This window comes from Peromyscus leucopus, chromosome 2 (assembly GCF_004664715.2).
Source record: "Peromyscus leucopus breed LL Stock chromosome 2, UCI_PerLeu_2.1, whole genome shotgun sequence".
NCBI classification, from domain to species: Eukaryota; Metazoa; Chordata; class Mammalia; order Rodentia; family Cricetidae; genus Peromyscus; species Peromyscus leucopus.
In genome coordinates this window covers 45,483,618-45,753,734 of record NC_051064.1, presented here as the reverse complement: position 1 = coordinate 45,753,734, position 270,117 = coordinate 45,483,618, and the positions used below count along the sequence as shown (strand labels likewise).

The 270,117-nt window shown below is 39.3% G+C and overlaps 1 protein-coding gene and 1 pseudogene across 6 annotated transcripts; one reads left to right on the top strand and one right to left on the bottom strand.

Annotated features, from left to right (window-relative positions):
- Positions 1-43,221: 43,221 nt before the first annotated feature.
- On the bottom strand, positions 43,222-258,075 carry Rngtt (RNA guanylyltransferase and 5'-phosphatase). Of its 6 annotated transcripts, none has more exons than XM_028872763.2 (16): positions 257,867-258,075; positions 247,548-247,657; positions 243,392-243,495; positions 243,221-243,309; positions 238,709-238,784; positions 237,361-237,601; positions 231,892-232,001; positions 230,753-230,854; positions 208,277-208,412; positions 201,451-201,522; positions 195,985-196,149; positions 191,138-191,206; positions 164,560-164,660; positions 116,435-116,501; positions 45,266-45,389; positions 43,222-43,995 (listed from the first exon to the last, which is right to left on the bottom strand). In XM_028872763.2, exons 1-16 carry the CDS (start codon positions 257,928-257,930, stop codon positions 43,832-43,834), a joined length of 1,794 nt encoding a protein of 597 aa, XP_028728596.1. In that variant the 5' UTR covers positions 257,931-258,075; the 3' UTR covers positions 43,222-43,831. The 6 variants fall into 6 exon arrangements, with proteins under 6 accessions (XP_028728596.1, XP_028728600.1, XP_028728598.1 ...); XM_028872767.2 differs by having other exon boundaries at positions 43,222-43,934; XM_028872765.2 differs by lacking the exon at positions 257,867-258,075 and adding an exon at positions 248,186-248,202.
- On the top strand, positions 109,444-110,390 carry LOC114695437 (annotated as a pseudogene).
- Positions 258,076-270,117: the final 12,042 nt, after the last annotated feature.

Below are 270,117 nucleotides of genomic sequence, written 5' to 3'. Positions count from 1 at the left end.
CCATCTATGATGATTGAGAGTTTTGCTGGGTATAATAGTCTGGGCTGGCATCCATGGTCTCTTAGTGTCTGGATAATGTCTATCCAGGACCTTCTTCTGGCTTTCAGAGTCTCCATGGAGAAGATGGATGTTATTCTGATGCGTCTGCCTTTATATATGTTACTTGGCCTTTTTCCTTTGAAGATCTTAATATTTTTTCTTTATTCTGTATGTTTAGTGGTTTGATTATTATGTGACAAGGGGACTTTTTTTTTTAGTCCAGTCTGTTTGGTGTTCTGTAAGCTTCTTGTATCTTCATAGGCATTCCTTCTTTACGTTGAGAAAGTTTTCTTCTATGATTTTGTTGAATATATTCTCTGTGCCTTTGAGCTGGTATTCTTCTCATTCTTCTATCCCTATTATTCTTAGGTTTGATTTTTTTCATGTTATCTTAGATTTCCTGGATGTTTTGTGATATGACTTTGTTGGCTTTACTGTTTTCTTTGACTGACGAATCTATTTCCTCTATTGTATCTTCAATGCCAGAGATTCTCTCTTCCACCTCTTGCATTCTCTTGGTTATGCTTGTGTCTGTAGTTCCTGTTTGTTTATTCAGATTTTCCATTTCCAGAATTCCCTCAGTTTGTGTCTTCTTTATTGCCTCTATTTTGGTTTTCAAGTCTTGAACTGTTTCCTTCACCTGTTTGAATGATTTTTCTTGGTTTTCCTGACTTTCATTAAGGGATTTATTGATTTCTTCCAATTTTTTGTTTGTCTTTTCCTTGATTTCTTTAAGGAATTTTTCATTTCCTCTTTAAAGGCCTTTATCATCTTCATAAAGTCATTTGTATTTTTTTTTTTTTTTTTTTTTTTTTTTGGTTTTTTCCGAAACAGGGTTTCTCTTGTGTAGCTTTGTGCCTTTCCTGGAGCTCATTTGGTAGCCCAGGCTGGCCTCGAACTCACAGAGATCCGCCTGGCTCTGCCTCCCGAGTGCTGGGATTCAAGGCGTGCGCCACCACCGCCCGGCCCATAAAGTCATTTTTAAGGTCGTTTTCTTTTGCTTCTTCTACAATGGGATGTTCAAGTCATGCTGTAGTAGAAACTTTAGGTTCTGGTGGTGCCATATTGCTCTTTATGTCGTTGAATGTATTCCCAAACTGGCATCTACCTCTCTCTTCCTCTACTCAGTGCAAACAGTGTCTGTGTCTCAGGGAGCCACTCTTGGTCAAATTGGTGCTATCAGTGCCAATTGTCAGTGCCTCGGGAAGCTGCTCTTAGTCCAGTCAGAGCTGGCAGAGTCTGTGTCTCAGGAGGCAGCTGTGGTCTTGGAGGATGGGTGGGTTGGGGGGTGGAGTGGGGCGTGTAGGTTACAGGGTCCGATGGGGTGGTGGTAGTCAGGCCTGCCTGCAGGAATCTTGCCTGCTGGCCTGCAGCTGGGGCTGCAATGGGTGGAGGGGATGGGGGCAGGGGTTGTGCCTCTGGGACTAAAGCCTCGAGGCTGGGGCAATCAGCTAGGAGAACAGTGACTCGCCTCTTGGTCCAGTTGGAGCTGGTGGAGTCTGTGTCTCAGGTAGCAGCTGCAGTCTCAGTGGATCTCGTTTTAGTACTTTTATGGGACTCCTGAGTGTGTGAACTAGTGGATCTCTAATTGTTGTGCCTATTCTTGGGACTCTTTTCCTTCTGTGGTGTTGCCTTGTGCAGCCTTGATTGATTTATTTTTTTGCTTTATCTTATTTTATTTTGTTATGTTTGGTTGCTACCTCTTAGAAGTCTATTCTTTTCAAATGAGAGACAGAAAGGGAGTGGACCTGGAGGAAAAGGGAAGGGCAAAGGAACATTCCACTTCTGATGTGTCTAGATGTCCTCCCAAAGAGAACTGCAATCAGCAGAACACAAAGTCTCTCAAAACTGGTCCTCACAAGGATCCACCTATACTAAGGAAAGTATAAAAAAGCACCAGCTTTAATTTTTAATTGAACTGGTACTACAAAAAGATCATTTGCATTATATGTCTGTAGAGAACAGCAGAAACAAACATTTGGGAAGATTTATGAAATTTTGTCCTGTTGGAAATATGATATACCAATAGACCAATTTACTCATTTTCTTAGGACATTTTCTCTGGGTGATTTGTCCTTTTTCTTCAGATGTCTTATTTGTCCAGTAGTTTTTAGATTCCTTAGTTGGATGCCTTCATTCTCCTGAAAGACAAAAACAAAACCCTGCCTGACCCTAACTTTGGGGAGTTTCCCTTTTGGCAAGTTATATCTGATCAAAGGAAAAGCATTTGTTAGTTTTATAAGTTAATTTTTATGGTATCCATAGCTTTTCTTCTCCTGTGGAAACAAAAACAAAACCTCTCCTCCAACATAACACATATCCTGGTTTACATTCTGAGGTCAACACATTTTTAAAGTATACAGGCTTGCTGTTGGTTGTTTTATTCTTTTTACTCTTTTGGGGGACCACCAGCCAGCTCCCAAATAAATATACACAGAGACTTATTATTACTTATAAATGCCCAGCCTTAGCTTGGCTTGATTTTTGCCATCTTTTCTTAACTTAAATTATCCCATCTACCTTTTGCCTCTGGGCTTTTTCCTTTCCTTACTTCTGCGTATCTTACTTTCACTCTCACTCTGTGCTGTCTGTGTGTCTGGATGGCTGGACCCTAGCATTCATCTCTCCTTGTTCTCTTGTTCTTTATTTTTTTTCCTCCCAGATTTCTCCTTCTATTAATTCCCTCTTTCTCCCAGCCCTGCCTACCCTTTCTCCTGCCCTTCTGTTAGCCATTCAGCTCTTTATCAGACCATCAGGTGTTTTAGACAGGCAAAGTAACACAGCTTCACAGAGGTAAACAAATACAACATAAAAGAATGCAACACATCTTTGCATCATTAAACAAATGTTCCACAGCATAAACAAAAGTAACACATCTTAAGATAATATTCTACAATACAGGTGAATTAATTCAGCAGTTTTTTCTATTATCCAGTGTCTCTCTGCAGCTGTCATTCCTTTCTCATTAGCATTTAGAAAGTTTAAAGTTAATAAAGCGTTGTACAATCTATCTCTGGGGTGTCTTTATTACCCCTTCCTGTTTATTAAGCATATCTTTTAGAGTTCAATTAATCTTTCTATAACTGCTTGCCCTATATTTGTCATTTAAAAAATATGAAAAATGGAGAATGTTAACAGATTTGAGAGCCATAAATAAAGCAATTTAGCCTTAAATAAAGCAATTTAGCCAATGGATTCTCTGCAGCCTGAAATTCCCCTGCCTTCTCTAGTGCCTAAAGGGTGGTCTATTATAGTGATTGATTTAAAAGACTGTTTCTTCACTATACCTTTACAAGAACAATGTAGAAAAACATTTGCCTCCACAGTGCCTACTTATAGTAATTCCAAGCCTGTTAAAAGATATCAATGGAAAGTTCTTCCAACAGCCCTACCTTGTATCAATATTTTGTACAACAGCCATTAGAAATAATTTGTAGTCAATTTCCTCAATCTATGATTTACCATCATATGGATGATATCTTACTAGCTTATTAGATGCAGATACCTTAGAGAAAATGTTTGAAAAAGTAAAGAAGATCTTGCCTAGTTGGTGATTACAAACTGCTCCTGAAAAAAATACAAAGAGGAGATTCTATTGATTACCTAGGATATAAGATAGGTTTACAAACCATTAAACCACAGAAAGTATGAATCAGAAGAGATCAATTATGAACTCCTAATGCTTTTCAAAATTTTCTGGGAGATATCAACTGGCTATGGCCCATAATGTCAGCCTCTGCTACATCTTCTGTAATTCCAGAAGGCAGGGACCTTCTGCTTGGATTATTTCTAGAAAAAGCATTGTTTCTAGGAATGTCCTGCCTACAATACCTTTTTAGATGACCTTGTTTACCACAATTAAAATCATTTTGATTTTTCTCCAAGTCTTTGGAAATCACCTCTCCTATCCAAGTATCATCATAGTTATGAGATTCAATATTGACTGCATCTCAGATCCCTTTCTCTATGGGTGCTGATCTTGCCTTTAAAGGCCTAATTACCCTTTTGCATTGTGAATTATCATTTTCAAAAGCAAAAGATTCAATTAGTACTTGTCTAGCTTCTGAATTTAGTATCATTTTATTTATTGTTGAAGTCAATCTTTGTGAAAAAAATCAGTGAAGGTTTTTTGGAGGCCCTGCAGAACTTTAGTAAATGACTCAGTTCTCTTTCCAACCTCTTTAACTCTGTCTTAAGCATTCAAAGTTGCTGTATGGCATAGAACCAATATGTGTTCATCATATATAGACTGTCTTTGTATATCAGCACAATTGTCCTGTCTAAGAAGTTGGTCTTGGGAAATTTCAATACCTCTAGCCTACTTTGTTATTCAATGGTCCTAGCCACATCTTTCCATCAGGTCCTCCACTATAATTGAGGACCAAGTTCTAATACTGCTGTAACCAAGTCTTCCCAGTCTTGTGGGATAATTTTGTTACTAGTTGCTCATGAATTTAACATCTGCCTCACAAAAGGTGAATGCATACCATATGAGACTATGATTTCCTTAAATTTCCTTGAATCTAATATTTCCATAGGAATTCAGTTTGCTCTTCCATAGCCTTGGGGATACCTGTCATTTTGCAATTGTTCCTGTATGATAACTGGATAAGTTAAGGTTGTTTTTTTTTTTTTTATAACCTTTGACTGTTCCTCTCTAATTTCATAATGTAATGGTGAGGTTGGTTCTCCTTTAAATTTCTCTGTGTCTGAATATCTCTACTATCTGTTTTCATAAGTTTTTCTAAGGTTTGTAACTTATCAGCCAAAACTGCATTATTTTCTTTAGTAGTTAGTTGCAGGGCTTGCATAGTACCAGCAGTAACCTTTAATAAGGCCTGTATCTTATCAGCCAATTTTTTTGTATTTGGCATTGATATCAATCAATGCTTTTAGGGATAAAACAAGAATCTCCAAACTGATAATGATTATAATTGACATTATTTAAATCTCATTTAAGTTAATTATCCCCTCATTTAATTGTTCCATTTTCAAAGCATCCATTGTGGAGCCATACAAAGACATAACTCCCTCCATTGTAATATTGTTTCTCATTTTTTAACGTGGGAAAATACTCTTTTTTAAAAAAATAATAATTCTCCCCTTTAAGAATTCCCAGTTGAATTCCCATCAGAAATCTGCTGATGACGATGGTGAAGTGTGAGGCTGGCTGTCGCTGAGTAGCACAGTTGGACAGAGAACACAGGTGGTGCACAGCCTGACTGAGGGCAGTTGCAGCTGCTCACAGGTAGCTGTGAGCTGAGAGTGTGTGGCAGTTGCAACAACAATAGAAGCCTAAGCTGGTGTCAAGGCCAATATCTAGTGTGGCAGCAGCCCAAGGAGGGGGTCCAGGGGAAGCCTGCAACCCACGGGGAGAGGGACCCAGCTGTCTGAAAAACAGACATTGGGGACCGTGCAGAAGAAGCAGATGTGGCAGGAGCTGTCTGAAGGCACAGCCAGCCAGTCGTGGATGAGTAAGTCTAGTGGCATTTGGAGACCGGGTGCCTCTGGAGTTTGCGGCCTGTGGAGTTTGGGTGGCAGCCAGAGACTGTTGTAGAAAGGCTGTAGCAAGAAAATCCCAGACTGGCTGAGAGGATTGGAGAAAGGAATAGCCAGCCAGGGGCATGGTAGCTCTGGTGGGTGCAGTCCTGGTCACTGCTGGCAGCTTCAAAGCCAGGGGCAAATGGCTCTCTTGTAAATTCATGCCCCATATTGGGTGCCAGATGAAGCATTTATCTAATTATTCTTTATCAATAAAAAACCAGGAGTCAGATATCAGGGTAAGAACCTGAAAGAGCATAGAAGCAGGGGAGCCACCACCAGTCACCTCCTACCTCTTTCATTCCTTCCTCTAAAAGGGCCCGAGATCCTCAGCCCTGTCTTACTACTCCCTGTCTTCTATCTGTCTAAGTCCTCCAAACCTCTATGGTTAATTTTGGTCAACTAGTGGCTAGCTCTGCCTTCTGACTCCAAATAAGCTTTATTTGTCAGAACACAATCAAAATATCACACAACACTGAGCAGGTTATGTCGAGGAATATATGTATATGCATATGTGCATACAACAACAATTAATGATAAAAGAGGCCATCTAATTAAAAGAGAGCAAGGAGTGGTATATGGGAGGGTTTGGAGGGGGGAAAATGAGAAATGATGTAATTGCAATGTCTTCATTAGAAGAAACAAAAAAACCATGTGACATTCTAAAAATCATACTGTCATTGATATAGTGTCATTACTCAAACTATAGCCCTCATTCAGATTCACAGCTTCAGAACATTGAGGTATTCTGTAAACACCATAATTGGATAAGCAAATGTCCCGTGGCAACTCAATAAGACCTCTCATGGCCTTAATGTCTTCTCTAGCTCTTGGTGTCCACTGTCTATTCTCTATTACTACAATTTTGTCATCCTTAAAGTATCTTATACATTAAATCAGACATTATGTTACCATTTCATGTTTCTTCTTTTACTTAGCACAATACTCTTAAGGTCATCTAAATGAATGTATATATCAATAGCTGTTCTGTGAGTGTGGTGTCAGACACCTGTAACCACAGCACTCAGTGGGCTAACGAGAGAATCATGAGCTCTAGAGCAGCCTAGGCCAAATAACATAATCCCATCTCAAAGCACATGGATGTGGGCTGGGAGAGGGCTCAGTGTTTAAAGGCACTAGCTCCACAGTCTAATGACTGACACATGAAGTCAATTCTCAGAATGCACATTTTTACAAAGCCTGTGCAGTGGCCTGCATCTGTAATCCTGGCCACTCCCATGGAGAGATGAAAACAACAGAATTGCTGGGAAGCTTTTTTGCCAGGTAGCATGGAGTATTTAGTACAGAAGCAGAAATAAGAAAGACCCTGACTCAACAAGGCAGAAGGTGAGAACTGACTGCTGAAAGTTGTCTCTGAGCCTCCCTATACATGCACAATGGCACATGTGTGCTTGAACTCACATTCTGGCATGCACATGTACACACACACTAAAAATTTTAAAGAGTAAATCCATGCATATACAATCTCTCTCTTCCTCTTCTCTCTCTCTCTCTCTCTCTCTCTCTCTCTTCTCTCTCTCTCCCCCTCCCTCCCCCTCCCTGAAAAAATGGATATACCAGAGCTTATTTAACAATTACTGAAGAGTATCTGGATTGTTTGGATTCTTTTCAATTTTTGCTATGAATAAGTGTATTATGAATGAATATTTATGTAGGGCTATGACCATTTGTGGTCTGGTTTTTATATGGGATGAAAGTTCAGGACTATTATTGCTAACTCATATGGTAAGTATATGTACAACTTTCCAACCGTCTCTCTCTATAGAGCAAGCTGGCCTCAGACTCACAGAGATCCTCCTGCCTCTGCTTCCCAAGGGCTAGAATTAAAGGCAAATGCGCCACCACATTTAGACATAAGCTCCTGTGTTTTATTTTAAAATCAGTTCTCACTTTCCATTTAGATCTACAACCCACTTTGAGGTCATTTTTACACAAAGTGTGAACTATAGTTTTGTTTTGGCTTTGGCTGTAGATTTTTAATTTTCCCACTAACATCTGTTGAAAAGACTTCCCTTTCTCTTTGACTCTTACAACTTTACTTTTAAAAATCAGTTGCCTTATGTTTTTTCAGGTCTACTTCTGAACTCCACTCTGTTCCTCTGATCCATGTGACTGTCCTTCCTTGTCACTGTGGGCACATGGTGTGTCTTAAAATCATGTGGTACTATTGCCCCAGCTTCACTTTCCCTTTGCAAAGCTATTTCATCTGTTCCAGATCTGTCTTACATTAAAAAAAAAATGGAATTGCCTTGTCTATGTCTATAAAACAGTTCAGCTGAGATTTCCACAGGAGTTGCTCTGAGCCTGCAAGTCAATCTTGGAGGGAGCTGGCCCTTTGCTGGATGGCCAGCCACTCCACTTCAGCTCTTGGAGTTAACATTTCATTGTTTTCAGTAACTAATGCTGTGTCCTAAGGACTTCTTTTTAAGCTGTTATGAACAGGATTTTCCAGGTTAATGAGTTGTTGTTGTTGTTGTTTGCTTGTTTTTTGTATTGACTTAATATTTTGTGTCTTAGTGTCATTCACATTTTAGTTTTAAGAGCTCTTGCCTGGATTATATCCTTTGTAAATGACGAAGATATTTTTATTGCTGATGGTATACCAACCATTATTTTCATATAGATTCAATTTGGCAGTGTTTCATTGAGGATTTGGTGTGTGTGGCATCTTCCCCTCTGCCCCCCACTTTTCCCCCTTTATCCTGTTTGGTTATCAGAGTAATGCTTGTCCCATGATATTAATTACAAAGTGTTCCCTTTCTACTTTCTGTAAGAGAAGATGTAAAACTAGTGTAATTTCTTCCTTAAATGGTTGGCAGAGACAGTCAGCTGCTGAAGATATGTGTGTTCAGGAAACCTTAACTGAATTGCATGTCCTCAGCTGCTATGAGGCTGCTCCAAGCGCTTCACCTCCTTCATCTCTACTGAGTGTGTGAGCTTTTGGCTTTGGGGAACCGGTCTGTTTCCTCAGCGGCTTCAGTCCTATGTGCACAGCGTTGTTTGTGCTTTCCCTTGTTATTTCAGAACTGGAACAATCTGTGTAATACCCCCTTTTCTCATCCTGGTTATTGGTAATTTGTGTCTTCTATCATTTTTGTCAGACTTGCTGTAGATTATTCAATATTATTGATGTTTTTCAAGGAGCTTGTAGCTTTCTGAATGCTCCCTGTTCTCACCTCAGTCTCATCAGGTTCTGCCCTGTTCTTGTCTTCTTCTTGCTCATTTTCCCTTCATTTGCTAGTGTCTTGAGGTGGATGCTTAGATGTTGCAGTCCTTCCCCCCTTTTTTTTCATCATGAGCTTTTAGTGATGCTGGATCCGATCAGCCAGTCAGTTGTATTTTCATCTCACCCCATTCAATGTATTTTAAGCATCTCTTGAGACTTGCAAAGGAAGATGTTGGTGTGTTGGATGATGGCTCTGCAGTATTAATTAGAGCATGGTGGCTGATGGTATGGTTGGATTCTCTCACATTCTCCTGGGATCTTATCTATAGTTCTCACAGTTACTGATAGAGCAATGATGCCATTGTTGTTGGGGGCTTTATGTTTGTCTGTTTGGAAGGAGATGGGGTTTTGTCTGTTTGATTGGATTTAGGTGGCTTCGTGGGGGTGGGGGGATGGGATAAGTGTTCACATGCATGCAGAGGCCAAATGTCAAGGTCAGGCATCCGTCCTGAGGAGCTTTCCCCTTGTTTTTTTAGACAGGGTCTTTCACTGAACCTGGAGCTCATCCATTCAGCTAAAGTGGCTGGTCAGTAATTCCATGCCTCTATCTGTCTCCACCTCCCCAGTGGTGCAATTTTTTTTAACCTAGGTTGCATGGCAAGCACTTTATCAACTAAGCCATCTGCCCTGGCCACTTTTTTATTTGCTGAGATAGGATCTTGCTATGTAGCTTGGCCCTCCAGCCTTCCAAGACCCTCAGCTCAAAAGAGAAGTGTATCCTTCAGATATTTGAAATTGTGTAGTATGTACAGTAGGACAAATATGTCTATTCACCATTATATAATATACTTCTTTTTCTCTGGCAACTTATGCACAGCAGTCTATGCTGCTCGATAGAAACAAATTCTGTATTCCCTTTGATTCATTTTCAGCTTTTCCCCATGCTTTTACATTGAAAAAAATTCCTATATTATTACTTTTAAGTGATTATCCACAGAAAATATGAGTTAAGCCATGCTTTTTAAATCCATTCTGTTAATCTCTATTTATTTATTTCTTGTGTTTAGACTTTGCAGTTTTGTTGGTATTTTAAGATTTAAATCTGCTTTGGGGATTTGGGGAGGGGCTCCAGGGTCTCTTTAGAATAGATCCATCCTTTCTAGGATGGATACAATGGAATTATCTCATCTTTTGCATCTTAATATGTTGCAAAGCTCAGCGGTCTGTTCCCAGCCCTGGAAACTATGTAAAGAGCAGAGCACACTGATGATCACCTAAGCATTCATTCACTGCCTTCCTTCACAACTAATGTTCCCAGTTTTCTCTGTTATCACTTGCTTTCTGGTTTCAACATGTCCCATAGTAATTCTTTAAGCAAATGTATGGACAATAATATTGGTTTTCCTTCACTTGAGAATTTTTTGTTTTTTACTTTACCTTGTTTCTAAGGGAAGTTTGTGAGATATAGATTTGGGGGCTTCAAATTTTGTTCTTTCAAGACTTACAAAGCGTATTGCCCTTCTTTCTAGCCCCTTCAGCTTTGGTTGAGAAATATTCTGTTCTTTCTATCACTCCTCATCCCATGCTGCATGCTTCCCTGTGTCTGCCTGTGAGACATTCTGTCTTTAACTTTCAGGAATTTGATTACGTGAGTATGGATAGCTTAACCTGATTATGTTTCCCTTGGCATTTTGTTTCAGAATAATCTTATTGTATACTGTGAAGATGTGTCTCTGTTAAGGCACCTTCTGATTGGTTTAATAAAGAGCTGAATGGCCAATAGCTAGGCAGGAGAGGATAGGTGGGGCTTTTGGGGAAAAGAGGAACTTGGGAGAAGAATCAGAGAGGTGGAGATTTGCCAACTAGACACAGAGGAAATCTGATATACAGTGTGGAGGAAAGGTAACGAACTATGTAGGAGAACATAGATTAATATAAACAGGTTAATTTAAGTTTTAAGAGCCACTTGGAAACAAGCCTAAGCTAAGGTCAAGCTTTCATAATTAATAAAAGTCTCCATTTCATTATTTGGGAGCTGGTTGTCCAAAGAAAGACCTGTTATTGCTGTGGAACAATCTTTGACACTGTAAATGTGTATTGCTCTCATTGTTAATAAAAAGCTGATTGGCTGATAGCTGGGCAGGAAGAGATTGGTGAGACAGCATGACACAGAGAGAATTCTGGGGGGAAAAGGGCAGATTAAGGAATCACCAGCCAGATGCATAGGGAGCAAGAGATGAATGTGCCATGCTAATAAAGGTACTGCCATGTGGCAGAGTGTAAATAGAAATATAGGTTAATTTAAGTGTAAAAGTTAGCTAGTAACAAGCCTGAGCTATCAGCTGACCATTTACAATTAATATAAGTTTTTATGTGTTTATTAGGGACTGGGTGGTCAGGACAGGAAATATCTGTTTACATGTTACAGTGTTTGAACCTATACATTAATGTATTTCATCAAGTTTGTGGAGGGGCATTGTCTGACATTATTTCTTACAGTGTTTGCTCAGCCTCTTACTTAGTCTCCCCTTCTAGGACTCTGATGCATGTTCTGTCTGTCACTATCCCACAGATCTTTGAGACTCCATTTATAAAACATTCTTTGTTTCCTTGTTCAGATTGAATCATTTCTATTGACCTAAGACTTTGTTTATTAATTGTTTCCTTTGGTATCTCACTCTGCAGATGAACCCATTGTGTGAGGTTTAGAACTCATTTTATTTTTCATTTCTGTAATTCCTACTTAGTTTTCTTTTATATAATCTGAATTTTTTACTGAGACTTTGTTTCAAGGGTGTTCATAATTGATTGTTGGGTCACTTTTATGATAGTTACAAACCTTCTAAAATGTTATCTTTGTTCCTGTTCTTTCTATAAAAAGTTTTGTCTTGAAAAGTTGGGGTATCATGTCATGAGACTGGTATCTTCTTAAATATTCCACTTTTGTGAAAAGTCAGCCTTATGGGTTCAGAGCACAAACCTTAGGCTTCTTTGTGGGTGTATGGCTGGTTCTCCTGCCCTTCACTTCTGCCCTCCTCAGATGTCAGGGATCTCTGCAAACACCATGGCCAGCAAGCAGAGTGTCCACCCAGCTGCCCTCCTTGGATGCCAAGATCTCTGCAAACACCATGGCCAGCAAGCAGAGTGTCCATCCAGGGGACAAGAAGGAAACTCAATTCAGTAAGACTCAGGAACTAGCATCAGTTCACACTTTAAAAGTCTGACACTAGGGAGTTTAGGCATTTGGGAAAAAAGTTTCCTGGTGATAATTAACTCAATCCCCATGTGCACAACAAAGCTGAAGATGTGATTACAAAGTACAAGTGACATCTTCCATAAAGATATTCAATAGATTAATTAAGGAACCAAGATCAAGGTAAACAATGCTCATGATAAGGGTCTGGAGAAGCCAGCATTGTCTGGCCATACAGACAGCATAGAGGTCAGTAAGCCTTAACCACCTGTGTTACCAGCCTTCTAGGTGAAAAACAGGTTGTACATCTCTTCTTTGAAGAAACTGTGAATGTTTAATGTTCCTGGTTTCCTTAATGCGTTTATCTGTGAGCAGAAAGACCTACATGCCTCCTATACCATTCGGGGCTCAGTCTAAAACTGGTGTGGTCTGATTTTGATTAATCATTTTCATTCATGAAGCACTTGAGGCATGCCCATAGTTCATTAACAGAACTTGTCAATCTCCTTATTCAGAGAACAATACAAAATGGTCACAGTGATAACAGGGGATGGGTGTCTTATTTCTGAAAAATTTTTCCACCTCTCTGCCAATGTAGCAATCCAAATCATACCAAATTAGAAAAAGCCCCAGCTTAATGGGTAAAGCATTCCCAGGTGATTCTCTAGACCCCAGATAGGAGACAGGGACAAGACACCGAAAAACCAGTCTGTTTTCTGGGGGGCAGTTTACATACCCTGTGGGAGTGGTCTTGAGCATCTCTGAGGGAGGAGCTGTGTTTGGCTGGACCGTCTGAGGGGCAGGGTCTGGGCAGAGAGGAGAGGCTTCTACCAGAACATTCCAGACTCTTTGGGTATATAGATGCCAGGGTAGCAGGGACTGAGGTGGGGTTTCCCCAGACAATTTCATTTCTGTTGCTTTGACACAATGGCTCACAACTTTAGCTCATTCCCTGTCACTGAGGAAGTGAAGGCAGGAAACCAAAGCAGCAAGTCACAGACCATCCACAGTCGAGAGCAGGGAGGAAGGGACGGGGTGGTGCAGCCTCCAGGCTGCGGCCACTGACCCTCTCTTTACTCTCACGTGGTAGAGAAAGGGATGTTTACTATAACATAGTGACACACAGTGGGCCTGAGTCTTTCTACATCGTTTACAATCAAGGCAATCCCCCCATAGACATGCCCACAAGCTAGCCTGATCTACATAATTCCTCATTAGACCTCTTTTCCCAGGTGATTCTAGGTCATGTCCGTTTGTTATTTAAAGCCTACGAGCACAGTTGGGGAAGGAATAGTCCAGACACTTCAGCCACGTCCACCACCACAGCGCCCAGGGAGAAGGGTGCAGCCCAGTGCTATCCTGGCATAAGGCAGGAACCGTGGAGAGTCCTGTCCTGCGCTGCCTCCCTCTCCCAGGGCCTCAGCTAGAGAAGTCATTTTTAGGAAGTTATTTTTGTCTGAGCCCCTTGACATTTCCACATTTTGGGCCTCTCCAGTGCACAAGCCAGGATACACAGGAGGCAATCACACACACACACACACACACACACACACACACACACACACACACACAGCTGTAGTTGCCCCGTCTTTTCTCTATTGTACATAATTTTCTGGTAGTTAGCATTTTATGTATTTTGTGCAAGGTTTTCCATTGTAACTAGCAGAAGTAGTGGGGTACCCTTATTCCCTTTGTCTGGAATCGTAAATCCTATTTTTAATATTTCCACCAGAAACTGAAGTGTCAAAGTAAACTCAATGTTGCAAACAAGAGCTCCCTTGACCCATAGGATTGGGGTCTGGCAGTTTCCCTGTCATACAGAACACCCCCGTCTGAGGGCTATGCTTCAGGTGCCCAGACAGTATCTTTTCCTTTGTACTGAACACAGAAAGTTGGTCAGTTTTGTTTTTATTATTTTTATGTCACCTCAGAGGAAAGTTAATTCTTTTTTTTTTTTTTTCAGGCAGCTAATGCATTAGACACTAGCATTGGTGAGATTTGGAGTATGACTAGACAAAGCGATGAGCAAACTAGGAGTCTCCTCATACTCAGAGGAGCTCACATGAGAGACATTTGCAATGTCCCACTTGGAAACCAAATGTCAGCAAGAGGCTGAGCAATGAGACATTTTTCTTTGACCGCTGAGCTTAGGCTCCAATTCACGTGTGCAGAGACCACACCTTCTCCAGGGAGAGGCTATGGGATTGTCACAAGACACATACACACTTCCCAACTCGGCTGAGCAAGGTCAGCTTGGCTTTGAATCGGAATACAAATTGGATCCAACAGCCCACTTCAGGCAACAGCAAATAAGCAAAAGCAGAGAGCACTGTGGGAGGAAGCAAGCCCAGGGCACTGTGGGAGGAAGCAAGCCTGAGGCTCTGAGGATCTGTAAGGAAGGCTGGGAGGGGTGTGAATTTCAGTCTGTCACCCTAGTCTCATCATCACCTCAACATTAACCTGCTGGGGAAGCCTGGCAAAGATGCCCAACCTTTGTGCGCATCAGGAACGCCACCCGCCAGGCAGCGCTGGGGATGCCCCTCTTCTGGAAAGCACAAGTCCTGTTGCTGAGCAGCTGTGGCAAAAGCCTGCAGAGGGGAACGCGAGGCTGAGCTGAGCGTCCTTGGCTTGCCGTCCTAACAGAACATGGTTTCTCCTCTCTCTTGGTGTTAAGAGAATTTACATTTCTGCCGCTTCCGTATCTTGACAGCCAACATTTTCAGTTTGTGGTGTGGAAAACGATCATCCCACAATTGGCATGGTGAGATTCTTCCTTAGGCGAGGTATTTCCTTTGAGACTGAACTGCCGTTTGTACAGTTCTGTCGTTGGAGACAACACATTGCCTGGCTGCTCGGGAAACAGAATGGAGTAAGCTGACAAACTTCTTCAGAAATGTGAGAACCATTCTCAGGTCTCACAGAGAGAAAACACTGGAATCAGGGAGCGTGCGCGCGCACACCCACACCCACTTCACTCAGGCATCAAGGGACTGTCACATTCCGGTCCTTCACCCTTGCCTCCCAAAAAGCCCCAGAGAAGCTTCCTGCTCTGGGGTCAGCCACATTCCAGAGGAATGTAGAATCTGTGGTGGGGGGGGGGTAGGAGGGGATATGAATCTATTTTCTCTCTGAATAACTCCAAGGAGTGTTCCATGCTCCTCACATTCTGGCATATTGGCTTTCTCATTTACATTCTCCATGGGCTTGGTGTGTGTTTCTGAGGAGCACAGCTGGAATAACCACTGGGCTTTAAAAACATAAGGCACACACATCGTGAAGGGTGTGACATGGATTTGTTCCATGGTGTTTGCTAACCACGCCCTTAAAAGTAAAGGCTTTAAATCTGGGTACTGAGGGATTTGTTTTGTTTTAACTCAAACCCCAACTCCAGGAGGCACCCTTGTGGTTCTGCTAACTTTCCCTGTGTCTCCCCTCAAAGTGAGGTTCCTTCCAAGACTGCAGACTGCAGATGAGCGTTCTGTGGACTGGCCAACTCTACAGTCCTTCAAGGTGAGCTGGGCCTTGTCACCCGCTCCCTCCTCCTTGATGCCACTCCACAACGATGAGCTTTCCTCCAGTCACACAAACACCTCAGACTGACTAACTCACTCATGTAGAAGCTACCCCCGCCCCAACCCTCCACCATGTGCCAACACAAGGTTCCTAAGAGTCATTGCATGAGCAGATGGATGGGTAAATGCCCGAGAGCTAAGGCAGCTGGGTGAGTGAATGAACGGGCAGATGGATGAAAGGGTGGGAGGATGGGTAGATAGGTGGGCGGATGAATGGATAGGTGAATGCGTGGGTGGGTACACAGGAGATGAATGGAAAGGGGGTGGGGTGTGCTGCTCCATGGTGCTCTGAAGCAAGGGAAACTTTCAACCTTGCTGCCATCAGTGTTTGGTAGGAAAGCCCAGCTCCTCCTTGGCTCTGGCCTTGAATGATAGATGTAGATGTAATAAGCTGGACTTGGAGCTCTCTCGCCCATGCTGACATCTGTGTCTCTCCTTTGGCTCATACAAGAACATGGCGTCTCCTGGGAAAGGAAGGAACTCATTGGAAAGGGCCCTTGGCCAAAGCCCAAGACATGGAGCTATTCCATTCCAAAGCAAGACCAACCTGCTGCCCTGTTCTTTAGGTAAAAAGTGAGTCATCAAAAGAGAAAGAAAAACAAATCTGTTGTGCTGGCACTTCGTCTCTCTCTCAGTGAACCTCAGCAGAAATGCGAACACCAGTGCTAAGAGTGGATGCCAAGCAGAGCCCCTCCTTTCCCAGCTGTCAGGGGGCAGGAGCTGGCTGGGTGCCAACCTATGTGTCCTGGCTCTGAGCTTGAGGTCACTGGTTCTGGGATTCTCGACAGCAGGGCCCCAAAGAAGGAGTGCAGCAGAGGAACCAGACTGCAGGACACAGGGGCACCTGGCATTTCGTGAGTTCTGAAGGGACAAGACTGTCTTCCTCCAGCTTCTTCAGTGGCCATCCCGTCAGTGCCACATGCCATCAGGTACATGCTCTAAGCTGGCAGATAAAATCCGCATGCTCCCTCTGGAGGCTAAGCCACTGAGTCCAGAAAGGACACCCATGGGAGAGGTACAACACTCTCCAATTTTAAGTTCTGTCTTAGTCTATGGTCCCAAACTCTTTCTTCTTGCAGTCATGCCTGCTGGTTTCTGCTGGGGGTGGGGGGGAGAGAGATTTCATATTATGGTTTGTATTTTAGTCTCAACTATGTGAGATGGGGTAGAAAAACATGTCCACCATTCTGACAGTTCTTCAGGGAGTTCTGTGCATGTACAGGAATGCATGCATGCGCACTCATGCATAATCAGACACACACACACACACACACACACACACACACACACACACACACACACCAGGGCTTGAATCTCAGAGCTTGACAAAGTCTTAATGACCCTGATCTGAGTTATCATGCCCAGGGTACCGCCTTTACTTCTTTCTGAATTATAAGTACTGACTATGGGTTAGGAAGCCCTCGAGTCCCCAGACATTGTTCCTTTAAGCATCTGTTGGCCGGTTGTCACCACTGTCCAGGAGACCTCTTTCAGCAACCATTTCTATGAGTTACACTTGCTGGGGCTGGAGGGCTCAGGAAGGCAAGGCAAGAGGCTGCAGAGCTGCCTCAAGGGGAGCCAGCTGGCCTGGACACCAATTTTAGGCAAGACATGCACTCTGAGAGTTTTCCTAGCCAGGGTGGGTTAGGTGGGAAGTTGACTGAATTCCCAAGCCAATCAATAGGCTGGGGTAAAGTGCCCACCTGGGTAGTTTCTTTGAAGTCCTCTGACCTCTATCTCATTCCCCATTCAGCCATAGTACTAGCGGTCCTCAGGTGGCACCCGAGTCCCTTTGTGCACAGTGTAGGAATTCAGGAGGCACACACTGTCCTTGATGCCAGCTGAAGATAGGATTCGAGCAGCTTGCAGGCAGACTAAGGAGACAGACCTCCCCACTGTGGTCAGCTCCCAAGCCCCAGGCTCTGCCCTCGCAGATCCAGGAAGAGCCCTGCTCTCAGTCCCTTGCTGGCCCTTGGAATCCTCTGTTGGGTAGAGGGCTGCAGGTCCTTCCCCATGTCTGCACAGCTCAAAGAGTGCTCTACAATACTCACAGCTTTTTTTTTTTAAGTTTGAGTTGGGTACTCAAAACATCCAACGGAGATGGGCTGAAGAAGCCCTTTTAAGGCAGTCCATTGGTGTGCTCCACAGAGTCCCCTGGGCAGAACAGTGTCTGTCCCCTCAGGTGAGGCTTCCACATAAAAGACAAATAGCAACGGATAAAGGTAACATCATCAAATATGTGCTCACAACGTCCAGCAAAAACTGACTAGGGAAGTTGAGGCAGTCAGCTGGAGTTCTGGTTTGAACTTTCTCTCCATAAGTGACCTTCCTTCCCCCTTCACCATGGCAGGAGCTTTTCTACCTGGGATGAACAAGAGGAGCCTCTGTAGGGAATAGTTCACCTTTTAGCTGTTGTCTAGGGCACAGTCTGTTTACTCCTGGAACATTCTGTTGTTCTCTCTCCCCTACACAGTTAGGGGCTAGCCCATCCCCAGACTAGACATCTCAAAGAGCACTTTGTGTGAGCATACTTGGGTCTGAAGCAGGGGTGGATGGGGGGGGGAGGCAATCAGGCTTTCAGAGTTAGTTTCTCAGTGAGCTCAAACAGCACACGACAATGGACATATACCCCCCAGCACCCCTGCTGCCCCAACAACCTCACCTTCTCTTTTCATGAAGACACCCCTGCCCCACTTCGCCCTCCAGTGCTGCATTTCTCACCTCCACCTTGACCTCTCTTTCCACTCATTCACTTATGGTGGCTATGTCCCAAACAAGGTTGCCAAATCTGCTCTCCACACCATTCAGGGAGGCCTCTGCATTACCACCACTCTGGCATCTGGCCTCCAGCCGGGCTTAGCCAATGGGAGACACTGGCAGGTGGTAGAACAGAGGAGATTGGGGCAGTTATGACCTCCTCATTCCCGCTTGGTCTTGCTGACATTTTGGTGGATCTTCATCTTCCCAAGTCTCTCTTTCATGCCACAGTGGCTGTCAGGCTGCTGGTCAACTGGAGGCCTGCCCTTCTTGCTTGCTGTTACCCAGGCCCACACCAGAAGGCTTCATCCAATAACCCACTGCCATGAGCCTGCTATCGCAAACCCCCTCCAGCTCCCTTTGTCGTGTGTGTGTGTGTGTGTGTGTGTGTGTGTGTGTGTGTGTGTGTGTCATGTGCCATGTGCTCTCCACCCAGCCCCTCCCTTCCCAGGCGTCCCACTCACCCATTACTGCATCAGAAGCCACAGAACACAGTGGCCCAGCACAGCAGAGTCACCTACTATCTTTCACAGCCCGACATTGACCCAGCTTACCCAGCTCTCACTGAATGTCTCCCACAAGGCTGTAGATAGACAGTGGCTATGACTAGGGACATCCCTCTGATGTCTAACAGTCCTTTGGGATCTTTACTGGCTGCCTACCTATGGCCTTCCCACGTGGCTGTTCCACAGTGCCTCAGCTGCTCAGGTGTGGATCCCAGGGAAGACCAGGGTAGAACCAGGGCTGTCTCCCAGAAACTAGTATTGAAAAGTTGCATGGTGCTCCTTCTGTTGAACTATGGTCATTGGAAGTAGCTCATTAAGGCAAGCCTACTCAGATTTCAGAAGGGGAAATCTAGACTCCAGCTCTTGTGGAAACAGCTGGCATCATTAACTACTGTTGCTGCATCTCTGATCACAGTCCTGATCCGTATCACCTCTTGGGTCTACCAGGCAGAACAGACCAATTCTACAGACTCCTTTCCTCATACTCCATACAGTGGGTACCAAGGCCTGGAGACTCCAATCTCCAAATGCCTCCAGGACCTCACCTCATTTCTGTCTAGCCGCTACTGTTGGCCTTCACTGTCCTTTGGGTCGCCACTGGCTTCCCTCCTCTTCAGGGTTCCTAGCCACCCCTGGGATACACTCAGATCACCCACACTCCTATACTTTCCTCACTGGAGCCTGAAGACAGCATGGCTCCCTCAAGGCAGAAGCTACTGGAATACAGGCCTTTCAATAGTCTCTGCTTGTGTGGGGGTGAGGAGTGGGTCTGGGAGGTCAGGAGTGAATCTTTGGTTGTTTGTGGAAGGCATTCTCCCCTCATAGGCCAAGGATGGTCTCTTAGGCTTTTCATTCCAGGTCTGGATGTTGGGTTTTGCAAAGAAATTGTTACTGGGAAACAAATGGTGGGTTTGTTTTTTTTAAATCACTTTCTTATTCTAATTTATCATTTAAATAGGCATGTCTAGATTTCCGAGTGTCATCTCATGGAGGGACTATTCGTGATGTTAAGGAACATCCATGCTAAAATTGTGCACGACTCAGACAGAGGAGAGAGACACAGAGAGAGACACTATGCTTTTCTTTTTTTGGTAAGAGTTGGGAAAGCACAGCAGAGGGACAGAAAATAGAAAAGAATAAAGAAAGACCAGCACCATGGCAGCCGGAAATAGCCAAGCAGCAGCAAAGAGCTTGATGGGATCTGTCTCCAAGGAGAAAGGATCTCAAAAGCTGCACAACCGCTTATTTGTGTTTGCATTTGAAACTAGCCATTTTATGCAATGGATAAAACCAAACACAATTAGGCCAAAATGAGCTGTAGTTCAGGGCTGACAGTGTGGTCCTTCCGCAGAGAACTCCCTCTCACAACATCTGAAATTACCAGTTCACTGGAGGAGGAGGCTCCTGGAGCCACCAGCCTAGATAAGTGTGAACTTATTGCCTGTCAAAAATGAAGACGCTGATAAGATCCATGTTCCTCCAGAGACATTAGCAAGTCTAGACAAGATGCAGATTAGAGACACAACCAGGGAGTGTGGTATTTTTCCTGGTTCAGCATTGGCGCAACTCTGGCACTAAGAAGTGCCCTCCCAACTCCAGGGAGCTGACCATGGATTCCCAAGAGGAAATGAGCTCAGCAAGCTCCCCTGAGAGCTGACTTCCCTGCCTATTGCATTCTCTAAAGTGAAAGCCTTCTGCTTATTCGCCACCCAATCAACAGGCAGCCTGAAGCGAAAGGGATGGAAGAAAATCATGGAAGCCTTGGTGAATGTGAATGCTGAACTTTCCTCTTCTCCAAATCTCTGTCCTTTGCCAATCTGGTCCTTAACAAGAGGATGGACCTGCACCAGGGCCAATGACAGGTACTTGAACAAACTGAGTTTCTGCTCTGAGCCTGGGGATTCATACCCACTAAATGCCAGAGGCCATGATAGTGGTTACCTCCCTGGACTGCAGACAGGCTAAGGGTCCACAGTCAAAAACTGCCTGCCCAAGTGACTACAACCCTTACTTAGTACGGAAATCAGCAAAGGCCTGGGCATGAGTTCCTTACACAGCAGAATGTGGCTGCTGTTTTTCCAGGTAAGCTCCCAGAATCTACTCTAGCAGTTGGAAACTGGCTTCTGAAGAACGATCACACACAGAAACAGCCGATTTACCTCACCAATGACTTTAACATGACAAGCTCAGAAGCCCTAGGCAGAACATAATTCCCTCCTAAAAGATGTGTGCAACCTGTGAAGAGGCATAAAGACCATCTACAGCTGCACAATGGATTCTAAAGCTAACTTCTTTTTCATTAACACCCAGGAGCTTCTCTCCTCTGGGCTTGGAACACTCGACCCTCACACTGACTGGGGAAGCACATTTGGGTTCTTTTCTGTTCTTGTCCTCTTTGCCAGCCGACCTCAAAATCAAGATTTTTTTTTTTTTTTTTTTTTTTTGGTCTTGAGAAAAGCATAGACTTGTGTCTTGTGCCACAGTCTAGACATTAGTGCTGGGCTGGCAAGGAGCTTCTGTTCCGCATCCCTTCTTTCTCCAGGTGTCTGTTGACTGCTGTGGTGCCTTCTCCTCTCGGCTCTCGGCTAGACTTCTGTGGGAAAGCTGCAAAGCCAGAGCAGAGTTGGGGGTTCTTCCCGCAAGAGCTGTGAGGCTCCACATACATACTTGTCTCTCGTCCCCGCTGGCTGTTATGAAGGGCAGTGGGGTTTGGGGCCCACTGAAACCTGAGAAGAGAACACAGAGCACTCTACTACGTAGTGATTGTTGTTGGCCATGCTGAGGATCGAAGCCAGCACCTCTCAAGTGCTAGGCAAGCACTTTATCACTGAGCTACACTTATGGCCACTCTAGACCTCACATCCCTAGCCTTTATAAATCCCAGTTGATGGGAGCCTGAGGCCTGCTCCTCCCTGGAGGATGAGGGCCAGGGACATGGACAGCATAGGGGAGTGGTTAGCTGGAAGCTACACGCATCCTAGCACTAACCTCTGTGGGTGCAGCTAGTTGGTAAACTCTAGAAGTCTGTCAGAGCCCTGAGGCCCTGATGCTCCCACTGTCCTTTGAAACCTGCCTGTCTCTCCCATCAGACCTGGGCTTCCTTTGTCCTTCAGTGAGAGAGAGGAGCAGAGACTGAGTCAGGGGACTGGCTGGAGAATGAGACCTAGGGAGGAAAGACAAAAAGGGTTTGCTTTCCTACTGATTTCAAAGAGGAGCATCCAGGGCAGTATTTACTGTCAACTTGACACAAACTGGTCACTTGGGAAGAAGGAACTTCAGTTGGAGAATTGTCTTCCTTGCATTGGCCTGTGGGCATGTCTGTGGGGAATTGTCTTGACTACGGATATGAGAGGAGTCTGGCTCAGTGTGGGCAGCACCATCCTTAAGCATGTGGGCCTGGCATGTATAAGACAGCTAGCTGATCAAGCTAAAGGGGTCAGTGCTCTTCCCTAGCTTCTGCTCCACTCTCTGCTTGAGTTTCTTCCCTGACTTCCCTGACTCATGGACTGTGAGCTGGAAGTATAAGCTAAAATAAATCCTTTCCTTCCCTAAGTCATTTGGGTCAGAATGTTTTCTCCAAAGCAAACTAGGACAGAAACTTGGTACCAGGATTGGGGTGTTGCTGTGATTATCTGGCCACATTGGTTTTTTTTAGGGGGGGGGAGATTGTAGAAGTATTTGGGATTTGGGGCTAGAAAACTTATAGTGCTTAAAGCTCAGTAGGCTCTTCTGTGGTAGCTTGGGAGATAGTGTTAACAGAAATGTAGACAGTGGAAGCCTTCTTACCTAGGAAGTTTCAGAGGGAAGCAAAGACTCTTTGAGGTCCATTTGTGTGACATTTCAAATCAAGAATCTGTGGTTGCTTGTCTGCTGGGGCTGAAGAATCAGCCATGATAAACATGAGATCAATGCATTGAAGTGAAATATTCTGGGAAGTGTTTTGTCAGGGCCAGCACATGCACATTGAAGAAGTTGGTGGAGGGGCAGGAGCACAAAGCTGTACATCAAGCTAGAAGCCAAACTAGTCAGTGTCTAAGAATCCTCCACAAAGTACTGATTTTAAAAGCATAAAGTGAGCCGGGCGGTGGTGGCGCACGCCTTTAATCCCAGCACTCAGGAGGCAGAGCCAGGCGGATCTCTGTGAGTTCGAGGCCAGCCTGGGCTACCAAGTGAGTTCCAGGACAGGCGCAAAGCTACACAGAGGAACCCTGTCTTGAAAAACCAAAAAAAAAAAAAAAAAAGCATAAAGTGGCCATAGAGAGAAACTGAGGCTTGCCACCATGTGGCAGGGACAGAGTCCTGAAGAGAGGCCAGGAAAGGCCACTGGTGAAAGTGCAATCTCAGAGGCAGTGATGACTCTAGGATATTGGAGGTTCTAGGGCCATGGGGTGTCCACCAAGGACATCAGCAGGCATGGAGTGGAGCTGTCTGAGCCTATAAAACAAATTGCGTGTGCTAAGGACAGCAGAATTGTAGAAATGGTATGGCTAAGCCCGCTGGATCATCAGTGGACCAGATGTTGGACACTGAGCTATCTACACTGATGGCTTTTAGTGTGCTTAAATATGATTGCTTTTTGTCCTGATTCTTCCCTTTTGGAGTAAAAAGTACATAACATTTTTTTTTTTTTTTTTTTATCTTACAGGGGCCTACAGTTAAGAGACTTTGGACCTTTAAAAAGACATTGAACTATTAAAGCATTAAAATTTTAAAGACTGTGAAACTTGACTATGTTTTATATCATAGTAACGTGAGATCTTGGGGACAAACAAAGAAGGAAAGGTTATGGCTTAACATTGATAAATTTGTGTGTCAAGTTGACAAGGAGTGGATTAAAGAGGGTCATGAAGAGAGGCAGATAGGGCCCATATCACAGAAGCCCTGAAGGACATGAATTTTCTCAGGCAGGTGATGGGAAGGCTTGGAGATTTGAGACAGGCCAAGTACCACAAAGAGCTGCATTTGTTCCAGCCACATGCACTCAGGAATGGTTACTCTGTTTCTGTTTTGGTGAATTAGTAGACTGTTATTTCTTCATGTCTTGGCTTAGGAATTAAAGCCAAACAAACTGGTCTTCCATGTCTTCACAGATCTGATCTTTATTCTGTATCAAAGTATCACTTATACACAGGTTCAAGAAGTCAGCACAACTAGCAGGCACACAAGAGAAAAACTGCTATCCCTGTTTCCATTCCTTGTTCCAATCCCCAAGCCTTGGTACTGTCTATATTACCTTCTTATCTGGGACACATACTTAGGAAATCCTCTTCACTTCTCTCCCAGACACATGCTGCCTCCTCTCCACCTTCTGCCCCAGGGAAGGCAGAACTTAATTCAATGATTTCACAGAGCCATGCTTCTCATGGGCAAGAAAGCTACTGCCATCTCCACTGCTTTTTGCTTTCTTTACCAGTGCTGGAGTGGCAGCTAGCTTGGCCTTTTGTGTTATTATCCTTTTTCTTCCCCATCCTCTCCACCTCATCCATCCTCCACAGCTCCCCCCTGGCTCATTCTGGAAGCACTCCAGCCTCAGAGGGAACTTTCAGGGGCCCTGCTTCCTCGGGCATAAAGAGAAGTACAAAATTTTCCATTTTTGCAGTGTAATAATTTTGAACTTTCCTGACAAGTTTGCTGGAAATAACTCTTATATGCATGTACGCACTGGATTTCTGAGGACACCAAATCGAACCCCATCTTTGGTTTCAAATTTGCTACTGCCTCTATTTTTACCAGGCTGATTTATACAATACCCACAAGAAAATGCAGCTGGTATTCATTTCTTCCAGGTGCACAGTAATTTAACTCAATACTATCAAATCCTTCCCAAGTAAAAAGGCATCCTGGTCTTGTTTTAATGAATAGATAAAGCTAATTTGTAATTAGTATACTCAATCGTTAATATGCAAATGAAGCCTGCTGTTATCTGCAATTAGCACCAAATACTTGATTGCTAAGGATGCTGTTGAGGTCCTCATTCAGGTCCCCAGTGGCATGAAGACCCTGGACCTCCTCCAGCTGCACTCCTGTGGGCATCCTCCCAGGGAGCTGACTTCTCTCTCCTCCCACCATCCGCTTCCCTTTCCCTCCTCCTCCAGCAAGCTTCCCATGAGTGGACATAGCACGGCCCCTCTGCAGCCGTCCTACTCTGAATCCAGGGCCTCTTTACAACCCCTCTGTCCTCCCCTAGCCCTACATCCCACTAATTTCCCAGGCTGTGGCCGGGACGTGTGGCATCCACCTACTGTGCCTCCCCAAAGCCACACCACACTTTTCTGGAAGACCCATGGGAGACGCCTCCTTTCTCAACGGGCCCTCTGCCTTGCCATCTCTTTCACATCTTTCAGATCTCAATTGGAAAGGTGTCTAAATTTCTGGTTCTTCACACTTGTCGTAAGCATAGTGTTACACGCTTCAAGTGAACCTCATATGCCTTTCCCTTAACCACAGAAGCACTCAGCTAGTTTGTCTGCTGTCCATTTCCACCCTTCAGCACAGAGTGTGAGTTGCCGGCTTTATCACTGGACACACAGTAGAACGTCAGTAAGTGCCTGTGAAGAATGAGCAAGTTAATCTTGTTTTGAAAAGTTCTCTACCAACTTGTGTTATTTAACAAGGTAGCTTGGCAAATGATTCCTACCTACCATGTCTTCACTTTCACTTTCATCAACTGGTTGGGAATTCTGAATCAGGAGACCCTCCCCTCTGGGGGCTGGGTGTGTTACCTAGTTCTACTTCTGCCCCTTGGTGAGCCCTCCTGGAGTTTTGTGTGGACAGAATGAGAAGCTTTAGGGGATCTGAGACCTTCCTCCCTCCGGGCTGTGACACCTCAGACAAGGCAGTGGGCCAACTCCCTGAAGCCAAAGCCTGGCCAGCTTGGTCACACTGTGCCTAAGCCCCGCATCTGCAGCCACTGGCCCCACAAGCACATTAAGTCTTCTGGCAGCAGCTCTAAAAACAGGAGGAAGATTTCCTCTTTGGCAGGAACATTTGGAATAACATCTTTTCAAGTGTGTAGATCAGAATATGAATAGGCCGGGGGAGTGGTAGGAAGGGTTGGGAAGGAGGGGCTGGGCACACAGCTTGGACCATTCTGAAAGGGCTGGCCAGCCAGGAAGCTTGCTTGCTTTCTCTACAAAATGACAAAATCACTGTGGGGACATTTACAGCCAGAATTTCTTTGACATTTTAAAATCTCTGAAATCATCAAAACTGAAAGTGTGGGTACCATGTGCGCTGGCAAGGGAACTGCTTATGGAAAGGGGCTCACTTGGATGGCACCCCCGGGCCTGCTTGCTTTAGGCAGGTTTGTTGTCTGGGTTCTGCATAACGAAAGCATTTGTCAGTTTTCAGGGCAGCTTTGACTGCATGTAGAAGCTGGGGAGGAGGGCCAATGGTTCATTTACAAGTTGCTCCACATGCATGTCTCCTCACTCTGGTAACAGAAGGGAAGGCCAGAAATGAGAATAGTTTAGATGTCCCAAAGAGTGATGAAAAATGCTGAATTCAACTGATCTTCATGGCAGGCACTGGAGGTCTGTCCTAGACCCACAATGGGCTTAGGGCTTTGGGAGAATCAGTAGCCAAACCCAAATACAGATCCCCATGACCACCAAGGATCCTTAACCGCGCCCTCACACACACACATCCCTGAGGGTCCTCTAGTCCTGATTCTGCCTCCACTCCTGTCCTCTGCCTCCAGGCTTTGAGGGGTGCTGGGGCTTTGTAAAACTCAAGACCAAGCATTTGGCCCAGAAGGTGGAAACAAGTTGGCTTCATCCACCGCTCAACCATGGGGTCACCTAGAATAACACCCCACTTTCTGCTCTCCACCTGAGAAGCCTGACAGACAGCCCCTCCCTCCAGAGTCTTCCCCATTCGACATCTGGTCGTCTCTACTGTGATGTCAAAACTTAGCAGCCAGCAGCCCACAGCACCTGAGGAAGACAACTTTGGTAAAGATGCCCGTGAGAGAGAAGCTGTCCCTAAGCCGCATATACTATTCTTCCTGTACACAGGCAAAGGCAGGGGAGGAAAGGAAAGAGGCCTGGGTTTTGTGATTCTAACCTCAGAGAATGGGCTCTTCAGCCAAAGCCTGCAACAACCACCTCAGCAAGTGTGGCTCTTTCGGGAACCCCAGAGCACCCTATGGGCAGTTCTAAGGAATTCAGTCTATCTGCACCACACTGTCCCATTTTCTGTTAACTGAAGTCAAGTACTGGGACCACAGGTCACTACTGTAGACTGGCACATTCTGAAAGAGAAAGTAGGTTAGCTTTGTGACTGGCATTCCTTCTCTGTCACTTTCACAGGTGCACATGGAGAGGTTTGGTGACTTGCTAGGTGCCAAGAATGGAGGCTGCCAATCAAAAACTTATCCCACAGCAGTGGCCCATGCAAGGAACAGTTCTGCACTTCTGGGAACAGGTATGCACAAACACCCCGACTTTATCTACCCAAAGAATTGCTTGCCAAGTCTGAACTTCCAGATGGAGAATCTTTAGGGTACCAGACAAAAACTACACATTGCTTCAAAAAGATTCTGCCCAGGACTTCCCCTAAAAACAGGACCAGGCTCATTCACAGCCTTCAGATAAGAGCCTGGCTGAGGACTTGACTGAAATTCTCTTCAAGGGGAGAGGGTTCTTGAAGGAGCAGGGGGTCTCCAAATGGAAAGGCTGAAAGGAACTGACTTTCTCCAGAATTAGCATCAATTGCACCCTCAGGTTTAAGAGGAATCCGAGTTGGCCCATCCTGAGCTCTTCTTAGGTGGTTTCCTGGCCCAATACAGAGTACTATTTGTCCAGGGTGTGGCCAGGGAGAGTTACTGATGGGCCTTCTGAGTCTCCAGCATGATTCAGGGTCAAACTGGCCCCGCCTGGGCTGAAGCATGGAGTACTGCACCGGTAAATGTACAAGCAGCAGGAAGAAGTGGCAGCCACACGGGTGGAGTGGTGGAGTAAGCCCAACTCGAAGATTTCCTCTGCAGCCGTTTCTACCAGTAGTGCTTGGCTAGCCACGTGAGTCCTTTTAAACAGCCTGCAAAATCACCATTGATTTCAAAGCATTGATTTTCTACACCACAGCAACACATTAAGTCTCTTTTCTGAAAAAGACAAAGAGAACTAAAAGAATAAACCCTCACTCCAAAGCACAGCCACATTAATTCAATGACGCAACCACATTAATTCAGTAGGCTCCATACTGGTGTCTGAATGACCTGGGAAGGACATTTTGCTTCTGTCCAGTAAGTTCTGTTACCTAACAAGTTAAAGACTGACCATGCCCCAGAGAGAAGGGGATCTGATGTCCCTACGCACAAACTGTGCCTGTGTGACAGCTGGTGGGGACACCTCCTCCACCTGAGGCACTACTCAGGCATGGCGAGGCTGGGAGGGGGCCAGCTGCCAGACTTCACCCATATGTACTCCCTCCTCCAGCAGGAGCTGGTATACCCCAGCATCTGGCTTTGTTCTTCAAATTATAGATTTTAAAAAAGGAGCTTGGACTTTCATCATGGTTCTCAACTCTGGGGAAGGTATTCCCTCAGGCATATGTGATGATTTAATCTCTAATCACTGTCCACACACATTTCTAACTCTTGTTTCTGTGACCTTCCATCCTTTTTTTCCCAGCAGAAAAAGCTCACAGCTGAAACATTTATACTGCCCTTTGTTTTTTATACTGAAAAAAAAAAAAAAATTCCCACCACCCTTTATTGTACCGCCCTCCACTACTCATCCAACCCCCACCCCACTCTACACTCTGTTTCCAGCTCAAGCGGACTTTATTTATTTATTTATTTATTTTTAGAATGCATCAGTTAAATCTGTTCATCTTTTTTTGAGTTGAAAGACTGGAAGAAATCACACGTCGCTTCTGATGTGAGATGCGCATGGGCGGTTTGCATCCTGCCCAAAGATAGCTCAACTTCGTTTGGAGATGTTTTGCCTTCTTTGGCAGCCAAAATCAAACTTTTCTACGTAGGCATGTGCCTGTGGGTTACACAACTTGAATACATTGCCATTTGTTGTGGTCTCTGTCTCACACCAATTAAACGTGTGCACCTCAGAGGTGTGTGCCAGCACCAGTGTTCTCGAAATCCGGGGCTGTTCAAGCTCCTGGAGAAAAGGGGACATGTAATTGTGACTAATTACACCTAGAAGACTGTGGGCAGAGAAGGAAGCACACAGGAGGGGAAGAGCTCAGTTTTGGCGTATTCAGGTTGAGGTGACATTAGACACCCCAGCAAAGATGACAAGCTGTCAGTGGGATGTCTGAGTTCAGCACTCAAGAGCGAGATCCATACGCTAAATGAACTTGGAAACTTGGATGGGGTGGACAGAGGCCAGTAGTCTTTCCATATGGAGGCACCAAGAGCAATCAGCTCTCTCAAGGCTTTCTGAAGAGAAGTCACCAGCAGATGATAGCCTGGCTTTCTTAAAGATCAGTTTACCCAATTGAAGAAAATTTCCTCCCACCTTCATTCTTATTTAAGCAAGGAACAATACCAAACAAGCTGGGAATCAGAAAACCACAGTTATGTGACTTCATAAAAGTCTCAGTTGTAAAATGGGACCATCATCTCAAGGCTGCAGACGAAAACAGTCTGGGGCTTTTCTTTTCTCGTGGGAGATCCCAGGCCATAGAGGTCAGAAAATCAGCTCCCTCACCACAAACTTCCTCCATTGCAAGTACACACCACCCCAAGCTGCATTTTACCTTTTCTCAATTATGTAATTGTCTTAGTCAGTGTACTGTTGCTGTGAAGAGATATCATGACCAAGACAACACTCATAAAAGAAAGCAGCCAGGGGGTGGTGGCAGTGCATGCCTTTAATCCCAGCACTCAGAGGCAGAGGCAGGCGGATCTCTGTGAGTTCGAGGCCAGCCTGGGCTACCAAGTGAGTCCCAGGAAAGGCACAAAGCTACACAGAGAAACCCTGTCTCAAAAAACAAGAAAGAAAGAAAAAGAAAGAAAGAAAGGAAGGAAGGAAGGAAGGAAGGAAGGAAGGAAGGAAGGAAGGAAGGAAGGAAGCATTCCATTGGGGGCTGGCTTACAGTTTTAGAGGTGTAGTCCATTATCACCATTGCAAAGTGCATGGTGGCATGCATGGTGCTGAAACAGTAGTTGAGATCCACAAGTTGAGTAAGAAAAACACTGGACCAGGGTGTAGGCTTTTGAAAACTTCAAGCCCATCCCCAGTGACAAACTTCCTCCAATGAGGCCACACTTCCTAATCCTTCTAATCCTGTTAAAGAGTTCCACTTCCTGGTGACTAAGCATTCAAATATGAGTCTATGGGGACCATTCTTATTCAAATCACCACAATACTATAAAGAAACCAATAAACCCCACTCCAAGACAGATATAGAAATCCTTATTCTCTAGTTTATTCTGTGGTTTATTAAATATTTTCTTGAGGCTAGAGAAATAGCTCAGTGGTTAAGAGTACCGGCTGCTTTTCCAGGGAACTGGCTTCAATCCCCAGCACCCAAAGGATAGCTTATTAACATATAGAGACCCAGTTCCAGGGACCTGATGCCCTCTTCTGCCTTCCATTGGCACTGCATGATGCCCATACAAACAGGTAAAGCAACCTCATACAAAAAATTAATAAAAAAAATAACAATACTATCTTCTGTTTGTCAGAGTGTGTGTGTGTATGTGGTGGGAGGAAGCATTATTAGATGCTTTGAGATAAATCCTTTTCAGAATGTCTGAAAACCTGAGCCTGCCTCTTTAATATAGCATAATGCTAGAGAGGTTGCCCTCAAATCCCAATTGTCTCTTCCAATATTTAGCCATCACTAATGATGAGAAACTGCATGTTGGAATAAAAACTTAAACCATTTTTGCAATCTCTCAAAAATGTTAACAATTGAAACTATAAAGAATCATCTTCAGAGCCAGGCGGATCTCTGTGAGTTCGAGGCCAGCCTGGGCTACCAAGTGAACTCCAGGAAAGGCGCAAAGCTACACAGAGAAACCCTGTCTCGAAAAACCAAAAAAAAAAAAAAAAAAAAAAGAATCATCTTTTCTCATTTTCACAAATGTCTTGTGATTTCTTGTTGGCATGTCTTGGATGATTCAAGTGGACTTCTAATTCAATGGGCATTTCATGTCAGTTCTTCCAAACACTGATGAGGCTCTGATGTGCAGAATACAGTGCCATCCTGGCACAGCCATATCTGAATTGAATGACAGAAGTCATAAAGCCAGCACAGCTGCTTGACAAAGATCCAGCAAAGCTGAGCCACATGATGGCTGCCATGCCACCTTTGGTTTTCATTTCTACCTGTTACATATTTGAGGGACTTTTAATATTTGTTCAATTTGGGGATATTGGATTGATGGGAAATTCCTTATGAATCATTTATGACTTCTCCCAGGAATGCTGCTTCTAAGCTTCCCCAGGACAGTCCTGAACATACTATTCCCCCCACTTTTAGGGAGATATCTTTATCTACTTGAAGGTCTTCCTTATGCCTTGGAGGTTGTGACACATAAAGAAGCCAGAGGTCTCTTCATGGGGCTATGAGACATTCTTGAAACATCTGTTCCTGTACCTACACAGGAACAAGATAGTCAAAACAAAGTAAACTCAAAAAGGTCAACAAGATTTTGGTGGGCTAGAGGAGTTGGCCACAGTTCAGATTATAAACCTCTTTCCACTGTACACTCAGACAATTACATGGCATACAACTCTGCCCTACACAGAGACATATTGATGAGCAAAGTATGGAGTGGAAAGATGATAAACGAATGAGATGTCGAACCTCCCTCTCTTAGAAATGTTAGCTTATACAGAGCCACTATGATGATGTATGACCACAGAACAACAGAATGCCAGGATTAGACATATAGACAAATTCTATAAAGATATAAATGTGAACATTGATTGTATTATGCCAGAATTTGAATAATAACTGCAGCAGCTTTTTCTTGGACACTCTGAACACTAAAAGTTAATAATACACTGCTTGGGACATGGCAAAATGCCTAGGATGGTTGAAGATTTTGTTTAGGTCTAGTGTCCTTGAAGCAACCAAAGCTACCAGCCTGAGAATCCACTGTCATATGCCTCTAGAGTCTCAAAAATTGGGTTATGGGATTAATGAGTAAGAATGATAACTCTATTTACTAATGATAACTAAAAGATGAGCAAAAGGAAGTGAAACACATGTCCAAAACCAAAAATAATATGATCTATGTTTTGGAACATCATGGATGTACCCCTGCTTACTAAATTCTATATAAATATTCTGGCTGCTAGTCAGTCAGGCTGCAAGATTCTCCCAACCAACATGGCCTGTCTCACTTCCTTCCTCCTTACATCCTCTCCACTGCTGGGGATGGCTCCCAGCACCATCCAGTACTGGAAATGAAAGCCTCCAAAACAAACCATCATCTGTGAAGGCTGAGACTCAGACTCACTCCTTGTCCCTAAGCAGCCTCCTAGACACCCCTTTTAGCTCATCTGTACCTAAGCCATGTGCTCACTAGCTGTGCAGGGTCCCTGCCCAGCCAGATTGGGCTGCAGTTGTTTCTCTGGTTGTACTAGCCATCTCCAGAGAGGAACCCACAAGGCCTTGTGGATTTGATGTTTGTTATCACACTTTTATCTACAGGGACCACAGGCTGCTCCTGCTCAGAAGCCCAGAAGTAGTATTCTAGGACTGAAGGCGCCAGGCTTGTAGGTTGAGAGTTGTAAACCGTGGGAGCCCACAGAAGTTTCTTAGTGAAAATTTACTCAGGGTCAGAGAATCTGAGCTTGCTTTACCCAGCAGGGCTGCAAAAGGAGATGATTTGATCACAGGCATGTTTACCAGGTGTTTGGAAGGGTCTACACTTGGCTGTATGGTGTGCTTTGACCTTGCAAGGGGGAGGTCTCTTGCTTCTCCCCTTGGCATGTTATAAAAAGCCTTTTGAATAAACCTTTGAGGCCATTAGGTATTGATTCATGCCCTCCTGAAACTATCCTGTGTTTCTGTCTTTCTTATCATCAACTAGGTCTCTCTCTCTACCTAATATTTCTTATCCTTCTCTCTTCTTCCTAAGAACTCTTAGAAAGGTGGGAGCTGGACTCCCACAGATGGCACCAGAATGTGGGACTTAGGTACAAAGGATAAGAGAAAGGAGACACCACAAAGCAGGCGGGGGGCATGCCCAGTAATGAACTAATGAATTAAGTTGAGGCAGTGGTATTCTATCCTTCAGGAGTAAAGGTGTAAATATAAAGCAAAGTTAGACAGAGACAGAGATACTTGCTGCAGCCTATGTTTCTCTGTTTCTCTCTAAAGTTGTAAAAAAAAAGTTTGGGTGAAGTTTAGAGAATATAAGCTTTTGGTCTAGGGATATGGTAAAGGTTTGATATAAAGTAATTTAGAGTAGAGATTTTCCCTGAGCACAGATGGGACCTGGGAAGCACAAAGCAGCATCCAGGACCTAGCAGCCACTGAGAACTTAGCAGTCCGAGTGGCTTCAGAAGCTCTAGAAGCTGCCAACAACAGATGCTGAGCAAGCCAGCATGAGCAGCAGGGTTCTGTGTGCCTTCTGCCGGGAAGAAGCTATGGTGGGAGAATTTAGTCAGCCAGCCAGAGACATGGCTTGAGGATATGACCAACCTTGACAAGCCAAGCAGAGATGCTGCAACCAGACAGGCAAATGGCAGGCAGAGGCTTGGAGAGCAGCAGCAGGGACTTCAGACCCCAGCAGCCAGAGCACCCTGAGCCAGAGTCTCTGGTAGCCAGAGCCAAGTGAGAGACACCCTGGGAGAGCTGAGTGGGGCAGCATCCCTCCAGGGTGGAATGGTAGCAGAGGTAGTGCTGTGGACCCAGGAGAAACTGCTGGCTGACAGAACTACCCAGGTGAGACACACTGGAATTCAGGCCAGCCTAAGCTCCCAGCAGCAGACTGAAGCAGAGTTGTGAAGCTGGTGGTGTTTGGCCATGCAAGCAGGGCAGCACATGGAGGTTTCTGGGCCCCGGGGGTGCTGAGCACAGGACTGGTGCAAAGCAAGTAATGGGACCAAATGAAGCAGCAGCTTGTAGCACGCAGGTTTCCTCCCTTGAGCTCCTGCAGTGCGAGGCAGTTGAGAACCCTAAGGCCTCAGGACTATGACTGTAAAAAAGCCACAGTTTCTGTTTCCTGGCTGCACAGAGAGCTTTTTCAAAGAGTTCTGTAGTGACAGCCACCTTCATCCTGAGGCAAGTTCCTAGGGGAAGACTGCCATAAAATGCTGCTGTAAATGAGAGTGAAGTTTCAGCAACTCTTGTTTGAACTAGGGTTACATTCAGAGGAACTTTAAGACTGTTATCAGAACTGAATTTTTGAACTTTTCTTACTTAAGAAATGGGGCCTGGCGGTGGTGGCACACGCCTTTAATCCCAGCACTCGGGAGGCAGAGCCAGGAGGATCTCTGTGAGTTCAAGGCCAGCCTGGTCTACAGAGCGAGATCCAGGAAAGGTGCAAAGCTACACAGAGAAACCCTGTCTCAGAAAAAAAAAAGAAAGAAAGAAATGAGATGGACAGGAGTGGTTCAATTGCAATGGGACAGTTCTGACTTTACTTATGCATATAGATTCTATCAGCTGTGACTTATGAACTGTTTTGTGCATGTGTATATGCTTTATTAACTGTGGTGACTCATAAACTGTGGAACTGTTGTGCAGAAATGAACTGTTTTTATGAAAATGGAACTGTTCATGTAGAAATACAGAAATGTTTTTTTTCCTATCCAGGCTAAAGATGAAGCTTGAAAAAATTATAAAGAAAAGGGGGAAGTTAATATTCCTTAGTCTCTTTAACTAAAAAAATATTTCCTTGTTCTTTGTATGAATAATATTAACTTGTGTTAATGTACCTTATGTTTTGTTAGCAATAAATGCAAAAAGTTCTATTAAGAAATTGCTTTTAGAAGTTTGCTAAAGTTTGTAAAGTATAAATAGTTCTATTGAGAGTTTGCTTTTGGATGTGAGTTTGTGAGAATTGTAATTATGTATAATAATATTCATACTAGAATGATGTTAATCTATTAATGTTAATGGTGATGCTAAGGGAGTCTTTAGGTTTGATGGGGCTGCACCAGGAGTTTACTGATTCATTTGATTGCGTTGCATCAAGAGTTTATTGATTTAAAAAAGGGCCTGATGCAGCTAAGACTATTATAGACATCTTAGATCCATTCAAAAAGGCCATTCCACTTTTATCATCCTCTACTCCTTTACTTGGAGGCATAGCAGCCATAATGAGCAGGATTATTGATATGATTATTCCAGCTATTTGCAAGTTCTTAGTGCAAAAGCAGCTTCAGAGCCTTAAGCTCTGCACCCTCACCTGCCAGTGATTGGTAGTCAGAGAAAGGTAAGTCCTTCTTGCTAGCTGCCAACTTAAGACAGAGTACACTTGGCGGAAAGTGTATCTCTGTGATGGGTAAGGCTTTTTAGTGACAAAGGCAACCTAAGACAGACACAGTCAATTTGAGGGTCTGAGGGGCCCTTTAAATTATTAAGAAGGGGGATCTGTGGAAGCCCACAGAGGTTTCCTAGTGAGAACTTACTCAGGGTCTGAGAATCTGAGCTTACTTTACCAAGCAGGGTTGCACTGGAGATGATTTGATCACAGGAGTGTTTACCAGGTGTTTGGAAGGGTCTACACTTGGCTGTATGGTGTGCTTTGACCTTGCAAAGAGAAGGTCTCTTGCTTCTCCCCTTGGAATGTTATAAAAAGCCTTTTGAATAAACCTTTGAGGCCATTGGGTATTGATTCAGGCCCTCCCAAAGCTATCCTGTTTCTTTCTTCTCATCACCTAGGTCTCTCTTTCTACCTAATATTTATCCTTCTCTCCTCCTCCTAAGAATCTTAGAAAAGGTGGAAAAGGTAGGAATTGGACTGCCACAGTCTCCCACAGTTAACACTTTGTCATCCCTGGTGGCAAACTGCTAATGTCCTGAAGGAATGGGTGGGAAGTTTATGTTTGCAGTCAGCATGCCCAAGTAGCCCCACCACTGCAGGGTTATCTGGGCTATCTACTGTAGCTCAAGGCCCATCACATACCTTTCTTCCTGGTTTGTTTTTCTTGGTCTCACCCACTCTGAAGACAGTTGTGCAGGTCCCCCAGGAGCCAGCCTCCAAGCCATGTCCCCTGTCCTTGCCTCAGGCCTTTCTATCCCTTCCATACACCTTCTCAAGCTTTATTTTATTTTAGTTTCTTGCTACCTTACTCTGCTGGTTATTTTTCTTTCCAATCAGCCCTCTTTTTACTTCACACCTGCTACTGACTGTATCTGAGCCCTGTTCTCCTTGCTATCATCCTTAGCATAACCCCCAGGGGTCTCCCAAGCATGTCCAGCCAACTCACTGGACTCAGAAAGCCCCTTCTCATCCAGCCCCATATGGCTTCTCCTCTTGTCCCATTTCTGCTAAGGGTGTCACTGCTTCCCCACCCAGACTTGAACCCTCTGATGGTGGAGTCTGGAGGTTTAACCTTCTGAATGCCCATCACATCCATCCACTATTTAGTTCCCTAAACTTTGACCTCCATCTGCTTAATACAATGGACTCCCAACTTGCTAAGTTTGGCTTTTAGTCTAACTTCTTGGTCAGACATTCAAAGCCCTGAATAATCTGCATAGCCAGATTTTAGGAATTCTAACAATATTTACTCCCATACTCTATGCCTAAATAGCCTAGGTGCTGGAAATATAGCCACTAATGCAATAAATTATTACCTCACACAGAAGTTGCATTCTAGAGAGGAGGCACAAATGACAGGCAGAAAAGCTAACATGCATGCTAGAAAAGACAGAACTGTAAAGAGGAGGGCGTGGCACTCCAGGTAGCATGGCTGCTGTAGGAGCAGGTGTGGGGACCTCTAATATTTGTGTGAAGAGCACTGCAGATGCACAAAGTTCAAAGCCCTAAAATGAGAGCTTGCTTAGACAGCACAGAAACTGTAGTGACAAGTAGGATGAACGGGAGCAAGTCATGTTGCTACTAAACTGAGGGGATCGTGGGACATGCTGAATAAGGCAGGAACTTCAGAATGCCATGAATTAGAAAGTGACCTGTTTTTGAAAGCACTACATGAGCAGTATGGAGAGGAGATGATAGGGAGGCAGATAGAGGCTGAGTGTAATTGAGTGTCTGAGCAGAGGTTAGAGAAGCTGTGGGGACAGAGGACCTGAGACAAGAACTGAGCTGGGAGATGGAGGAGTTGTCATATTTTGAAGGTAGTGCTGTCAACATTTGCTGATGGACTGGGTGGAAGTGTAAGAGAAAGAAGAGAGTCAAAGACAATACAGAATACATTGCTATTAACTATGCCTGGAAGATGGCTGTGGGCAGAAAAGGAAGCACACAGGAGGGGAAGAGCTCAGTTTTGGCATATTCAGGTTGAGATGACATTAGACACCCCAGTAAAGATGTTAAACTGTCAGTGGGGTATCTGAGTTCAGCACTCAAGAATTAGTGTTGAATGAACACTCTAAATGAACTTGGAAACTTTGATCGAGTGTGGACAGAGGCCAGCAGACTGCACCTGGGTCATTAGTATAGGTGGGAAGGGCAAGAAAGGGGGGGAAAAGGTAGCTGTGTGGGGGAGGGAAGAAAATCAAGAAGCCATCAAGAAGCTTAGGAGCCAAATGCAACAAGGGCAGGAGGAGGAAAGAGAGGTGAATCTCAAAGCAATTGTGTTCATGGTTATGGACTGGCCAGTGAAATGAATGGTTTCGACATTGTGAGCACCACCAAGTCTGTGGAAATGGGATTTCACTTCACTCTGCACTTTAAATATCTGAAATTCCTCAATGAACAATGAGCACCTGTGTAACATATTGCCAGTAGGCTGTTTATGTAAGTGCATTTGACCCTGTGCAGAGCTGTGGTAGCAGTGATGGACAGGCTTTATGAAGATAAGAGCCTGTTGGCTAGAGGCAAGGACAGAGGTTACAGTTCATTTTCTAGCCAATCTCCTTTGCAAGGCTGTGAGCAACCTTCAATGTATGCTTTTTTACCTTCACTATATATAGCTCTGCTGCCCACTCAGGAAGGCATAGGTTACCTCTCCTCTCATTCCACAACTAGCAGATGACTCAGGCATTCTAGCTCCACCTAAAAATGACACTGTCCAGAAACTTTACAGGACCTTGGTGGTGATATGTTCAAACAGGATTTCTGCAGGCCTTACCTTCATATTTATCAGAGCATGCTGTATTTATACTAGATATCAAAGCCACACAAGGATACCCACATTGAAGTGAGCAGAACTTCCATGGAAACTGAGTTTCTTATTCCTTTAGATCCTGAAAGACAGTCAATAGTAGCAGCAAGAACAGCCTTTCACTTGCTCTCCTGTTTGAAGACAAGGCTGGAGGCACAGACTTAGTCAAAGGGAACCTGAATTTCTTTTAAAAACTGAAAAGTCGCAATAGTTACCAAAGGATTGCTCCATGAAAACATGAGAAAATGGGTGGGATGTGTAGGCTGAATTTCCGAGCTTCTGATACAGTAAGTTCAATGAAACTGCACTAAAAAAATTTAAAACAAACAAACAAACAAAAAACTCCTTTTCATCTCCCTACAAGCATATCACAAAAAGGGAGAAGAGGGAATTACCTGCTCAGTAGTCTCCCAGAAAAGTTCCTGCTTTCAGGGCAAAAGACAAGAACAGATAAGATGCTGCTGATGGGATTAAATGGGAGCCACACTAGATACAGCCCTGAATACAGTCTTCTAAAGATATGCTTCAGTGTTTCAGTTACAGTGAGAGGACTAGAATGACATATACAGAAAATGTTCCATATGGCTAACCCAAGGGGGACACAGCACAATGGGACATTTGAATTCCACTATTGCCAAACTCTGTGACCCAGTATCACCATTATGTTTACAGCCCCATGTCTGGAAGAGAAAAACCAAGAAAAGTATTGCTTGTATGCCTCCTTGCAGACATCTGCATTGTGGTGACATCCTTGATCCTGAGATGAGGGGAAGCTGAAGCTCCTGGGCTCAGAACAATGGAACACTGAATGCAGGAAGTGCATCTTCACTAGGTTATGAACCTAGATGGCACAGGCTGGAGCCACATCACAGAAGGCTTTCCCATGGTGCTGGTGCTGGGGTGCTCTTAGTGGAGTTACTAAGAGGAGCAGTTTGAGGTTCTGAAAGATCATTCTGAACTTGTGATCTCAAGAAAAATAGACTATGTACCAAAGTCAAAGTTGGAAAACACATTACTTCCTGTTGGTCTAGTCAAAACTAAATTCTCTTTTTCTGTGTTGTATTTGGTCAAATTAATTTCTGTCCCTTAATTAGCTGGGTTTCAGGACTAGAAAAATAGCTCAGAGGTTAAGAGTGCTCATGTAAGGCAGTTCACAACTGCCTGTAACTCTAACTCCAGAGGGACCTTACACCCCTGGCCTCCTCAGGCATCTAAACTCACCACATGCATACCTACCCTCCCCCCCCCCAACATGCACATAATATAAAATAAAATTTGGGAAAATATATTCAAGTTTCATTCTACTTGGGCATTTTTTAACATACAGGTAATTACAGTTTCTACCTATGTACATTTTGCACAACAAAATCACCTATATAATCAACCACTGCCAAGTCCAAAGGTGACCTTCAGTTGTATAATCAATGACTGTTGTTCCTCCAAGGGTCTCCATGCCCTACTCCCCAGTTACAAGCTGTTGGTAGATTACCAATATGAGTGTTTTACTTAGGGTTTTCTATTGTTATAATAAGGAACAATGACCAAAAACAACTTGGGGAACAAAGAACTTACTTTATTTCACAACTTATAAGCCCATCATCCAAGAAGTGAGGACAGGAACTCAAGGCAGTAACCTGGAAGCAGGAACTGAAGCAGAAACCTTGGAAAAGTGATGCTTACTGACTTGCTCCCCATGGCTTGCTCAGCCTGCTTTCTTGTATCATCCAGAACCATCTGCCCAGGGCTGGCACCACCCAAGGCACACTGGGCCCTCTCACATCAATCATCAATCAAGAAAATGTCCCACAGGCTTGTCCAAAGTCAATCTGGTTGGGGTATTTTCTCTATTGAGGTTCTATCTTCTCTATTGACTCTAGTCTGTATCAACTTGACTTAAAACTAGTCAGCACAATGGGCCAAAACAAAGACTTTGCCAGCCTAGGGTGACATGCAGGTACTAAGGACAATTACAGTAATAAAAACTGTTCTATGTAAAGGCCTATACTTTCTTGTAAAGTAAATACTTTTCAGTATTGAAATGCTTTTTACGTTACTGAATGGTGGCCACAATTTTTTTTAAAAATGCCTTTCCATGAAAAAATAGCTGGCATGTCCATCTACCCATGTACATTTTGAAATGTGGAATCTGGAAGTCCAGTGGCCCCAGCTTTATTCCCTTACCATGTACAGTGGTTACCTGGTGTCAGGAGAGGGGAGGGAGAGATACTAGAGTTAAACCAAGGCTAACAATAACAAGGCAAAGTGTGAGAGTTGATAGCTAACTGCCACAATCAAGAAAACAATGGGCCAGTGCTTATTTTAATCACCATGTTTCCCAATTACAGCTTCAGAACCCAGCACTTCCAATATTATACTTCCCTTCATGGCAGTTCAGTCACATTTTCTCTCCTGCTGTCAATTTCATCTCCATCTGGCAAGAGGCAAATGATGCCCATCATGGCCAGCAGCAAAAATTCAAATGGGCAAGCTGAAACCTTGTGGAAGTGGAATTCCCCACCCGGACTGTGAAGAAACATTTAGGCAACTCTACCGGAGTGCCAAGATGTGCTTGGGGCTTAGATGGAAATTCAGTCTAACATTTTGTATCTAAATGTTAGGAAGGGCACTTAACTGATACGCTTAGCTTGATGGTAACCATCAGTCACAGAAATATGGCTGCTAGGGTGAACACACACAGAGTCCTGACTTCACATAGAATCACAGTTGGACTAGAAAGGTTCCTTTTGATCAGGTCCAACCTTAATATTTTACAAATGGGAAAAGGAGGGAGAAGGTAGGGAGAACACGGAACTAGCAGGAGGTGCAGCCTGGACTTCTTTCTGGATCCAGCCTAGGGCTTTTCTCCACCATAGGCATTTAACTACTTGGGCACTGATATTCAAGATTTTATTTTATTGGCCTGAAGAGACTATAAACATTGCTCAAAATGGTGCTTATGCTTACAAATAGCAAAATCTCATATACAAAAATGCACAGTCTTTACAAGCATTTGATGGTTCATTATTTCAATGACTACTAAATACTCTAAAAGAAATCCATGAAAAATAATGTAAGAGAATACTCATTTGGTAGACTGCTGAGATGGGTAAATGTACAGAAATAATATAAAGTACCTCCACCCTAGACTTCAAAAGTAAAAAAGGTTCAAACAAATCAAGTCTCTCAGAAGGCAAAACAGATTTTCCAAATCTCTATACTAATCTTTAGAGTGTAACTAGCCAGATGACCTATACTAGGTATGGCAGTTAGCAACAAGAGTCAATGTAATGTAAAATGAAATTAATTATAAAATAAAAATATTTAAAAAGAGTCAATGTAGCAGAAGGGACACCAAATCATTGCCAGTGAGACAGGAAAGACACTATTATTTTACATCAGTAGTTTTTATTACAATACACACTGACACACAATTAGAGAAGGAATGTTCTGGCATTTCTGAGCATTTCATGGAAAGCAAAGTAACCATCTAGGCAGTAGCCACCCATTTTTTTTTTTTCCAAACAAAAAGCAAGCTTTTACATGCGATAACTCAGGAAAAGTCTTCTTACTCTTATCTAGTAAACATCAGCTTAAGAAAACGGCTATTGTAACATGAGCTGAGAAGGGACGAACTGCCTTCAAGAAGGAACATTTCCTTCAAGATGTCTAAATCCTGCCTCCAGGTTTCACCCAACAACCTAAGTGACTGTTAATGATACCTGAGGAGGCTCTGTGTCTGGGGACTACATGGGATCTGCTTAGAAAACCAGTGATTATATGTTACCATAATTAAAAGGAAAAGGTAAACTGAAAAAAGTTAAGCCCTATACAATGCTCTTTTCACAAAATTAATTTAAAATGTTAGAGCTACCACAAACATTTTAATTCTATTAAAGATCATTGGCAAACACTTGTTATTATATATGAAAAGGAGCTCTGCTTTTGCACCAGCTTGGGAGCAGAACATCTGTGATGTAAAGAGTCACTGACCCTGGGGAAGCAGGCACTAGACTGTCTGGAGTTCACAGGCAGTTTTAGATCCACCATGTAAAAGACAGAAGGAACCTTGACAACTTCCCTTCAATAATCACTGTAGCAGTCAGGTGTTTAAATCCCTTTAGTGCCAACAGACAAAAGCAATCTAAGAAAAAAAAAAAAACAAACAAACAAACAAACAAACAAAAAACAGTGTTTTGAATAAATCTGCTATACATTACATAAGTTGGGAACAATAGAGGCAGAAGCCCAAGTACAGCCCTAGTACTCCATATAGAAAAGCAGTGCAGAAGAAAAGTTTGTTTAAAAACATTAAAACTCAGGTTCATATAAATACAGTTTTGGTTCATCTGTGCTATGTCAAATAAAAATTCCATCAGATACTCAGTCTGCCAGGTAACGCATCTGGGTTTTCACTTCTGGCTGAATCAGTACAAGAATATACACTGTTGCATATACTTTCACATATATGCTTATACATATATAAAAATTCAGATCATGAAAATTTGCTTAAATACATACACTTAAAACCTGTGTCTCTAAAAATAAATACATTAAGCTGTTTGCTAGTAGCTAATTCTGAATTCCCTTCACAAGCCAATCAAAACAGTTTTTTTTTTTACAATACCAGGGACCATTAGCTGCCTTTTAAACCTACTGTCTATAGTAAACACTGAAATGCAGCCGGAAACTGAAATATCATCCCCCAAGCACAGGTGCAACTGTAATAGTGGAAGCAACATCTTCACTTCCTCCATGATCCATCCTGTCCAGTGGGAGGACAGCATCTCCTAGAGACAACACCTTGTTCAGTTAACATTACCTTCTAACAAAGGAATAATGCTATTGCTTCTGACGCTTTGTTTGAGGGAACTAACACAACACCTTTGTGTTTGATATCGCTCCCAGAGATCACAGTGAGTGGTGTGTGATGATCCCACTGAGGTACAGCGGAAGGAGCCCTGGTGTCTAAAAGAAACAATGTTCCCAGGACAGCAGCACATAAAGGCCCTGGGGCTCTATATTTAAGTGCCACAAAGTAACTCAAAACCACTGCCAGGATGGGAACACCAGACATCTGACACTGTTATTCAAACAAGAAAAATGGTAAAACACTCAAAGTCGTTTCTAAAGAAAGGATACAATTTACAAAAAAAAAGGGAGGGGGGGGTTACTGTTTTACATCCCATACACAGACATACACACACACACACATACACAGACACACAGACACAGACACACAAACACACACACACACACAACACACACACACACACACACAAAATGGTATAGCCAGACCAAAATGTTTAATGTACATAATGTTTGACCTTGTCATTGTTCAGAATATAGAAAATTCAGAAATATAGGAAATCCATGATAAGTGACAGCAAGAATTTCTGATGCCACTGCCTACATTTTTAGGAGAAAAACTTAAAATCCAACTTCTAAAAAACTCAATGAGCTCACAATTTCAGATTGCTAGTTACGAATCAAATGTAAAGGTATCTATTCACATACAAACAAGGCCTCTATCTCATTGACTTCAATTTGATTTAAACCTTTGGATATTTCAATCTTCAGACTCTAAAAGGTAAGGCTGAATTTATCAGGTATAAATAAAATATTTAGGTCCATGATGTACTGTATTTCTGAGAAACCAAATGTACCAAATATATACAGGTTGGCTACATGTCTTCCCTTAAAACACATGTGTCAGTACCAAGCCACAACTGTCTCTTTAATTTCTCTGGCTGTGTAAATGAAGCAACAGCATTCTTCTCACTCTTCTTTCCTCTTGAGCATGAGGTCAGAGGCAGGGACTAGGTTGGCCGGTGCAGTCTCTTGGGAGGTGGGGGTGGCATGAGCTCTGTGTCAGGGTCCAGGGGATACTTTCGCTTCTGTCCTTGGGCAGCTGCTGCACATCTGTCAATGAACTCAAACAGCATCTCCTTGGTGACAGGGTTCGAGATGCTGTTGCACACAGCTGTGGACAAAGGGGACAGCATCTCAAGTGATTAACTAAGGCAGCTGACTCACCACAGGCTGAGGGTAGGTAGTCTCCATGCAGCTCCATGAAACCCTGGCATTTCACCAGTGGGCTCCAGGTCAGATTCTTTTCTGTGGTTACTCTTTGCTAGAGTATTAATGCTAAGGGATTTTAATCTAGTACAGCACACCTCATCAAAGTCCACATTCAATTAAAACCTCAACACAAGAAAGTACACTACAGTTTTTAAGTCCTTCTCTCAGAAGGATGTTCATCCTGTGAAATACAACAGCACTAGCCACTGCTACTAGGAACAGGGAAGTTTAATGACAACTGCCATCCATATTGTTATTTTAATCATTTAATTGAAGAAGGACACAAAATAAAATGTCCTAGTAAACAAAACATCTTTTCTTGAATAATTAAAATTTAGAACCAATGCTTTTCATTTTATTTATCTATTTGGTTTTTTGGGAATGGGGGACGGCAATGAAATGAACTCATCTTGTCTGAACACAGAGTCCCTGAATATGAAACAGCATCATGTAAAGTGAAAAGCCTGAACTGGCCATCTCTACCTCTTCTGCTTCTTATGATCATCAACACCATCAGCAACTGAACACTAGACAAGTACACACTCTATTAACCTTTACTCTTTTGTTGTACCTTTTATCTACCTTTTCTTTCTTTCTTTCTTTCTTTCTTTCTTTCTTTCTTTCTTTCTTTCTTTCTTTCTTTCTTTTTTTTTTTTTTACTACCCCTACTATTAGAATATCTTATAAACTCAAATGAACTTGTGGTGTTCCTCATGAAAACAACAAACTCTTCTAAATCCCCACGGCATTCAGATTATACCCAAAGAACATTCTGAAGGACAGCAGGGCAGTTTTTGTTTTAAAGTGGTTTTCATTTACTTTCTCTTCATTGTTTGTAAAGTTATTTTAGGAACTGGAAATTACATTTTCCCTTGCTAATTTTGTTTCTTACCATCTGGCAAACAATGGCTTCAATAGTTTTGAATAGATCAGAAATTATCATGGTTTTCACTGTTGCTGTCATTCATTAAATTCAACTGGTGTGCAGCCACCACCACCCTACCTTCTTTTGCCCTCTCAGGCACACAGGGAGGACAACTTCCAATTACTAGAGATTAGCAAGGTGCTGGCTTGACTGTCTCCCTCAGCAAGGAGGACAGCACCAACAGTCCAAGTGGGTTCTGACACCATAACATTCTGTAGCTGAAGGTGATGGCCTCTGTCATACTCACCCATGGCTGTGTTGTAGGCATTTGGGAAACTTTTGTCTATTCTCTGTCTCATAAAGACCCAGCTGTTGTTCTCAAATTTGCATTCTATAATTTTGTTGTCGTACTGTTTTAGTTCTTTTGTCACCTGTTTTAAAAGAGAATTGATGAAAATATTTAAATCATTTGAAAGGCTTTTTGCTTCCACTATGTGACAGACACATTAGGAAATGCCAAAAACACCTCAGTAACTCTTCAAGCAGAGCTCTTTGTCATCTGAAGTGTCTAATCAAGCCTGAAGATATGGTGCACACTCCCAGTACACATGCTCATGTATCTGACACTTCAGAGTTGTGAAAATGGCTGTCAATATATAGCAATTAAAAGAAGCTAAGCAGAAAGCTGCCACTTCTGGGCCAAATGCAAATATGTTACCATGGGGACAATGTCTGCAATCCTGTCTGTGTTTCTCTGGCTTTTAGAAATTGAGTACACTGCTTAAGGTTCATCAACTTTCAGAAAGATCATACCATTTAAATTCCTATGCCAAAACTCGAGAAATTGTCTTTATTATAGGTAAAAGGGCTACACACAGAAAATAAACACTAGCATCAACTTCAGGCAATGTGCTTCTTAAACTTTAATTTTCAAGCAGTGATAATTAACCTAAACCTACTCCTTAGGGTATTTTCCCCTTTTCATCTTTTCAGAGAGTATAGATTTAAAGAGGAAACTACTTTGACTTTAGCTGATGTGTTTCTTGGCTTCTTTACCTCAGATGATTGAATATGGATTACAACATACTCTATCAAAGCCACCAAGTCTCCATGGTAACTATGGTAACTTTTAAAAGATATTCCATCAGGCTGAGAGGATGGTTTTCATAAAAGGAACCTAAGCTTATCTTTGCACTTTTCCAATCAAATGCCAGTCATGGTAATATTTGAATTCTGTCTTCATCCTTCAGAACTAACAACTCTCTCTCACAATATGGTAGATTGTAATCACTAAACTTCATTAGCATTATTTGAAATGCTTCATTTTCTGCCCACATATTCACTACCACCTAGGAAGATGAAAGGATGCGAATTTTTAAAAGCTGCTTTCAATTCACAGATTAGGGAGGGCGTGTCTTCATAAAAACTTTCAAACTGTCTTCCTTCCCTCTAGATAAGTGTTGATCGATCATTTGCATTTTCAACAGGCCTAACAACAGGTCAAACAGGGCCAGAATGTTTAGCAATCTGGCTCTGTAACTTGACCTCCTGATAAAAATCATGCTGTTTAACAAGCTAGTCAGTGTGTCCTCAGATGATCCATACTCTAGTCTCCACCTCCTGACTTAGCAGGAGTTCATCTCCTTTTACTTTTGACTCAGTACTCATATGCAGGCACTGGGCAACTCATTCAGTCTAGGCAACTACTTCTGGGTGTGCCATGTGGAAGATTTAACAGAAGTTAAATCTCTAAATCTCTCAAAGTCTACATTTCTCTAATCTTTAAAAGCAAAGGACTTTCCAATATACTAGGTCATTGAAAGTGCCTGATACAGAGTAGGAAATCAGTAAAAGTGTAACTAAATAGATAATTTTAAGAAAGCCAACATCCTGTCTTAACCATTTTAAGGGCATAGTTTAGTAGTATTAGGCACATTCACTGCTGTATAGTGAACTGCTCCAGCTTGTGTACCTTCCAACCCTACAAATTTGCACCTCCTACATACCTAGACATTCCTGTTTTCTGCTTGTGAGGTTATACTTTTTCTACTTTATACATTTCCAATAAGGAGGACTACATAGTATTTATGTTTCTAAAGCAGTTTATTTTGCTTTAGCATAATATCCTCGGGGTTCATACATATTACAATATGTGACAGAGTTCCCTTCAGATTACATAACATATCATTATAGACATGCATTACACTTTCTTCAGTCATTCATCTGTTAATTGATATTTTTTTTTCTACCACTTTGCTACTGTGACTAATGCTGTGAGAAAAGAGCGATACAAGTATCACTAAGAGATCCTGCTTTAAATTCTTTTGGGCATATACCCAGAAGTGAGATTACTGGATCATAGAGTAATTCAAGTTTTTAATTTTCCAAGCAACTTCCATACTACTATCCGAAACAGTTAAACCATATCACATCACTAACAGTGCATCCTTTGATGCTAAGCCATCCTGACAGGTGCCAGATGTTATGACACTATGATTCTTGGCTGCATATGCTTAGTGTTTGTATACCTTTTCTGGAAAAATATCTATCTAATCCCTATGCCATTTGCAAGGAAGGTGTGTGAAAGAGGGTCCTACTTTGTAGCGCAGGCTGCCCTTGAACTTCTGATATCCATCCTGGCCTCAAATTTGTGATCTGACTTAGCCAAGTGCAGGGATCAGAAGCCGTTATCAGCATGTCCATCTACTTTTGCCTATTTTAAGAAATACTTTCATTAGCATTTGCTAACTATAAAAATTAATGTAATTCAGTCAGAGGTTTTCATTTGTGCATATGACATAATTGACCATAATTTCTTCTCCCATTTTCTTCTCTTGTCCCCTCAGTGGACTACAGGGCAAGAGATCTTAAGAGATTTCCTTTTACTTTGATGTCCTCCCCCCTGGATTCTACATAAGAAAAAACTTGTCATGCTTTTTTCTATTTACCTGAATATATATTCATATATTCATATGAATATACATGAATACACATATATTCATATATATGAATACATATATATTTAGTTTGAGCCATTTATTATTTTAACATGGTATATATAATATAGCACAATTGAAAGGACACAAATTTAATAGATACTAATATTTGAATGACAAAATATTTTAGTTATTTTGTACTCTTTTATTCATATTGGTGCCTATATTTTTAACCAAGGATTTGATATTGCTAAATTTTATGTCTGGGCATTAAAGCTCATCAGACAATGTTTGCAATCCTTTTCTTCCATTCTATAGGTTACCTTTCTGCTCTGATGGTGATAAGCAGGCATTTTAAAGTTCGATGTCCCTGTTTACTTTCCATTTTGTTGACTGTGATTCTGGTGTCATCCAACAAGTTACTGCCAGATCTTTTCCTAAAGTGTCCCCAGTTTTGCTTGTTTTTAATCCTTGAAGGCTCAATAATTTAAGGTCTTATGTTTCAGTTTTTAATCTATTTTGGAGTTAGTTTTCTTAGATGGTATAGGGCAAGGTCCATCATCTTTCTTTTGCAGGCAGATATCCAGTTTCCTCAGTAGTTTTTATTGAGAAAATCAGCTTTCCCTGCTGTGCAATCATGACCTTGTGGACTATCATTTGTCTATAGGTTAAGGACCTATTTCTGGGCTCTCTATTCCACTGACTGCTCTAGCTGCTTTGCTATTATTTGAGCTAGAGGCTTCCTATATAGCTCAGCCTGTCCTCAAATTCATGATTTTCCTGTCATAATCTCCCAGGTACTATGAGATTACAGGTGTGTGCTAGCACATCTGTCTTTTTTTTGGGGGGGGGGTAGGCTGGAGCTTTTTGCTAGATCCTGTGATCTACCTGTCTGTGTCAATGATGAAGCATGCTATTTAAACCACTGCAGCTTTGCGGTAGGTGCAAGCCAGGAGTGGGAAGCCTCCAACTTTGCTATGTATCAACTATGTAGAATCCCTTGAGGGTTCACATGAATTCTAGCATAGCTTTTCCCCTTCTGCATAAGATAGTTAGGGTTTTGATAAGGTTGCATGACATCTGAAGGTTGCTATAAGTTCTATGGATATCCTTATAACATTATCTTCTGAATCATGATTACTCAATAGTTTCCCCTTAGTTGTATCATCTTTTATTTCTTTTAACAAGAAACATTGCTTATTTTCTCTAAGCAATTTTACAAGTAAACTCACTAATGGAATCACACTGAAATGAAAAGGTAGACTCTGAAAGCAGCTGTCAACAAAATTATATCTTTGGCATTTTAGAAGAATGTTATCTAGCTTGCTAGTCAACAAGTGCAATTTGTTCTTTTACTGGCTAGCAATTGGGAGTTAAGTATCATATAGATTATCACTCTTGTGTTCTAAGTTTCAGATTTGTTTTAAATTGATCTGACTACATCAATTTAAGCAGCATTATTAATTATCTACTGTAGCTGCTTGGCCAAGTATTAGCAATCTGGCAAAATCTTTCCCAAAAATGTATGTACTTGTCACTACTAACTTAAATTCATGTCCATATTCAACAAGAAATGGTGCTATTCATTTGTTACACATTATATTCCCACTACAGACAGGCTGTTAAGGTATACATTTGATTGGATGATACATATATTTAACTGGTAAAAACAATATCTTTCACAGGTATACAAACTAAAGTTTTTACTAATAGTCTCATGAAAAAATGAATGAGGTACAGAGGAGTGACTTAATTTTAGTATCCCTATTCATCTTCAGTCAATTACATATATCATTACTGACTAAAAGAGGATCCCTGTCAGTTTTCTGTATCAACTCTGCTAAACTAGCTTGAGTTAATGAGTGCTTAATAGTAAAAAGAATAAAATACTTATAAATTGGAATTTCACACTATATCCATTATTATATTAAATTGATTTAATAATCTGGCCGAGCAGTGGTGGCACACACCTTTAAACCCAGCACTCGGGAGGCAGAGCCTGGCAGATTTCTGTGAGTTCAAGGCCAACCTGGTCTACAGAACGGGATCCAGGACAGGCTCCAAAACTACACAGAGAAACCCTGTCTCGAAAAAGAAAAAAAAGAAAAAAAAATGATTTAATAATCTGAATGGGAACACACTAACAAATGACAAAAGCCATGCTAAATGTTGGCAATTTGCACAAAGTGTGTGAAAATAGCTCTATTTCTGGTGGTAGGACAGGAGCTTGCAGAGAGCTGCCCTGCTGGGTGGTCGTATCAAGTGAGCATCTTAGAGAGTGGCTTCTGTTTGCTCTGAAGCCATTAAAAACAAAACAAAATTACCCATATACCAAGAAGGCCATCAGGAGTTTCTACTTTCTTAACATTTAATTTGGAATGACTTTAGATTGACAGAAAAGTTGTAAAGGTGACAGGGGAGAGTTCCTATTTTCTTCTGCCACTTTCTACTAACATTTATATGCCATTTATTGGTGTATAGCTACTAACTCTAAAAAATTTAACATCGGTATAACATAAAGACTATCAGGATTTCTATGTCATTATCTATACTAGGACTCAATCCAGAAAGCCACTTGGATTTAATGGTCACATATTAGTTTCTTCCAACCTGCAGCCATTACTCAGACAGTCCTCAGTTTTTTCATTATTTATTTATGCTCTGTAACCCAGGCTGACCTCCTATCATGGTAACCCTCCCACCTTAGCCCTCCCAAGCACTGGGATTACAGGCATGAGCCATCCATCTCACCTAGCTCCCTGGATACTTCAAGAGTGCCAGTTAGACATTTCAAGAATGATGCTCAAAGAATTTTTTTCCCCCTGGTGTTTGCTCATGATAAAGAATTTCTGGGTGTGGCAAGGAGTGCATTTTTGGTCCTACCTACACTATACTAGCTCGTGTTACTGGTAACAGTAATCTGATTAATTAGTCAGGGTGGTTATTTGCCTGGTTTCTTATTTCTTCTCTATTGGTTGGTGTGAGTCATGTTTCTAGTCCCATTTATGAAAGTCTACTTCCTGGAAAGAAGTTATTAAAGATATGTGGGGTTCAATTATTTTACTTATTTTTTTCAATTTATTTATTTTTATTTTATGTGCATTAGTGTTCACCTGTGTGTATGTCTGTGTGAGGGTGTTAGACCTCCTGACATTGAAATTATAGACAGGTGGGAGCTGCCATGTGGGTGCTGGGAATTGAACCCAGGTCCTGTGGAAGAGCAGCCAGTGCTCTTAACTGCTGAACTATCTCTCCAGCCCCCTATTTTACTTCTTTTTAAACTTCATATGTATGGATGTTTTTGCCTGCATGTTTCGTCTCTATGTACCACTGTGTGCTTGGTAACAGCAGAGATTAGAAAAAGGAGTCAGATCTCATTGAACTGGAGTTACAGATGGTTATGAATGACCATGTGGATACTAGCAATCAATCCCAGATCTTCTGAAATAGCAGCCAGTACTCTTAATGACTGGGCCATCTCTCCAGCTCTATGTGGAATTTATTAATAATACAATTTACAAATTTCTTGGAGGATACCTTCTGAGGCTATGCAAACATTCCATTTCTCCAAGTTTCGATCACTGACTTTAGCACTCATTCATCCACAAACTTGCCTACAGTGATTACAGTGAAGTGTTGCAGGGGACTTTTCTACTTCCCTCTTTCCTTATACACTATCTATAACTAACCAGACTTCTGCAAGGAAAACTTCCCATTTTCCTCTAGTTGGCTAGTGGGATAGACTGGAGATTTTTTTTAAGTGATGGTTTATGAAGCACCGTCTTCATTATTTTGCTGCTCAACAACTCCAAGTTTGACCAGAGGAATTCTCAGGCTGGCTCCTGCTTATTAGCTTGTTTCCTCTTTCAGTGGGACCTTACAAGGGATTTTTCAAAGACAAAATTACAGTCTAGGCTATACTAAGGAAGGACCACCACTGTTTGGCCGCAGAGAGCGCGAAGGGCAAGGACTTGGGGAGGAGCACTGCCACTGTGAATACTGGTTTATACTTGGAGGTTTCCCCCATCTTCAGTGGAGTAAAACTAAAGTGGCCACCTTTTCTTTTCTAAAGACAAAATTCTACTTCTTGATAATTCAAGTTTTACCTCTAATGCATAACATAAGATGGATTTTAAAAAACATCTAAAGAAAATTAACTAAAAAGTCCTGGTTTTATTGATCTTCATTCACTTTTTAGTATTTAGTCAGAGAAAATAAAAACAACTCACAAATGAAATGCTAAGTTTTCCATGTGGTACCAAGAGATCTGAATAAAGCTCACTTCCTTTGAGAACTACTTCGTTAGAGTAGGGCTGTGAGAGGAAGGAAGACACTTGGAAAGCTACTGTTTTAACATTCCAGAACCTTTAAAATAACCTCCACTAACTTCTGTTGTCACATGGGCCCCTAGAGTGAACTGCTTTGAAGTGTCACTCCTGTATTTGCTGGGCAGCAACAAAGCAACAGGGGATGTATCTTCAGGAATGGTGAGGTCTTTCAACCAGGCCTTAAGCCACCAAGAGTAAACAATTAAAGAGCAAGAAGTTAGAAATCCCACTTTGTTTATCTTGAAGTCATTACAGACAGATTATAACTTAAGGATATGAAATTTACATTAAACTACAGTTTAATACCTCCCAATAAACTCAAATCATGTTTACTATTCAAAATGCAATCAACTGGTATATAAAATAATTGGACAGGTCAACTGCAACATGATAGTAGTGGTTTCTTTTTTCTTTGTATCTGCTGATTTTCAATGTTTCAGCACTATGTATGTTTAATTTTATAATTTTAAACAATAAAATCCTAAAATACACTGTTTTAGTAAAAATAATAATAATATTCAGGCTAGCTTTAGAAACAAAGGTACAAAAAGCAAGAGGTAAACAGTTAACTGGAAGACAATTCATAGCTCCCAAACAGCAATGAAGACCAAGAGCTATAACTGTAAGGATTCTGTCCTTATTGCGTCATCAGCCTGCAACAGCGTCCCAGCCTAAAAAGCAGACTGGCTCTCTCTGTACTTTCATGCAAAGAGGTCTCTGTCCCGTGCCCCCCCCCCTCTCCTAATAAAGCTCTAAAAAGGTAACCATGGCTCACGATTCTTCCACCCCTGCAGTATCTAGTGCCAGCCACTAGTGCTGTATACCCAGTAGCCGGGGCCAGCCATGAGGGCCGCTCTACCCCTTCAATACCAACTTGCAAGAGAACACATGGAAGCTGCAGTAACTCTTAGGGAGCTGCAGCAATGCAGAGAAGCTGTGATTGTTTCAATATTTTAGGGAAACACTGTGATATATGCTTGACATAATGCAACCATGCAAATTATTCATCAGAAGGGATACATTTTTTTTAACCAAGGGTCCTTGATGTATTAGTAGATCTTTGCAAAACTGAACTGTTAGCAGTTATTTTGATAAAAAAGAAAAAAAAAAACAAGAACTATATGAAAAAAAAAATCAATGTGGAATAGGATATAAGAGTGTTGATATTTGACTCCAAGGCTTGAGACATTATTTCAACGCATGCTATGTTGCTTGTGTAGAACACAAAATGTTTAGCTATCTCAATCTATCTGCTAAATAAATGGGGCTATTAGGTATCTTAGCTCAGTGTCCGTGGGAATGTGAAAAGAGAAAGTGGGATAACCTCTGTCTTCAACTATTTTTCTTCATCCTTTCCCACATCCCAAATCTCTAAATCTACTTAGCAACTTACATACAGAATATAAGGGATGTACATTCTAATATGAAATTCTAATGTACAACTAATAAAGTAGTTACAAACACTGTTTTAGATACTAAGACCATGGCACAAAATGAGATCCCATCCCTTCATCCAGTTCACACACAAGTCACTGGTTTCCTTCTTGTCTCAGTACTTGCTCTAGAACAGACCCTTGGGGAACAGTGATTACTAAATGCAAGAGGTCCTGAGCCTCAGCTCCTCAATGAGCTAGTACTGCTGACAGCTGGCAAAAGTAAACCAGGGCTAGGGTGTAGCTCCACAACTGAGAACTAGCCCAGTATTCCAAAGCAGAGAAGGAGACAATAAACCAGGCTGCAGAGAAGGCTCAACAGTTAAGAGTGCCTGCAGCTCTTGCAGAGGACTAGAGTTCAGTTTCTAGCACTCATATCAGGTGGTTCACAACCACTTCAAACTCCAGATCCAGGGTATCTGTTGTCCTTTTCTGGCATTAGCACATACACAACAACCAACCAAACAAATCAAAAACGAAGCCAGAATAATCTTTAAGTCTGTTCATCTTTCCCTTCTTCCCGCTCCAAAAGTTGTCAGCTTTAATGTTCTCATACAGACACACACTGCACATTTGTGTTCTCTACTGCTGACTGCGTCAGGTGGACAGGAGGCAACACAGGCTCCCCTGTTAGTAATGGCAATGAAGAACATGTAAAGGGCAGGCAGAGATAGACTGGATCACTTGCTTTCATAGAATTTATCCACTGAGCATTTGGAATATGTCAAGCATTATAAATCATTAATCAATATTGATTAAACCACAATCTATTTGTTTGTTTTGGTTTTACTCTGTGGTCCATCCAGGCTTGCCTGTAACTACACTGCCCTCAAACATGCAGAGATGGTCTTGCCCCAGCTTCCCTAGAACAGGTAGGTGTAAGGCATTACACTTGGGCCCACCGAATTCTAATCTTAAAAGGTAGGATAATGCTAGTGCCCTTTCATAGGCAAGTCTTACAATGGCTCCAAGAATTACAGAGCCCGAAAGCAAGGATCCAAAGTACAAAATAAAAATAAGAACTTTTTGAAAGTTGCTTTTTCTCATCTATTCTGAGTTTTAAATGCCCATGATAACTTGAATAAGATGGCCACCATAGGCTCATATATTTGAATACTTGGTTACCAGTTGGTGGAACTTTTGGAGAAGGATTAGGAGGTGTGTCGCTGTTGGAGAAGGTGTGTCTTTGGGGGCAGGCTTTGGGTTTCAAAAGTCTATGCTATTCCCAGTTAGCTCACATTTGTGAATGTGTGCTCTCTCCTTCCCTCCTCTGAGTTTGTAAAAGAAGATGTAAGTTCTCACCTACTGTTCCAGCACCATGCCAGCCTGCCTGTTGCCATGCTCACTGCCACAACGGTCATGGACTCCGTGGTGGTGTGAATAAGATTAGCCCCCACAGACTCATATATTTGGATACTTAGGGAGTGGCATTAGGAGGTATGGCCTTGTTGGAGTAGGTGTGGCCTTGTTGGAGAAATATGTCACTTGGGGTGGGCTTTAGGGTTTCAAAAGTGTCTCTTCCTGTGGCCTGTGGACCCAGATACAGAAATTTTAGCTACTCTCCAGCACCATGTCTGCCTGCACACCTCCATGCTTCCTGCCATGACAATGATGGACTAAATCTGTGAACCTGTAGTTCAACCCCAATTAAATGTTTTCCTTTATAAAGAATTGCCAAAGTCATGGGTGTCTCTTCACAGCAATAAAAACTCTAATTAAGACAGACTAACCCTCTGAAAAAAAATGAGCTCCCAAAATAAATACATTGTTTTATATGATGCTTTGTTCACAATGTTTTGTCATGGAAATAGAAAAATAACTAAGTAAGATACATGGGAATAGACTAGGAGAGAGAAAAGCATGCTTCAAATAAGTGATGAGCAATGGATCCAAAGACCTATGGTAAAAGCTTACGTAACTTAGTATACTAAAGGACCAAAAGGAAGACAACTCAGAGTATACATGTGTGAGAAAGGTATACTCTATACATTTATAAGCCTTTGAGGGAGTTTCAACATAGTTTTAACACATTCCCAAACTTCTTACAGCCTACAATCTCCATTCCATATACTTGCATATTCTAGTTTCCTATCTGATATCATTTGGTTTTGTTTTGATTTCCTCTGTAATAAGGATAAAACCTAGGGCCTCAAGATTGCTACTTACTCTACCATAGAAATATAGGCCTTGCCTCTATTTCACATCTTTATTTGAACATTCCAAAGACTTCTCAAATCTAATATGTTCAATGTGGTGGTATTGTGTTCCTCAAAATATTGTGTACCTTAATAAACTTATCTGAACAGAAAAGCCACTAGTTAGGCAGTGATAGCACACACCTTTAATCCTAGCATTCCAGAGATAGAAATCCCTCTGGATCTCCGTGAGTTCAAGGCCACATTGGAAAAAGCCAAGCATGGTGACACATGCCTTTAATCCCAGAAAGCCAGCCTTTAATCCCAGGGAGTGGTGGTAGAAAGAGAAAGATACATAAGGCGTGAGGACCAGAAACTAGAAGCATTTGGCTTGGTTAATCATTTAGCTGGTTAAGCGTTCAGGCTTTTAAGCAGCAGTTTAGCTGAGAGCCATTGGGATGAGGACACAGAAGCTTCCAGTCTGAGGAAACAGGACCAGCTGAGGAACTGGCAAGGTGAGATAGCTGTGACTTGTTCTGTCTCTCTGATCTACCAGCATTGACCCCAATAACTGGCCTCAGGTTTGATTTTATTAATAAGAACTTTTAAGATTCCTGCTACAGTTCAACTTGTCATCTTCTTCCAAATCTATTTCTTCTTGTCATCATCTAAAATATGGCAGCATTATTCACCCAATTCATGACAGAAACTCAGGTGTCCTGTCTCTTCCTCTTCATTTTTCCTTATATTCAATCCATTAGGGGGCTTATTATAAAACAACAACAACAAAAAAAAAAACCTGGTTTTAAAATTCATAGTCCAAGTCACTGCTGTCTGACAAACTGTCTCCCCATCCCATCAATTTTTATATAAAGCTAGATTTACTTAGAAAAATACAAACCTAATTATAATTCCTTGCTTAAGAGAAAATATCTACCAGACTGGAAAGAGGGAATTACATTCGTCATGATTCACAGATGGCAACACTTACATAGAAGGAATATTTAAAGAGGTCTTAAGAATGGTAAGTTTAGCAAAGTTACAGAACACAAGGATATAGCATACATAGAAGTCATATAAATATCTGAACACTAGAAACTACAATCACAAAATACTTAAATATAAATCTTAAAAGTTCAGCTGGGCATGGTAGTAGACACCTACAATCCCAGTTATTCAGGAGGATGAGGCAATAGGATTTCTGCAAGCTTGAGTCTAGCCTGAGTTACATAGTTAAGACCCTATGCAAAAAAAGGAAAAACAAGATTTGAAAACTGTAGCATCTATACACTGTCGATTACAAAATTGTCAGTGAAAGAAAAAAAAAAAACGAAAGTAAATAAATGCAGAGATAAATTCATAGATTGAAAGAGCCAATACTGGTGACATCACTTATTCCCAAAATGATCTACAAATTCAACACAACCACAAGGGAAAATCTCAGCAGAATTTTTTATTTTCCTAAATATAGAGTCCTACTATGAAGCCCAGGTGGGCATGAACATAATGATTTTCCTACCTCAATCTCTAAGTGGTCAGATTTCAGGCATGTGCCACCATGTCTGATTAGAATTATTATTAATAGACACTGACAACCTAATTTTATATGAAAGCCAAAGGAACTAGGATAATCAAAATAATTTTTAAAAAGAACAAAGATGGAGAAGTCATACTAACCTCAAAGTTTAACACACAGGCCTAGTAATCAAGACACTGCAGTATTGCTCTATTAGAAACTATTGATTATATAGAACTACAAACAAGCTATTCAAATGAGCTCTCACATTATCAGAGGTAGAAAATGTCAAATGGTATAATCATTTTGGAAAACAGTTTGGCAGTTGCTTTGTTCAACTCACACTTACCACAAGAACCAGCAACCTCACTCTTAGGTATTACCCAACAGAAGAGAAAGTAAAAGTTCACATAAAATTGTATGTTTTAAGTAGATTTTTAAATAATCAATTTAAGTATGAACCAAGCCTGGCATGGCTGTACATGCCTGTAATCCTAGCATTTGATAGAGGAAGAAGAGCAGGAAGTTAGAGTCATTCTACATAGTCATGGTTAGCCTGGGTTATAAGACTATTTCTTAAAAGAATATATCCCAGCATATAACAAACATAACTTTAGCATAGCACAACACCGGAAATAACATACAGGTCCTTCATCTATAAACTATAGTAAAGTTATACAATGAAATATTATCAAGAAATAAGATCTACTGGTAAGTACAATAACATGGATGAATTTCAAATGAAATGTGTAAAATTTAAGCAATGATACTCTAAAAGCTATTAAGTAAATCATTTCACAGGACATGGTGGAAAAAATAGTTACAGAAATAGATTAGTGGTGGGGCTGTAGAGATAGCTCAGATTTTAAGAACATTGTTTTCCAGGTCCTGAGTTCAATTCCAGTAACCACATGGTAGCTCATAACCACCTATAATGAGATCTGGTGCCCTCTTCTGGCATGCAGGCAAACACACAGGCAGAACACTGTGTACATAATAGATAAACAAATCTTTTAAAAAAAGGAGAAAGAAATAGATCAGTGGCGATGAGCTAAAGAGAGAGAAGTGAACAAGGACAAGGGAGTATCTTGTGAGAATTTTGGAGAGAGGGGTAAACTGCTCTGTATACTGACTTCAATGGTACTGTATCCCAGATGCACATGTCTAAACTCACGAAATTGTATACAAAAGAAAATTTATTATAAACAAATTTTAATGTGAATTAAAACAAAAGAAACTTAAACTTTTTAGTGATTAAAAACACAAGTAAATTAAATCATATCCTCTGTCAATGGCTTCTCCCTTCAAAGACTAAATCAAACATCCCCATACACCATTCTGACTTATATATTATTATAGTGCACCTTACACTTTCATTTATACTGCACATCATTATCTGTAAATTAGTTGTTCATTGTTTATTTAATATGTACACTAGGATGACTAATAATTACTGCTAATCACTTCACTGGTATTGCGTACTGTTCGAAGTGCTTTATAGAAGTTGTTTGAATTCTCACAACTCTAGGAAGTAGGCCTTATTAGTAGTCTCATTATATATACAGGCACAAAGAATTTATTAAGTGTTTAATAGACAGTAGAGAAACATGTCTACAAGATTCTTTAATATCATATTTAATTTAGGCTGTATAAAATCCAGAGAAATTCTAGATTGAAAACCCAAAGTCAGAGAATTAATATAATTTGTATAAGAATAGAGCTAACTTGTTTTATTATCATAATTCAAATTCTTGGGCTGAGGGTGTGGTTCAGTGGTAAAGTACTTTTCTGGAGTGCCTGAAAGTCTGGATTTGATCTCTAGCACTGAAAGTAAGTAGGTAAATAAAGTAAAATCAAGGACTTTGTGTATCAAAAATTTGTACTTTTTTACTCCCAGGAATCTAAGTTCTAGGTGGAAAAGATATTGCAAAAGGCAAAGGAAGAATACACTCTTGGGCAGTTTTACTTCTGGCATAATAAACTGTATTAACTAATTACTTCCAAAGATAACATTTCACTTGGGAAAGTCTGTAGGCATGAGTGAACTGCTCTGTGACTGATGAAGGCAGTGGACAGAACACAGTGGCTGAGCCTTTCCTTTTCTTCCCAAGTATATATCAGTCTGACCTGTATCATTTCTACTGTTTGCTATTCTACATGCAGCACTACCAGAAATCATAGCAAATTACAGGATTTCTCAGTCATTAAGGATTTACAATAGGTTAATTTTAAAATGGGCTGCATCTCACAGCTGCAAAGCTTTTGTTTGATTTTTAGACCAAATGAGAAGCCATTACTGAAAGAAATGACCTTCCAATGGGAATGACTAGCAAAAAGAAAAGATTCCAGTAGAGACAACAGGCACCTCGGCCAGGTAAGGTTAGTGAGGTAATAGCAATGGTTCAGTAAATAGAGTGTCGAACTCTATGACACAACATTGGCTCCCTATCTGTGTAGTACCGAGCATGATGAGAATTATAAAAAGACCATGAATCCGTTGCATGCTGAAAATAATAAAACAAATAAGCAAAGAAAGCTTTGCCTTCTAATATGAGGCTACAACACAACATGCATATCTAACACCTTTTTCTTTATAAACAACTATAAGTATAATGACAGGCCTATCTGATCTTACTTGGTTTTTAAAGATATCTTTTGTGAAGTCAATATATATCATTCACAAAGTACAGGATGTGAAGGTGATCTGGCTTTGACATCTGTCACCTCATTGCTTGCCAGGACTGATTTGGCTGGCTAGGCAGGTGTCTTCAAACTCCCTCAGTGCCCCAAGTATATCTGCCTAAAGCTGAGTATGTGGCTGGAGAGGACAACCTTCCCCAATAGAAGATGGTTCTTTGGTCAAGGGTATACGAATAGCTATGTTTCACTGCCAGAACCTCCAAAGACACTATCAAGTATATTTGCCATATTGAATTTGATAAACAGTCTATCAATTGATTTTATTTATAATTTTTCTATGTACAATATATTTTTATTATATTCTTTCTCCTCCTTCAATTCTTCCCAGATCTGCTGCACTGCCTACCCAATTCATTCTCTCTCTCAAAACATAAAACTAAAGATCAAAACAAACCACCAATAAGATTAAAAAAACAAAACAAAACATAGAGTCCCTTTTGTGTTGGTCAACTACTCCTGAGCATGGGGCCTGACCTACAGTGTGGTTGATATATCCAGTGACATTCTATGGAGAAGGCAAATAGCTGAAGGATGGGACTTTGTATCCATTTCCCCTTCTGAGTGCTGGAATTTTGTCTTGTTTGAACTTGTGCAGTTTATTATGTGTGCTGTCACACTCTCCGTGAGTTCATATGTGTATCAACATTGTGTCTGGATAACACAGCTTCCTCAAGAGTCATTAACCACCCATGGCTCTTACAATCTTTCTTTCTGCCTTCTCTTTCACAGAGATTTCTGAGCCTTGAGGGGAAGGCATCCCACTTTAGAGATGGGAGCTCCAAAGTCTCTTATACTCTTACACAAAATGCTCTTACTCTCTGTATACTTGTGGGTCTCCACATTAATTACTATATACTGCATGAAGAAGCCTCTCTGATGAGGGTAGTGTTATGCACTGATCTATGGGTATAGCAATATGTCATTAGAAGTCATTTTATTATTGTGTTCCTTTAGCAGAATAATACCAGTGGGTTTTCCCACAGGCCATATTTAATCTGAGGTTCTTGGCCACTTTAGCAGAGTCATATATAGATTTGATCTCATGGAGTAGGCCTTAAATCCAATTAAAAAGTAGTTGGATACTTCTAAGACATTTGCACCACTATATTTCGCAGGTAGGTCACAGTGTTTGTAACTGGGTGATAGTGATGATTGCTTTTCTCCTCTTGTAGTATGCAAAGTACCTTCCAGTACCATGAATGTTAGTTAGTAGGAGTAAAGCTTCTAGCTGTGTACCAACTCAATTTCTCCACGTTTGATGACATAAGTACATGGTGCCTTCAGCAACATGCCTTACCATCAGGTCATGAAGGACAATCAATAGCACTGGCAACAGCTAAGGCTGTTTGGCAGGGTAGGGAGTGGTAGTGTAAAGGAACCCCTTTGGACAATGACTCAGCAAGATGTAACCCATTCCTGGCACACTGTTTCCCTCATTATATTGTGACTCTGTTCAAATCACTTTCAAATATGTATATATTATAGGAAGCTTCTATAGTAGTAGGTTTCCATATAGCTTTCCCCAAAGCTTTTGGGTTAGTTGTCCTTCCTCATATCCCCTCCTTTATCCTGTTTTCCTATCTCCCTCCCCATTTAATCCTTCTATTCTAACTTCTCCTTCATCTCTTTAAAACACTATATTCTAGTCAACCTTTTGGAAACACCCCCCTACCTCTGGCCCCTGAGTAGCTCTACCTAACCTCTGTGGTTATTCTAATTGAAACACGGATCTAAAGCTTAAAAGATAATATCATATATAAGACAAAATATTTGTCTTCCAGGATCTGGGTTACTTCACTCACGATGACTGTTTCTAGCTCATCAATATACCTGCTAACTTTACATTTCCTCCCCCCTCCCTATACATCCCCACTGCCATGAGGACCAGCCATGGAGGAGGGGGAGCCACAGAGTCAGTGAATTAATCACTCAATTTGACTTTTCTATCTGAGGGAGTAAAACTTAACTCTCTGGGGATGGCTAAAAAGGGAAAAACATATACACACACCAACATGTCAGGTTCTCACCTAGGGTGCTAATGAATGGCAAGCCTTCAGCAGGTCAAAGAAACTGAAGAGGAGATGAAGAGCAGGTGAACTATTGGACAGATAAACAGACATACGGGGATTTTTCTGGGGGCCAAAGCCTAGTTCTTCATTTTATTCTTACTGCTGCTTGCTCTACTCTGTTCTTCTGATGTTTCTCTTTGTCTGTCTTGATGTCTTTCTTCTAACTTTCCTTCTATGTCTTTCCTGGTGTTTTCTTTTCTCGTGTCTTTATTTGTTCCCTTACAGCTTACATACCCCAGTAGAATCTTTCAAGCAATAAAAAAATTACAGTGTGGTTACATTCTATTTTTAAGTGAATGATCACAATGAATACAAGTAAAAAAAACATGTTTTCCATATCTCTTACATGATTAATCATTTTACATATTATAGGCGAAAATAAGTTGTCCCAAGAACCCATGTACATTCACACCAAAGCAACTTGTTATAGTAACAGTATAAGCAAGCAAGGTATTTTTCCTCAGCCACATCTTTTGCTGGCAGGCTGCATTTTTTCAGTTACAAAGAAAAAAACCAATCATTTCACTGTCTCAAAAGGTAATCTTAGAAGAATCACAAATCTAAACTTTTACATATATAAAAGAATCAGTCAGCTCTATTTTAAATCCTCAAGGTGCATACCCACTCATCAACCGTTTTTTGTTTTTTGTTTTTTTTTTTTTTTTTTTTTTTTTTTTTTTTTTTTTTTTTTTTTTTTTTTTAAATATCAGGAAGTTGAGGGCAGAAATGGGTACAAGGAATTAATCATCATCTTTGATCACCAACCAATCCTACCAAGAAAGGCACATCAACCAACAATAATTGGGCTGCTTTGTTCTTGTTCTCTGACCTTAATGAGTCCCTCACTCAACTATGTGCCTTTTTAAACTTTAGATTGTTTTCCAAGCTTTTCTACCTCAAAGCCATTAACAAAAATACCTTAACCTAACCTTAAGTCATATTTAAAGCTTTGTTTTAGTTATGATGCAGACTGAAACCTGTGAACACATCTCCCAACATTAAGATTAAAAGAACTTGAGCTAGCTGGGCTTCTGGGACTCAACTGTTTTTCTTAATCATTAACCTAGGTCACAGCCAATATGGCTCCTCAAGAGAAACTAGCTTTGTGACATTTTCTAGTTCTTATTCTCTATCCTCTGAAGCTCCTGCTTTATCAGGGGTGGAAGCAATACTATATCTTGCTTTTATCCATATTAGTTTCCCTACTAAGCTAACCTCTATCATAATACCTTACTATATTTATTAAAGACCCTCAATCATCAAAATTCTATTTAAACTAACACTATTATTGTATAAAATCAGTGCTTCAGTTAAACAGTACAGCTTAGGAGGAAATCATCTTCATAATAATCCACAGGTAAAAATGTCCAGTAGAACAGAATTATTTCCATGAAATAATCATAGCACATTAAAGGCAGTGGAGATCTCCCCATGCCCATTCATACCATGCCAGATACCAGAGAAAAATGGTAGTGGCAAACATGCAAAGACACAACAGTAGCAAGGGACATTCTGGGGCCAAGGTTCTTGGAGCCTTGCCTATCTGAGATTCACCCATAGGAGCTTTGCTTCCTGCTGGGCCAGCTTCCCTAACTTTAACTGCTCCCTGCTGCTCCTCTGACACAGCCACCAGGACCGTGGGCCCTTTTTGGAGACAGAATAGCACTATGTAGCTCTGGCTATCCTGAAATTCACTACATAGACCAGGCTAGCCCCAAACTCAAGAGATCCACCTGCCTCTGTCTCTAAATTGCTAGGATTAAAGGTGTGTGTCACTATGACAGGCCCAATTTCATTTTTTTAACAGATGAATAATATTCCATTAAGTAAATATACCACATTTTCATTATCAATTTGTCTTAAGAGGTTTTATTGCTGTGAATAGATGCCATGACCACAACAACTCTTATAAGGGGAAACATTTGATTAGAGCTGGCTTACAGTTTCAGGGGTTTAGTCAATTATTTTCATGGCAGGAAGCATGGCAGCATGCAGACAAACATGGTGCTAGAGAAGTAGATGAGACTTCTACATCTGGACCCTAAGGTAGCAGGAAGAGACAGCCCCACTTGAGCATCTGAGACCTCAAAGTCTATCCCCCCTCCCCAGAGACACACTTCCTCCAACAATGCCACACCTCCAATAATGTCATTCCCTATGAGTCTATGAGGGCTATTTTCATTCAAACCACCACACCATTCAGTAGTTGATGGACATCTAAGCTGTTTCTATGAACACAGATGAACAAATATCTTTGTAATAAGATGTAGAGTCCTTTGGTTACAGAATGGTATAGTCAGACCTTGTGGTAGATTGATTTTAGCTTTTTTTATGAACCTTCACATTGATTTCCATACTGGGTATACCAGTTTGCATTTCCACCAACAATGAGCAAGTGCTCTCCTTTCCTAGCATCTTTGCCAGCATCAGCTGCCATTGTTTTATTGAGCTTGGTCATTCTGACTGGGTAAGTGAAACTCAAAGTAGTTTTAATTTGTATGTTACTGATGGCTAAGAATGTTGAACATACCTCTAGGTGTTTCTCAGTGATTTGTGTTTCATCGTTTGAGAACTCTTTGCTTAGTTCTGTACCCCATTTTTAATTAGGTTTCTTGATGTTCAATTTCTTTAGTTCCTTATATATTTTAGATATTATTCTCCTATTAGATATGTAATTAGTAAAGATATTTCCCCGATTCTGTAGCCTGCCACTTTGTCCAATAGTAGTGTCTTTTGCTGTACAGAAGCTTTTCAACTTCATGAGGTACCATTTACTGATGTTCTTAGTGCCTATGCTATCAGTGTCTTGTTCAGAATGTCTTTCCTGTGCCACTAAGTTCAAGACTAACCCCCACTTTCTCTTCTCTCAGATACATGCTATCTTGGTCTATTATACTGTATAGGTATGGAGTGTACATCTTTGTTTTATTCCTGATTTTAGTGGAAATGCTTTGAGTTTATCTCCATTTAGAATGATGATGACTCAGTCTATCAATTTTTGGTTTTTAAGCTCTGGCTGTGCTGAAAATCACTATGTAAACCAGGCTAGCCTCAAAATCACAGAGACCTACCTTACTCTGCTTCCAGAGTGTTGAAATTAAGATCATGTACCACCATGCCTGGCTCACTCTATCACCTTTTGATAGTAAATACCTAACCGAATACCTTTTTTGTTGATGGTATGCCTCAGTAGTGGAGTGTTTGCCCATCATATCTGAGCTGTGGGTTTGATCCCTAGCATAGTAAATGACTAGGTAAATAAATAAAATGAAATAAACTCAAGGTCTGAGGACCTTGAGACAGGGTCTGATGATCTTGCTGCTTCCCAAGTGCTGAGATTATAGGCATGTACTACCAGGTCTGGTTTGAAAATTATACAGCTAATTATTATCCATAAATATTCATGTTTAACAAAGTTCCCAAAATAACCAAAGCAAGTAATTCATTAAGATATTAACATACAGCTCAAATGAGTCTTGCTCTAGTAATATTCACTAAAAATTCCATTTATTAACTATGTTCTTCCTAGTGGGAGAGAACTGTCCACCAGACAGATCCACAATGAGTATGTTCTATTGATGATGAGTGACACTTCCTTCCTATTGCCTAGCACTTAGAACACTACCAATAATGCTAGGGGACTCTTGATCTTCTAGATAAGTTCTTTCTCCTTCAAAATAACTTAATTTGCTTTAATAATAGTAGCAGACATAGAAACCTGAACATCATTTGAACTGTTAAGACTGTTCAGAATATTCACAATACTAATCATAATCCAGAATTCCTTGGGTTAGTGAAAATGTTTTTGTAGTTATTAAGACTCATCTGAGCAAACAAGGCTCCGGGATTGCTTTTTTCCTCCTCTTATTGAAAATAGGTTTTCCATTATATAATATATCCTGATTATGGCTTCCCCTCCCTCTACTCTTCACCTTCCCTCTCACTTGGATCTAGCTCCTTTCTCTCTCTCACTAAAAAACAAACAGGCTTCTATGGGGACTATTTCTACAAGTCTATACCTGAATCTGAAATCATAAAGACACACAGAGCTCTTTGTCTACAGCAGCTGTACTCAAACTTTGGTATAAAATAGTCACTTAGAGGAATTTTAAGTCATTTGATGTATATGGATATTTCCTCTTCCAGAAAGAAATCTAAGGAGTTACAGAGAAGGGATACAAATGCAGAGAGAGAATGATATCCAGGTTCAGGTTCAATTTTGTGTCTATGTACTCTCGGAATGACAAATTTTATAGAAACCTATCTCATTCTCCCAAGATACCAGAACTGTCATAAAACACTCACAAGAGGTTTAAAGTTTAAAGTGATTACAATAAATTAGTTACCAATATCATATTCATGAAATATATTCCTAAAAAATTGAAACATAACTCAAAAATCTCATAAAATCAAATGCTTTAGAACTAGAACTTCAAACAGGAACCCAACAACCACCAATCAGACATTCTTATTCTATAATATTCAAGTACTAAAATGATTAAAGTGCTCCCCATTATCTCTATTATTCATTGTCAGGTAGTAAGGGAGTTTAAAAAAAGAGCAAGTTCTTTATTTTAGTAATTTGTACTTTAAGGACTTAGCCAAGATATTTAATCTAATTACTGGTTGGAATTTTTTCCCTTTATGGGGAAGAAGGAAGAAATTACTTTCATTAATGCCTATAAGGTAGGAGAGCACTTCATGTCTATCATCAGCCTTTGAACTGTTCTTCTGGTCTGAGACTGCTAAGGATTGGATCAGGGACTTACGCATGCCAAATAAGAGCTCTACCACTAAGCTCTATTTCCTGCCTCTGTTATTTTATAATAACAAAGTAAAGGATTATGTATGGATTTAGAGCTGTAAACTGCATTGTCTCTTGGCAATAGTGAGGCATTTAGCATAGTGAAAGAAAACTATTGATAAAATTCTATTATCAAGAAATTAACTAGTTAGGGTGGTACATGTCAGTAGGACAGTCTCAAAAAATAAAGACAAGAGATCACAAGATCAACCTGGGGCCAGTGAGATGACTTAATGGGTAGGGTTCATGCTAACAAGCCTGACCACATATTTGATTGTCAGAACCCACTGACTCCCAAAAAGTTGTCCTCTGACCTCTACTAGTATGCCCTGGTGTGTGCATTGTGCCTTCAAATAAATAAAAGGAATTACAGGAGCTAGGGATGCAGTTCAGGGTTAGAGTACAAGTATGTACACAAGGCTCTGAACTCAATCTCCAATTCTAAAACAACAAAGTAAATGTCTAAACAGTTAAACCAATGAGCTAATGGGGTTGAACCAGTAAGATATTCTTTCCTACTGAAAACTTTAGGAGACATATGGACTCTAGTAAGTCATGTTATATCCAATAAAACATAATCTACAACATAAATTATTTTTAAAAATAGTCTAAAAATACAGGGAAAATAAGGCCACAAGCCTTAAGTTCTAAATGCAGGCCAATAGCAAACTTTGACAAAATGTTCCCCAAAATGTGAACTTTTATCTCTCAACTGCTTATTATCAAGGTTTTAAGGATCTACTGCAAATCAGGGAGCCATGTTAACTTTTATTATTACATTTTAAAAGTTTATACTTATTCGTGTGTGTGTGTGTGTGTGTGTGTGTGTGTGTGTGTGTGTGTGCGCGCGCGCAGCGCATGTTAGCCAAATGTCATAGTGTCAGAGGACAACTTGGAGTCTGTTTTCTTCTTCCACCATATGTGTACTGGGTACAAGTAGTCAGCTTGGTGGCAAAATGCCTTTACCTTGAACCATCTCTGGTTCCTACTATTTGCTAGTATGTTACTTTTTAGGTACATAAAATTTGGTTTGAGAGGCCAAGAGGCAGTGGTGCACACCTTCAATCCCAGCACTTGGGAGACAGAGCCAGGTGGATCTCTGTGAGTTCAAGGTCAGCCTGGTCTACAGAGTTAGATCCAGGACAGGCACCAAAACTACACAGAGAAACCCGTTCTTGAAGAAACCAAAAAATAAAAAAAAATAAAATAAAATTGTGGTTTGAGGACAACTAAGGTGGATGTCTTTTACTTTCCCATTAAAAATATCTAACATAATCTTAGTACTTATTAAAAATAATGCATCAGATATGTACCAGGGAAGTGATACACTTGGCAAGAAGGAAGCAATATATGCTTGCTAGAAAAGAAAACAGAGGTGGGACTCAGCATCCCTGGGGAGGGATACGGAACACAACGAGCCACAGACAACACATCTGAAATCATAGATAACTGGATTTAACAGCTACATCCTGGGCATTCCACTCAATAGATAGGGAATACATCCTTCAGTGGCACATGAGTCTTTCCTAACACTGATCACATTCCAGACCACAAAACAAGCCTTAATAAATAAATACATAATTTCCTACATCTTATGAGACCACAAAAGAATATGAAATCTAAAAGTAATTGCACAACAGAGTAGATAGCCTACAAATGGGAGAAAGTCTTTGTCAGCTGTTCATGCAAGGGTTAAGATCTAGAATACCCAGAGAATTGAAAAAAGAAAATGCCAAAAATGACAACTGGCCAGAGTTAAATTCAGTTCCCTTTTTAAAAAGTGTTTAATATCCTTAAAGGATTAGGAAAATGCAAATTGAAACTACTTTTAAGATCCTATCTCGGGCTGGAGAGATGGCTCAGAGGTTAAGAGCACTGACTGCTTTTCCAGAGGTCCTGAGTTCAATTCCCAGTACCCACGTGGTGGTTCACAACCATCTGTAATGAGATCTGGTGCCCTCTTCTGTGTACGTAATAAATAAATAAATCTTAAAAAAAAAAAAAATCCTATCTCACCAAAGCAGAATGACTACCATAATAAAGAAAAAGAAAAAATCCACAAACAAATGACAACTGCCGGTAAAGATGTAAAAAAAGGGAAATTCTTGTTTATTGTTGTTGACAACCACTATGGAAATCAGTATGGAAGTTTCTCAAAACAGAACTTCCATATGACTCAACTATACTACCTACAACTGGCATATACTTTTTTCCTAGTTTTTAATTGCCAACTTGACACAACAGAGTCACCAGAAAAAAGGGAACCTCAAATGAAGAACTGCCTCTATTTGACTGGCATGTGGCCCTATCTGAGAGAGACTATCTCAACTGGTTGATATGGGTGGGCCCAGCCCACTGTGGGCAGCACCATCCCTAGCAAGTGGGCCTAGATTGCATAAGAAAGCCAGTAGAGAACAACCAAGAGAGTGAGCCAGCTAAGTCACACAGTGGCTTCAGCTGTCTTTTGTTCCCTTCAGAATAATCCAGGAACTAACCCTTCAAATATAGCTATTTAATTGGAGTTCAATGGAGGGCTTGGCCTTTTTCTCTTTAGAAAAAGAACAGAGTTTACATTTCCCAAGCCCATATATGTTTTCACTGTAGTGTAATTTTAGTTTTCAAAAAATCAATTTAACTTCCTTTTATAATAAGTTGGTAATACGCTTCTTTAAAATTCTATAAAAGACTTCTTCCTCCTCCTACATTTTAATGCTTGTTTGTTTACTTGAGTACTAGAGGTTGAATCCAGACCCTCTCACATGGTAGGAAAGTTCCCTACATTCTTAGCCCTGTTCTGTATCTTTTATTTTGCAACAGGTCTCAATAATATGCCCAGGTTGGCCTTGAACTTGTGATTTTTCTACCTCAGGTTACAGAAGAGTATAACTTTAATACCAGTTTTAAAAACTTCCCATCTCATTTGCAAAAAAAAAAAAAAAAGTATTTTTAGTATGTATTTATCTTTTAGAAGAAAGTTTTGTTGTACATTGTAAAAAATTTACAAAGCATGTCACTGATTATTACCTCTAAAATGGTGGCTATCTAGCTACTGTTTTTAAAACACAAATCACATATTTTGTAAACTTTTGAATTTAACTACAACTTTAACAGAAATTCCAGATTTTAGAAAATTCTCTTTTGTTTTTTGAGATATGGTCTTGCTAAGTTGCCTGTACTGGCTTCAAATTCTGTTGCCTACACAGGGCTTGAACTTGCAATTCTACTGTCTCAGCCTGTATTTTAGGAGGGTAGGTATCTTAATTTGAGAACACTGAGTGAAACTATCTCATAATCTAATCCAGTTAACTGTTAATAATACTCCTTTATTAAAATCATATTGCTGGTGCTGGAGAGATGGCTCAGCAGTTAATAGTAAAGCCACGTTCATTTCCCAGCACCCATGTCAAATGGTACACATCCTCCTCTTACTCCACTTTCAAGTAATCTGATGCCCTCATCTGGCTTTTATGGGTATCTTTACACACACAGACATACACACCCCTACTCATACATTAAAACAAAAATAAACCTTAAAAAACCCTGTATTACTAATACATCTTTTCTTGTGAAATCTAATAGTTCTGCTGTGGAATAATGTCTGTCTTAAAGCCCCCACCCCCAAACACACACACACACACACACACACACACACACACACACACACACACACACACAGAATAAATCATCTTAGCTGTAAAAAGGTGGGAGGGAGATCCTTGTTTTAAAGGCCTACAATCTGGTGTTTCCCTAGCACATAAACACTGTGCAGCTGGACTTCACAGCCTGCTATGGCAGCAAACAGCTGAATTCTACCTACTCCCCAATCAATCATGAAGGAAGCACACCTATGTCCAACAGGAGAGCAATGGCTGGGCCAGTAAGGAAGTGACAGAGCAGCTGCAGTCTCTCTCCTCTTGTCAAGACAGTAACTCAGTTACATTTCCTTTTGCTAGTTTTGTTCTTTTAGTAACTTGCTCTTCATCTTACTTGTTTTGAAATCAAGACCCAACAGTGAGAACAATTATACTAATAATGATAGGGAATTTGTTTGCATTGTTGTATGCATTGAGATTCAAAAACACTTCAATTGACCATACATCTGTGACAGCAAGTAATGCCTATTCTTACATCCATTTTAAATGTTTCCTTATTACAGCTTATTAGAAATGTTAAGTCTGAAATGTAGCATCATGGCTGTTCAATTTCCAGGCCACAATTTTATGATAATTATATGCAATATATTCATGTGTTAACAGAGCTGCCTAACAATGCCCCAAATGGGGCTGCGCTCTCTCCCATGACCACAGACAGTAAGAGCTCTTGGAGAATTTTCACTTACTTTGCAGCATGCAGTATTTTGCTAACTTAGTTCAGTTTATTTGCCACTAGCTCAGAGAAGAGACCATAAGTGCTCAAAGAACTAGTTGTTACTTATGGAATGACAGGATTCTCTTTTTAGGCAGGCTTCAAATCAAACTAAAGGAAAATGCCTTGGTACTTTATACTCACTGCTACTTAGAGTGGCACAAAGGAATGAGGGATCAGCTCCAGAGAGCCAGTTTTCTCCACAGCACTCATGGTTTTCTCAACCAGGCAAGGTACATTATGTCCTGCACAGGAGCTGAGAGCAACAGCAAACCTTCCCTCTGCCCACCCTGACCTTCCTCCCTTTTGGTACCAGGCCAAAAGCTCTTATGCTCATTGCTTTACCCAGAGTATCTGCTCCTATGCAGTCAGCAGACCATGCACTTGAGGGAAGGGATGTAAATGCCAAGAGTAAGGGTCATGTGGTGGTATCCCTCATATATATGCATTCTGCATTGGGCTTCAAAAAAACACCAACAAAACAAACAAAAACCTCTAGGTAGGACTAAGAGCTTTTTCACAGAATTCTATAAAAATGTTCAATTAACAAAATTCATTTTTTTTCTATCTAGTTGCCTTTGAGGGAGTACCAAGGCTTGAATCTTGGCTGGAAGGGAGTATAAAAGCTCACCTACACCAACTCTTTTAGATGGAAATAACTAAGGTTTACAGGGTGTCTAAAAAGAGTCTGAAGCACATACTTCTTTGGGTCTAGATTTCTGGCATCTTGATTAAGGGTACTGACTTTAGAATGGTCTACCAGAACTTCCTTAGTAAATAAAAGGAAGAACTTTGCATGCCAATTCTGCTTTGCAGTCACAAATGTTTTGCCAGAGAGAAACACTTAATCTGAGTTTTCTAATGCAACATACACACACAAGCTACTACAGGCACACAAACTTACAAGCTTATTTATTTATTTGGCTCAATACATTGTAGTGTCTTGTATTTTATTTCATTAAACAAAACCAAAACTGGACAAACTACAGTGATTTCAGGACAAATCACCAAAGTTGGGGAGAGGGGGATACCTCATTGAGTAGATGAATATATCAAACAACTAGCAAGATTGTGGAGGAAGCAATGTCTTGAGTTGCATAAAAAAGGGGAGAGTGGGGAGGGGAGAAATAAGGCTCAAGACAGGAGTCTGCTAGCCTAAGACCCTCACCTCATGGCCCCTAGACTAACTGCACTGTGAAGAGGCTAGGCTACCCTTAGCCAGGTCATATCACCCATCTCTTCTGCAGTCTTTTTGCATGGCATACTGGCTAAGTGTAGCTGATGCTTTAGAGACTGCCACACCTCCACTGAAAGTAGAATAGGTGCTAAATGGTCTCATTGTTGCATCAGCCTCTCCTCCCCTTTGCCAGTCACGTGATTTTTTTTACCAGAATTAATTCTTATGGAAACCTCTTTCTGTCTGTCCAAGTTTTTGTGCCTCACCGACAGGTCTTATTCTTCTCTTTCTTCAAAATATAATCTGTTGAATTCTCTTTCTCAACTTGACTGCCGCCTCCTTCAAAACTGCTTATGCTAGATGTATGTGCTTGCAATCCCAGAATGGAGGCCAGGCCAGCCTGGGCTAGAGGTCCCCTTTCAAAACAAAAAACAAACAAAGAAGACCTATATTCCCAAAATTTGAGAGGCCAAAGCAGAGAGGATCTTCTTTGATTTTGAAGCCAAAGACCCTATTTAAAAAAAAAAAATCAAACAATACAATCCTAAACCACAGAGTAACTTTAAGTTAATGACCTAGTCACTTGGCAATCTGATGTTTTCTCTCTAGAAATCACTTAAAACCATGTGCTTATGGTTTTAAGTGATTTCTCTTAAAGAGGCACTCTTACCTCTTCAGGTGCATGATTCTAGCAAGGAAGTAGAATATTAACTATGAAAGAAATGAAAGAAACAAGAGAGGACAAAAGAAGCAAACAGTCTCCTATGTGGTCTTTATTACATGGGAAGCAAGCAAAATAATTAAGGTATCCAAATGTGTCTTGTTCATACTTGAGATGAACAAAGCTTGTCTCCTTCCTAATAAAAATAAATAAAAGATAAGGACTTACTTACTCACCCATCTTTTATCAATAGTTTACAATTGGGAAAAGTGCAAAGACAAGAGAAAATAATGAAGATGCACCATGTTCTTTTTCATCACAGAATAGGAGAAGAGCTAGGTGATACACACTAAATAAAAACAGATTTGCATACTGTACCTGATAGGAACTCAAAGAATTTACAAAAACTAATCTTTCCAACCTTATGAGCCATTTTTACACAATTTCTATTTTAAACCATAAACTTTAGATTCAGGTGTGATGGATGGTTTTAGCTGTCAAATTGGCACAATGTAGAATTTCTTGGGAAAAGGAGTCTCAAAGAGAAAACTGTGTAGACGTTGTTGGCCTGTGGGCGTGTCAGTGAGGGATTGATTACCTTTGTTAAGTTACCTGAGGTAGGAAAGTGGGTGGACTATCCCCTAGGCAGAGGATCCTGAACTGTGTAAGGGTGAAGAAAGTCAGCTACGTGTAACCATACATATAATCAAAGTGTAACCATGCATAGAATCAATCATTCTTGTGTGCTTCCTGACTACTGAAGCAACATAAGCAGCTGTCTTAAATTCCTGCCTCCTTGCAGTAACTTCCCTGCAAAGTGACCTAGCATTGTGAACTACAATAAACTTTCTCCCCAGGTTGCTTTTGTCAGATTATTTTATCACAACAGAAGCAAAACTAAGATATCATGTAAACAAGAATGAACTGAAAATGTTTCTGCCTTAGTATGCTCATGCTAAAATACAACTGTATCACATCTTTAAATAATTTCTCATAATAAAAAATATTTCCATCAAAATTTCCTACAAAATCTGAAAAGAGTAGGGCCCAGTGGCCTCAGGAGCCAGTGCAGGGGCTAAGTTCCTGTGTCAGTGTGATCAGGGTACCCCAAGAGACTGGGGCTTTGCTGCGGTGGTCTCTACAGTCACTGTGGGCATGACGTTGAGACTTCTGAAGTTCCAGTTATCATTACAGAATCCATAGTCCAAACTGGATCATTAAATAGCAAATAAACAAGCTAGGCTTTGTAAAGAAGCAACCAGATCCAACATAGCAACTCAGCAAACCCTCAGAACTAATACAGAGTAAAGGGAAAAATATCAATAATCCAGCAAAACAGAACTTCACCAAACAAAATAACAGAAAATAGCAAACCCATTTCTCTAATAGCCTTAAACGAAATGATCTCAACAGACCACTAAAAAGATACAGATTAATGGACTGGATTAAAAAACAGAAACTAACTATATGTTGTTGCCAAGAAATACAACTTAGATAACAAAGATACCAAAAAAAAATTAATAACAAAGGGTAGAAAACTACAAACTAAATGGAAAATGTAAACAAGCAGGCAGAGCTAGCCTTACATCAAAGTAAACTTCAAGCCAAAGCTAACTAGAAGAGAGTACACATTAACAAAAGGAAAAATTCACCAAAAAAAAAAAGTGTAACAAATGTAGACATTTAAGCACCACATATCAGAGCTCCTAACTTCATAAAACAAACACTAACAGGTATAAAAGACCACAGATGTCCTGACACAAAAATGGTGCGAGACTTCAATATTCTATTGTTTTCTTCTTTCTTCTCTCTTCCCTTGCCGTATTGTTTTCTGGGTTGTTTGCTGTTTAAAGATGGGGTCTCACTATGTAGCCTTGGCTGGTCTAAAACTCTATGCCAGTGGTTCTCAACCTGGGTGTCACAACCCCACTGGGCATAGCACATCAGATATTTATATTACAATTCATAACTGTAACTTTTATTACAGTTATGAAGTAGCAATGAAATAATTTTAGGGTTGGGATCACCACAGCTTTAGGAACTGTATTAAAAGGTGGAAGCACTAGGAAGGTTGAAAACCACTGCTCTATGTAGACCAGACAGACTGGTCTTGAACTCACAGAGACACACCTGCCTCTATTTCCCAAGTGCTGGGAATTAAAGGTGGGTGTTACCATGCCCAGCTCCACATTCATATTCATATAGGTCTTCCTAACTAAAAATTAGTAAAGAAACTTCAGAGCTCAAATAATTTGTAGTTAACTGGATTTGACGGGTATATATAAAATATTCTACCAAGGAGAAGAAAATATACAATTTTCTCAGCAACACATGGAAACTTTTCCAAAATCAATCACTTCACAGAAAACAAATTAAACCTCAATATTTTTATTTTTTATTTTTTGGTTTTTCGAGACAGGGTTTCTCTGTGTAGCTTTGTGCCTTTCCTGGAACTCACTCTGTAGCCCACCCAGGCTGGCCTCGAACTCACAGAGATCCGCCTGGCTCTGCCTCCTGAGTGCTGGGATTAAAGGAGTGCACCACCACCACCACCATCGCCCGGCTCTCAATAATTTTTTTAAAATAAGATAATTCAATGTATTCTATTAGACAATGGCATAAAGCTAGAAATCTGCCATAAAAGAAACTACAGAAACCACAAAATTTCTTGGAGACTAGACAATACATTTATGAATAAACAATGGGTAAGCCAAGAAATCACAAGAGAAAATTAGAAAATTCCTAAAAACAAATGATAATGAAAACACACCCTATCCAAACCTCTGGGATGCAGCCAAGGCAGTCCTAAGAGGAAAAATTATAGTCCTAAGTGCTCATATTAAAAAACTTGAGAGAGAACAAATAAGCATCAAAGCTAAGTACCTTAAGGCTCCTGAAAAACAAGCAGCCAATCCCAAACACAATAGATGGCAAGAGCTAATTCAGATGAGGTATGAAATTAAAAGAGATTAAAAGAACAATATAAAAATCAAGAGTTGGTTCTTCAAAAAAGTTAGTATAACTGACAAATCCTTAGTCAATCAGACAAAAAGAGGAAGACACAAGTGAACAATATCAGGGATCAAAAGAGTGCCCTCACAACAGACTCCAATGAACTACAGAATATTATAAGGGTTTACTGTGAAAATTTATATTCTAAAAGGCTGGATAAATGAGAAGAAATAGAACAATTTCTAAGGGCATTACCATCTATCAAAATTAAACCCAGGCTGGGCGCACGCATGTCTTTAATCCTAGCACTCAGGAGGCAGAGGCAGGCGGATCTCTGCGAGTTCAAGGCCCAGGCTACAAAGTGAGTTCCAGCAGAGAAACCTGTCTTGCAAAACCAAAGCAGGGGAAAAAAACTAAACCCAGAAGATATAAATAGCCCAACAGACCGATTAGAAGCAATAACATCAAAGCTGTAATCAAAAGCCTCACCAAAAAAAAAAAAAAAAAAACAAAAAACAAACAAAAAAAAAAAACAGCCCAGGACCAGATGAAGTTACTACTGAATTCTATCAACTCTTCAAGGAAGGCCTCATCTTAATTATCCCTATACTGCCTTATAAGGCAGAATATGAAGAAATACTTCCAAATTCATTCTCTGAACCCTCTATTATCTTGATAGCAAAACCAGGTGAAGACACTACAAAAAAAAAGAAAACTATAGACCAATTCTTTGATAGTATAGATGTACAAATTTCAATAAAATACTTGCAAACTGAGTTCAGAAACACATTAAGGTTACACATTATGATCAAGTGGGCTCCAGCCAGAAAGCAAGGTTGGTTCAACATATATAGCATAATACATGTAATACGCCATATAAATAAAGATAAGAACATAAACCACATAATCATTTTGCATGATACTGAAAGGGTATTTGGCAAAGCTCAACAAGCCCTCATTATAAAAGCTCTGGTGATTTACACATCAAAGTAATAAAGGCTATATACAACAAACCTATAGTGAACATTACACTAAATGGAAGCAAACTGAGAGAGCATTTCCTCTAAGTTTAGAAACAAAGATACCCACTGTTCCATCTCTTATTTGACATGAGTACTAAAAGTCTTAGAAGAATTAGACAAAAGAAAGGGATAGAAGGGATAAAAGTAGGAAAAGAAGTTGAACTATCCCTATTTAGAGGTGACATGATTCTTTATCTTAAAAACCCTAAAGAGTCTACTAGAAAACTCTTGGGCATAATACACACATTAAAGTTGTAAGATATATTTATGTGCCTTTATATATATCAACAATGTAGTATCAGAGAAACAGATTAGGAAAAACATCCCATTCAAAATAAATCCAGGGGCCAAAGCGATGGCTCCATAGTTAAGAGCACTGGTTGCTCTTTCAGAGGACCTAGATTTGATTGCCAGCACTCACACAGTAGCTTACAACTGTCTGTAACTTCAGTCCCAGAGGACCCAATACTCTCTTCTGGCCTTTGTAAACTCTTCATACACATGGTACACAGACGTACATGCAGGTCAAACACCTATACACATAAAAACTTTTAATATCAAAAAATTAAGTATTAAGAATATACCTAACCAAAGATGGGAAAGACCTCTACAATGAAAAATTCAAAACACTGAAATATCCTATTTCACAGATCTAAAAAAGTATTCTTTTCTGTCTTTCAAGACAAGAGTCTTATTATGTTGTCCGGTCTATTTTCCAGCTTTCTAGAAAAATGTGACTCTAAGTGTTGTGCTGTCAGAGACAACTAATAGTTTTCATACCTTTTAACAGAAAATTGTGTTATTCAAGTGAGTGCAGATGCATGCTTTGTTTTGTTTTGTTGAAGTAAGGCTTTGCTGTGTAGCTCAGACTAGCATAGAATTCCTGATCCTTCTACCTCAGCTCCTCAGTGTGGAGTTTACACATGCATGCCACCATACTCTGCTGTAAGCAAGACACTTGGTGGAAGAAAAGGGATCTTGATGGAGCTAACAATTGTTAGGTGAGTGAGATCAAGTTTGAATAGTGGTTTCTGAAATCACTCTTTCCATCTTTCTATTTTTTGTCCAGAAATTACAAATGTCTAAAGTAACAAGGAATAAACACACAGGTGCACTTATTCATTTGTATGGTTTTCTATTTGCAGCTGGGGCAGGGAGTATGTGTGGTGCTCTTATACATGTTAACAAGTATGTGTGTATGATGTATAAGGATATCAAAGTACTAAAGCCAGAGCTTTAGAAAGCACATAGCTGCTATCTAGATGAAAATAATCCCAAAATTTAGGTTAATAAATCCTTGTAACTGAGGATGTGACAAGAAAAGAAAGCTCTTCCATTTTTCAGCCATTTCAAGGTCTAGAAAGATGAACAAATCTCAGTACTTCAACGCATACAATAACACAGCTGCCTATGCAATCAGAAGATGACACACACACACACACACACACACACACACACACACACAACAAAAAACAAAAAAAACCCATCATCTTTGAGATTATCAATCCTGCAGCCTCACCTCAATATTGAACTTTATAGCATATACTTTAATCTCATTATTTGGATGTAGGTGATTATTTTTAATTGGGAAATCTGTAGATTAATTACTTGTAATTTCTACTATGTATTCTTATATCTGAAAATGAGTCATAAATTCAATCTTCGTGGTTCAGAAATTGGGATACACTTTCCTTTTAAAAGCTAGAGATCAAATATTTATAAAATAAGTAAGTACTTCTTCAGGTCCTACTACTGTACATTCTAATGAATCAAAGAAGGCTCCAATGCCAGATTCTGGAAGTGAATTATCAGAGAAGTGTGTTTGTATCACAAAGAGACTAATTCTAGGTCTAGGGTGTAGCTCAGTTGGTAGAAAGCTTACCTACCATGCAGAGTCCTAGGTTTGACACCCCTCCCCCCCCAAGCACTGTATTAAACCAGCAGTGGCGGCACAAGCTGTAATTCCATCATTCAGGATGGGAAGGTAAGAGAATTTAAAGGTCATCCGTAGTTCTACATAAAGAGTATAAGGCCAGCCTGAGCTACATAAAACAATAGATTAGACAGATATATAGATAGATATATAGATAGATATATAGATAGATAGATAGATAATAGATGACTGATAGACAGACAGACAGACAGTCAGACAGACAGACAGACTGCATTTTCTCTGTGTTCAAGGCTATCTGTGGTACCTTTCCTTCTGACAAAGCAGGAAGGCCTAGACAAGAAGTTTATTTAAAAGCACTATTTGACTGACACATTGTCAAGTACCTTTTAGTTGACATAGTTCTTTTAGAAAAGCCAGTTAGTTACAACTTCCTACAGATTTTACTTGGGATTTAATTCTCAATGATGAGGAATATGAATGCCTATTTTGGAATAATCCTATCTTATCACTGCTAATTAATATGTGTTTGGCAAACTGTATCAAGTTTCTCAGGAGGAGGAGACAGATATTACCATCAGGTCAAACAATAATTACATAATTGAGGAGCTAGGTATCCTTATAAAAAGGTTTCAATCTTGGCTTCCCTCTTTAGCTTTGACACCAATTTTCATGTAGCCCAGGTTAGCCTTAAGCTACTATATAGTCAAAGATAACCTTGAATTCCTGAACCTCCTGCATCTACCTTCCAGCTATTGGGACTACAACAGGTATACACCATCAGGCCTGATTTATGTAGTGTTTGGAGACTGAACCTCAGGTTTTGTGATGTTAGGCAAGCACTCTAACAAACTGAATTAACATTCCCAGTCCCAAAGGTATTAATTTTACTTCCTCTTAACTCCAAAGTGCTTATCTATAGATTTTTTTTATATTTTCCATAATTATGACTTGTGGTTTCTAACAATGATTCTGTTATCTGAACAAAATTGTCAATGCATTTATATTATCTGACTGACTCATTTTTCCTTCATAAGTCCTTAAAGTCAAATACAAATAATTATTATATGTCAATAAATAAAGTCCAACATAGGACAGTTTCTCCACATCTATGAGGGATATTCTAAGATTCCTAATAGATGCCTTCATATTATTGTGACAATATACCTGAGATAGTCAACTTATAAAAAAGGAGTTCAATTTGGCCCGTGGTCTGGGAGATTTCAGTCCATGGTCACTTGGCCTTATTTTAGGCCTTTATCATCATGGCCAGGGAACACAATGGGAGGCCTGTTTACCTCATAAAGGGCAAAAAGGAAAGAGAGGAGGACTTGAGTCCCAGCATCCCCTTCAAGGGCATGACCTAACTTCCTCCCACTATTCTCTACCTCTTAAAGGTTTAGGACCTTCCACTGGCATCACAGGCTGAGACCAAGCCTTCAAACCATGCATGTGGTTTTGAGGAATACTCAAGATCCAAGCAACAGCATCATTATAAAGTAAAATCCGTAAATTAAACATATAAAGTGATTAGCAATAACAATGACAAGATAATTACAACAGCTTGCTATAATACATTATTTGAAAGTTATTCTGGGAATTTTTATTTAGTATCTTCTGACTGTAGATGAGCACAGATAACAAAGCACAGAAAACAAGACTGCTACTGTAATCATAAATAGATTGCTTTGCTTTTGGGGGTGGTTTGAATGAGACTGGTCCTCATAGGCCAATATATTTGAATGCTTGGTCCCCAGGTGTAGGATTAGCAAGTATGGCATTGTTGGAGGAGGTGTGTCACTGGGGATGGGCCTTGAGTTTTCAAAAGCCCAAGCCAGGCCCAGTCTGTGTCTGTCTCTCTCTCTCTCAGCCTCCTGCTTGTGGACCAAATATAAGCTCTCAGCTATTGCTCCAGCGTCATGCCTGCCTGCCTGCCGCCATGCTTCCTGACATGTTGGTTATGTACTCTCTCTGAATCTTTAAGCAAGCCTCCAATTAAATACTTTCTTTTATAAGTTTCCTTGGTCATGGTATCTTTTCACAGCAATAGCAAAGTAACTAAGACAACAGTTTTGGTTTAAGAAAAACAAACCAGAAAGGATCTTAAATGTGTTTATTAAAAAACAAACAAACAAAAAAAAAAAAAAACACTTTAGGGGTTGGCAAGATTGCTCAGTGGAGCCTGACAATTATAAAGTATAATTCATAAATTAAACGTATAAAGCAATAATAATGACAAGATAATTGTAACAGTAAGATATAATATATTATTTGAAAGTTATTCTGGAAAATTTTATTTAGTATCTTCAGACTGCAAAGTTCCATCCCTGGAACCCACACAGTAGGAGAGATCCAACTCCTGAAATTATCCTCCGAACTCTATACACATGGGTCCACATCCTCCCTCCTCAATACATAAAAAAATAAAAAAATAAAAATAAAGAAGAAAAAGAAAAAAGCCCCCACTTTAAAAAATATTGTGCATATAGGTATTTTACCTCCCTGTTGATGCACCACATGTATATAGTACCCTGAGCAGGCAGAAGATGTTGAATCTCCTGGAACTAAAGTTACAGATGTTTGTGAGCCTCTATGTGGGTATTAGAAGTCAAAGTCAGTCCTTATGAAAGAGGAGCCAGTGCTCTTAACCACTGAGCCATCTCTCTAGCATCCAAAACCCCATATTTTAACTAAAATGAAAACACAAACAAAAATAATTTTATGTCAAAAATGAGAAGCTCAAATTTCACACCCAATTCTGAGTAACTTCCAGTATGCAATTGAAGGCAAAATTTGATAGTATCTTTCTGGTCTTGTTCAATTATTGAGACACTTTGAGAAAGATAATATAAAGAACTCTGGAATTTAGATTAAATTAGATTAAAATCAAAATTTTTAATTATTTGTAAACTAAATTAGATTAAAATCTAGAATTAAAAAAAAAGAAGTATACACTGTACACCACACCTCAGAAGTCTTATTAGTCCACGTTTGTTGCAACCTTTTATGTCTTTTACCCAACTGCTTATTATGGTGATGGTTTTAAGACAGGATCTCATATAGCCCAGGCTGGCCTTGAACTCCTTACTTTCTTGCCTGCACTCCATTAAAGGCCTGCACTGTCATACCTAGATATTATCCATTTTAAAAGTGTGCAATCTGGAATACAGTAAATAATCTCTATAACATTTGGTAAAATATTAGGGACATTAACTCTTGTTGTGTGCTTTCCTATTATTTCCTGAATTATTCTGCACTCAAACTGTGTAGGAAAATATGATTATACATAACAGAATTTTCTTGATTTCCATTTTAAACAGTAAGAAAATAAGGCTTAACAACAAAAACAGCAGTACTCACATGGTTTATTCATACTTCCTCAACATATAATTTGGTGTAAAACTACTAGTGGTGGTAAGTGAAGGCAAGTAACAGAGTATTCATTTCTTTTCATTGTATTGTCAATCTGAAATGGAAAATGCTGGCTATTCGATTAGGTTATTTATGAATTAAAACAGAATACTGTGTTAATGTGCTCCTAAACTGAAGTTCTGTGTCACAGACATTAAGGCCTACACATGGTATCCCACAAGCACTACCTTTTCTGAAAAGATACATCAAGCTCTAGGGAGCCAGGGTATCCTAAAACAGATATTCAAAAAAACATGCCCTATGGTTTAGGTTACTGGCTTTCTTCATTATTCATGCCAGGAGTTCTGTTACAAAAGAAAGGTGCATTTGAAGAGCTTAAAGTAGCAAGAAAAGAAGGCCCCCATCTGGCTTGTAACTGTTTTAGGAATGACAGGGGCAAAGGAAGCAACATTTTTATACATGACTTTTGTGGGTTTAGCATTTATACTAGGTACTTTATCCACCACTCTATATAATTCGTGTTTTCTATATTTTGTCATTCCTATCCTAGAGACAAAATTCCAGGGAATTCCCACTACTAAATTGCACCTGGACCCAACATTTGCTTAGTTCTAGACTCTGCCCTATGTGTCAGGGATTAGTTGGCTTTTCAATTGAAAGACATATCTTTTTTCTTATATTTTAATGGATTCATGAAAATATCTCCATAAAGATTTATAAAACCTAATTAGGAAAATTAATCCCATACCTCGTAAGAGATACACCACAAGCTAGCTACCTCTCTCACAAGTGAATCTAAGCTAAAAAGCCAACACAAACTAAAAAGTTATGTGTAAGATACACATTGTCACTAACCTACCAAATTTTTCTGTTGGTTAGACAGTGGAAACAATCTTCTCACAGGATACCTGTTGTAGTTACCACAAGCTCACTGCTTTCAGAAATGACTGACATATGCATGTCTTTTTAGGATTCAGTTTTATCAAAAGCTGGAAAATTAATTCACACCTCTTTCCATGCAATCCTTGTGTGTTAGAGATCAAAAGCCACTGCAAAGATTCATTGCTAAGCAATTTCTAGTCTACTCTCAACTCAGAAATCCATTCATCTACTTTTGGGAGAAGATCTAGTTCCAAGACAGGTCTGCTATGTTAAGTTCTAACAATTGTGAAGCACATTCTTAGCAAAAAGAATAGTTCTAAGTTTTAAAGTTCAGACAAAAAACCGAACTCAAATCATAATCATAAGTGTACTGATTTTTAGGCACAGAAATGAAAGATTCCAGTAATAAACTATTCACTTATTTCCTTTGTCTGTGAATCACCTTTGTAACAAATCTTGGCTGAACATATTAATAATGGCTATTATAATATATTATATAATATTTCGTTTTATCAATTACAAGTGTTAGCTGATCTCTCATCACTTAAACAGAGGTACTTCCCATCCTTATAGGTATTTTAAATACACACATCCCTCAAAAGCTACAACATGCAGCACCTGTTTTCTTCCAAGAGAGAAACAAAAGCAATGGTGTGGAAAACTTCAATTTATAAAACATGTAGCCTTCTGTGAGCATAAGATGGTATTACCAAAAGTGAATAATGCTATTTTTTGCTACTGCTAGTAAGACAAACAAAAATTTAAATGTTTATCAATTTTCATTAATGGTGTCAAAGATGCCTCCTTACCACAAGAAAACATTAGAGCAGACATTTAGTGAAATGTACAAATGTGCACCCATGAAAGAAGAGGTAGTATCTCTTTTCTTCACTGACATGGGATTCCTTTATCATATGAGAGGCTGTTAAACAGTCTCAAGTGACTTTGAAGCTGTTTAAAATAAAAAAAAACCTATGAAGTTTAGGCTTTCAAGACTATTAGCCAATAATCTACAGTCAGAATACCTATGACTCAAATACACACATTCATTTCCAACACAGAAAACTTAGTAGTGGCTAGAGATATACACTCTTTTAAAAAATAATAAAAAATTCATATTTCACAGTAGTATATAAAGTGCTTGCAGGGTGGTGGCACAGTCATCAACCACTCCTGGAAAAAAGCACTGCTCTTGCCCGGAGCCTGGCCCCTGCTCCCGTGTGCTGCTTTCCTGTTTAGCTAATTCAGTTTGTATCTTAAATCGCATGACTATATTTCACTTTTGTTTTTCATCCTTGAGTGCCCACTACCTTAGCTTCACTTCTGTTGTTGTGATAAACATTTAACTAATTACCAATTGTTACAGTCGATCATTCTGGAAAACTCAAACATCACCTTCAAAGTAAAAAGCCGAGAACTGAAATGCAGGTCTGCTCTTGCTTGCATTCAGACCACTCTCTCCATTCTCATACAGTTCAGCAGCGCTGTCCATAGTGGGATGGGTCTTCCCACATCAGTGAACTGAAGACAATCCCCTAAAGACAGGCCAACCAAAGGTGACAACCTCACTAAGACTCTTCCCAGGTGAAATCTCGGTTGTGTCAAGTCGACAACTAAAGCTAATCATCATGCCCACAATACTCTAAAACATGTTTAGGGCTCCATGGGAATTTAGGTAAGTACCAAAAAAGCACTTAGGGTATAGTTCAGTTACAGTTAGAGAATCTCATCTAACATGTGAAAGGGTCTGGGTTCAATCCCTAGCAAAGTAAAAATAAGAAAGGAAAGATGGATACTCACAGGCAAGAATGACTGACGGCAATAAAGGTCATGAACACCATACCCAATCATGGCCAGACTCTGTTCCGAGAATTTCATAGGTATTAACACATTGACTACTGCTATAGTTGGGGGTCACAACAGCATGAGAGCTGGATTAAAGGGTCACAGCATTAGGAAGGCTGAGAACCACTGGTCTAGGTTGAGAACTTCTAAAATGAAAATCTAAAAGTGCCCCAGTTATAAAAATTGATGAAGCCATTCTTTAAGAGATTTCTCTGGACAGTATGTGATGTTTGGGTTGTTTTCATAACTATATACTGCTTCTGTGAGTATTTGGAACTGACTTCCATCAGAGCTTTGCCTAGCATGTGGAACTCACATGCTAAAGAGCCCCATCCATAGCTTACATCCAATTGACTTTGTCTTTTCTTCAAAGCAGCCAGAGTGAAACTGTGTAATACCATGCACTTCATGATTATCTGCCACAGTACTCAGACAGCAGCAATAAGTTGTGCAGTGAAGAAACAAGCAAACTACTTCCATCTCCTTAATAAGGAATGTGCATTATAAGCCACATACACTGCTACTGCTAAAAGGGCGAGGAAAATTCCAGCAAGTAACTGACAAGCAGAGTAGAACTGACTGAGTTATTCTGCTGAAGAAACTTGAAGACACACAGGTACAAGTTGGAAAGAGAAATGTTTTAAGCCTCAAGACTGTTTTATAACAATCGGCATTGCTCTGAGTAGCAGTGACATCAGCAGCTGCCTTACTGAAGAAACATACTTTTAAATTAGAGACAGCAAGGTCACTGAAAAAACCACTCAAATCAAAAATATTCTTTTAAGGTATAACCGCTGCTGCTATCTGTCATGCCAACAGTCATAGATTTACAGCCAGTAAATAGCACTATATTAAATTATTAAGGATTACAAATGTATTACATGCAATTGACAGACATGAAAAGCACATTTGTAGGTACTTTAAACATAACAACATATGGCCACAACTGTGGGGCTGCTTTCAGAAAAAACACAGGGTAGCTGTTGCGATGGCTCAGTGATTAAGAGTAGTGACTGTTCTTGCAGAGGACCTGGGTTCAATTCCCAGCACCCACACAGTGGCTCACAACTAACTCCCTGTAACTAACTCTAGTTCCAGGGGGTTTGATACTTTCTTCTGTCCTCCACAAGCACTGCAAGCATGTGGTGCACAAATATACAAGCAGGCAAAGCACTTATATATACAAAATAAAAATAAGTAAAAAATTTTAAAAAGAAATTTAATGTCTGTGAATCAAAGTACCAAATACTTCTACAGAGAGGCTCCTGGGTCAAATACTGGAGTGGAGAGCTTGCACACGCACATATCAAGTCACTGGTTTATAAACATTAGGACTTCCTGGAATACTGACAGGGAAAAAAAATTGAAGTAGCAAGAAAAGAACTGCCAGATTTTGACCCTAAAAAAATGACATCTGGCATTAAATCTGCAACAATAAAGGTCCTTTTTCTAGGCAGTAACTGGCTTCAGAACACTGAAGTTGCTTTATTAAAGCACAGAGCAACAGCTGGAAATGATACTACAAATGAGACATAAAAATTATAGCAGAAGCTGCTTAAAAATGAAATTTCTGATATATAACAAAAATTAATATAAAGGCTTACTTTAAAAAGCTATGCAAAAAGGCTGGGTAGATGGCACAGTAGGTAAATATTTGCCATGTAAGTGTGAATCCACATAGAAGCCAGGTGGGTGTAGGGCCTGTAATCCCAGTGCACAGGAGGTAGACACAAGGAATTTCCAGAACAAACTGGCTAGCCAGACCAGTTGAATTAGTAAGCTCTTGGTTCAGTGAAAGACCCTGCCTAATAAGGTGAAAAGTGAATGAAAGACACCTGATTGCCAATCTTGGACCTCTACATGCAGACACATAGATGTATCCCTACACACACATGTGCTCATACATTCAGACATGCACATACACAAGCACATAAACCATTCACATACATAAGCAAAAGTAAAATAAAATAAAAACTAAAAAATATATAAAAATAAAGGTACATAAAAAATACTTTCACGAGGGGCTGGAGAGATGACTCAGTGGTTAAAAGAGTGCTTGCTGCTCATGCAGAGGACCTGAGTTCAGTTTCCAGCACCCACAACTGCCTGCAACTTCACCTCCAGGAGATCCAATGACTTCTTCTAGCCTCTGTGGGCATATGCACATATTTGGATTACAAACACACAGACATAAGCAAGCAAAACAACAACAAAATATCTATCTTTTATTGATCATGGGCAAGTTATTTTATATCTTTGGGCCTCAGTTTTTTCATTCATGTGTCAGCAGAACTAATATTTACTTTATAAAGCTGCTATAAATATTAGAAGCAATAACGTATTTTGACCACATGACATAAATAAAATTACTTCAGCCAGGCGGTGGTGGCGCACGCCTTTAATCCCAGCACTTGGAAGGCAGAGGCAGGCGGATCTCTATGAGTTCGAGGCCAGCCTGGGCTACCAAGTGAGCTCCAGGAAAGGCGCAAAGCTACACAGAGAAACCCTGTCTCAAAAAACCAAAAAAAAAAAAAAATTACTTCTAATGCCTCTATATTTGGTTTTCTTCCACAGGTATTACAATTAGAATCATACAGTTATTTTGATATCAGAGCTATGTTTCTAAAACTTAACTTTAATTTCAAAACAAACACCTAATTTTAAGAATGATATCCAAGATTATTTTTCTAAAATGAATATATATATATAAAATGAATCATTGGTAAATTGTTCTACTGGGTAGAAACCATCCGAGTTCAAATTTCTGTTTCCAGGTACCAGATAGAAACGTGCCAAAGGACTGAAGTGATGGCTTGGCACACGCTACACAAGTGCTCAACCACAGGCTACATCCCCAGCTGCCAAAAACTGACTTGTGTTTTGTTTTATACAGTCTCAGAATGTAGCCAAGACTAGCCTTAAACATATGACCATTTTGTTTCTACCTCTCGGAAGTTGAGATTACAGGGCTCTGCTACCACAGCCAGCTGATAACATTATAAAAGATTGTACATGTGTGTTTTGTTGTGTGGGTGCTCATGCCACAGTGCACACATGGAGATCACAGAAGAGCCTGTGGGAGTCGGTTCTCTCTTGACATTACATGCATGCTGGGGACTGAAGTAAGGTGACCAGGCGTGGTGGCAAACACTTTTATCTGCTGAGCTATCTTCCTAGCTTCATGGTATTTCAGTGCTTCCCTCCGCATCTAGTACTGGGAATTGAACCAGAGTTCAAGCATCCTCTGCAAGTCTTTACACTCAAATATCAGTTTTAAAAATAACTTCCTGAAGAAGCTGTGAGTGTAATCATAGTGGAAAATTAGACCATTACTAGGAAAAGTGTGGTGAATCTTGCCTCCCTCTCGCTATAGAGCCCGGCTGATGAAGCTTCTACCGAAGTCTCCAAAGTGATGGGATTACAGGGATATAGTTGTGGCATTTTGAATGAGAAATGCCTCACTACAAGCTGACTCTGTTGCCTGCTTTTAGGACCCTTCCCTCCTTCTGGGTTGCCTCATACAGTCTTTTTTTTGGTTTTTCGAGACAAGGTTTCTCTGTGTAGCTTTGCGCCTTTCCTGGAACTCACTTGGTAGCCCAGGCTGGCCTCGAACTCACAGAGAAACCGCCTGCCTCTGCCTCCCGAGTGCTGGGATTAAAGGCGTGCGCCACCACCGCCCAGCTATCATACAGTCTTAATAGAAGAGGAGGTGCCTAGTCTCAGCACAACTTGATATACCATGGCTGACTGATATCTATGGGAGGCTTGCCCTTTTCTGAAGAGAAATGGAGGAGACAGAGTGGATGTGGGGGGGAGGGTAGGAAAGGGAATGGGACTGGGAGGAGAGGAGAGAGGGGAAACTGAGGTTGGGTGTAAAAACAAAAAAATAAATACAGCAACAACAACAACCAAGACACAGTTGTCCTGTAAAAATATTTTTTTAATACGCTACATTGAAAATAAAAAGAAAAAAATCTTTTTAAAAATTCTTACTTTTCAAAACATAAAACAAAACTAACTTAAATACCAACTATGGAAAGGCAGAATCTTCCACAACTTGAACTGTCAGATTCAAGACAAACTTGGGCATTCAGAAGGATCTACCTATTGCATCCACTTCCTGTTACAAATAATAGTCCAGTATGAACAGGGGCAGAGTTAGAACTGAGAGACACACTAAACAATTTCTGCATCAGCTCTACTTCTTTGTTTCAGATAATGTGAGGAAAATATAAAACTATTTACCACAGTGACGACTTTAGGAATCCAGGACTCTTTACTGTCCATAGCACAGCCATTTATTCTCCATTTCTTTAGCCTGGACTAAAACAAACTATATGAAATAATGACTTGAGTCTTTAAGAAGGGATCCATTTTTTACCCTAAGTTTGGTTCTTACCTAAATGTGTTTGTTTCCTAAACAAATATTTAAGGATTTTTCTCCACTAGTTTCAACTAGTGGGGAAATTTTTAAATGAGAAGTCAGTGTATGAGTAGGTTAGAAACTATCTCTGTGGAACGAGAGATATGGCTCAGCAATTAAGAGCAGAGGATCTGGGTTTGATTCATAGCACTTATATAGTGACTCACAATCACCTGAAATTCCAGTTTTAGGGGATCTGATGGCCACTTCTGACCTCCATAAGCATCAGGCACACATAAAATAAACATACATACTTACAGGCAAAACACTCCACATGTTTAAAAAAAAAAAAAAAAAAAAAAAAACCAGAAAACCCAAAACAAAACAACTCTTAAGAAGTTACCTCTGTGAAGTGAGATAACAAAAAAGACTACTCCAAGGAGAAAACTAGTAGAAAAACATTAGAAATCACGATGGTGACAGGCATGAAAAGTGTGTGAAACTGAAGGGCAAAAAAGAAGATATACACAAGCAGAAGGATGAAAAACTGTCGATTCAGAACTTGGAGAATAAAGTCAGCAACATGGTTAAGAAAAATAAACATGAAACTGAGATTTGGGGTTAAAAAGAAATGGGAATCCTGGAGATGAAATGATGAATGAAACAGACAGACAAACAAAACCACAGTGAAAGAGCACCAATAGACCAGCAAGAGAAAAGAGAGCATGTCAAGAACGGGGACAAAGTTGAGGAAATGCTACATTCCAACATCCACAAGAAGGACTCAGAAAGAACACACATCATTATCTCAAAAGACACAGAGAAGCCCTTTAACAAAGCTCAGAGCCCTCACGGTAAAAAGCTCTGGACAAGCTAGGAATAGAAGGAACATACCTCAGCATAGTAAAGGCTACAGTTAGAACAAATCTATAGCCAGCACTATATTAAATGGAGAAGAGCTAAACGTTTTCTTTGCTATCAGAAAAAGACAAGACTTTCTATTCTTCACTCTTGAAACCTTAGCTAGGGCAATAAAGCAAGAAAATTAAAAAAAATACAGAGATACAAACAGGAAAGGAGTAAGTCAAATTATCTATTTCACACAATATGATCCTATTGTTAAAGGACTATCAGAAGACTTAGATTTTAAAAACACTTTCAGCAAAATACCAGAATACAATATTAATATGCAAAAAAATCAGTAACAAAATCAATAACTTTTCTATATATCAAATGTACCTGCTAAGAAAAAAATTAGGGAAAAACAATCCTATTGACAATAAACACACACACACACACACACACACACACACACACACACACACACCTTAAATAAGGAAGTGAAATGCTTCAGAGACTGAAGACACTTGAAGATATTCATGGAAAGGCAACATCAATACAGTAAGAATGGTTACATCGCAAAAAAAAAAAAAAAAAAAAAAAAAAAAAAAAAAAAAAACCTATAGATCCAAAGTAATCCCCCTCAAAATTTAAAGAACCAGAAAAAAAAAAAACTAAATACCTTACAGAAAAGTTGGGATACAGTTCAGGTGAATTTAATTTCCCAAAATCGCATAGAAGCAGGCAGGAAAATCAAAAGTTCAAGGCTATCCTCAGCTACATAACGAGTATGTCTAAGGCCACCCTGCTCTACAAGAGAATCTATCTCAAAAACAAACAATAAAAACTGGCCTCCAGAAAAAGGCCTCTCCATCACAGAGATGACAGCTCCTGAGTACTAATATCCCTGAAGGCCTTCTAGGTACTGGGAATGCAGTGTTAAAGCACTTGGCATATGCAAAGCCCTGGGTTTAATCCAAGCACTAAACCAACAACCTTCTAGGGGAACAAGATGTGTGGGCAGAAGGTAATATGATCATCTTGTGTCTTTACAGGCCCAGGCCAGCGTTTGCATCTCAGATTCTAAACACAGCTTAAACTGTAAAAAAGGAGACTCTTCTACAGTCATACTTCTGGATGTGTACTCTCCTTTTCCTAAATGACTACCAACTTTGTTTTTAAATCTGTTTTAAAAGCACCTCAGGGACAGATGTGGTGGCCTTTAATCCCAGGACTCAGGAGGCAAAAGATTATTAGGGTTCAAGGCCATCCTTAGTCAACATAGTGAGTTCCAGACCAGCCTGGACTATGTAATGGCAGAGCTCCTATCTCAAAAAAACAAAACAACAGCAAAAATCCCAGAGTTGGAGAGATGGCTCAACAGTTAGGAATATGCACTACTCATTCGAACAACCTGAATTCAGTTTCTAGAGTCTATATGAGATGACTCACAACCCCAACAACTCCAGCTCCAGGGGGATCCAATGCCTCCAACTCGAAGGGCACTAACACTTATGCACTTACACACAAACACACACATATATGTAATCTGAAAAAATAAAAATAAATCCTAAAAAGTCATTAAAATTAACTTTGCTTCAAAACATAGCCAAGTAAATAAAATTTAAAAAATGAACAAGAAAATAGCTTACAGATTAAATATACAAAAAACATTTTTGTTCAGTTGCATGTGTTTTAAGCTACATGTTACAAGAGTAAGCATTTTTATAAATGTTTGGAGTTGAGACCAGTGACTCACATCTGTTACCCTTGCCTCTTGGCAGTGAAAGCTGGAGGACTGCTGTAAGTCTGAAGTTATTCAGGGCTACACGGGTTCTAGGCTGTCTGAGATGCAAAGTGAGACTTTAGTTCAAAAACAGAAAACGGGCTGGAGATTGCTCAGTGGTTAAGAGCATGCACTGTTCTTCCAGATGACTGGAGTTTCATTCCCAGCACCAACACTGAGTATCTCACAATCACCTGCAACTCCAGCTCCAGGGGGATCCATCCTCCTCTTCAGGTCTCTGAGGGCAGCTATACACATGTGGTAACAGCCAAACACATACATGAATACAAATTCAAATGTTATAAAAATTAGCTAAGTCAGTAAAGTTCTTGCTACACAACCAAAAGTAAGTGAGGAAAATAAAAGTAACTTTTAAAAAGTTTACAATGTGAAGCCGGGCTGTGGTGGCGCACGCTTTTAATCCCAGTACTCAGGAGGCAGAGCCAGGCAGATCTCTGTGAGTTCGAGGCCAGCCTGGTCTACAGAATGAGTTCTAGGACAGGCACCAAAACTACACAGAGAAACCCTGTCTCGAAAAACCAAAAGGAAAAAGAAAAAAGAAGTTTACAATGTGAAGCTAGAGAGATGGTTCAGTGGGTTAGAGCACTTGTTACACTTGCAGAAGACTACAAACACCAACATAGTGGCTCACAATCATCTGTACTCTAGTTCCAGGGGCTCTGACCGTCTTTCTGACTCTGTAGGCAATAGGCATGTATGTGGTATATACACACATACAAGCAAGCAAAACATTCATACATAGAAATTAAAAATTAAATGTTTTTAATGTATAATTCAATCTTGAAGAATAGAATAGTCAAAGTGTACAGTGTTTATAAAGTCTACAGCAGTGCAGTAGCCTAGGCCTTCACATTCACTAGTCACTGTTAGAACCCAGGAAAGCAGGAACCTTGCCTCTGCCTCTGAAACATTTATGAAGGAACTTTCACTGTACCTCATGGGTATGAACACTCCTCAGTGCCTCTGTCATCCGTCTATGACAGTGGGGCCTGAACACTCCTTGGAGCATTAGTCATGCTATTTTTCATAGCATTAGTATTAAATCTCTTATCCAAAAGATAATTCACTTCAGCATCCCTTTGAGCTGCAAACCCTAAACCTTTCATTCACTGCTCCCCCAAGCCAACTTTCAGCTCTGCAAGCTCCAATCATATGAAGTACCCTTTATAGGTACATCAACTTTTATCCTTCTTATTGATGACGACGACGACGACGACGACGACGACGACGACGACGACGACGTGAGTGTGGGGGAGTACACACATGTACCTTGGTGCTCATGTGGAGATCTGAGGACAGCTTTGTTGATTCAGTTCTCTCCTGCTTTATGTGGGTTCCAGGGCTTGAACTCAAGTCATGTGGTTTGTAAGGCAAGCACTTTTGCTTACTGAACCATCTCTCCAGCCCCTATTTTTATCTTTTAAATTGTATTTTGACTGTAGCTTTTAAGAATATTTGGATATATAAATGCTAGCCATGGTAGTTCACAGAAAAAGGCAAAGTACTATACACCTCTAATCCTAGCACTTAGAAGGATGGAACAGAAGATTTTGCTTTTAAATCCAGCTTAAGGTATGTGCCAAGTTCAAGCCCAACTTGAGAAACATTACAAGACCATGTCTCAGAGAGAGAGAGAGAGAGAGAGAGAGAGAGAGAGAGAGAGAGAGAGAGAGAGAGAGAGAGAGAGAGGAAGGAGGAGGAGGGGGGAGAAGAAGAAGAAGAAGAAGAAGAAGAAGAAGAAGAAGAAGAAGAAGAAGAAGAAGAAGAAGAAGAAGAAGAAGAAGAAGAAGAAGAAGGAGAAGAAGAAGAAGAAGAGAGAAGGAGAAGAAGAAGAAGAAGAAAGATCAACTACTCGCCCCTATGTCCCTCTCACCCAAACCCCATCTCAGTATATACCCCTGGCTGGCTTCAAACTTGTAATCTTCTTGCCTCAGTTGAAATAACACTATGTGTACTACCATACTGACTCAGAATTATCTTATTATTACACAGTGCATGGCTACATTTGTCATGTATTTCTCTAACACCCATTTACCTCTCCACCCATATCTATTATTTCCCTGCATAAAAACCTTTGTTCCTACTCAACTATTACTTACTCCGTGCACCAAATAAAGCTTTTTGTACTTTTGTACACTGCCAAATATCCTCTACCCCAAAAAGAGGAAACAGAGAAAGACTCACAGACATAACTTATCACTTATATAATCAGTAAAAACAATTCTTGCTGCCTTTGAGACTACTTCCCCAACTGTCCCAGTTCAAAGCACTTCCTCAGCTTTTGACATTAACAGCCAGTTCTAAGCATCTGACACATATCATCTTAAGACTGTACAGTTAATGATTATATTATGAAAATATCCTTTTCCATCAGATGCTAGGGTCAGGAACAAACAAAGATCTTAAGTTTTACATGCCATCTCCAACTGCTTGTTTTTGATCATCAGGTAAAGTTTGGGGCCAAGTCACCATAGAACATACATAAAGGTGCAGGAAGAGAGAACTGTAAACATGTTATTATTTAGAAGAGGAAGTTAGAGGAAATAAAAATACAATGGAAGGAGAAAGTCAATAGAAGGACTTCCTATTTGCTAGACTGCCGATTTTTAAAGTAAACAAAACCAAACTACCCGCCGGGCGGTGGTACGCACGCCTTTAATCCCAGCACTCGGGAGGCAGAGGCAGGCGGATCTCTGTGAGTTCGAGGCCAGCCTGGTCTCCAAAGCGAGTTCCAGGAAAAGCACAAAGCTACACAGAGAAACCAAAAAAAAACAAAAACAAAAACAAAAACAAAAACAAAACAAAACAAAAAAACTAATGCAAAGCTGATATATGAAATGTCTGGAAATCCATAAATATGAGATTGATGTTATGCTGGGGTATGTCATGCAGAAAACAGACTATCAAGGAGTAAAGGTTCTGAGCAGATGAGGCAACATGACCTACCATGGGGCACTGAGAACAGGTGTATGTTGATTGCTGTGGCTGACAGAGATAACTAAGGGAAAGTTTGGGCTCACATGATGTGGAACTCCAAAGAATGAGTAGAATTCAAATGAACAAACCCGTCTTTACTTATTTCCTCCCAAAGCATAACCTTTAATGCTTTTATTGATTTGATAAATCACTCACTCAAACCAATGAAGACATTTGAAAATTATTGAATTTTACTTAAGATTTCAGCTATTATGGAAAAAGGTGACTCCTAAAATACCAGGAGGCTGGATAAAATAGCCTGGTACAGTTAACTGGTAACAGTAAAGCCCCTTACAAGACAATTTCCATTTCTAATGTAGCTCTATCACACTATACACAGCCACTAAGTAACACGTGATGACCCACATGCCATGTGCATGTTGATTTATTTCATTCATCCTTTTGCCAAGCCATCATCACTATGGAATAGTAATGCTTACAGCTTTTATATCATCCTATTACCCCATGCTATGCAACCAACCTACTCATTCTGAAACTTAAAAAACATCTGTTCCTTCTCCCTGCAATTCTGCTATAATTCACTTTGTAGCTAAAACCAGTTCTGAGTCATCAAACTAACTCCAAGACATACTGGTGGAAAAACATTAAAACATTTTAATTTCAACTATACTCATATTCAACTTTAAGCTAAAAAAGTATAAAACTGTTTCGCTGTATCTAGCATAATTGCCATACCCGGTTGAAAAATTCTACAAATGAGAATAACTCTTCTTTTATGAATTAATTAACACTCATATACACAGGGTATTTGTTTATACATGTGATTTTTACCAACTGGTTCTCAAAGAAATGAAATGGATTTCTAGACTGTCTCAAATTAATAAAACCTTATGATAGTTTTAACCCCAAACTCTTGGATAGTAAAAATACTAAAGGAGTGTTGGAAACAGAAAACTTTAAGGGCCAGTCTATGTTTAGACAATAGAGCACTGATATGGATACTAGGGATGAGTCAGCTAAAACTCAGGTGAGAATGGATACAGGGTCTATTAGTCAGCATTAGATGGCTGACACTGGATGTCCAGGGAACTCCAAAGTGAATAGTGATGTACTGTTCTTTAACTGTTTTTGGCAGTGTCACTTTAGTGCGATTCTGCATAAATATGGCCTTGGGGGTAGAGGGCAGAATCCTCTTTTCTGCTTTTATCAGCCTTCCTGTGTTTGTCTGCAGGCCTGTGTGCCCGTCTGTGCATGTGCCTATGTCTGTCTGTGTGCAGCCTGCATATGCCAATGAGTGTCTGAGTGCCTGCCTTTCACTGCCTGACAACCAGCCTATATATTGGTGAATAAAGCAGGTTTTATTTGCTCTCTGCTCCTCACAGTGTCTTCAATCTCCAGATGTTCTGTGACCCTTCTCCTTTCCTGGCACTGGAGCATGGCAGGAAAAGTCTGGCACTATGAACAGGATATACCTGCAGTGCAAAAATACCCAAGAAAGTTGAACTGGATTCCCACACCACTGGGAGAAGAGTGGAACAGCTAATGAGAAAGTAAGCTGGCTGTTTTGATTGTGCCAAAAGCTTGAGATTACTTTGCAAGGGTTATAAGCTGAGAGAGAAACTGAGAGCTGAGTATGTGATTTAGAGCACGAGGAGCTCACTGAGAGCTTTTATCAAAAGAGAAACAACACATCAGAGCCCAGGGGAACTGAATCTGCAACTCTGAAAGTGGAGGAGATGGAGAAGTTCGCTTCCATTTCCACCCACCCTTCTTGAAGGCAGGGCCTACAAGTTCCAAGACCAACAAATGGAGAACGTTCACTAATGAGCTGTGTGATGGCTGGAGTGCAGCTGGTATGGGCTGATGGTGATGAGCTGCCAGAGACTGTGAGTAAAGGAATCTCCTACATGGACTTAATACAGACAGTCCAAGAGTAAAAATGCCCCCAAATCTCTTTACACACACACACACACACACACACACACACACACACACACACACACACACACAGTGCCAGGCTCTCAGCAGGGCACTTGAGAAGCAGATTATGTTCTGTGTTAAAACAATGGCCCCAGTGCTCAGTACTGCAGAGTGCCCCCCATGACCTATTACTTGGCAGGGCTACCACAGGTGGGACCCCCAACACTCTCCAAATGTAAACAAGTATTTTGGACCTCAGCAAGTAGGAATCCATGGCGGAAAATATCCTAGGGGTGGGGCTAACATGTCCAGTTAGTGAGAGACCCCAGAACACTGGAGACCTCTTTTGTTGAGTTCATTATTCATTGGTTTCTCCATCTTACCCCCAATATACAAAGAGTACTTATTGCTCCTTATTGATGCTGGAGCTGACTCTACTTTAGTCCATAGGAACATGAACTGCTTTCCTGGACAGTGGCATACACAGATGGCTATCATGGTCATACTACCAAGGCCAAGCCAGTGACTCTGATCTTAGTCATAAACCACTTGACAGATTGACCATTTGGCCCCTCAGCCATGTCCAATGTTATGCATCTCCTATAGCTAAATATATTATAGGGGCACACATTCTTTAAGGGCTGGCAACCCTCCAGGCAACTACCAGAGAGTTCAAACTTTGAGTGAGGACTGTGAAGACAGTGGAGGGGGACCACTGTCACTACCTCCTGTAAGGGTTGCCAACTCCAAGAGTCGTGGTTTTCCCGTGCAGTATAACATAACCAACACAGTCCTACAACGCCCTCATGGAGTCAATGCACAAACCAAATAAAATTTGGAAAGTGACTGTAGACCTCAGTTATGGAAATGGCTTAGAAGATAAAGTGATTGCCATATAAGCATGATGACTAGGGTGAAGAGATAGTGGCCTCCTATAATTCCAGCACTTGGAACAGAAGCAGAGGGTCCTCAGGGCAAGCTGGCCAGCTAGATGAGATGGAACTGGTGAGCTCCAGGTTCAGCAAGAGAGTCTGCTTCAATAACTAACTGCAGAATGCCTTAAAAAACATCTACACCAACCATGGCTTCCATGTGCACCTGCACACACAATAGCAAGCAGTAAAAAAGAAATAAAGAAAAAAGCTCCTATACAGGAGAAAAATAAAGAGTAAAGGCACTTATCACCAAGCATGATGGTCTGAGTTCAGTCCCTAGGACCCATGTGGTGGTAGAAGAAGAGAAGAATTCTAGAAAGTTGTCCTCTGGCTTCTAGATGCTTCCTGTGCTACATTGTGTGCATATGCATACACACACACCCCACATACACAAAATAAATAAATCAGTATTTTTTAAAGGAATACTGACTAGGAGAAATACATGACACAGTATAGTTCATTCAAAACATGATGTTCTGGATACAGAAGGGAAAATATTTCTAAACTATATAAGAAGACATTGTAATTAGTTTCCTCGAACTCCTCAGAGATTCACAAGTATTCCCAATGTACAAACTCTCAGCTCTTCCTATTAAGCAATAATGAATGTAAACACTCTCAATGATTATTAACTAAGTGGAAGAAGTGAGACTTAGAACACTGAGCTCCTTTATACTCCATTTATTTCAAATGCAAACAAAGCACAGTAATTCCCTACTCCAATCTTTCTGGTAAAAATCACATGCCTTTTGTCAAGTTACAGAAATTATAGGGATTATTTTGGTCTACTATACAAGCAAAACAAAGAAGACATCAAAAACTTTAAAATACACTCTATACGATAATAATTCAACATGAAGAGAAATTAATTATTTTAAAGGAGAATACATTGAATCTGGGCATAGGTGGTACACACTTGTAACCCCAACACTTGGGAGGTGGAAGCAAGAGGAGCAGGCATTCAAAGTCAGCCTCAGCTACATAGCTAATTGGAAGTAGGCCTGAGAAATGTAGATTCTGTCATTCATAAATAAATAAATAGTATATACCAAAGTAACACCCTATAAGGGGCAACATAACTGTCCTATATATTAGCTGAATGCCTTTGTGGGATGACTCATCCCTAACAGGCTTGAGGGCCAGCCAGCCCAAACAAGTAAAAAAGATACTTTTTGAGAGCCAAACTGGGTCTGCCTAATAGCCTTAGCAACAGCAGCTGAAACATGATCTGGAGATGACCCGGACCAATGAGAGATAGCTATGTCACACCAGCAGATGCATGTTCATCAGACCTCCCTCACCCAGGGTGGGATGGAAGGTTTACAAGGCTTGATTCTTCCTGAATAAACTGAGCTTGTTGTTTCAACATTCTCCCGGAGTCTGTGTGTTTGACTCTGCGCCTACCTGGCCCCTCCCCCAAAGGGAACAACAGCACAGGACCCTGCCACATGCCTTATTCCATATTACCTGTTCATCTACATATTCCAAATCTGTAAAACTAAAATGCTATAAGCATCCACACTTTACAGGTCTGGGGGCCAATTTGAATCATACCAAGCACACACCAACAACTGCCAATAGAACATCTGATAATAATACTAGCTTTAAAGTTACAAATTTTCTGTGTGTTACAATAGCACTTCAGAGATAGAGGTAGAAGGATCAGCAGATCAAGGTCATCCTTAGCTACACATCAAGTCTGAGGTCAGCCTTGGGATAATGAGATCTTACTTTAAAAAAAAGTTAAAAGTATAGTTGTTTGATTTTAAACAAATTATCCCCCCCTTTTTTTAGAGAATTGTGCATAGAGAATATCTATGAATATATATGTTATGTATATTGTCAATATTTTTTAAAAGTTGCCAGACTTAACTACTGTCAGAAAATTTAAGCAAATGATGTGTGTGGACGTGTGTGTATTTAATATATATATTTAAAAGATTTGTTTACTTTATGTTTGTGAGTGTGTGTGTCTAAGTGTATGTATGTGCACCACAGGCATGCAAGTGCCTTAGGAAGCCAGAAGACAACATCAGATCCCTTGGAATTGGAGTTATAAGTGCTTGTAAACTGCACATGGGTCCTCTAAGAGCAGCAATTGCTCTTAACCACAGAGTCACCTATGGTGATATTTTATTTGTACTGAAATGTGATTTTATTTGTATGTTAATAAATAAAGTTGTGTGGAGGTCAGAGCTAATAGCAAGTCATAGCTGAAGTCTGGCAGTAGTAGCACACGCCCTTAATCCCGGATCACATGACAGGCAGATCTCTGTGTGCTCAAGGATACCACCAGCATGGAGACACAGGCCTTTAATCTAAATACCAACCATAGAAGACCTGGAGGTCTGTATAGATGGGCAGTTTCAAGGAGGTCTTGTGGTTGTGTTTATAACCAATGAGAAGGCAGAACAAAAAGTCAATAAAAAGGACAAACACACAGAAAGTAGGTCTCTTGCGGAGAGGTAGGACAGCAGCAGCAGCGAAGGGTAAGCTTTTGAATCTCAGCTCTTAGCTATTGCTCTGACCCCTTGGCTTTTAACTCTGTATTTGGCTCTGTGTTTCTTATTTAACAAGACGGTTACATCTACAGTCACCTCTCCAGCACCCCCCCAAGAGTATTTTGATCAGCAACAACATATTATTATAGTAGGTTAATAATCACTTATGAAGCTATTTCCTGATTATGGGAATTTTCCTGATTTTGCTATCTAAATGCTGGTGACGGATTTAACATATTAATATAAAAAATTGTAAGTATCTAAATACTGTTGCTGATGTATTTCTGTGGTAGTCTGAATGTAATTGGGCCCATAATCTCATAGGGAATGGCACTATTAGAAAGTGTGGCTTTGTTTGAGGAAGTGTGTCACTGTGGGGGTGGGCTTTAAGGTTTCCTATGTTCAGGAAGTGCCCAGTGACATAGTAGACTTCCTTTTGCCTGTTAAATGTGGCACTCTCAGCTCTACCACGGTGCCATGCTTCCTGTCCTGATGATAATGGACTGAACCTCTGAAACTGGAATTGAGCACCCTCAATTAAATGCTTTCCTTTATAAGAGTTGTTGTGGTCATGGTGTCTCTTCACAGCAATAGAAAATCTAAGACAATTTCCAAGGTTAAATTTGTAATACTTTTTCATATTTTACAGCTCATGTTTAGCGTAGTTTATGAATTTTCTGAACTAAAAGTTGTCATTTTTTTCTACTTACAGCAATTAATTCTATAGATAATGAATTTTTTTTTTGTTTTTTTTTTTGTTTTTCAAGACAGGGTTTCTCTGTGTAGCTTTGCGCCTTTCCTGGAACTCACTTGGTAGCCCAGGCTGGCCTCGAACTCACAGAGATCCGCCTGGCTCTGCCTCCCAAGTGCTGGGATTAAAGGCGTGCACCACCACCGCCCGGCTGACAATGAAATTTTTAAGATATGAAGAGAAATGTTTTACCAGAAGTTTAGAAAAACCATTTCATAAAAATTGACTTCTTTGAATATACATGCTCTAGCTTCTGTTTATTATGACACAGCACTGACCAAAAGCAACTTGGGGAGGAATTGGTTTAATTTAGCTTGTAGGTTACATCCATCACATGGGGAAACCAAGACAGAAGCTCAAGGTAGGCAACCACAGGCAGGAACTGAAGCAGAGACCATTGAGAAGTGCTGTTTATTGGCTTGCTCTCCAGCTTATATTCAGTTAACTTTCTTATATAACTCTGACTCACTTGCCTAGGGATGTTACTGCTCACAGCAGGCTGGTCCCTCTTACACAATTAGCAAATGTGACCACAGTACAATATGATCAAGGCAATTCCACTGATGTTCCCTCTATTTCCCAGGTGACTGTTGGTTATGATCTCAATAAAAACTAAGCAAGATGGTTTATTCCTAATTTAGAATTTTTTTTCTTTTTAAAGACGGGGTCTTTCTATGCAGCTCTGGCTGTCCTGGAACTTGCTCTGTAAACCAGGATAGCCTTAAACTCACAGAGATCTGCCTGTCTCGGTCTCCCAAGTGCTAGGATTAAAGGCATGCACCACCATGGCAGCCCTATTTTAGAATATTAACATTTCCTCTGACTTATCATATATTTCTTTAATTTCAATGAGTATAGCAATATCAAACTTCTGAAGATGATGAACTATCTATTTTAACACCTCTATTATAATTTGTGGCAATGTACATAATTTGTATTATGCAGGCTGAGTTTCTGTGGTTCCTTGTAGAGAAGAAAATAATCAGTGGACAGACTTGTTTTCTTTCCTCCAAGCTATTCACACTGCACATGTTGTGCTGTCTAGTGAGCATGACACAACAGTACAAGCCTATAATCCAAACAGAGAGGAGACAGAGGCAGAATGACTACATTCAGACACCAGTCTGAGCTATACAGATACCAAGATCTGAGCTTTCAGCTCAGTGGGAGAGCACTGCAAAGCCTGGCCTCCATCCCAGCACCACACAGACAGACACAGACACAGACACACACACACACAGACACACAAACACACACACACACACACACACCCAGAGAGAGAGAGAGAGAGAGAGTAGAATAAGCCAAATAATTCTCTGTAAAGAATCCAGTTTGAAAGACTGAAAGATAATGGAATTTCTAATTAAGAACAATTCTAACTTTCCTAATACAAAAACAACTTGAGTACTATCTTTAAAATGTTCTCAATGCCGGGCGGTGGTGGCACACGCCTTTAATCCCAGCACCCGGGAGGCAGAGCCAGGTGGATCTCTGTGAGTTCGAGGCCAGCCCGGTCGGTCTACAGAGTGAGTTCCAGGACAGGCGCAAAGCTACACAGAGAAACCCTGTCTCGAAAAACCAAAAAAAAAAAAAACGTTCTCAATGTAATGCACTCATAAAATATACATTTCAAATAAAGCTGCTACTGACATTAATAATAATTTGCTGCCACAATCTTGAATTAGAAATTAAAATTAATTTATATAACCACAGAGATAAGCATAACTCAAGATGTATAAGAGATTATAAAATATAGCCAAGCACGGTAGCACTGCCTCAGAGGGCGGAGGCAGGCAGATCTGAGTTCGAGACCAGACTGGTCTACAGAGTGAATTCCATAAATTCTTTTGGGAGTAGGTCTGTGTTGTTTTTGAGATACTCTCACTATGTAGCCCAGATTCTCCAATCTCAATCTCCGAAGTAAGAAAATTGCAGAAGTCTATACAAAGTCACTGTGTTCCAATCAGCCATGATAAATTCTTTAAAGATGAAAACCAACAGCAACAGTGTTATTTTCTAAGGACTCTTCAGTAATAATGTTAACAAATACTCATTTCCTTTTGCAACTGGGCTAAATGCTAAGGACACAGATTTGAACAAGATAACTTTTTTTTTTTTGTTTTTTTGTTTTTTGAGACAGGGTTTCTCTGTGTAGCTTTGCGCCTTTCCTGGAACTCACTTGGTAGCCCAGGCTGGCCTCGAACTCACAGAGATCCGCCTGGCTCTGCCTCCCGAGTGCTGGGATTAAAGGCGTGCGCCATAACTTCTTAACTGATATGATGATGAGAATACTGAGATTGGGGGGCTGGAAAGATGGCTCAACAGTTAAGAACATGCAGAGAACCTAAGTTGAGTTTCTAACACCCACATAATTCTAGCTCCAAGGGATCTAATGACCTCTCTGGCTTTTGAGAGCACTGAACTCACACACACAAACTCACACATATACAAATAATTTTTTAAAATAAAACTAAAAACAAAAGAATACTGAGATTGACTGGGCAGAGTGACATATGCCTGTTATCAATGGGAAGTCTAAGAGCTCGAGATCATCCTCAGCAACATAGTGAGCTTGGACTACATGACAGTACATCTCATAAAAAGGAAACACCAAGACTAAACTCTGTGGCTACAGCCTGAACTCTTACTCTATTTTGAGAACAATGCTATCTAAAGCACTTATCCAGGAAAAAAAGCAGCATAGTGCACTTTCTAGAACTCTGTTCAACAATTACCATACAATTTGTTCATAACAATGTGTAATTCTGTGTCTATGTGTATGCACATATTCACTCACGTGTGTGGAGGCCATAAGTTGACACCCAGTACCTTCCTCAATTAATCTACCTTATTACTTTAAGACAAGGTCTCTCCCTGAGCCTGAAGCTCCAAGGTAGCCCCAGAGATTCCTTTGTCTCCGGTCTGGATAACAGGCACTAGGTACACTCATTTTTGTTTTTACACAATTTTCAGGGACAAACTAGGATTCTCATATCTCCATGGCAAACACTTACCACTTCACTACCTCCCATAGACCATGGCATAAAAATGTTAATGTCTGCCAAGTAACAGCTCCCTTACTGCAGGGATCTGAAGAATAATTTAACAGCTATTTGTGGAAGAAAGCCTCAGACCTTCAATGATGAGTCTGTCGTTGTTTGCTCTTTTTCTTACTAATCTTGCTTTCAAAATCTAGACAACTACCTCAATCTTTATTACTGTAAATCCAAGACACTGAAAAATGCTTCCTCATTATTAATAGCACTATGGAAAATTTAGCCATTATTCCATGAATATGTCATATAAATCTAAATCTGATTCAATTGCTTTCTCTCAAATTTTCACCCACCTCAACTTCTAATTTTTTCATCAAGGGGAGATTTGATCTTTATTTCTTTCTCTATCCTCAAAATACATGAAATCACTTGGAAGACAGAGGAGGTGTAGAAGGCTCCCTTCTGTTCTTTAGAGTTATGTCTTTTGAAACAGAAAAATGGCTTTACTTGGTTTTATAGAATATCTTAACTCGAGTCTCATTGATATCTTCCTACACTGTCTTCTGCCCTCTACCTAGCAACTACGTATGTTCTTTCATCTTTTCCTTCTCTCCAAGGCCAATCTAAGGGCTAGCTTCAATTCAGGGGCAAGCAGTTTCCTGAGTGTCACAAATGTGGCATTTTCCTGCTGGAAGCATATGGCAACATTAGCTGGAGGAGTCTCATCCTGAAGCAGTATTTGCCAAACTGTGAGTCAGTCTCAATAGAGAAAACTCTGAGGGATGAGTCCAGCATCTAAAAATCAAACCAAAAGACAAGATGGCTCAGTAGCTAAAAAAGTAATTGCCACCAAGCCCAAGGACCTGAGTTCTATCACCAGAAGCCACATCATAGAAGGAAAGAGCCAGCTCCTCAAAACTATCCTCTGACTTCCACATATGCCTCCATCACAATAAGCAAATGGAAATTTTAAAATAAAAAGCCAAATCAAAAGAAAAGGAAATAATAGATGGTTTGCCTTCACCTGGGGAAAGGTACAAATATATACAAAGCTTCAGCCCCAAACCACACAGAGCAAACATGAATGACGTTTCACAAAAGGCAGAGATTAAAGAAATGCTTGCTTCTGATGATGAGGAAGAGATTTCTGCTAAAATAGAAAAGGCTTATGTCCCAAAGCTAACAGGGACAGTTAAAGGTAAATTTGATGAAATGGAGAAACACAGACAGGAAGAACAAAGGAAGAGAACAGAAGAGGAAAGAAAACGCAGACTTGAGCAGGATCTGTTGGAAAAGAGGAAAATACAGCGTGAATTAGCAAAAGAAAAGGAAATAATAATGTGACATAACATCTACTTTGAAAGTTCAGTTTGTTGCAATTGTATAAGCACGTTTCTTTCCCTCTGAGACAGGGTCTTATCAAAAATGTATCTCCTATATTCCTAAAGTATGGAAAGCATTTTAGAGATTTAAAATACAAATATATGGGCATTAGTTTATTTAAGTAATAAGAGTGTTGATCTAATACATCAACTAAGAGTCCATGCCAGCCCTGAGACAGGTTTTCATTCTTTTGATCTCAAACTTGTAGCAATTCTTCTGCTTCAGCCTCCCAAGTGGTAGATTATGGCCATAAGCCACCATACTGGCGTTCCAAGTATCTTAAAAACTATTACTAGCTGGCAAACACATCAAATCATTTCCATTAGTTTAGGGTTTTTTTTTTTCAATAGAATGATCCAAAATTAATATTTTAACTTTTAAATTTAACTTAGCCTAAAATTAAAACTGACTTATTAACCATCTCAAAGGTGTTTTAAGTAACAACCTCAGTACAAAAAAACTTTAAAGGAAAAATACACTAACTTTTAAAAAGATTTATCGTTACTTTTATGCCTTCCACTACCACTCCCCACCACTGCCACATGTCATATGTAGGTGACCTCAGGGGTCAGAAAAGGCACTGGATCCCCTGGAACTGGGCAGTCATCAGCTGCCCACTGTATGTGCCAGGAGCCATAGCCAAGTTCTCAGGAAGATCACAAGTGTTCTTAACCTCTGAGCCCTCTCTCTGGCCCCAGCTGGTTTTTAGAAAGAAAAGAAAAGAAAAGGAAGAAAATGGAGACAAGATAAATACTTCTTTTTTTACCTGCTGTATATGCCCTGGAACACAAAACAACCTAAATTTCCTTGGGTACAAGGAGATTGTTTTTAATGCACGCTTAGAAATTTTGAGTAACTGTAACTTGGGGGATCTAGTCCCTCAAGAGCCAACTGTAAAAGAACTGCATTAGAGAAGAGTCCTGAGCAATGCTTACAGTTCTTTTTAGATTTGTGCTGAACGGAATTCACATTTAAAACACAGCAGTTTCTTTCTGTAGTTTGATCTGAAAAGTCACACTTAGCCTCAGTGCCTCTCACATCTCCTGGACTGTAAGAACTACACAAAAGTGTTCCACGAGTGGCAACCCTGTAGCCTTCAGCCTTTCAGGAACTACCACTCTTGGCTGATTAAAAGCCACATGGACAGACTTTCACCCCATGGGAGTTTATGGATTCTGTCTGCTAAATTCAGTCTTTAGGATTAGAAACATTGGAGAATTAACATTAAGATTTTGGCCCGGCAATGTAATTCACCTGAAAAAACACTTGTAAAACATGCATAAAGCCCTGAGTATGATCCTAAGCACCACATAAGCTACGTATAGTGGCTCCTACCAGTAATCTGAGCACTTGGGAGTAAGAAATTCAAGGTCATCCTTGGCTACATAGTGAGTTCCATGCCAGCCTTAAAAAAAAAAAGTTCTCTATACTATGAGCTGCTCTGGAAAACAAAACAGAGTAGCAGGTATAAAACGAAGCCAGACTGACCAACAGTATCACAGACTGGCAGGCAAATTGCTGCACAGGATGAGGTAAAAGACTCACAAGTTCAAGGCACTTGGATTATACCTTGGGCTATGAATATATAGTTCAATGAGGGGGAAAAGGAGAAAAAGGTATAACATATAAAATACTACTGAAATTTGAATGAGAGAACCTACAAAGTAAGCTCTAAATAACAAGACAGACAGATATAATTAATCTAGGTATTAGGCAATGATATACTCAATTCCAACCAATCATAAGAGACATCTAGAAACTTGTGAGAACTTAAAAAATTAGAAATGAACCAAAATATGATTTTAATTAAAACTGGCACATACCTTTAATCCCAGCACTCAGGAAGAAGAGAAAAAAAAAAAAAAAGACAGGTCTCTGTGAGCTTGAGGCAGCCTCTGATCTACATAGAGAGACCTTGTCTTAAAAAACTTCTTTTTAAAAATGTTGCCGGGCGTTGGTGGCGCACGCCTTTAATCCCAGCACTCGGGAGGCAGAGCCAGGCGGATCTCTGTGAGTTCGAGGCCAGCCTGGACTACCAAGTGAGTCCCAGGAAAGGCGCAAAGCTACACAGAGAAACCCTGTCTCGAAAAAACAAAAACAAAAAAAAAAAAAAAAAAATGTTTTTTAATTTCCATTTTGGTTTCTTCAGATAGTCTGACACTCATGGAGTTCAGACACTCATGCAATCCCTTTGTTTCGTGTCCCAAGTGCTGGGATCACAGATATGGGCCATGCTGGTAGGCCTTTCCTTTTCAATTTCAAAGACTGCATACAATCATATAATGAACCATTTCTCTTAATTATACCACAAGTTAAGTACAGTTCAATGCATTTAGAAACTTAAATTACCCATGATTATGTTTAAAGCAGTTTCAGTTTTGAGAGTAATCTGTTCAAGATATATAAAGCGTTTTTTCAGTAGTAAATTATTAGAAAACGATCTATTTTTTATTTAGTGCATTATATTTCAGATAAACATGTTTAAAATCAAAGTCCTTAATAAATATTTCCTCTGAAAACTATTTTTAAGCATTCAATCTTTTTGGTTAGTAGAAAAAAACAGGAAAATACTCTTTAGGATTCTTAATTTAGAGTCCTTTTTGTTTTTAACAGGGTCTTATGACCTCACATTGATAATGAATTCGCACATCTACACATAATTAAAAGTAAAAATAAATCTATGAAAAAATGAAGGTGGGAGAGTATTTAAAAAGACATTTGGTATAGAGTGATTTATTTTAAAAGTCAGTGATCAATATGTTCTTAAGAAAAACAATGCGGGGCTGGAGAGAGGCTCAGCGGTTAAGAGCACTGGCTGCTCTTCCAGAGGGTCTGACTTCAATTCCCAGCAACCACATGGTGGCTCACAACTATCCATAATGAGATCTGGTGCCCTCTTCTGACCTGCAAGCATATATGTAGGCAGAACACTGTATACATAATAAATAAATAAATAAATCTTTAAAAAAAGAAAAAAAGAAAAACAATGCACTCTCCATTTTAAAAGGTTTTACCAGTATCTATGGCATAGAACACATCATCATTACATTTAGTGTAATGGGAGAAAAAGTAGACATAACAAAATGCTGGTATTTTCAGAAGTAAGCACAGACAAGGTAAGAAATTAACCTTAAATTTCAAGCATAATCTCAATCATTCAAACTATTTTTATTGTTTCCAATGAACTTATACATATTCTAATTAAAGAGATGCAATTAGCTATAACCAGGGAATTATGAAAGATCTCCAACAATTGTAAGGTTAAGAAATCTTTCCACAGTGAATGAGAGAAAACCAAAGGCAAAAAGATAACCTAAAATAATGGATTTTTCTTTTCAGCTAAGTTGATTAATCAGACATAGAAAACTGACAAAGGAGTGTCCTCTGTCACACAGCCTGTTAAGAAAGACCTAGATAAGAAAATATTATTTATGTTAATGAATCAGGTGACTGATAAAGGAACTTACTTGCTTTCATACATATACTGTAATAATGCTTTTGTGATAACTGTAACTCACATGCAAACATGCGTTTATGTGGGTTCTCTCTCCCTCTCTCTTTCCTACAGAGTAGGGTGGTACAAGGAATGGGAAAGAAGTACAGGGAGAAAGGAGAAGGAAAAAGGGAGAGAAGAAGGGGAGAGAAACTAGGCTGTCAGAAATGTTCCTGTTAGAACATAGTAAGCTTTCTGGCTTTGCTGTTAAATTCCATGAATGGGACAGTGGGGCAAAGTTATAAAAACACTCCTGCCAACCCACGAGTGTTGTAGAAACACTGAAAAATGAAGGAAGAATATCTGAATGCTTAACATTTCTTAAGGAATCAGAAAACGTAAGAAGGTACCCAATTTATAACACTGACGGACTTTGAAGTGTTTTAAGATAAATTACTATAGGTTTTAAAGAGGTGCTGATGCCATGGTAACGACAATAAAATTTCCAGTACAATAATGTTGATATTGAAGATGGTGCTGAAAGCAAAGAAGGAAGCCCCTGCCCCTCCCAAAGCCCAAGAGCAAAGGTCTTGAAAGCAAAAAAAGGTAGTGCTGAAAGGTACCCACAGCCACAAAAAGCCACGTCACCCCACCTTCCAGCAGCCCAAGACCCGGTAGCTCTGAAGGCAGCCCAAATACCCTTGAAAGAGCATGCCCAGGAGAAACAAGCCTGACCACTACACCATCATGCAATTCCCCCTGACCACTGAGTCTGCCATGAAGAAGATAGAAGACAAGACCACACTTGTGCTCATTACAGATGTCAAGGTCAACAAGCATGAGATCAAACAGGCTGTCAAAAACTCTATGACACTGATGCGGCCATAGTCAATACCCTGGTGAGGCCTGACAGAGAAAGCAAATGTTGCTGTTTGTTTCTGCTATTGGGGGAGAAGGGGGCTGCCACCCAGCTCCCAAATAAATCACACATGGAGTTATTCTTAACTATGAATGACCAGCCTTAGCTTGGCTTGTTTCTTGGCAGCTTTTCTTAATTTATCCCATCTACTTTCTGCCTCTGGGCTCTTCCCATTCTCTTACTTTTGTAAATCTTACTTTTACTCCGTGGCTTGCTGTATAGCTGGGTGGCTGGCCCTGATGTCCTCCTCCTTCTCTGGCCATTTCTTTTCTCATCTCCATTTCTTTCTTCCTCCTTTCTCTCAGATTTCTCCTTCTATATAGTCTCTCTGTCTGCCAGCCCCGCCTATCTCTCTCTCCTGTCTTGCTATTGGCCATTTAGTTCTTTACTAGATGAGTCAGGTGTTTTAGACGGGCAAAGTAACATAGGTTCAGAGTTAAACAAATGCAACATAAACAAAGGTAACACACCTTAAAATAATATACTACAACAGGCATATGTTCGGTTGGCTCCTAATTATGATGCTCTAGATGTTGCCAACAAAATTGGGATCATCTAAACTGAGTCCAGCTGACTAATTCTAAATATAGATTTTTTTTCAACATTAAAAGCTGTTGATGCTGAGATTGATCACCCTGTGTATTAAAAGTCTACATATCCTGTTCAGGCTAAGTGAAAAATCTTTATTTTTTAAAAGCAAAAAACTACATCATGTATATAGCTAGAACGGAATTTAAATGTACAACTCTCAAATAAGCAGCAGAAAAGTAAAGTAACTCCTGAGGCAAGGAACAAACATTGAAAAAAATTCAGAAGATTAAACCACAAAAAAAACTCCCACCACCAAATTGTACATACTGTGAGAGCTAAAGCTATGCTTTAAGTTTGTCGTACTTAAGAGATCTATAAAACAAAAATGCCTCTAACCTGTGAGCCTCACTTGCCCAAAGACAGGAAACTTTCTGGGACCCTGGGGGCTGTTATTCATATAAGATAACAAGCCATGTGCTTTCACTTCTGTAAACAAGTTGCCCCAAATGGAGAGAACGTGCTTGATCATATGTACGCATGAGGTACATAGGTAGGAAGTTTGTCCGGATGTATGCTTTCCCCCAAAGGGTTGAAGGTGGCAAGAAGGCAGCCTAGTGGGTTTTGCCCTAATAAACACTGGATGAAGGTAATTCACAGCCATTCTCTGGGAATCCCCGGTATGAACATGGCCAGTGTCAATCATTCTGGCCAGTATTTAATAAAGCTTGCTTCAAATTTGGCTCAAAAATGTGGTCGTCTTATTCTTGCCCTATGGGTTTAACATTTTCTAGAGGACCCTAGTAAGATCAGACCATCCATTCAAATTCTAAAGCAGGACTTCTTCTCTGGACTCAAGGACACCTTGAAATGTTCCAAGGTTCCTAGGCATGCCTTTGATTTAACAGACTATCAGAGTGAACTGCCATGCTGAGAAAAGCAACTAGCATCTATAGAGGCCTCCCCTGGTAAGTCAGAGTCTGGCTCTGTTCTGGGATCCCAATCTGGGATGTCAATAAGTTTGATGGGACACAAATACTCTCTTGTCCAGGGTAAGAGGAAAGATGTCACTGCCTGCCTGGTTCTGGTTGTTTGGAAAGTTTTGTTTTTTGGTTTTTTTTTTTTGTTGTTGTTGTTGTTGTTGTTTTTTCCGAGACAGGGTTTCTCTGTGTAGCTTTGCACCTTTCCTGGAACTTGCTTTGGAGACCAGGCTGGCCTCGAACTCACAGAGATCCACCTGACTCTGCCTCCCGAGTGCTGGGATTAAAGGTGTGCACCACCACTGCCCAGCTTGTTTGGAAAGTTTTGTTGTCTGTTCTATATATGTGGATAGATCTGTTTTCTGTTGTCTGTAAGTTTTGTTGCAAACACAGGAGTCAGGACAGATACACCTGATGCATTTGTGTCAGGCTCAGTTGAATGTATGAATGATGGTGGCCACCTTATGTCTTATTTCTGACTAGTCTCCTTTGAGTGTGTGAGTTTTCTGTGTTCTGTGTTTATTGGTTTTGTTTTGCTATCTCTGTCACTGCCAGCTGCCAGCCACTACTGCTAAAGCTGCTTGCCATGGCTGTTTTGGTGGCCAGGCTCGGAATTTATCTCTGAGCTTTCTGATCACTAGATTCAGTTTAGTGGGGATTCAAATCACCACAGCAGGGTATTGAAATTTAAAAATCTATACATAGTGTGGTAGTTTGAAAGAAAATGTCCCTCACAAGTTCAGAGGGAGTGGCACTATTAGGAGGTGTGGCCTTGTTGGAGTAGGTGTGGAGGAAGTAAGTCACTGGGCTTTGAGGTCTCGGGTGATTTATCAAGCCAGGCCCAGTGTGGCATTCTCTTCCTGCTGTCTGCTGATCCAGATGTAGAACTCTTAGCTACCTCTCTAGCACCATGTCTGCCTGCCTACCACCACGTTTCCTGCATGACAATAATGGACTAAACATCTGAAACTGTAAGATAGCCACAATAAAATGTTTCCTTCGTAAGAGTTGCTGTGATCATAATGTTTCTTCACAGCAACAAAAACACTAAGACACATATGTAATCTTAAAGAACCATGTGACATGATGCCATCTTGGGATATAAGCAACATGTTGCTTGCCGCCGTCTTAGCTGCTGTCCCCCTTCAGGATGGGAGGAAGCCACATGGCTGGCAGATATCATTACTAAGACTGGAGATGGTGGATGTCATGTAACTTCAGAGCCATGTTGATTAAAGGTGACAGACATAGTATAAACCAAGGAGGCAACAATAGGTCTCCAAAATATTTTGGATTAGGATGGATGTTTGATTCCTGTCCTGAAAACAAAGTCATAAAAACAAGGTTTACTGAATATAGAATTTAAAAACAATCCTTGTTTAACAGGTATTAAAACTGTACCCCCATGCATTCATATACAAGAATGAACCTCATGCTGGCAGCCAAACTTTGTAATATAATAGACACTCAGGTGGTGTTGGTTTTAAAGGCATGAAGGGGTCATAGGGAGCAGTTGAGACTTGGCACTGCATAGCAGGGCTCGAGTTGCTAAAGAGAGCCTAGGAGAGGGACCCCAGCAGTTTGGGAAATGCTGGTGTCATGCAATGGCCACCAGAAACAACAGCCACAATGAAATGGAGCCAGTTGGGGCCTAGAAAACAGGTTATATGTGCTGCTGAGGGCAGGGCCAGAGAGGTGACCCAAGCTCCTTGGGGAAGCTCAGAGGATTATGAATGAATCCCAGCTACTGAGCAATGAGTTGTTTACACTGTTAGGAGTTTGGTTTTGCCCTTGTTGTGGTTGCACCCTGTTTCTTCCCTCTTGAAATACAAAAGGGTACTTTAAAAGGGTACTTTATTTTTAGTTTTGCAGGAGCCCCCAGTTGAGCGATTTTAAACTTCTTTAAGAGGAAAAAAAACTGGATTTTTTTAAAGAAGAGCTTTTAAAAATTTAAATATAAGGCTAAAGGACATCTTAAGTTTATAAAATATTTTATATTATGATATCTTTATTAATGTAATCTTGGGCAATAAATAAGTAGTGCACCCTCACCATGTGATCTGGAGTGCTACCCTGCTGGAAGAAACTCAGAGAAGAGCATCAGAGAAAATGGCTATATCTCCAGTAAATGTGCCCAAGCACACATTAAATTTATCAGAACCTTTAAAAAGTATTTGTAGGCCAACTCAAGATGGTGGTGGCCACCATCTCCAATGACCATGGAGCACCTTTCAGAGGGGCCACAGGCATGAGATTCCAACCGAATGTGAGGCTAAAGTCATGTTAGTTTTAACTGTGCTTAAGAAACCTGTAAAACAAAAACACCTCTAACCTGTAAGCCCCACTTGCCCAAAGACAGATAACATGCCACGTGTTTTCATTTCTGTAAACAAATTTGGTTGTTCCAACTGCACAGGATGCGTATGATCACATGTAGGCAGAAAGTGCATCAGAATGTATACTTGCCCCAGAATGTATATTTGACAGAGGCAGGAAGAATGCAGCCTTGTGGGTTTTGCCTTAATAAGCACTAGACTAATATAATTCATAGCCATTCTCTGGGAATCCTGGGTATGGACCTGGCCAGTGTCCATTGTCCTAGACAGTATTTAATAAAACTTGCTGCAAACTTAGCTTAAAAATTGTGACTGTGGTCTTATTCTTGCCCAATGGGACTAACAAACAACTCCTCTTAGAAAACATTTACAAAACGTTACAATAACAAAGAAAAAACTGAAATCTTCTATTTACTGCCTTGTTCACTTTTACCCCTCTGGTATATATGTAACATGTATGTGAGGGGAGGGGGAAGATACATGCACACTCATCTATGTAAGTGTGTTCTTGTATGTGCCACAGCACACATGTGGAAGTCAAAGAACAATCTCAACAGTGGGTTCTCACCTTCCACACAAGGTGTTTTTTGTCATGTGCAGCTGTACACCCTCTGTCTTTCATCTTGCCATAAAAGCACCGGGATTACTAACACAACCTACCAACCCAGCTTTATGTGGGTGCTGGGGATTCAAACTCATTCCCCTCATGCTCAAGTACTTTACCTACTCAGGCATCTCCCATCCCTATTTTTTTTTTTTCATTCCTTACAACAATTGCAGGTTAAAATTAATAAACTCCTTAAAAATTATTTTATTATTTGTGTGTAGGTACCCACAGAAGCCAAAACAGGGGAATGGAGTCCCTTGAGCTGGAGTTATAGGCAGTTACAAGCTGTCTGAGTGCAAGGAATCAAATTCCAATCCTCTGCAAAAAAAAATTGGGCATTTTTAATGCTGAGCTATTTCTCAAGCCCCAATTGATCGAGTCTTACCTAATATTTCTATGGACAGTTCTGACAAAAAACTGAATGCTTTTCCTTTGACATTAGGAAGACCACAAGGATGACTGATCTAACCATTACTGTTCAGCTTGGCATTCAAGACTGCAGTGAGTGCAATAAAGAAACTGCAGTGAAATGCACCAGATCAGACAAGAGGAGGATAGCTTTTTTCAATGGATCATATAATTATGTAAAGAAATCCTATAAAGTCCACAAAAAACACTACCAGAACCAAAAATTCAGTGTAATAATACCACAGAATCCAAAGTCAACATATTAAGAATCATCTTTTTACACATTAGCAATGAACATTTAAAAAACTTTTATAAAACATGAAATACATGCCGGGCGGTGGTGGCGCACGCCTTTAATCCCAGCACTCGGGAGGCAGAGACAGGCGGATCTCTGTGAGTTCGAGGCCAGCCTGGGCTACCAAGTGAGTTCCAGGAAAGGCGCAAAGCTACACGGAGAAACCCTGTCTCGAAAAAACAAAAAAAAAAAAAAAACATGAAATACACATACACAAACACACACACACACATACACACACACTTATGTACTGTAAAACTATTCAAGACCACCAAATAAGAACATATCACAGTAAGAGATATTAAAGCTGAAATAAATAGAGAGATGCAGTCTTGGTGAACTGAGTATTCCAGTATTATTAAAAATCTAACTACCTCCCTTCCTCTCCTGGAACTAAACCCAGTATTAAACACATGCCAGGCTAATACACTATCATTGAGCCATACCTCCAGCATAATACTGTTAAAAATTTCAATTTTATTCAAATCTATGTATAGATTCAACATAATCCCAAATAGAATCTAAATAAGCACTTTTATATAAATTGATACAATAGTTCTTAAAAACTGCATGAAAATGAAAAGAAAGTAGATTAACCAAAGCTTCACAGGAAAGAACAAAACTGGAGGGCTTATATAATTTGATTTTGGGACTTACTATAAAGCTACAATAATCCATACAGTGGTACTGGTGGAAGGAAGGTCAATGGAATAGACATATGTATCTACCCATGAAAAACACAGGATACTCTGCTACCCAGGAGAAAAGCAAGCACACATTCCTACTGAAAGACTATATTCAAATGTTAACAGCAGCACCTAGCACACATTAGTCCCTGGGTTAAATTCCCAACACTACCTCCAAAAGAAAACAATAGTAGTAATAATAAGTATAACAATGTAGATGACTCTCAAAATAATCACGCTGAGTGAAAGATGAAAATAAGAGAGGGGGAAGAAATGTATGATTCCATTCACTGAAGTACTAAAGTACACAAATTCTTCTATAATAACAAGTTAGTTTAGTGGTTTCTAGGGGACAAGATGACAAAAATAAGGACAGGGGAAAAAATTTCAAACCATCTGAGTACATTTTTTTTCAAGTATTAGATATATTTCATTTTCTTAATAGTTTTTTTTAATCAGAGCAAATATGTTAGCATTTATCAAACTGGATGTCTAATGTACAGTATACTGCTGTAAACCACACCCAATAAAGAACACACGTCCTGAAAATGTTGTTGAAAGTCAACTCTAGTATGAACAGAGTTTTAAATATCAGGCCTGGTATTGCTTTATAATTGTTTCAGCAGACATTAGCAAAATCCATGAAACTATTCCTTCATATTCACCAATATCTCTGATGAGGTGGATGATTTTACTAAGTTTTGGGGTGAGCTCCAGATAAGTAAACACCAAAGAAAAATACACAGAAAATGAATAAGCATACCTTGATTTGTGCAAAGGGTCTTTCATAACCTCCAACATAGAGAAGGCCAACATTCTGTGGAAGCAACCTACAAGGTAGGAAAAAATAAAATAAAAAAAAACACCTTATGTATAAAATACTCTGCCTTTAATGCAAAGACGCATAATAATAAAAAGTGAGGAGACTGGAGAGACTCAATCAGTAAAGTTCTTGCTGCACAAGCGTCAGGACCTGAGCTTGATTCCCCATCATCCAGCAAAAAAACCAGGTGTGGTGGCAACAACCTGTAATCTAGGCACTGGGGAGGTAGAGACAGGCTCACTGACCAACCAGTCTAGCCTAACTGCCAAGTTTTGGGTCAACAGAAAGACAGTCTCAAAAAACAAACAAACACCAAGGTAGATAGCATCTGCAAAACAATACCCAAGTGTGGTGGTATTGTGTTCCCCAAAATATTGTGCACCCTAATAAACTTATCTGGGGTCAGAGACAAAACAGCCACTGGATACAAAGGCTAGAAAATGGTGGCGCTCACACCTTTAATCCTAGTATTTCAGAGGTAGAAATCCCTCTGGATCTTTGTGAGTTCAAGGCCACATTGGAAACAGCCAGGCATGGTGACACACACCTTTAATCCCAGAAAGCGAGCCTTTAATCCCAGGGAGTGATGGTAGAAAGAAAAGATATATAAGGCATGAAGACCAGAAACAAGAAGCATTTGGCTGGTTAAGCATTTGGCCTGCTTAAGCATTCAGGCTTTTGAGCAGCAGTTCAGCTGAGACCCATTCTGGATGAGGACTCAGAGGCTTCCAGTCTGAGGAAACAAGATCAGCTGAGAAGTTGGCCAGGTGAGGTTAGCTGTGGCTTGTTCTGTCTCTCTGATCTTCCAGTGTTTACCCCAATTCCTGGCTTCAGGTTTGATTTTATTAATAAAATTCTTTAAGATTCCTGCTACACTGCTACACCCAAGGTTGATCTTTGGCTACACACACACACACACACACACACACACACACACACACACACACACGGGGGGGGGGGGGGGCCCCGCGACCAACCTAACAGATACTAAACATGTAAATATTGTCTTTTGTACAATGAGATAGTAACACCAAATGAATAATTCTATTTTAAAATAAAAGGGTAAAATGTTAAGAACAGGGCTCAGGTAGGCAGGGTATTAGCATAGCATATATGAAGCCTGAGTTCAAATTGCAGTACAGCATAAAACTGGGTGTGTTGTCACAGGCCTATAATGCTTGCATTCATGAGATGAAAGCAGGGGGATCACAAGTGTAAGGTCAGCCTCAGATACACAGAGAGTTCAAGGCTAGTTTGGGCTACCTGCTTCTATATCTCAAAAAAACTTCATGAAAATTTAAATACAGAACATACTTAATAATTCTAATAAGATTACTAGTGTTTCTAGAAATGAGGTGACAATATGATAATCAAAAATATATAAAAATTTACTTGAAGAACTAGTGAATGCATCCTACACCATGTAGTATAGAAGATAATGAACTTAATCCTATGCTAAAATTTTACCAAAAACTTGACGTAAATATTCCTAACAAAATAGTAGCTTTGACCCATGGAATAATAAAATATCTGTCACTGGAAAGCAATGGGGTAAGGGCACTGATTATGGAGAGGTAGGTTAAAAGTCTGAGTACACAGAAGTTACAGCTTGTGTAAGGAGTAAAAAAAAGTCAAACTATATATGCTTTCATTCCCTAAATCATCCTTTCATTCATTAGAGATCCTATTCATATCTCTAGAAGGTCCATTGTATCATTTTGTTTTGTTTCTGTTTTTCCTTTAAAAAAAAAACAATTATATGTGTATTATGTGTATGGATATTTTGCCTACAAATATGTCTGTGTACCACATGCATGTCTGGTGCCCACTGAGGCCAACAGAGGGCCTCAAATCACTCAGAACTTGAGTTAAGAGATGGTTGTAAGCTCCTACATAGGTGCTGAGAATGAAACCTGGGTTTTTTTGAAGAGCAGCCAGTGCTCTTAAGTCCTGAGCTATCTCAGCAGCCCCTTGTTTTCCTTTCTAAAAACAGCCTTCCTATGTAGCCCAAGGGGGCTTCTAATTCATGATGGCCTACCTCAGCCTCCCAAGTACAAGGATTATGGTCCTATATCAATCAGAGGTCTATCATTTGCACTGAAACTCTAGGTGGGTTTGGTTTTGTGGTGCTAGGAATTGACCTTAGAGCCTCAATGTAAAGGCAAGTGCTCTATATGGAGCTATATTCCCAGTCCACATCAAAACATTATAAATGAAGAAATACTGCCTTTAGAACTTTGGAATGATTAAAGAGAAATCAGCAGTGGAGTAAGCTATGGAGGGACATAAATACTAACCTTAACGTGGGGAACTATGAAGTTGGCCTGGCCTAGCTGCCTTGAGATGCATGTGTCACGGGTTTTTCCATGGCTCCTGGGGCACAATGTGCTTTCCAGTTCCCGAGACAGTGATGCACTCCCTCAGGCAGTGAAGCATTCGGGCCATTTTGTGTTTCTCTGTTTCCTTAGAAATCAAGGAAGCATGGAAGCTTAGCAGGGCAATTGGTCTTAGACATTACTCTTGTGTACCCTGCATGGCTTGCAAATGTCATTCTATCCCGGCAATTACAACTGTATTGATCCGGGCGATTGCCACTATATTCTGTTGCTGATAAAGGTATAAAGAGTCTGATTGTTCTCAATAAAACTGTCACAACCTCTGTCTTGCTGTGGCCCCTCCAACCCGCCTGGTTTAATTTTCATGGCCATATCAGGTAACCTTGGCCTGGTAAGTAAGTATGGGCACTACACCATCTATATCTCACTCTTTCACCATGTTTATTTTTCCTAAAAGACACGTAAGTAAATGAACATATAACTTCAGTTTTAGTATTTCTATATGGAGGGAAAGCCTGTATTCCACACTCCAAATCTCTATGTACAGACATATCTAAGAGCCTACATGAAATTAACCGCTTCTTAGGACAGCTAACAGCATTGAAATGAGCTGTAGGATAACTATATAATAGTAAACAAGTGCCAATTCAAAGCAAGGCAACAGAACCTTCTCAGTGTGCCATACTGACATAATCACAGAAAATGAGAACACTCAAGACTATTATAACAATCTCCTTTTTGTGCTGTTTGATTGTGGCTTTTAAACAGAGCTATGGAGATCTCACTTCCTAGTCCTGAGGTATCCTGGAACTTTCAACTGCACCAGGCTAACTCCACCTCCAAGTGCTAGGTAAAGATGCATCATTGCAGGACCTGGCATAACCGTCTCTGTACAATTCAAATTCATAACTTAAAAAACTCTACTTCAGGAGTTTTAGAATCCACATTTATTAACAACTTTTCTGAAACTAGAACATTTCTGATACTAGTGGACTCTTGAGTTGTCACTGGAGACAGATGTTTGTGTGATTCTTTCCACTGGTATGGATTACCTAGTGAGATTAAGAAAGCAAACATCTTAAAGCATGAAATAGGGCACAGTTTCAGTCTCCTCAGAACTGTCTCTGCTCCTTTTATCCTGTAGGGGTAATAAAACACACTAACAGAACATTAATAGTAGACATACACAATCCTGAATTAAACTAATTTAGCCAACTCCCTTTTTACATTTAGAATGTAAGTGATACTATGTCAATAACATACTATAAGGGACATGACTAGGGCATTTCTTTACTGGATTTGAGTACAAAGCATAGGATATGTACCCAAATCTCAACAATGAAATGAGAAAACTCTTAGCCATGCTTTGACAACTAAGAAATTCAACCAAGGGCTGGAGAGATGGCTCAGAGATTAAGAACACTGGTTGCTCTTCCAGAGGTCCTGAGTTCAATTCCTAGCAACCACATGGTCACTCACAACCATCTGTAATGAGATCTGGTGCCCTCTTCTGGCGTACAGGCACACATGCAGGCAGAACACTGTACACATAATAAATATATAAATAAATCTTCAAAAAAGAAATTCAACCAAGAAAACCTTGCTGGCAGCAGTAGTGGTAACTAACAAATGTTGACAGAAAACTTGTTAAACCTTCTTTAAAAGTAAATATAATCACTATTTATACAAAGAGACAGTAGGAAAAGGAAGAGAATGAAAGCTGGCTGACATTTAAAAGCCAATAAGCTTCTAATTACTATATACGTGCATCTCAGGAAGTTTGCCAACATACTATTTAGCGTGCACCTCCCTTCCTTTAATTTGCTATCTAAAAAATACATTTCCTCAGCATTTTCTTAAATGTTGCCAGTTAGACTTTGTTTTTAATTTTAAAAACATCTGTCATCTATTTTTCTTATCATATACCTCTTATCATATACCTTATCATATATCTCTACTTGAAACGGCCTTGCTGTTGTTGTTTGTTTAAGACAAACAACACTGTACAGCTTTGGCTGGCCTGAAACTCAGAGATCACTGGCTTCTGCCTCCTGAATACTGAGACCAAGGCTTGTGAAAGATACCATAACTGGCTTTGAGTAGTCTTAAATATGTATTATAATTTTAAAGTCTTTTAAGAGGAAGATAATACGTTGGAAATATAAGTTTCCATTTTTAAAGTGAAATACTTCTTTAAATGTTTCTCTTCTCTCTCTCTCTCTCTCTCTCTCTTCTCTCTCTCTCTCTCTCTCTTCTCTCTCTCTCTCTCTCTCCAGGGTTTCCTCTTTGTAGCTTTGGCACCTTTTCTGAAACTCACTTGGTAGCCCAGGCTGGCCTCAAACTCACAGAGATCTGCCTGGCTCTGCCTCCCAAGTGCTGAGATTAAAGGCGTGCGCCACCGCCACCCCCCCACCCTCCCACCCCCCCACCCCACCCCCACCCCCCACCCCCCACAATGTTCTTCTCTTTTAAAGGATTGTTTTACCATACCATATACATAATTATTGCCAAGTAATAAGTATCATTTACCATGACAGGGTGCTTGCACTTCAATAGAGCAATCAATCATGTAGGGAAAAGAGGCTGGCTAGAGAAACCCACCCTGAACCTGGAGCGGAAAATTAGGGAAGGATGGCTCAGTGAGAGAAACACAGTTTAGCTCAGATCAGAGCCATCTCTGGCCCTGTCCAACTGACTTGTGAAATCAACCAATCACAGAGCAGGACAGCAGAATCCTGGCCCTAGGGCCCAGGACCAGGGAAAGAAACACAGCCTGTGTTTGGGACCTGAGCCAGAGAAGTGAACAGTTTATCCCCAAACCCAGAACCCAGGAAATATGCCCTGATCCTGAGACTAGTACCAAAATAACACTCTTGGCCCCTAGAATCAGAGTCAGTGAAAGAAATGTGCCCTGGCCTTAGAGGTAGTGTCAAAAAGCCAAGAAAGGCCAGTGAAAGAAACACAGTTTGGCCCTGAAATCAGGGCCATCTCTGCCCTTTGCTCACAAAACTGGCCAATCCCTGGGCAGAAAATAAACTAACCAATCACAGTTGACTCCGCCCCCTAGACATCCTATTATATAAACCGCCCTGCCCGGTCAGTTGTGAGCTGTTGTCTCCACCCTGGTAGAGGCAGCTACTCTCCTGGACTCCTCCTTCCCAAATTAACCTTTCTCAAAAGAGTATTGGGTGAAGACCTTCATTGACAGATGAACAGAATTACCTTGCTGGGACATCCCATGGTGGACTGAGCAAGGGGGGGCTGAACAGAAGAACCTTTCTGGGACGTCCCATAGTGGGCTGAGCGAGAAAGAGCTGGTAACACTGAGCCAGAGATTGTGGCTCTCCAGGAGAGGAGCAGGATTGCTCTGTCCTGCAGGGAAACCATCCCCCATCATACCATCATACCAGATATATCCTGACCTTCCTGAAGAGTCAGGATACTCTTCCTTGCTGAAGCAGTTCCAGGCCTGACTCTCCTGAGAAGTCAGAAAACCTTCCTTTCCAAGGTTGGGCTGTTTCTTTGCAGTCTCAGCCATCAGAGCTGTGCTAAAGAGCTCCAGTGTCCAGGACACCTTCAGGGCAGAGCTCTGGTCCTAAGTAGCTCTGAGGTGTCTGGGATACCTCTCCCTTTAGGGCTGAACTGTCTCCTCACAGTTTCAGCCATCAACTTACTTACATTTGGTGCCAAAACCCGGGATGCCAAACCCAGAGTTTTTGCAGTTTACTAACAAATCTCATGTTTTCGATCTCCACAGTAAGGCACTAATTTAGCACTGACAGTCATATACATAGGTATTCTCTGAGACAGAAATTCTGGCTCATTCAAGCCCATGAAGATATTCTGCCCTTAAATTAGATAAACATCACCATGATCTTTATAAACTACTAATGGCCTCTAAAGTACTGAATCCTAACTAAATGCTTGGTAGTGTGGTTATCAAGTAGGACTCTTTCGAAAAACAGTGACAGACGAATAATGTTGGAGGAGGGGATTCCTACTATAGCTTTTGAAGAACTAAACATAGATTAAAAAGTACTCTTCATTTTACTTTTGATTTCCCAAACACAAATAGTAACAACTGTCTATACTGGAAAAGACCCCACATTGTTCCTACAAACACCTCTCAATAAAAGAAATGCAAACATTGTTGGGTAACAGAACAAACACTAAATGACCTTCATTCACTGTATCCTGACATCTGACACATACTGATTCATAACTGTGTACTGGAAGACAGAGAAGTATCCCTTCAAAAAGCAATCAAGTCTACAATGACCTCAAATTAAACATTTTAAAGAAAGATGGGTGTGGTAGCACATACCTGTAATCCCAGCATTTTGGATGCTGAGACAGAAAGATGGGGGGACATGCAGGGCAGTGCTAGAATGAGATCTCAAGGGGAAAAAAAAAAAAAAAAAAACAAGAACCTAATAATTCAAAATTGACTGTAGGGGCTGGAGAAATGGCTAAGCAGTTAAGAACACTGGCTGCTCTTTCAGAAGACTCGAGTTCAATTCCCAGCACCCACATGGCAGCTCATAATCTTCTGTAACTCATGTTTCAGGGGATCTGATGCTCTCCTCTGGCCTCTGCAGGTATCAGGCATGCACATAGTATACATTCATACATACAGGCAAAACACCCATACACATACACTACATACAATCAGATATGATTTCAACCTCCAATAAAATACTTTGAAACAACATACAGTATTCTTTCATCTTTGTATACTTTCGGTACATGTATGATGTGTTCACATTTGAATGTGGTCACATCTGTATACAGGTACCTATGTAGAGGTCAGAGGACAGGTATGGGTCCTTCACTTCCACTTTGTTAGACAGGATCTGTGTGTTTCTAGCCAGCTGAGTTTTGAATTCGAAGGGACATTACTGTCTCTGTCCTCCACCTTGACAGAAGCCCTGAAATCACAGACACACAGACACAGACACACAGACACACAGACACACACACACACACACACACACCCCAGCCAACACAAAGTATCATGAATATTATTTACAAAATATTCCCGCCTCTTAAGTCTTAGAGGTGAACTGAAATTTATTTAATAAAGAACATACTACAGAGGATCAAAATATTACACAGTATTTACTTTAAAATAATAAATTGATTTCTAATAAGACTATAAAGAGAAAAAAAGCACAAATCATCAGAACAGAATCTTTTTAAAAGATGGGTGGAGCTGAGAAGATGGATCAGGAGTTAAAAGTGTTTCTCGTTCTTTCTGAGTGCCAAAGTTTAATTCCCAGCACCCACACTGGGCAGCTCCATGGAATAAAATGCTCTCTCTTCTGGCTTCCAAGGGTACCTGAACACATGTGGTATATACTTACATGGACAGACAGATACACACACACACACACACACACACACACACACACACACACACAAAATCTTTATTAAAAATAAAATTTTAAAAGGAACAAAGACTAAAATGCATTTTATACATAAATACTTTTATATCAACAAGTTTCAAAATTCTGATTTAGGAAAATACAAAAATAAACTGATGACTATAAAGTTCAAGCTTCCATAAAGAAGAGCAAAGTTATGCTACATGGAGGAAACAATTAGACAAAATTATAGTATGTAAATTAAGCTAGAAAGACAAATATTTTGTTTTCTCTCATTTGTGGCTCCTATATTTTATAAAAACATAAAATCATGACTGTATCATTTTTTCTTCCATCATGTGATTTTTGCATTTTGTATAGATACTGTACAGGAGAAGAAAGGGGACTCACAGGAGGGAAGAGAGAGAAAGGTAGGCAATATGCAAGGGATAACCTCGACATAAATACATAAATAAAACGTCCTTATGCAGCACAATACCATGTACAGTGAATATATATAATCCAAAGTTTTCAAAGTTAAGTCTTCTTTGACTTATAACATTTAAAAATGTTTCTATAAAGAAAACAAAAGGTCTAGCTAGATTTACCATTAAATTCTACCAAACGTTTACAGATAAAATTAGCTCTAATCACACCTAAAAGAAGAAATATATTCTATTTTATTAGTATCAGCACAACTCTTGAAACCTGGATAAGAAGAAAAAAATATAAAAAATAAAAAGCAATCTTGGAACTGGCGAGATGGTTCAGCAGGCCAAAGCACTTAACAACACAAGCCTGCTGAGCTAAGTTCAAGCCCTAGAACCCCTGTAGACAAGGGAGAAGAGAACCAACTCTACAAAGTTGTTATCTGACATATACACACACAAAAGCTGATAATAAATTTAGGAAGTGTAAAACTGATAAGCACTCATACACAGAAAGCAATCTTGATCAAGAGAAAATACAAAGTTAAGTCATAGAAGGAGAGAAAAGGTTTGCAAAAGACATATCTGAGCTCTACTGCCGCAAATGTTTAAAAATCATACCATAAACCAAAGTACTCAGAAATCTAACTACACTAAAATCAATAATTTCAAGGCTGTGGATATAGCTTAGTTAGTGCTTGCCTAGCCTGCACTAAGTCCTGGGTTTGAATCCCAGCACAGCATAAAACTGGGTACAGTGATTCATACCTGTAATTCTAGCACTTGTATATTAGAGGCAGGTGGATCAGAAGTTCAAAGTCATCCTCAGCTGCACAGCAAGTCTAAGGCAAGCCTGGGATATGTGAGACTCAGTCTCAAAAGACAAAATAAAGATCTGCAGGGATGGCTCAGCTGGTAAATTGTGTGCCACTCAAACGTAAGGACCTGAGTTTGATCCCTACAATCCATGTACAAAAGGCAGGTACAATCACATAATCATCTCAGAGCTGGAGAGATCCCTGGGGTTTATTAATCAACCAGTCTCACCTATTTGGCTAGCTCCAGGACAACAAGAGACCCTGCCTCAAAAAAGAAGATGGAGAACAATCAAGGGAAACACTGAACTTGAGCCCTGGTCTCTAACAAATGCATAAAAACACCACCAATACACAGGTGTGCACCCATATGCTGACACAAACATATATACACAAAAAACATTAATAATTTAAAATGTAAAGACAATTCCCATATAAAAACATAAAACATGCACATTAAACAAGTAAAAAAATTCAGACTTGCAATAAGAAAAAAATGTAAATTAAAACAACATATATCTCCTCACCTACCATACTGACAAAAATTAAAATGTACAGGCAACACATTCTGTAGGCAAAACCACAGAAAGACCATCATATATACTGTTGTTGGAAATGCAAACTAAAACAACCATTCAGGAGGGAAATTTGTCAGAATTAAAACACACACACACACACACACACAAAAAAAAAAAAAAAAAAAAAAAACTACGTCTGTACTTAGCCACTAATCTCCTATCTAACAATCTGTCTTGAAGGAGCTATACACCCCAAACCAAAACCACATAGACAAAGCTATATATTACAATACTGCCTATAGTTTTAACATGTTGGTGGCATATATAGTAGAATGGTTAAATAATGATAAATCCACACAGTGAAGTAGTAACACAGCTGTAAAAATGAATGAAGAAAATGTTAAAAGAATAAAGCACAAAACATGGCATATAGCATGCTACCCCCAGTACTCTTGGTAAAGAAGATGTTCATTATCATTTCATTTGTACAAAACAAACAAACACAAGAAAACTAAAGCAGAAACTAATGAAGCTGGTTTCCCAGAGCAGGGTGTGCAAACAGGAGGAATAATAAGAGTGGGCGAGTGAATAAACATTTCTGTGAGCTCAGACTCAAGACAATAGCTCCTACACAAAAAAAAAAAAACAAGCAAAATTACCCAAAAACAGAAATAATAGAAATACAAATATTACAATAACCCACTTCAATGGGAGTAGATATGCAAAGAACTTAACTGGAAACCAGTATTTCAACTATATCCTCTATTACCATAAACAAAAACTGGTTTTTGCTGTTTTAATTGTTTGTAAGTTTGCTCAAGACAGGGTTTCACACCATCATCCTAAAACTCACAGCAATATTGCTCTCTCAGTCTTCTGAGTGCTGGGATCATATGCATGAGCCACCATACCCAGATTACATGTACTTTTTAAAAATTGTATTGATTTATTCATTTATTTGTTTGTGTGTGTATTTGCTTGCAAGCACACACAACTGTGTATGGGCATATACACACATGTGACTGCATATATGTGGTGGTCAGAACAACCTTCCTTTATTATGTAGGCCCCAGGAATTGAATTAGACTATCAAGACTGGCAGTTATGTGCTCTTACCTGCTGGACCGTCAGCCCCACATGTTGTTCTTAAGTTAGTAGATTTGTTTCTAGTTATTCTGAAAACATATTATATGGGGGTTTGTCCATTTGCAATATAAAACTCTTAAGTTGAGGTTGGAGAGACACCTCAACAGTTAAGAGCATTCACTGCTCTTCTAGAAGATCTGAGTTTGGTTTCCAGAACCCACATCAGGCAGCTCATCTGTAACTCCAGCTCCAAGGGATCCAATGCCTCTAGCCTCCAAGAGCATTTGCACTTGCATGTACCACATATGCACATAATAACAAATAATAAAAATATGTTCTTAATGAATTTAAGTTGATTCTAATGATTCTAAATGGACAGCTGATTTGTTATTTCCTGTGTAAATGTAAATCAGAATAGTTTGAAAAACTGAGTTTAACAGCTAAGTCACTAAAATCATACAGTTCCCTATATAATTGGCTATTTAATAATGCCAAGAATTATTTTATGCCTTATCATACCTACAGAGAGGGAGAAATGGCTTACTAGAGGATTGAACTCCAATCTGAAATATCAGACATCACCATATTCATGCATTCGCCTCTCCTTGACACTAACCTCATGACACAAATCCCAACAGAATGAAAACCAACACATTATTTTATTACTGTGGGAAAAAAAGTAGTTATAGTGTTACTTTAACTGAGATGAACTGTCTCACATATTGTGGACTGTTGTTAGTTCACTAAAGAGAGTACCAGATATAAATACAGTAGCACATATAGAAAACCCTTTATGGGGCAGTGGGATTAGGATCTATCCCTGGTGCATGAGGGGGCTTTTTGGAGCCCAGTGCCTATGGTGGGACACCTTACACAGCCTTGATGCAGAGGGAGAGGCTTGGACCTGCCTCAACTAAACATACCAGGCTGATGACTCCCCATGGGAGGTCTTGCCTTGGAGGAGGTGGGAATGGGGGGTGGGTTGGGGGGAAAGCTGGGGGACAGGAAGAGGGGAGATCTGTGGTTGTTATATAAAATAAATGGAAAATTTCTTAATAATAATATAAAAAAGAAAAAGAAAAGAAAACGCTTATGGAAACAATTCTCAGAGAAGACAACAGAAATGTTTAAGCACACACCACATAAAACACATGTTTTAAAGGTAAGGTGAAGTTCATTTCCTGGGTTGAAAATGTCTGAATCTTGATACCAGTTTTTTCTCCTCTATCTCTTTTTAAAAGACCACCCTATATATTCTTTAGATAAGATTGTTGACTACACAACCCCTGCCCCCTTTTCATTGAGTAAAAAATAAGATGTTGGAAAGCCATTCATGTAAGGGGAAAGAACATAAGACATTCTAGAAACCAGATACAGTGAAATTCAAAAGAATGTATAACACCTATGAATCAATGTTTAGTTTAAATTATAGTACTATGTGACATGATACAACTTGCTTCAATAATGGCTATGATTAGTCAAAGAGACAAATGCTGTTTTAAATTCTCACAATGATTTAGACTGTTATAATGTATTCCATATTTTAAAGATTTCAACAATTCTGAATTTTAAGGGTAATTTCAGCTTCACAGAACTCTCCACAAAGTACTACTGGCTGCCACATGAACTACAACATAATGTAAAGAAATGTTCAATGTCTCACAGATAGGATATACACTACACTGGATATACTCTACTACTAATTTTAGTCTGAATACTCCTGTTCCCAGTATTACATATCCATTATAGAAATACTGAACTATTTTTCATCACAAAACACTGACCCTTATTTTTAAAGTAATTATCACTTTCATGGCTATAAGTGGAAAGCAGCTCACTGAGTTACATTATTTATTTATTCATTTATTTGTTTAATAATATTACAAGCATAGTCTTTTGTTCAAATAAAATAACTACTAACTGGCTACAGTTTGTAAAGACCTTGAAGGAACTTTGTGCCTAGCTAAAAAAGTTCATGGAAAAGAATCTGAGCTGCAAATTCAGTTGGCCTTCCCTTTAGGGATCTGTTCCCAACACATTTACAAGTAATAATATTAGATGAGAACTATTTTAATTACTAAAGATTTAGAAGTAACTAAGTAGAAACTCATAAAGGTGGTTTTAAGAATTTGGCTTATAAGTCAGATAGATCTCTGTAAGTTCAAGGCTAGCCTGATCTATACAGGAAGACCCTGTCTCAAAACATACATACATACACACACACACACACACACATATAAACACACACACACACATATGATAAGAAAAGATGGTAACAAAGTATGAGGTAGTTCCACCTCAATACTATGGAAACGGTAACATTTCAGAACAAAATAAAATGATGCATGTTTTTTATACACACCAAAAGCATAACAGTCCATTAGAAAGTAAATTAAACCAAGTATGGTAGCGCACAACTTTAACCCAGCACTCAAAAGGCAGAGGCAGGAGATCTCTGAGTTTGGGGCAATCCTGAGCCAGCCAGGGCTATGTAGTGAGACCTGTTTGAAAACACAGAAACAAACCAAGGAAAACCACAAAGGAAAGCATAACAGATTTCAGCTGTCCCACTTGCCCACAGTACTAATCTTAAAAGGATCCAATACCCTCTTCTGGCTTCCAAAGGCACCAAGCACACATGTGTGCTGTGGATGATTGACTGATAAATAAAATGCTGATTGGCCAGTGGCCAGACAAGAAGTATAGGCGGGACAAAGAGAGAGGAAAAGTCTGAGAAGTGGAAGGCTGAGGCAGAGAGATGTTGCCAGCCGCCCTGATGAGAAGCAACATGTTAAGATACCGGTAAGCCACGAGCCACGTGGCAACTTACAGATTAGTAGAAATGGGTTAATTTAAGATATAAGAACAGCTAGCTAGAAGCCTGAGCCATTAGGCCAAACAGTTTAAATACTATAAGCGCCTGTGTGTTTATTTTATAAGTGGGCTGCGGGCCTGCTGTGGCTTGGTGGGAGCTGAAGAGAAACTCTCCAGCTACACATGTGATGCAGATTACATGCAGAGAAAAAAAAAAGCATACACATAAAAATTATAAATCAAATTTAAAAAATAAAAATAAAATGTCTTAAAACCACGGCCTCAGTGAAGAGGAATGAGCTACACTTCTCAGTCTGAATAAGAATTTGTGAAGCAGATTATGGTCAACACAATCTGAATACTCAGCCAAAACGGGACTATATTATCTTTTACTCAAATTAATATGCTTTTAAGCACAGCAGTGTAACTAAAACATTGAGCTAAATGAACTTAGCAAGAACATGTATTATATGAGGTATGCAGAATATGGAAGTCATAAAGACAGAAAGTGGAATCAAGACTATCAGGGGCTAGGGTGAGGAAGAAATGGAGAAAACCGTGTTGAAGAAGTTCAGTTTAGTCTATTTTTTTCTGTTTTGCAGTACTGAAGATTATACCCAGGGCCACGCACATGCTAAACAAGGACTCTACCCACAAAAGTCCACCTCATTCAGAGTGACTTTGTATTTGAAAATGATAGAAAAGTTCTAGTAGTGGACAGCTGATAAATTTGTGTATCATATAAAATATACTTGATGGCACTGATTTGCACATGTTAAAATGGTTAAATAGCATCTCAGTTACTTCTGTCGCAGTGATAAAATATCCCGACAAAGTAACTTAAGGGACAAACAGCTTATTCCGGCTCCAAGTTTCAGGGTATAATCCACATGATGGAGAAGCTGAAGCCGTAGAAGCTTGAAGCAGCTGATGGCATTGTGTCTAGTCAAGCCATTGTACTGCTCAGATAGCTTTCTCCTTTTTATTTAGTTCAGACCCCCATTCCTGGAATGGTGCCACCTACATTAAAAATGGGTGGTCTTCCACTTCAATTACCCTGATCCAGATAGTCTCTAACAGGTTCCCAAAGGATCATTTCCTTGGTGGTTCTAGATGTTGTCACGTTGACAATATTAACCATGACTAGTGGTAAATTCCATTTTATGTGTATTTTAACCTCCACCCCCACATCAATACAACTTGACCAACAATTTTCAAGAGATCTCTTTCTTCTGACTCTTTTTTTTTTTTTTTTTTTTTTTTTTTTTTTTTTTTGGTTTTTCGAGACAGGGTTTCTCTGTGTAGCTTTGCGCCTTTCCTGGAACTCGCTTTGGAGACCAGGCTGGCTTCGAACTCACAGAGATCCGCCTGTCTCTGTCTCCCGAGTGCTGGGATTAAAGGCATGAGCCACCACCACCCGGCTTTTCTTCTGGCTCTTTAAGCCAATCTCTTTCTTATATACTCTGTCTCTCTGTCTCTGTTTCTCTCTCTCATACATATACATATATCTGATATAAGTAAATATATAAAACGAATATAACTACTTCATATTTAATGGATTTATATATAATGGATGCATAGACAGGCAGGCAGGCACACAGATAAAGTGTTAGCTTCTTAGCTTTTTCTTCCTGTCTTGCTAAAATCTCTCCTGAAACTGCTAGATACCTTTCCGGAATTCAAACTTCTTTTATTCAAAGAATTTTTTAACTTCTAATCTTTTTCCATTCTTCACAGTTAAGAAGGAGGGCCGTTATAAGATAAGCAAAGGACATTCTGAAGATGAGTCCACTAATATCAACCACAAAATGTACAGCATTTGCAGAAACAGTCTACTCTGAGAGAGCTAACTCATTGTAGGGTTTGTAGATGCTTTCTGATCAGACTATTCTGATGCTCTGAAAAGCTGATCATGGAGTGAGGCCAACTTCTAACTATGGTGCTTATTAACTGCATGATAACAGGCAACTCATTAACCCCTCTTTACTCTCAGTACTTTATAAGATATATTGGCAAAACATACTTTGCAAAGATGTTTTGAGTATTAAGTAAAATAAAAATATATGGTTAGTTTATGTTTAAATTGAATTACATTAAAAGGTCAGTATATACTCTAAAAATATATATTTAATAAGGAAGAAAAATTAGTTGTTTCATATGAAATATTGGAGATTATGGTCAATAATAACATTGTTTAAAATTAATTTTAGGCAAGCTCTCATATGCTGACCTTAAACTCACAGCAATTCTTCTGTTTCAGACACCTATATGCTGCTATTACAAGTCATGAGTCAGCTATTATAACCATTTTAAGAGCTTAAAATTATAATCTTGTCAGAATCCATACAGTACATACAGGTTTGGTATATGAAAAACAAAACTAGAGAACCCAGAAACCTATAACCTAGAGAACCTATAAACATGAGTTTATGGTCATCTGGGGTTACAGGTAAGATCCTATCAAAAAGAAAAAAAATAACTGAAAAAAAAAAAAAGGGAATGATGAGACTTTTAAAATAGTTAATTAAACTTAATTTAATGAATAAATTAAAGTTGTGGGCTAGCACTTGAGTGGCAGAGACAGGGATACCTCTATATATGAGTGTGAGGCTAGCCTAGTCTACATGGTAAGTTCTAGACCAGCCAGGGCTGCATAGTGAGACTTTTTCAAACACAGAATTTATAATATCAAATCTCTAGTCAAGTGTCTCATACATGGCAGATGACCAAAGGCTACTTGATACATAATGTAAAGGGAACAAAAGAAATTTTTTAAAAAGTAACCTTAGAAGCTAGTGTGCTCTTTTCGGTGACTAGATATAAAGAAATTTTCTATGTAGATTACTTTGTCATAAAATATTTTGATACATGAGCAGGATGTGATGATGCACACCTTTATCCCTGGCATTCAAAGGGAAGAGGCAAGAAGATGTTTGTGAATTCCCGGCAGCTAGTACATACCAACTTCCAGGCCAGACAGCTACACAGTAAAACCCTCTCTCAAAGACAAACAAATCAATACAAAAAAAAAAAAAAAAAAAGCAAAGAAAGCTAAAGTTTCAACTGCAAGCTAAATAAGGTAAAGGCAACATAGGTCCTGGGAAACCTAAAGGATATGTACAGAAAAGACAGCAAATGACTTAAAAGTACAAATACAAAGCTTAACAGAATTCATGAAATTAATTCATTGAAAAATTAAAAAATGTTGCTATATCAAATTATATGCTTAGCTGGTAGTAAAACATCTTGGCAATGTAACCAACAAACATTTTGCCGATGTTCTGATTATGGTGAGAGTGGTCTGAGTTAATTATCTCTAGGATGAATATTCTAGAAATGAATATTCCATTTCATTTCCTCAAATTTGGTTATGCTTATAGTGCTTGAAGCTCCAAACCTTTTACTTCCTAGCGGGTAATATTTAAAATAGTTGATAAGTTTGAGTCTGTCTAAGAGTAGAATCTGTTTACAGAATCTGATGTAAATGACTGGGACCAGAGTCAGGTGGGCTATAGACAAGAAAAGATAAGTCAGGGCTTCAGTTAACTACTCAAATGCTAGTTTTTCCTTGATTCCAAAAACATAAAAGTCATTTCTATTGAAAGGAGGAGGAGGAGGATGAGGAAGAGGAGAAAAACAAACAGCAAGTATCATTAAATAAATTTTAGAATTGATACAAACATTGATCATATCACCATGGAACTGACACCATCACTAAACAGGTCATCAATGCACTGAAAAGTCTGTATTGGGTGGTAAACTAAGGTAAGACAATGAGTTGCTTCTAACAGATTAATTTTAGAAAAGTCCAGGTATCATTACATTTTATTGTGTAAGGTATAACTTTTACCATAAGCTATAAACAGTGGCTAATAAATAAAAGATTGTAGTAAACTGATCTGTTACACATAATTTAGAGATGGATACAAGTAACTATCACTCCTACTGAGAAAGCATTAGTGGATTTATCAGGCAAGAAAGGCACATTGTTATGATTATGTAATTTAAACAGCTCCAAGCAGTACTTTGAAATTTAAAACACTGCATTAAACTATTCTTTAATTATAATTCTATCATAATACCTGGAAATGGTAAGCACAATGTTTTCCATTATTTTCCTAGGCAAAAATATAAGCTACTAAAGCAAATATCAAGGAACCTTAAAATAAAATTCAACAACTTCCTATGTCTACAAGTCACAAATAAGCATGCATGGTTACTGGGGGAAACCATTTCTGAAATATTCTATACCATTCTATTCTATCTTTGAAGCAGAGTCTCTTTCTAAAGCCTTGGCAGGCCAGGAGCTGTGTATACCAAACTACCCTTGTACTAGCCTTGTGGCAATCTTTCTACCTCCCAACTGCTGATATTCAAACACACACACACACACACACACACACACACACACACACACACACACCCCATCACACACCATCACACACCATCACACTCTTCATTCAAGTTGAAATTAGGTTTGTCATTACTAGGGGAAATACTAAGAGATTGAGAATTTGGTAATCTAAAGTGAAACATCCTAGAGAAAAATGTCAAATTTGATTTTATCTTTTTTTTTTTTTTTTTTTGCTGTAACTAAAATAATCCAAAATACTTTTTTTCCCCTTAGAGAAGATGCAATATTGTTTACCACTTACCTAGCTAGAAATGTAGCCCCTAAACTACATGTCAAATTACTATTTGGTGATGGTAATCATAGTTTAATCATAATTTAAAAAGCAGCCTAAAGAACGGAAATGTCAAATTTCAAGGTTACTGAAAAGACTGAAGAGTAGAATAGTTTTAATTATAACCATCCTTAGCTATGAAAAGCACTATTATAAAAATCAACCTCATATATACAATACCTTGGAATGAACTATCTAAGGATTCTATCTATGTTGATAAGAAAAAAGGACCACCAATATAATGGGTTCCATTTAAACCACTGATTTCTCAGTTTTTCGAGACAGGGTTTCTCTGTGTAGCTTTGTGCCTTTCCTGGGACTCACTTGGTAGCCCAGGCTGGCCTCGAACTCACAGAGATCCGCCTGGCTCTGCCTCCCGAGTGCTGGGATTAAAGGCGTGCGCCACAACCGCCCGGCGGATCCAGGATTATTAAGAGCTCTTCCAGAGGGTTTGGTTCCCGGCACACGTCAAGTGGTTCGTAACTACCTGTAACTCCAACTTCAGGGGATCTGAGACCACAGGCCTCCGAGAGACTGGCACTCACAAGCACATACCTACAAGTGTTAGACACACACCTATGGATAATTAAAGACAAAATCTCAAATAGACAAAAAGAAATAATGTTTACTTTTTAGAGAACTATCTGATGTGTTGTTTAACTTTCCTTCTCTATAACCATTGGTCATTCCCCAAGAGTGCTTTGTAAAATGAACAGGAAAACTAGGTCACCAACCCAGGTTACTGTGATGTAAGAATACATACAAAAATCTGGAAATTAAAAACAAACAAGCAAACAAAAATCAGACTCTGACTGTACCAAGGAAAACACAGTGGCACTGTAAAGGAAGTGTTCCTGCAATGATAAAAACATAAAAATCTAGACATGGTAGCATATACTACACATTTTTAATTCCAGTACTCTGGAGGAAGAAGATGGGATTTCTGGCAATTCAATACCAGCCTAGCCTGCATAGCAATTTCCAGGCCAGCAAAGTCATACAATGAGAGTCTCAAAACAAAACAAAACTACTTCAATAATATAAACTATAAACCATGCAGTAACTTCTCTCCTCATGCAGTTCCGCTTTCTACACTCTCATGTAAAACTTGTACCATGGTCTCTATGTGGTAGCTCAAGAGCCACAGCTCTACATTGTTGCAACAGCTTTGTTTGTGTTGTTGCTCCAAGACCGCCAATGGAGTGGGTGGGGCCTTGGTTCAGAGGGCAGGCTCCACATTCAGCGGGAGTGAATCATAGAGTTCTCTGGTGGACTCTGGGGAGATAGATGGACACACAAAAGAAATACGGAGGGCTCAAAAGAGATGGGCAGGCCCTTTTTAGCAGGGAAGCGTGGAGAGTAGAGGTCACCAATCATTTTCTCCATTGCTTTATGGATCTAACTGGTTTTACCCTAATTATCCGACTCCGAATCACTTTTTTAATTAAAACAGTAATCAAAAACTGCAATATTACAAAGTTACATCACCACAGGAGGGAGGACAAAAGAAAACCTGATGGCCTGAATTTCACTCCTAGAACCCAAAATTGGAAGGAAGTAAACCGATTTTCAAAAGTGGTCCTGACCACACACACACACACACACACACACACACACACACACACACACATCATTTGCACATACAATAATAAATAAAACAATGAAAAAAATTAAATCTATAATAAAGCATCTGCTATTCAGAATCTGAAAGATCTGGAACCTCAGAGACAAATCTCTTCTCCTCCAAAACTACAAGTTAGTGTTCATTTTTCCAGTTACATTTGCATTTGAAGAATACAGATAAGAATTTGGCTCCTGAGTAGCTATTTTTCCATATAATAAACTCTCAAGTCAAAATTTTCAATGCATGTCTCAAAGCAATGATGACACCATGACACGAAAACTGAAATGGAAAAGGTCTAGTAGCACATTACACTCTACCAATAGTAAACAATGCAAGGACAAGATGAAATCTATCAAGGTTTAACTCCTAAAATTAAGAAACGTGATTATAGCTGGGCATGATGGTGTATGTCTTTAATCCCAACACTTTGGAGACAGAGGTAAATTGATCTCTATGAGTTTGTGGCCAGTCTGGTCTATGGAGCAAGTTCCAGGACAGCCAGGGCTACATAGAGAGACTTATCTCAAAAACACCCTCTTCACACTCCAAAAGAAATGTGAGCATTATTTGGAATCTGATGAGAAGTCTTTCCAAACAATCTTCTTGCACACTAGGCAAGATAGACAATATCAAGCATCTGGATCACTTATGCTGGACTTTGCAATAATGCAATCACAATCAAAACAGAAAGAGATACTCTGAACAAATACTACAGATTATTATCTCTGCCATTCCTCCATCATAAAATTTACTGGGTGTAAATCCATGTAGGATGAGGAGAAGCCATAGACTGGATTCTTCTATCTCAAAAGTTTGAATTGTATTTAAAAAAAAGGGGGGAGGTCTTATTAAATAAGAAACACGGAGCCAAACACAGAGTTAAAAGCCCAAGAGATCCAAGCACTAGCGAAGAGCCCAGACCACCTTATCTTACCACTCACTGCCGTCCTTCCCCTGAGAGAGACCTTCTTCCTGTGTGTCTTGTGTTTTATTGCTTTCCTGTTCTGCCTTCCCACTGGCTCTAAGCCCAGCCACATGACTTCCCCGTCACTGCCTGTCTATACAGACCTCCTGGTCTCTATGGTTGGTACCGGGATTAAAGACTCAAGGGTCACCATGCTTGGCTGTGTCCTTGACCACAGAGACTCTACCTGCCATCTGATTGGATTAAGGGCATGGGCTACCACCACCTGACTTCTGTTCCTGGCTCGCTAATGACCTCTGATCTCCAGGAAAACTTTATTTATTAACATACAAATAAAATCACATTTCAGCACAATTAAAATATCACCACATACTCTATCAACTACTATAGCCAAAAGGCACTTTTAAAGCATCAAGTAATCATAAACTATGAAAAACCTCAGACATTATATTTGGCATATGCCAGACAATTATAACCAATCCATCTTACAGCCATTGCCTGTACTTACTGAGGTGCTGCTGGTTCTGGAGAAAGAAAGAAAAAAAAATAACCTATCAAGAAACACATATTTGGTTTAAATGTTTTTCTTATGACTTGGATAGAGACATGGTAAAAATAGCAAGGTCTTTGTTTTTGTTTGTTTTCCTTTTAGACAAAGAAATGGATAAAAAAATGTTTCTTAGAAAATACTTGAGTTCTCTGAAATATGGCACTACAACTCTCTCAGATGGCAGCTGATACCACTTTTCCTAATTCAGAGAGTTTATTGGTAGCTGTTTTCCAGTGAAGATAAATGTCATCACCATCCCTGAATTACAAAAGGGCCCTCTAAACACAGGCATGGTGTTTTTTGCTACAACACTTTGCTCTCACAATATTGTGCCTTACTAAAAGACATCATAAAATCAAGACCCACAATTCAATGTGGAAGGGCTAGTGCACTATGGTAACCATTCAGTATGGCTTCTCATGGCTTGTTTTTGTTGCTGTGATAAAAGCAAACCCAGGGCTTTGAATTTGGCAATTGTTCTAAAAGCACACTAATAAATTAACAGTATATCATTACATTCTGCAGAGATTAGACCAAACAGGAAGCCGGAACTAGAAAAGAACCTCTCATTGTGCAAGCCACACCAATTAACTCCTTCTTTTGAGTCACTTGGTCCAGAGGGATTCTGGAAACAGCATAGCAAGCCATAGTTGCTTAGTTACTTCACTGACCACCATCCCAAGAGAAATAGTCTGCTTTCTTAAGTCGACCCACAAACTACAAAGTGTATTATTTTTTTATGTGCTAAAGTCTTTGCCCTCAAACTATTTTCCTCTCTCCTATTCCTTTCTATGCCCTGGAAACTACTGCCTAGTGTCTGATGTCAGCGGTAACCATGGTTTCAACCAGATTCATACTTTCCTAGATGTCAGCATGTGCTGCCCTTTCTATAACCTATCAATCAGGTACTCTCTAAGATCTGTCACCACTCTGGCCCTTTGGCTGCTACCAGGCTGTTCCTGCAGACAGTGTTATGAAGCAGATTTCATTCAGCCTTTGAGATAGTACTTCAGAGTTTCAACATTTTTTTTTTTTCTCTTCTAAACACAGAATTTTCTGCTGGGTGGTAGTGGCACGTAATTTTAACCCCAGCACTTAGGAGACAGAGGCAGGTAGATCTCTTGGAGTCTGAGGACAGCCTGATCAACACAGCAAGTTCCAAAACAGCCAGGGATACCTAGAGAAACATCTTGGGGGGATCACCAACAGAATTTTCCTTGTTATATATGCTTTCTAGGAGTAAATGAAATTTTTATCCTACTGTGGGCTTCAGACTTTGGCAACAGAAATGCTGATCTTGATTGTCAACCTAACACACCCAGAAAGGAACCACTATGGAAAAATTGCCTCCACCAAATGATCTGTGAGTATGTCTAGTTGAGGTGAGAGAGCCTAGCCTGGTGTGGATGGCATTATTCCTAAGGAGAAGGGCCTAGGAAATATAAGAAAGGTAGCTGAAAGAAAACCTGGAAGCAAGCTAGCAAGTCTCTGCTTCGGGTCCTTCCTTCCTTCCTTCAATGATGGACTCTAAACTGGTAAGATGAAATAAACTTTCCTTTCCAGGTTACTTTTGATAATAAATGTATAATCACAGTAACAATAAAGCACACTAGAACAGCAATATGAAGTAGGAACAAGCCCTGCTTTGAAAAGAGACTAACATGAAAGGTGACTGGACCACAGATTCACGTCTTTAAGACACATAGGACTAAATGATTCATATTCATTTAATAAATGACTTGCCGATGTCTGTGACCTCTAGAGAAAGGAAGATAGGGCTGGGGTATATCTCAATGATAGGTGCATCCGTAGCATACACAAAGCCCTGGGTTTCAGCGCCCATACCACAAAAAGAAAAAAAAAAAAAGAAAGGAAGAAAGAGGAAATCTTAATTTATAAATATTTATCTGAAAGATTAAAAAAGAATACTGTCCTTTGCTAAGACATTAATAGCTTTCAGGGTAGACTAAGACTGAATAAGAAAAAAAACAAAAAAAGGAACATGCTGTTCAGCAGTGCTTCAACATATTCAAGCTACATGCATATAATTTCAAATTTTCCTGGAGCAAATTAAAACCAATAAAAACATGAAATTAACTGCAACTATATTTTAACTAAATATTTCAGAAGTCCATCATTCCAACATGGTAATAAATATCAAGAGATATTTTACAGTTTCCTTGATCACATCTTCAAAGCCTGGTACATATCACATTCTTTCAACATATCATTACAGACCAGCCCCATTTCAAGTGCTCAAGAGCCAGCTGAACTCACAGCTAGTTGCTACCATGTTTGCACAGCACCAAAATAAAATTTAAAAAAACTATTTGTTCATTAAAAGATGAGCCAAACTTCTCACATTCTTACAAAGAAAACACTTTTTGCAAGCCAAGAAGAACTCTGTCATGCCGTGTCTAGCCACAATCAGAAAGGAAACTGCTAAAAGTCACCTACTGTACTGAGAAACATGACAAATAGGAGACCAATGTCTTGGAAGCAAGACCTGACACTTAGTACACAGTACAGTTAGAAGATGGAAATAACATGCAGTAAATAATCATTTTGGTCTGGAGGTGTCTTCTTCTTTATAGAAAAAAAAATCTTCTAAATTCATCTCTATGTAAGTCACAAAAGTCATCTTTTATCACTTATGTATACTGAATTTTTTAAGATATAAATGATAAACATATACAACTTGGTTAAGGTTACTTAAAAATGTGTACATAATCATGTGTGTGGAGTGCACATATATTTGCATGCACAAGTGTGTTGACACCAGAGGTATCAGGTACTTCCTCAATTGCTCTCCACCTTAATTTTTGAGGTAAGGTCTATTACTGAACCTTGAGCTCACTCACTGAGCTAGATTTGTGTGGTGGTTTGAGTGAGAATAGCCCCCACAGGCTCAGATATTTGAACATATGGTTCCCAGTTGGTAGAACTGTTTCTCTCTCTCTTTGCCTCCTTTCTATGGATAAAATGTAAACTCTCAGCTACTGCACCAACACCATGCCTGCCTGTCTGCCTGCCACCATGCTCCCCACCATGACGGTCATTAGACTCACCCTCTGAAACTGTGAGCAATTTTCCAATTAAATATTTTTATAAGTTACAATAGTCATATTGTCTCTTCACAGTAAGAGCACAGTAACTAAGACAATTAGTAAGCCACCCAATACCCAGATTATAGATACTGGTGTGATCTGAATGAGTAATGCCACCCACGCCTCATGTATTTGAATACATGGTCCCCAACTGCTGGTGCTCTTTGAGGACTTCAGGGAGCCTTTAAGAGGAGGAGCCTTGTAAGAGAAGTATACCACTGGGAGAAGACTCTGAGGGGTTTATAGGCTCAGCCCACTTCCTGTTTTCTCCCTCAGCTTCCAGTTTGTGATTGAAATGAGCTAAGCCAGTATCCTGGTTCAGCAGCCTGTTGCCATGCCTTGCACACTATGAAAGACTCTCCCTCTAAAACTCTTAAGATGAAATTCAGACACTGGAGGCCTAGCTCATGAGGTTTCAAAAGGTAACAAGACTCTATAAGCAATTTAGCTAGAGGGCATTCCTGTGATATCTGTCAACAAATCTGGCTGTTTTCTAATGTCTTTGTTAAAGGAAATTTCAAGACAGCATAATGTTGAGTCTGTGACCTGGTTACTTCTGACTAATCTTAAACAGGTCTACGATTGGGGAGGGGGGGTGTGGACAGCAAAAGTAATGTGTAGATTGGAGAGGAAAAGAACACTAGAACCTTAATTTTTATAGTCAAGGACTATATGGAAGAGTGGCTAGAATTGTTAAAGAGGTCAGTGCCATTAAAGAAAAGTCCCCTGCTTCTCAGTGGAAAGATACAAAAGAATCTCTTGGGTCAAAACCCCAGCCAGCTAAGGCTCCAATATGAGAAAAGAAAGAGCCCAAAGGGCTTCCTACTCTCTTAAAGCAAGTGCATAAAAAAGATTCATTTATTGTGGCCAGCATGAGGTGCAAAAGTCTGTCCCAAGTGGCAGCCAAACAGGCAGTGCAGTCCACATGTCACTGGCTTCAGAGGCATGGAAGATACAAGACTGAGGGGCTATAAATTTTTCCTCTGCCATTTCAGAGTGCTGCTAAGGCCAAGCAACATGTGGCAAGGAAGGAGGCCATGAAAAGTCACTATTTGAACTGTGAACTTTCATCCCTAGGACCCACACCAGGGAAGGAGAAACTCTTACAAGTTGTTCTATGACATCCACCCATGTGTCATGGTATAAATGTACACACACACACACACACACACACACACACACACACACACACACACACACACACACGTAATTTTAAAACCAGATAGTTAAGGATTATGTCTAAAACTAGTTTTTAACTATAGTCCCAAACCTCAATCTCTTTGTGGGAAAAAAAAAAAAAAAGATTAATAACATGGGCTGTGAGACCAAGCAAAGGTTGATGGTAAAAAGCATTTTGAGTTCTTATGCTGGAGAGATGGTTCAGTAAGTAATTAAGAGTACTTCCTTGGATTCAGTTCTCAGCATCTACATGGGAGCTACAGCCATCTACAACTCCAGTTCTAGAGGATCAGATGCATTCTTCTGATTTCCACTGACAACAAGCAAGCACATGACGCATATACACACACTCAGGCAAACTACTCATATACATAAAATAAAAATAAATAACATTTTAACAAGTTTGCAGTTCTAATCTTGTCCTCTTTTCCCAGTCATAACATCAATTCGATAAATGCTCTTGGGTTGAGTAATAAACCACAAGGTTTTTCTTAATTTCCTCATATAAAAAATGCAAAAAACAGTCCCACCTTTTGAAGATGTGTTTATTAATTAATACTAGGTATTTGAAAACTAAGTCTTCAAATACAAATACATAGGTATTTGAAAATGTTCAGTGAAATTGTAATATAAAACTTTTAAATTTATTATTCAGAGTACGTATTTAAACCCTTTAAAAAACTCTAAACTGAAAATCTTATACCACTCTCTAAAAGATCACCTGACTCATCTTGACCTTCATATCTGCAACAGACTCAAGATCGGTGACAACTTAATAGTTTAGGATGGAATGTTTTGACTAGCACATCTACTCCACAAGACATTTGTGCTTTTATAATCAAAAATGAGGTTCATTTAACCTAAGGTACAAGGGAACAATTGAAAGATAAGTGATTATCCAAAATGAATTTCATGTAACAGAACTGATTTCTAGTTAACAATAGAAATCATTCTAAAAGATAGAAGCTATTATTTAAAACAATACTTTTCAGATTTCCTTCCCTAGATTATAAATTATGTTCATTATAAGGATGTGGATATATTTGAAAACTGATTTGGTAGAAAAACTTCATGTATTAATTTTACTTATCTCTTTATTTGACCAATTCACAAAAACTTAGATAAATGAAAACTTCTTTCCTAAAGAAATATGTAGCACTATGGGAGATGCTGGAGAGATGGCTCTGCAGTTCAGAGTGTGTACTGTTCCTACATAGGACTTGGGCTCAGTTCCCAGCACCCATGTTGGAGGACCCAGAATTGCCTAGAACTCTGGCTGCAGTGATCACACTCTGTCTACTGGCCTCCACAAGTACCTGAACCTGCCCTACACACACACACACACACACACACACACACACACACACACACACACACACCTAATTTAAATTTTATGCCAGGGCATAAACAGACACCACCAACACCAAAATATCCGTGAACACCAAAGGGCAGATGTGCTACATTTCCACTTCAGCCTATGCTAGAGAAGTACCTTTTATCTCTCACTGAAGGAGACATAAGAAAAAGCCTACAAGAATAAATACTAAATTTATGTAAGTGACCATTTGGTGTCCAGTTCTAATAATAACCCATACTTACCCTGTCTAAAACCAAATTTATTCCTCTTGTCCTGCTCAATTCACTATTTTCTTACATTATGAATTATGTCTTTAATGGTAATCTCAGACACTACAAAGAAATTAACTGGAGTTATCCCAAACTTTCTCATACTCAAAACCCAAACATTAACTTTTCTTTTTTTAAAAAAGAAGTGTATTTTGAATAATCACATGTATTAAAAAGTTCTTTAAAGAAAAAAAAATGATACAGGACAGAAATTCAACATTAAGAAAAATGTTAGACAAGGAGCAAATGAGTATAGTACAAAATCTTTTTTTATTCATAACTTAATGTATAACTGTTCACAAGAATAATAGTGGCAAAAACATAGGAGATTGGGAAAAGTTTAGATAACTGAGATAAATGAAAACATTAAAAAGGAACTCAGAGGAACTGAGAATACTCTTGTACTGCTCATGAAACTCTGCCATGCTGTTTGAACAGAAATTAGTTACAAATGTTTTGCCAATGCTAGTGTAATCACTTAAGAACTGTAAAGGCCATAATCAGTATACTGACATTAAAGAGAAAATGGAATAATATAAAATGTTGTATTTCAAGTAAGGACATCAGAAAAAGAAAAGATTTGTTTAATTATAAGAAGGATACTGGACCACCAAGATGGCTTCGTGGGTAAGAACACTGACCCCTGACACCTCTATGGTGGAAAGAAAGAGCTTATTTCTGTAGGTGGCCCTCACTTGTACATACCATGAAGTGTGTGTGCACACACGCAAAATAGCTTTTAAATTTTTGAAAGCTACAAACATGGTAGTCATTCATCTAAAAATATCAAAAATCATGTTCAATGTCAATGTCCTAAATAAAAGAAAGACTGAATTAGAAACATAAAGACTCAGAACACTGTCTTTAAAAGAAATTAATTTAGATTAATACCAGCACTGAGGAAGCAGAGGCCAGTCAATCTCTGAGTCAAGGCTAGCCTGGCCTACATAATGAGTTCCAAAACAGCTAGGGCTACACAGAGAAACCTGGTCTCAAAAAACAAAATTAAAAAAAAAAGGAGGGGGAACAAAGAGAGAAACCACTTTAAACATAAGATGCAAATAAATTAAAAATAAAGGATGGAGATGGGCAGTGGTGGCACATGCCTTTAATCCCAGCACTCAAGAGACAGAGGCAGGCAGATCTCTGAGTTTGAGGTCAGCCTGGTCTATAGAGTAAGTTCCAGGACAGCCAGGGCAACACAGAGAGACCCTGTCTCAACCCCCCCAATAAATAAATAAATAAACAAACAAATAGATGGGTGGGGCCTGCAAAATGACTTAGAGGGTGAAAACATCTGTTGTGAGGCGTGGTAGTGCACATACGCATTTAGTATCAGAGACAGGTGGATCTCTGTGAGTTTAAGTCTATCTTAATCCACACAGTTACAGAACAGTCAGGGCTACACAGGGACACCCTGTCTCAAAAAAAAAAAAAAAAAAAAAGAAAGAAGAAAGAAAGAAGAAAGAAAAAGAAAGAAAGAAAGAAAGAAAGAAAGAAAGAGAAAGAAAGAAAGAAAGAAAGAAAGAAAGAAAGAAAGAAAAGAAAGAAAGAAAGAAAGAAAAGGGAAGAAAGGAGAAGAGGAAGAAGGGGAGGGGAGGGGAGGGGAAGGGAGGGGAGGGGAGGGGAGGGGAGGGAGGAGGAGGGGAGGGGAGGGGAGGGAGGGGAGGGAGGGGAGGGAGGGGAGGGAGAGGAGAGGAGAGGAGAGGAGAGGAGAGGAGAGGAGAGGAGAGGAGAGGAGAGGAGAGGAGAGGAGAGGAGAAGAGAAGAGAAGAGAAGAGAAGAGAAGAGAAGAGAAGAGAAGAGAAGAGAAGAGAAGAGAAGAGAAGAGAAGAGAAGAGAAGAGAAGAGAAAAGAAAAAGAAAAAAGGAAAAGCATGTGTTATACAAGTCTGACAAACTCTGAAGCTGTACAAGAAAACATGCTCCATAAATACTGTCTGTCCTCTGACCTCCACGTAGTATATACATGCCTACACACACACACACACACACACACACACACACACACACACACACACACACACGCCCCAAAATAAGTTTTAAAAGTAAATAAATAAAATGTATGGAGGAAAAAAAGCCAGAGAACACTGATCTGAAGAAAGCTGGAGTACCTACACTAATTTCAAATGAGGTAGATTTCAGAGCAGGAAATTGCCAGAGAAAGAGGAAGGCATTACATAAAGATAAAGAGGTCGGTTCTCCAAGAAGACACAGCATCATAAACATGCATTCCTTAGCTGGTATAGTGATGCACACCTGTAATCCTAGCATTCAGGAAGCAGAAGCAGAACTAAGAGTTCAAGACCAGCCTAGGTCATATGAATCTGTCTCAAAAATAACAAAGTTTAAAAACAAAATATAAACAAAAACTATAACCAGAATACATGTACCTAAAACTAGAACTTCAGAATAAAACCGGAACAACACAGTAAAGCAAAAATTAATGAAATTAAAGGGAAAAGACACCAATTCTACTATCACACTGACATAAGTCTCAACACCCAAGCAAGAGTGCTCAATTGGAAAGTTTTCAAAATTCTCTTTTTAGTGATTCATAGATCTAAGGGAAGAAAATCAAGCATTTGTAAATAGCAACATTAGTCAACTAGATTCAACAAACATATATAGAATATGTTCAACAACAGAAAAAGTGGTGGTTGTTTTTTGTTTTGTTTTTCAAAATTCATATGGAACATTTTCCAAGAGAGAATATGTTCTAAGCCATAAAAAAATATAGTAACATTATAAAAAAGGTAATCTATGTTTTCAGACCATAGTGAAATCAGAACAGAAATCAATAATGAAAGACTGCTGGAAAATCCCCAAATACCTAGAATTTAAACAATATACTTCAAATTAATGGGGAAATACAAGGTTAAAGAAAAAAATTAAAGTATTTTGGACCAAAATTAAAATTAAAAACACAATTTATCAAAGTTTATGAGATGTAGTAAAGGCAGTATGTCTTAGTTGGAGTTCCTTCTGCCCTGATAAAACACAATGACCAAAAACAACTTGGAGAAGGGGAAAAGGTTTAAATTTAAAGCTTGTAGTCCATCAGGGAAGCCAGGGCAGGAACCTGGAAGGAGCTGATGTAGAGATCACAGAAGAGTGCTGCGTACTGGCTTGCTCCTCATGGCTTCCTCAGCCTGCTTTCTTATAAAACCCACGACTACCAGCTCAGGATGGTACCATCCACATTAAGCTGAGCCCACCCTCATCAATCATTAAAACGCCCTACACACTTGTCTACATGTCAGTATTATGAATTTTCTCTATTAAGATTCCTTCTTCCCAGATGACCCTAGCTCTTGACAAGCCAACATAGAAGCTAGCCAGCATACAGTGAGTAGAGGAAAATTTGTAGTACTGAAATAATTTTTTGAAAAGAACTAAAATTAGTAAGCTTCCATTTTTAGAACATTCTTGAGAATGAGAAACCGAAGTCTTTAACCAATCAGAAGGAAACAATTCCAACAGAAACCAATGATCTTGAAAACAGAAAATGAATGGAGAATATCAGTGAATGGAAGAAAGGCCATCAGTACTGATCCTAAGGACAAAAAAGGATAACAAATGAATATTACTGGGCCAGTAACATGGCTCAGTAGATAAAGGTGCTTGCCGTACAAGCCTGGCTACCTTAGTTTGATTCCCAGAACCCATACAAAAATGGAAGGAGAAAACTGACTTCACAAAGTTGGCTCCTGATCTTACACACACACACACACAAGTAGTAATTTTAAAAAAGTTAATTGAAAAGAATACTATAAAGGATCTACAACAAAGTATCATTTCACCCATCAGAATGGTTATTATCAATATGGAAAACAGGACACTCCTGTACACTGTTGGTAGAAATATAAATTAGTGTAGCCATAAAGGAAAACAGCATCAACCACTCCTCCAAAAAGTGAAGAGCAGAAGTAGCCCGTGATCCAGTAATCTACTGGTAAGTATATAGTCAAGAGAAATGAAGCCAGTATGTTGAACAGAGATCTGCCACTGCATGTTCCCACTGTAGCACTGTTAAGAATAGCTAACAAATGGAGACAACCTAAGCATATATCAACTGATGCACAAAAAAAATTCGGCACATATGCAAATGAGATGCCAACCAGCCACTAATAAAAATGAAATTCTAGTGCTTGTCTCAACACTAATAGAAACAAAGATCACTATGCTAAGTAAAATAAACTAAGGACACAGAGATAATATCACAAAATCTTAGATATGCAATCTTAAAAAGTTGATCTTCTAGAGGTTAAGCTGGGCATGATGATGCATGCCTGCAATCCCAGAATTTGGGAGGCACAGGCAGAAGATTTACTCTGAGTCTAAGGCTATGCTGGATTACATAGCCCAGGCCAGCTTGGCTAAAGAGTAAAATTATATCTCAAAAAGCTAGTAAGTTGAGGGCCTGTGAGCCCACAGGGAAAGGTTCCTGGCACCTGATGAATGAAGTCTGCCACAGCTTCAGAATCACTATTTTTTTTAACTGATAGAGGTTCATCACAATTTATGAGCTTTGGGTTTGGTCAATTTCACTGCATTATGTTATTTTCAAGTTTTTTTACAAAAATGTTTTAATGAATTAAAAAGTATATAAATAAATGTACAGACTGACATAAGTCCCGGAGAAGAAATAGATAATCTAATAAGATATACTATGGCTGTGTGTGCATGTATAGACACTACAGAATGTGCAATCAATGCAACTGAGACAACCCAGCAGCTCAGGAGTACTTTACTGCCAGAACAAAAAGCACGTGCAGTGAGTGGGTGAGTCAGCAAGAGACCCAGACAGAAAAAGGAATTGTTAAGCAATGGCACCACAACTTACAGATTTGGAAATTGTTTCTTTTGTACAAACTGTAAAACACTAGGAGTGTTAAGAGAACACTAAAGATAAGACTGGGTTATTTACTTGATAAAGATGTGATGTAATTACAGCAGTAGAAAATGACCAGTATGGGGGAAAGCAGAGAAGGTGGGAATGAAGATGGTGGGATGCATTCTACAGGGTGGTACTGTAGCACAACCAAGCTAAGAGAATGTGTTAGCTTCTACCCCCATGGGTTCAATAAGTCATGTTGCTGCCACTGGCTGGCTAGTAGACTATGGGGACCTGTTCCTTTTGGCTTCCCCAGTACTGATAATGACAGCATCACACTGGTTTCCTGAGTTCTGGGGACAAAGTCAGGTTCTCATGCTTACGTGTTAAGCACTTTACAAAATGAGCTAAGTCCTCTGCCCAAGAAAAATATTCACGACACTCTTTCTTTGACTTTTCAAGATAGTGTCTCTCTGCTTGTCCTGGACTCTAGCTCAGGCCGGCCTCGAACTCAGAGATCTGCCTGCCCTGCCTCCCAAGTGCTGGGATTAAAGGTGTGTGCCACCACTCCTGGCTAATCCTCTTTCCCTTCCCCTCCCCCTCCCCCCCTCAATAAATATCATTCCTAAATGGTAATTTCTAGTCTGTTCCTTTCCCATACCTGCCAGGCTCTCTTCTCTAACAACACCAACATACCAGAATTTGCTAAAGCCAGCATTAGATTTTTGAAAAATTCAGCACAATAAAGGGTAGCCTATGTATTTAAGAACTGGGAAAAGCATAGAAAAGAAAAAGTCACAAAAACTGTCCTCTAGCCTTCATAGGCAACTTCACACACACACACACACACACACACACACACACACACACACACACACACACAAAGACTTGGAGGGCAGGGGTGCATTAATAAAATTTAAAGGGGGAAAATGATGTCAGGAGAGAATAGAGAAGCATCCATCAAGCTGCACATACAGGACAAAAGCCTGTAAGATGAAGGAAAACCAGTTCTTTATCTACAGCTCCTTATCAGAGGCAGCGGTAAGCAGAAGTGGTCTCCCAAACGAGTGTGGCTTGATAGTGCCAAGATGAGCTGATAACTAGAACCTGAACACAGTGTTCGGTGCCAGGTTCAAAGCTTTACATTATCAAGCAATTCATCAAGGAGGCACTCAGTCACTGACACCAAAGCTGATACACTCTCCCCTATTCTATCTACCCTTGTTATGACTGACCCTGTGCTGTCGGATCTGTTGTGTTCCTTGATTTACCTTCACCTCCTTCACCTCTTTTTGTTCCTACCACGAGGTCTTAACAACTGATCCTTTACTTCACTCTGTTTAAAAGTCATTAGCTCTCTAAGGTAAGTCTTAATTCTCTGCTTTCTGGGTCTGTCACAATCAAGTCTTGGTCTACTTTATTCAAATCTCCATTCCCATGAACTCCATGAGTTCTCTAATCACAGCAAAGTTTTATGCCCACTTGCCCACTACATTTTCTTTATGAAAATAAATTCCAACATATTTATAAGGTTCTTTTCAACCAAAGCACCTTTACTTTGTGTTCTGTCTAGCAACTAAAACATCTTCCTATTTCATTTTTATACATTCTAAGATACAGAATTGACTGGGCATCTGTAATGCTATATTCACAGCAGCAGGCTAACATTTTTCCACACTAACAGTTATTTGCATTTATTGTCTTAGGCCACTCATTCCTTCAGGCTGGGCTCATGCATCTTTTTATTTCCTGTACATAACAATACACTGATGGTTCTCAATGGGTACTTAATGAATAGTGATAAATCAGCTGTAACTAGCATCTCCACTTACACTAAAAGTTTGAAAGACAAGCAGGAATAGTAATTTTTTTCTATTCATAAATTATATCCCGAAACAGATGAAAAGGTCTTTGTTCTTTAGTAATGAATTCATGTAATTTACAGTTAATTTATTCTAAATTCCCTTAAGACCATTAGCATGTCCTATACTTCCTATAATGAATGCACACTTAAATGTCCATGCAATTTTTAATATAAATAAAATATAAAAATGAGGATACTAGTGAAAAGAGAGAAATTTATATCTAAGGTACTTATATAACTACAAGTGGTCAGTAAAAATAGATCTGTTATACAACTTGTCATTTTTAAGCAAATTAATGAAAAAATGTAATTTTTAAAAATGTGCAGGTCTACACTTTTTTTGGCGAGTGAAAGATGATTCTGTGATATGAAGTAGATTCTGTTTATCAGCATGAGTATAAAGTATCTTCCAACGGTAATAATACAGATACCCTCACCTCAAGTTGACAGAGGTTTATAATTAAAAGAACACAAGGCAGTAATTTCATAAAAACACAATGGCTAAATCTGTAGTGTTCTTACCAGACAACACTGTTGGGGTAAACATGTGCCTAAGAACCAAAGCCTAAGTTCCTACTGAAACACATGCTAATGAGAAAGTATATTTTTTAAACAAAGGTCATAATCATCAGGAGCCAATCTAACAAAATTAAAGCACTAGAAACTACTATTTCCATCACTGTACACAGTGTTGCAAAAATCTTGAATTATAACTGTCCCTATTACCCCTTTATTAAAGACCTGGCAGTCGAGCTTGCTAAGATAATTTTCGGATGTACACAAAGAATGAAGAAAGCCTCTCTAATCCCTCCCACATATACTCTCCCCTGAGACTCAGAGCTTGATATGAGTTCCATTTCCTAGAGATAAAAGGCCTGCATTAAAAATGATGTGCCCTTTCTTTTCATAATAAATTTCCATATTTATATTTTGAAGCTTTCATATGTTAGAGGATATTAAATATCCTCTCATTATAACTAACTCTTTAAGCCAAAATAAATGACTTCATTCAACACAGACATTGAAAGTTAAAGGAATATAATTATATCACTAATCATTTTGAAACGATTTTTTAATAATTAAAGCTATTTAACCTATTTTTGATTTTATGTTAGAAATGCACATTGGCTAAACAGCTAAAATCTCTTTTCCTTTTATCCTTAAGATATAAACAGGAATTTGAATTTGAGGTATATAGTAATTAAAATACTACTTAAAACTTAAAAAACCAAAACAAGCTTAATTTTTAAATTCCATATTCAATCATATCACACATAAGCCACTGGACTAAAACATGGTTTCACTTCACTAACGTTATTCTAACAATAGCTTTTGTAGTAAGCTAGTGTAATGTCACAGAAAATATTTTACACCTTTAAAAAAAATTAGAGAAACACATTTTAGGAATAAATAGGAACTCTCCAATTTCAAGACCAATATAAAAATAGCTTGGTTTTGGATAATCTAAAGATTTTGGATTTGGTGATCCAAAAGAAATCACCAAAATTCTAAAGACTAGGGACAGAATGGTATTTAAAGTTAACTTACAGGGAGGAAGGAAGAGTAAAAAGTCTAAATGAAAGCAGTATCAGGATTAATGGATCTAAAACTCATTTGTACAGGAAGACTAGAAGCCTTTCCTCACCTGGGTTTCTTGTCAAAAACAGCAAGGATGTGAAAATGTCCTAGAAGGGCCATGCATCTTAGACTATACAAATGTTCTTAAATTTAAATTGAGAAATGGTAACCTGGCTGGAAATGTATACTAGGTTTTTTTTGTTTGTTTGTTTGTTTGTTTTTTGAGACAGGGTTTCTCTGTGTAGCTTTGCGCCTTTCCTGGAACTCACTTGGTAGCCCAGGCTGGCCTCGAACTCACAGAGATCCGCCTGGCTCTGCCTCCCGAGTGCTGGGATTAAAGGCGTGCACCACCACCGCCCAGCTATGCTTTTTTTAATTAAATGCACACATGGCTTTAAAAGAAAATCTAAGAAATAGTTAAAATAAAATAAATGCTGGGCATTGTGGCACATACCTTTAATCACAAAAGCAAAGGCAGTAAAGTCAGGCAGATCTCTGTGAGTTCAAGGTCAGCCTGGTCTACAGGCTGGTGAGCTCTAGGCTAGCCAGGAATATGTACATGGTAAGATCTTGTCTCAAGCGTGGGGGTAGGGAGAAGGGGCTAGAGAGAAAGGCCAGAAGTATTTGCTGCTCTTGCAGGAGGAACTGTGATTCTGCCCACAGCACCCATATCAGAGGGCTCACAATTTCCTGTGGCAATCATTCCAAAGGATCTAAAGTCCTCTTCTGGCTTCTGAGAGCAGTCCACACACAGACAAGCAAGCAACACAAGCATACACACACACACACACACACACACACACACACACTATAAACTTAACAATAAAGTACAGTGTGTATCACACTAGCTGTGTTCTTTAAATAATAAAAACTTTTTTTTTAATTTTAAGAGAAAACCTACTACTACATAGCCTGAAACAAAGTAACTGTGAACTAAAGTTTCCAGGGGGTGGGGGTGGGTTCAAGGCTAAGAACTTCAGTGATACAGGAAATTATAATATTGTAGAATATTATATCAATAGCCAAACTATCTTGACCTATCTTAATCCTTTAAATAACCATTTACTTCTTATCTCAGTGTGTTTAACATCCCTGTAACTATTTCATAAGTCTTTGGGGAGAACAAATGAACAAATCTGTACCTTCCACCATCCCAAAAGCTAAGAACATCGTTAGATAGCATCTGAGGCCTATAGCAGAAGTTTTTCTATTTTGTTATAAGCTGCCTACCTAATACAACCACCAATATATTTGAAAAGTGTATTAAGTAATGACTCTCATGTTTCTGTTACTATCAAAACTTTACAACTGTTACAACTTCAAAGTATAGTATTTGGGATAGCCTGAATCTGTGTTCCTAGACCATATTTGGTTCCAGAACAAACCATCTCTTATTCTCTAGAGGTGAAAACTGGGCTTTTATGATACATCTAACAGCATGTTAGATGGCTTACTTTAACAATCACTAATTGACCTGTAGTCATCAGAGTGATACAAACAACCAATCTAACCCACATTGACAACACATATATTATATTCATTCAATCAATATAACTAATTTATGATATTAAAAAAGCAGTATTTCACATGTGGGGTATAAAAAGCACTGCTAAGACTACACAGTTACAAGGAAAGGCCAAGTCTTAGAGCGAGCTCCCGGTATGATGCAGAACAGTAAGCAGTAGAGAAAGAGCTGCTCTCTTCTTTCAAAGAATAAAGAGATATGCATCTACTTATGAGTACAAGAAAGGGAAAGATACCATTAATTAATGAAAAGTTCATATAGGTTCCAAGTAAATATGGAGGAAAATGCAACTAACACCAATGCAATCATACACTTTTTAAAGGTCAAGTTATAAAAGAAAAATAAATAATAAAAACAAGGTAGAAGAAATAAAGCAACATAAGTTAGCACACTGGTTCTGAACAGAACTTAAAGAGGTAGGCCAGCAAGATGGCTCAGCAGGTAAAGACACTTACTCAAAGCCTGACAATCTGAGTTCAAGCTCTGGTACCCATATATACACCACAGAGTGCATGCGAGCTCTCACACACATATAAATAAATAAGTAAATGTAATTTAAAAAAAAAAAAAGAGAGAGAGAGAGAGCTGCAATGATGGCAGCTTACACAAAAACTACCATGCCAAGTACAACTGAGTCTATCCTATCCCACACAAAGAAAACCAACTCCATATCACCTACCTTCCAAACTGGTCACAGTACACTGCATTCACACAAAAAATTAAAAGAAAAAATATAAAGATGCTCTTCAGAACCTGAAGCCTAACCAAATGCTCACAACATAAGAATGTAACTATGTAATAAACATGACTAAACACGAAGCACATAAAAACATCTCAACAAAGCCACACCTCCTAATCCTTCCCAAACAACTCTACCACTTACGGACCAACCATTCAAATATATGAGCCTATGGGAGCCATTGTCATTCAAACCTCCATATACACTAAGGTTTTTGTTTGTTTTTTTTTTTACATTTATAAGAACCCTTAAGAGGCCAATGGGCAAGATAGACGGTATATCCCCTTGTAACTCCAGCTTCAAGGAATCCAACACTTCTGGCCCCAGGCACCTACACTCAAATATTCACGTCCATATACCCACACACAAACATAAACACACACACACACACACACACACACACACACACACAATTTAAAAATAATTAAAAAAATTCTAATTTTTCAAAAAACTTTAAATACTAGAGGCTATATATAAAGTTAAATAAAACCAACCACATTTTCGCAAACACACTTTAAGTTACAGAATATTTCCTGAAATAGGAGTTAGCTCTGTATAAGCAGTAAGGAGCACAGGCTCATGGTAAATTATAAGCTAGACACAGTCTGAAAACAAGAAAGGAAATGACGTACCCACTACCTACAGGAAGAGTAAAGTGAGCTCTAGGACATAATAGGCAAAGGTGACCAAAGCATATAATCACTCTCTTGATTATGATCACCTCTCAGTTCCCTGAGTCACACAAAGGGTACGTAAATTACACTGGTTAGGCCTACAATATATTCAAAGAATGATCAGTCTCAATAAAGATTACCCCAGTCCCTTCATGTTTCCATCTTAAGATTCCTAAGAGCCACTGGGCAAGATGGCATGGCATTCCCCCTCCCACCCCCTCTACTCGAGAGTTTTCCTCAGGAAATCTACACTCACTTCTTGTCTATATTTTCTTAATCTTACTGGATGTGAGACCACAAACTTGGAAGCCACTGACTTGGGGGCTTCTGCAACTGTAATTTTTCGGCACCTTAGATCACCAAGAGCTGAGAGAGGCTCTGTCACTCTCAAAGAACCTATGTCATTCCAAAAGACTTAGGCTTGAAGCTTAGAAGAAAGAAAAAAAACCTCTATGGATTATAAACAACTTATACTTCACCACATTGTTTTTTAAAGCCAAGATGGCAAACTGAGGAGGCACAGTTTGAGGGTTTTCAACTGGTTTGTTATTTGGAACTAAGTGCTTGAAATGTGGAGTCAAGTATATTGCAGGAAAGTAATGGGGGTGCTAGGTAGAAAGGTAGGAAGAAGGGATGTCTCTGGCTTATTATGACCCTCGTACTCCCAGATTAAAGCCCAGGATCAAACATCTGAGGGGTTTGGTTTGGGCTTTTTTGTCTTGGTTTGGGGGTTTTTGTATTTTTATTTATTTATTTATTTATTTATTTATTTATTTATTTATTTATTTATTTTAATTGAATCTTGTGTTAGTGGGAGGAAGGAGGTCCTAAAGGGCTAAGAGAAAGAAAACACAGGAAACAGCCACATGGCCTAGTCAATGTTTATGTGCTTCTATGCTTGCTGGACAGTAATACCCACCCACCTCACCCTCAGCGCACCTACCTACCAATTTGGACATAGCAACTCATTACCAGGTCTCTCCTACAGCTCCCTCCCTTCTCATTCTGTGCCAAATAGTTTAAAATTCTAGCTTTTGGACATCAATCTTACCAGCTAGTACAATAAACTATTTCCTGGGAAAAGGGAGTTTTGGGATCCTGTTTCTTGGACTAGAACGCCTGTTTATAATCTCATGTAGCCCAGGCTATCCTTTTTAACTTCTGATCCTTCTGCTCCTACATCTCTAGTGCTGGGGTTTACAGAAGAAAAGTCATTCATAAAAGACAAACAAAAATGGAGCTAGTTTGCATTAAGAAATTTTCTTGAACGTAGGAATCCTAAACGTCCAGCCTTATAATGAAGGCTGCAACCTGACAACACAGAAACACAACCCCATGCCAAGACCCTTTGGTCAGAACTGAACTGGGATCAAACAGGACTGCTCCAATTTGTATGACTTTAATTTATATAAGCTCTATTTGCATGGCAGAGATTACACAACTAGAAAATTACTTGTACAGCAGTTCATGCTAACTTCTTAGAACCATACAGTGCCCAAATTGGACTATCCTCCTTTGCATGGTGTGAATTACATGCCAAAAAAACCACATACAAAGGAACTCACCCTAACTGATTATTGATTTCAAAAAGGGACCTTACCAACCCATTATCCAAAGCTTCCAGTAGGACTCTAGTACCTGCTCAGCCTGCTGTTCCCTTGAAGATTACTCAAGAAAAAAGTAGCCTTCCTATTTTAGTATAAAATGTGACAATGACAGCTGGGAGGTGTTGGCACACACCTTTAATCTCAGCAGTGGGGAGGCAGACAGATCTCTGAGTTCAAGGCCAGCCTGGTCTATAGAGCGAGTTCCAGGACAGGCTCCAAAAGCTACACAGAGAAACCCTGTCTCAAAACAAACAAAAAGGTGACAGTGACTGGATTCACAGTCCACTACAGGATGCTAAAAGTTACAATTTCAACCTATTCAGTAAGATGTATCAACTGGTGCTAAGTGACATCAAAGCCAACTGCTTTCTGATTGGATCTGAGACCTATTCTCCAGAAGGTATCCATGCATGGCACTGTAAACCTAGTCAAAGGCCTATGGCTTAGAAGGGAAGTCATGGGCCCTAAGATGTAACCTACTACTATTGTTTTGCAAAGTGGACATGTACTCAATGTACCTTCTAAACATTTATGTTAATGCAGAGATTACTGCTTCTCTCAAAGTCAGTCAGAGAAGCATTTTTGTGCAGTGAATGCCAAGACTCATAACTGGTCAAAGGACTGAGAACAGGTGACTACTGAATGCTCAATCCTAAACAGGAAATTTGTAACAACAACTCATGCCTCAGAGAACATAGAAGAGGGGTATAAAGAATGTTAAGAGAGAGTATGGGGAGGAGTTCTGTGAAATACTGGTTTTTGAACACAATGTGTTTGCATTTGAAAACTCACAGCAGCTATGGTTACTTGCACAAGACTGGCACCAGTCAACATTCCAAGAAGAATGCAAAGGGGTCTCATTAGGCTCAACCCCTGGCTAAGGAGCTATTGACAATGGATGGCTGCTGGTGGATGGGGAATTATTTTCTTCTAGGGTGTGTCCAATGAGTTGTAAAAGAAATTTAAAAAAAAAAAAGGAGGAGGAGGAATAGAAGGAGGGAGAAGGTATTAGATATGGAAAGGTCCAGAAAGTATGGAAAGAAGAATCTGGAATAGATATGATCAAGGTCATGGCAATCACTGCAATCACTAAGCATTCTTTATAATGCTTTGGTACTGTAATCTCCAAATTCCACTTCTTCAGGTAATTTAAAGTATAATAAAATTAAAACTGTTGGGCATTCATTTCAAAACAAGAGAAAATAAAGATCACAGCAAAACAAAGGCTTACCCTACACAGTTTACCATTAGCTATGTCTTACTGACTCAATTCTTTCTTACACAAGGATATTTTTCAATATCCTGAATATTTGACCAACACAGTGCTTTTACTTAAGACAGTAACATTAGTTCAAACAAGCATAAAAAGCAAAATTAATTAAAAATTGCATTTTAAGTAAATCTAAGCAAAAGAAAAAAATTACAATAGTAAGTGAGGACACTGTGGGGAGGGGTTAAGACAGGGTCTCTCTACACACCCCTGGCTGTCCTGAAAGTTGCTATGTAGATCGACCAGGTGGGCCTTTAACTTTAACTCACCGAGATTACCAACTCACCGAGATTACCTGCCTCTATTTCTTGAGTGCTGGAATTAAAGGTGTGTGCCATCATGCCCAATGCAGAGGACATTTTTGAACTGAATGCAAAGCATTATTATTGCTATTTAGTCCATGTTTCTTATCTTCTAACACACAGATACTATGTAAGAAACATACCTGGGCCTCTTGATAGGAAGAAGCCAGATTCATGTTGAAGAAAGACCCTGCAACACTGTCACAATTATGCAATATAAACTGCAGGTGGAAAGCTATGGTCACAGACTGTATCTGGCCTGAAACCTAGCTTTGCAAATAAAGCTTCATTGAAACCATAGCCATGGTCTTGAAGACAGACTTATTGTTAAATTTTGCAGTAGAGTGACAGAATGGAATGGTTAAAACAAGAGAATGAATGTATAGGCCAAACCTTAATATTATATGGCCTTTTAAAATGTACCACCCTTATTGTAAATCCTGCAGCAACTTTCAGACTGACAGCATTTACCAGTAACTGGACACTGGACAAAACAAACAAACAAAAACAACAACAAAAAACCCACCCAAACAACTTAGAAATTACCAGACACTCACTTTAAATAGATACTAATTGTGAAGGACAAAGATGTCATCATATTCTCCTAGCTAGACAGAGAACTTAAGAGTGGTCAGATAATAATCTGGTTTGGGGCTCAAGAAGGAAATTCTGTCATTTCCAATGTGGATGGAAATGGAAAGCACATATTAAGTAGAACACAGCACAGAAAGGTAAGTACCACATGACCTCACATATATGTTGAACATAAAGTTAATTCCAGAGAAGTCAGAGTACTAATTACCAGGAGATGGGAAGAGAGGGGAAAGAAAGATGCAGAGAGACTGGTCAATGGATTCTAAGTTATAGTTACATGGGAAGAAGAATTAAGTATGCTACACCAAAGGAGTTCGACCACAGATAACAATAATGAACTATATATTTGAAAAAGTTAGAAAACACGCTTTTGTATCTTTTCACAATAAGGAAATGCTTGCCCTGACTTAAGCATTATACAATGTATACATTACTGAAACATATGTAGTCTAATTATTTATATGGCACAATTACTATGTTTGCATCTATCAAGCAAAAATCAAAACTTAAATGGACTGGTATGTCCACAAATAGAATTTCTACTTATTTCCCAATTACTATATATATAATGAAAAATACTTAGCAAATGGAAGAATTTCCACATTGGCTCTCAGAACCTTAGAGTAAGAGTCATCATTCTAGGACAGGCAAAATGAAAGACCTACAACTTACCTTCCCTACCAGAAGAATAAATCTAAAGTAATACAGCATCCCCAAAGGAACTGCAGAGATTAGTGCCATCATAAAATGCATAGAATGTTCATTGATTTATCACAATTTAATCAGGTTGTTATGCCAATCACATCGAGCCGTTATCTTTAGCAAGGCAAATCAACACAGTCTCTTCATTCTTCTATAAAAATATAAATCAGCAAATTCTTAGGTTTCTCTATCAACTTGAAGTACTATGGAGTTTCTGCCTTAATGTGGCATAACCAGTGGTCACAGTATACATCCACAGCACATTGTTCTCCTGCTCTCAGCTATAGCCTAATTCACAGTGATGGTTTTTTTTTAAGAGAAAAAAAATGCACAGGCAGCTGTCCAAATGTTGGACATATACTATTTTATTACATTCCATCAAGAGGAATTTCAGGATCCAGAGACCCTTTGCTTAAAATAATTCACTGACTAGCATATTCCATATAAAAGCTGTTTTATTTGCAGTCAACCTTCTCATCAGTTGGCAGGCATCTGAATTGTTTGGACCTTTTGACTTTTATGTACACTGTTGCCAAGAAAATTCAAGTCTTACAAGTGTACACAGTTTTTATTTCTCCTCAGTACATGCCTGAAAGAAAAATGGGTGAGTCCTTCTGGTTAAGTCCATACTTACTTACCACTCTGAGGAACTACCAACCTCTCTGCCAAATTGACGCTGTCAACCTCAGTACATTTTATAGGCTTTCATTTTTATATTCATCATCACTTACTACTTTCTTCTTAAACTGTTTTCAAAAACCAGTGGTCTCTACAGTATTTTGAATGAAAAAACATTCCAACGGGCTCATGTATTTGAATACTTGGTCCCCAATTGGTGACACTGTTTGAAGGGGTTGTTGAAATACATCACTGGAAGCAGGCTTTGAGAATGAATAGCCTTGCCCCACTCCAGTTTGCCTTCTGTTTCCCGGGGAGCCAACAACAAAATGTAATCCTCCAGCTTCCTGCTCCAGCCCCCTGCAGCCATGTCATGCCTGCCATTATGGACTGGAGCCACATACCAAAATAAGTTTCCTTCATATTCTCATCATATTTTAATCACAGCAAAAGAAAAGTAACAAATATAGTCTCTTCCAGCAATTCATAATTATATGAATTGACAGGGACAGGAAGCAAACAGGAAACGGTTCACAGAGAGAGTTATTTACACAATACACCAAAGAACAGGTAATCTACAGCAGTGGCAAGGAGGAAATATGGTCTTTTAAATCTATTTGTATGGAAACAAGAAAAGCAGTGGCAAATATCTAAATGTATCATGTACCCAGTTTTGTTCTATTTGACACATTTATTCCTCATAAAAGCTCTATGAAGACAATCTAGTTTACCAATTGTGGTGATCTGAATGAGAATGACCCTCTAGGCCTATCTTTTGAATACATTGGTTTCCAGTTGGTGGAACTGTTTGAGAAGGATTAGCTAAGGCTATTCCCAGGCCCAGTTTCTCTGCCACCGGCCTCCCCACCTGCCTCCTCATTATCTCCAAGTGTGAGCGAGCTCTCAGCTCCTTAAGGGCTCCAGTGTCATGTCTGCCTGGCTGCTGTCATAGCCTCACCATGAGGGTCCTGGACTCTAAGACCATTAGCCCCAAATTAAACACTTTCTTTCCAAAGTACCTTGGTCAGAGTGTTTTACCACAGCAAGAGAAAGCAACTGGACAAGATGAAGAAACAGAGGCACAGAAAGAAAGTACTATGCCAAAGGCCACAGAGCTACAGCAAGACAATTTCAACTTAGGCAGGCTGGCTCTCAAATCTGTGCTCTTAACTACTGTGCAATACAACAAATCTCTACCCTTCACTATAAGTCAGTGATACTGCACTCAAGAGTTTACAATTTCCAAAACAGAGCCTACCTGTGTGTAGTTCATGGTTTAACTATGGATTTGGACTATAGAACATTTAATATAAAACCACAGTATTTTCAAAACAATGGATTTTTAAAAGCTATGTTTATAAAATTTAACACTTAAATTGTTAAGATACACAAAATTTATTTTAGGTCATGATGAAGTGATGTTAGATTAATATAGCTCCATTTTTCAAAAATGGTCAAGAATTAGAAAGATCAACTTCAGATTTTTAGCTGCTACCAGCAGGGTAATAAATGTAACAGAACAGATTTTTCTCTTCATATTGAACTTGGACCTAACACAATTACTACTGTATTTATTATACCACCTAAATGAAACTCAAAGTCATACCAAGAAAACCTAAAAATCTCACTTAAAATAACTCACTGCAGACATTTTCAAAAATTGGTATACCTTTCAAAACATACTTCCATTTTAAATTTCCTAGAAATATTTGGAACCAATTTTTAAAATGTATAAAGCTATCTAATGGCATTGTAATATTTCTGCCTCACTTCACTGTATATGTCCTGCTCCTTATATTTCAGGCAGTGCCACATTTTAAACATTGTGTGTGTTGTGGGAAGGGGTGTGTGTATGTGTATGTGTGTGTGGGGGGGGGAAGGAGGGAGGGAGAGGGAGAGGGAGAGGGAGAGAGAGAGAACGAGAACAGAGAGAGAGAGAGAGAGACTGTGCATCTGTGTATCAGGTGTGTGCAGGAGCCTATAGAGGTTAAAAAAAAAAATACTGGCTCCCCTAGAACTGTAGTTACAGACTGTTGTGAGTCACCAAGTGGGTGTTAACAACCAAATCTGGATACCCTGCAAAAAAAGTGCCCATAACCACTGATCCGTGTCTCCAGCTATTCACCCTTCAAAACAGGCATATTTGTAGCAACTGAGCTGCTGTGGAACATTAGACATAACCTCACTTATGTAGTTAAAATATATCACATAACATTCTTTACATGGAAAAGCATTTTGGCTAACAAATATTTCATATAACATTTACCATGTAATAGTTCATATCATTATTTTTAATTGGCACCTGTCTTAAATAAACTATCTACACTGATGTACCTTAAATAAATCAAGAAGTCACATTAAACAGTGACATTTTGATATTTAAAATGTAATGCATTTTTTTGTTTTAAAAAAGCATATATTTTTAAAAGAATAAAATTTGAAAAACAACATAAAAAAGGATTCAGTTACATTTTATTACATCGAATTATAATAGATAATTGCAGGCAAATAGTTACAACTTTTGCAACTTAGAGAGATGGGCATTCTCTTTATCCTCAGGTGGCTTTTAAGTGTTACTGCCAAACATATGATCTATAAAAACCAAAACTCAAGGTTTTTTAAAATTGGATGAAACAACAAAAACCAGACACAATAGCCAATATTCACAAATAAAATATTGCACAGTATTAGAGAAAAAGAAAATATTAATAATGAAGTAGTTTAATAAATTTTACATTCTTGGTGAAATCTTACTTGCCAGTGTTCTGGAGAGATGGCTCAGCAGTTAACAACACCTGCTGCTCTGAGCACCGGCTACTTGTTCAGAGACCCAGGTTCAGTTCCTAACATCCATATGGCAGTTCACAACTACCTATGACTGCAGTTACAGGAGATTTGATAGCCTCTTCTGACTAACTCAGTCACCAGGCATGCATATGGTACACATATAGAGATTTAAAAAATACATCTTTAAAAAAACACGTACTTTGCAAGGCCAGCTGTGGTGGTTCACAGCTGAGATCCCAGCACTAAGGAGGCAGAGAGAGGCTCTCCATGAGTTCTAGGCCAGCCTGGCTAGAGAGAAGGACTCTGCTTCAAAAAAGCAAAGCAAAGCAAAGCAAAATGTAAGTTCCCAAACAACCATAAACATCTCTGTTTTCTGAAAACTGGCCCCACCAGAATAATCTCCATCATGCACTGTTTCTGAAGTGGGGTGGTCTTCTCTAAGTCTCCATTCTTGCTTACTGGAGTATAGCCTCCACAGCTAGACAGAATGTTAATATACCAAACACTACATCAGAAAAAATAAACTTGACTCAATATTTATCAAAAATTTAGACAAAATAAATTATTTTCATAAACAGCCTCCCAATCATGCAGGTGTGTGTTTGTATATACAACCTGCTCCTATAGTCTAAAATTATCTGTAAGGGACTAGGTAGACAGTTCAGCAGGTAAAGGTTCTTGTCACCAACACTTGATAACCTGCTGCTGACCCACATGTTTAAAGAACTGACTTCTACAAGTTGTCCTCTGAAAACTATACACATACACACAGACACATACATACACACACACACACACAAATAAATAAAATGACCTATCCATGATTAGTAACAGACAAAGAGACCTTAATATAAACTCAGGAGCCAGAGGAAATTATTCTTTAACTATTTTTTGCTATTAAGTACAATGGCAAATTAAGTCACAAAAAGTATAAAATATTAAACACTTCAATTTTAAAAACTAGCATTAATGCACATTATTAACCAAGCACCTTTCTTTACTTCGGATTCACTATGTTACACAACACCCTTTTTGAATATTTATATTCTCTTAAAAGACTAATATTCAATCTTCAGAGTCTGAACTTTTGCAATCAATAATACGCTCTTGTCTCTGTCATCTATAAAGGTGCATCTGTACTTTACCTTTGACAGACAAAACAAACTTCAATGGCATGCCCTGCAAACTTTATCCCTTTGCTATCATTATCCTATTTACTTCCTCCTTTTTCCCTCAATTAAACATTTCCTATTTTGTTGTATTTACTTTGATAAGATTTTAAAATTTATGAAAAAACAAGGTTTTGAAAATACAACAAACATTCACACTAAAACATCCTTTACAATAGGAGTCAACATTAATAATAGGTAGTAAATGAAAAAAATGAATATTATGAAAACTCTAGGTCAATAATGAAAAACTTCCCCTAATAAAGTATAGACAAATGCCCTTCAAAGGAAAAACTCACTCATTCGGTGCCTGTGGTTATAAAACCAATGATCTCATATGGAGAATTTGATTGATGAGATTATTTTTAGTAACATCTATATTTTATACTGAAAACTTTAAAATTTGAAAAAAGCTTTGTTGACAGTCTTAGATATATACAAAAAGTAAATGCTATGTGAAAATGAGATACATATGTAAAAAATATAATATTTTACTTTCTTTTTCAGAATAATGTAAACTAGCCTATAAACAGGAAAGTCTTAAATGAAATATAATTTCATGCAAATTGGACAGGAGGTGGGGTGAAACCTCATGAAGATAGCCAGGTATGGTGATACAAGCTCATAATCCCAAGACTTGGGAAGCAATAAGATCTTGAGTTCAAGACTAACCGGGGCGACAAGGTAAGATTAGATTTCAAAAACTAAACAAAATCCCTATTTCGGCCTAGAGTGCACACTTACCCTTCTCCTCCCATTCTTGTTATCTTAAGTCGAAAATCCACAGAGTTCAGACTGGGAGGTTTCCATTTCAAAATATCATCACATCGACCAGGTTTGTATTTCTAAAGTAAATTAAAATAAAATCAGTAATTAGGAAAAAGGTAAATTTTAGGGTTCAATTCATTAAGCATAATATTACTTTTTATTAAGCAACACTGCCAATTTTTATTTCCATTTTGGTTTTTTAATTACATTTATTTATTTGTTTGTTTGTTTATTTATTTATTTATTTATTTATTTATTTATTTATTTATTTATTTGTGTGTGTGTGTGTGTGCGGGTGGGTGTGTACTTGCCAAGGCTCATGTATGGTGGTCAGACAAAACTTGCAGGATGTTAGATCTCAAGAAATTCCTTTTCCCAAAGTCTGACATTTAGACAAAAGCCAGCATTCCCTCGGAGATTTTAAAAGATAGTTTTTATTTATCTTTTTAAATAAAAGGAATCATTCTCCTTACCTGTGGCAAAAGGGGGATATGGCTCCTCTATTAACTTATACCTGAGGTGCCTGCTTAACAAATCAAGGCTACCAGTCTCTCTCAGCATCACCGATACCTGTTACAGAGTCATCCTGTCTAGCATACCCACCCCTAACCGCAGCCTCTCCAGCCTGAGCTTCACTCCCCTTTCCCACAGCTTATCTTCCCTACATAACCCATCTATTTTGGCTTTGTGGGTTCTCAGCCTCTTGGTCTCCTGGCTCACTCCTTGCCTCTTAACCTCCCTTTCTCCTCTCTCTTCTCTTCCTCTCTCACTGCCCACCCCCCAAATCTGGCTGAATTCCCCCTAACATCTACAATAAACCTACATCACCGTACCTAGGAGCAGTTGTGTCCTCATTTTTTTTGTTCATCTGGTGCCAAAAGCTCAGGATTGGCATATCTGATTTCCCTTCAGGGGACTCAACCACTCCATGGGAAGCTGCTGATTTGACTCTCTTAAGGTATGTATGGATCATTTATTTATGCTGGCTTCTGTTACTCATCAAATTTCACTTCAAATTCTAGAATCCAACTCTTTATCTGCTTCTTCCCTCCACCTGCTCAAATCACTGGCCTCTCGTCTACTCTCCAAGTATCTCTCTGGCTACTCACTATGGCCAGCTACACCTTCCTGGGGCATCTCTTTATGCCCTCCATGTGTGCGCATCTCTCTTTCTAAAGACACTTGCCCGTCTCCTTCTATGGGAACCCTCCCCGGGCCTCTCCTTGCCCCCACAGCAGCTGCCTTCTCCACCTCTTCAGCTGTTTTCTCCTCTCCTCCTCTACTGAATAAGCGTCACCCTGGAGCTGCCTGCTTTGTCTACTGATCCTACAAAAAAGGCACACTGTTGTGTCAGAAAGCTCCTCTCACCCACTCTGTCATCTGGAAAGGAATGCCTGCCCTGTGATTTGAGACATCTCTCTGACAAGTCTCTCTTTCAAATTCTCAACACCACTGACACTTACCCCTCAGCCTTTGTTCTCAGACCCTTCCTGGAACTTCATCTCACCTCTCTGAAGGAGCTGCCTAGAGTCTCATAGCTTCTCTAAGCCTGTCTGGGCTACTGCACTGTCTCTCAGCTTCCTCTTGGAGCTTACAGGAATTCTCCCCCCTCCCCCCCCCCATGGAGTCCCATTTCATGACCCTTTCTCCTTGTCTCTTTGAACTTAATTTCCTTCATGGACTCAGATTTTATTAAAGCCTCACCATGTTATACTACAAACAACTTGGCTTCAATACAGATCAATGGCCAAAGATTAACACACTAGATTTCCAAATTCTCTCATATGGTAACATCATTTGCACCACACATCTCTTATATCTAAACTTGCTCTGTTCTACACTCCCACAAGTATCCTATCTCTAAGGTTTTGCTATTTTCCACTCTTAAAAATCTTTTATCTCTATGATTTCTTTGTTCTTTGCTCTCAAAAACAAAAAAATCTCCAAAGAATTTATGCTATAAACTATCCCTGGATTTGTAAGTTCATTGGGTATGATTAAAAAATCTGTAACAAAATTTAGCTCAAAGCTTATAACAAAGGCTTATAATTTAAAAATCCATACATAGGTAATCTTAATTTGCTACAATACACTATATATGTGACTCTTGTTTAGAATATACTGCATATGTAACCTGGATTCCACTTTTGATTAAAAAATAAATCTACCAAAAAATAGGTATTTTAAGTAGCAACTATGTGGCTCGTCTCCATCTTGGCTGATGACATACAATGCAACTTTACTGCCATCTTGATTAAGATGACCACATGATATAAACTACCTAAGGCAGCACCTAGAAAAACTACTCAGTCCTACTAGCTCTTGGTTTATCAGTGGATCTCCTTTTTTAGACTAAGGAAGCAACAGCAGGTCTCTAAAATAGTTTGTATTAGCATGGATTTCTGTATAATGATAAATTCCTAAGGTTATAAAGATATACTCTACTCAGGTTAACAGTAATTGACTTAAAGACAGATGTCTGGTCTCTTAGAAAGATTCGACTGAATAAATGATTTTTTTTTCTGAACTTTCATAAACAAGAGTCTGCCATTTTTGTATGGAAGGGGAAAGATCATCAATAAGCTGATAGATTGCTATTTCCCCTGTTAAAGAAGTGGCAAGCCATCAATCAATGGTTCAGGAGTAAAGCTCTTTGCCAATGAGCCTGACAACCTGAATTTGATCCCTATAACCCACGTGGTTTAAGGAGAAAACTGACTCCTGTGAAAGAAAAGGTGAAGACATGACTTCTCCTAGGTGTGGGTTGAGAAGGTTTTTACTGTAGATATGAGGGAGAGCATAGCCAGAGGCATCTGGAAGGGCCTAGACTGCACCAGGCCATGAGAGGAGAGAGGGAAGGGAAGAGTGAGAGAGAAGAGAGAAGGGGGCTACAAGAGGAGCAGATGACCAAGAGTCTGGGAGAGCATACAGGAACCAGAAGGGCACATAGTCAAAATGACTGAGGTTATACAGGGATCATAGGCTGGAAGAATGGGAGTGAAGCTCAGGAGTTGGGAAAGCTTGAGGGCAGGAGGTAGGATATGCCAGCCAGGATGACTCTGTAACAGATACTGGAGATGCTGAGAGATCTGGTAGCCAGTGTGTCCAAATGATGTGTTACACACACCTTAGGCATAGGAGGAGACATATGACCCTTTTGCCAGAGACTATCTTCTTAAGTCCCTGAGGGAATGTTGGCTTTTGTCTACATGTTACACTTTGGGAAAAGGAATTTCTTGAGACCTAGTATTTCGTGTGGAGAATTCTCAAAAAGGTAAATCTGCCATAAGACCAAGCATATTCCCAAAGGTCTCTACATCCTACTCTACAGATACTTGCTCAGCCATGTTCACTGCTTCTCTTGTCACAATAGGTAGGAAATGGAAACCACCTCAATGTCCTGCATTGGCAGTAACTAACAGTTCTCTAACTGGACTTAAGATCAGCTCAACAAGAGGGACACTGTGCTTGATACTGGAAACTGAGTATCTAGTAGTTAACTGAGTTAGCTACTCAGTGCTTGTAAAGTCATGGTTATTCAAAGAGAATTTACAATCACACATTTACCAAACCAGCATAATCTCTAATAATAATCCATAAACATGTGCCCTTATACCCACAGGTAAGTGTTGTTTTCATCTCTCATCAAAGAACGTTGCAACTGACAGAGACCATTACAGAAAACCACAGCCAATCACTACACAGTTGGGAACCCAGTCCCAATGGATACATAGACAAAACATTTCCACATCCAAGGCTCAGGTAACACTGAGAAAGAGGGGGTCAGAAAGATTCTAAGACCCAGAGGCTCAGGGAGTTTGTCATGAGACTGTGTCTCTTAGTAACATCAGAAGCTACATATGTAAAATTTCACCAACATGACCACCCAAGTGTGAGCTAAACAAGGATGACACCAATGGACATGCCAAACTCAATGGGGAAGAGTCCACAAGTCCTCAACTCTACACAAAGAACTATTAGGAAACTGAGGCGAGCTAGGAGCAGTAGGGGTGGTCTTCCTCAAAGAAAAGCACACCAATTAGTTGTCTAGTGCCTAACGGTCATCCCTGAAAATACACATACAAGTAACATATGAACTAAACAGGTTATATTTAGGAATAAATATGTACATACATATACATATCTTCATGTTGTAACAATTAGTGAAAAAAGAGGCCATGAATTTGAAGGAGAGAGAAAAGGAGAATATGGAAGGATTTGGAGGGAGGCAAGATAAGGGAGAAGTGTTGTTACTAAATTATAGTCTCGAAAATTTGAAAATGGACAAAACCCAAAAAAGAATCTAAACATGGTAGCATTTTTTAAAATGTAATTTCATTTTTTTTATCATTTTTAACTTTTTAAATTCATCTATGCACATGAATGATTAGCCTAAATATATGTATGTGTATCACATGAATACCTGGTGCCCACCACACTTAGAAGAGGGTGTCAGATCCCCCTAGAACTAGAATTAAGATGGTTATAAGCTAGTATGTAGTACTGTAAAAGGAACCCAGGTCCTACTGAAAAGCAACAAGTGCTCTAAACTGCTAAGCAATCTCTCCAGTCCCTAAATGTAACTCTATTTATTTTAATCTATGTGTATGTGTATGCAAATGCCACTTGTGCAGGCAATTACAGAAGCTAGAAATGGACACCAGATCCCTGGTTGGGAGCCACCAAATGATCTCAGTGCTGGTCCTCTGAAAGACCAGTAAAGGCTACATACCTCTCTTGCCCTAAAACCATAAAATCTTAGAAGAAAACGCAGAGTAAATCTTCATGGTTGTAAATTTAGTTAAGGGAATTTTAAACTGAGCATCCAAAGCATGAGTAAGTACAAAAGAAAAAAGGAAAGATAAATCTGTATCAATGTAGGATCTTTATCCTTCATAGGGCATTGTTAAGAGGAAGACTGGAACTACTATTTGATATCTGACAAGCATTTAGCATCTGGGACATATAATTTTAACCTACATTCCAACAATAAGTCAAACAACTTAACAATGTTAAAGGACTTCAACAATTTTCCAAAAAGAATAAATAAATGACTAGTAGTTAAATTTTGATAAATGCATTTTCATCATCTATTGAGACATTCAAGCAGTTTATAACTTCTACTCAGCTAATATTCTATTGTTACAATGTTAACAGCATATTTGGTTGATCTGTTTTCTTTTAAAAAAAAAAACTATACTGGTGATAAACTTCACTGGAGGGCTAAATGTATCTTGATAACACAGTTAGGGGAATGTTTTATTTGGGTGGCTTAAGGCCTAATTATTGAAGTGAGTATTTTAAGGCTTATAGCAGGAAGTACATCTTAGCAAAAACGTAAGAGCAGAACACAAGATTTACCAAGCAGAAGTAAGTATGTGAATTTAGTGACTATGTAAAATGAGAGCAGATCATAGAGACATTCAGGAAAGCAAAGTAGCTAAGCGACTTCATTTTCTTTCTTTCTTTCCTTCTTTCCTTCCTGTCTTCTTTTCTTTCTTTCCTTCCTTCTTTCATTTTTAAATGTTGAGACAGGGCATCATGCACTCCAGCCTGGCCTCAAACTTGCTATGTAGCTGAAGATGGCCTAGAATTTCTGACCCTCCTGCTTCTACCTCCTGAGTGCTAAGATGAGCCCAGACCCTTCTACTTAGTAGGCAACACTCTACCAACTGATCTCCATATCCCCATACTCATTATAAGTATTATTTCCATACACACAAAATTGCATTAGAACCATTTTTGTAAAATGCACAAAAACTGTAAAAGACCCTAGCCACAGGAGCACAAATTTCAAACCCAAGTCGGTATCATGACAATTTAGTATAATTTTTTTGTTTGTTTGTGTGTTTGTTTGTTAAAAAAGAGAAAGCAGTGCAGTTCCTAAGAAACATTTTCTGGGCCAGGTGTGGTGGTATACATCTTTAAACTCTGCACACAGGAGGCAGAGGCAGTTAGATCTCTATGAGTACTAGGCCAGTCCGGGCTACAGAGTAAGACTCTGTCTTTGGGGGTAGGAGGATCACACGGAACACCTTTTCCATGTAGCTCATTTAAGAACAAAATGAAAAGGGCTGGAGAGACAGCTCTGATTAAAAGCACTTATGCCTGGATTTGGTTCTCAGCATTCACATGGTTACAAAGAATGGTTCCAAGGAGCCGGGCATGGTGGCACACGCCTTTAATCCCAGCACTTGGGAGGCAGAGCCAGGCAGATCTCTGTGAGTTCGAGGCCAGCCTGGGCTACCAAGTGAGCTCCAGGAAAGGCGCAAAGCTACACAGAGAAACCCTGTCTCGAAAAAACCAAAAAAAAAAAAAAAAAAAAAAAAAAAAAAAAGGCTCCAAGGGACTAATGTCCTCTTCTGACCACTGTGGGCATCAGAATCAGACAGAATCAGACAAGCACACGATGTGCAGATATACATGCAAGCAAAATACCCAGACATATAAAATGAAATTTTTAAACCTCAAAAAAAAATTTAAAAAAAAGAACATAATATAGAGTATTTCCCAGGTATTATGATTAAAAGTGGATAAACTTAGCCGGGCGGTGGTGGCGCACGCCTTTAATCCCAGCACTCGGGAGGCAGAGCCAGGCGGATCTCTGTGAGTTCGAGGCCAGCCTGGGCTACCAAGTGAGCTCCAGGAAAGGTGCAAAGCTACGCAGAGAAACCCTGTCTCGAGAAAAAAAAAAAAAAAAAAAGTGGATAAACTTAAAGTCAAATACCTACTGCTTCAATGTGTCAGTGCATTTCCTCCCCATATTTGTCACAACAGATTCACTTAGGTGACATACACACTTCTCAGTGACTGGAAAGAAAACTCTTTAGACTTGCTATGCATAGAGTTTTCTTACTGCCCAAAGTGGAAAATGTTTCCAATTGTCAACTCATCTCTGAAAAGACTATGATAAAAATCTAACTATTTTTGCTAATAAAAGCTATGGTAGAAATTTCACAAAATGGGTCATGAGGTGACAAAGAAAGTAAGGAAGAAAGGAGTGTCTGCAGAAAAGGATGAGATGAGAAGCAAGAGGGCAAGCCCTTGTGCCTCATAACGCCTATGCTCAGCCCTTCTGAATCCATCCACAACCCTGGCCAAGGGAATTCATACTTAGAGACAAATTATTATGTACTTGTTTGTTTGTTTGTTTGTTTATGGTAAATGTTTGGGGGGGAAAGAGGTAAATAAATAGAATTATTTTTCATAGTCTCCAAAGTAATAGGGCCAAGATATTACATAAAAAGGGTTAAGGCTTTTGAAAGTAAATATATATATATGACTTATCACATTGGAAATACAAACACTTGCTGAAGTCTACAAGTATATACATATTCCAGTGTATAATAAGGAGTGATGAATTTTAATTACACTGAACTCACCAGCATGCATTCAGATTAAAATCATTATCAAAGCTCTAGATAACTGATAAATGATATCCTTAAATAAACCTGATTTTAACAAGTGAACTGTTTAAAAGAGAAAAGCTAAAGAAATACTTGTGTTTGGATACAAACCAAATATAATTTGAGATGTCCCCGGTATTTAAAGAAGCAACAAACACAATCAATGTAAATATTAAAAAAATATTAGAATATGAGAAGGAAATGTTTAATAAAACATAGCAGAGCCTCTGTTCAAAGTATAGTTTAGTACGGCTATAGGGGAAAAAAGTATAAAAACTAGACAGAGGGAAAACTGACAGATAGGTGTAAGGCAGAGCTTTTCAACTAGAGGCTGTCCCTTAAGAGTTGGCAACACTGGAGAACATTGGCACAAGGAAGGTGTGTTACTGCCATCTAGTGGCACAAGCCAGAAACACCGCTACAGACGACCCTACACTGCCCTGAACAGGCCAAAAGAAGAGACCACAGCATAAATATAAAGTCAGTGACAGTAACTGCATAGAAAGTAGTAGTATGTTTAATTCTTCTTTGGCTCTACTAACTTAATAATATAAAGGAAGTTTAGGGTTTAAAGTTTTTATTCCCTAAAAATAGGGTAACTAGACCAAAGTTGTACGTTCCTCTGCAACCTCCAGTAACAAAGTATGAACAGCCATGTTTGGAAAACACTCTTTCAAGCTTCCCACATGATGTTGTCTCTGCCTACCCTCTTACCACTTGCTATTATTCCATCCTTTAGTTTTAAATGAATATGTTCTTCACATATCTATCCCCCATCCCGCTTTTTTTTTTTTTTCTGGTTCTCACTGTAAGCAGCTCCAAATCTACCCACAAAAATTAATCCCAAATCTTCATTTCTAGTTTTAATTACTCTCAAGGAAACCTGGGTGCTCCTTTATAAGTATGAATATATTGAGCACAAATCCAGCACCCCTCAGGTCTAGGCAGCACCCTAAGGTTTTCAATCTAAAATGGAATCATTCGTTTGCTTCAACAAAAAGCTACCCTTTCTATCTTGATGAACAGGAACCTCCTACCTAGTCAGGTTCACTTTCTATATAGACCACTCTTGAGTCTCTATCACTCATCAAATACTCCCAGGAATTTCCCTTACTACTGTGATAACCCAGCTGTTCCCTAGAGCCAACAGACCCTGTCAAATTCAACTGATCCTCATTGCAGCTGATTAGCTAGCTGACTGAATAGGATTCAAGCTTTTGAAGCTAACAGTCAAGCCCCCAATCTAGCCTCCTTTGTCTCCTCTAGTTTCCATCTTCTTCTGAAGTCTTTATATGGAGTAATAAAGATAGTGTTAATTTCTAATAACTATCATTTACTGTGCATTTTTCCAACCAACCATGGGTGCTGTGTGCTATCAAATGACATGATTCTTAGAATAGTCTAAAAAGTAGGTTAATTCATCATAATCTCCTGTCTTCATAGAACACGTAAAACAGAAAATAAGTCTAGACAGAATAAATATTCAAACCTAGATATATTCCACATTAAAATGCATACTAACTACTATAGTAAAATGGGCCAGCAGAAGAACAGGAATTCACATCACACACACACACACACACACACACACACACACACACACACACACACCTCAAAGTGATAAAACCTCCAACTGTAAAGCCAGGAAAAACCATAGGGGACAATCTCAAGAAGTCTTTAAAATAAATTTCTAGATACAGCACTGCAACCAACATTAACATGAGAAGTACCACTCCATCACAATAAGAAAATTCTGTACAGCAAAGAAAATACATTACAGGTGAGGTACCAGGGGGTAAAGGATTAAATGTTCGAAAACCATGTGTCTAATAAGGTATTTAATATACAAAAATATATGGTCACGTAACTCAAAAATGAAATACAAGTGACCCAATTAAAATACGGACAAAGAACCTAAGCAAACACTTCTCAAAGGGAGAAACAGATGTTAACAGGTTTGTGAGAAGGCACCTACCCAGCCATCTCCAATCAGCAGGGACTGGAAACCAAAACCTGAGTGGGAACTCACCTCACATCTACTCGGATTAATATTAGCAGAAAGACAAAAAAGAGCAAATGTTCTTGTGAAACAGGACAAAAAAGAAAGCACTGAATACCTGCTGAAAATTGGTACAGCACTATGGAAAATAGTGTAAAACTCCACTATGAAACTACCAAATGAGCCAACAATTCCATTTCTGAGTGCATCCCAAGGTACAGACAGTGGGATCACTGAGAGAAACCTGTGCTTCTACACTCCCTGCAGCACTGCTCACAATACCCAAAGTATGATAACACTTAAATGTCTTTGATAGATGCATGAACGTTTTAAAGGTAACAGATAAAGGTATTCTATTTACAGTGGAATATTAGTCGGCTTTTAAAAAAGAAGGTGTCCTGCCATTCTCCACTACACAAGTGGAGCTAGAGGACATTCTGTGAAGCAAAACATAGAAAGAGAAATATATGTAACCTCCATGTGCAATCTAAAATAAGCACTCATGGGAGCAGAGAGAGATGGTGTTGCCAAGAACTGTAAGGAGATGAGAAAGGCATGAAGTTGACCAAACAATGGCACAAAATTAGTAAATCAGAGATGATTCATGTTAATTATACAAAATGGATTGATCATTTTACAATGATTATCAAAACACAAAGGTGTACATCTTAAAAATATACAATTTAAGGGATGAAAAGATGGTTAAAAGCAGAGGTTAAGAGCACTTGCTGCTCTTGCAGGAGACCCAGTTTAAGTTCCCAGCACCTACATGCTGGCTCACAGTCACCTCTAACTCCAGCTTCAAGGCATCTAACACTATCTTCTGGCCTCCTTAGGCACCAGCAAGACAAAATGGGGGCAAAATACCTATGTACATGAAATAAAAATAAATCCTTTTTAATAATGCACAATTTGCGTAAGTCAAAAATGTCACAAAATAAAGAATTTAAAATATAAAAGGTCAAAGATGTTATCCCTTTGATATCTTCTAAATCTTCATATGCTCACAAATGTACAAATCTAAAATATTACAGAGAAGAAGAATTACCAAAGCAGAGTGCCCCAAGGCTGCTCCGAATGCTCTGGAGACTCTGCAGCATCCCCTTGCACCAGAGCAGCAAGCACCACTCCCAGACACCATCACCACCACCCAGAAAGTTAAGATTACCCATATACTGTTCTAAAGTCTGCATTCATTCAACCCTCACCCTCAACAAATATTCATCAATCACCCACAATACCAACCTCTGCTAGAAGCCAGAGGCATAAAGACAATGGGGGAGTCCAGGTGAACATTCGTTACAACAAACTGAACAATTTAATGATATATAAAGTTCAAAGTATGATGAGAGCATACAAAACAGCACTGTCAAGAAGACAGGAAATAAAATATAAGCTGAGGATTACAAACACACACACACACACACACACACACACACACACACACACACACACACACACGGTTAAGAGCAGGTAGAAACAAGAGATAACCTGAATAACAAATGCATTCAAAGTTCACCCAAGACAAAGTGCTCAACAATGTCTCTGGAAAGCAACCTGTACAGGCATAAAAAAAAAAAAAAAAAAAAAAAAAAAGAAAGCAGCTTTATGTCTGCCTGCTGCCTGTAGGAAGGGGGGGAGGAAGAAATTTTAAATATCACTGAAATTCAATAAATACTCTGGGGCCAGCATAGAAAACTGACAGCTTATCTGTCAGCAAGGTTTCTCCAGGGAAAGTAACACACCTAGGTAGCACATAAAGGAAAAATGAGACAGACAGACAGACAGACACACACACACTACCTCTCTCTCTCTCTCTCTCTCTCTCTCTCTCTCTCTCTCTCTCTCTCTCTCTCTCACACACACACACACACACACACACACACACACACACACACACACACACAAAGAAAATGTAAGTACAGCCAGAGACACTTATGTAAGCATATGTCTAAACTACTTCAGTTTGTAACTCTTACCAAATGCACTGGTCTACCAAGAGTAGACCAGCACAATTCTTAACTTCAAAAATACAGCATGGGGTTGAAGATATGGCTCAGTAGCTAGAAGCACAGGCTGATCTTCCAGAGAACTGGATTCAATTCCCAATACCTACAGAACAGCTAATTGTAACTCCAGTTCCAAAGGGATTTGGTCTCACTGTGGACTCTATATAAGTGGCACACAGAATGCAGGCAGAACAATCAAATACAAAAAATAAAAATAAATATAGAAAAATGTTCAAATAAATAAATGAAATACTACTTGGGAGGCTGAAGCAGATGGATCTCAGTGAGTTCATGAGTCAATATGGTTTACACAGCCAGCTCCAGCCCAGCCAAGGATACACAGTAAGACCCTATCTCACAATTAATTAATTAATTTAATTAAATAAAGCACAAAATCCAATTTCTTCTTCTAAACTTGTACAATGTTGGGTTGGAGAATAGCTCAGGGACTTAGCAAGTACAAGACCATTTGTTCAATCCCTAGTACCAGAAGAAAAGAAAAAAAAATTCATACATTATCTACAAAATGTTTATTTTTAAATACCTCCTAAACTGTAGAATTGTTACAAACATGAGTGACAGGCAGTGTAGACAATAAGCCCTACCTTTTCATTATGATTTTAGTATGACCCTACAAATGCTTAAAAAAAAAAAAAAAAAAAAAACCTTATCATTAGCAAAATATGTTAAAATAGAAATATATGGAAAAATGCTAAAATGGAAAGTGCAAAATAATAACAGCTTTGAAAGCCGAGTGGAAATAAGAATGCATTAATGTACTGATTACTTGATTAGATGTGAATAAAGCAACCATGCAAACCTAGGGGAAAACCTAACTGGAGGTGAGGGCATGAGGGCATAAGCCTTTAATTCTAGTACCAACAGGCAGAAGCAAGCAGATCTCAGTGAGCTTGAAGCCAGCCTAGGCTACACAATGAGACCTATCTAAAAATTTTTTAAAAATCATAATAATAATAACTAAAGGAGAGGAGAAGTATAAAGAGGCTGGTCCTATATATCACTTCTGGATTTATTTTTACACTTCTGTGAATATATTATCCAGTGAAAAGTTGAAACTAAGTATGCCACCGTAAATTCTTCTTAAAAATCTACCATTAATGTTTCAACATTAACAATAGAGTACTAATAAAAAGAACCTATCCAATTCCTTAGGTGTTTAGCTGTCATCGATAAGAGAATTGACTTTCTATGTTCAGTATTTTCACCCTCAAAGACATCACTGATCCTTCCATTTTCTAAAGTCATTATGTATATTTATTTCCCCTTTCTCAGCCGCCAACATGTCATCATGATCAATTGCTTTAACCATACAGTAGTACAGGAAGAATATATATAACTAAATCCAGCTAAGACTGGCTGCAAATTAATCATCTGTAACTGTTTATTTTGTCAACAAAATTCACTGGGAGGCATATATTTATGAATTATGAAAACTAAAAAAATGGTGGTTTTCTCCTTTTTCTTCCTTACACCAAGCAGCTAAGAATTGCTATGCTCTGAAAATTGAACAAGAAAATATTTTAAATGGACAAGGTGTATTTTCTTTCTTGACATTTTACTATTACAATTCCTCAGAAATGATTGTATTTCTCAACTGAGAAAATAGCACAGTTCCCGGATGGGGGTGGGGAGATGACACTTTTCCAGTCTGCCAGGAAACAGAGCCCTTCTTCAGCTGAAGACCTATCAAAATATGCAAGCAAATGTCATGGAAACAGAAGCTCTCACCATGGCAACACCGCCCTGCTAGAGAGAAAAACCACTGTAATTCGTCATGTACTTCAAGACAAGGCATTTAGACTAATTCCAGTTTTCATTTTACAATCTATGTATAACAGTCATTAGACCTAGCAGTAGTAAAAATTTAATAAAAATATTAATATTTTACAAGAATGAAATATTAAAACCAAAGCTGACTCTAAATTTACATGCAAATTGATTAATGCCAGAGACATAAAATCAAGCTGCCCAACTTTGGGAAAAACACATTATAAAATAATTGTATCACTACTACTTAAGTAAACACTCTAGACTCCGTATAGAAGCAATTAAGTGTTTTACTAACTCCCGTATCTCTACTATACAACACAAGCAGTTTTTCTAAAAAGTAAACAAAGATACTTGCAATATTTCTATCCTTACCTCAACTATAGCATATGCTATAATTCTTTTGTTTTTTTAATTAGCTGCATAAAAATTCTTGTCTAGATATACTAAGTATTTCCACAAGATTAAAGTAAAACCAAGCCAGGGTTGGTGGCACATGCCTTTAATCCCAGCACTGGGAGACAGAAGCATAGGCAGAAGGATCCCTTTGAGTTCAAGGTCATCCTGGCTGGGTCTACAGAGGAATATCCAGACTAGCCAAGGCTACACAGTTAGACCCTGCCTCAAGATAGATAAATTGATAGATGATAGATAGATGGATGATAGATAGATAGATAGATAGATAGATAGATAAAAAACTGAAGTTTTTAAAAGATTAAATATTAATTAATTTAATTATTATCAAAAGTAAAAGTACAGCATACTACCTAAATTCTCACTAAAATAGCCTTACAAAGTCTGGTGAATAAATAAGATTTAATATTAACACCAACTTTGGAAACGTAATGATCTAATAGCTAGCAAGTAAAAGACTTACTACTTATATTAAAATGTCAAGTTACTGTTTAAAAACAGCCATTCTTCAGTAACAAACCACAAAATGAGTGATTCAAATGGCAATTATAGTGCAGAACTAAAACCATAACAATTAGCAGTCTAGTAAGATCTATTTGATTTATGACATAGACTGACAACAGCACAAGGGTTCAATTTGAAAATGAATTTTAAAACAATTGCAGTTAAAAGGCCTGAACTTTAAACCTTAGGTGAAAAAACAGGCTTCTATTGAAAAAAAATAGTCATTTTCTTTTAGAGAAAATACAAATTTTTCTCAAAATATTCAAATGTTTTCTCAAGTATAACTGGCATTTCAATTTTTTAAGTTTTATTTTATTTTTAATATTACATGTATATGGGGGAGGGGATGCACGATGTAAGTGTAGGTGCCTGTGGAGTCCAGAAGAGGGCATCAGATCCCCCAATAGCTGGAGATACAGGTTGGTCTGAGTTGCCTGACATGGGTGCTGAGAACCAATCTCAGATCCTCTTTAAGAGCAGTATATGCTCTTAACCACTGACACCCTCACCAATCTGACATTTCACTTTTTTTGAACTGGTGTTTACAAATTGTGTCCTCTGCAATTCCTAAAGTAAAACCCTAACCCCAACATGATGGCATTTGAAAGTATTAGAAGATGGGACCTTTGGAAAGAGAGGGCCAAGACTCCCCCAAACTGTCCTCTGGCCTCCATATACACACCTTGACTTGCCCTTGCCTGAACATACCCCTCACCCACCCCACCCCACCCCACCCCCACACACAAAGAACTGAAACACAAGATAAGGCCTTTCAGGTAATTAGATAGATGATGCCATTAGTACTCTTTGTAAATGAACCCAGGTCCTTCTCACACATCAAGGAGCACTGTGATAAGATGGACCAAGACAGGGACCCTCACCAGACAACAATCTGTCAGTACATTAATCTTGACCTTCTGAAGCTCCAAAAATAAAATTCTGCTCTTTAAAAGCAATTCAGTTTACTGGATTTCATTGCAGCATTCAAATTAAGACACACTGTTGGTATATAAGAAAGTCACCTTTAAATTAAAAAAAAAAAATTCTTGAATCAATAGCAAAACACACGGAGAAACAAAAAGGAAGCATCTAATGAAGAGAGAGCAAAGAGAACTTCCTGGGAGGCTAGAGCAGGAGGATCACAAGTTCAAAGCTTGTCTGGGTTATAGAAAGACTTCAGCCAGACAGGCAACTCAGTAAAATCTGTCTCAAAATAGAGTACAAGGAGAGTGGGAATACAGCTTGTGTAGCAGATTACTTGTTTGGCATAGAGGAGGCCCTACCTTCTATCCCTGATACAAAAAAAAAAAAAAAAAAAAAGACTGACTCTATATCTTACTGGTAGAGTAACACTGTATATGAGGTCTGGGTCCCACCCCTAACACTTCCACTCCCAAAAGAATAAACTGACTATGCTGGAAGGACAATCAGAAAGCACTAGCAATTAAGGAAGATTGATTGCTGTAAATATAAAGACTGGAGGGAGAGACAAGAACAGATATATCAAGACCCAACAGAACACACCTGTGGTTCTCAAAACAAAAGACAATACCACGAATAGAACTGCAGGTATGATAGTGGTGATGGACACAGAGAATAATTTAAGAAACAATTGGAAGGTAAAGGAAGACTTATTAGGATGGTAAGAAGAGAAAGTGTCAAGACGACATCTGTATTTCTTGTTAAGTCACTGACACACAAAAAGACCAGTTTGTACAGCTTCTAGGTTTGCTCATTTGAGGACTACAGATAGAGCTCAGCTTTAAAGTGTATCAAGTCACCAATCAGCAAGCAATGTAGTAGACACATAACTAAATCTAGAGTTCACATGGAAGTCACTGGCTGATAGGGGAGAACTAAAGCCATGAGTGTAGATGTGATTACTAAACAGAAAGAACAAAGGTCCTGACAACAAGCCTCAAGACACTGAATTTTAATGTTGTAAAGGTTGAAGAGCTGAATGAGACAAAAGAAATGCAAAACACTTCCAGGTTCTGGCTATTACAAATAAAGCTGCTATAAACACAGTTGAGCAAATATCTCTGTGGTATGATTGAGTGTTCCTTGGGTATATGCCCAAGAGTGGTAGAGCTGGGTCTTGAGGTAGATTGATTCACACTTTTCTGAGATGTCACCATACTGATTTCCAAAGTGGCTGTACAGGTTTGCACTCCTACCAACAGTGGAGGAGTGTTCCCCTTCTTCTGTATCCTCTCCAACATAAGCTGTCATCAGTTGTTTTTGATCTTAGCCATTCTGACAGGTATAAGATGGTATCTCAGAGTCATTTTGATTTACACTTCCTTGATAACTAAGGATGTTGGACAATTTCTTAAATGTCTTTTGGCCATTTGGGATTTTTCTGTTGAGAATTCTCAGTTTAGATCTGTAGTCCATTTTTTAATTGGATTGTTTGGTATTTTGCAGTCTAGTTTCTTGAGTTCTCAACTGAGGAATGGATACAAAAAATGTGGGACATATACACAATGGAGTATTACTCAGCTGTAAAAAACAATGACATCATGAAATGTGCAGGAGAATGGATAGAATTAGAAGATATCATCCTGAGTGAGGTAACCCAGACTCAGAAAGACAAACATGGCATATACTCACTCATAAGTGGATACTAGATGTGAAGCAAATGATAATTGGACTTAAACGAACAGCTCCAGAGAAGCTAGGAAACAAGGAGGACCCTAAGAGGGATGTATGGATCACCTTGGGAAAGGGAAACAGGGAAATCTCCATGAGTAAACTGGGGATTTGGGGGGGGGTGAATAGAGAGGAGGGGATGGGAGATGAGAACATGAGGGAATGGGATGGTAGAGCTGGGGGAGGGACAGAGTGGGAGAGCAATGAAAGAGATACCTTGATAGAGGGAGACATTATGGAGAAGGGAGAAACCTGGTACTAGGGAAATTCCCAGGAATCCACAAGGATGACCCCTGATTAGACTACTAGCAATAGTGGAGAGGGTGCCTGAACTTGTTTACCCTGGCAATCAGATTGGTGAACATCCTAACTGTCATCATAGAGCCTTCATCCAGTAACTAATGGAAGCAGATGCAGAGATCCACAACCAAGCACCAGGCTGAGCCCCAGGAGTCCAGTCGAAGAGAAGGAAGAGAGATTATATGAGCAAGAGGGGTCAAGATAATGATGGGGAAATCTACAGAGACAACTGAACCAAGCTCATAGGAATGAACCAACAGCTGTGGAACTGGCATGGGCCTGGACTAGACCCTGTGCAATAGTAAAAATATGGAGGGAGGGAAGGAAGGAAGGAGGGAGGGGTAGAGAGAAGAGAGAGAAAAGAAAGAGAGAAATGCAAAATACTAAGAGAGTTCAGGAGCTTGTGGTGACACCAAACAATACTAAAAGAAACAGTAGGCAAACAGACTAACACTTGAGCAGACCGGTAGTTCTCAACCTTCCTCGTGCTGTGACTCTTTAATACAGTTCTTCATGTTGTGGGGACCCCCACCCATAAAGTTATTTTCATTGCTACTTCATAACTGTAATTTTGCTACTGTCATTAATCATAAAGTATGTAATATGCAGGATATCTGATATGCAACCCCTGTGGAGAGTTTGTTCAAACTCCAAAGGGGGTCTGGACTCACAGGTTGAGAACTCTTGCACTAGAGAGCAGAGTTAAAAAAAAAAATAACAAGTGATTTTGATTCTGCAATGAAGAGACATCAGTAGTGACCTGCTGTGGGATGGTCTGTATGTCAAATTACTCTGATTGGTCAATAAATAAAACACTGATTGGCCAGTGGCCAGGCAGTAGGTATAGGCAGGCCTAACAGAGAGGAGAAAGGAGGGAACAGGAAGACAGAGGGAGACACTACGAGCGGCTGCCATGACAAGAAGCATGTGAAGACGCAGGTAAGCCATGAGCCACGTGGCAAGGTATAGATTTACGGAAATGCATTAATTTAAGCTGTAAGAACAGTTAGCAAGAAGCCTGCCACGGCCATACAGTTTGTAAGCAATATAAGTCTCTGTGTTTACTTGGTTGGGTCTGAGCGGCTGTGGGACTGGCGGGTGACAAAGATTTGTCCAGACTGTGGGCAAGGCAGGAAAACTCTAGCTACAGCAACCTCTCAAAAGAGCAACCATGAGCTATGCTACACACAATAAGAAGTCTGAGCTGCTGAGGTACTCAAGACTTCTCCCTACTGACTCCATGTGGTAAGGCAATTTGCAGATACCTAGAATTTTGGAGGTTTGAGACTAGTTTTGAACCCCGCTGACTAAATAAATTCTGGAACTAACTTTTTCAGCTAACTTTCTACAATTTTGCAAAATTTAGCCTGCTTTGAATCAGGACTGTTGTGATGATTAATAACTTCTGTGTTTTATTTCAAAATCTGATAGTGGCACAGTTCATTATATAAATGGAGAAAAATTCTAAGTGTTTGTTTCTCGATTAAAGCCTACATTCACCTTTTTCTTATAAAAGTAATAAGCAACTCTCTGGATGACACACAGTCGTATTTCTAAATGTATTAAGCTGCCAAGATGGTTCAGTGGGTAAAAGCATCTGGTGCAAAGTCTGATAACCTTAGTTTATTCCCAGGGTTCCCCACTGTCCAAAGAAAACTGAACCATGCAAGCTGTCCTCTGACCTTCATAAGCATACTATGGTATGTGTACTACACACACACACACACACACACACACACACACACACACACACACAGGTGCACATACACAAATAAGTAAAATGCAGTTAAAATTGCTCTAAAAAATAGAACATTAAATCAAAAACTAAACATATTTTTCCTAAACTCACTTTTTTGGCCTTGGCCTGATTAGTATGATTAGTTTACTTAGCATCTGTACCAATGCTTTTATTATTCCATAAAAATTCACAGTAGTGTCTCTTTTACAGCAGAACTGACATCTGCCTATTAAGTAACTCAATATAATATTAATGTAACAGAACAGAAATAATTCCTTGTTATATTTTAATTAACTAGCACCAAACACACTGTAGTCAAGCAATTTTTTCACAAATGTAGATGGACGGACAGACATACAGACAAACAGGATGATAGATACAGACAGACTGGATGGATGGATGGACAGATGGATAAATAGAAAGATAGACAGACATAAGGATGGTGGATGGATAGACAGATGGTACACACACACACACACACACACACACACACACACACACACACACACACAAAGGCATATATTACACATATCAATAATACTCGTCTTTCAACATTCCCTTGCCTTTGGAATGTCTGTGGTACCAGGAGAAACACTGCAGGTTAAAACCAAGCTTTGAGTATCTCAGTCCCTGCTTCCGTCAGAGGAGAACAGCAAGAAGTATGTCCATTCTATGCAAACATTCAAGAGTAGAAGCTCCAGTCTAGAAATTCAAGCAGACAACCCTGGAGTTTGGGAGAGTTTACCTTCTAAAGAGTGGGAGTATACCCCTTTACCTTTCTTAAATATCCTTTAAGCATTTCATTTTTAATTATATACATACTTGTATGGTTGTGTATGGATATGTTCATGTGAGTACAGTGTCCTCAGAGGCCAAAAGATGGCACTGGATGTCCTGGGGCTGAAGTTACAGACAGTAGTGAGCTCCAGCATGAGTGCTGGGAGCTAAATGTGAAAGCAGTACTTACTCCTAACCTGTAAGCCATTTCTCTAACCTTTCCTTTACCTTCCTTACTCCGAGAACACTGACAGCAGGGAAATGCCATCAGACAAGAGACTAGAGGAATGGTCTCTAGACAGAAGGAATTCCTAAGAATAGAACCACAGGATCTGATATTTAGAAATTAACCAACTCAAAACCAAAGGTTAAGATTTAGAACTTGATTTTAATATAATGCCTAACATGGGCAATTTACAAATCTTATCAAAACAGAATCAGAAATTATACTGGGCGTTAGGACTAATGCCCAATTAGTATAAATAATAATTAGAAATATCATGGTAAACTATAATAATGAGGATAGAGTTAAAAATGGTTCCCTAAACATGCCAAGAATCCATGACTGTTATAACATATAAAGCTCTCTGACATTCTAACATCATATTACATTAAGGCTCTTTAGCTGGGGAAATAAGACTAGCTCATCTAGGTGAGTCCTGCATGCCTGATGTTAGGTCCAGAATGCTTCCATCCTCCCTAAGTGGCAGTGCTGGTGACATTGTCCTAAACAAAAAGACTTTGGCCAGGTACACCGAAGGACTTTTACTAGGTAAACAAGCCTAAAGGCAGGTTTCTGTTTACTAGAAAAGCAGTAGGGTAGTTTTTGAGAGTTGTTTTTTGGTTTTTTAGGTTTGGTTTGGTTTGGGGTTTTGAGTTTGTTTGTTTGTTTGTTTTTTAGTTTTTAAAGTAAAAAGTTAGTTTAGCTTCACCAGGAACCACCCTTAATCCTCCAGGAACCACCCTTAGCTGTCCCCCAAAGGTCAACTACCTCAGACAAGAGCATCTTGTTCTGGATCAACCCTGACAACCTGTATCAGCTAAGATTCCCCACCCTGCTGACAATATATAAAATCTGCTTGCTTTTCTGCATTTTGCTCTTCTCTCTGCTCTCTGAGAGATGGCATTGGCAGTTTGATCCTCAGTAAATCTTCTTTGTGACCACAGAGCAGTCTAGGTCAGTAGTTTCTCTGCAATATTATTTATATTTGGTGCTAAAAAACCTGGGATAGGCAACGGACCACCCCCTAAAAAGGCCTGTCCCTCTTAACTGAACCAAACTGCTGATTTTTGACACCCCAGGTATGGATCACTTGATTCTGCTGGTGCTTGGCACCCACCATATTCAACTCAAGATTTTCGAGTCTGCCTCTTCAGCTGCTTCTCCTCTCCTTGCTCTAATCACTCATCTCTCTGCACCTATTCATTCATTAAGTGTCTCTGAGCTGCCTGTTCTGTCTCTCCTGGCTCATGGAGCCAACCATATAATGTGTCAGGCAGCCTCTCTACACCCTTTTGGATGTCCCATCACATGTAGGAGGGAGGCCCTGGACTGATCCTGGGCATCTCTCTGACAAGTCTCTCAAGTCTGCTTAGGAACCCCAGACTAAACTTATTGTTGCCAAGGCACTTACTCCCCTAAGTCTCTCTCATCCCCTTACTCGGCTCCTGAATGCCTCTCTGTCTCTCAGCTACCTTCTAGAGCTTACTCTGTCTCTAACCATGGCTAACCACTCGTCTCTCCTGCCTCCCCCTAAGGGCTACCTGCTTTGTCTCCTTCCCACTCGTGGGCTTGCTGGAGTCCGCTGTTTCTGTCTCTCTCGGGTCCTGAAGCCTACTCTGCAGAAGTCCATAAGCATATCAGGGAGCTTCTTTATGCCCTCCTAGACTCTGCAGTGTTGAGATATTAGAATCCTCTCTCTGGCAGAGTTCCTGTTTGCAATGCTTTTCCCTAAGCCTCTCCCACCTCTTTTTCCCTCTGCTTCTTTCCTGCTTGCTCTCACAGCTAGCTACTGTCTCTAACCACAGGCTCTTCCCATTGAGAATTAAACCCATGACCCCTCACCTGCCTTCTCTAATCTTTTCCTCCTCAGACTCAGATTCCATTAAGGCACACTGTTATACTACAAAGGGCTTGGCCTCAGTACAGACTAGATAATCTGTCTCAGTGGCCCAAAAGAAAAAAAAAAAGCACACTCAACTTCCAAATTCTCAGATTGTAACAACTTCTGCTACCATACAAGCAAATGATCCCCAAATCCCCTTATCTCTAAAGCTTCTCTACTCTCAACTCTAGTATCTCTTAAGCCTTCTTTGCTCTCTGCTTGCTCTAGTTTCTCACTCTGTTCACTAAATTCAATCTTACCGAGCTTCACATCTTTGGGGTATAAATAATATTAAAATCTGTAACATGCTGTTCTACTATATTAGATAAACAAGCTGGCTCTTGAGATGGGTTGTGGCCTGCTCTCTCTAAACCTAAGCATATTTGTTTTAAAAAGTTTCCTCCAAAGTCTCTGTCCTAGGTCAGGTAGGCCACCTGTCTATGACAAGAAGGAGAGCAAAACAGAGCAAGTCATGGACATTGTGTGCTTTTAAAACAGCTAAAAAGTAAGCTACTATCAATAAGAATTATCTCATACACCTCCTTCCTGGTTTTAACTCTATAAATATGGCCTTCTCTTACATCTCTAAAACTTTTGCTAAAATATAAAGTTCATCTCAAGATTTGTAAGACCACTGTGCAAACTTTCTGTATCTCAGGATTTGCAAGGTCACTGGATGTGGCTCATAAAATGAAATCTGTAAAGTCTGTAATAAAAATTGAGCTTAAAAGTTATAATAGAAAGGATAAACAAATCTAAATAGAGGTAATCTTTCTATTTTGTTTTTATTTTTTTTCCTTGTTTTTGTTTTTGTTTTGAGACAGGGTTCCTCTGTGTAACAGCTCTGGCTGTCCTAGAACTCTGTAGATCAGGCTGGCCTGGAACTCACAGAGATCTGCCTGCCTCTGCCTCCTGACAGCTGGGATTAAAGGTGTGCACCACCATCACCCAGTTATATAGGCAGTCTTAATTTGCTATAGCATGCTTGTATGTAACTTAGATTCAACTCTTGTTTTGTTTAAGAAAGGAATAGAAAATGGTGTGTGCCCAATAGACTCACCTTTATTAAATAGCAAACAAGTGGCTTGCTGCCATCTTGGCTGATGAAGTAGCAATCATGTGGCTTACTGCCCCATCTTGGCTAATGACACCACCAGGATAGAAACAACCATGTGGCTGGCAGCTATCTTTAGCTAGGTTAAAGAAAGGGCATACCATATGACTTCATCACCATCTTAGTCAAGGTGACCACATGGCATAAACCAAGTATGGAAGCCCCCTTAAAACAACTAATCTACTGAGCCCTCCACTTATCATTGTATCTCCTCTTATAGACAACACCAGGCCTCCAAAATGGTTTGTTTTGTTTTATTTTCCCTATATTAATGAGATAACAGCAGGCCTCCAAGATATTTTGGATTAGAATGGATTTTTGTATGATGAGTCTTGTCCTGAGAATGAAAAATAACAGATGAAAACAAAACCATGAACAAGGTTTATGAAAATAGGACTTAAAAACAACGCATGTTTGATGATTAAGATTTTTAAATTCCTAAAATTATAATGGTCGACTCAGGTTAACAGAAACTGACTTAGAAACTTATGTCTCTGCTAACTGTGTTCAACATGAGGCTTTTAGAACTGTTCTGCATAAGGAATAACATATGTCTCATTAATAAGGTTTATGAATTCCTAAGGTCCACTCAGGCTAGCAAAAAAATATCTAGTCACTTTGCTTTTGCTAACTTTGTTAATAAGCTTTGACTATATGGATACATTGAGCCATACATGAAAATATTCTGTAAATGTATACTATGAGAGAATCAGGAAAATAAGGTTCCCAGTCTCTCTGTGAACTGTACTTATGGTTTGAAGTTTTTATGCTAAAGTGGAGCAGGCCCCCAACCAGACCTTAGCACAATTGACAACATGGTGGAAATATCATTTAGACCCTGGAATCCAGGACATATGCAAGAACACCTAACAAAACAAAAATGAAGAGCTAACCCATCAAAGTCCATAGTTTGGGTAAAGTCTAAATGAATTAACTTTGGTTCTTGGATTCTGGAGTTCTGCTTCTGGCTAACTGTTCTTGCTAACTGAAGTGTGTCAACCCAGTGTGGTTTCAGGCTTAAAAGCCCACACCTGAGAAAAGCTACACTCAAGTCCCAAACACCCAGTGTAGTCTCCTGCCAGCTAATAAAGACTGTGTATTGGCTTCAACCCATGTGTGCTGTGGATACGGCTCTGTATGCCATGAATGTGTTGCTCTGAATGACTGAATGATAAATAAAATGCTGATTGGCCAGTAGCCAGGCAGGAAATATAGTATAGGCGGGACAGGAGAGAGGAGAATTCTGGGAAGTGGAAGGCTGAGTCAGGAGAGCAGCCAGCTGCCGCCACCATGAGAAGTAAGATGTAAAGTACTGGTAAGCCACAAGCCATGTGGCAACTTATAGATTAATAGAAATGGGTTAACTTAAGATATAAGAACTAGATAGCAAGAACCCTGAGCCATTAGGCCAAATAGTTTAAATAATATAAGCGTCTGTGTGTTTATTTGGGTCTGAGTGGCTAGCCTTAGCAACAAAGCAAGTTGAGGCTAGAGTGTCTTTAAAAAAATGAAAAAGAAAGGACAGGAAGAGAAGGAAAAGGGGGGAGGGGCATAATCTCACCAAAGACAGAAAAAACATGATGCCTTAAATTTAACACTTTGAAAAGAACTAAAGTCAGTCCAGGAGCCTGGAAGAAAAGAAACAAAAATGCAGCTGCCACACATGGCAACTTACACCTTGTACTAAGAGAACTGATGACTAATGCCAGGCCACCCTGAGCTACGAGATCCTGCTTCAAATATCCAACATGGCAGTACATCCAGTGCCAAACAAGGGGCAGAAACATAGTTTACTACCTAAACAGAACTCATAAATGCTTAGAAACTAGCCGAACTGAACTTAAAAGAACAGAAGGCCAGTGAGAAGATGATTTAACAGGATACTGATTTTCTACAAACCAAATTCAAAGCTATACACAAACACACACACACACACACACTGAAAACAAGACAAATGTTTCTGAAATTTGTATGCTAAAGCAAATACCTACAAATATTTAAGAAAATTCTGGCCATCAAGGAGACTTGCCTTACCAGGTATCAATTACAAAGTTGTTGTAATAAAAATTAAGATTAACAGAACAGGAACAGAGTAATAACTCAATTGATTTTACTCAACATCCCAGAAAGAGGCTTTTTCCTCACTGTGACAAAGCATCTGGCAAAAAAAAAAAAACAAAAAAAAAAAACAAAAAACACTGGAGGAGAGGCTAACCTTAGCTCACAGTCCAGAGGATGGTCAGGCTATGCCACTCAAGTGCCCACTGCTGGCAGCCTGTCTACCAGCGAGGGGGCCAAGTGTTCAGACACATGAGCTAGGAGGGCACATCTGACATGCAAATCTTACCAGATTCCTCTGCAGCCATTTCTTATTTACCCAAACCTTGTATGTGAATAGGACTGACCTATGAATTTCACACACTAAAATTTTCTATTTTTACTGTTATATTTAGACTACTTCTTTTATTCTATAAGACTAAACCTGGAAAATAATGGAACTCAAAGACTCAAATTCCATCTTCTAAGAGTACTTTCTGTAATTTCTGTCCCCAGCTTTTAGTTTACTCCACTTCTTCCTCCTTTAACCTCAGAAGGTTAAGAATTTTTCCTCCTCTAACAAGGGAGCCTGGAAAACACGGCATACTGTATCCAAATATCAATTCAAAGTTTTACTATATATTTAAGGTACATATAATCTAGTATTACATGCCTGATGTTCAAAATTACTAGTTCCTTTCTTTTGCTTCAGTTACCTAATTTGATGCCTCTGTAACTTCTCATTAGTTCAAACCCTAATTTCTAAGGACAGAGTGAATTAAAAAACAAAATGCAGCAAATGGGAAGGTGTTCCAACATGGGATATAACTCTGTTGAATAGGTAGTTCTTAGTCTTGAACATTCAGAGAAATTTCAATATCATGTTAAAGCACAAGTTGCTCAATTCCCACCCAAGTTTCTATTTAGTACTTGTATCTCTAGCCATTTCCTGAATGTGTCAATTCAATGTCAAATTTTGAAGAATATGGCTGCATAAAGAACTGGTTATGAGGTGGTGATTGGAATGGAAATTTACTGACAGTTACTGAGTTAGTGAGTAGAGAGAAAGAGTATTGCTTAACATTCTCTTCTGTGACTAGACAGCACACCACCAGAGAACTGTCAGACCCAACACATCAGTGCTAATGAGGCAGTAGAGTACACCACAGTTTATTCCACCTGTCATCTGACCAGTAACATGGTAAAGTCCACATGGAAAAAGGACTCCAAACAGCAACTTTTCTTTTTCTTCTTCGATAACCCTTTGAATTTTTCTCAACTACAGCAAATGGAAAGTTTTGAGATACTAAGACTTAAATAGCATAACAAGCCTTAAAAGGAAACAAATGTTTATTTAATGTTACTGGTAGATTTCTAACAAAGAAAGATAACTAATATTCATTTCATATGAATTATAAGAAAACACTGAAAAACTAATTTCCTTTAAAATTAGTAAGGAACTGGAGAGATGGCTCAGAGGTTAAGAACACTGGCTGCTCTTCCAGAGGTCCTGAGTTCAATTCCCAGCAACCACATGGTGGCTCACAACCATCTGTAATGAGGTCTGCTGTCCTCTCTTCTAGATGCAGGCAACAAATTGTACTCTGACCACTACAGGTGCGCTGTGGCATGTACGTACGTACGTACGTGTACACACACACACACACACACACACACACACACACACACACACACACACACACGAACTTACTCCAATAGGCTGAAAAATAAGTCCATCCATCTCATGGCTGACTTCTTTGGCAAAATTTCCTTCCAGGAGCTACAAAATAAAAATATATTCTTTAGAAATATAATGATAATTTAAAAATTAGTTTAACTTCTTGCTAAGATTTATAAAATTTTCTGTAATGTATTAAGAACTAAGAAACAGGAAAACAGGTAGAAACACTGGGATCCAGGTTAAACTCTGATTTTGGGGTCCTAATTTGTGGCTTGTTCTTTGCTGGCATCTCATTTTCCAATGTCTACAATTTCTCTAATGTGAAAGCAGTTCATAATAGAATTTGAGCAAGTTTATTTTCTTTAATGTTAATATAAAGTCTTTTGTTGTACTCAGTGACAGATAATCTTAAGGAGGACTAAGATACATGCAGCTTAAGTGTTTAAGTTTCTGAGTTGTTTCTGGTTGGTCTTGGTTTTCTTAGACAGGATCCCATGAATCCCAAGAACTGACTTCAAACTTCTATTGCTCCTGCCCCCCGGTCCCAGTGCTGAGATTCAGGAGCACTCCACCATACCTAGCTGAGTTCCAGTTCAGAGGATGAAAAAGTTCTAGAGACAGACAGCTGGTGATAGCTGTACGGTAAGGCAAATGCACATACTGGGACTGGACTAAATAGTTAATGCTAAGGTGGCAAATTTTACTGTAATGTTCTTGAAATTTCACTCTGGTTTTTTGTTTTGTTTTGTTTCTCTTCCACCAGCAAATGAGCAGAGTTGGCAAAATGAGATTTTCAGTCATTATTATGCAGCGTGGCCAAATTTTACGACTAGGTAGACAGACGCACTGACTGACTGATTTGACTTAGCCCAAATATTTATAAATTAATGAGAAAAGGCTAAAACAAAAAGTAAATATATAACTTTGCTAATCCCTATACCACACCATGGAAAGTTGCCCAATGTTCAGAACCTAAATAATGAACTTTTAAGAATCCAAGAAACCCTTTAAAGCATTTAGAAATGAGTAAGAATAAAACCATGGTAGAATACTTGACCGATCACATTTAAGAGAAGAAATTGGTAAGGGGAAAAAAAAAAAAAAAGGAAGGAGGGGGACGTGCTATGTAACAGTTTCTTCAAGATTAAAACATTCCATCCTGCAGGAAGTTCCTTAAGCAGGAAGGTAAGCAACTCAAAATAGCTTCAAGGAAGTCTCTAAAACTAACCAGATTCACTAGGCCCTTGCCTGCCACAGTAAGCAGAAAAAGCCAAAGTCTTCCCCCTTAGACAGAAGGAAGCTGAGCTGCAAAGAAGACGCTTAAGGCCAGACCAGCTGCCTGGACAAAGCAGAAACCAGCTGAGTTGCCTAGAAGAGGTTTAAACTAAGTCACTTGGAAAGGACATTCCCCAACCTGTTGAGCTGCCTGCAGGCTGTGCAGTGTGCTCCAGGTTTCCCAGATTTGATAAGCTGCCATCCATGCTGGAGTGAGCTTTAGTGATACAGCTGTCTTTTGAGCCATTTCTGCTCAAAAGACAGACAGGCAGACACACACACACACACACACACACACACACACACACACACAGTCACCATGACAAAAACTTCAGTCAGGTCAAACCAAACAAGATGAAGAAGCATTCACTAAGGATGATGGGTAGTCTTTGAGAGTCAGGCAATCTCCACAAAAAGTGCCAGGGTTATTGAGGAGCCCAAGGATTCTTCAAGTTCAGGTCAGGTTCTACTCATAATTTAAGTGACAAGCACAATTTAAAGCTACTGTTGGAATTTTATTTCCAACATTACATTTCTAAATGTCTCTAAGGTTTTAGGCTACATGTGGTGATATACTGTGTCCCCCAATATACTGTGCACCCTAATAAAGCTTATCTGAGGATCACAGGAAAAAGCCAGGCACTATATTAAACACAGGTTTAGGCAATGGTGGCACACGCCTTTAATCCTAGCATCTCTGGAGGCAGAGATCCATCCAGATCTCTGTAAGTTCAAGGCCACCCTGGGGAACAGAGCCAGGCACGGTAACACACGCCTTTAATTCTAGCACTAACCAGAGGTCTGGAGGTCTGTAGAGACAGACAGGAAGTGATGTAGATGGGTGGAGAGAGAAAGTGAGATGCAGAACAGAAAGGCATATAGGCATGGGGATACAGGAAATAGCTCTTTTTGGCTAAGGATTTCCAAGTGGTAAGAATATGACTGGCTTCTTTCTGCTTTTCTGATCATCAGATAAGCTTTATTTGAGTGTGTAATATATTGGGGGACACAATATATCACCATAGCTACACATCCTTCTCTCCTTATCTATATTTTAAGTCAAACCTATTCCTGAGTTATCATGTAAAGCATACTAAGCTTTAATTTCCTGGATGATCAACAGCTAAATAAGGACTGGTGACATGGCTCAGTGGGTAAAACACTTGCTGACAACTTGAGATGGATCCCAGAACTCTTGTAAAGGTGGAAAATGATATCATACCCTATATCCCATATGTGACCTCCACAGACACATTATGGCAAGCATGAAACACACATATGTGTGCGCACACACACACACATTCAAACAAGCATCATAAACACACATTACTCATATTATCACAGTCATCATGCATATACAAGCATCACACACAAACACATGCATCATACATGTACACACATGCACAGACATGCATCATACACACATACGACTTAATAAAAAATTTTTAAAGCTAAAAAAATAAATTTTCATTCATTTTTAGATAAATATTTTTAGATAAATATTTCCTGACTTCCTACCAATGCTAAAAACAAAGTAAGGGACATTAGGGATACTATAATATATGTCTCTGCCAATGTAACTAATATCTTAATTTTAGCAGGAATATTTAAATGTAATGGTGTAAATAAGCTATTTCTCCCTGTCAATCTTTTTTCAAACACACAATTCTACTTAAATTATCTAAGATATTTTTAAAGCATTTCAAACCAAAGAATTTAATTTGTAAATATTTAACTGGTACACCCCTCAAAGAAAATTTGCTGTGGAATATGCAGTGAATTGTCCTAAGCTACTGTGATGGTAAGTTTAAACTGTCAACTAGACACAATCTAGAATCCTGTGTCTATGAATCATTCAGAAACCAAATCATTATAAATGTATAAGCAGAAAAAGATAGTGCTTAAAATTAGAAATATGAGAAATAAAATAGAAACTGTAAAGTTACAGTGCATAAAAAGGAAAATTTTAGAAATATTCTTTAAAATATCAGCATAAGACTATAGTGAAGTAGAAAATGGATCTCCAGTTCTTCTGCAAATACAAATTGTCATTATCAATTCATCATTATCAATATCATACAGAAAACAATATTTAATGTTTAAACAAGAAAAGAATAAATTGAATCCACTCTTCAATTCTAGTATATTCTATACACATGGGGGAGGGGGGGCGAACAGCCCATACAGCTTCAGGTGACTGCCTGAGAAGACTCAATACTGTATCTAGTGACTTTTTATGAAATCTTACTGCTCCCCTAAAACCCCAAGTTTAGTTTTAATGATCCCCACAAAATGGAAGCTTGGGCTTACCTGGATATTAATTTTTAATGTTTTTTATTCCCTAAGTCTAACTCTAGCTCCAGTTAAGTTCATCTACTTTGTCTATATGCTAAATGTTCCTCTAACCAGTAATCAACTGTCACGGGTAAATTATCTTTCCTGCCCACCACAAAACTAATATTACTATCTTCTCTAAAAATTAATGATTTGTTTACCACTGTATAACAATTAAAATTAAACTGTGTCATTAAAAGTTTAGCCATTAACATTTATAAGTAGGTTTTACATTATCTTTTTTTTTTTTAAGATTTATTTATTATGTATACAACATGTATGACTGCAGGCCAGAAGAGGGCACCAGATCTCATTACGGATGGTTGTGAGCCACCATGTGGTTGCTGGGAATTGAACTCAGGACCCTCTGGAAAAGCAGTCAGTGCTCTTAACCTCTGAGCCATTTCTCCAGCCCTACATTATCTTTCTTTAATGTACATTATTACAATTATATTTATAAAAATCTGGCAAATCTCAACTGAAAAGATAGAAAATCTGAGCAATTTCCATAGGAAACACAGTTTTATGATTGTCAAATAGTCAGGATCCAGAATTATGTAGAAACAAACCTCTGTGCAGTCTGTGACATAATATCTAATTGAGGTAACTGAGGTGGGCAATACCATTCCATGGGGCGGAGTCCCAAATGAATAAAAAAGAACAAACAAAGTTGGGTGGTAAAAAAGGGAAGGATAGATCTGGGAGGGATTGCGAATGGGAGTGAATATGATCAAAATACATTGTATAAACTCCCAAAGAGCTCAAAAAATTAAAAATTAGACATACATATGCAAAAATTTAAGAAACTCTACCAAAACACTAAAAATCTCAAATTGACTAGGAGATACATATATGAATCTAAATCCTGAGCAGCTCATCACACCTTCACTGTCTGGGCTGTATTACATTAAACAAAATGAAGAGGCTGTTAATAGAGCCAGGTTGAGTCCTCTCTTCCTTTTCTTCTTCCTCTTCCTCTCCTTTCTTTTTCCTTGTCTTTCTTTTTTTCTCCTCTCCTCTTCCCATTTCATTCTAAATGACTCATTGTCAGCTGTAGCTTTTTTTTTTTTAATGAGAATATGGATCAATGATCATTAATCACAAACTATTCCAAGAAACAGGGAAGCAGCGTGATGTTGTGTCCACACAGAGAACACGGCTAAGAGGAGACCCTGAGCATCACCCTGGGAAAGACAGTCATCCATGTTCCTCTCAAAAGCTGAGCAATGGAACTTGAATTACCAACTAAAATAATAAATAAACTTTACCTTTCTTGAAATATTGATGTCAAAAAATTGTTTAGGTCTCACACTAAATGGTTCCTGTGTTTTGTCAATGAGCCCAGTCTTCATTTTTTCATGTCGTGGACTTATGATTTCACGTTCAATACACTGCAGGCGAATATTAAAATCACAATCTCCAACAGGTTGTGCCTGAATGAGAGAACATTTTTTTTTTTAATTTGAACACTAACAACTATATTATCAGCATAACTGTCAAGGCTGCAACACTATACATAATACTATATACAATACTATACACTATACAAATAGCAATCTTTGGAGATGTCTAGTGAAGAGCTTGCACACAATAGATGTCCATCCCAGTAACAACAGACTAATAATAGCTATTTTTAAATTGTAATTACATATGGCAGCAAGAGAAAATGTCATATATCTATTATAAGCTGGCTCAGATTTCAAATTGAATTAATATACTAATATAACTACTATATTTTACTACTTAACTATATTACTAAAAACTAAAACCCAAATCTGGTAAAGTATAAGTACTCAAAATAAATAGCATAGTTACCTACTGTGATCAGACTAAATAGCATCAGTAAGAAGACATTTATTATACAGATACATCCTCAATCTAAAAACTAATAATAACTTTACATATGTTCATGTCCTATCCAGTCACATGGTGTATATAAACATAGAAACACATCCCCTGGTTGACAGTAATTGTCTAAGATAGAAAGTACAGACTTAACAACTCCTGAAAACTTGTGATACCATCACTACCTTCTTGTTCCTCTTCTCCAATGTCTATTATCCAATCTAATGTTTCACAGAGCGCCAGCACATGCTTCAGGATGTCTTTCTCTCAGCTTTGGAAGGATGACAACTTTTACACTCAACTAAGAACATGGAGTGAAAACAAACTGAGCAGGAGCTAGGTACAATTTCTAAGATGTTCTCTACAAAAAGGCACAACGGCCGGGTAGTGGTGGCACACGCCTTTAATCCCAGCGCTCCGAAGGCAGAGCCAGGTGGATCTCTGTGAGTTCGAGGCCAGCCTGGTCTATAGAGTGAGTTCTAGGACAGCCAAGGCTGTTATATAGAGAAACCCTGTCTCAAAACACCAAAAAAAAAAAAAAGAAAAAAAGAAAAAAGAAAAACGACTCATAAAGGATATTTACTGAGGAAAAGTTAATGAACAAGGACAAAGTCCATGTAGGACCCTCTCTATACAATCCCCACCACGGTGGAAAACCTAAAGTGATAGGCTTGCATATTAAGCCTATTAGGAGTACTCAGATACCTGTAAAAGTAGCAAGGCACAAACAAGCCTTTTTTATTTTAACGAAGATCTTAAAGTAGTCTAAATCTTCTACTAAAATACATATTATGTGACCAAAACAGGAACAGAGGCAGATCACTGTCACTCCCACAAAGACTACAGTACAGGAAGCACTGGGCAGCCAGATGTAGAAGCATTGAGAGCAGATGGCAAGACACACTCAATGCAGTGTGTTGTACTTCTTTCCATCAGTTACTCCTCACTTCCAAGCACTGCCCACAATGGCAAATGGATTTCTTTAAAAGGAGTAAAAATATTATCCCACCATCACCATACCTGAAATCTTTAAGTGACAGTCTGTTACATTAAAATCTAAGTTCAAACACCATAGTCAAGTAACCTGCCACCCTATCACCAATCTACTGTATGACCCACTCCTCAGCACACATCAAGTAAGGCAACAACCATCTAATGTTCCTGACTCCATCCTTCAAGGACTCAACAGCAGCCAGGGAAGGATGAAGTGCTCCCATCCCTCCAGCTCCACTCTACCTCTTACAAACCTTCTTGTACTACTTAGAGCACTACCATGCTGTTTCTGTTTCTTTACTTTTTTTTTAGACAAAGTCTCACTGTGTAGCTTTGGCTGGCCAAGAACCTGCTATAAAAACCAGACTGGCTCTGTCTTTCAAGTGCTAGGTTTAAAGGTGTAAGCCACCATGTCCAGCCATATTTCTTTACTTTTCTATTCACCTCTACAGATAAGCAGTCTGCAAGTTGATTTTGATATTAAATCCAATCTAAACATATATCCTAACAAATGTAAACAATATATGCCATTAACACTAACAATTTGTATGCAGGTACAACTGTATAGTATAAGGCAAACCAAAATAGAATAAATGCATTAAAATAATTTTCCTCTGTTGCTCTCAAATTCCAATGAACTGCTATAGAAATGGCATGAAGAGAAGAAATCAGAAATCAGTCTTATTTATCTTTATATTCAATAACTATAGAACCTAGCATATATAAGATGATCGCTTAAATTCTTTCTGAGGAAAATAATAAAGAAAAGAACTAAAAATATTTTAATTAAGACTGTGGCTTTCTAACCAGTAACTTGAGCCAAATTAACTTGCTGATATTATAAATCACCCAGCATCAGGTATTTGGGGGCTAGCAATATAAATTAAGACTAATAAAGCAGTGCAAGTTCTATAGTGGTTAAATAATAAAACATACAATGCTTTCCATTAGAAATCCATCCTAGCAGGCCGGGCGTTGGTGGCGCACGCCTTTAATCCCAGCACTCGGAAGGCAGAGCCAGGCGGATCTCTGTGAGTTCGAGGCCAGCCTGGGCTACCAAGTGAGCTCCAGGAAAGGCGCAAAGCTACACAGAGAAACCCTGTCTCGAAAAACCAAAAAAAAAAAAAAAAAAAAAAAAAAAAAAAAAAAGAAATCCATCCTAGCAGTAGATATGTGAAAAATAGGTGGCTTTAAATCATGAGGTACAGTAACAGACATACAACTAATGTTTACTAAATGAGCAACTGTTTAGGTGAAAAGCATAACTAAACCATTTATAGGCTAAAGTATAGATGAATTTCTTAAACAAGACTCCAAGCACACTTTTTGAGAAGGTCTTCACATTAACTATATATCACTTGTTTGTGTCCATAGACACTGACTGAGAAACAACACTGTTTGCTACACACAGAACCAAAGAAAGGACTCACTTTTAAAAGGAATAATCCAACACATTTCTAAAAAAAAAAAAGATGAACAACCTAACAGAAAACCTAGGTGAAAGAACTAAGAAGATTTTAGTTCTTTCACAGACAAACACACATACATTAAACACACACACACACACACACACACACATACACAACACACACCCCTCTCCTGAATACATCCCAACAGTAAGAATTTTGTCCTAGAGAAACTTACATTATGTATACAAGAAAAAACTTGAGAATAAAAGCAAACAAAAGAAACCCCACTGTATATCAAAAGAAATGATCAATTCTATTATAGAGCACAATGTCTAGCAAAAATTCAAGTGAGCTAGTTAACTCTTCACACATTAACCAGTAAATTTCAAGAACATAATGGAAAAAATAAAAATTAAAAAAAGATCACAGATTATATAGCTAACTCTAGAAACCTTACAAATGTATGCTATGAATATACACAGAGGTGGATAAAGTGTTTAAAAACATCCATGGAGCAATAAACATTAAATTCACAGGAGGGGGATCTTAAGAGGAAAGAGACCTAAGAACAGGATGAGCAGTCCACATAAGTTTGCTCTTGAATTTATAACTAATTATTTCTTACCAAAAAAAAGTGTAGAGCTGGACTCAGTAGATAAGATGCATGCACCAACATGAAAAAGCAAGGCAGGGCACTAACATAGCCTGTGACCCTGACACTGGAGGAAGCAAATCCCAGGGCTCTCTGGCCAGCCTGTCTAGCCAGAACAAGGAGCCCTACATTCATTGAGAGACTGTCTCAAAAAATAAGGTGGAGAGAAGCAGAAGACACCTTACAAGGACCTCTGGCCTCCACACAGGCATGCACAGGCAAGCAAGGGAGTGTATACACACACACACACACACACACACACACACACACACACACAGAAAAATTATAAAGATTTAACAAATCTGGAACCAGGGAAATGGTTCATTAGTAAAAGTACCAGCTACCAAGCCCAATAATTTGATCCCCTGGCCCTACATGGTAGAAGCAGAAAACCATTTCCTAAACGTTGTCCTTGAGCCTCTACATGTAAGGTATGGCATGCACTCACATACACATAAAATAAATGAATAAATGTTAGCAGTCATGTTGTTCTGTGCATTTCTGCATGATATAATATTTCTCTTTTTTTTTTTAAGCATTTGAAGCTATTAGTTCAAAGAGAGTTCCTAAGCCAAGAAAAACTAACTGTGGTGGTTTGAATGAGAATGGCCTTCCATAGGCTCATATATTTGAATGCTTAGTCATCCCAGAGTGGAACTGTCTGAAAAGGATTCGGAGGTATAGGCTTGTTGGAAGTGTGTTACTAGGGGTGGGCTTTGAGGTTTCAAAGCCCATGCCAGGCCCAGGCTCTATCTTCTTCTGTCTCCCCCTCTCTGTGTGTCTCTTCCCTACTTCTCTCTCCTTTTCCCTCTCCCTCGGTCTGTTCCCACCATGATGACAATGGACCAAACCTCTGAAACTGTAAACAAGCTCCCAATCAAATGCTTTCCCTTTTAAGAGTTGCCTTGTTATAGTGTCTTCACAGCAATTTATCACATATTAAAGTGCAGCTCAAAATCAGAGTTAAAGGAAGATGGCATTTCTCCATTCAACAAGGAAACAAGGCCCTCCCCTGGCCTGTGGGTCTAGTTGTAGATGAGAAACATCATTTGCTGATAGGTTGTAAGAGTCACCAGTTTTGCAGAGTACTAGTTTTAAGGACTATAGACAGCAATAAAAAATAACAAATGGTTGGAGAAATGAAATGGCTCATTGGTAAAAAGCATTGTTGCTCTTGCAGAGGACCCAGGTTTTAGTGCTCAGCATCCAGTTCCAGGGAATCTGATGCCCTCTTCTGGCCTCCATGAGCACTGCAAACAAGTGGAGCTCATTCATTCAGGCAAAACACGCACAGAAAATAAAAATAAATAAATCTGTAAATTACAGAAATTCAACCAAAAATTTAAATTATAATACATTGAAAATATTCAGAAAAAAATTCCCATTAGTAACTGAGACTAATGTAATCCTGAATTTTAATACTACAGTTAAAGTAAAATATATTCCCCCTAAAGTTGGCTTTTTAAATACTACTACACATCTTCAAATCTTAAATGCTTTAATTCCAAAATCATAAAATAAGTAAGTGAATATATAACCTTTATTTTTTCAAGACAGGATCTCGTGAGGTGGCCTCACACTCCTGATCCTCCTTGCCCTTTCCCCCAAGCTGTGTCACCATATGTGACACATTCTTTAAAATTTTTTTGTTTATTAAAAACATTTGTAATTTTATTAATGGAAGTGTAGCTCAATAGTAGAGCACTTGCTTAACATATGTGAATCCATGAATTCAACTCAAACACAAAAAAAGTATTAATTAACATATATATAAACATACACATTATCTCAGTGACAATTCTAAAATAATTTTATAAATTATAAGAGGTACTTACATTGAATTTAATTATGTCATATATCAAGTATCTTGGAACAGCCTGTCCATTTACTTTGTCAATGATCATTTCCTTGGAAGAAAAAAGATTAATTTTTACTTTAATACCAATTACTTTAATTTGATAGGATACAATACACAGAGAAAGAATATAAATCTTCAATATATGCCTTGATGAAACTTCAAAGGGAGCACACTTGTACTCACATCAAATCAATGTAAGTTTTCAGCATGTCAAAAATCTTAACTATGTATTTATAATATATGTTGAAATAATCTCTGATGTTATCTCCTTGTGTTTTATGTTGGGAGTGTGTAGATTTGTTTGAAGGCAGGTTCTTCCTATGTAGCCTCTGGCTAACCTACAGCTCATGAGATAGGCAAGGCTAGTCTGGAACTCTCAGAAATCCTCCTGCCTCAGCCTTCAAAGTGCTAAATTATAGACTTGCACCATCACAACCAGTTAAATGCTTTTTATAGTTGAATAGCTACAATACATTCTGCTTTATGTTTGTATTACTGGTAATATTTGAGAATAAATAACAAAATTTGAAATTCAGCATCATTTTGATAAATAAGTTTAATCATGACTGTTTAAAATTCTGTTATATGCTAATTACTTTAGTCTTATTACAGACTAAATTTCCTGTATTGCTTTTTAAATTCTCATCAAAGATCACTTCATTAAACTTTACCAATTTGTCCTGAGTAAAATTACTATTATGTTCCTAAATTTCTATTTGCCATATTTTGTAGGTAAAGAAATATATCCTAATAGGACATAAAAGAACATCAATGTCCACATCCATTTAAAAAATTTGGGTTACCTTTGGATTTGGAATTTAAAAAACAATGTGCAAATGAAAATGTAAAAGAAATAGCAAACTACACTGGACTTTAACTGGAAAAAACAGATATGGCGATAGTAATTCTGGCCCAAGTAAACTGTCATGGACCAAATAGCTATTTAAAACCTCACAAGAGCAACCGGTTAGGTAAAGAGGGCTCTCGGGGGCTCACGGATCTCCATGAGAAGAGGAAATAATGGATTTTACAGGTGGAATGGGGGCAGGTAGGGATGGACCTGGTAGGATCAGGTGGTGGGCTGGAATTTGGGGTTCTTTGGGGGCAGTGTGGGAGTCTTGTGCAGTAAGAACTTCCTGGAATCCACAAGAGTGACCCTAGTGAGGACTCCCAGAAATGGAGTTTTGTAATCATCTTTTGTACTCAGGCAAAACTTCCAGTGGTGAGCCTGGATTGCATTCAGTTGAGTTACTGGCTGAGGGGTTCCATGGAGATCCCTAAACAGCCCAAGATGATGCCAGGACAGAGAGCTGCTCTCCAAAACCTGACAGCAGGGCCCCATTGCTGAGGCCAAGATCCACACAGCTCATTGAACTAGCCCTACATGGAGCCTTCACTCCTGTGTTCTAGTCTCTTTGGTGTGAGAAGGTACTCTATAGGCTACCAAAAGAGAAACCTGGACACCAACCCAGGCACAAAACCTTCAACCTACAATCTGTCCTGCCTGCAAGATGTGCTAGGGCAATGGTGGTACAGAATTTGTGAGAGTGGCCAACCAATGTCTGGTTTAACTTGTGGCTTAAGCCAGAAGAGGGAGCCCATGCCCAACACTGTCTGGATGGCCAGGAACTAGAGACTGGATAGCCCAGAGTCCTTGGGGGAAGGGGGAGAATGACCCACAATAAAACAATTCCTAATGATATTCTACTACACTCATAGATCAATGCCTTGTCCAGTCATCAAAGAGGCTTCCTCCAACAGCAAATGGGAGCAGGTGCAGAAACCCACAGCCAAACATTATGTAGACAGATAAATTAGAGGTCTCTATTGGGTCCCTCTCTTGGGGAAGAACAGAGGAAAGATTGTAGGAGTCAGAGGGGATGGAGGACACCAGGAGAAGATGAAGCTCTAAATCAACGAAGCAGGACTCATATGGGCTCACAGACACTAAGGCGGCAAACATAGGGCCTGCATAATTCTGCACCAGCTCCTCTGCGTATATGTATGACTATTAGCCTGATGTTTTTGTGGGACTCCTAACAGGGGGAATGAGTGTGTCTCTGACTCTTTTGTCTGCCCTTGGGACTCTTTTCCTCCTGAGTTGCCTTGTTTCAGCCTTGATATGAGAGCTTTTGCCTTGTCTTGTTGTATCTTGCTTTGTCCTGTTCGGCTGTCATCTCTTGGAGGCCTGTTCTTTTCTGAAGGGGAAATGGAGGAGAGGGCACACAACTCCTGAGGAGCTAAAAGTGCAGGGAGGGGGAACTGCAGTCAGGATATGTTGTATGACAGAGAATCTATTTTCAATTTAAAAAAAAAATTAGGCAATGGTGGCACAGGCCTTTAATACCAGCACTCAGGAGGCAGAGGCAGGAGTATCTCTGAGTTCAAGACCGCAGAGAAATCTTGTCTTGAAAAACTAAAAAAAAAAAAAGAGAGAGAGAGCAAGACTTCACAAGAATCTATTACGTTGTTCTCAGTTATCCAAGTTTGAAGTGAAAATAAATAGTATTACCACATCTCATTCTAAGGCATTATTTCCTACATGGACTGGCCTCAGAATAACAGAAATCTCCATATATCCATTTTTCATTATGTGTATGTATACATGCATAGTTTAAGTATACATGTGTGGTGTGCCTGCCCCTGCTTGTGAAAGTCAGAAGAGGACATCAGGTGTCTTAGTCTCAGACTTAGTCACTTGAAATATGGTCTCTCACTGAACCTGTAGGTAGGCCAGCTGCCAGCAAGCAAGCCCCAGTGATCCTTCTGTCCCTGCCCTCCACAGCCCTATAGTTATAAGCACTCTGCCACACTTAGGTTCACATGGGTGTTTGGGATACAAACTCAGGTCTTCATTCCTTCATAGCAAGCACTCTTCCTCAATGAACCATCTCCCTAGCCCCCACATCTTCCATCTTTAATACAAACTCCTACATAAAGTAGATCCATTCCACATCATTAAATGGGATTCATTTCTCCTCCAAATGTTCACAGGACTTGTTTTGAATACATCTTAGAGCTACTGTTTTACTTAAGGGTACCCCCAATTGTTTCCAATCTTTCTCTATCCTTCCCAATAGTTTCCAGAGAGAGGAGACTTCCACACTCTAAGCAATGCCTGCACTCATAAGAGATACACAACAAATACTAGTTCAGTATAAACTACCCCAACTATCAGAAAGACTCTTCTAATTTTAAAGTATTTCACCCTGCACTACCCTGTGCTTACGTGGCACAAAGATCAACCATGAGGAACCATAGCAACCAAGAAAGTGAAAGGTCTGAAAATAAGCCTCACAGAATTCTTCAGAAGAAAATAACATAAGCTTACTGCCATCTAGACCAGCACATAGTATATAACACCTAGTGTATAACACAGTAATCTGGTCTAACTCTGTTATGTATAGTTGGTTCACTCAAAAAACAAAGAAAGGAGTAAAATCTCAGTGGCAAACATCAGAGCATCCAGGAGACTGAGTATACATACACTTGGCTTCTCCAGTCCCAAGATGTGCATTAAACTCACAGGATTAAGAGAATCTAAAACCATCACTAGAAGAACAAAGATTAATGGAAAAAGGAAGTGAATCAAGAAACAGCAGCAGTAGCCTGTTATGGTAGTACACACTAATCTCAGCACTTAGGCGACAGGCAGGGTCTCAGCTCTGAGGGCAGCCTGAGCTACAGAGCAAGACCCTGTGAAAGGAAGGAAGGGAAGACTAGAAGAAAGAAGAAAGCAAGGAGATGTTATGGTAACAGTGGAATCTAGCATATAAAAACTTATACTTCCAACCAGAAAGGGTAAACAGAGTAGCTAAGTGTTTATTGAGGCAACAGCCTAGACATTTGAAAATAAGAAAATAGTACCTGCATATTACTGCTTCTATCAAGAGATATTTGGGCTGGATGAAATATTCAAATGTGTAAATAAAACACTAAAAGAAATATAAGTATTATGATCATCCTGTGGTGAATGGTGTCTTAAAATGTGAAAAAGCCAAAGAGTAAGCATTAAGATCTTTATATCTGACCTACATATATTTAACCTTTTGTACAGTGCATGAAATGACAAAAAAAGAAACATAATTTTCAACATATGTAACAAAGTATGCCCCAGTAAGCAAGAAGACTTCATAAGCCAATATGAGAGAAATGAACACCCAGAAGAAAATTGTAGAAAAGATCTGAACAGGAGCTCTCGGAATCAAAATAGTAACTCACGAAGGAGTGAGAAGACGTTACATCTCATAATGACCACATAAACAAAGACTAAGTGCCAAACACTATCAAATCACCTTACAAACTTTCCTGATCCTTCCCATTTCACCACAGAGGGAAAACTGACTGAACTGTGTAAGGTCCCTCATGGAATAACTGATAAAGCCAGGAAGGCACTTGGAGTTAAGGTTTCGTTGCTATACATACTATTCCTTAAAACAGAGAAGTCATTCTGACCCTCTTTAAATGAGAAAATACCAAATCAAATTCCAGTGCTAACAGTGTGTAATAATGCTTAGAGCTAAACTAGACAACCTGAATGAATTCCATCTCCAAGTTGTCCTCGACTTCATACTCACAAGCCATGGAATGTACACACCTACACACACAAATAAAATGCAATAAAAATGTACTATTAGAAAAAAGGACTTTATCATAAAACTGTACAATTTTGAACACACAAGATGTACATTTAAGTTATGCTTAGAAAAAAAATCAAAAAAAAAAAAAACTATATTGTCCACTTGGTCACTTATAAAGATACTTTTGGAGATTGCAATTCAGGACATCTAGAACCAGCTGTTGGAAGAGATGTTTGTTTTGCTTTGCTATATTTTATCTAGTTATCTATGTGTGTGTTTAATTATATTCGTTTATGTGTGGGGAGGATTATATGCACTCTATGGCATATGTGTGGAGATCAGAAGATAACTGCAGGTTTCAGGTCCCTCCAACCAAGTGGTCTTGAACTTATCAATCTCCGGACTCAACTTGTATGTGAGGGCTCATGTGCCAAGGTGTGTGTGTGTGGAGATCAGAGAATAGCCTTGTAAAGTAAGTTGTCTCCTTCTACCGTACATAGGTTCTGGGGATTGAACTCAGGTCACCAGACCTGCACAGAAAGTACCTTTACCCACTTAGCAATCTTTCCCACCACTTAACTAATTTTTAACCCTATGATTTCTACCATCAAAACACTTTGGAATGACTGAAGAGAAGATTCAGTGCTTAAGAGCACAGACTGTTCTTTCAGAAGACCCTAGGTTCGACCCCCAGCATACAACATGGTAGCTCATAATCACCTGTAACTCCAGTCTCGAGGAATCTAAAAACAGTTTGAAAATCCAAAATTACGGTATTTATACATATAGGTACACCATTCAGACATTTATATAAAACAACAAGTCCAAAACAAACCGCAAGTAGAAAATTACTTTAAAAACCATATATAACATTTAGTTCTATATGTAAATGAACAGATCAAGAAATGATCTACAAGTGCACATACTTGATCAGAGCACTCCTTTTTTCAGCCAAGCTAAAGGTTCTGTGAATATTCAAACTCTGAGACTAAATTAGGCCCCTAGCTTCCCTTAAGCTTCTAACAAACTCTGTTTAAGAATCTATAATCTAGCTAGGCAGTGATGATGCATTCCTTTAATCCCAGCACTCCAGGGGCAGAGGCAGGCAGATCTCTGAGATTGAGGCTAGCCTGGTCTACAGATCGAGTTCCAGGACAGCCCAGGCTACATAGAGAAACCTTGTCTCAGAAAAAAATCTACCCTCTAAAACCAGCTATGGTGATATACATGCATAATCCCACCACTTGCAGGAACAGGGAGTTCTTGAATTCAAGACAAGCCTAGACTATTAGACTATCTATATAAGAACCTTGATGTTATTTATATGAATGTGCTGTATTTTTCAACACAACATACCTTGCACTGAGCAAAGTCTACAGTTACAGCCATCAAACTAGCAACATAAGTTATTTCAACATTAGAAGTTTCAGTGATTATTTTAGCTTTTTTTTTTTTTTTTTTTTGGATTGTTTGGCTTGATTTGCTTTTGATTTTATTTTTTTAAGAGACAGTCTTACTATGAAGGCAGACTGGCCTGAAACTTAATACAAAACCCAGGCTGGCCTTGCACCGATACACTCCTGTCTCAGCTTTCCAAGTGCGGAGATTAAAAGTAGGTACCACCATGCTCAGCTTTTACCACTTTTTGTTGGTCTACATTATTTTAATTTTTATTCAAAATTACCCATTGTTCCCCCCACCCCAAGGACTGATTAAGGGAAAACTATTTACAAGGAAGAAAGTGAAAAAACACTTCATAATTACTAAAAATAAATAACAACTACTTTTCAATAATAAAAACGAAGATTTTATTTTGTTCCCTTATGATTAATACCAGATTTATTTAACTCATTTCCCATATCATAACCAATTTTCTCTACTAAAGAAAATATCTGAAAAATGCTGTTTAGATTCAAAGATCAAGATTTGAGGCTTGTGTGCTTTGTTTCTGATGCAGGATGTCACTGTGTTAGCTCTTGATGGCACTGAATTTGCTGCAATTCTTCTGCTTCTGCCACCCCAGGGCTAGGACTATAAAGTGTACTTACCATTCTCAGCTAGATCCATCTTTAAAAAGGAATTTACTCACTATAAGTACAGGTAAGAAATAACATTCAACATTCAAATAAAAATTATATTTGATTCTAAATTAGACATACTAACAATGACTGCACTATTTAATTTAAAAAAAAAAAAAAAAACACATATAAATAAATTACTTACCCCATCCAAAAGGGTATTTGATAAATGCATGCGGAGGTCTTTACGAAATGGAAATTCCAGGTTTGAAACATGAAACACTGAATTATCTCTGTCAATCATAAAAACTTCATTTGTGCCATCAATCAACATCATGTAACTGTAATAAAACATTAAAAGGGTAGTATTAACACATGGTATCAAGAACAGGGTCATTAGAACAGCTGAACTTGTTTTCCCTAGACTGACAACATTTTCATGGAATGATTACTACAGTCCCTCTCTTGATCATGAAAATTAAAACACCACATTTTTTTTTATTTTACCTTCTATAGGAAACATAAAAAATAGGGAAATCTGATTTTTATGAAAACAATGTGATGTCGGGAGTGTATATACGATGTATAAGAAGAACTATTTCTCTAATTTTGTATCAAAAAATTTCAAAGTTTATAAACACACAAACATATATACTGTATTTTATAAATTAGATATTATCTTTTCCATATCAAAGATGAAAAAACACTGAGCTCAAATTATTCAATCCTATTTCTACCATACCAATTGCACAAGTTTTCTCTTTGAATCAATATTATAATATGCAAAATATCACAATATTAGAATTCTTCTCATTCATATGGGGAAATTTATGCACTTAATAAGGTAGTCATACTTCATAAGTCAAGTTAAATGTATGGTGTCTGCATGTCAAGAATGGAGCTCCAGCCGGGCAGTGGTGGCACACGCCTTTAATCCCAGCACTCGGGAAGCAGAGGCAGGGGGATCTCTGCAAGCTCGAGGCCAGTCTGGTCTATAAAGTGAGTTCCAGGACAGGCTCCAAAGCTACACAGAGAAACTCTGTTGGAGGGGGGGGAATGGAGCTCCAACCCAGACATGGAGTTTATGCTTATAATCCCATGGCTCAGCCAGGCATAATGGCGCACACCTTTAATCCAGCACTCGGGAGGCAGAGGCAGGCAGATCTCTTGAGTTTGAGGCCAGCCTGGTCTATAGAGCAAGACAGCAGAGTAAATAGCAAGACTATTGTCTTGGGGGGGGCGGGTGTTAAATTCATCTCTCTTTAAAAAACAAAAAATGGTGGGGAGCTGGGGAAACAATTCAGTAAAGTACTTGCTATGGAAGCATGAATACCTGAGTTTGATCTAGTACCTATGGTGACATGAATAAGAACGTCACACATAGGCTCCTGTTTAAATACTTGATCCCCAGTTAATGGAACTGTTTAGCAAGTATGAGAAGGTGTGGTCTTGTTGGAGGAGGTGTGTCATCGGGAGTGGGCTTCAAGGTTTCCAATGCTGTGCTATGCCCAGTGCTCTCTCTGCCACCCACTTGAGGTTCGAGATGTAAGCTCTTAGGGGCTAGACACATGCCTCCTGTTTTGCATCATGGACTTTAATTCTGTGAAATAAACCCCTTCTTCCATAAGTTGCTTTGGTCTTTATTACAGCAATGGAAAAGTAACTAATATAGTGCCCACATAAAAAAACAGGTGTTAAGGCACACACTAGTAATCCTAATGCTAGGAAGGCAGAAACAGGTGGAACCCTGGGGCTAACAACCCAGCCAAGCTAGCTCTGTCAGTGAGCCCCATGTCCCAGTGAGAGATCCTGTCTAAAAAAAAAAACCAAAACAGAAAACCAACCCTCCAATGTGCACTCAAATAAAAACAGTGCTCAAATTTCACATCACATAAAAATAAAGCCCAGGAGGTAGAAGTAGGAGGATCAATAGTTGGAAGGTTTCTCTGGGCTACATAGCAATATCCTGGCAAAAGCAAATAAAGTTCATCCAAGCTATTTGTGTTTGATGTCAGAAAGGGTAGAGCTAGAGAGTGCAGGTCAGTTGGTAGAGTGTTGGCCTGGCATACACAAAGTCCTAGCATGCAAACCCAGAATGGTGGCAAAGGATTGTAATCAGAGCACACAGAAGATGGAAGGAAGCAAGATGATCACAATAATAGAGGAAAACAATGACCCATCCAACCACCTACCCAAAGAATAGAGTGTGTCAGCAACAAGTAAAAGATGGAGGGGAAGCAAACTAAAATCAGGAGACAGAAGAGACATTGAATGAACAGATAGCAGCTAACACAGTAATTGTTTCCTGTGTGTGTTTAGTAAAGATAAGGAGAAATAGGAAAACTGATTAAAGTGCAAGAGGAACACAAACAACAAGATAAGGAGCAGCAGCAAACATCCAAGGGGCTCATATCTGAGGGCTACCATGGTACTCCTCGATGTTCCTAAAGTACTTATTCCAACTGGCCCTGAGACAGATTGTTCAGGCCCTTCTTACATGTGGAAATAGCTGCTGCTCTAATAGACAAAAAGAGCAGAAACTCAGTTCCACTGAGGGGAAAAAAAAAATCAATCGGCCTCAGTCTGGAGAGAAGAACTGATGGACCGAATACTACCCAGCAGGCTCAAGAGCAACAGAAAAAGTTAATACTCAAGGCTCTCTTGCAGATGCTTTGTAAAAGTAGTGATTCCAGCAGGCTCAAGAGCAACAGAAAAAGTTAATACTCAAGGCTCTCTTGCAGATGCTTTGTAAAAAAGTAGTGATTCCCGGCATATATAAAGAAACTGGGCTTCTTGCAAGACACAGAAATGTTCTGGATTATATTCCAAAAGAAATTTAAATCAACACAAGAAAATGTCAAATGAGAAGCAATAATGACACTGTCTACAAATATGCTATAGAAGATACACAATCCATCATCTTGAGCCAGTATTTAATAAAAGGTGTTTGATGAAAACACAAGTTAGGAAAACACTGTGTCATCCTCTTAGAAAGTTAAGATACACATACATTATGAGGGTATTTTAAATCATAGGTAAGGTGTAGTAATATGTAGTACCAGCCCTCAGAGGTACTGCAGGAGCAGGAGATTCTGGAGTTCCAGGCCTCTTTATATAGCCCAAGAATCAGTATCAAAAACTAAACAAAAACAGGCTGGACATATGGCTCAGAGGTTTAGACCACTTGCTGCTCTGGCAAAGAACAGAGGTTCAATTCTCAACACCCAGATGATAGCTCATTACCATCTGTAACCTTTAGTACCCAGGGATCCAATGTCCTCTTCTGAACTCCCTAGACACCAGGTACTTATTATACAAAAATGTAGGCAAGACAATCATATAATATACACAAAATAAAATTTTAAAATCTAAAAACAAAAACTTTTTAAAAGAAATTAAAATCATGAGAAAACATATAAGTAAGTTTAACTGTCTTACTGAACCCCAGATTTCTACACTTAACCCCAATATTTATTCGAAATTCAGGAAAAAAACTGGCCTATGTTAGCACATTTTCTAATTTGAGAAATGCTTTGCCTCTTCTGAGCCTTAGACAGATATTGTATTTCTCTTTACTTGCTACTCAGAAATTAAGAAATGATGTTCATATCAAATAGTAATTTCTTGAGTAGTAATATACTAACTTGATACACACACACACACACACACACACACACCTATGTATCTATCTTATGAGCCGAACTTCTTTCTACTTTGAACAGATTATCAGTTTTAAAAAAAAATAGTGTAGGGGCTTAAGACATGGCTCAGTGCTTAAGAACACTGACTTGTTCTTCCAAATAACATGGGTTCAATTTCTAGTGCCCACATGGTGACTCATAATCATCTGGAACTGCAGTTCCAGGGGATCCCATGCCTCTCCTGGTCTCCATAGACACTGCAGGAATGTGTTACATACACATGATGCATGCAAAAAGTAAAAAATAAAAATACCATTTACATAAAATAAAATACTGTGCCCCCATTGCATATCAACAGATTAAAAAGGCCAAAAACAAAAAAGACTTTGGAGGATAGAATTTACTTCAAAACTGTTCATGTGAAAAACAGCTGCATCTAGAGAGGTAACAAAAAATTATTTATTCACTGGTATTCAGAGATTCCTCTACATGTATTTTGAAACAAGTTGCTGAAGCACAATTTTTGGTCTCAATTCTAATCATTATGTGATACTTACAGGAAGAAATGAGCAGGCCTAAGAATACATGTCAGTGGTAGAGCACTTCCCTAGCATGTGCAAGGCCCTGCCAGCATGTGCAACACCAAAATAAATACTAAGTAATGAATTATCTCATGTTCATGAACAAAGGCTAAAGACTACAGAAAGTATTCTCACATCACACTCAAGACTACGAAAATAAGCGAGATTATTTTAGAAAGAGACAACTACCTCACACATTGCTAGATATTACTAGATATATAGTACCTAACTATATAGATCTAGTTTCATGGACCATGAACCATTAGTGTAATATAATTTCTCTTTAGAAAATTATCTCAGTTGCAAATTTAATATTCAGAATTATTCATGTCATATGTATTCTCATTAAGATACAAAATTTCACTAAAACTTTTTCTTTTTCTGTCATGCTTTTTGTTGTTTGTTTTGTACAGATCTTGCTATGTAGCCCAGGCTGAGCTCAGGCTCAAGATTCCCAAACTGCATAACACTAGGAAGCCTCCCCAGCCCAGAAACCACAAACATGCATCACCACATCTAGATTTGCAGTGTTCCTTCTATAAAGATATACACAGTCATTATAGAGTATAGAAAAGTCATACTGATAGAATGTTTTACTGTAATGTAACCTTTCCAGCTGACCTAGAAACAATCCAGTTTTATCTTTTTCATCATTGAGATTGTATGGTCAAGTAAAATCCCTAAAATATGCATTAGTAAAAATTAGGAAACACACAGAAGACTGACAGATAAAGTTCTAAGTAATGACACATTAAAGTCTTAATTCACATTCCTACCAATACTTTAAAGGGAAAATAATGCTGATTTCGTATCACCAATTCACAACTCTGATGATAAATCTACATTTCAAAAAATTTATCTTAGGCTTTAAAAGCAAAGATCTATCTCTTATTTGTTCTTTATAAACCAGGTCTATTTAAATACACACAGGACACTCAATAAATGTTCAAGCAAGGCTATGTACAAGGAAGTTCATCACACTATTTTGTACTGATGAAAACTATATTCATCACTGAACAAATAGACAAAATAAATTAAGCATATCCTCAGAAAAGCATAGTATTCCACTATTTTAAAACATAAAAACATACATTAATATGGAAACTCCATCCCTGATCTCCTCTCTTGTAAAACTCTACCCACGTCCTCTTTAACCCAAACGTTTTTAGATTCTTCCCAACTTTTAAAATGAACTGAGCCGGGCGGTGGTGGCACACGCCTTTAATCCCAGCACTGGGGGAGAGGCAGGCGAATCTCTGTGAGTTCGAGGCCACCCTGGTCTCCAAAGCAAGTTCCAGGAAAGGTGCAAAGCTACACAGAGAAAGCCTATCTTGAAAAAACCAGAGAGAGAGAGAGAGAGAGAGAGAGAGAGAGAGAGAGAGAGAGAGAAAATGAATTGAAACTTCAAGTATATTTTGTCCATTTTTTATTTCTTCCTCCTCATCTCCTTTACGTAGTTCCAGTCATGAACCAAACTAGCAATATATCTGCACCAAACAAAATCACAAGGACTAACTAACTAAGAGCTGGAGAGAGTGGCATTCCATTATTCCCCGCCCAGGAGCTAGAATTTCTAAGATGGAAATCAAGACTGGTATTAAGTGGTCAAAAGACAACATCTTAAAATTACTTCTCCCAGGGCTGGAGAGATGAAGAAATAGTTAAAAATACAAGCTACTCTTCCAGTGGTCCTGAATTCAATTCCCAGCAACCACATGGTGGCTCACAACCATCTATCGTGAGATCTGGCGCCCTCTTCTGGTGTGCAGGTGTACATGCAGAAAGAATACTATATACATAATAAATAAATCTTTGTTTTGTTTTGTTTTGTTTTGTTTTGTTTTTTTGAGACAGGGTTTCTCTGTGTAGCTTTGCGCCTTTCCTGGGACTCACTTGGTGGCCCAGGCTGGCCTCGAACTCACAGAGATCCGCCTGCCTCTGCCTCCCGAGTGCTGGGAATAAAGGCGTGCGCCACCACCGCCCGGCTAAATAAATCTTTTTTAAAAAATTACTTTTTCAAGAGCTTTCAAGACACTCTTTCAGATAAATTCGTCAAAATGATTTGCACCAACAAGAATGCTACTAAGTATACTTGTCCCCGTACTCCATACTAGCTTTGTGGGTTTGTCTTTTTCGCTAACTCTCTTCAGCTGAGTGGAAACTAAATGTGCCTATGATATAACACCACTGTTATGTCCCCAACATATCCTCAATACCAAGGGTTGCATAATACTAGCTATTTATATAGAATAACCTCCTACCAAGAGGCAAGACACCTACATCTCATCCTTTGCAGAGACAAGTGCATAAGGCTAAGCTGAGTTAACCTTCCCTATGGATCTTTTCCCTCACAAGACTCCATTACCTAACCACTGCTATCTTTCTACTCACTTATAATCCCAGTAAACTTGCATGCATCTTAAAAGAAAACGCAGAGCTTAGAGTCATTTTACAAAAGACAACTTAGAAACTTTCCTGACATAAATTTAAAAAAAAAAAAAAAAAGCTAGTCAGGCCTGGCCATTACTCACCAACACTCGTCTCACATTTTGCTCTAAAAGCGATACAAAAACTACTGATTTGCCAGCTTCTAGCTTCTAGCTTCCTTTCTTCCCCATGGGGTATATGCACACTGGGCCTCTGTTTCTCTCACTAGCTCACTGTTCAGTAAACTCCATCCCTGATCACCTCTTTTGTTATTAAAAAAAAAAAAAAACCCTATATCCACAGCCTCTGTAACCTAAACTTTTTTAGATTCTTCCTAACTTTTAAAAGAAACTGAACCTTTAAGCACTTTTTTGTTTGTGTTTGTTCTTGTTTTTCAAGACAGGGTGTCTCTGTGTTAACAGCCTTGGCTGTCCTGGAACTCACAATGCAGACCAGACTGGCCTCAAAACTCAAAGAGATCTGCCTACCTCTGCCTCCCAAATGCTGGGATTAAAGACATGCGCCACCACCACCCCACACATTTTCTATTTTTTTTATTCCTTCCTACTCATCTCCTTTACTTAGTTCCAGTCATGAACCAAAGCCAGCAATATCTGCATCAAATAAAACTACAAGTACTAAATTTTATCCCCTGTAGATAACAGAGTCGCTAACCTCCATGGGAAATGCCTCTTCATCTCATAAAATCCTATTTTTAAAGTATCCAATATAATTTTGCATAAACTTCTAATGCTGCTTATGTTGTTTAATTAACAGTGCAATTATAGTAAGTTTCACTATCTTTGTGGCAGATATACAAAGTAGGTAATTTAGCTACCTTAGGAATTAAGTAAAATTCATTCGCTAATTTGGGAATCTAATCACTACTTAAGCTAAAATTCTATAAAATACAATTTAAAGTTAAGGAAACACAGGAAAAAAAAAACCAATGTAATTCAATATCTTATTTCAGATATTTCCACAAAAAAAAAAAAAACAAGTTAATAAAAGAACATAATCCAACAGATGAGTTTGAATTCAAATCTATGACTACTGTGTTTGCCTGCACATATAACCTTCCAGCACCTTAAAGTAATAACTACTGGAAGAGAAATCCATCATTTCAATTCCTAAAAATTCACATTAAAGTCTTCATTGTCACAAGACAAAAACATACACAATACACAAACTATATAAGTTTTCACTGAACAATATTAAAATACTCCAATTCTACAGGTATTTTAATTTGGATATATTGAGTCTACACACACAGCAAAATACTTTACAAGGATTAGCTTTCCTTCAATCCTTAAATCACATTTTTAGTCATGAGACAGATGTGATCTTAAATTCACTACAAGCCGTCAGCTTCATTCTATTATAGGATGACTTGCATGCATGTAGTGATTAAACAGACATGTACTATTTAAATATAATTGCAAAGCCCATTACCTCCTCACTAATTGAAATATCAATTCCTTCTAACCAATCTCTTATCTTACAATGAATTGTACATTAAATGGAAGGCTAGCAGCAGTTACACAACTTGCCAATATTTCAATCATTTTTACTTCATATGCTGTTTATATTACAAGTGTCCTACTATATCTTGGTAAACTTTGTCTATGGAAAATTCATTAGACAAAAAAGTAACTTTTGTTTCAATTTTAGTTAATTTACAACTAAATAATGAAGAACTTGGGATGCCTAGAATAAACAGCTAAAACTCCAAGCATTCTCAAATGTCATGAGTGTTCTATCAATAGAAATTGATCATTTTCAAAATTATAGATCCTTCTATTTCAAAAAAGTTCCTTCAACCAGAAAAAATTTTAGACTTCTACAAAGCATAAAAATAAACGCACACACACAAAACAAAACAAACAAAAACACCACACACCATTAGCAGAGAGCTTGCCTGAGGACAGGACCCACATCAGATTCTAGACTCTTCCGTCCTACCTCATGAACAAATGACAGGAAATACCAAGAATGAAATGTACAATAAGAGAGAGATAAAGTCTGCTGCTCTAAACTACTCAATTTTAAAACCATCTGAAGACTAAAATGACTCATCAGTTAAAAGACCTTTTGTTCTTGCACAGGCTCTGGATTCAGGTCCCAGAACCCACATAAAGCAACTCAACAATAGCCTGCAACTCCAGCTTGAGGAATCCAACACATCTGGCCTCTGTTTGAATCTATACTTACTTGCACATACCTGTATGTAGAAGGCATGTAGGTCCTTGTGCTCACAGATAAGCACTAAGGAAACCAGGAGTGTTAAACACACAGGGCTGAGAGATATATATAACCTGTTTCCCACCCAGAAAGCTGGGAGTGGAAGCGGTTAATAGCCTGATGACCACTGTGCCATCCATATGGCCAGGCTACACTGGCTCCTAGACCTTATCTTGAGGTTTATCTCACTCAGTCTAAGGTGCTGTCTGTCCTCCCCCAAACCCTTATCTTGAGCTTGTTTACCTCGAGCCTGTTTCCACAGTTATCTATAGGAACTATCTTTATGGAAGATATCCTTGTACTTTACAAGAGTTTCTCTATGTAGTCATGCCTTCGGCTTTGTTGTGCAAATGGGATTGAGTTAATAATCACCAGGAAACTTTTTTCCAATTTGTGCCATGCTTAAATATGCCTAAAATACTACCTGGTGTCAGACAGACCCTTGAAGTTTAAACCAACACCAGCTACTAAACTGGCTTTCCTTCTTGCCTCCCCTGGATCAACACTCTGCTGAAGGAAGTGTTTGCAGAGCATGCGCGCGCGCATACACACACACACACACACACACACACACACACACACACACACAACACAAAAATAAAATAGCCAGCCAGGCGTTGGTGGCGCCTTTAATCCCAGGACTCAGGAGGCAGAACCAGGCAGATCTCTGTGAGTTCAAGGCCAGCCTGGTCTACAGAGTGAATTCCAGGAAAGGAGCAAAGCTACACAGAGAAACCCTGTCTCGAAAAACAAACAAACAAAATTTTAAATTAAGTTAAATAAATAAATAAATAAATAAGTAAAATAGCCAGGTGTAGTAGTACACACCTTTAATATAAGAACTTGGGGTTCAGAGGCAGGTAAGTAACTATGAGTTCAATGCCAGCCTGATCTACATAGCAAAGTATTCATAAAAGTTAAATGAGTTAGCATGTCCTTGTTTTCAGTGGCATTATTCACAACAGCCAAGACATAGAAGCAACTCCTGTATTCTCTGAGTGATAAATAACCAAAATGTGGTACATATATGAAATATTTTTCAGTCTCCAAAAGGAAGAAAATGTTCACATATGATAAGGTTTATCCCTGAGAGCAATATGATAAGCCAGTCACAAAGAGACAAACACTATATGGATTCATAGAAGGTACCATGAGTAGTTAAAATCATACACACAGAATGGGGTTGCCAGAGGTGACAGGGAGAGAAGAATGAGGAATTGCTGTTTCATGGGTATAGACTTTCAGTTTCATAAGATGAAAGAATTCCAAATGGAGATGATGGTGATGACGACTGTCTTACTTCATACCACTGAACTGCATACCCACTAGTGGCAAAATAAGCGGAGCATGGTGACACACTTCTGTGATTCTGGAGCTAAGGCAGGAGGATCATAAGCCCAGGCCAGCAGAACAAATAAAAGGGCCCTGTCTCAAAAGAGAGATAAAAGGGAGAGGATAGTTACAATGGTAAATGTTGTTACTTGTATTTTCCACAATTTTAGAAGTTAAAAAATAAGTAAATGTATTAACATATAACAGAACAGCTAGACTAGTGAAAGGAAATACCCACTATTACAGCATATGCCAAAGACACAGTAAACACTAGTGCCAGGTATGGAAAGGAAGTTCCCCCACAAGCACAACTTTAAGCCCTGGTCCCCACAGTGGCAGTCCTGGGGGTTATGAAGCTACAAGAACTAAAACCCAGTGGGGGCCTTAGGTGAGAAAGAGATACCCTATCTCAAGGTCTCCACCTCCTTCTGGCTCATGATGTCAGGAGTTATTCAATGGGCTTCAGGTAGAACCAAAATTAATTTCATAAAATCAGGTCATTATTATGCTCTTCGCCTTACACATACACAGAGAATGAGAGAGTGAGAGAGAGAGACAGAGAGACAGAGAGAGCAAGCGCTGGAATTACCATAACAAGAAGCTTCTACATAAAAATACCTTTTAATGTAGATATTTTAATCTCTCCTAAGTCAACACCTAAATCCAAAAATGCAAGGACTCAAACAATAATTTGGTAGGATGTCTGCAATCCAAGTACCTGGAGGTAGGAGGAGGATACCTGGAAGTTCAAGGACATCTTTGACTACACAAATTCAAGATAGCCTGGGATGCATGACATCCTGCTTCCCTGCCTCCAAAAATTAACAAAAACAAGCCAAGTGGCAAGGCACCTTTCAATAAGCCTGACAACTTGACTGTGATTCCTGGGACTACTACATGGTAGAAAGAGAATTGACTCCTCAAGGTGTCCTCTTGACTTCCACATGTGTATGTGCACTGGAGAACATACACATGAACACTCATACACATACAAACCCCCAAAATAAATTAAAATGTAATTAAATTCATTTTTTAAAGGCAAGAAAAATTAAGGTCTCCAGGAATTGATTAATAAAGGACCTTGAACAAGCCACTTTGTTTCTCCATCTTTGTTCTCTTCACCTGTAGCTTGGGAAAATGAAGTCCATTATTCCTACTTAAAGTGTGGTCCCAGATGTATACCGGCCTTACCCAGAAACCTGTTGGTACCAAAGAATCTAGGCTTGGGCCCCAGCCCTGATTTAAAGAATAAAATTTGCAACTTAACAAGAAACTCAGCTAAATTAAAAACCCACTCGCTATCTGTAACATTCAAAAAAAAGGAAAGCTGTAACAGATAACAAAATAAGGAAAAAAGGGAAGTACCACTGAAGAATCAGCCCAAAAGTTACATTCAATAAATCTTTCCTCTCTTCTTGGCCATATAAAAGTTCTTATTTTGATCCTGAGGATAAAAGAATAGACAGGAGTAAATAGTAATAACAAAGAATAACCATGATCACAAGTTAGTTCCACCTTCTATTTTTTGCATCTCATACATGATATATAACATTTGAAACTGATTATTGGATAGACTAATTAACTATTACTATAATCTTCCATCAAACTTTCAAGTACCAAAACAGATTCCCTTACTAGGTAACTGATAATCAGAAATTAGAGACTTAGGAGAGTAAGTGTAAGACAAATGACCATCCAATTCCCCCTGGCCTGCTGGAAGGGGCCTTGGCAAGGGGACACAGAGTGTAGCTCTCTGGGACATCACCATCTTTTCTCTTTCAGTCACCAAAGGTAATAAAGCACTGACATGGCAGTTATCCCTCAAAGAGTGCACACTCTGCCTTCCAGATCACCAAGGAAATGTCCTCCCAGAGCTAGAAGGATGGCTCCTGCTCCAAGAGATCTGATGCCCTCTTCTGACCTTCACAGGCACTTACACACAAGTGTACACATACACGTGGGGGGGGGATTAAAAGTACAAAAGTACTCTTTTTAAAGAGAAAGTTATTTTGTGGCCTCAAAGGTCCACACCCCATGAAGACTTAAATAAATAATCTTCTATCTATAATTTGCTGGAGCAGACAGAGTAGTCAAATCCAGCAGACTTGTAGTTTGACAACCACTATACTCTGTCATGCTTCCAAAGAATGAAGGGATGATGTTGTCACTTCTGCAACCATTTCCTCCCTATAGACTAAGCATCTGAGTGTCTACAGACCAGAACTCACAGAGATGGACTTCGGCAAACCAATCCCAGCTTCCTTCCTCCTGTGCTGCCATTAGCATCTTTCACTGACCCTCTTCCTGAGAGTCCTGAATTATGAGAGTGTGCCAGGCCCTTCAAGACAATTACACTTTATTTCGTTCTCCTGTGTCTTCTCTTTTTAAAACATCAATTTGATTTTGATCCATTCCAGGGCATAAACCATTTCTATTTTTTTTTTTTTTATTTTAAATATGTACAAACTCAGGAGGTGGTGGCACATGCCTTTAATCCCAGCACTTGGGAGGCAGAGGCAGGCGGATCTCTGTGAGTTCCAGGCCAGCCTGGTCCACAAAGTGAGTTCCACGACAGGCTCCAAAGCTACACAGAGAAACTCTGTCTCAGAGAAAAGACAGATAGATAGATAGATAGATAGATAGATAGATAGATAGATAGATAGATAGATAGATAGATAGGGATAGATAGAAACAAACTCACTGTCCTCCCAAAACAATACTACTGTATATTTAAATATTTGATCAGCCATCACAATATTGTACTAAGTGGCTCTGAATGGGCTGTCCAAACAGCCTTCTAAAACTTGTCAAATACTGAACGTTTTCTTTAAATTAAGCAATATCTCTATATTCTCTTATAATTTTTACTCAATATTTCCAGAAAATATTTTATTGAAAAGAGCTAATCTATAACAAACTTAAGATACTACCTTTAACATACTATACTATGAGTGTCTTACAACAAATATCCTCCATTATTTGTTAACAACTCAGAAGCAAAGTTTTTTAGTATCTCCAAATGGGCAGCAAGCTGCTCTCTTGCACTATTTTGATCTTTTCTATTACTTGCTTTAAATAAATTGCCCTACTATCACAAAAGAAATAAAAATTAGAAATGAGACGGGTGTTGGCAGTGCACGCCTTTAATCCCAGTACTCAGGAGGCAGAGGCAGACAAAGCTCTGAGTTCAAGGACAGCCTGGTCTACAGAGTGAGTTCCAGGACAGCCAGAATTACACAGAGAAACCCAGTCTCAAAAAACCAAAAATTAGAAATGAGCTAATAATGAAACTATGGTATGTTTAAGAAAGATTATTAAAAATGTAGAAGTGTTATATGTGGTGGCACACACCTGTAATCCCAGCACTTGGGAGAAGGATGCAAACAGCACAAGGCCAACTTGAACTACTGAGACCCTATCTCAAAATTTTTAAAACTTAAAAAAGTGAGAAATACTTGGGTTTAGTTTATGCACACATAAATAAGAGAATAAATAGCATAATGTTGACATTCACTCTATTTTTCATTTAGTTATTTCATGTGTATGAGTGTTTTGTCTGCATGTATGTTGGTATACCACATGCCTGCCAGTACCCTCAAAGGCCAGAAGACAGTCACAAGATTCTCTTGGACTAGAGTTACAGACCTTATGAACAGACCTTATGAACCATTGTATGGGTGCTGGGACTCAAACCTTCCAGGAATACACTTAGGAAGATCTGTTTCCTCAGGCTAACAAACTATTCCTAAGAACTTTAATACAACTCAAAAAATATCAGATCCACTCTCACTGGGTAACTCCACCAGGTCTGAAACTTGCTTTGTAGCTCAAGCTGACCTGGACTTTATTTCTGCCTGCCTCACACTAACAAGTGTGCAGCACCGGTACGTACCTGTCCATACCCGGCCATGTGGGAATTTTTTTTTTTTTTACAGAGGTGACTGCAATGCACAAAAGAATATGTCAGTATTGTCAAATGAGCTAGGCTTTCCATGTGTACAGAACCCACCTGATCATCACTAAATTCTTAATGACAAGATAAATAGTATTCTGATATGTGTAATATATTAACTACCATTATGATTCTACTGCTTTACAAAGAACAAATCAAAGCTGGTCCTCTACGGCCATCTTGTTGAGTTCATAAAATACCAACCCTAAACCAGGAAGTTTTCAGCCATGAAACTCTTTAATAAATCATTAAATAAAATGTTTAAGAATACCAGCACATGGGAGGCAAAGGCAAACAGATCTATGTGTGCAGAAACACTCTGTAACAAATATACTGGAGTTCTCATGTTGCCCAGATTTGCCTTGAATCTGATATATGGCCAAGATTTTAGCTTGAGCCCTGATCCTCCCCTTGTCACTGCCTCCCAAGTGCAAGGGTCAGGGGCATGCACTACCACTGAAGTTTTTGTTTCTAAGTTTTTAACTCTGGAAAAGAGTGTGCCTGGTTGAAGTTTCTGTTTTTAAGTTCATAAGTGAAGCTCAAAGATTCCCTTCTGTATCTGTTGACACTGACATGACTTCAGGTTAGAATCATCTTCATACTAAAGCTCTAGGTTGCAGCTGGACTGCACAGATCCTGAGTATCCTCATCATGTGTTGGTCACATTCCACCCAAGCAGTCAGTACAGGACAGCCCGTACAAGGAGCTCCTTCCATAGTCTAACAGTGCTCACCTCCTACCATCTTTGATGGGAGTACCAGAGTATCATCTATGAACATGCTTTTTTTGTAGTTGTTGTGTTTTAATAAAAAAAAAAAAAAAAAAAAAAAACTTTGCTATCATTTGATGGTGTCTTAAGAGCCAGTGGATTCATTTTGAATCCTTATTGCACCGTGTGAAATCACTCTACTTAGAAAATTTGTGTCCGTTTTCAAATTTAAAATGCTTGGAATTTTTTGCTTTTAGGTCTGCTATTGTTGGGGGAGCAGGAGGGGAAGATTAATATAGAATCTTGCTATTTTGCCTAGACTTTGCCTAGACTTGTTTTCAGTTCCTAAGTCCAAGAAATCCTACTGCTTCAGCTGCCTGAGTAACTAGGACCCCAAGTATTATGCCACAGTGCCTGACTTGAAAGTTTTGCTTTTATAACAGTACTACTGTATAACTAACTAGCTTACTCAATAGCCAATAAGGAACTGAGGTCTACCATCAACCATATAAATAATGCTGGCAGAGGTTTGATACACAGAAGCTTTGGTTAACCTCAAAGTCATGAAAACACTGAGTCAGAACCACCCAACTAAACTGTTCTCAGAAACAGTGAGATAATACATTTTGATGTTTTAAACTGCTAAATGTTGGGTAACAAGTATACTATTTCAACAACAAGGGCTAACCAAGAAGCATGCACAGTGGCAGCAATAATCTCCACAGATGGAGCTGCCATTTTACACAACCCAAGAAGATCCAGATCCAACATCAACTGAAAGAATGACATGACATGTGGACTAAAAAAGAAATGTATTTTTTAAACTAAAATTCTCAAAATTTGTACTTAAGGCACACACGTAATCAAAGTGATAGAAAAAGAGGGTCCTCCAGCACAAACAGCTGGGTTCTGTTCAAGTCAGAAGCCCATAATCCAAGAGCTTCCAAGAGGCTTTCTGCCTCATGGCTTTGCAGTCTGAGTTCTGCTGGCAGAGTGGGTATTTAATCCAAGCTGATCTCGACTTTGCAGCAGTGTGGGTTCCAGTTCCTCAGTGGAAGGTCTGAGTGGTGGCTGCAGGTACTGCCACAATGAGCACACTTCTAGCAACAGCCCTCCTCCAGCAAACACACAACCCAATGTGCTAACCAGCCTGGGAGAGCAGTAACAGCTCATGATCTCATTGGAACCCTTTCTATCTTTGACTTCACTTTCAAATGCCTTTGTAAGCAATTCACAAATCAAATGCCTGTATCTCTGATATATTAAAGTGATTTTTCCTCTTGCCGTTAAAAATAGGAATGTTATCCACGCCCCACTAATCTAAAAATATTTCCAATAGGGATAAAAAAATTATTTTCACTGGGCGGTGGTGGCGCACGCCTTTAATCCCAGCACTCGGGAAGCAGAGCCAGGTGGATCTTTGTGAGTTCGAGGCCAGCCTGGTCTACAGCGCGAGATACAGGAAAGGTGCAAAGCTACACAGAGAAACCCTGTCTCGAAAACAAAAAAAAAATTATTTTCACCACTTAACTTCAACCACAAAGCTGAGCATGGCCTACAATCAAGGTACTTGGGAGGTGGAGGCAAGAGAATCAGTAGTTCAAAGCCAACTTCTGTTATGCAGCAAGCTCCAGGCTGGCCTAGGCAGTGCAGAGACCTTGACTCTCTTGATGATAATAATAATAATAATAATAATAATAATAATAATAATAATAATAGTAGTAGTAGTAGTAGTAGTAATAGTAATAGTAATAATAATAACAATAAATAAAGAAGTTCAACCACAGAATTGTTTTTAAATTTTTAAGGGGCTAGAGAGATGGCTCAGCAGTTAAAAACACTTGCTTCTCTTCCAAAGAACTTGAATTAGATCCTCAGCACTTATAACTGCCTATTACTCTACCTCCAGGGTTCTGACGTCATCTTCTGGCCTCCATGAGCACCTACCCTACACACACACACACACACACACACACACACACACACACACACACTTTTTTTAATGTTTTTAAAAACTGTTTAACAGGGCTGGAGAGATGGCTTAGCAGTTAAGAGCACCCACTGCTCTTGCAGCGGACCCAGATTCAATTCCCAGCACCCACATGAAGAATCACAACTGTCTGTAACTCCATCTCCGATGACTCTTCTGACCTCTGCTGTTTCATATACACAAGTGGTGCACATACTGAGACATTCATATATGCACACAAATTAAATTAAAAAAAAAAACTATGTTTCCCAAAGAGTATAAATGACAACAGCTGAAAATATTGTAAGTTAGGACTGGACGCAGAGAGATGGCTCAGCAAGTAAAGACACTTGCCACCAAGTTTGAAGACCTTAGTTAATCCCAGGGACACACATGATAGAAAGAACCAGTTCACCAACTGACCTCCATGTGTGTTCTGCAGCACACACCTGCCCATATGCAAACACACATACACACACACACATACAATATAGCATTAAAATTTTTTAAGCTCAATAGTAGACTGCCTGCCTGGCATACCCTAGGTTTCATCCCTAGCTCCACTCAACAATGTAATAAGAGGTAGGTGGGAGGAAGGGGACTCTAACATCTTTATCTTATAAGATGAACAGTCAAGAAGCACTGTGAAAGGTTAGTAAAAGAAGAAAAGAAGGGCTAAAAATAGAGCCATGAAGAATAATAACTATGACGGAATAATAAAAGGAAAGGTGGATACAGAGATCTTGGTGAACTGTGTTAACAGCAACTTATTCACACCTGATAAGTAGAAACATAATGTAGTTTAGAGACTTGGGACAGCCTTAGAGTAGCAAAATGTAAAAATGGCTGAAAGCAGTTGCTTTGTGGAGTAGAACTGACATAAGGAAAAAGGGACAGAAACAGACTAATACTTCTCCATTATAAGCTTCCCAGTATTATTTGACTTCTTGAGCCAAATACAGGAATCAATAAGGAAATAATTTTATGTTTACATCTAATAGAAAGACGTTTAATGAAAAGGAAATAATACTAAGGATTACAAACATGAGCCACCACATGTGTGGTTTCCTTTACTTCTGCTAACAAAAAGAAAATCACATTTATTACTTCATTTCATAGACGCTTGAGGGTAGACACAGAATAAAATTTCCATAATCTGAACATCTGTAATCCAAAATAGTCAAAATTGGAGATTTATGGAGTACTGACTGATCTGAAACCACACTATTGCAAAACTGTTTAAAGAACTGTATATAATTACCTTTAGAATCATTTCCATGAATCCCATCCCCAGAAAATCTAATTCTCACACCACTCTGGCTTCCAGCACTTCAGAAAAGGTGTTTGCTATTAGAGCAACAAAGAGTATTTCTACAAAGACACTATCACCCATTAGTGACAGGTACTGAGCAGTTCTAACTAACATTACAGAACAAGGTAGAAGAAAATCAACAAGGTACAGTACTTATCATTTCTCATTCACATGTGAGATCTGAAAATGAGGAAAAAGAGGCAGGCAGAAAGATTGAGGGGTTGTGTCTGAAGGAACACCCAGTTCTTAAAACCATTTACTCTAAGGGATTAGACAAATATCTTCATGGGAAGATGTTTTAATTTCTCTAACTAAGGTTTGATAAAGAAGAAATTATCGAAAGTAATAAACATAGCCAAAGAATTTTTGTAAAATAATGAAGACATCACTTGGCAACTGTGACAGAGATCACATGCACATGAGACCCTAGATTGAATTCCTAGCACCACCAAAAGAAAGAAAAAATAGTTTACATGATTGCATACTAGTAAAGATTCTGTCTGCATTCCAAACCCACTCTTGCTACTTACTATACTTCTGTGACCTCAGAAACGTTGCCTCCCTTTATGTGTTTCACTCTAACTTATAGACTAGAATGATAACAGTAACTGTACTACAGCAGTAAGAATTAAAGGAGATGTTCTACATAGAGTGCTTAGAAAATGCCTAATACCAAGTAGTCAATAAGTGTTACCCGTGATAGCCTTTCCTACAACTAAAATATACAATGAATACTGTGCAGCGATGCTACTATTTAAAAAGTACTAATTAAAACAATAATAAATCTTACTATTCTTTTAGTTTTGTGGGTATTTATATCAGTGAAATTTGGCTTTCTTTTCTAGGAAAAGTTCATTTTCCAATTGTCAACTTGGCTACCTCCTCAAACTGTCAGTGATGAAATAAAATAGGCACTCCTGGACAACCTCAGAAATGTAACAAACTTCAGCAAGACACCTATGACCACACTCACTATCTAGGTAATACTACTTTTCTCATAATCTATACAAAGACAGGTATACAGAAAGCTGTATGGTTACTTATAACAAACAAAAAACTGGTAACACTCTCAATGCCTCAAGAATAAATAAACTTCTCAGCAGCAATCCAATTTTTTTGTTTGTGTTTTTCAAGACGCATCATATAGTTTAGTTCTAACAATTTTCAAAGAGCAGTAAATTTCACACATTCACATAACAATCACAAAGAGCATATGGCATGAGGGAAGATAATTCACTGTCTTCACCCTATCTTATCTGTTTCTCAGATATATGGGTCCATCTGCCTAGTCTATTTTGAAAATAAATCTTAGAAATACTTACCAAAAACAGGATTTTTTTTTTTTTTTTTTGCCAAGCAGTGGTGGCCCACAACTTTAATCTCAGCATTCATAAGGCAGAGGCAGGAGGATCTCTGTGAGTTCGAGGCCAGCCTGGTCTATAGAGTGAGTTCCAAGACAACAGCCAGGGCTGTTACACAAAGAAATCCTGTCTCAAAAACACCAAAAAATATAAAATAAAAAACAAGATTTTGTTAAGTGTCTCCAAGCTTCAAATTTGTTATCCCTAGAATACAGGCATCTAAAAATTCTCAACTAGGATGCTAGCTGTGTGTGTAGCACAAGTTTTATTTGTATCTGTTTAGTTCTAAATTGAACAGATTGTGGAATAATAAATCTGATTTACATTTGTTACAAATGCCATTTCAAAGAGGTTTTTCTATTCAGAACTGAGAAATAGAATTAAAGACTGAATGCTTGCTTACTAAGTTCAAAACCTGTTCTAGTTTTTACCCCAAAGGTCATACAGTTTTATCTTATTTGAGTCCCACGTTTGTTTGAGAGCAATATCACTGATGAAAATGCAGTTATTGAGAGGTATCTAGAAAAATTACAAGAATTAGTTAGATGTTCATTACCAATGATTTATGATTTACTGCACTGTGTATTGCTAAGGTTCTAAGCTTGTGTTCATCATCCTGAGCTGACACAGCTTATGACTGACTAAATCTAAATTACTCTAGATTGCTGACTTAACTATCAAACCCAGTAAAAGTCAGAATCAACCATGAAACTAGAGTGCTTCTCAAAAATGTGCATTGTCAAAGCCAACCCAGCCCTATTTGATTTAAATCTTCTGCATTTTTTTTCTTTCAGTATAAACCTCCTACAATGATTCATAATTGTTATCTGGGTATTGTCCTAAAAGGTATCATGATAAACTGGGAAGAAAAAAAAAAAAAAAAAAAAAACACCACTCAGAATGTAATGCCAGAAAGAAACAAGGGCTAAGCAGAAATGTGTATTTGAGCTGATATCTTGCCTCAAGTAGAACTCAAAAAGAGGAAGGTGAACAAATATAAAAGCATATATATATATATATATATAATGGCTAATCTTGGTCATTCTATTTCTACATAGTAAAAAAGACAGTTTGTAAATGACTGAATATTATCCCAGAGACATCTGAAGCCTCTTTATTACTGTTCACTAAATGGGAAACAATTCTAGAGTCTCATTACCTTATCCACACCATTCCTGTCTGAACATTTAGCTCCAGTCACCAGAATAAACATCACCTATAAGAATTATTGACAAAATACCTACTCAAGGTACTCAAGTAAACTACCTGGGGTTATTGCACTGTTCTGTACAAAAACAATTATAGCAGCAAATACAGAATCTGTGGCAACATATTACAATTAGTTAATTCATATAACAGCTATTTTTAAAACAAGATAGTCACGGGTCACTAAATACTTACATCAGCACATGTAACATAAACGAGACACTGAAGACCACATTATAACCAAGAAATAGAACATAATTTTTATGAGGAAAATCGGGCCTATTTGCCTTTGAAATACACATTTAGTAAGTTACATTTTAAAAAATTATCTGGGGCTGGAGAGATGGTTCAACAATTAAGAGAACCTACTGCTCTTGAAAAGGACCTGGGTTCAGTTCCCAGCACCCACATGGTAGCTCATAATACCTGCTCTAGAAGAGTTGACACTGTCTTCCTGCCTCTGTAGTCTCCTGAGGTGCACAATCATGCAAGCACACATATCCCAGTTAGTCTAAGAAGAGGGAACCATAATTGAGAAAATGCCTTCACTAGATCAGCATGTGCACAAGCCTGTGGGGCATTTTCTTAGTTAATAATTGATGCTGAAGGGTCCAGCTCACTGTGGGCAGTGCTATCCCAGGGCAGGTGGTCCTAGATGATATAAGAAAGTAGGCTGAGCAAACCATGAGGAGGAGCAAGCCAATAAGCAGCAATCCTCAATGGATTCTGCTTCAGTTCTTGCCTCTAGGTTCCTGCCCTACATGAGCTCCTGTCCTGATACCCCTTCACGCTGGTCTACAAAAAAAGACTCCTTCCTCCCTAAGCTGCTTTGGTCATGGATGTTTTATCACATCCAACCTAACCAAGACAACACCATATACACATAAAAACCAAGAATTTTTTAATTTAAAAAAATATCTTATCAAGGTGTGGTGGGTCACATTTCTAATCCCAGAAATGGGAAGACAGAGGTAGGAAAGAGAATGGCCACAAGTTCAAGGCTAGCCTAGTCTACATAGTAAGTTCCAGATCAGCCAAGGCTACAAAGATCCTATCTTTAAAAAGAAAAAAAAAAAAGTCTTTTAAGAAGAATATATTCAGTCATGGATTGGCAAACTATGACCCAAAAGAAAAAGCTGTCCTACTGCTTTGTAAACAAAGTTAGCTTGTTGATTTGTTTGTGGCAGGGTCTCTTGTACCTCACACTGACCTTGAACTTGTTATATACTTGAGAATGACCTTGAACTTCTGATCCTTTAGCCACCATCTCCCAAATGCTGGAATTACAGGCTTGAATCACTACTGCCCAGTTTTACTCAGTGCCAGAGACTAAAATCAGGGCCTATCCCATGCTAGGCAGGCACTGTACCAACTGAACTACATCCCTAACCCCAAATTAAGTTTTACTGAAATATGTATATATAAGGACTGTGGAATAAGGGAAGATACAACCAGCAACTAAATTATGAAATAAGGTTAATAAAAAGAGACCCCAAATGTGGGCATGGCAGCACATGCCTATAATCCCAATACCCGGGAGACAGACGTAAGAGGATTGCATGTTCTTTCTATACATTCAGTATAAGGCAGGTATGATGGCTCATACCTGTAATCCCAGCACTTGGGAGGGTGAGGAAGAAGATTGCTGCAGGTTCATCAGATGTTTAAGGCTACACCAGGCTACAAAGTAAAATTCTGTCTCAAAAAATTAAAACAAATAAAAAACTTTTTTATAAGAACTAGAATTCTGAAGCCAAAATTCAGAAGAGTGAACTAAAACTTTATACAGCTTAGAATAGCAATGAGATGAGGATACATAATTTCTGAAACATATATTTCGCTGTTCAAATCAGAAACTCACACCCTGAGGAGTATACACTTTCCCTAACAATGTAATATTCTTTAAGCATGAGAGTTATTTGTGTAATTGTTTTGAGTAGTCAAACTTACCGAGTACCATCTGCTTTCCAGCTTACTTTATATGGCTTCTGTTCTAAAAGTCTAATATTTTGCTTGTCCATGGAAACAGGCTGTGCTCCAGGAAACCCAGACCTTAAAGAAAAAACATCCTGTCATGGCTACAACCCATATAATGCTATCTTTGTGTTAAATCAATGGCTCATATATTGATCATAATGCGATTAATCATGAGATTAATTTCAAATAGATTAGCATCAGCTGTCACAAAAATTCTAACAAAGATTATCACTCTCAGCCAAGAATGATAATTTAATTAATTTAATTAATTACTTTAATCTCAGCACTCAGAAGTCAGAGGCACATGGATCTCTGTGAGTTTGAAGCCAACCTGGTCTACATAGTTAGTTCCAGGACAGCTACAAAGTGAGACCATCTCAAAAAAGCAAAATAACAAAACAAAAATCACTCTCTTAACATTTTATAATACAAGTTTACAGGGTACTAAATTGCCACTGCTATAATACTGGGCTAATTTTAAAATGTTATTATGCAGGACTAGAGAGAAAGCTCAGTGACTAAAATGCTTCCTATGTAAGTATGAGGGTCTGTGTTGGGGTTCCCAGCACCCATGTAAAAAGCCAAACCTGGCAACAGGTGCTCTAATCCCAGCACTAGGGGTAGGGGAGTGGGGGGGTGGAAACAGGAGGATCCTAGGAGCTAGTTTTGTTAAGGTAATTAAGCTAATATTCAAGCTTTTCTCTGAAGTATAAGACTTTAAAACATATCTGCTTTACTATTTAAATCATGCATAATAAATTATGGGGGGAAGCGTCACAATTAGCCCACATATGCACAATGGAGGCAGAGGTTGACACTGGGAGTATTCCTCTATTATTCTCCACTGGTAAGACCAGTCCAACATTAACCAGCACCAGCAGAAACAGAGATCAAAGAAAACAACTCTGGTGACAACAGTAATATATTCTTGAGGACGATGTGAGTTATCTGATCCTGATTCAACTTGACAGTTACAGATTACTGTGAAAAACACCTGACATCCTCTTACACACTCAATGTACACACTAACTTTAAGGAGCAAAAAAAAAAAAAAAGTGAATGTCTGTATTAAATTTACGTGTTACACAAAGAAACTTGAAAATATTCCTTACCCTTCCCAGCCACAGAACTGATGACATTTCTGCTGTACTTCTCCTAACTTTGGTTGAGTTGTTACTTGAGTTACACCTTTAACAGTTATACCTTCCAAGAAAATAGCACCCTTTAAAGAAAAGAGAGAATAAAATGATGATAATAATATATATGTGTATATATATGCACACATATATATAATTAAAGGACAAATGTATTTACAAATAAATGAATTAGTTTATTTTCACAAAGCTAAGAAAACATATTAAATAGAATTGGTCTGTTCCACCGGCAGTACTAGTGACATCTATAACCCAACAAGTCGGGGGACTCAAGCAAAAGGATTATAATTCTGAGGCCAACATAGGCTATATAGCAAGATCCCATCTCAAAGTCAAAGAAAAGAAAAGGTGTATGTACTCCAGGGAAGTCTATAAATTTTTCTACACTTGTGTTTTTACACTATTTAAAACTAAAACATTAGTCTTAGTGTATACTAAATTAGTTTCAGACATATCAGAGACCTTCTGGCTTCACTTTCAAGTAAAATCTACATAAAACTCTGGCTGATAATGTCATTAAAGAATAAAAAACCTGGTCTACAAGTTGCAAAGTTCAACCGTCTGGCCAAGATCTGACAAGCAATCTATTTGGGAAGAGGAAGAAAAACATTCAGAGTTCATCCACATATACATCACTGTCAGGTCCACAGAAGTCCTAAGTCTTTCCAGTAGACAGCACTCCTACTTTCTGCCTCAAACTCAGAATTAATATGTATCGTCATCCAATAAATCTTCAACTCTGACGGCCTTAAAATAATGATAATGTAGGGATCCCATGACCTAAGGATCAAAGAAACCAATGCTTTCCTATTAATACCATTACCTTGACCCAACAACAAAATTCCCCCACATCTAGGGGCTGAATAGAGGCTCAGTGGTTAAGAACACTTACTGCTCTTGTAGAAGGACCCTGGTTCAATTCCAAGCACCCACACGGCAGCTCACAACTATCTGGAACTCCAGTCCCAGGTAATCCAACACACTTTTCATACTTCCATGGGCACCAGACACAGAGGTGGTGCACATACATATATACATACATACAAGTAGAACATTCATACACATAAAATAATAAATCTTAAAAATAAAAACACACTTCTAATGCCAGCTGTAGTGATGGATGACTGTCATTCCAGCACAATGGAACCTGAGGGAGGAAGCCTACAAGTTCAAGGCCAGCTTGGGCTACACAATAAGTTTGAGGTCATCTAGGCTCTATATATTGACAGCCTGTTTAGAAAACTCTTAAAAACAAGGTCATTCCTATTATTAAATACTAAGTAAGAAAAATACATCCTGAAAGCAAAGCTCTAAGATTCATCATATGGTGACTAAGAATACCCAAGTAGTGTCAATATCCCTATAAAATATTATCTTAAATATGCCCAGCTTGTGCCTTGTACCTAAGATCCTCTCTTTTCTAAACCAGCATGCTTAAAAGTCAATATTAAAAATTTCTTTAGGGGCTAGAGAGATGGCTCAGAGGTTAAGAGCACTGACTGCTCTTCCAGAGGTCCTGAGTTCAATTCCCAGTACCCACATGGTGGCTCACAAGCATCTATAATGAGATCTGGCACCCTCTCCTGTCTACATAATAAATAAATAAATATTTTTTTTTTAAAAAAAAAAATTTCTTTAATAAAATCCCAAATCTTCCTTTAAAAAGAAAGGAAAGAAACGCACGCAAGGACATTACAAAAGCTAAGCAAGCATTCTACCAGTCCCTTGGTATAACTTTTAAAGTTCTTTCCACTGGAAAGGCATAAAAAATAAACCTTTAAATTGCATCTCATTGTGCAACTCAGTAACTATTATAATAAAAAAATCAAATATTATTTTAAAAAATATATTAAGCACATATGCTCAAGATTAATGTTGCTTTTAAAAAGTGTATTTGAAAGCCAGACATGGTGGGACATGACTGCAATCTAAATCATCTACGTATTTCAATTTCCTTATAAAAATGTATCATAAAGAGCAAGCAGAGCATGTAAAAGGGCTCAGGGTATAAAGGCCTTTTCAACCAAGCCTAAAGACATGAGTTTGATCCCCAAGGTGGGTGGAAAAACAGACAAGACTCCAAGTTGTCCTCTGACTTCCACAGATGTGGATGGATGTGTATATGTATATCCACGGAGAGAATATCTGAAATTAACAATCAGAAAAAACGAAAAGGGGGACATAACAGACACCAAGGAAATCCAGATACTCATAAAGACATACTTTAAAAACCTGTACTCCACAAAACTAGAAAATCTAAAAGTCATTAAAAGTCTCCCAATATAATGCAATTTGCTAATCCTTGAATGTTATTATTACCAACTATTAGGATATAAAGAAATGAAAGTTAGTAGTTAGACATTACACTCGAACTGGTAGTCATTTTAGATATGTTTTCAAGGTCAAGCAGATACATTTTAGATAGACAGGTCATCTTCAAACCCTTCAGAGATCTACAGAATATGGCATTTAAAATGTTTTAATAACTTAGAAATTTTTTTCTTTTTTTTATGACTATGAGACATGTTGGCTCCTGGCAACACCAATCTACTTCAGAGAAAATATGAGCATTGAAGAAACTTTCATTGTGGCAAAAGTTAGCCACTGGACAACAAGGTATCCTTGAATCAACTGCTGACAAACAGGACAAAATGGACAGGACACGAAACAAAGGACTACCGATTCTTGCCAAGACAAGTGTGGTTGTGGCTTTAACAACAGGCATCTTCTGAGGCCAGGACAATATGGCACCATCCCTGAAGTGACCTTTGCAATCAGGAAAAGGTACAGTGCCCCTTTCTTCCAAGGCAGCTAAACAGACAGTAGACCGATGGCTTCTGGTGTGCAGTGGAACAATAGCTGAAACAGTTATTCTTAAAAGAATAACTAAGCTGACAGAGTCTAACCTCTCAATAGTAGACTGGCATTTAATAAAAGAGGTGAAGCAACCCACAAGCCAAGAAGAATGGGATGTGGAGAAGAACAGGATGCTGAGATAAAGTCACCCACAAGCCAAGAAAAATGGACAGCTTAATTCAAAAAACATGAACAATTTCCAGAATTTAAAATCCTGAATCATGACAGGACACTAGTGGAATTCAGGTGTTTCTGGTACATGGACTGTTCTCACCAAATGTGAGGTCAAACTGTAGGCTTTGTGTACATCTTACTTCACAAATGAGTCTGTCAGATACGCTAAGCATATAGGCTGAAGATGATGCCCCAATGTTGCAGAGAAACCTCAGGTGACTGTCCAGGCAGCTGGCTGTTTCTGTCAACTCACATTTTTTTGGAAGTCACTTGTTTGCACTTCCTGTTTTATTAGGTAATATTATTTCCTTCTTGGGTCTCTGAGGGAGTTGAAGATTAGATAGTTATAGTTTTCCTTGTTAATCATTTCAGAAAAGAAACTCACTAAAGAGGTTTAAGTGTATAAATTTGAAAGACATTATAAGATAGTTCTGTTAGTAATATAAGTTAGGCTAGAAAGTGAATCAGGTACATTTTGGACTTACCAAAATAGGATAATGGAATATTTTCTCTGAGTTTGTCAAATGCAAATGGACTAGACATTGTTTAGGTATTTATTGCTTATATATTATATATAGTTATTATAGTTATTGTATATAATTTTTCTTATATTAGTTATAACTTTTTTCCTTTTTTCTTTTTGTTAGAATAGAAGGGGGAAATATGGTGATACTTTATTTGTGCTGAAATGTAATTTTATTTGTATGTTAATAAATAAAGTTGCCTGGGGATCAGAGCTAAGAGCAAGCCATTTAGCAGAAGTCCGTCAGTGGTGACACATGCCCTTAATGAGATCACATGGCAGGCAGAGTCCCTGTGTGTTCAAGGACACAGCCAAGCGGTGACCCAAACCTTTATCTCAGAACAAACCATAGAGACCTGGAGGTCTATACAGGCAGGCAATGACAAGGAAGTCATGTGGTTGGGTTAAGAACCAATGAGAAGGCAGAACAGAAAGGCAATAAAAAGAAAGGACACAGGAAGAAGTTCTCTCTCCGAGGGAAAGGACAGCAGCAAGTGGTAAGTTTAAGGCTCGAATCTCTTGGGCTTTTAACTCTGTATTTGGCTTTTGTGTTTCTTATTTAATAAGACCATTTAGAATTTCATCTACATAACTCCACTCTAACACTTTTAATTAAACACAGGGTCTCATGAATCCCACCCTTACCTACAACTATGTAGCAGAGGGTGGCCTTGAACTCCTGAGTGCTGGAATCAGCATGCATCACTATGCATCATTTATACAGTACTAGGAAATGAACACAATGTTTCATGCATGCTTGGCCAAGTATTCTACCAACTGAGTTGTAGCCCAACCCAACTTCATTAAACTTTTATTCCTAGAAGAAAAGTTGACTAGAAGTAGAAGTCTTCTAAGTTGTATATAGTACAAAGGAAACACCACCTATGGCAGGGTACAGTTACATTAACTCTATGACTATTTTGTAAAAACATTCTCACTTTGTTATTAGGTAATATACTAAATCTATTGTTAATACTAAATGTAGTTAGTTTATTACCTAATCTCAATCTAACATCTAAGAGTTCTTTGGTTTACATACGAAACAAAACCAGGATGAAATTTCTTAATTACAACTTTTCTCTGAAAAATTAGACTGCTGGACTGCAAGATGGCTCAGCACTTGTTGCCAAGCCTGACAACCTGAGTTCGATCCCAGAATGCACAAGATGGTTGGGCAGGAATGAGTCCCACAAGTTGTCCTTGACCTCACATTCCCATCACAATAGGCAAGCCCCTCCAGCCAAAGAATAAATAATTCTGTAAGACAAAATTTTAAAGACAAATTCTGGCTCATCTTTAAAAGTGAAACATGGTGAGACATGCCTATAATCTATCTCAGCACTAAGAATATTATTCAGTACTGTGAATAGGACAACTAGGAGTTGAGACCAGCCTGGGCTTTCATAGTAAGACCACATCACACCTTAAGGTCTCCATCTGGCTCATGATGTCAGGAGTTATTTAATGGGTTTCAGGTAGAATCAAAATTAATTTCATAAAATCAGAGGCCATTATTATGTTCTTCAACACATATAGAGAAAGAAAGAGAAAGACATAAATAACAGAAATATAGCTAATATCCCACAATAAGTTTAAACAAAAATATGAGTATTACGGTATTTGGAAGCCATCAGGATGGCTCAGCAGGTAAGAGTTCCTGCAGTGAGCCTGACAATCTGAATTTCACCCCCAGGACCCCATACATAGTATGAAAAGAGAACTGACTCCCATGAGTTGCCCTCTGACCTCCACATGCATACTGTACCATTCCCACACCAAGGCACATATATTCAAGCATGCATATACACAAAATAAATGAATAAATGTAATTTAAAAGAATTTTAAAATAATATTGCAGTATTTGTGAACATTACCAGTTTTAACCGTTCTTTTCTCCTTTTACCAAAGGAAGCACTTGACCCTGGTTCTGAGTCCTTTTTTCCATCTTCATCCTCATCATCTTCATCATCATCCTCAAAACACCAATCTGGCAAGACAGGTGGTGGTGGTGCTTCTTCTATATCACCATAGCGACGAAAAAGTTCCTTCAAATAATCACCCTTATAGATTCCTGGTGGTCTGGCTTGGGCAAATGTAGCAACTGCTGCTTCAATACTACAGAAAACAATCAATGCAGTTTTCTCACTAGTGTCAGTTTATGTGGACTTACCAATAATTAATTCATACTCAAAGTACCACAAAAATTATAATAGGCATATAAGACAGACAAACCAAAGTCTTTCTTTACCAGCAAAGCTTTCAATCAATAATAAACTGATTCTAAAAGCACATACACATGATACACTGCAACATATGGTACACATAGATCATCCACCTATAATACATGGTACACTATAATACATGGACCACTATAATACATGGTCTACTATAATATATGTTACTTTCTAAATATATGGTACACTATAAATGCCTAAAGCACATTGCTATGAGTGTTTATGACAGACATGGGTAGCCAATGAAAAAAAAATTTTAATAAAGCACTGAAGGGGTCAAGGTCTCAAAGAGAAAAGAGTAGTCAAGAAAAGCAAAGTCAACAAACACATTGATTTCTAAGAAACTACCAGAAGACCCAGACCCAGGCACCAAGAATATACATCTTGAGAAAGAGGTAACCATTGGCTAAGTCTGATATAGGAGTCTGATTTATTGTGTATAGTATTTTGAATAGCCAAAGCTGAAAAATACACAAAGCAGAAAACCACTAAATGTAAAAGAAATAGAAAACAGACAATCAGATCCATGTTTTGCCTGACTATATTCCAAAAAAGGATATTGGGTAAAAGGTTTTAGAAATATAAACTATGAACCTAGAGCAGTAATAAGAAAATCCAGTCAGCAATATTCTATTCTCAATTTCTGATAACTAGGTTCTAATCCCTCAAAATCTAAAAATATACTTTACAAGTAACATGCTCAATAAAGACAAGATTTGTTTAAAATAGAGTAATGCCATCCCTAAAATGCTTCCTTCATATAGCATTATATGCTTTTCCTAGTAATTAACAACTATAGTAAATAAATTTCAAAGGAAAACAAAAGACATTTCCAAAGCTGAATACAAACACAAACACTGGAAGATCCAACATCTGCTTATTCTAAATACAAGAAAAAAACATGGAAAAGTAAGTACACCATTTATAGGATTCATAAGCACCATGAACTGTCACATACATCTTCTTCTACTATAACAAACCTATATACCTCCAATCCATCTTCTCCACCAAAAAGGCACATATGAGGAAACCGGTCCGGTTGAAGCCATGGGTACAGTGAACACCTAGAAGAGAAAGCAGCTTGAGTTAAACGAAACCACTCCAAAGGCCACATTCTATTTTAAATGACAAGTGCTTTCCAAAGAGTTCAGTTACTTAATTATACTACATAATTGTACATTCCACCCAAAATACACGGTTAACTTAATAGCTTGTCAATTTATGTGGCTTAGGATCTAACTGAGAGTACTAGACAGAAATTCAAAAACAATACACTAGTTCATTGGTTTAAAACTATCTACTGTCTAAAATTTGTCATTAAAAATTTTCAAGAATTTTAGTTTTAAACACATAGGTCAGAAGGACATACACAAAAACAAGACACCTATATTCCACAACTTTGGTCCTGTTTTTCCAGCCCTCCTTATGATCAACATGAAAGACAGTCAAACTATATTGGGAAAGAAAGTAAAATAATTATATGGATATAAAATCATCGAAGGATTAACAGTAGTTGACTGTAATCAACTGAAGTCATTGGCTGCTATAGTGATGTAAATGAAACTGGCCCCCATAGGCTCACACCTTATTTGAAAGGATTAGGACACATAGCCTTGTTGGCATAGATGTGGCCTTGTTGGAGGAAGTGTGTCACTGGGGCTGGGCGTGGAGGTTTCAGAAGGTCAAGCCAGGCCCAGTGTCACTCTCTTCCTGCTGCTGCCTGACATTCCGGATGCAGAACTCTCAGCTACCTCTCCAGTATGAGGTCTACCTGCAAGCTACTACGCTCCCTGCCATGACAATGGACTAAACCTCTGAAACTGTAAGCCAGCCCCAATTAAAGTTTTCCTTTATAAGAGCTGTCCATGGTCAAGGTGTCTCTTCATAGCAACAGAACACATACTTACTAAGACAGCTGCAGATAACTTAATTGACTCAGTATAGTAAACCTATACTATTTTGAAGTGCTTTACAAACCAACTGAGTGTATCTTTACATGGGACTTACACTATTTTAAAAATAAATTTTTACAAGAAAGAAACACACGAAGAAAATAAATGTATTTTTCTTAAACCCTCTTTCAGAATATATTCAAGATTATTTTCCTGGGCATGGTGGTACACCCTGTAATTAAAGCACTTAAGAAATATGAGGATGGTCAGAAGTTCAAGGTCATCTTCAGCTATACATCAGGCTAAGGCTAAGCTAAGCTACAGGAGACCCTATCTCCAAAAGGAGGGAGGGAGGAGAGTGGAGAAGATCATTTTAACAGTTTTAAGTTTTCATTCCTGTTTTCATTCCAGCACTTAAGAGCCTGAAGCAGATGGATTAGTCCAAGAGTGATGCCAGTCTGGACTACATAGTAAGACCCTGTCTCAAAGCACAAAACAAAACATAAGAGTTTGGAAATAGTAATTAAAGCTGAATAGTGGTAGCACAGGTCTTTAATCCCAACACTCAGGAAGCAGAGACAGGTGGATCTCTGAGTTTGAGACCAGCTTGGTCTACAGACCGAGTTTCAGGATAGCCAGGGCTACACAGAGAAACCCTGTCAAGAAAGAAAGAAAGAAAGAAAGAAAGAAAAGAAAAAGAAAGAGAGAGAGAGAGAGAGAGAGAGAGAGAGAGAGAGAAAGAAAGAAAGAAAGAAAGAAAGAAAGAAAGAAAGAAAGAAAGAAAGAAAGAAAGAAAGCAAGAAAGAAAGAAAGAAAGAAAAAGAGTTTTATGGCATTACTAATGTAATATTACTGTCAGATCAACTGACTATCCAGCAGACTCAAAATGAACTCTCATAAAAGCCAGGTGTGGTTCTCTACACCAGAAATCCCAATGTTTAGGAGAATGAAGCACGAATTTGGAAAGTTTGAGGTCAGCCTAGGGCATAAAGCTACATCTAATTTAAAAAGACAGAGCAACAAAATGGCTCAGCAGGTAAAAGTGATTGTCATGAAGCCTAACCTCAGTTTAATCCCAAGAATCTGTATACGGAGGGAACCAACTCCTGTAAATTGCCCTCTAACCCCCCACATACTTGCTGTGGCAGATATGCACCCACATAGGCACACACACACAAACACACGCGCGCGTTTAAAAATAATTGTTTGAGTAACAACTAATGTGCAATATTTAGGCCCTGAGTTCAACTTCCAGCATTGTGGTACATTCTCATAAACTCAGCCCTCAGAAGGTAGAAGTAGAAAGATTCTGAGTTCCAGGCCAGCATAAGCTACAAAGAGCCTATCTCAAAAACTGAATAAAGTTAAGTATCATTTTCATCTCATTTCTTCTATATGTAAGATTTCTCTACAAAAGTGTTTTTGTTAGTTAAAATGACAGTTTTGAAAATGACTATTAGATGAGCCAAATCATTTCACCTTCAGAGCATAAAATAACCATTAATAATAAAAATAAAATATTTTACATAAACAAGGATACAAAGAAAGAACAGATAGTAAGAATATGTTCAAATGTAAATATAGTAATCAAAAAGCACATGCAGCAAACTATAAATCAATCTCAGTGGCTAACGCATGGGATATCCTAAGAAAGTAATGCCAAACACAGTTCAACAAAATCCTCTTGAGGCCAGTAAGATGGTTTAGCAGGAAAGGCTGGCTGGGCAAGGCTAACCTGACAGCTATTTGTACTTATACTTAGCTTTTTTTTCTTTTGAGACAGTGTCTCTTTATATAGATTTGGCTGTCTTAGAATTTGTGAGATAGACCAGGCTAGCCTCAAACTCATCGACTCTCCCTGCTTCTGCCTCTCAAACGCTGGGATGGAGAACCATCACCATACGCAGGCCAACAATGCCTTTCTAAAGTTAGTTTCTCAAAACACAATCTAACAATGTTCACATATGAAATTCTGTTGTTGTATCTTGTCTCTCTAGTTTCTTTTTTTTCAAGCCATTAAAAGTTTCTTAGATAAGGTGGGGTGGTGGTGATACACGCCTTTAATCCCAGCACATGGGAGGCAGAGGCAGGCAGATCTCAGTAAGTTCAAGGCCAGCCTGGGCTACAGAGTGAGTTCCAGGACAGCCAGGGCTACACAGAGAATCCCTGTCTCCAGAAAAAAAAAAAAAAAAAAAGTTTCCTAGAGAAACAAGTCATTTTCTTATAAAAATAGTCTACACTCTAAATTCCTCTACTTGTTCTCCCATGGTATTAATCAAAGTTTATACAAAATGCTTGAGACCAGAAGTGGTTTAGGTCTTGGTTTTCTTTTCCAGTTTTGGAAAATTTATTTTGGGGATTGAATTCATGTCTAAATATGAAACTAATTTATGCTTCATAAAAACCTAGCCTAAAAGTAATATTGTAGAACTACTCTTAACAAAATTTTAAACAAAATTTCATGGGGGAAATTTGCTATTTGTAGTGTAATAACTATATTAAAAATGTTTGTGGTTTAAAAGCATTTTTAATTTTGGATGTACAGACTATGGATTTCTAACCTATAAAGTATTTCTTTATCTACTATATAGTCCATGAATTTAGTCTAGAAACATTACTAAATTCATATCCAGATGCATTCTAGTACTTCAGACAGGAATATTGTGTAGACGGCTCTATGTGCTTCACAGTACACAGGAAATAACCAATTGTTGCAGTTGTTTTTCTTTTTCTTTTTCTTTGTGTGACTATGTATATGGAGACCAGAGGTTATTCCACACCCTGTCCCAAAACAATAAAATTTAAAAAGAAAGTTTAGATTAAGTGATGAAATCTTAAAGTGAACTGGTTTTAGATGACATTAAGGAATTTGTAACTATTCTGTTTGGTATACTAATTCCATGGTGATTATATAAAAACCAAAATCCCTTAACAATTAAAAATACATACTAAAATATTCTTAATGAGGGGCTGGAGAGATGGCTCAGAGGCTAAGAACACTGGCTGTTCTTCCAGAGGTCATGAGTTCAATTCCCAGCACCCACATGGTGGCTCACAACCATCTGTAATGAGATCTGGCTCCCTCTTCTGACCTTCAGGGACACATGCAAACAGAACACTGTATATGTGATAAATAAATGAATCTTTAAAAAAAAAAAAATATTCTTAATGAAATGATATGACATCTATGATTTCCTTTAAAATACACAAAAGAAAAACGGTCAGAGAAGATGAATCAGTCAGAAATTACCTTGCCACACAAGCCTGAGGATCTGAGTTCAGATCCCCAGCACCAATATAAAAAGCTGGGTACAGCAAACATCACTAACACCAGCACCAGGGCATAGAAACAGGCAGACCTCTGCTCACTGGCCAGCAACCGTAACCAAACTGGTGTGCTCCAGGTTAGTGGGAGACCCTGTCTTAAGCTACTCAAACACACACACTCACATAAACATGTACATACAATATACACCAGTGGGAATATGAAAATATCAGCAAATGGTAATTACTGAGTACATGGAGTCTTGTTTTACTTACTACTTCTGTATGTTTGTGAATTTCCGTAACAGAGAGCAAGGGGACTGTCCTAAGGACGTCAAGCATACCTATAAGTTCAGGTGGGCTTCTTTCATTAAACCTCTCACACAGGCGAATGAATGTCTCAGTATTCTCAGTCGTGGGGCATTCACCATGTCTGAGAACACAAACAGAAGTTGCTTGGAAAAGAAATTACAAACCTCAATAAAAGTTTTCAATGTTAGTAACCTACAACTTACCCTTTACACTGAAGTTTGATATACTTGATTCCTTCTTTTTCTATGTCATTTCTGTCATAGAACCTTGAAGTATTTGTCAGATCCACCAACAAGCTCATTTTAACCTTTAAAAAGAAGCAAATTTGCTAGTTACTCCATTTATTCCAAACAATGAGTAGGTGACAAGAACAGAGCTCATCCACTCCACTGAGCAGGAGTGCATGCTCACTGCTACCAAGCAGCTGACAGTGGAAAGTACCTTCTCAACTAAGAGTCCAAGCACTCCAGAAACAAGAGCTAGGCAGGTACTGGAAAATAATTCTAAACTAAGGAGGAGAGACAGTACAAGCAAAACAGACTCCACTGTCAACAATGTGAATTCAAAGAGGCAAACACTGCCACTGTTTTCTGTATCTACCTCTGGTCCCTACAAGCCTGAAGCTTAGAAGCAGGACAGCAATCTTCTGAAAGAGCACAGCTCTAACCCCAGCGCACATCACCCAGGTTTGAAGTAGTTACCACAACTGCTACTTATTATCTATTCATTATACTGTATTCAGCCTTAAAATATGTTAAGAAGTCATTTACGCAACAAATCTGTGTTCCTTTTCTATTTAATTTATTCTTCTATTTCCTAAAAATACACTAATGCCTAAAACTATATTCCTTCTAAAGAAGCACAGTAAAAATGAAAACAGAAGCCTGGTATAGTGGCACACACTTTTAATCCTAGAAGCAGGCAGAACTCTTGAGTTTGAGGCCAGCCTGGTCTACAGATGAAGTTCTAGGACAGCCAGGGCTACACAGAGGGGGTAAAAAAATAAAATAAAATAAAAACTGAGGAGATGGCTCAGTGGACAAAGAGCCTGCTATGCAAGCATGAGAACCTGAGTTCGGATCCCCAGCACCCACATAAAAAGGCAGGTGTGGTAACACACACCTGTAATCCCCGAGCTGGGAAGTGGAGACAGGATGATCCTCGGGGCTTTGTTGTCCGGCTAGTCTAGCCAAATCAGAAAGCTCCAGGTTCAGTGAAGGACCTTGTCTCAAAAAAATAAGTTGGAGAATGATAGAGGAAGACATCAGACATCAACCTCTGGCCTCTGCACGTATATTTCTCTTCCTGGATATCAGAAAGAAACAAGGTAAGGGTTTGAAAATAAATTAAAATCCTAACTTCATTTTCAATAAAAATGAGAATATAATTATAATCTAAATGGTGATTATAATCTAAATGGTTATTTTTAAAAGGCAGTTCCAAAGCCTAGTGTAGTGGCTCATGCCTAGTACACAGAAAGTAGACTCAGGAGAAATAGGACTTCAAGGTCATCCTCAGCTATATAGCAACTTTAAGCACAGCCTAAGTCACATGAGACCCTGTCCAAAAATCCATAAAATAAAATAGAGGGGAAAGAGAGAAGAAATAAATGCCTGAACTGAGCTCCAGAAAGAGTTAGTTCACATATACTCCACAACATTCTGTCATACATAATTTGAAAGATGGCAAGAAAATATAACCAATGAAACTGAAGCTGAATTGATTACCTTCTGAAGGCCTTACATTATCTATAAGCGTAAATCCACCACATTAAACAGATAGGAAGACAAAAATCACATGATCATCTCATCAGATGCAGAAAGCACCTTTAACAAAACTCAACATTCCTTCAAGATAAAAGCCCAGGATGGACTAGTGATGTAAAGCAAGCTAACAGTCAAGATCAACATAAATGGAGAGAAACAAAAAACATTTCCGCTAAAATCAGGAACAAGACAAAGATATCCACTCTCTCCATACCTATTCCATATAGTACTTGAAGTCTTAGCTAGAACAAAAAGACAACTGAAGGGGATATGCACAGGAAAGGGAAAAGTCAAAGTATCCTTATTTGCAGAAGATATGATTTTATATATAAAAGATCCTAAAGATTCTACCAAGAAACTTTACAGCTGATAAACACTTTCAGAAAAGTAGCAGGATACAAAATTAACTCACAAAAAAATCAGTAATCAACCTATATACAAATGACAAACATACTAAGAAAAAAACAGGGAAATCGTACTTTCCACAGTAGCCTCAAAAAAAGGAAAATCTATCTTGGGATAACTCTAAGCAAGCAAGTGGAAGACTTGTATAATTAAAATTTTAAGACATTCAAGAAAGAAACTGGAGGGGCCCAGATGCTGATCTTGCGGAACCCAGCAACTTGGAGGTGTTGGTCAGATTGCCCTACTGAACAACCTGCTCAGCTGAGATCCATTCAGGAGAGGTTTCAGAAGTCTACAGTTGGCAGGCTGAGGAAACAAGATCGGCTGAGGAGTTAACGAATGAGCAAAATGCGACCTGAGAACACAAAAGAAGACGCCACCCAGCCACCGAACCAGATCACCATAATCAGAAGCCTACCCTACACTGACTGGGAACAGGTAAGCCCCCATCTCCGGACACATACACACATACACACACACACACACACACACACACACACACACACACACACACACACAAATGGTAACAACACAATCCTGAATAACTGAATATTAAAAGCACTACTGGAGTTATCACCATCATCTATCTCAAATTGTATATAGAGCTATAGTAATAAAAACCAAATGGTATTGGCATAAAAACAGACATGTTGATCAATGGAATTAAATTAAAGACCCAGACACATTTCCACACACCTTTGGACACCTGATTTTTGACAAAGAAGACAAAAATACACACTGGAGAAAATACAGCATCTTCAACAAATGATCCTAGTCAAACTTCATGGCTATATGTAGAAAAATGCAAATAGATCCATCCCTATCACCCTTCAGGAAACTCAAGTCCAAATGGATCAAGGTCTCAACATAAGACCTGATACTCTGAATCTGAGAGAAGAGAAAGTGGGAAATAGACCTGAACTCATTGGCATGGGAAAGAACTTTCTGAACAGGACACCAATAGCACAGGCACTAAGAACAACAATCAATAAATAGAGCCTCATGAAACTGAAAAGTTCTGTATGGCAAAGGACATCATAATTCAGAACAGAGTAGTAGGTTATAGAATGAGAAAAGATCTTTACCAATTATACATCTGATAGATTAGTATCTAGAAAGCATAAAGAACTTAGAAAACTAAACATCATGAAAATAAACTAATTAAAAAATGGGGTACAGTACTAAGCATAAAGTTCTCAAAAGATGAAATACAAATGGCTGAGAAACAAAGAAATGTTCACTATCCTTACACATCAGAGAAATGCAAATTAAAATGACTTTGAGATTTTTTATTATACAAGTCAGAATGGCCAAGATCAATAAAACAATGGTAGCAAGGACACTGGGAAAGGGGAATACTTACTCATTGCTGGGGATAGTGCAAACTGTTAGTCACTAATAAAAATCAGTGTGGCAGTTCCTCGGGAAGCTGGGAATCGATCTACATAAAGATCCAGCTATACTACTCTTGAGCATATAACCAAAGGACTCTACTTCCTACTACAGAAATACTTACTCATCCATGTTCAATGCTGCTCTATTCATAATAGCCAGAAATTAGAAACAGCCTAGATGTCCACACATTTACAAAATGGAATATTATTCAGCTATTAAAAAATGAAATTTGCAGGTAAATGGATGGAGAGAGAATAATTCATCCTGAGAGAGGTAACCCAGACCCAAAATTGTACACTATTCTCTTATATATAGATATTAGTTTTAAGTTTTCAATATGTGTGCTACAAACTGAATAGCCACAGGGGTTAGGTACCTAGTAATGGACCAGCGAGGAGGAGAGGATCTCCCAAGGAAGGAGAAAATAGAATATAGTGCTAGGGAGAAATAAGGGGGAAAGTAGAATGGAGGATTAAATGGGGGCAGGGGGAAAGGACAGGAGTAAGGGAGAAAAGAGGAGGGAATACGGGGAGGGACAACTAATACCAAAGGTCATTTCAGAAATCATATGGAAACCTACTGCTGTAGAAGTTTCTGGAAATAAATACATACATGAAAAGAATCTACCAATGAGAAATCTTATCTCAAAAACAAAAAGGTGAACAGCACCTGAGGAACCATACACAAGGTTGTCTTCTGGCCTCTATACCCATGTGTACACACATATCCCTCACAGGAAGACTGAAAACAGGGAGGGAATACTACATTAGTAGCAAAGAGCTTTGACTCTTACCTTCAGACTCTTTAGATAATTTGAGAGCATGCTGGGATGAAACCGGTTCTCTTCAGCAACTTGACTATCATATCTTGGCCCCAGCATTGTCTTCAGAGGTAAGAATCTTCCTAAACATTAAGGTGAATAATAATTTTCATTATTTAAAAAAAGGACTAAAATTCTATAATTTGCTATTTCAAACCTGCCTTCTTAAAATAACATTTTGTCTTTGTTTTTCATTAAAGCACAGGCTCACATATGCCAGGCTGGCTTCAGACTCGCTGTGTAGTTGAGGATGACCTTGATCTTCTGATTCTCTTGTACCACTGGCCTGGCTTTATGCAGTGCTGAGTATGGAAGCCAGGGCTTCATAGTGGTAAGCAAACATTATATTAAATGAACTACATCCCACCCCCACTTTGGTAATATCTTAAAATGAAACCCAAAATTATGAATGCAATTACCCATAATGTACTTTCACAATGAACAATATTTTAAAATGAGACTACTTTGAAACTCTGAAACACAGATTAATTAATTTGAATTAATTCTAAAATTTGACAATATAAACAAAGAAAAATTACCAATGAATGTAACTTCCATAAAGAATCTAAACTTGGGGCTGGAGAGATGACTCAGCTGTTAAGAGCACTTACAGCTCTTGTGGAGGATCTGGGTTCAATTCCCAGCACCCACATGGTGGTTCACAACCGCATGTTAACTCCAGTTCCAAAGGATCCGATTCCTTCTTCCGGCCTCCACAGACTCCTGCACGCACATGGTGCACATAAACTTATACAGGCTCACACACATATATATAAATAAAACATAAATAAAGAAATCCTTTTTTTAAGGAAACTTTAAACCACTAGAGTCATCTGCTCCTATAAGCAATAACCCCAATAAAACTCATTAGCTCACCAAGTTGGACTTTGGTAAGATCCTTACTTCTTGTCTATTGTCATTTCCCTTTCTGGAACAAGCAGGAATAGATATTCACATCTACCCAGGAATAGTATCTCACAGAATATACAATCTCCCAAAAGCTGGAGTTACAAGTGTGTACCAACACATCCAGTTTAATTCAATTTTTTTCAAGTTCTTAATTACATGGCTTTGGTTTTTAGGGGCTTTCTTTTTTGTTGTTGTTGTTGTTGTTGTTTGTTTATTTGTTATTTAAAGCAGGGATTATCAAGTTTAGCCTCAAACTTGATATGTAGTTGGGAATATCCCTGAACTACTGATTCTCCTACCTCAATTTTCAGAGTGCTGGGATCATAGGCATTCCCCCAACAGAACTGGTTCATGTAATGCTAGAGATCAAAACTAGGGCTTTGTGCATGCTAGGCAAGTAATCTGCTAACTAAAGGACTTTCCCAGCCCTGGTTATATGTGAGGGTTGTAAAGTATTTCCATCTTTGAACTTTATCTACATCTCAGAAAAAAAGAGCATGGAGAATTTGTTATAGTGTTAAAATAGTATTAACCAAAATCACTTGCTAAAGACTTACTGTTTGGTGCCTTTTTTTTTTTTTTTAACAGTATAAGCCCAGGGAAATCACCTTAAATAAGCAATTTTTAAATACCTATTTGTCATGGTTTAGATTTTTGACTATTTTTAAGACAGAGTTTCATGCCAGGTGGTGGTGGCACACACCTTTAATCCTAGTACTAGGGAGGCAGAGGTAGGCGGATCTCTTTGAGTTTAAGGCCAGCCTGTTCTACATAGTGGGTTCCAGGACAGGATCCAAAGCTATACAGAGAAACCCTGTCTCAAAAAAACAAAAAGAAAAAAGAAAAAGAGGGAGCCTCATGATCTAGCCCAGGCTATCACTATATAGATAAGGTGGCTTTGAACTAGCAATGAATCTCCTGCCTCGGTTACCAAGTGCTGAGATTACATTACAGTTGATTTGTAGTTCTTAAATCTCTCAAACATCCAGTGTTGAAGGTTTATTCCCTAATGTGGCAGTGTTCACAGACACAACATCTAGGAGGTGAGTAGATCACGAGGGCTCTGATCTCATAAACAAATTCACTCATAGATTCCTAACTTAATGGGTTACTAGGAGGTGACAGAAACACTCGCAGGAGTTGTCTATTTGGAAGAAGTCCCTGAAAGAAGCATATCCTTAAAGGGTATACCTTGATTTTGGACCCTTCTTTACTTTCTGGCCACCAAGAAGAGAACAGTTTGTTCCACCATCTCGGTCATGATGTTCTGACTTACTAGATGTCCTCAAGAACCAACGGAGTAGGGTATGTAACTACAGACTGAAACTTCTCAAATTATGAACAAAAAAAAAAAAAAAAAAGATTCTTGCATCACTTGAAATAGTAGTGCAGGCCTGTAATGCCAGCACTGGGGACACAGAGGAAGGAGCATCCCAAGTTCTAGGCCAACCTAGCTATATAGAAATAATGTGTCTCAAAAAAAAAGTAATCACCTTCTTTTTTCCCCCTTTTTGTGGTAATATGAACTATATTTAGAGCTCTGTGCATACAAGTTAGGTGTTCTAACACTGAGCTACATCCCCAACCCCTTTGGTTTTGTTTTTAATTTTGAGACAGGAGTTATTACGTTACTCAAGCTAGCCTTGAGCTTGTGATCAGCTCCTCTGAATAGACAGGCCCCACCAGGACCAGACAACTTTTCTTCTTTTTTAAGTATTCATTTTTATTTTATGTGTGTTTGTCTACATGTATATATGTGCACCACATGGGTGTTTGGTGCCCTGGGAGGCCAAAAGAAAAATCAGATCCCCTAGAACTGAAGTTATCTACCAAGTGGGTTCTGGGAACCAAACCTGGGTCCTCTGTAAGAGGAGCAAACACTCTTAACCAGTAAGCCCAAAACCTTTCTTCTTTATTACAAGTTGATACCTCAGGAATTTTGTCACAGTAATAGAAATATAAATAATGCACTACTTAAACTGATTTATATTTTCAAACATAATATGAACAACAAGGATAGCTAACTAAAATGTCATTCACCCTGGCCGGGTGTGGTGGCACACGCCTTTAGTCCCAGCACTTGGGAGGGAGAAGCAATCAGATCTTTCCGCGTTTGAGGCCAATCTGGTCTACAAACTGAGTTCCAGGACAGCCAGGGATACACAAAGAAACCCTGTCCCAAAAAAAAAAAAAAAAAAAAAAAACATTCACCCAAGTATGACATTTCTTTTATTTTTTGTTTTTTATAAAACTCAAAAGCATTGAGCATTCCTCCACACTGCTAAATTCAATGGTCAAGTCTCATTTCTCAACTTACTTGAACTCTCAAATATATGAAACAACTGTCCAAGACTGCTGGTAAAGACCAATAATTCCAACTATTCAGAAAAATGAGGCAGAAGGATCAAAACACCAAAGTTTACCTGGGTTGCAGAAAGAATTCAAAGCCAAAATAGTAAGGAATGCAGATAAAACTCATTGAAAGAGTATTGCCTAGAATGCACAAGGTCATAGGTTCAATCTTCAGTACATGGGGGAGTGGGAGGACAACTGATTAATTTTTTTGAAAGAGGAATTTTTTTTGCATGCCTAAGTGCAGTGTGTGTGTGTGTGTGTGTGTGTGTGTGTGTGTGTGTGTGTAATCACATGTATATGCATACATATATCTATGTATGTATGTGAAAGTCAGAGGTCAGCTCTGGTGTTGTTCCTTAGGAGACACTCACCTTTTAATTTTTTAAACTATCTCTCACTGGGAACACTGGCTGTCAGATTAGGCTACATTGATAGCCCCAGGGATCTGCCCATCTCTGCTTCCCCAATGCTAGGATTACAAGCATGCACAACACCAAGCTTTTTACTTAGGCACTAGGAATCCAACTCAGATCTTCATGCCTGCAAGAAAATACTTTACCAACTGAGCCATCTCTCTAGCTCAAGAATGAATTCTTAGATCATTTTCTTTCAAGACTTTCCTACACCTCTTGCTCTTATACCTGCTTAGCACTGCCTTAGGTTCTTCTACCTGGCTCTACTGTAGCTTCCTGCTCTGTCTTATCTTATACTTTTCTTCCATCTGCATTCTCTCCTTTGATGTCTCATCTACTCTGATAAGGTTAATAGCTAAAGATGTGCTTTTTTCCCCCTTGTATCCCTGGATGGCCTAGAACTCACTATGCACAGTCCAGACTAACCTTGACTTTATACATCCTGATCCTCCTGCCTCAGCCTCCTGAGAGCTGAGATTACAGGCATATACCTCCATACCCAGTTCTGATGAGTAAACGTTTATCTCCAATCTAAACCTCTCTCTTAGGTGGACATGCATGAGAGAAGATCCCTATAATCTCAGCCTGAAAAGCAGAGGCAGGGGATCTAGATATATAGTGGATTCAAGGGCAGTATGAACTATAAGAGAACCTGTATCAAAAACATTAATTATTGTGGTAGGGCACGCCATTAATCCCAGTACTTAGGAGGCAGAGGCTCGTGGACCTCTGTGAGCTCAAGGCCAGCCTGGTCTACATATGGAGTTCCAAGACAGCCAGGACTACGTAGGGAGCCTCTGTCTCAAAAAAGAAAATAAAAATTAACAAAAAATTTAAAAACTTTTCTTAATTAGTTTGATTAATTTCTTAATCAAACCACCGGTCTTATTCTCTGACTTTAACATACATCTCTGATCTGATATCCAAATTTGATCTCTCAATATTCAAACTCTTTTTACTGGTTTTTCCTCATCTCAGCTAATAATGGCATCATTTTTTAGTAGTTGTGGGGGCAGAGTCTGATAATATCTTTATTTTCAAATTTTTTCATTTATGATTTGTGTGTGTATGTGTGACAGAGAGGGGGAGGGAGAGATGCGTATGAATGCTGATGCATGTGTCACTAAACATGTATGGAAGTTAGAAGACAACAGTGATGCATGTGTCACTAAACATGTATGGAAGTTAGAAGACAACAGTGGAGTCAATTCTCTCCTTCCACTGTGAGCTAAGGATCAAACTTAAGTTATCAGGCTTACAGAGCAAGTGCTTTGACTCTGAGCAGCCACAGTGGTCCAGAATCTAATAATATCTGTTAGTATTACCTGTTTCCTCATCATATTTCCTCTTGTTTTGCCATATTTTTATTAACATGCATTTTTCTTTTATGTTTGCCTAAGTGTGTGTATGTGTACCACATGTGTGCCCAGGGACTTCAGAGGCGAGAAAAAGGTGTCGGGGTCCACTGGAACTAGAGCTATGGACAGCTGTTAGTCACCATGTGGATGCTGGGAACCAAGTATGAGTCCTCTGCAAGAGCAGTACATGTTCTCACTACTAAGCCACCTTTCCAGCCCCTCATTTTCCTTTAACTTTTCTCCCTGTTTCTCTACCATACCCCTTTAACTCATTTTTTTCAGTGTTTTTTTTTTTAAACATCTACTTATTTTATCTATGAACACCAAACAACCTTGAGGAAAGAGAGTTCCCTTTTCCTTTATGAGCTCCAGGGATCAAACCCAGGTGGTAAAGCTTGGTGGCAAGTATCTTTCTTACTGAGCCATTCCAATGGCCCTTCATTCTTTTATCATTAGTTACACACACACACACACACACACACACACACACACACACTTTTTTTTAAGACTATATAGAAGGGGTTGGCTTAGAGTTCACAATGTAGCCCAGGCTGGGTTTGAGCCCAACTCCCCATGCCAAATGCTGGAATTACAAATGTGTGCCACCATACCTGGCTATTACTAAATATATGTAATTAAAATTTTTCATTGGTAACAGTATCATTTTAACTTTGTTACATGGATTTATTTATTTATGTGTATGTGTGTGCACCAGCTTGCACGTGGAGGTCAGATGACAATTTCCTGGAGTTGTCCTCTCCTTCCAGCCTGGAGACCCTGAGATTGAACTCAAGCGCCAGGCTTGGTAGCAAGCACCTTTACCAGCTGATCTCACCAGCCCCATTATTTATTTTTAACTTCATATTTTCATATTTATTGGTAGTGTATACTGTCTTGTTGATTTTTATTGTATTTCTCTATCTGGTTTGTTTTGATGTTGTTACTGTTACAGCAGTTTTCCTCCTATCTGAGCAGTACTTTGGACTGAACCCTCAAAGGTGCTCACTAAGACCTCCAGCTAATGCCAGAAGTGCTAGCCACCTATAGGTGCACTTATCACAGCATGGGCAACACAGACACCCAAGAAACAAAATTTAAAAAAAAAGCAAGGCAGCACAAGTCTTCCAAAAGTCAGTAACTCTTCCAAACAGAAGCCAAAAGTATTGAAATGATTGGAATGACAAGCAAGAATTCAACGTTTTGGCTGTTGTTGATGAGAGAACCAACTGTGGTAATTCACACTTGTTTGTGTTTGTTTTTAATGATTTATTTATTTTTATTTCATGTGCCTTGCCTATGTTTATTTATGTAGATCACATGTATGCCTTGTGTGTCAGGAGACCAGAAGACATTATTCCCTAGAACTAAGATTACAGACAGCTGTGAACTGAACCTGAGTCCTCTATAAGAGCAACAAGAGACATTTCTCCAGGACCCAAAGTTCAAAGATTCAATGGCGCAATAAAAAGCACAATGGAAAGCATCACAATAGACCAAGTGGAAGAAATAATATCAATGAATGAAGACAAGGCTAAGGAATTACTATGTCTAGATAATAAAGAAGAAATGAATGATTATGATTACAATATTCAAGACAACAAAAGATACCAAACCTAGAAATCGGTGCTATAAAAGAAGGAACTAAGATGCAGACTAAAGACACAGGAAACTTTCAGTCCAGTCAAGGCAGAGTATTTTCTAAAGCTAAGGAAAGAAATGGCATTGAAACATGACACATTTAGAACCCTGAATAGACATGACCAGAAAAGAACAAGACCCAAACAAACTCTCCCAGGCTGTGCTTCACTTTCATTCCTCACTTTTCCTTCTTTCCTCCCTCTTATATGCTGGCCAAGGACTCTACTACTGAGTCACATCTCCAGCCCATCAGGTATAGTAGTGCACTTCTTTAATCCCAGCCCTCAAAAGGCTGAGGCAGGCAGATCTCTGTAAGTTCTCAATATTAAATACCAAGTTTCATACCAACCTGAACTAAATATTGAAACCCTAACTCCAAAAAAGGAAAATAAATACAAATACTTATTTGTACATGCAGACAAAACTGTAATGACTTCACCTGTCCATAACTATACCTAATTCACACTAATTTTGAGTTCTCATGCAGTCTAGTTAGAATTCTCCCCCCAACTCCTTTAAATCCCTCTCCTTCCAAAGGTGATTACATCCTGGGAGGTAGAAAAAACACTTCTCACAGTTGTCAACAGCTATCAGCACCTTAACATCTCAACAGCATTTCATGCATCCAACAACCCCCTTTCTGAAAAACTTCCTTGCCCTCCATAACACAAGACTTGGGGAGCTTGGGCTTCTATCCCTCCCTCGCACCAACATTACTAAATAAATAACTGTTCCCCCCCCCCTTTTTTTTTTCTTTTCTTTTTTGTTTTTGAGACAGGGTTTCTCTGTGTAGCTCTTGCTATCTTGGAACTCACTCTGTCGACTAGGCTGGCCTCAAACTCAGAAGATCCATCTGTCTCTGCCTCCCAAGTACTGGGATTAAAGTCATGTGCCACCATGACTATAAATAAATATTTCTTAAAAGACTCAAAATGATTAACTTGACTGAAGACAATAGGACTATCAAAAAATATCATTATAACTGAAACACATATATAAGTGTGGTGAGAATAAAAAGGTTTGCTTTTTTAATTTCCTCACTCTACAACTTGCTTAAATTATCCTTCTTTTTTATTCACAGGATAGAGCTTTTTAAAAGCTTTTTTTTATTTTTGAGACAAGGTCTCCCTATGTAACCCAGAATGGCCTCAAACTTTTGACATTCCTGCCCCAGTCTCCTAAATGCTAGAATCATATGTGTTTGCTTTAAATACACACCTGCTTTAAATTACTTTTTTTTTCTGACAGTCTTTCTGGGATACTGTGTATCCAGGCTGGCCTTGAACTCACATCAACATCCCCTTCCTCAGCCTGGCAAATGCTGGGATTACATACTCTGCTATCATCTCTATTTAAAATCTTTCAAATCACTTTTATCAATTGTTCATATGGCTTTATTAACTGAGGAATTCATAGAAAATCTTAAGAAATACTTACAATGCGGGGCGGTGATGGCACATGTCTCTAATCCCAGCACTCGGGAGGCAGAGTCAGGCGGATCCCTGTGAGTTCGAGGCCAGCCTGGGATACAAAGCAGAGTTCCAGGACAGAATCCAAAGCTACACAAAGAAACCCTGTCTCGAAGGGAGGAAAAAAAACCTGACATCAGGGCATAGGAGAGGGGAGGCATACCTGTTTCCAACATCTGGGAAACAGAAGCAGGAGGATCAGGAGTTAAAGGTCATCATCCTCAAACTACATAGGACATAGTTCAAGGCCAACCTATACAACATATATACATAATGAGTACATGATGTTTGCCATTTATTAGAAAATGCTTGTCACTGACAATGAAGAAAGCAGATCAATAGTTGTCTGGGAAAGAAGGGATTGCAGAAGTTTCATACAACAGTGTATAGAAAGACTATTATGCAGAAGCCATCCTATTGTTTTCCCTGTGTCTACATGTTGAGTCTATAAGCAACGACACATGGTGAGTTGTATGAGGAAAAAAAAAACTATCTTAAAGTGAAAACGTTCTATGTAAACTAATGGAAAAACACGCCAAGAGCATGAGTTTTAAATGTATATGGGCTTCATGTTTAGACTCACTTTTTTAGAGGTTTATTTTTATTTAAGTGTGTGTAATTGTATGACTATATGCCACATGTGTGCAGGTATAGGAAGAAGCCAGAAGAGGGTGTCAGATGCCCTGGAACTGGAGTTACAAGTGGTTGTGAGCCACTCTTTGTGGGAACTGAACTTGTGTCCTCTGGAAGAGCAGCAGCACTGGACAACTCTCAAGCCCTGAAACGCTGTCATTTCACTTGACCATCATGGAGACTTGGTGTTAGGGTGGTCACCTGTGCTGGAGATGAACCGCAGCACCAGAGCGCTTCCCACTTAATTGGTGTTGCCTGGAATTTCCTGAAACGGAATACAAGTGTTTGGCTGTCTTTTCCACATAACTTAAGCACGGTAACATAAATAAAGTAAGAGTTGGCGACAGCAGGAAACTTTGAAGATGGCAGAAATTCTAAGATGCCTAAGTTTTAATTACAAATGCCAGATGGTGGCAGAAAAGATATCCAGTTACCACATCCTGACTCATAACAAAACTGCCGTCTTTCTAGATATATGCTGAACATAAGCGCCATCCTAAAACTTGCCTGCTTTGTGTTTTGTTTTGTTTTTGAAGCATAGTTGTAGTTTAATAAAGCTACTTTAATACAGATTTTAGCTCAAGAGTTAAGAGAGAGTGGCTCAAAAGAATGACAACCAGAAAGCGAGGGTATGGGCTTCTCAGAGGAAAAGCCCCAAGCACAGGTACCAGCTCCTCAATGGAGAGCCATCGCTCATTGTATGCTGGATGATGTTCAAAAGCTAGAAAGAGGGAAAGGAAACGTTAATGCCTGACTGAAAACTCAGAAACGGAGGCTTAGCAGGGAAGATCTGCAAACAACTGTCCGATCATTATTCTAAAACAGTAAATCCAGTGTCAACAGTTCGTGCAATCCTTCCTCAATTTTATCATAAAAAAAAAAAAAATGCTTTGGCTCCTAGGTCCAGTCGACATAGTTCCAAATTGCTATCTAACCTTGTTGCTGGGAACTGTGGAGTCTGGTCCCTGGAGGCTACCATCTGCAATGTCTCTACAAATTCAGAGAACTGGGTCTCGGTTATTTCATGTGTATTCCCTGGGGTATATGTGTGTGGTCCAAACTTACTAATCTGTACATTTTTAAGTCACTGTCCCTCAGCCAAGCAGTGGCCCGGGCCTATAATCCCAGGTGTTCTGGAAGCTAGAAAAAGCAGCTCTGAAGTTCGAGAGTGAGGCTACTCTCGGTCAAACTCAAGATGAAAACACTCCACCAAAGTCCACCGAAAAGAAAACCCAAAAGTCCTCGCTTCCCAGCCTCTCACTTCTCCTCGATCTCAAGACTCACGCTCCGTCCGCTCCTGTGCCCTTCCCGAGAACAAATCTCGCCAGACAGCGAGACGCAGTCTCAAAACTGCCACAGAGGTTCGCAAACTTTAAGCTCCGGAAGCCTCCTGTGCAGCTCCCGTCCTCACTGCTCAGCCCTGCAGGAGCCCGGCCTGGCCGCCGCCGAGCGCGCGGGTCCCCAGGCCCGGCCGCGGCAGTGGGATTCGAACCCGCCCGCAGCCCCGTCCCGGGTACCTGCCACCGGCTGGCCGCGCCGCGGACAGTTCAGCCACCGCGGCGGGATCTTGTTGTAAGCCATGTCTGCGCCGCACACCGCCACCTAGCCGACCGCTCTGGAGCCAGTGGCCCGAACCCCGGCGCCAGCCGCCCCACCCGGCTCCTCAGCGGCGCGCCACTTTCATTCAGGTTCGACTCCGAGGCTCCCGGCGAGCCCACAATGCATTGCGACTTCCGCCCCGAAGGGCCCGCCCCCTTCCTTCCGAGGTCAGGCGAAGACGAAGCTCCGCCCAGGTGAGCGAGTGGAAGCGGCCACGAATTAGAGGGGCGGCTCCACCTGGCCCCGCCCCTCCACGCCCCGCCTCCTGGGCCTCCGGCACCGGCCTCGGTCTGCCACGCCCCAAGTCTGTTTTGCCTTTGCGTACGCAAATGACAGGAGTCCTTTTTTTCCCCCGTCTAAACAAGAGAAACCCCCAAAATAGAAAGAATCGAAGCTTCTTTCCACCTGTGGGCTGACCTGCCACTTTCAAAAGGGTATATTTTACAGGTGAAGGTGCTTTGTCGCTAGTCACAGCTCAAGTTTGGTGTGCCTGCTGGATCTGGGTTTGAAGAGGCATTTAGGAATCCTCCCTTACCAGGATTCAGAAAGTCCTGAAAACCAAGGATTAGGCTATTACAAATAAGGAAATTCTTTATCGGGAAGCGATAGGGAACATGCTCCTGAGGACCCATGAAACATCAAAAATTACTTCCAGAAGCCTTAAGACTGTCATTTATGGAGCAGGCAGCTTTAATGTGTTTTTTAGTTTATTTGTTTTCTTGGGTTTTTTTTTTTTAATCTTTTTTGTTTTCTCTATCACAAACATTTAGGATTTTGGAAAGTCTCTGTCTTGAAGAAATCACTAATTATATGTAATTAGCAGAGAGCCGGGCGGTGGTGGCGCACGCCCTTAATCCCAGCACTTGGGAGGCAGAGCCAGGTGGATCTCTGTGAGTTCGAGGCCAGCCTGGGCTACCAAGTGAGTCCCAGGAAAGGCGCAAAGCTACACAGAGAAACCCTGTCTCAAAAAAAAAAAAAAAAAAAAAGTTAGCCACTAGTAGGTCAGTGTAGACCAGGAAGCCTTGTGTCTCCCCCTCGAGATTTAAAACACCATATGGAGCCCGGCGGTGGTGGCGCACGCCTTTAATTCCAGCATTCAGGAGGCAGAGCCAGGCTGATCTCTATGAGTTCGAGGCCAGTCTGGGCTACAGTGTGAGTCCCAGAAAAGGCACAAAGCTACACGGAGAAACCCTGTCTCGAGAGAAAAAAAAAAAAAAAAAAAAAAAAAAAAAAAAAAAAAAAAAAAAAAAACACTGTATGGAAAGGTGGAGCTATCAGGGCTTGATTGTGACTGTGGTCCATCGTGGACAAGCTGGTTCCTCCTTGTAATAGCTTCAGTTGTCAACGTGACACACCTAGGAAGAGGAAACCTCAATTAAGGAATTGATTGGCCTGTGGCCATGTCTGTTGGGCATTTTCTTGGTTGCTAGTTAATGGGGAAGCCCAAGCTCACTGTCAGCAGTGCCGTTCCTGAGCCGATGGACCAGGGGTTCTCAACCTTCCTAATGCGACCCTTTAATATAGCTCCTCCTGTTGTGGTGACCTCCAACCATACAATTATTTTCGTTGCCACTTCACTGTAATTTTACTACTGTTATGAATCACAATTAAACACTTTTGAGAATAGAGGCTTGTTAAGGGTTTCATGATGAACGGGTTCAGAACCACTGGCTGGGCCACATAGGAAAGCTAGCTGAGCAAGCCAGGGATGCCAGCCCTTGAGCAGCATTCCTTCAAAGGCTGTGCTCAGTTCCTGCCTTCAGGTTCCTGATTGAATTCCTGCCCTTGTCTCCTTTCCTGATGGACCAGTAAGCCAAATAAACCCTTTCCTCCCCGATGATGCTTTTAGCCAGTGTTTTATTTACAGCAACAAAACTCAAACTAGAACACGCTTGCTCAAATGAATGGAATCTAAATTCTACCTCTGGCCTTAGGTGAAGAGAGACAAGTCATAATCTGGCCCAAAATCTATAATCTTTTTGTGCTATTGTTCATTCCCTTTAGAGTTAATCCATCTGAGTCAGCCAGGCACATGACCCCCACCCACCCACCCAAGCTAATTTGTCTAAAGACATGCTGAGGAGATGGAAGGAATAATTATCTCCTTAATGAGATAATGTACTTAAACATACAGCCCAAGTCCTTCCCCTGATGTAGTTACTTACAGATTTTCACTAATTCTGCTCTGCTTTCTGTGGTTTAATTCAAAAAGCAGATGATATGTTTCTGCCAACTGCAAAAGGCCAGATCAGACCAGATTAAAAACAGATAAATGCAGGTTTATTGGGCGTGGCTCCCAGGGTGGGTTCACCAGTCCCAAAGAACAGAGCCAGAGAAGCTGAGCACACACACTAAGGCAGGGAGGTTTTATAGACCTTAGGTGAGGAGTGATAATGTACCAGCCAGGAGCTGGGACTATGTCCAAGTATGATAAAAAGCTAGATTCCTGGGTGGGCACCTGGGGGGCATTCTTTGGTTCAGAGTTTTCTCAGCACCAGAGGGGTCGGGGAAAGTCGGGCAGACAGGGTCTCCCAGATTGTATAAGAGGGAGCAGGAGGTCCAACAGAACAGCATAACTTTTCTTTCTGCCTGCCATTTTGTTTTGTTTAATACTGGCCAAAATTCTACACATGCTTGCCCTGACATTATGGATGATCTCATTCCCTCTGTGAAGCCCCCTCTGGTAAGACAGGTTCCTCAGAACATTCCCTCCAAATTGAAGCATTTGCACCAAGCGGGAAGGGGAAGCCCTTGAGCCTCGGGAGGTAAACGCAGTGTTATCTGAAAACCAGCACTTGGAAAATTACTGAGGGCTGCTCCCCAGCGGTATAGAAAGACGTAAACTATTACTGAGAGGTGAAAAGAGTCTCCACAAGCCAAACTGGAGGATTAAAAAGAGATAGTCATAGAGCTGCCGAGAGCTCTATAGAAGGAAAGCTCCAGAGTTGTAGATCTCCTGAGTCATCACCCACATCTGGTAGGCTTTCTGGCCATGCAGCTGCTTTTGAGTTACCCCTACTCCTTGTCAGTAAGCCTCCCTCACACTCCTGTTAGTGACCCCAATAAAAACCTCATTGGTTCACCAAGTTGGAAGCTGGTATGGTTGTTACTCTGTTGTGGGCTCCCTTTTAAGAGTGAATGGATGCATGTGTGGTGTCTCCCCATCAAATGTCCATCACACAACACCCCATGACCCATGGAGCTGCTTGTCCATCTCCATGGCCTGACCTTAATGCCACTGGCCTTCTTGCTCTCCTCCTTGCTGTTCTCCAGCCCCCTCCTCCCAGCAACTACTAGTGTTTACACATTGCCTGCTTGGTTGGTTTTCTCTGAAATGGTCCCTTAGCTTCTTTCAGCATCTATTTTGTTTGTTTGTTTTTAGTTTGGAAGTTTTTTGTTGATGGTGGTAGTTTTGGGGGGTGGAGCTGGAGACAGGGTTTCTTTGTGTAACAGCTCTGGCTATCCTGGAACCAGCTCTGTAGACCAGGCTGGCCCTTGAACTCACAGAGATCTGCCTGCCTTTGCCTCCCGAGTGCTGGGATTAAAGGCGTGTGCCACCGCCCCACCAGTGTCCATTTTTAAATCCATTCCTGCATGGTTGTACTCAGCTCACTATGCCCTTTTCATTCAGTGAAGTAAGGATCCAGCCATAAAATGCTGCCACCCACACTCGAGATAGGTCTTTCTACCTCAAGTCACCCAATTTAGAAAGTCCCTCACAGTCCTGCCTACAAGCCAACTCCATCCATGAGGGGCCCTTCACAAGTGTTTCTAGATTGACAAGACTAGTAACCATCACAGTGGCAAATTAACTACACTGTAACAGTTTGACTTTCCAAGCACCAATTCTAGAGTTGAACTGCAGGTAAGGCTGTAGAGATGATTCCTCAGGGAAAGCTACTTGCCCCTCAAGTCTGACAGTGGACAGGGAGAACTGACTCCCAAATGTGTCCTTGGACTTCTATATTTGTGCCATGGCATCTGCATGCCTATACTCAGACACTCATCATATACACAGACACACTTAAATCCTTTTATTAAAAAGAAATTCTTCTGGGTGTGAAGATTCACATCTTTAATCCTAGAAGTTGGGAGGCAGAGACAGGCAGATCTCTTGAGTTTGAGGCCAGCCTGGTCTACATAAAAAGTTCCAGATTAGCCAGGACTACACAGTGAGACTCTGTCTCAAAAAAAAAAAAAAAAAAATTTACCTCAGAGGGAATAAGATCGATTATTCTGGAACCAAATATGAGTGACCATGGTCCAGTTAGATAAATATAGGTTGCCCCAAATTCCAGTGTTCTAATATGGTTAACAGTTTCTACAGTAACAGAACAAAGAAAGTCCTAAATCAACCAACTTCTCAAATTCATTGGTAGGTACCGTTGTTGTGATTAAATTCCCTGACAAAGACAACCAAAGGGGAAAGGGTTTACTTCGACTCAGCTCAGAATCACAGTCCATCATAGTAGGGAAGTCACAGCAGCAGGAGCGTGAGCAGCTGGTCACGTGACATCCAGAGTCAGAAAGCAGAGAGCAGTGTATGATGGTGCTCAGATCACTTTCCCTTTTTGATGCAGTCTAAGATCCCATCTCCAGGAATGGCGCACCTACAGTGTACAGCTCTTCCCACCTCAGGCTAATCACAATACTCTCCCATAGACATGCAGGAGGCCCATCTCCCGGGTGATTCTAGATCTCAAATGACAGCTGAGATTAGCCATCACAGCGCCACCCACTGTCAACTTGATACTCAATACATCACACTTCAAATCATAATTTCCCACACTTTGTATCCAGAGTCTCATGTTAATCTCATAATGCAAAATGCAATCCAACTTCAAAATAATACTCTTTAACAATTCCACCAGTTTAAAAGTCCAAAGTCCATATCTCATCTGAGACTCAAGGTAAGCTCTTAACAGTGAGCTCATATGCAATAAAAATCAGATAACATACTTCTATCATACAGTTGCACAGAATAAACAGTTTATGTTCCAGAATGGAAGAATTGGGACATAGCAAAGAAAAATCAGATCAAAGCAAGACCAAAATCCAGACGGACAAACACCAAAGCCTACAACTCCATGGGGTACCTGATGAAATTGACTGTGCTCTGAAAGGCCTAGGCACTGACTGTAGCTGGAATTTCTCCAGTCCCGCCCAGGCACAAAGCCGCTCAGACCCAAATAAACACACAGAAGCTTATATTAATTAAAACTGTTTGGCCTAATGGCTCAGGCTTCTTGCTAGCTAGATCTTACACTTAAACTAACCCATTTCTATAAATCTATACCTTGCCACGTGGCTCGTGGCTTACAGGTATCTTTACATCTTGCTTCCTCTGTGTCTGGCTGGCAACTCCTCACTCCGCCTTCCTCTTCCCAGAAGTCTCCTCTCTCTTTGTCCTGCCTATACTATACTTCCTGCCTGGCTACTGGTCAATCAGCTTTTTATTTATCAACCAAATCAGAGCATACAGAGCAATATCCACAGCAACTGCCACCCCTCAACTCTGTTTGCAGATGGACCAGTTCCATCCCATGCCTGCAGCTCTCCCTGGTAGATATGGTCCTAACATCACCAATATTCTAGATTCTCCATTGCAGCTAAGGATTAACCTTCACAGTTTCATATATATTGTCTTTGGGATTTTTAACTGCAGAGAGATATTTGATTGTGGGGGCTGCTAAGCTAAAGCAACATATATATATTTAAAGGTGTCTTGATTTCAAAATTTGGGTCTAAGGATATGTTGCTTTGAAAAAGAGGTTCTGCCTTTGTTTCCACAAAAGATGAGAAGTTGTGGATTCCCTCCAGGTTAATATGGTTCCATCAACAAAGATCCCCTGAGAGGTCTCCAATGGGAGCAATGGCCCAGGTGATCCAACATCCAGAACAGCTTCAAGGCAACTGGCTGAAACAATGCAGCCTCACAGACTACTACAGCCAAGATTTAACTATAACTCTAAATCTTCTCAGGGTCCCTCAAAGATTAACAGTGCCCCCCAATCAGCAGGAAGTAGCCTAGAAAACTATGCCCACATTCCCAAAAATTGGATTATTGATGTTTGTCTTTGTTTAGGGGAACTGATTACAAACTGTTACTAGTCATAGTCAATCTCTTTCTAAAAGAAAAAAAAATGGGGGGGGGATATAGAGAACCCGCCAGGACCTAATTGGACTAAGAAGTGAGTCTCTATCCTCATACCCAAACACCCCAGGGGCACAACCCTGTGCCCCTACACCACCACCCATTGCAGTCCCAGTTTCAGGCCAGTTGGCAGACAGATCAGACTACCACCATACCCCACCAGACCCTGTAACCCAAAAGCCCCACCTCCCCCAAATCTCACCCACCTTCCCAGACTGCAACTGTTCCCTGAGACAGAGCCTGCCAGCACCCGACTGGATTAAGAGGTGAGTCTCTATCCTCATACCCGAACACCCCAGCCCCTAGACTTTGGGCCCAGGGGCACAACCCTGCACCCCTACACCACCACCCATTGCAGTCCCAGTTTCAGGCCAATCAGCAGGCAGACCTACTGCAGACAGGTCAGACTACCACCATCCCTCACCAGACCCTGTAACCCACAAGCCCTACCCCTCCCAAACCACCCATGCCAAGATTGAAACTACTCCCTGAGACAGAGCCCACAAGTGCCAATTGGACTAAGAGCAGCTCCCTGAGACAAAGAGTCCATCAGCACCGATTAGACTGAGAGCTGCCACTGTAACACATAAAAAAAAAAATTAGCCACCTTGACGAAGTAGGCTTCATCCCAGGGATGCAAGGATGGTTCAACATATGAAAATCTGTCATATAAACAAACTGAAAGAAAAAAACCACATGATCATCTCATTAGATACTGAAAAAGCCTTTGACAAAATCCAACACCCCTTCTTGATAAAGGTTCTAGAGCGATCAGGAATACAAGGAACATACCTAAACATAATAAAGGCAATTTACAGCAAGCCAACAGCCAACATCAAATTAAATGGAGAGAAACTCAAGCAATTCCACTAAAATCAGGAACAAGACAAAGCTGTCCACTCTCCCCATATTTATTCAATATAGTACTTGAAGTTCTAGCTAGAGCAATAAGACAACAAAAGGATATCAAGGGGATACAAATTGGAAAGGAAGGAGTCAAACTTTCACTCTTTGCAGATGATATGATAGTATACATAAGTGACCCCAAAAATTCTACCAGAGAGAGAACTCCTATATACAAATGATAAACAGGCTGAGAAAGAAATCAGAGATACATCACCCTTTACAATAGCCACAAATAATATAAAATACCTTGGGGGTAACCCTAACTAAGCAAGTGAAAGACCTGTATGATAAGAACTTTAAGTCTTTGAAGAAAGAAATCGAAGAAGATATCAGAAAATGGAAGGATCTCCCATGCTCCTGGATAGGTAGAAATAACATAGTAAAAATGGCAATCTTACCAAAAGCAATCTACAGATTCAATGCAATCCCCATCAAAATCCCAACACAATTCTTCACAGATTTGGAAAGAACAATCCTTAACTTTATATGGAAAAGCAAAAAAACCTAGGATAGCTAAAAGAATCCTGTATAATAAAGCAACCTCTGGAGGCATCATGATCCCTAACCTCAAGCTCTACTATAGAACTATAGTAATAAAAACAGCTTGGTACTGGCATAAAAACTGACATGTGGACCAATGGAATCGAATGGAAGACCCTGACATTAATCCACACACCTATGAACATATGATTTTCGACAAAGAAGCTGTACAATAGAAAATAAAAAGCATCTTCAACAAATGGTGCTGGCATAACTGGATGTCAACATGCAAAAGATTGCAAATAGATCCATATCTGTTGCCATGCACAAAACTCAAGTCCAAGTGGATCAAAGACCTCAACATAAATCCAGTCACACTGAACTTGATAGAAGAGAAAGTAGGAAGTAGTCTCGAACGCATTGGCACAGAAGACTACTTCCCAAATATAATACCAGTAGCACAAAATTGAGAATAAGTCTTCCACTCTTGGGCATATAACCAAGGAATGCTCAATCTTACCATAAGGACACGTGCTCAACTATGTTCATATCAGCATTATTCATAATAGCAAGAACATGGAAACAACCTAGATGACCCTCAACTGAAGAATGGATAAAGAAAATGTTGCACATATACACAATGGAATACTACTCAGCAGTAAAAAACAATGATATCATGAAATTTGCAGGCAAATGGATGGAACTAGAAAATATCATCCTGAGTGAGGATAACCCAGACTCAGAAGGACAAACAAAGTATATACTCACTCATCAGTGGATACTAGATGTGAGGGAAGGGATGGCCAGACTGCAACCCACAGCTCCAGAGAGGCTAGCTAACAGGGAAAAACCCTAGGTGGGACACATGGATGGCCCAGCAAAGGAGAAGTGGATGAGATCTACATGAGTGGACTGGGAGGGGGGTAGAGGGCAAGGAGTGGGGCATGAGAACATAGGGAAATGGGAGGGTCGAGCTGGAACAGGGACAGAGTGGGAGGGCAGGGAGGGAGATACCATAATAGATGAGGACATCATGGGAATAGGAAGAGGCAGGGTGCCTGGGAGGCTCTTAGGAATCCACAAGGATAACCCCATCTTGGTCTGCTGGCAGTGGTCTAGAGGGTGCCTGGCCTGGTCTACTCTGGTGACCAGTCTAGTGAATACTCTAACTTGCCATCATAGAGCCTTTGTGTCCAGTGTCTGTTGGAGGTAGATGCAGAGGTCCACAGCCAGGTGCCAGGCTGAGCTCCGGAAATCCAATCAATGAGAGAAAGGAAGGATTCTGCAGGTGGGGGACGTTGAGATCATAATGCGAAGACAAGCAGAGATGACTGGCCACACTGGTGGAAGCCTGTGAACTGTAGACTACTGGCTGTAGAGGCCCCATGGGACTGGACTAGGTCTTCTGGATAGGGAAGATGATGGTTTGGCTCAAATTGTTTGGAGGGCACCCAGACAGGGGGATCCGGATCCATCCCTGGTGCATGAGCAGGCTTTTGGGAACCTAGCACAGGTGGTGTTGCGCAGCCTTTGTGCAGTGGGGAGGGGCTTGGACCTGCCTTGGGGGATGTGGGGATGTGGTGTGGCTTGGGAGGGAGGGCTAGGGGGTAGCAGGAGGAAGGAGATGGGATCTGTGGGTGGTATGTAGAGTGAGTAGAAAATTTCTTAATAAAGAAGAATGAAAAAAGGGGGATATGATATAGAAATTATAGAAAAAAAGAATATATTATTGAATCTATTTTAATCCAAAAAGCAACTATTAATCTTACATATTTTACATTGATACGGATTTTGATTTATTGATACAAATTTAAAGTTAATTTTGTTATACTATATGTATATTTCTACTCTTGTTTGGGGTATTATGTTTATACAGTTCATTTGAAATTGTAATGTATAATTAAGAAATACAAGCCGGGCGGTGGTGGCGCACGCCTTTAACCCCAGCACTTGGGAGACAGAAGCAGGTGAATCTCTGTGAGTTTGAGGCTAGCCTGGCCTACAAAGCGAGTTCCAGGAAAGGCATAAAGCTACACAGAGAAACCCTGTCTCGAAAAAACCAAAAAAGAAAAAAGAAAAAGAAATACAGATTGTTAGTTATCTATAATAATCAAATTTGTAATTATTAATTAGGTTTTCTAGATATACAAAGATATATTTCAATTAGGTAGATAATCTTCAAACACTTCAAAGATCTACAGATTATGACATTTAAAATGTTTTAAGAACTTAGACTTTTTTAAGCAGAGAGACGAGTCTGCTCCTGGCAGCACCTTTACTTCATAGAGGATGATGGGCATCAAAGAAACTCATTATGGAGTTTGCTTTCAACATGGCAAAGGCTAGCCATTTGGGCAAGAAACTGTTCTTGCCTGGACTGCTTGACAGTATGTTGTATAAACTGGACATGCAGGACCCATAGGAAAATGACCACTGAAATTTGCCCAAACAAGTCGAGATGGTCCTTCAGATTCCTGCTTCACAGAAGAAACTGCCAGACATTCTGCAGGACACAGAAGAAAGCGACTGATGAACTTTGCCAAAATAGGCAGAACAGTCCTTCAAATTTCCTGCTTCACTGAAAAGTCTGCCAGATACTCTAAGCCTATAGACTAGAGATGGATGCCCCAACATTACAAAAGAACTTTGGGTGACTGTCCAGACAATCAGATGCCTCTTGTCATTTCTAGAGTTTTGGAAGTTGCTCACAATGTACTTTCTGTTTACTTGATATTATATTCTTCTGGGGTCTTTGATAGAGTTGAAGACTAGATAATTATACTTATAGTTTTCCTTAGTTAAGATAAAAGGTAAATTAGATATGAAACTTTAGACTCACAGAAATAAGATAGATGATAGAGTACTTTCTTTAATTTTGCTAAATACAAATAGACTAGATATTGTAACTGTAATTCTTGCTTGATAACTGTTTTGTTATCTGTAATTTTACTATGTTGAAATGAAAATCTTCCATTTTGATTAGACAGAAAAGGGGAAGTGCTGTGGGATGGTCTTTCTATATGCTGTGAATATGTGTTGTTACCATTGGCTAATAAAGAAGCTGCTTCGGCCAATGGCAGGAAAGGTTATAGTCAGGTGGGAAATCCAAACAAAAATACAGAGAGAGGAAAGGCTGAGTTTGGGGAGATGATGTGAGCCACCAACTTGAGCAAAGATGTAATGGAACACAGGTAAAGCCATGAGACATTAATGATTAATGAGACCTGAGAGATTAATAGAAATGGGTTAATTTAAGATGTAAGAGCTAGCTAGTAATAGCCTGAGCCATAGACCAAACAGTTTGTAATTAATATAAGCTTCTGTGTGTATTTGGGACCAAGTGGCTATGGGACACTGCTACAGTGACCTTCCAAGGCCTGCTTGCAAAGACTGATCCTGTCACAAGTTACCTGGCCCAGCTGCACTCTATGTAACAGAACTCCATGCCTGTTGAGAGCCAGACCTAACCAAGGCTTTCTCCTAGGCACCTATGAAGGACAAAAGAAACATAGTTCTAGGTCCTTGCTCAGGGGCAGACTTAGCAAAGTCGGGGCTAGGGCTGAGTCCAAAGTCTCGAAGGAGTTAAAGTTTCAGTACCTGAGAACTGGGTTTTTCCCCTGAAGAGACTGGAGTTATCAGCCCCCGAAGCTCTGTGCTCAGTTTCTCATGCCGTTGAGATGTCCCATGTTGCCCTTCATGCAATGCTGCTTAGTTAGCTTCCTGCTGACTCCTATTTCTCCCCTAAAAACTATATACAAGGGCTTGCATTTCTTAGTAAATTGCTTGCAAGAGCCGTCAGCTTCTGTAAAACCTGCGAATCCCAAACCCTCCTGTCCTATCTTCTCATCTTCTAGTCATCTCCCCCTAAGTACCTTGTCACTGAAGAATGACCTGCTGGTCAAGGTCACAAGATCACTTCAATCTTTCTTCTTTCATGCCTGTAAGAAGAGTACCACCATAGGAAGTGCTGCCACCTTGGGCTATGCCCTGAACCCATGGGCCATGTTTTGTGTTGACTGGGAAAACACATCACTGAGCAGAGGGCCTCGTCAGCTTAGAATTTTTTTTTTTTCCAGATGAATGATCCTCTTATGATGGAGCCTCTGATGAGTCAGACAGCATTCTCATTGTCCCAGTGCTGTGTGGGAGGTTTTGCCTCATAGGGTTATGTCTTCTCACAGAATTCTGGTCTTCCAAGCACCTACCAAAATGTCCCCTTAATCTCTGCTTCTTTTCTATCCCAAAGTACCTAACTGTTCCATATTCTAGGCACAGAACAATCCCAAGGCCTAAGAACAGCATAGTACTGTTTGTCACATCAACAACTCCATTTCTCAGCACTACTTTTCTGTATTAGCTTTCTTTTCCTGTTGTGATAAAATACCCTGACAGAAACAATTTCAAAGGAAAAGGTTTTATTTTGGCTTACAGCTCAGAGTTTCAGTACGTATTTGCTGTCACAGCATCAGGAGCATGAAGCAGCTGGTCACATTGGATCCAGCGTCAAGAAGCGTCAAGATGCTGGCACTCTGCTCGCTTTCCCCTTTGTTGGCAGTAGGTTGGTCATACCCCCTCAACCTAAGGAGGACCATCCCCACAGGCATTTCCAGAGGCCCATCTTCCTGGCAG

What these genes read in the sequence shown, in the direction of transcription:
- Rngtt (XM_028872763.2), bottom strand. Translation starts at nt 257,930, where the DNA reads ATGGCTTACAACAAGATCCCGCCGCGGTGGCTGAACTGTCCGCGGCGC. An exon ending in CAGTTCTGTGGCTGGGAAGG is followed by an intron (nt 230,855 to 231,891) that starts GTAAGGAATATT and finishes TTTTTCTTTAAG; the next exon opens with GTCTGGGTTTCCTGGAGCAC. An exon ending in ACATCAATATTTCAAGAAAG is followed by an intron (nt 191,207 to 195,984) that starts GTAAAGTTTATT and finishes TTTATTTTGTAG; the next exon opens with CTCCTGGAAGGAAATTTTGC.